Source organism: Eretmochelys imbricata, chromosome 6, assembly GCF_965152235.1.
Source record: "Eretmochelys imbricata isolate rEreImb1 chromosome 6, rEreImb1.hap1, whole genome shotgun sequence".
In the NCBI taxonomy this organism is placed as follows: Eukaryota; Metazoa; Chordata; order Testudines; family Cheloniidae; genus Eretmochelys; species Eretmochelys imbricata.
In genome coordinates this window covers 121,677,222-121,897,899 of record NC_135577.1, presented here as the reverse complement: position 1 = coordinate 121,897,899, position 220,678 = coordinate 121,677,222, and the positions used below count along the sequence as shown (strand labels likewise).

At 42.5% G+C, this 220,678-nt stretch overlaps 3 protein-coding genes across 10 annotated transcripts; 2 read left to right on the top strand and 1 right to left on the bottom strand.

The window, feature by feature from the left end:
- The first annotated feature begins 6,815 nt into the window (after window positions 1-6,815).
- TOMM20L (translocase of outer mitochondrial membrane 20 like) lies at window positions 6,816-14,862 on the top strand. Its single transcript, XM_077819552.1, has 5 exons — window positions 6,816-7,014; window positions 8,812-8,855; window positions 9,860-9,941; window positions 10,725-10,867; window positions 14,725-14,862. The coding sequence occupies exons 1-5, from the start codon at window positions 6,816-6,818 to the stop codon at window positions 14,776-14,778; spliced, it is 522 nt and encodes a 173-aa protein (XP_077675678.1). The 3' UTR covers window positions 14,779-14,862.
- On the bottom strand, window positions 14,858-27,026 carry TIMM9 (translocase of inner mitochondrial membrane 9). 2 transcript variants are annotated; one of them, XM_077819553.1, is made up of 4 exons: window positions 26,765-27,026; window positions 18,523-18,586; window positions 17,910-18,005; window positions 14,858-15,426 (listed from the first exon to the last, which is right to left on the bottom strand). In XM_077819553.1, the coding sequence occupies exons 2-4, from the start codon at window positions 18,559-18,561 to the stop codon at window positions 15,292-15,294; spliced, it is 270 nt and encodes an 89-aa protein (XP_077675679.1). In that variant the 5' UTR covers window positions 18,562-18,586; window positions 26,765-27,026; the 3' UTR covers window positions 14,858-15,291. The 2 variants fall into 2 exon arrangements, with proteins under 2 accessions (XP_077675679.1, XP_077675680.1); XM_077819554.1 differs by lacking the exon at window positions 26,765-27,026 and adding an exon at window positions 22,946-23,016.
- Window positions 27,027-27,985: 959 nt separating this feature from the next.
- KIAA0586 (KIAA0586 ortholog) lies at window positions 27,986-159,438 on the top strand. Of its 7 annotated transcripts, none has more exons than XM_077819546.1 (32): window positions 27,986-28,319; window positions 29,947-30,032; window positions 31,868-31,925; window positions 40,889-40,958; window positions 43,084-43,258; window positions 50,347-50,583; window positions 51,714-51,885; window positions 53,758-53,946; window positions 57,660-57,780; window positions 59,511-59,655; window positions 61,351-61,392; window positions 64,251-64,477; window positions 74,106-74,178; window positions 74,501-74,770; window positions 76,310-76,484; window positions 84,198-84,386; window positions 85,495-85,682; window positions 89,554-89,661; window positions 91,231-91,311; window positions 104,552-104,745; window positions 104,940-105,058; window positions 105,756-105,940; window positions 108,172-108,319; window positions 108,917-109,142; window positions 112,836-113,074; window positions 114,066-114,142; window positions 116,617-116,751; window positions 120,687-120,858; window positions 124,181-124,323; window positions 125,874-125,961; window positions 152,922-152,987; window positions 158,991-159,438. In XM_077819546.1, exons 1-32 carry the CDS (start codon window positions 28,010-28,012, stop codon window positions 159,134-159,136), a joined length of 4,854 nt encoding a protein of 1,617 aa, XP_077675672.1. In that variant the 5' UTR covers window positions 27,986-28,009; the 3' UTR covers window positions 159,137-159,438. The 7 variants fall into 7 exon arrangements, 6 of the variants coding, with proteins under 6 accessions (XP_077675672.1, XP_077675673.1, XP_077675671.1 ...); XM_077819547.1 differs by having other exon boundaries at window positions 59,508-59,655; window positions 124,184-124,323; XM_077819545.1 differs by having other exon boundaries at window positions 59,508-59,655.
- The last annotated feature ends 61,240 nt before the right edge of the window (window positions 159,439-220,678 follow it).

Sequence of the window (220,678 nt, the reverse complement as noted above, 5' to 3'; positions counted from 1 at the left end):
GTCCAGATCTTAAAAGGTTCACGAACCAGTAGACCAGGGCCATTCATGCACTGAAAATGGTTTCTCTTTTCCCTTTTCCTAAGTTGCATGTGTTTTCAAGCAAACTGAATGTAGCATGTGCTACCAAAGCTTCCCTTTTTGGACAGCTTTTTCATGCTACGGAAACATAAGAGGGCAGGCCACCATGAACTAATTCAATGGATTCCTAGGTGGTTCATGGAGATGGGGGAGACACTTTGGGGTCCATTGAGCCAATTTGGTGAGATAACAATGGAATGCTAAACAGCTCCAGATAACACTGAATTTTACCACTTTGTTTCTGCCTTTTAAGTGTGTGAACAGGACATATCTAGCTATTTGTTGTACCATGTAACTGTTTTACAGATTCCATGCATTGAGAATTTGTTTGCTTAGCTCTTTTAAGCTTGCAATTTTTTAAAATTACCTGCAACAGTAGTCCCTTAAAATGCTAGATAAGGACTGTTTTTTAAAGATGTAGGGAGCATGCAACAATCAAACTTTCATGAAGCATATGAGGATGACCCAGCTGACCCACGAACATTCAAGGATTTCCATTCTTCAAATACAGGTATTTTAAAATTAGCTCACATTCCCCAGTATTTATCAAGCCATTGTGCTCATACTGAGAAATAATATATTTACTTTATTGGTGAAATTTTACAAATACCATTATGTTTTCTTCTTCACCATTGATGTCTGAGGATGTATCTGAAAAGGATATGTATTAAATTTCCTAACAGTTCTCTATGAGGAGTACTAAATTTAAACATTCATATGGTCACTTCTGAATATTGATGTATTGATACGTGTGTTAATTTTTGAAAATTTAGCAACACCCACACTTCCATGAGCCCTTACTTACTAGACTCAATGTCTCCTTTAATTTTCCCAGGTTTCCTTGCTTCATACCCTTGGCCTGAAAATATCTGGCTTTTTATTTTTAACTTTGACACTGGTGTGCTGGTACAATGGAAGATGTATATCAAATGTTGTGTTTTTCTTTGAGTATATGTCCCTGTGCATGCTCAACCGTGGGATGTGTGTGCATCTGTGTACTCTTGATTGAAGACTGTGAAGTAGCGCTTATGGGCCCGCACCTGTGCAAAACAACACTTCATGCTCTGAATGAGGGGATAGAGGTTATTTGTTTCTTAGCTATTGACTTTGTTTATTGTATTTTATTTTGTTTGTGCTCTCTGGAGTGGGGGTTTCGTCCTTCTTCTGGAGCTCTGTGCCAGAGCACAATTTGTTATGCCTAAGACCCCAGGGTTTAAGAACTTGGTCTAGACCCTCTCCACTACACAAGGAATCTAAGAGACTGGAATTACTGGGCAGTTTGAGTTATTTGTCAGCTGCTCTTCAGTTGTGTATAGTTAACTATCAGGCCTTGATGATGAAATACAGCTTTACCACATATTCAAAATGTACGCACTTTTATTGAACATCTACCACAAAATCAGACAAGAGAGACCAGTCTCAGTCCATCATGGAGGGGCAGGCAATCCTTGACCTCAGGAACTTAAAACTACTATGTTCTAGCATAACACTTCAGAATGGTGATATTAGCTACCTTTCTCTCATCCTCGGATCCAGAATACTGGTTTGTTGCCCTCTACCTATAAGCTGACTACTTTCATGTAGCCATCCACCCATTGCACAAGTGCTTCCTGTGCTTTGTAATAGGAACAAACCCCTAGTGATGGAGAGTTCTTTCCTTTGGGCTCTCTACGGCTCTGAGAGTGTTTTACAAAGCTACTTTCATCAGTAGGGTGGAGGTGTCTCGGTATTCCCATATTTGGATGACTGGCTGATCAGGGATTTATCAGAACAAGAGGTTCAGTCAGCTACAACCAAGGCATTAGCATTGTTCCAAACACTAGGACTTTGTATCAATCACAACAAATCTATACTAACTCCAGTACAAAGGACAAACTTCATAGGAACCATTTTGGACTTCACATCAGCAAGAGCCTACCTACCCTTGAGCAATGGTCTCAAGTTGCAGTGGGGGAAGTCTAGGTTGGATATTAGGAAAAACTATTTCAGTAGGAGGGTGGTGAAGCACTGGAATGGGTTACCTAGGGAGATGGTGGAATCTCCATCCTTAAAGGTTTTTAAGGCCTGGCTTGACAAAGCCCTGGCTGGGATGAGTTAGTTGGTGTTGGTCCTGCTTTGAGCAGGGGGTTGGACTAGATGATCTCCTGAGGTCTCTTTCAACCCTAATCTTCTATGATTCTGTCAAGGGAGAGATTTTCCACCCTATCTGGCCTAATCTCTGCGCTGTAGTTAAACCCACAAACAACCAGGAGGGCTTTTCTTCAGCTTTTGGGTCACATGTCTGCCTCCACAATTGTGACTTCCTATGTGAGACTACTCCTTGGATGTCTCCAGATGGGGTATAAATATATACTGTTCTTAACCACAATAGACACAAACCCTCCAAATGGGTCATGGTGCCTCAAAGGTGTTGGGTGCACTTATGTGGTGGAAGAACCCACAAAGGGTCTGTATAGCAACCCCATTCTTGCATCCCACACCATCACAGAGCCTCATAACGGACACGTCTTTGTTAGAATGGGGAGCTCACTTGCAGTGAAATACAGCTCAGGGCAAAAGGTCTGCAAGAATCACTGCTTCACATCAATATTCTGGAGCTGAGAACAGTTTTTTACGCTTGCCAATACATCCTCTGTGCCATTCAAGCCACTCAGTCAGAGGAATGCTAGAGAACAGGACAGCAGTGCGTTACATTAACCGCCAAGACAGAGGCAAGATCCCAGTCCTTATGTGCAGAGTCACTAAGACTCTGGAACTGGTGTTTTTCCCATTCAATAAACATATTCGCTGTCCTACCAGACTCAGATACAAGTGCAGGACTCCCCGAGCAGACACATCTGGCAAGACCATGAATGGGAGCTCAAAGACTCTCTTGCAACATCTGACAGACCTGGGGTCTACCACAAGTAGATTTCTTTGCCACCCCAAACAACTCCAAAGGTCCCCTGTTTTGCTCCCGTGGAAGTTATGGTCTCAGTTTGCGGGGATGTGCTAATAGCTCCATGGCCTCGTGCCCTGCTTTATGTGTATCCATCGCTTCCATTAATCCTCAAGACTCTTCTCAAGCTCAGCAAAGAGAGGGCAAAAGCTATTATAGCACCAGCCGGGCCAAGATGGGTGTGCTATTCAAATTTCATCCACTTCTCAGAGGTGGCACCCCTCCAACTTTCTACCACAGAGGACCTATTGACACAGAACTCGGTCTCTCATTCACCCCAACTCTTCCTCTGTGAACCTCAGGGTGTGGCTCCTGAATGGCTCTAAACCATGGAATTAACCTGTTAAATTGCAGTAAAATCAGTGTTTTTGTCCAGTAGAAAGCCCAGGAACTGCCAGACTTACCTCCAGAAGTGGAAACATTTTCATTCTTGGTGCTGTCTTCCATCTTCCCAAGCCTTGGAAGTTCTGCCTTCCAAGATTCTGGACTACCAAGTGGAATTTAAAAGTGAGAGGTATATCAATGACCTATTAGGGTACAGTTGTCTGATATAACAGCTTTCCATTCACCCATTCATTGGCTCTTCCTTTTTTCCCACCCTGTCACAGACTGATTCCTCAAAGATCTATACAATTTGTATTTTCCTGTCTGAAACCCAGCTCCCCAGTGGGGCCTCGCCCTGGTTCTTGATGCTCTGCGAGCCCTCTTCAAACTGATGGCCACCTGCTCTCTCCTCCACCTCTTCTTCAAAACTTCATTCCTGGTCACTATTACATCAAGAACAATCGGAGAGGTGGGTGCCCTCATGGCCAACCCACTACATATCACCTTTTATAGGGACAAAGTTTGTACTATGCCCTCATCCCCATTTTCTCCCTAAAGTCTCATTGGCATATCACATTAACCAAAAGATTCACCTGCCTGTATTCTACCCAAACCTCATGCTTCTAAAGAGGAATCAAGCCTTCATTCAGTGGATGTTAGACACCCCATCAGCTCTGTTCACAGAGTCCCACTGAGACAGACTCCTGAGGGAGACTTGCAGAATCTTAGGGAGCTGAGCTGTGACACTCAGCAGTGCTATCAAACAGTAGGGCTTATTAGTTGACTGGAACACAGCATAGGAAGACCAGGATTATCACAGAGAAGTGAAAGTTAAAGCATAGTCTCTTCCGGGTAGCCAGAGCCCAGCCAGGCTGTAGTGAGTCCTATTGTTCAAACTCTGTCTCCCTCTCTGTCTGATCCCCTTTTGTCAGACTCCCAACATGCCATTCACTGCTTCCCATAGCCAACACTTAACTTACACCCCACCTCTTGCCTTCAGTCCTTTGTTCCTGAGCTAGGGAGATGCAATTCTGTCGCCTTGATGAGAGGTAGGGAAGTCCATGTCTCTCTGGGTCATTGGTTGCTAGGTGTCCATGGTCTGTGTCCAGGCAATTGGATTTGCTATAGTCTTCTCAAGAGCTCCATTGATATGGGACCCAAGCCCTCAGACAGCTAGGCACTATTTATACCTGTCTTAACCTACTCTGTCAGCAAACTCCCTTTTCACCCGTAGTTAACAATGGAGCATATAGGGATAACTGAGGTACAGACAGGCTTCATAAAAATATTACAAAAAATTTCCACTTTGTCACACCAATCCAGTACCGTCAATTTCTATGCTGTTCTAAACTACTTTATTTCTAATCCCCAAGATGGGTACAGCCTGACCTAATTTGCCATGATCCTACCAACTATGCCAGTTTATGGAACAAGGATAAAATGTTGTGTAATTTATATTAATACCTTGTTACATCATAGAAGATTTTTTTCCTTAGAACAAGCTAAGAGCTCTCTATAAAAATACTAAATTTATAAAATCAGGATGTATTTGAAAAGAGCAAGACATAGTCAAGTTAGAGATGGAGAAGATATTACCAATGATCAAATTCCTTTCTGCCAGGGCCATATTAATCACTGTCATAAGTGTAGGTAGATCTACACCATCCCAGTGAATGTTTCTGAATTTCCTGGGAGTAACTTTACTTACAGGGCTAGTAAGGTTTTAAAAGAAAAACAACTTAGGCTTTTGGTTTACACACTGTTCTCTCCCTTGCTAATGGCATTTGCTGTTACTGTGATCATATCGTCTGTAAGTGTCTATCCAAGGGGAATACTGCAGGTTTGAATGAGCAGTATGTGTCACTTTACAGTAGCTCTGTTGCCTTTTACAGTCCAATTTTAAATGTGGTTTCTACCACTTACTGTGGAAAGTGTTCAGTTGCTTTTAAATTTGCTGTTTTCTACATCTTTTTTGGTGTCTTTCGCCATTTTATTTTACTTTACTTCTCTTTGGATAGCTGATCACTACATTCTCAGTTTCTGCTCTCTACCTTCCCAAGCTGTTAAAATACTTTGCAAGTATATAGTGCCTTCCGCTGAATGATTTCAAATGCCTTAACATCTATGGAAATAGAGGGTAATTTCCATTGTATAGCGAGGGAAGAACAAGGCCCAATTACAAGATCTTGCAAAGTTTGTACCAGAACTAGGCTTACAGAGTCCAGATTCCCTGACTACATGATCATGTTATTTTCTTAAACTCGTCTTGTAACGCACCAAATGCAGTCAGTTTTTAAAGAACAGTATTTCCCTGCTGCTTCAATTAGTTTAACTAGGGGAACTTAAGGGCTGTCCCAAACCAAATTACATATGTAACTGTGTTCGTCATCCTCACACCCAAATACAAAAAAGATGCTAGGTTGTTCCCTAGGCAGTTTGCAGTTGTGGATGGGATGTGAGGGCTCAATTTCTCTGCAGCATTCTGCAAACTCAGGGAGAGGAGTGGCAAATATAAACGGCAATATTACCTTCCCTACGTTTTTATTTCCAATAATATGCTTTCTCTAATGTAATGTTTATTAAATTTATGAGAGCGGTATGGGAAGGTAAGTAAGTAATCTGATTCTTGGACCTTTAGGCAAAAGTAATTAATGGATACAGTTGGGTTGGAAACAAAGAAAATAGGCTCAGTCTTTCATCCCTGCCTTGTGAGCATTTACTGTGAGCTAGACTAGATAAAAATTAATGGCTGTATGAGTTTTTCCTCACTCATCAACTGAGTACTGCACTCGGGTAGAGCAGTAATGCAGGCTGTGAAAAGATCTGGGCTCTCCTAAATTGTGATTCCCCTCTCTGGTACGGTCTCAATGTCTGGCCTTAAGCAAATCCCCTCTCTGTACTCCAGCCCTTCCTCAATTGTAACAGGGCGATGGGCCTGACGAGCACCAGTCCCCCCCGGCGGAGGCAGTAGGAGAAGGAAGTGGGGGTTATTTCCATAGCACGGTGCAGCTGTAAAAGGCTAAATGGGCCAATTTCAGGGAGATTAACACTAACTAACCCTGTGAGCTGACACAGCCGCAGCGGTGATGAGAAGCGGGGGGGGGGAGCTGCTGCTGACAAACCAGTCCCTCCACTCCTGCCTGCAGCACAGCCCCCGGCCAGGAACAGAGGGGCCCGAGATACAGACAGGTCACTTCCTGCTATGCGGAGTTGGCAACAAGATTTGAGGCAAAGCCTACAGCTAGACCAGGCGTCTCCTCGGAGCCATCTCCCTGCTGGGGAGCCCGGGGCTCCCAGGCACAGACCAACCCCCAGAAACCAGCCAAGGGCTGGGGGAGGAGTCGCCCCCCGGGGCTCGCAGGCATTGACCGCCCACCCCCCAAAAAAAACCCAAAACACCGTGGGCAGGGGGAGAGTCTCCCCGGCCCTGACTAGCCGGGGGCGCCCGGCGCCGTGCGCTCGGCGGGAGGGGGGGATGGCTGTGGCTCTAGCCAAGCCCGCTTCTCGCGGCTCCAGAGCGGGCCGGGGCCGGGCGGGAACGGCCATGAGCGGCTGGGCCCGCCCCCTTCTACTCCTGCTGGCTGGGGCCTGCGGCCTCGCCCTGCTCGGCTACGGCGTCTACTTCGACCGGCGGCGGAGAAACGCCCCCGACTTCCAGCGGAAGCTGCGGCAGAGTGCGTGTCCCGGCCCGGCCCGGCCCGGGGAGCGGGAGGCCGTTAGGCGGGGCCGGGCCGCTCCCGCCTCCGAGCTGGCGGGGCGCCCCGTCGCCCAGGCATTAGCCCCCTCCTCTCCCCGGGCGGGCGAGCTGCAAGCACCGCCCCTGCGATGCAAGGCCTCCCCCCCCCAGTGTGTGTGTGTGTGTGTGTGTTAGAGACCCTCCCCGTAGCAGTGCCAGGCCTCGGTCCCACACGGAGCGTGGGCAGGGAGGGCGCAGGGGGAACTGGGCTGAAGTGACTCCCCCCCCTCACCCTAGTCAAGTCTAAGGCCTGAGCCCCTTTGGCCTACAGCCCTTGGACCTTCCCTTTCACCCCCCCCCCTTGAAAATAAATAATTCCTGCCTCACATAAATCCCACTCCATCACCCCAGGTGGGATTTTCCAACCTGCTTAAATCACTTCTCATCCGGGCCCTATTTTCATAAGTGCCCTGCAGCAGCACAGCTAGGGACGGGTGGCCGGACTCCAGTAGCGCAGACGCTTGCTACAGCCACCGCCGGGGGTTTTTCCCCCCGGCGCTGGAGTGAGTCCGCCTGACGGAGAGGCTAACGGAAGAATTCTGCTGTTGACCGAGCGACAGCTACGCTGGAGGTTGGGTTGACCTAGCTGCAAACGTTTTTCACGGCCCTGAGCGCTGGAGCGAAGTCGCTCATCATTTTTAAGTGTAGACCAGGCCTCAGGCACTTCGACAGGTGAGCTCCACTGACCTCCAAAGAGACTTCGGCAATGTCTACACTGCCATGTTCAGTGCTAAAACTTAAGTCGTTCAGGAGTGTGGACCCCCCGCCCCCGCGCGAGCGACAAAAGTTTTAGCGCTGAAAAGGGCCAGTATAGGCAGTGCTTTATCTCCCGGCGATAAAGCTACCACCCCACGTTTGGGGTGCGTTCTTTTTAATCGCCGGAAGAGCTCTCCGGCATCGATAAAGCGTGTCTATACTGCCCACATCACAGGGCTGCCACCCTGTAATGTGAGCAGTGTAGACATACCCTTAGTGCACCTACGTGTCTAATAATTCACTTGAGAATGGGCCCTAGACTTCTAAAACACTTAAAGCCAAATTTCTAAAGGTATTCAGGTGCCTAAAGATGAAAATCCCACTAGAGGACTATCTACAACACTGCTTATGCACCAGGGGAGTTAGGCACCTAGGTGGTTTGGAAAATCCCACTAGGCACCTAAATACCTTTACAAATCTTGGCCATAGGGTAACATTTTTAAAAGTGACTTAGGAGCAGAAGGCCATGGTTTTTTGAAAATCTCACTCCAGATGCTTACTTGTTTTAAATTCTGTCTTGAGCAACAATTTCTGCAGAGTGTTTGTAGTAAAACATATGAGCTCATCAGCAACATAAAACTGAAATGTAGCTTGGCTTCCTTCTGATCATGATTCGGTTTTTTTAATTTGAAATATTTTGGTGTACTTAATAAAGTATCAACAAATATCTATATGGCAAATTCAACTCCCTGAGCATCTCTCATTTTAGAGAAGAGGTTGACGTTATAGAAAATTTAACAGGTCAGTTCAAGAAGAGTTTAAAAATATTTATAAATAAAAAAAATTAGGTACAATTTACCTTTGTAGGTTTCTCTCATATCTCTATCTTCCAATTATATCTGTTTTCATGTTAGAGTATCAGCACATTTTGGATTAGACAATACTAAAATGGAAAAAAAACTTTGGAGAAGCAGACTTGACAATCTTTTTGGAGTTCTGAACTATTAAGCTAGTTAAATACACTATGTTACATTTACAGAAAGAAGAAAAGAACGTGAAAAAGCTAAAGAGCATGATGCTGAGGTAAACCTTCAGTTTAAAAATCACTTAAACTTAGTAGAAAGAATACTAACTTTAACATTGAATGTCTTTTTGGTTGTACTGATCTGAGCCAAAGCACAAAGGGGAATTAGGAACCCAACTCATTTGTGCCCTTGAAAATCTCCCCCTACACTGTGAGAGGGATTTATGGTCAAGTGTAGTACCTGAAATTAGTTTTTAACAATAACTGTTTCAAGTTGACTGTGTCCTTTTAACTCTAAGACATATTTGAGACTAAAGTTGTTTTTGATTTAGTAAATTTGTAGCACACCCGCAGCTCACTTTTACATTCATAAAGTTTTGGCTAATCTTAATTTGTTAGAGAAAGTAGATATAGTCGAAGGGTACAATTATCCACCATTAGTACTTCCTCTCCTGCCTCACTTCCCAAGGTGGGGGATGTGAGGAGAGACTCATCTACCGTGTCGTTGTGGGCATTCCCATCCTTTACTACAGCCACATCCTCAGTCACTATTGAGCTATTTTATCTTTATCATGAAGACAAAACAATGTATGTATTCCAGAATTCAGTGCAGGGCGCAACCTTGGCTTGCAGAGCTATAATCTCCCCAAAGAGCAGCCACCACCCTTCACCAACACCCATTTTGCACTAGCAGGCAGCACTGAAATCATTTTCACTAATATAGCAAGTTAAGATAATTCCCAACCCCAGACTACAGAACCCTGTCGTCAAACCTCTGTAGGGTTTTTTTTTTTTTTAAACAGTACTGTTTTGGTCAACAGTCTGGGAAAAGCAAAATGACCCAGGGAGCGGAGGAGGGAAATCAAAGATGTGTCAAGAAAAACAGTGACCTCCATAGGTTTGACAAATATAAGTCTAAATGGCAATTTAGAAAACAGCACTGCAAATTAATCTTTTGGGAAATCTTTTTCTTTACTACCAGTTTTCACAGTAACTACCGAGATGTCTTAGTTGCACTGATGCGTCTTATTTCTAAGCTAAAAATATTTTATAACATCTTTAGTTATGCAAGATGAAAAATATTGGAAGGGTACAGGAATTCTTTCTGCAAGAGGTGCAGCTGGGAGAACACTGGTTATCTAGAGGTAAGGACATAAGCATGGGCTCTTGTCAACAGCTGCGCAGGATGTGTGTTGCAGTTGGTTTGTTTTTCACATAAATTGCCTTGAAATGCTCAGCTGAAGTCAAGGTGCAGTATCATTTTAACACAGACAAACTAAATTGTTTTGTCAGACCTCAAGCACATTGTACATGCAGAAGTCAGGCACTGTCTGCTCCACCTTATTTCAAGATGGTGGATAGCATGAGGCTTGATGCTGATAGGAATTCCTACACTTGAAAGTAGGCGGGGAAGGAGGCAAAGGGAAATGAAATTTCAATTAGATTTGGAGAATTAAAAGTTATTACTGGATTACAAAGGGTTAAAAGGTTTTTAAAGCAATGTCGAGAGGGGTTATAGAAGGCCTGAAAGTGAGTAACTAAAGAAGATTCCTGATACATCCCAACCTTCTTCTCCTTCACCTTTCTCACTGCACCCTCCACCCCAAAGAGCTTTCCCCAAAAGATACAAACCCTGGCCCTAGCCCAATCACTTAAAATTACTCCTCCTTTGTTCTGCCTAATTCAGGTAGCCCCTCCATCAAGCATTTATGGAAACTTGGGTTTCTGAATAAATGAACACTTTTGCAGAAGGGGGTCTACTTTCCTCAAATACTTGTCTTTTCATTGGAAAACAACACAAAGGGTGGAGGAGCGGACAGTTTTTTTTGGGGTGGGGGGTGGGGGAATGGTATGAAAAGTAACATTGGGGGGGGGGAATGTTTTCCAATCAACTCTAAAATTTAGTTAAAAATATGAATTTGCTTCAGGAGACCATAAGAAGAGCGTGGAGCACCTCACTAATGCTATTTCAGTGTGTGCACAGCCACGTCAGCTACTGCAGGTCTTGCACAATACACTACCACCACAAGTCTTTGAGATGCTTATGAGGAGAATACCATATGCAAAACAAGTACGTACACTTTAAAAAAGTTAAAGAGGAAACTATTGGTGTTACGTGTGCTGGATGCTATCTAGTCAGCAATATACATTGAAATAGATTGGGAGCTTGCAGTTTTTTTTGTAGAGAACCATTGTTTGTACAGGTTTCAGAGTAACAGCCGTGTTAGTCTGTATTCGCAAAAAGAAAAGGAGGACTTGTGGCACCTTAGAGACTAACCAATTTATCTGAGCATGAGCTTTCGTGAGCTACAGCTCACTTCATCGGATGCATACTGTTGCACAACGGTATCTCAATTTTTAGTACTTGTCATTGATTTTCTGCACTTTGGAACTCTGGTTCTTGTGGCTGCTGAGGTAAATTGTTTAAGCCATGAATTGTCAGGAAAGGGTAATATTTAATAAGAAAGGAACCAATACAGAAGGCTCAAGCTGGAATGATTATGAAAAAAAGACTGAGCAGCACCTCTCTGCCTTTACACTTCTAAAGAGTATTGGATTGAATACCGATAATTACTGGAATTTCAACTCAGTTCTTTAAGAGGACATGCCTGAAACTAAAGTTTGCACCAAATGGAATTTAGCAGCCAGATTGCTTCGTACAGTGGTTCTCAACCAGGGGTACACATACCCCTGGGGGTACTCAGAAGCCTTCCAAGGGGCATATCAACTCACTTAGATTTTTGCCTAGTTTTACAACAGGCTGCATAAAAAGCACTAGTGAAGTTAGTACAAACTAAAATTTCATATACAATGATTTGTTTATAACTGCTCTGTAAACAATACACTGAAATGTTAATACAATATTTATATTGCAATAGATTTTTTATAATTATATGGTAAAATGAGAAAGCAATTTTTAAGTAATAGTGTGCTGTGACACTTTTGTATTTTTATGTCTGATTTTGTTAATTTTTAAGTAAGGTGAAACTTGAGGGTACACAAGACAAATCAGACTCTTGAAAGAGGTACAGTACTTACTCCTGGTAAGTACTGTACCTCTGTGCCAAAAAAATTAAAAATTCTGCACACAATATTTTAAAATTCTGCATATTTTATTTGTAAAAATAATACAATATAATCACACCAGTTTCAATTATTTTTGGTAGTTTATTTCAAAATACCTCTCAGCAAGTATGTCTGTAACAATACAGACAACAAAAAAGATTCAGGAAATGTTTTTTGACAAGTAGATTCCTTACAAGGTATATTAATACAGAACTCTTCAGTAATAATTCATTTAAACTACAATACAGAACCATATTTCCCGCACCCCTCAGAAGCAGTGCAAAGGCTTGGGGGAGTCAGGGGTAATGGAGGAGCTGAGGGAGAGGGAAGTAAAGTACTGGTATGGAGCCTGGGTATGAACTTGAAGGGTTGTTGGGTATGGGTGGGAAAAGCATGGAACAAGTTTTTGCGGGGTGGGAAGGGATTGTTAAGAAGCTTCCCCCATGCAGATCCTGGCTGACTCCTAGTTTCTCCTATTCAGTCAGGCACATCTGCCCCTGTCCCCATGTGTGTCTGTGCCCTCACCCAGCCACTCCCCTGTCTTGTCTCCCTATACCTCTTCCCCCATCCCATGCGTCTCTGTACACCCACCCAGCCACCCTGTGTCCCTGTAGCTCCTCCCCATCCCCTTGTGTCTCTGTGCCCCCACCCAGCCACTCCCTTGTACCTATGTAGCTCTGCACCTCCCTTTCCCCTGTGGCCATGCCTCTACTCCCATTCAGCCCCTGCCCCAGTCTCTCCTCCCCCACTAGCCCTTATGAGCCCCAGTCTGACCCCCTCAGAATTCCATACTGTCTGTCTCCCCATAGCTCCTGTCTCCTGACCTGGCATGACCAGCACTGCGAAGAAGGCAGCTCTTTCTCTTCCCCCGCTGGCAGGGAGCTGCAGCTTTGTTCTACCACCACAGCGCCCTCTGGTGGGCAAAAGGCAGAACTACAGCAACATTTTGGCAGAAGCTTTTTTCTGCACAAAAAATTAGAAATCTGAGGGGCTCATTAATTATGCACGCAGCAGTGCAGAATTCCCCCAGGAGTAAATAGTCTGGAAAGGTTGAGAGCCACTGGCTTAGTGGATACCTTTTTATTTACCAGTTAAAGTGAAAATAAAATTGAGTCTGCCAGATCTTATTCACAGTAATACATCACAGTGGTTGTGTATAACTGAACAAAGCACAGACCATGTCTGTTTTCTACTCCATTCAGAATAAGGCTATTTGATAATGAAATACCAATAAACTGTCATACTACTGCATTAACAATCAGATTCAAGAATTATATTCACTGTAATAAAACAATGACAAAGAACCATTGTTTCCACTACCTTGAAAACACGAACATTTAATTTGCATAAATGCTCATGTTTTATCTCAGCGCTTATCAGCAGAAGATGTCATCTTGTGAGCACCTCATATATTCTACTGGCATTCTCTTATGCTGGGTAGCCTAGTAGTATTGAAAGAATAAGTCATGTATCATGTAATAAACATGAGATTAGGAGTAACCTTTGGATTACTTCTTTCCTGTGGGGGAAGTATGCAGTAGTAGTTCTGCCAGTGAATGCTGCTAATTAACATGCTCCTGTGCCACTCATGTAGGGGGAAAAAAAAAAAGTAGGCCAAAATCAACATTGAGATAAACTGGTAGAACTTTGAAATCAATGGAGTTGTGCCAGCTTGCATGTGTTATTTTTATAGCAGCTGTCTGTCCTCATAACATAAAGGCAAGTGCTACAGACTCATAGAAATATAGGGCTGGAGTCAAGAAGTCACTAAGTCCAGTCCCCTCTGCTGAGGCAGGCCCAAGTAAACCTAGACCATCACTGACAGGTGTTTATCCAACTTGTTTTTAAAAACCTTTCATGATGGGAATTCAACCACCTCTCCTGGAAGCCTATTCCAGGATTTAACTACCCTAATAGTTAGAAAGTTTTTTAATATCTGACCTAAATCTCCCTTGCTGCAGATTAAGACAAATATTTCTTGTCCTACTCTTCAGTAGACACTGAGAACAATCCATCACCATCCTCTTGCTAACAGCCCTTTACATATTTGAAGACTTATCAGGTCCCGGCTCAGTCTTCTTTTCTCAAAGACTAAACGTGCCCAGTTTTTTTAAGCTTTCGTCAGAAGTCAGGTTTTCTAAACCTTGTATTATTTTTGTTACTCTCCTTTGGACTCTCTCCAATTTGTCCACATCTTCCCTGAAGTGTGATACCCAGAATTGGACACAGTACTCCAACTGAGGCCCCACCAGTGCAGAGTAGAGCAGGACAATTACCTTCTGTATCTTACATATGACAGTCCTGTTAATAAAACGAGCACGATGTTAGCCTTTTTTTACAACCGTATCACAGTATTGATTAATTCAGTTTATTATCCAGTATAACTATGACAGCGAATCATTGACAGCTACTCATTGAGTATGGTCTTTCAACCAGTTGTGTAACCACGTTATAGTAAAATTTCATGTAGACAATGTTTCCCTAGTTTGCTTATGAGAATGGGATTTGGAACTCTATCAAGAGCCTTACTAAAATCAAGATACATCACATCTACTGCTCCCCGCCATCCATTAGGCCAGTAATCTTGTCAAAAAAGGAAATTAGGTTGGTTTGGCATGATTTGTTCTTGACAAATCCATGCTGACTATTCCTTATAACTGTATTATCCTATGACAACCGTTTGCCCTGGGGAGCATAGGGGAAGACTGCTGGTTAGGGAAGGCGCTTGCTCTAGCCATTCTCGAATGGGCGAGAAGATGAGAGAAGGAGATAACAAAGGCTTTGTCAGAATAAAAAGAAATAACTATTCACATGCCCCTAGATGATGAGGTAATTAGTCACTAACTCTTATCTGTTTGTCAGCGACTTCAAGCAGCACTGAATGAGCAGGACTGTGCAGAAGATGAGAAGGAATGAGAGATGGCAACAATGTTAAGGCAGGACTCTAGCCATCTGGCCTATAAACCCTTGTTTGGAAAGAAAATACATACAAAACTGAACAGTTTCCATTTATTGTACTTTGATTAAATAAAAACATTTTGAAGACATTTTTGTATATATTTCTGTACAGCACTTTTTGCATTAAAATTAATAGTCGTAGTGGAAGAAACAAAAAAACGGTCCTCTCCCTCCCTTGCCCACAACGTAGTAACCAGCATAACCAGTCTGCAGGCCTCTAGAAATGGTTGTATCAACATTATTCCATTGCACAGTAAAAAAGGACCACAGAAATAGACTCTGTTTGCCAGCAGGCGATTACCAACTCTTGGTAGAGTCCATAATTGTTTCCCCAATGATTTCCACGTGCCAAATGGTCTCTGAAACTCTGCTGTGAGCTGGTGGACACACCCACAACAGAACACCTCCACTTGTAATCCAGCAAACATTGGCACTGCTTTAAAGCAAGGTTGGAATAGAATTCTCTTTTGTTTAACGAGGTTGCCCAAGAAGTCCTGCTTTGGCAGCTAGAGCTTCATTCTGCTGAATATGATACTCCTGAAATCTCATGGATATCCTCTGCGTCATTTTTAAATATTTCTGTAGGCAGTGTTCTGAGCACGTCATCTACAGGAAAAAAGAGACACAGAAGGACCACAACAATGATTAAAGGAAAAACTGACTGAAGACAGTTTATGATGGCATATGACTAGGTGAATACACTCGTGTCCTATGCTTATGCTGCCTTTAGCGCCATGATCACTGCCCAGCCTGTTCCTGATGGGAAAAAAATGTCAAGTTTAGTTTTCAAGGAAAATATGAAAAGCTGAGTTTTCTTTTGGCATTCATTCCAATGGAAAATTACCCTAGAGAATCTTTTAAAAATGAAAGAAGTCATTATGTCTCCCTTATCCCTACGATCCTCTGAAATAAAATCTATAGTCTCCTACCTTATGGCAAAGGCCAATATTACATCAGTCGCTATTTCTTTAAATTCTGTTTGACTCACCTTCTGCCCATGGCAGCCAAATGTGGCCTAGTATATCCCGTTTATCCTAGGCTTCCATTGGGATCCCTCCAACTAACTGTATCTACCACTTATGGTGTGTACTCAGAGAACTTTTCCTAGGGCTGCTGAAATTATTCTTGTCATTCTGTGGCTCAGTTGGCTGGGATGGTAGTAAAAGTACTATGCCCATTCCATGTTCTGCACTGCATCACTTTTGCAAAATTGGTTTTACCAATCTACAGCAGGTTTCCAAAGCTATTCCTGGGCCAGTGTTGCACATGTTAGACAGCTAGCACGTCCCTACAGCCCACTGCTTCCCGCAGCTCCCATTGGCTGGGAACGACGAATTGCGGCCATTGGGTGCTGCGGGGGGCCTTGCCTGCGGATGGTCAACGTAAACAAAATGTCTCGCGGTCCACCTTTGGATTACCCTGATGGGCCACATGCTGAAGGTTGCTGACCCCTGCATTATATGATGCTCCCAAACTAGCTGTCATTATCAAATATGAACTGATAGTTACAGTGAAAGCATAACAAACTTGCAAACTGGTCCTGTTCCCTTTGTTTCTGTCATTACCAATAAACTAGGAGTTGTTTTGATCATGTTTAGAATTTAGAAATGGGGAAAGGAGGTCTAAACTGTTGTTGTCTGGACATCAGCTACCTGGTAAAACCTGTTGAGCAGGAGTGAACTCTAGCTAAATAACTACAATGAGGGAGCCTGGAACAGCTCCAAACCATTGCTCCCAGAGGGTGTAGTATTCAGGGGATGGTGCCTTGTGAAGGGTAGACTTGCACCAGGGGTTGCTGTGTGGAAAAGTGATCAAAGATGAATTTTAAAAAAATTGTGGCATTGCTCACAGGAGATTCCTGGAAGCTTTTGATATTTACTTAATATGAAACTAAAACTTGAATAGGAACGTATGAAGTGCCATACCAGATCAGACCAGTGGTCCATCTAATACAGTATCCTGTTCCCAATAGTGGCCAGTGCCAGATGCTTCCCAAGAAGGTGCAAGAAACCCTGTAATGGACAATTACATAATAAACTGTCCATAAAGAAAGTTTCTCCCTAATCCCCATCGGTTAATGATTAGCTCATGTCCTGCAGCATGGGGGCCCCTTTACAGAGTACAAAAGAAAAATGGCTAGCTACAGGTTGCTGTTTATATCCAAAAATCTTAAAAGACTCTACAGGCATGATCCATCAGGATTTTCACCAGCAGACCAGCAGAACTCCCATTAAGAAGTTTTATCCATGAGTGGTAGCAGGATAAGGTACAAGTCTGACCTTCCCAAGGCACTGGATGTCACATCAGCCCTGCAGGCTATAAATGTTGCCTCCAAAACATTTCACTCAGTTCCTTTAATTGCACAGGAGGTGAACCACCCGTATGGCTAAAATAATTCAAAATGATTCATGCTTTAAAAATGGCTCCAAAAATACACAAACAGTGCAAGATGGGAAACACCCTCCAAAGAGGATGATACCAAATTCTGAGGGAAAGTGAGTGAGCATTCCAGGAGATTCTCTCTTCAGAGAAGTAGATTACAGGTGGGTAATTTTCCCTTCTCCAAAGAATTCTCATTCTTATAGAGGCTCTAGGAATGCCCCAGAACAAAATATGTTGTTGCTGCTTGTTGCACCATTACAAGGCCAATGTCAGCACCGAAAACAGGGAGGCTATCTGCATATATGTGAAGAAAAGGAGGAAGATACTGCCTTCCAAGGTCTGATGTGCAATGTCCTGTAAAGCGCCGGGCATGCACTTAGTCCTGCAACTACAAGCCTCAGGGGTCAAAATTTTTCAAAAGCTGTGATGTGGGAGATCTATTGTTTGCATGCAAGGGAGCTAAGATGAAAGAGCAAGAATCCAATCAGAATGACATCTGCACAGAAACAGAACCACAAATATATCATTGTCTCTTCAGTTAACATTTCTCACCTGCAGGCTGCCTACATACTGAAGAGCTATAACCTCTTGTAGGTTAGTTTAACTAATTTTTGATCGGATCAAAACTTTCAAAGCTGCTTATCAAATTCAAACATCATCATACAGCATTTCCACAAAAGAGAAACCCAAAATACACAAGGGCATACCTCTTCTGATTTAACCTCCCTGCTAGTGAAATCTTTCACACAATCCAGGAAACAGGTTTCTGTAAGTTTATTGTATGTCCCAAGAAACTCCTTGAACTGTAAGAAATTGAACAGACATTCAATATTAAAAGAAAAGAAGACATTTTCAAACTTTTCCCACGTACAGTTTGCAATAGCTGCATGTACCATTCAGTGACATTAACAGAACAGACTACTCATTTAAAGTGACAAGTCATCAGAGGTAATTTAGTATCAATTCAATAACATCATTTGATATTGACAGCTACTGTTCACCTAGATCAGATACTGTTCCATGCCTCTTGATTTGCTGATGATTAAAATAATGAAATCTTGGCTACCTTAATACTGTTCCCAATTCATAAAAGAAGTTAAGATACAACTCAGGCAACATTTTACTTGGTAATTAACTGGGGGGGAGGGGAGGGGGAGCTGCATTTCATATATGCATGCTAATAACTTCCCTACCTTTGAAAATAAAATGCTGAAACCTCTTGAAACTAGCTTCCATAAAACTCCATTGCTAAGCTTCATTCTGTTGAGGTAATACAAGCTTCTCAAAACCATCATTTATTAATACAGTACAGCATCTTACCTGTTTGATCTGATCAGATTCTGATATTTGCCCAGCCATATTCTATTGGTCTGTAATCAGCCACCTAATTTTAAGATAACATTTGTGTCATAATTCACACCAAAACACACCTACAAGAAATATAACATTTGAAGGCTGAATAAAACTCTGCCCCTTCTGTAAGCGTAGCCAGACATAACTGTGGTTTCAAAGAAACAAGAATAAGTGGCTACTGGGTCTTAAGTTCCCAGCATGATCTGCATCTAACAAAATACTACAAGGACAGACTTACATGTGATTTAAAGGAACAGCTTCTGGTTAAATTTGGCTCAAATTTTACATCTTATAAAAATAAAGTTTTATAAAATCTAAAACCAATAGAAATGATGCTATGATTTGTAAAGTTCCAATAGAAATAGTTTGTTGGTTTTGGATTTTTTAGCAGCCCCCTGCAATGGCTATAACAGAAGAGTCTTGTTTTAATAATCTAATTTCTTACTTATTACAAATAACCCCTTAATGAGTGACATGATTCTCATTGACAGTATCCATTTAAATGGAAGCTATCAAGTTGAAATGTAGTCAGTTAAAAAAAAAATGTCCAACATAGGGTCAGATACCACACCTTTTCAAGTCCCCCTGCCAGTTTTTGTAATTACATTTTTCTATTTCAAATAATAGAGAAGAGCAATATTAAAGAAAGATCCAAACAGGTGAAACACATTACAGAGAAAACACCAAAACTAGCTACAAGTAAAGAGCTGTCAGATACACAAAGTAAAACGGGGGGCGGAAGAGACCTCTAGTTACCTTTCAGTTACAGCAACACTTGGATAAAAGAAACAGCACTCTATAGTATTCTAAATTGATTAAATTAATTCCACCCCCACCACTTCTTAGAAACCAGCTCATGTTTTTAAAACATTTATTGTTTTAGTCATTAGAAAAACAGTAAAACTACAAATACTTGTGCCAGTGAATCTAGTGAGTTAAATATAAGGGATTATGAAGAAGAAATAAAAATAGCATTAAAAAAGAAATGAACAACAGGTGAGGAAAAGTGAAAGCTAATGGAGTCTATGAAGAAAGAATTTAAGAAGGGATCTTCAAAAACAAAGAAATTCCTTATACAGTGTGGTAAACAAGTTAAGACTTGAGACTTTCTAGGAGAGAATAGTCCTGGTGTCTGCAATTCAAGAAGGATGTTGGTAAATTGGAGAGGGTTCACAGAAGAGCCACAAGAATCATTAAAGGATTAGTAAACATGCCTTGTAGTGGACTCAAGGAGCTCAACCTATTTAATTTAAAAAGAAGATTAAGAGGTGACTTGATCAGTCTCTAAATACCTACATGGGGGACAAATATTTGACAATGGACTTTTCAATCCTGCAGAGAAAGGTATAACATGATCCACTGGCTGCAAGTTGAAGCTAGACAAATTGAGACTGGAAAACACAGTGTAAATTTTCAACACTGAGGGTAATTAACCATTCAAACAGTTTACCAAGGGACATGGTGGATTCTCCATCACTGGCAACTTTTAAATCAAGATTAGATGTTTTTCTAAATATGCTCTTGGAATTATTTTAGGGAAGTTCTATGGCTGTGATCATCTAGTCTGGCTTCCTGTATAACACAATGGTCCCTTCTGGCCTTGGAATTGATGAATCTATGTATACTGAAAGCTGTTGTCTTCCTTCCCCCAATTTATACATGGCCTGAGGCTCACTGCTATCCCTCGGTGAAATTAACATTAAAAATTGAAAAATCAAATGCAGTAACACTATAAGCAAATCACACACACAAAGTTCTCACTAAATCCTCTCCACTCACACCTCTTCTGACAGGGCTCAAGTAAACAGATGAACTTTGCAGCATGTCCTAAGATCAACAGACTCTGAGGTGGTCTATGCTTAGAAGTTTTGCCAACATAACTGTGTTGGTAAGGGATGGAATTTTTTTGCCACATAGTTGTGCCAGTAAAAGCCCTAGTGGAGATGCAGCTATACGAGGTGTTTTTTTACTGGTATAGCTTATTTTTGTTCCTTCTACAGTTGCATCTACACTAGAGGGGTTTTGCCCCTTTAAACTGGTGAAAGTGGCAAAACTTTAACTGCAGATGAGGCCTCTGGATCAGGCATATCAAGGCTGGTGTGGTGGTGGGAAGAAAGAAAAGGAAAGTGAATTCCAGGGTCAAAGGCTCTCTGCTGAGAACATTCTACCCCAGGCCCCCAACGTACAAATCTGAGAACTGTTAGCTCAAGTGTCTGAGTAGATCTCAGCCGTCAGTGCTGAGCATGGGAGAAGCAGCGCTCTCAGATACCAAGAAACCAAACCAAAGGGCTCTATAGATTAGACCCTTGACTTGCACCTGAAAATAACTTAAAACAAATCAGAAGCTAGTACGAATGTAATATGTTCTCTATGTAAAACTTCACTAAGAAAGTTGACTGTGTTCTACATTAGCTTAAATCTGATCATTAGGTAAAGGTGTTTAAAAAAATAATCTAAACTGGAGATGGCACACACAGATAAATGGTGACATCTGCATCAGATAGGAATGAGTGCAACTGCCTGGCTGAGCACAAGTTTAAAGAGTGAAAATCTAAAAATCAATCATGGCATATCACATAAAAGCTGGCTGCTTAACAATGAGCAATACCAAACTGAGCTTTATTAAAAGCACATGCCTGGGGTGGAGGGTACAAGGTATATATTTGGAGCCACCTTCAGCCTAGTAAAGTCAGAACCAAGGTAGCTCATTATCAGGGAGTGTTAAAGCCCCACCGAGAAACAGAAAACTCCTGTGTCCCTGCCAGGGTGCAAAAAGCTAATGGCCTCAACTCCCAGCACGACCTCTTCCCCATATTTTGTATTCCGTTTATCTTTTTTTTATTTAATCAGACTTGATGGCCTGCCATTTTGTCACTTATTTAATGAGATTAGAACTGATGATTTCGTAAACTGAAGTTCCAGAAAACCTTTGCAGCTGTACTTGAAAAATAACTTTCCTTTAGAATTTAACACAACAGCACTGTCTGACTGTAAATGTCTTTGAAGCACAAATCTGTTGCCCTTACTTTTATGCCTTCCATACTGTGGGCAGTACATTAATATGGCTCTACTGCATGTCTTCAGTGGCTGTCACTGCTAGTTGGCCTTATACATCCAAAATATACTGTCTGGTATATTAAGGTATGTTTACATTGTATATCATATCTGGTTCTAGTTGTTGTTCACATCTGGTCTTTGAGACTAAAGGAAGAATGATAAAATAAGCCATTTCTGCCTGAATTTTCGAATCTGTCTTAAGTGTTAGTCATGGCAACAATGGCTAAACTTCTTACGTGGCAGCTCAAAGCACTCAGAACGTGTCAGGTGCAACTCTTGTACTAGCCCAGCCTCAAGATGGAAGAGGACTGCTTTGGGCTAAACGTGACTGAAAAACTAGGTGCTGTGTTTTTTTAACATGAGTAACCTCAGGGGAAGGCAGATAGCCAATATATAAACAACTACACACAAGGCTGCATATGGTTAGACTACACAGCAGCATGCCCCGAGTGCCCTGGACCACCAGGGATGTGCAAATACCTAGGATAATATCACTTGTTAAAATGCTACAGAGTTGCTATTAACATTTTCAATATATCAAAAGCCATTTTCAGTGGTTTTATTAAATGTAAGAACAAAAACAGTTGAGAGTTAAAAGCTTTGTACTGTTAAGTATAAAAGCTTTCCTTCCCCCATGATCCCCTTTCCAAAGGTAACAGACCTTGAGCCTGTTAGATCCTAATGCCTGTACACATGGCATTCCCAGCCTCTCCAGCTTTGCCTTAGAAACTGAAAAATGTTCTGAAGTTCCCTTCTGTGGGCTGCCACTCCCATTGCCATGGAAACAGCTGATCTCCAGGTAATCATAGCTTTAAGAAACCTGCTTTCTTTTTATAAAAACAGTGATTAGGTTAAAGCTTCCCAGCCAGAGCTGAGCCAATCATTTCTCTGTTTCCATGGCATGGGAGCAGCAGCAAGCATCACAGTTGTCAGAACTTCTCTAAAATTTCACAAGCGTGGGAATCCAATTTTCCCAGCTGTATATAGGGCCTTTAGGAGGCAATAGGCTCCTGAGCACAACTGTTCTGAGTAATTTACTTGGCTGAAACATTTGATTCTCATTACTGTCAGACTGGGACTGTGTGGCTAAAATCCCGGCAGTGCTGATGGATGTGAGCTATTATATGTGAAATGTGCAGAAATGTACAGTGTCATGAGGAGGCTAATTGTTCACCAAGATAATCAGCATCAGTGGCCATTACCTAATCTAGAGATTTGAAATCACTGGGAGCTGGATGTCTATTCTTCTGTACGAAGCCAAATAACAGTTTTGACAGACTATATAATCATGGCTTGTTATGAAGGTCCAGCATTAGAGCAAGCTTCAACTTACCTGAATTTACTTTACCCCTGGAACTACCACATAGTACCTTTAGGTCCATCAGTAACACTTCTGTAACTGGCCCACTGCAGGAGTGGAGAGGGTTCATTGTAAATGTATATATTTTTCATGGAGGGGAAGACTGTCAAATCACAGAAGTGTGTTAAAATTGGACAGTCTGGGAAGTAAGGATCATACAGTTAAGAGTTGTCATGCTAGAGCTGAATTTAAGAACTTGTTTTTAATCCGTTGAGATACAGCTTCAGAAATGCTTTTATTGAACCTAATCAAAGTACAACTACACAGAAAACCAGTAGGACAGAGAGTAATTCACACTAAAATTAAACCAAGGCTGTGACAACACAAGACCCAGGAAATTCTGTGTTAAATGTTGGTGTACTTTAGGTCTTCCAACAGTAGGCCCAACTAACACATCAAAGAAACGGCTTTGGAGCTCCCTCTTGTGCTTGAGTCAGGGCATATGTCATCTGTACCTTTGAATTACTTTTTGTATTGTTTTATTTCAAAGTTTTGTCATGCTCTTAATGTAGTTACCATGCATAAAATATTTTTATTCTAAATAATTCACAAATTATACTCAGAGTAACAGCCGTGTTAGTCTGTATTCGCAAAAAGAAATGGAGTACTTGTGGCACCTTAGAGACTAACCAATTTATTTGAGCATGAGCTTTCGTGAGCTATAGCTCACTTCATCAGATGCATACTGTGGAAACTGCAGCAGACTTTATATATACACAGAGAATATGAAACAATACCTCCTCCCACCCCACTGTCCTGCTGGTAATAGCTTATCTAAAGTAATCGTCAGTGCTGGAAATGGCCTAACCTGACGATTACTTTAGATAAGCTATTACCAGCAGGACAGTGGGGTGGGAGGAGGTATTGTTTCATATTCTCTGTGTATATATAAAGTCTGCTGCAGTTTCCACAGTATGCATCTGATGAAGTGAGCTATAGCTCACGAAAGCTCATGCTCAAATAAATTGGTTAGTCTCTAAGGTGCCACAAGTACTCCATTTCTTTTTGCAAATTATACTCAGACGCTGCATGGATCATGAATTACAATCCAGTGCACAAGGTCAATGGGCCAGATTCAGCCCTGAAGTAAGGTCCATTAAGGAGCTGTGCGTGATTTCTTCCACTTAAGTTCAATAAGTTCAGAGCTGAATTTGGCTTAGTGAGGCTGAATGTTAGAGATCTATTAGAAACATCTTGAACAAATTCTAAGCATATACAATGTCATTTAAAAAAATGAAACAGCTCCTCTGCTTTTTTCCTTGGGTGGTCTCCAATCAAAGTACTGACCAGGCCTGACCCCACTTATATCGTGATCTGATGAGGTCACAGCCCTAGGTGGAAAAGCTTCAGGTAAGGCAGATTTATCTTAATCCCTTCTTCCTGATATTTCACTGTGTCCTTCAGGTCTCACCTTCAACAATACATTGATTTCTTTGTGTTCACTGAGCCAAATTCCAGCCTGATACAAGTGGATAAAATGCCAATGAAGTCTGTGCAGACAGGTGAAAGGAGTCTGAATTTGGCCCATTTTCCCATCCCATTCCCAATTAGTTATTCCATACATTTATTATCTTTTGTGTGAAGTAGTTGTTCTGCCTGGAATTCCCTATTTGCTCCTAGCTTTGAAATTACATCCTTTCATTTCTGAATCTCTTACCGGGTAATATCAAATATATCAATCCCTTTTATGAATTTTGAAAGCCTGTCTCAGGTCACCTTGAAGTCTCTTCTCTTGCATCAAGAATAAGTCCAACAGACTAACTTTTCCTCATAACTTACATTCTTCAGACAGACTTTTTTTGGTCCTGCTGAACCCTGCATCTTCTTCAAATGCAATAATATGCTTACTGTTGCGGAGTAACAAGTATCGATCAGTGCAGACATCTTACACATTACTTTTTTGCTTCCAACCTTGAGCTGATTATATTAGTAACATTTTTTTTATGCCCTCAGCTACCATAGTGCTAATACACTAGATGCCCAGATTTCTCCAGAAGGGATAAACAGGTAGTGTGGTGTAGACATAAAAACTATTCTGAGACATGGCTGTATTGTGGAAAAAAGCTGCTGCATGGATGCATCTCCTCCATGTTTGTGGTAAATGAGTCTCATGAAAGTATGTTACAAACTGGTTACAAAAACAGTTGTAATTGTGGAGTGCCTAAACGAGAACTGTAAATAAGGATTGTGAAGATGCAAAGAGGACTGATAACACAAATTATGAAAATCCATTCTTACAGTATTGTATTGAGAACCATCATGGCCTAGTGGATAAAGCACAGGACTTGGGACTCAGAAGACCTGGGTTCTATTTTCAGCTCTGCCACTACATTGCTGGGTGGTCTTGGGCAAATCATTTTACATCCCTGTTTCCCTCAGTTTCCCTGTCTGTAAAACAGGGACAAAAATACTCTGACCTTCTTTGTACCTTGAGATCTATAGATGAAAATCACAATGTAAGAGCTAGATATTAGTGAGAACAGCAGTATGAAGCCATAGCAGGGCCTGGTCAAGTAGAGATTTAATATCTGAGATAGTCTATAGCAATAGACATTTAAGGGTTGACATATTGTTCCTAAAGTAGCCAATCTATGAGCTCTTTGAATTACAATCTGAATGTTTTATTTAGTGGAAGGAGACAGCAAATTTCTCAAATGGAAGAGAAAACATTTTCCTTCATTTTTTTTTTTTTTACTTAGGTTGTTTTTACCCAATTCCCTAAAATTAAACACACATTATCATAGACACAGACTCATAGACTTTAAGGTCAGAAGGGACCATCATGATCATCTTCTAGTCTGATCGCCTTCACGTTGCAGGCCACACCCTCACCCACTCACTCCTGACATATAAAATACTATATGGATTTTTTTTAGGAAATTATTAAAATGTACCATAAAAGTAAATAACCATGAGATAACTACTGTATTTTGGAGAAGTTCTCTGGGCTGTAGTCATAAAGGAGGTCAGACTAGATGATCACAGTGGTCCCTTTTGGCCTTGGAGTACATGACCTTGATAGTAAATTATTACAAAGCTCTTACACTTGTACACCTATCTTGGGATATCACATTTATTCCCATGCTACTGGGAGGGCCTCAAAGCCCTGGTGCACCAAGGACCCTCCTATCCTTAGCCTCTGGAAAATAACAGTCTAGTCTCCACTAATACTTTGGTCTAATGTTGAGTGTAGCGTGTGGGTGCTGTTGGTGGCCTATGATATATAGGAGGTCAGGCTAAATGATGGAGTGGTGCCTTCTGGCCTTAAACTCTATGACCATGACTACATTTACACCAATTCTTCAAAACGCTAAATCTATTTGAGGGTTTTAGATCACTCCTGGAGCACCTGCCACATAAAATTGCTAGCCGCAGCAAAATCTCTCGTGGTCCCTAAGGAGTCTTTGTTGCTTCTCCCTTTTCAGGCTGAAAATCTGATCTCCTCTGAAGGTTTCTGCCAGAGCCCGATCCCCTGGGCAGCCAGTCTGTTCCCTCGGTGACATGAGTCGCCATGAGCCGTACACCCGGGCCGCAGCCACGTTGGGGAAGGAAGGTCACTGCCTGGGAGTCCCAGCGGAGAGCCCGAGCCACCACCTGGTGCCAAGGACACGCGAGGAGGGGGCGATGGAGAGCGAGCCCGGCAGCGCCCTGAGCCTCCCCAAGGACCGACAGCCCTGCCCTGACCTCGCCCGCCCCGGGGAAACTGAGGCACGGGCTCCCACCCCAGTCACACAAACAGGGCCAAGGATGGAACCCAGGAGTCCTGACAGCCAGGCCCGCTCCCCTACTCACCCGCTCCGCGCCCAGCGCCTCTCGACACGTGGGGGAACCGGCAGCCTCAGCTCCTCCTTCCGCCCCGCAAATTCGCTACGTTTCCCCCCACCTCACTCCGCGTGGAGACGAATCGGCACATAGGGATCCGCTGACAGATTTACCTTGGCCCGCGGCACAGGGTGGTGTAGCATTGTAAAGTGTCCCCCATGCCCCGGGAGTGCCTGGGGGGCCCACACAGTACGGCGGGGACAGCCGTACTGGAACACGATGCACCCGGAGTACAGAGCTGAACCACAGGCAGCTATTACAGCATTATAGCGGGGAACGGTTGGTTGTATCGCGTATTTGTTCCACCCGGACAGTAAAGAAAAGGGACCGCGCAGCGGTAGTGAATGGCCTTCCCGTGGGAGGCAGCTTTACGCATGCGCTCTGGATATGCGGCGTCTCGCGCGCAAGGCCGAATCTCTTTTCCCCCCCCCCGCATGCATATTGATTCTGAGCTCGCGAAAGCCTGCAGTAGCAAGCGCATGCGCGGTGCTACCCGGGAAAGGATTGGGCAGGCTGGCGCCGCTGGTTTGGAAGCGGCTGGTGTAGTGGGGGGGGGGGAAGCTGGTGTTGTTACCATGGTAACTAGCATTTCCGGTGGCTGCTGGGTAGGGGTTGAATGAGGGTGTGCTGTAGCTTCCGGGGAAAACGGGGCGAGGGCACCCTGCACCCCAAGGTAGGGTGTGGGGGGTCCCTGTACTCCTAGGGGTGCGGGGGAGGGAGCCGTGCGCCCTGTGCCCTGCCGGGCGGGCAGTGGGGGCTGGGGGAGGGAGCCTGCGGTGGGGGAAGGGGGTGCTGCACCCCAATTCTTGACGTGTATGCTGCACCCTATCCTCGCTACAGCACTGTTGCTGGCTAGGTGGGCGCTGCTTGGTACCGAAATACTGTGGCGTTAGGCCCATGAGAACTGTTCAGGGTAGCTCGTCCCTGCCCCTCTTATGGTAAAACGATGAGAGCTGGGGGGGGGGGAGGTGACTGGTTGTATATGTTGGTTTAGATCCTGGGATGACTTGCTGGAATCTATCTTGTAAATCCCACTCGCGCCCCCCCCCCCCCGTGCTCTTATTTCTTTAATCCTAGGTTATTGTGATGTAGGTGCCCCTGTCCATAATCAATTCATAAGCATTAATAAACTGTCCCTTTTAGTTGGTTAATAATGTTATTAAACCCCATTAATAGGTTGGTTGTGAGTGTTGAAAACTGCCTTGTGAGCTCCTCATGGAGGTGGAAAGTAATTCTAGTGTCAGCCAGGACTCTACGGCTAGCCTCGCTGCCAGTGATGTGCTTATCCGCTCCACCAGCCTCCACACAAAAGAAAAACCCACTGGCACTTGGACAGCAGCTGCTGACTGCGGTAGAAAAAAAGTTAAAATTTCGGTAAAGAAGCTTCGTGAAGTGGCTTCTCCCTACCAGGCAGATGATGCAGCTTTGATTAAAGACAAAACATCCTATATTCCTCCAGCATTGTCAGCAAACAAACCTCTGCCGAATAGATCAACTGTCACTACCTCCAGCAGCGTTACACAGGGTATGTGATCAAACCCCATTTCTTTGGGGTAATTTGTCTAGTCGGCTCCTTTTTCTAGCATGTCATTTATGGATGTATTTATATTAGGAAAGTTGTCTGTAAAGATTGATATGAATTGGTTATACTTTTTTTTTGTTTTCTAATTGACCAGGTTTAGCCAGTTTTGTGAAATACTACTTTGTTTTTAACATGTTTTGTATAAAATATTTTAGAATGTTTTTCTAACTTTGTACAAAATGTCCCCAAACTTCACACACTTCTTAAATATGGCTCCAAATTCTGTGTACTACATTCATTATGCGGATAAATTTGCTATTGGCTATTCATTATGATGAATTAGAAGGAAGGATATTCTGTGTCTTGTACCTTTGGGTCATTTTAGCCTTCTTTGTACCTACAAGGGGATTGCAGGTCCTACTGTAGCACTGTACTGGAGGAAAGATCACAGGCTTTTTCATGCACTTGCAGCTTTCTCTATCTTTAAAATGACAGATTAATTTGCTCTGAGAGCCGGAACTGAATGATTTCCCAATGTATGATGACCATAACCTACTGAGATTAGGAAGAAATATTTATTGGCAGTTTAGAATAGAGAATACAGGCATGAAAAGATGTTAAATATTAAATGCTTTGTATGAATATTTCAAAAAAGGTAATTCCAGTGACCCCTCTGTTTTGGTTACATAATGGTTGCATGTTTAGAGGGACACATTTAACTTGAAAGGTAGTCAGGTTTTTTTTAAAACTGTGTTTAAAAAGAGTTTCAGATACAATAGCTGCCCCTGACTCTTCCTGGTAATTACTGTGATTACAATATTAAAATGAGATTTTTACAGTTTAGCTGTTTCCTCTGGTGTTGCTTTGTGAAAGACCCACACAAACAGCTGAACCCACTGAACTACTTATACAGATGAAACAGTGAAACTGACAAATATACAAGTAAACTGAAAAAAACATAATATATTATTTCCTCTAGTCTTTAAGTTCTAGTAATTCTTGGTGCTTGCTACAATAGTAAGTAAAGCATTTTCAGGTTCGAAATTGAATTTTTTTTAAGTTGATGACATCCCTTTAACAGTGTTTCTCCCTACATTTCAGGTATATCTTAGATGTCTGGCAGCTAAAGCTATATCTTATTCCCTATCATCTAGAAACCACAGTAATAGGTTCATTTAAAATAGCTAAAATTGACATGTACTGTGCCATGAATTTACTGGGCTAGAATGTGCCTCTTGTCTCCTTAGAAAATAAAGTTTTCATTGTTGATCAAAGGATCACACAACTTTACAAGATGTTATCTTTGTAAAAGGGCATTCAAATGCATTACCCCATTAATTTATGTTGATTTCATACTGAATTTGATCCAGAGTTGTCACTGCATCGTTTGCGATTCTCACTTTCAGCAAGTTCCTCTTGTGTGTCAAGCAGGTTTATGTTTCATCTCAGGCATTGTTCATTAATATGCCAGTTCCAGGTTGACACTCTGAGCTCATTTGTGCAATGAGGGTCATTTTGTTTAGTTTAGATTTTTAAAGATACAGATATAGAAATGACTAAGATGTGTTATACCTGTCACAAATGCATAAACTACATACGAATAACTACAGTAAAGTCTCTTTTATTTTAGCTGTCCGAAGTGTGTTGGCTGAAAGAAGTTCAGAACATCTTCTTTCAGTAGAAAATGATTTAGAACCCACGCTATTATCACAGAAGGTAAGAAGACTTACTGTTCTATTCCTGATCCTACTGTCCTGAAGTGTATGCCATACTTCCATTTCAAAAGATTATATATATGATCCAAATTTTAGTAGATCAGCAAATTTCTTCTCTCTCTGAGAGGCTTATCTGATTTCAGCCCTGTTCCTGCGAAGACTTCTGCATGTGCTGAACTTTTATGCACTGGAAGTATTGAAGTCAATATACATGCATAAGTCTTTGCAAGATCAGAGCTTTTATATTCTCTTGTCTAGTATATAGTGATTATGCATGCATCGTTTTCTTATGTTCCACCTATAGCAACTGTTTTTTCAAATTATAGTGTAATTCTTCCTATGAAATTTCTGCTCCTTGAATAGCACAAATCAATATGATTTCCTGAAGACCTTTAATATTATGATTATAGTTTCTTTTGCTTCCTGTCATTGTTCGTTTAAGTAGACATTAGTTCATATCAGTCTATTAAAATTTCTTTAATATTTCAATGTGACCCTTTCTAGCTCAATTAGTTTCTCCTTTTATATTTGCTATATTTTCTGTAGTCTGTATTTGCTGAGATCTGTTTTTAGCAAATCCATTGTACATGGCCATGCATAAGGATAAAATTCTCCTGTCTTCTGTGCTGTGAAGGGACTGCAGATGGGTTTCTGTATAGCTCAGAGTAGATCCAGTGACAACTGAGTAGTGGCAAATAGGACCTGTAGCTATTAGCCCTACTCATAGGCTGAAGTAGTGACTGTAGAGCAGTGGTTTTCAACCTGTGGTCTGCAGACCCCTGGGGCCTGCAGACTATGTCTTAGGAGTCTGCGAGAGGTGACTGTGAAAAGAAAGTTTCAGATCCCAGAAAGGGCATTACTTTTGATCAGAAAAACGGATGCGAATAGTCCCATCTACATGTCAAAACCCAGAAGTATTGTCATTACCATAGAAGCCCACATTTAGTGCCCTTTCTCACATTGTGTCAAATGCTGTGCCATGCACATGCAACATTTATAGTTGAATTCTGTTCAGTCAGTTTTCAGTCTAAGACTTCAAGAGTACAGCAGTTTGAATTTCTAAAGGGGCCCATGCCTCCATATGAAAGTTTTTAGGGGTCAGCAAATGAATAAAGGTTGAAAACCACTACTGTAGAGTACTGTTCTGCAGACCCACATCAAAGTTTAGGGTAAGGTGGTGGATTTATATCTCCCCATCCCAGCAGTAGAGCATGATTATTCAAGGTTTATCTCGGTGAAATAAATTCCATTATATGGTCCCAGTCCTGGAATCACTTACGTATATGCTTAACTTTATGTGCATGAGTAGTTATGATGAATTCATTGGGACTGCTTGCACATGTTAAGATAAGCACATATGTAATTTACATCGCCATTAATGAGTTATTTGTATAAAATCCTTTGGCTACCAATGTGCAAAATAAACACCTTAATATTGAGATTACTTCTTATTTTTAGTCTAGATGCATTACTGTCCAGAAAAATATCACAATCAATATTATTCTAGGTTAGAGGGTACAGAGAGTAGGGTCTCTGAACAGCAGCTTGTATTACTCCAGTGTGGAGGTCTTTATGCCCACATGTTCAGCAGTCATGTCTGTTTCTGAAACTTCTGGGTGCTGATACAAAATAAGACATACTTTACTGATTTATAATTGCATACTATATTTCTTTCATATTTTGATCTCTCTGTGTGTGTGTGTGTGTGTGTGTATATATATATATATACACACAGTGTGTGTATGTATATAAAAAATAATTTAAACATAAATTCTTCTTGATACATGTTGTTAATGTTTGTTTTTCCCCTCACACCTATCCCTTCCTTATTCTAAGGAAACTGCAGTAAAAGGAGTTTCTTTGCAAGTAATGGAAAATGGAAATAGACGAGAAGGTAAGACAAAATATCAGACTTCTATAACCATTTTTAAGAAAACAGCTGTTTTGGAAAATAGCTATAAAATATGTTTGTTTCATATCTTTTCCTTCAGTATAAAAATTGTTAGTCAAGATGTTGCAGTTCGAGTTTCACTAGTAAAATGAAGATATCTTAAATCCTTCTTTTTTTAACAGTGGGAGTTCTATTCTATTTCATTCTGTCCTTTACCATACGAGGTCATATACTATGCTCATCCCTGTAAGATCTGAGCACCTTCCAGTAGTGTATTAAACTGCATTGCCAGAAATCTTGGCAGCCTCCTAGTGCTGAAGCAATGCATGCCTTTTAGTAGAATATTCAAGAGCTTGCAATTTTTGTTTTGAAGAGCTTGTTTGGTGACATTAGCATGAGGTCAGTTACTGCTGCAGTGAGTGTACATATTTTTGCAAGCAACCAATTTCTAGGAAAAGCTGTATCTTTTAAAAATGAGATTTGTTTGGAATCAGCTTTTTGAAAATGGGATTTGTATTTTAATTAAACCGGTCAGATTTGGCCCCTATATTATGGGTTTTTTTTAATTAATATTTATAAGACTTTAACAGCATTGGTAGCATTGCAGTTTCATCTTTTTTGATGATATTTCAAGTTTGGTTGATAAGGGTAATAGTGTGGATGTAATAGACTTCTGAAAGGCATTTGACTTGGTATTGAACAACATATTGATTAAGGAGTTAGAACAATACAAAATCAACATGTCCAGGGATAGATCAGTGGTTTGAGCACTGGCCTGCTAAACCCAGGGTTGTGAGTTCAATCCTAGAGGGGGCCATTTAGAGATCTGGGGCAAAAACTGGGGATTGGTCCTGCTTTGAGCAGAAGGTTGGACTAGATGACCTCCTGAGGTCCCTTCCAGCCCTGATATTCTATGAGTCTAAATGGTTTAAAAACTGGCTAACTGATAGGTGTCAAAATGTTATTGTAAACAGGGAATCATCTTAGAGCATATGTATTTCTAGTGAGGTCCTGCACAGATTGTCTTGGCCAGTGTTTTCTCTAATTTTTTCTGTCCACGTGCAGAATAAATTTTGTTACTTGCACCAATATGGAGGTGATGTGTGGTGGGGGTGGGAGCAAGGGGTTCAGAGTGTGTGAGGGAGTTGGGGCACTGGGTTAGGGTGTGTGGGGGATAAGGGCTCTGGCTGGGAGTGTGGGCTCTGGGGTGGCGCTGGGGATGAAGGGATTAGTGTGTGGGAGGGGGCTCAGGACTAGGGCAGAGGGTTGGGGCATGGGGGTGAGGGTGAGGGCTCTGTCTGGGGGTGCAGGCTCTAGGGTGGGGCTGGGAATGAGGGGTTCAGGCTGAAGAGGGGGCTCAGGGCTGGGGTAGGGGGTGATGGCTCCGGCTGGGGGTGAAGGCTCTGGGGTGGGGCCAGGGATGAGGGGTTTGAAGTGCAGGCTGCCCCAGGGCTACAAAGGGGAGAGAGGACTCCCCCTAGCCCTCTCTCACCACAGCAGCCGGGTAAGAGGCGCCTCTACCCATCCACAGCATCTCTGGCGGGGTGGGGCCAGGCTGCGGGAGGGGCTTCTCTCCCTGGCAGCTCCGGTGGGCCAGGCTGGGGCAGGGGCTCCTCTCCTGGGCATCTTGAGTGGGCCTGGGCTGGACCAGGCTGGGATAGGGGCTCCTCTCCCCGGCAGGTCTGGCGGGCCCAGGACAGGACGGGGGGAGAGGCTCCTGTCCCTGGCTGGGCCTGGGCTGGGCCAGGGGAGGGGCTTCTCTCCCTGCCTGTGTGGTCCTTGAGAGCCTGCTGCATGACCACGCAGCTTACAGGGAACTTAGTTCTTGTCCCTACGCTATTTAACATTTTTTATCAATAAGTTGGAAGGAAACAATCATTACCCATAAAGTTTGTAGATGACAGAGATTGGGGAAGTGGTGAATAATGGGGCGGAGAGCTCACTGATACTGAGCTAACTGGATTGCTTGGTAAGCCCAACTCAAGCAAACAATATGTATTTCAGAATGGCCAAATGTCATACTTAGGATGGGGACTGTATCTTGAGAAGCAGTGATTCTGAAAAAGACTTGGGGGTCATGGTGGATAACCAGCTGAACGTAAGCTTCCTGTTCAGTGCTGTGGCCAGAAGTGCTAATGCACTAAGAATAGAGAAGTTATATTACCTCTGTATATTTGGCATTGGTGCAAGCACTCCTTGAATCCTGTGTCCAGTTCTGGTGTGTGCAATTCAAGAAGGGGGTTGATAAATTGGAGAGGGTTGAGAGAAGAACCAAGAGAATCATTAAAGGATTAAAAAACATGCCTTGATATAGACTCAAGGAGCTCAATCTGTTTAGCTTAAAGAGAAGGTTATGGGTGACTTGATCACAGTCTGTAAGTACCTACATGGAGAAAATAAACTTGATAAAGAAGGTTCTTCAATATAACAAACAGTTATAAACACAATCCAATCACTGGGAGCTGAAACTAGACAAATTCACATTGTAAATAAAAAATACATTTCTAACTGTGAGGGTAATTAACCATTGGAACAACTTATTAAGGGCTATGGTTGATCCTCTATCATTGGAAACTTTTAAATAAAGATAAATATATGCTCTAGTTCAACCAGGAATTAATTCAGAGAATTTCTGTAGCCAAGCTATCTCGGAGGGCAGACTAGATGATCACAATGGTCCGTGCTAGCCTTACATTCTATGATTTTTTTTTCAATTCTAAAAAATCTATTTTTAAAAAAAGTTACAGTGTTCATCAATAATTTTTGCAGCATTTTACTAAGTGATGGATCGAACATGAAAGGAGTTTATAACCAAAAAGTAAACTACATTTTTAAACTTCTTTAGCTTTAATAATCAGATGGTAATATAGGCAAAGAAATCTGTTTTTTAATACTTCTCTCTCACCTTTTAATTGCATATAATATGGAATATTACAATAAAAAAAACTATGTTCTGTGTAAAATTGTTAACTGTTAAAGACATAATTATAATTTCTTCTCTGAGCATTGGCAGTGGTTTTGCTTTCTGTGAGTTTTTTAATTAATATTTGTTGAGGGGGAAAAGAAATAATTGAAAACACAGTTATCCTGATAATACTTAAAATGATGGTGCTGAAGCTAACTGCCCAGACATACAAGACTTCTTTCTGAGTTCTTTTGAATATCATGAAGGAAAACCTTTTAAAGGTCTCATAATATGGATGTAATTCTAAAAATACTGATTTAGGGGATGAAATTCTATAGCCTGTGTTATGCAGGAGTTCAGGCTAGATTAGAGGCCCCCAAACTGGGGCGTGTCCCCTGGAGGAACATTCGAGGGGGCGCGGTGGGGTCCGGGCCAGCCCTCATCAGAGGCAGGGAGGGAGTGCCACTCAGCCCTGCTCCTGGCCCTGCCCCCGGCCCTGCCCCCAGCCGCAGCCCGGGCTCCTAGCCCCATCCCCGCCCAAGCTTTGGCCCCTGACTGTGGCTTCTGCTCCCAGCCCTGCACCCAGCCTTGTCCCCCAGCTGCGGCTCTACTCCCAGCCCTGGAGCTGCCCCCAGCCTTGGTCCCTGGACATGGCTCCATTCTAGCCCAGCTGCAGCCCCGGCCTTGGCTCCCTTACTCCTGACCGCCCCCCTCCCTGATCCTGGCCCTGGCTCCCGCATGGGACTGGAGGGGAGACAAGGGTAAGGGGGGGTTGCAACTATGAAAAGTTTGGGGGCCACTGGGCTAGATGATGATAATAATAGTCTCTTCTGGCCTGAAATCTATTTAAAAGTGTGTTTTTTCTCTATTTAGTTGTCAAACTTAAGAGAAAGTACAGCCCCTTTAAGGAATGGTGCAAGGGTTGGATTGTTGCTATGGGAACCTACTTACAACTAAACAAGTTGGTTTGTGAGAGATTCCTTCTGTTGGGAGTTTGGTGCCCTAGGTGCAATTTGGAGGGGGGTAGGTTGTGTAATCTTAAACTGAAGCACCATGTGGTCAGGTAATGGTCTTGTAGTAAATTGCTAAGATGTTTACTTCACTTCATTTTATGATAAATTATTACTTTCCTCTTATAGTTTTTTTTCTTAATTTCTTTCAAAATGTGTTTGATTCTTTTAAGAGTTACTGCTATGAATTATATAGGGTTAAATAATGCTTTTGCCCCTCTCCTACGGGCATCTAAAATAAATGTGTAAATCCTGAGGTTCCTTGTGAGAATACATCAGTTCTTGAACTTTTCTGTTTCCGTGATATCCCTGTGTATAGGGATAACTGTTAGATTATACGGATTATAACTGTTAGATGCAGTTCTGTGGTGACCTAGAATCCTATCTTTGACGTCTCTGACTCAAGGAATATTTCCAACACACCTCTGAACAGCATACTAACCCACAGAGACCTTCCTACCAAGACTACAAAAAGAAGGATTCTGGGTGGACTCCTCCTGAAGGTCGAAACAACAGACTGGACTTCTACATAGAGTGCTTCCACTGACGTGCACAGGCTGAAATTGTGGAAAAGCAGCATCGCTTGCCCCATAACCTCAGCCGTGCAGAACACAATGCCATCCACAGCCTCAGAAAGAACTCTGACATCATAATCAAAAAGGCTGACAAAGGAGGTGCTGTCGTCATCATGAATAGGTCAGAATATGAACAAGAGGCTGCTAGGCAGCTCTCCCAACACCACTTCCTACAAGCCATTACTCTCTGATCCCACTGAGGGTTACCAAAAGAAACTACAGCATTTGCTCAAGAAACTCCCTGAAAAAGCGCAAGAACAAATCCGCACAGACACACCCCTGGAACTCCGACCTGGGATGTTTTATCTGCTACCCAAGATCCATAAACCTGGAAATCCTGGAAGCCCCATCATCTCAGGCAGGATTGTCTAGCTATGTAGACTCCCTCCTCAGGCCCTACGCTACCAGCACTCCCAGCTATCTTTGAGACACCACTGACTTCCTGAGGAAACTACAGTCCATCAGTGATCTTCCTGAAAACACCATCCTGGCCACTATGGATGAGGAAGCCCTCTACACCAACATTCCACACAAAGATGGACTACAAGCTGTCAGGAACAGTATCCCCGATAATGTCACGGCTAACCTGGTGGCTGAACTTTGTGACTTTGTCCTCACCCATAACTATTTCACATTTGCGGACAATGTATACCTTCAAATCAGCGGCACTGCTATGGGTACCCACATGGCCCCACAGTATGCCCAACATTTTTATGGCTGACTTAGAACAACGCTTCCTCAGCTCTCGTCCCCTAATGCCCCTACTCTACTTGCGCTATACTGATGACATCTTCATCATCTGGACCCATGGAAAAGAAGCCCTTGAGGAATTCCACCATGATTTCAACAATTTCCATCCCACCATCAACCTCAGCCTGGACCAGTCCACACAAGAGATCCACTTCCTGGACACTATGGTGCTAATAAGCAATGGTCACATAAACACCACCCTGTACCGGAAACCTACTGACCGCTATTCCTACCTACATGCCTCCAGTTTTCATCCAGACCACACCACACGATTCGTTGTCTACAGCCAAGCTCTACGATACAGCTGCATTTGCTCCAACCCCTCAGACAGAGACAAACACCTACAAGATCTCTGTCAAGCATTCTTACAATAACAATACCCACCTGCTGAAGTAAAATGAAGAAACAGATTGACAGAGCCAGAAGAGTACCCAGAAGTCACCTACTACAGGATAGGCCAAACAAAGAAAATAACAGAATGCCACTAGCCATCACCTTCAGCCCCCAATTAAAACCTCTCCAATGCATCATCAAGGATCTACAACCTATTCTGAAGGACGAGCCATCACTCTCACAGATCTTGGGAGACAGGCCAGTCCTTGCTTACGGACAGGCCCCCAACCTGAAGCAAATACTCACTAGCAACCACATACCACACAACAGAACCACTAACCCAGGAACCTATCCTTGCAACAAAGCCTGTTGCCAACTGTGTCCACGTATCTATTCAGGGGACACCATCACAGGGCCTAATCACATCAGCCACACTGTCAGAGGCTCGTTCACCTGCACATCTTCCAATGTGATATGTGCCAGTATGCCCCTCTGCCATGTACATTGGTCAAACTGGACATTCTCTACGTAAAAGAATAAATGGACACAAATCAGACATCAAGAATGATAACATTCATAAACTAGTTGGAGAACACTTCAATCTCTTTGGTCACTCGATTACAGACCTAACAGTTGCAATTATTCAACAAAAAAATGAGAGACTGCTGAATTGGAATTAATTTGCAAACTGGATGCAATTAACTTAGGCTTGAATAGAGACTGGGAGTGGATGGGTCATTACACAAAGTAAACTATTTCCCCATGTTTATTCCCCCCCTCCACTGTTCCTCAGACGTTCTTGTCAACTGCTGGAAATGGCCCACCTGGATTATCACTACAAAAGGTTTTTTCCCCTGCTCTCCTGCTGGTAATAGCTCACCTTAAGTGATCACTCTGGTTACAGTGTGTATGGTAACACCCATTGTTTCATGTTCTCTATGTATATAAATCTCCCCACTGTATTTTCCACTGAATGCATCCAATGAAGTGAGCTGTAGCTCACGAAAGCTTATGCTCAAATAAATTTGTTAGTCTCTAAGGTGCCACAAGTAATCCTTTTCTTTTTTTTAGATTCCTGTATCTTATATTGGTCGTATAAAAGTGAAACACTTAAAACTCACTGTTTCCATGTTGAAAAAATGAGTTTACATTAATAAAATCTAAATATTTTTCCCAATCCTAATCTCTCATTTAAATCAGAGATGCCAATTTTTGAAGTATAGTTCTACTCTGTCAAAACAGCTGTCAAAAGGAGTATTCAGTGTAGTTGCAGCCGTGTTGATCTCAGGATATTAGAGGCAAGGTGGGTGAGGTAATATCTTTTGTTGGACCAACTTTTGTTCGTGAGAGAAACAAGCTTTCAAGCCACAGAGAGCTCTACTTCAGGTCTGGGAAAGCATCATAGCTTTTCACAAGGCTGTCACTCTCTATCTGACCTATCGGTCCACATCCTCAAAGGAAACCTGCACAATACTTTCAAAAGCTTGGGAGCTTAAATTCATTACTCTGCTAGAAACTGAAACTCACGGATGGAACAGAGACTGGATTTATGGCTTCTTACAACAAGCTGTAACCCACTAAACCCCTCTTTTTGTCCTATGATTGCAGAGGTGTTAATGGGCCACTCTCTCTTGAACAGTCCCTTAAAATATGTTCTAACTACTTATGCGAAACAACCTGTTTCACCATGCATTTAACTGAGATGCTCAGAGTTCCTTTCCTACACCTGAAGAAGAGCTCTTTGTGACTCAAAGCCTGTCTCTCTCACCAACAGAAGTTGGTCCAACAAAAGATATTACCTCGCCGATCTTGTCTCTTTAGAAAGAAGATCCACAGTTGTACATGAACGATTTCCAGATTCTGTGTGCTCAGCTTACGTGTATAAAGATGCTTTTCTGACTGCCAGCCTTGCAAACTCGTCTGGAATATGAAAGTCAGTGATTCTTCCTGGATTCAGAGTAGCAGCCGTGTTAGTCTGTATTCACAAAAAGAAAAGGAGTACTTGTGGCACCTTAGAGATTAACCAATTTATTTGAGCATAAGCTTTCGTGAGCTACAGCTCACTTCATTGGATGCATTCAGTGGATTGTTCATTGTCAGTGTGGGGCAAATTCTGACCTCAGTCAACCTTTGCAACCCCATTGCCCTCAGTGGAGTTGCACAGATTCGCTAGTCTTTGATGACCAGGATAAATAGGAATGCATACACACACACCCCTATTTTTAAACACTGAGGTTAGCAGATATAACTAAATACATACAAGGATCGGATTTGTAGAGTAAGAAAGGGCATGTTTAAACCTAGTCACTTTTCAGAACATTACTGAGGAGGAGAGACCCCACTGTGAATTACTAAATTTCACAAACTGATAAATAAGCAAACAAACAGTTAAAAATGAGCAAGGTTAATGCATTGCAAAATTTAATTTAGTCATTGCTTTTCAAGTGCAGTTTAACCTTATCTGATACTACTTAGTATATTAAGAGAAGATCCATCCTTTGTGCAGCCCTCAGGGTGGGGTAAAGGAGGACCGAGCCCTTCTTATCAAGGTGCAACATATGTGTTTTGTTAAATAATGTACAGTAGTATTGATAATGAGATCTTACTACAACTTCTGTTAAATCTTTGCTGAGAGGGAGGTAGAAGGCTGCTCTGTTGTGTGTGCATTATAAAATGTGCAGATTAGCAATATGCATATTAGCAAGGTTGTATTGTAACATAGTTTATCTATAGCAAGCAGTGCTGCTTACTCTGAATTTTCAAGATCCTTTACTAAGTAAACTTGGTGCAGCTTGCTTATGACTGTTGGATTTGGGGTCCTCTGTGATGCACAATGGGGTAGAATCCTGATTAGGGGACCTTCTAGAGCATTTGATGGTGGGTGAAGGCTTTTGTTGCACTTTATGATAGCACAGGAAAAACTAATATTAATATTATGCAGTTTTAGTTCATTTTTGTTTATTAGAAAGTTTCGGTTAGAGTTTGTACAATTTAAATGTATATGTCATGTGCTGCACACATTCAAAACTGTCATTATTTTGACAGCATTCTCAAATTATTCAATGCTTTATGTGAGAGAAAATAAATTCGTAGTTATTCTCATAGTGCGTTGGGTTGTCTTATCACTGACTATCTTTAAAATGCAGTAGTGAATGATACTCAGATTTTTTAGCCCTGTGTTAAATGATGCCTAATGTTTGTCTTTTCATAACTTGAAGCTATTACCTGTGAAGAAAACTATTTACACACTGAAATAATGTGGCTTGTGTATTGAGCTGTGATGTACTTTATACCAAATTTCTACATGTTACTGAAATAACTTTGTTTTTACCTTTATAAAATGAGACCTGAAAATTAAATTGACAAAGTGTATATTATATTCTTGTTTCACAGATGATGATATATTTATTTCTCAGTACACTACTGGCGAGAAAGAAGCTTTGCGCGCTGTGTTAAAACAGAGGTAAGTTTGAGCTGTGAATAATGTCTCAGCTGTTCAGTTTCTATTAAGATATGTGGTTCCTGGTTTCCCTGATCCCTCTTAGTAGCACTGGTAAAAGGAAAATGGTTCTTTATTCTCCTCCATTAATATTCCGTTTATACTTGTGGAACTGTTTTTTTCAGAACTCATTTTCTGGTTTGAAGTCTATCTGCCCTACAGTGTCTTTACTATTTTGTACAATTATTTTTCTGTAATGCTTTCAAAAACCTTTTGGAATAATGCCTTCGTGATACAAAAAATGGGGCAGGAATTGTTCTGATTTATTTAGTTCCCAAAGCATGCTAGGCATTTTACAAACAAATAAGGAGATAAGGTCCCTGCCGCTAGCAGCCTTAAACTTGGACTGTTGCCTGGTTACAGTCAAGTCTATACCACAGTCTAGAACTGCATATGTAATTGAATTAGGTGACAGCCAGCTTGTCACCCCATAGTGTGTCATGGTTGCAGTAATACCATAGACAGACCATGCCCTTAATATTACAAACATTAACAAATGGTACCTCTGAAACAAATCTTTATTATCTTGTTGCAATAAAGATTTAAGTAAAATTCTTCAGTGTCAGCTATGTGGTAGAAATGTGTAATTTTTCTTTAAAGGAAGTTTATTGTTGGAGAAGCCATAAATGCCTGTATGAGTGTGACCCAAGGACCTCTTGATGCCAACTGGCAAAGGGCACTGAGGTACATAAGGGTTACAGGAATCCCCTGGGTCTGATATCTACATGCTGGTCCAGCAAAGAATATCATGTAAGGTCTGTAATGAAAGTGTCATACTGGAAATCATAGTCATTGTGAGATGTACGTACAGAAAACATGTGAAGTTACGTATAGATACTAAAAATTATGTTCTTTGGGTCTGTGAGTTAAGACAGGTCCCCAAAAGATAATCCACATACTCCTGGCAGGGAGATGGGAAGAGATGCTTATCTCACTCTGGCTGGTGATGTGCAAATTAAGTATTGTGTGGTTCTCAATGGATGCCCATTTACAGACGGAGCAAAATACCAATCAATAGATTGTGGAGGTTGTAGGAAAAAACAAAACTAGCAAGAGTTATCCTGTTTAGGAGTAGGACAATGAACTTCTGAAACTATATCTGGGTGCAGATGAACCCCCAAGTCATCCCTTCATTCTGTAAGGACAAGTTGCCATTGGAGTCTATCTTATGAGAAGGGATTTCATCCAACGTGACTAAAATGCTTGGAAAAAGACTTTCTTGTAAGGGATAGGGAATGCCTTGTGTATTAAGCTTAGTCTGTAGAAAGCATGTTATGATTCCTTTTTGTATGTAACTACTTGTTTCCTGTATTCTCATTCTTTCACTTGAATCACTGTTCTTTGAAAATAAATGTATTCTTGTTTTCACTATAAGTAAAGTATATCTAAGTGTTGTGTATTAAGTTAAAAGAAAAGAAGTACTTGTGGCATATTAGAGACTAACCAATTTATTTGCGCATAAGCTTTCATGAGCTACAGCTCACTTCATCAGATGCATTCAGTGGAAAATACAGGGGAGCTGTATGCATCCGATGAAGTGAGCTATAGCTCACGAAAGCTTATGCTCAAATAAATTTGTTAGTCTCTAAGGTGCCACAAGTACTCCTTTTCTTTTTGCGAATACAGACTAACACGGCTGCTACTCTGAAACCGTGTATTAAGTTGATTCTTACAACCTGATTTGTACTATTCCTTTGGAGGTAGCGAATCTAGGAGTTCTGTGAGTGTCCAGTTAAATGGGGGCGGAACACTTCAGAGGAACATTTGGAAGGCTTGCGGGTTGGTGTGTGTGTTGCTAACCTGTACAGAGAGAGAGTAAGGCCTGCGGAGACCTGGAAGGCAGCTTGTGTTGCCAGAGTCTGGGTGGTTTCAGGGAGGTGCTCCATAGCAGGCACAGACAAGATATCCTCATGCTAAGGGCAGGTGGTGGTGAGGTCCCTCACAATCCTGGGTATCCCTGGAAAACCTCACAATGGCTAATAGTGCTGAAGAAAGGCTAGTTTATGGGGAAGGAGGGAACGGGAACGTTATGCTTGATCAGGAATTGACAAGAATGCCATTCACAGGAAGATATGTTTTGTATTTATAGAACCCAAAACCCTCCTGTATTTAAGGAGGTGAAGGTACAGCTTTTAGAAAATGTATCTACGGAAAAGAAAAAGGGTGCTCAAGATACCAGGTCAGCACACAGCAATATAGATTCAGCTACAACCATCGCGGCAGCCACAGCGGCTGCCATTGCTACAACAGCTCCACTTCTCAAAGTAAGACTTTTTTTGGTAAAATTAGTTCTCTATCAAGTTAAATAGTAGAAATAATAAATAACTCTGAGGTGGCTAGTAGTGAAGCTCCCAATGTCTTTCATTTGTATCCTCTTCATATATGCTCACAGTCATCTCAATGAACAGCATGGCTCATTGGGTGGGTAGGAGGGGATGACAAAACGATACAAACACTGGGTGTGTTCAGTGAGATCTGTTCTATGTATTTGTAGGTTTGACTCAAGGGCCTCTTGATGCCAATAGCAGAAGGCACAAGGTACACTGGGGTACAGGGATCTTCTGGATTTACCAGAAGGGGACATGTAAGATCTCTACTGGAAGTCTGTGTCCCTCTTGTCATCTTAATTATTGTGAGATGTATATACAGAAAATATGTGAGACATTTGTGTGTGTGTGTGTCTCTCTCTCTCTCTATATATATAATACACACACACACACACACACACACACACACACACACACACACACGGTAGCGTGCCTTGAGACAAACATGAAAGGAAGATCTCAGACATCCTGGTTGACAGTGCTGGGGAAAGGACTTGGAGTAAGCTATTCTGTAGGAGTTAGGGGAATGTCCTGTGAGTGAAGCTGAGGTTCTAGAAAGCATATTATTATTTTGTTTTATGTGTAATCATTTGTTTCCAATATTCTTATTGTCAGTTGAGTCTCAGTTCTTTGATATATTTACAGTGAAAGCAAGAATAAGTTTATCTAAGTGACAGGTTTCAGAGTAACAGCTGTGTTAGTCTATATTCGCAAAGAGAAAAGGAGTACGTGTGGCACCTTAGAGACTAACCAATTTATTTGAGCATAAGTTTTCGTGAGCTACAGCTCACTTCATCGGATGCATACTGTGGAAACTGCAGAAAACATTATATACACGGAGACCATGAAACAATACCTCCTGCCACCCCACACTCCTGCTGGTAATAGCTTATCTAAAGTGATCACTCTCCTTACAATGTGTATGATAATCAAGTTGGGCCATTTCCAGCACAAATCCAGGTTTTCTTGCTGGAGTCTGGATTTGAAGTTTTTTTGTTTTAAGATAGCGACCTTCATGTCTGTAATTGCGTGACCAGAGAGATTGAAGTGTTCTCCGACTGGTTTATGAATGTTATAATTCTTGACATCTGATTTGTGTCCATTTATTCTTTTACGTAGAGACTGTCCAGTTTGACCAATGTACATGGCAGAGGGGCATGGCCTGTCTCCCAAGATTTGTGAGAGGAGTGGGTCATTCTTCAGGATAGGTTGTAGATCCTTAATAATGCGTTGGAGGGGTTTTAGTTGGGGGCTGAAGGTGACGGCTAGTGGCGTTCTGTTATTTTCTTTGTTGGGCCTGTCCTGTAGTAGGTGACTTCTGGGAACTCTTCTGGCTCTATCAATCTGTTTCTTCGCTTCCACAGGTAGGTATTGTAGATGTAAGAATGCTTGATAGAGATCTTGTAGGTGTTTGTCTCTGTCTGAGGGGTTGGAGCAAATGCGGTTGTATCGCAGAGCTTGGCTGTAGACAATGGATCGTGTGGTGTGGTCAGGGTGAAAGCTGAAGGCATGTAGGTAGGAATAGCGGTCAGTAGGTTGCCAGTATAGGGTGGTGTTTATGTGACCATTGTTTATTAGCACTGTAGTGTCCAGGAAGTGGATCTCTTGTGTGGACTGGACCAGGCTGAGGTTGATGGTGGGATGGAAATTGTTGAAATCATGGTGGAATTCCTCAAGGGCTTCTTTTCCATGGGTCCAGATGATGAAGATGTCATCAATATAGCGCAAGTAGAGTAGGGGCATTAGGGGACGAGAGCTGAGGAAGCGTTGTTCTAAATCAGCCATAAAAATGTTGGGCATACTGTGGGGCCATGCAGGTACCCATAGCAGTGCTGCTGATCTGAAGGTATACATTGTCCCCAAATGTAAAATAGTTATGGGTAAGGACAAAGTCACAAAGTTCAGCCACCAGGTTAGCCGTGACATTATCGGGGATAGTGTTCTTGACAGCTTGTAGTCCATCTTTGTGTGGAATGTTGGTGTAGAGGGCTTCTACATCCATAGTGGCCAGGATGGTGTTATCAGGAAGATCACCGATGGATTGTAGTTTCCTCAGGAAGTCAGTGGTGTCTCGAAGGTAGCTGGGAGTGCTGGTAGCGTAGGGCCTGAGGAGGGAGTCTACATAGCCAGACAATCCTGCTGTCAGGGTGTCAATGCCTGAGCTGATGGGACGCCCAGGATTTCCAGGTTTATGGATCTTAGGTAGTAGATAGAATATCCCAGGTCGGGGTTCCAGGGGTGTGTCTGTGTGGATTTGATCTTGTGCTTTTTCAGGAAGTTTCTTTTGCAAATGCTGTAGTTTCTTTTGGTAACCCTCAGTGGGATCAGAGAGTAATGGCTTGTAGAAAGTGGTGTTGGGAGAGCTGCCTAGCAGCCTCTTGTTCATATTCCGACCTATTCATGATGACAACAGCACCTCCTTTGTCAGCCTTTTTGATTATGATGTCAGAGTTGTTTCTGAGGCTGTGGATGGCATTGTGTTCTGCACGGCTGAGGTTATGGGGCAAGTGATGCTGCTTTTCCACAATTTCAGCCCGTGCACGTCGGCGGAAGCATTCTATGTAGAAGTCCAGTCTGCTGTTTCGACCTTCAGGAGGAGTCCACCTAGAATCCTTCTTTTTGTAAGTGCTGTATGTTAAGCAGATTAATGATTCTGAGTTGGATCTTGTAAGCTGATGTTTGCTATACCCTTAGGAGAAGAGAATCTAAGAGTTCGGTGAATGTTCAGTGGATCAGACGTTGGGTACTCCAGAGGGATGCTCTGAGGACTCGGGTTGGTGTGTACCTGTTGCTAACCTTTACAGAGAGCATGACACTTGCAGAAGCCTGGAAGGCAACTTGTTTTGCCAGAGGCTGTTGGAATCAGGGAGCAGATCCACAGCAGGCACAGACAGGATTCCCTCATGGTAAGAGCAGGTGGTAGTGAGGTGCCTCACAGCCCTGGGTACCCTGGGAAGTGTCACAGTAGATAGTGTGATGTTGTGCGATGTTGTGCAGTACGTAGTGAATAGGATGGGAGAAAGCCCATGTTTGATAGATTACGCTGCTGTTTATAGATCCCCTTTGGTGTAGCTTTAACTTTTTGTCTATCGTGTAAATCTCCTTAATAAAAACTGGATGGCCAAAACTTTAGACAAAACACCGCATCTGTAATTCAAATGTGGCTGTGCCTGGTTGGTCAGTCTATCAATGTTCAAGCCAGAAAGAAGGAACTTTGCCTAACTTCTTATTGAGATGTAACTCTATTTTGCAGAATCCAAAAAAGAGAGGTCAGGTTTGTGTTAACTGGAGAGTACAATGATAAATGAGGTTTGATTCCGGTGAATTTCTGTAGAGTCGAGGCGGTTTTCATCTGGTATCTCAAAAAGAGACACTGATCAGTCTTCTTACTGCTCATTTAAAAAACCTGCAGCATGCAGTCAACATAATGTGTATAGCAGTTTCCTGAAGATCAGAGTTCACACACAGGTATGCTCTAGATAGCATGGGAGAGAAGCAAGATGATTTTGGGGTTAAGGTACTGGATTGGGACTCAGGAGATGTAGGATCAATTCCCACCTCTGCCACAGGCTTCCTGTGTGCCCTTGGGCAAGTTACTACATTTCTCTGTGCCTCAGTTCCTTATTTGTGAAAATAGGGATAGTACCTGTAGGGTTCATGTAGGGGCCAGGAGGCCTAGTAGGCAGGCCATGACTCAGTCTCTAGAGTCCTGTGGCAGCGGGAGGGGGAGGTTTATCAAGCAATATGAAGCCCTGGCAACCAAGTCAATCTGTCTTTCTCTGGATTGCCCCTGATCAGTCTAAGGTGGAGGGAAGGGTAGGGAAACCCAGGCCCACCCTTTCCACTGACTGTCAACCCAGGGCCTAAGTGGGGAGGAGTGGGAATTGTTTCTGTCCCCTCTAGCTGATATCCAGATCAGCCTACCCTGGGCCACTTCATACCCACCGCCCGGTGTTCTCTTCAGTTTGGGGCATGGCCACAGCCCTCTGCTTCATTCCTCACAGAGGATTATTCAAACAGTCTCAGCAATTCAGATAGTTTGTCAGACCTTCCCAGTCCTCCCTTTTCAGTGTCCTATGATTTTAGCCTTGCTGCCCATTTCGGCGTTACCCACGGTCTAGGTCCTTCCTCTGTGGATTCCTGTGTTCCAGAAGGTACTAACTGGCTTTCTTCCTGTAGATAGCCTCTCCTTCACTCTCTCCCCACTTGATTGCCACCGTCCCATTGTAAGCAGGTCTTCCATTTGGAGCATGCTCTGCAGCTGCTGAGGGGCAGGGCCTTCTTGGTCCAGTTCCATCACCGCTTTAGTCTTAAGGAGGGGTCTGCAAACCCCCGCACAGTACCTCATAGTTGTTGTGAGGGTAAAATCAGTAATGTTTGAGGTGCTTAGATATGGCGGTGATGGAGGGTCATATAACCATGTAGATACTTACTGGTTTTCTTACTTCTGATTTATATATCTCGGGCCTCTGGGGAATCAGGTGTCTGTTGACTTTGCAGATCTTTATCTGCCCCTGAAATAATTCTGTCTTATTAGGCCTTACTATCTGCCAGCAACCATTCTACACCTGCTGGGAGTGTAATTATATCTCTTTTTTTTGCCAGGGCCTCTGAAATCAGGGCATGGCTTCAGAAACCAAGGCAAAAGAGGATACACAGGATCTCCCAGAAGAACAATGGGGACAGTAACACTATTTAATTCAATGTCATTTGGTGGTAATAGTGTCCCAGCTTGTCTATGAATGTAGACTTCTGAGCGGCAAAACACTGGTATCATGCCCTCTATAAATATATCAGAGGGATAAATACTGGAGAGGGAGAGGAATTATTTAAGCTCAGCACCAATTGTGGACACAAGAACAAATGGATATAAACTGGCCACCAGGAAGTTTAGACTTGAAATTAGATGAAGGTTTCTAACCATCAGAGGAGTGAAGTTTTGGAATAGCCTTCTGAGGGAAACAGTGCGGGCAAAAGATCTATCTGGCTTTAAGATTAAACTCGATAAGTTTATGGAGGAGATGGTATGATGGGATAACATGATTTTGGTAATTAATTGATCTTTAAGTATTCATGTTAAACAGGCCTAATGGCCTCTTATGGTATGTTAGATGGGGTGGGATCTGAGTTACCCAGGAAAGAATTTTCTGTAGTATCTGGCTGGTGAATCTTGCCCATTTGCTCCGGGTTTAGCTGATCGCCATATTTGGGGTCGGGAAGGAATTTTCCTCCAGGGCAGATTGGAAGAGGCCCTGGAGGTTTTTTGCCTTCCTCTGTAGCATGGGGCACGGGTCACTTGCTGGAGGATTCTCTGCTCCTTGAAGTCTTTAAACCACGATTTGAGGACTTTAATAGCTCAGACATAGGTGAGAGGTTTTTCGCAGGAGTGGGTGGGTGAGATTCTGTGGCCTGCGTTGTGCAGGAGGTCAGACTAGATGATCATAATGGTTCCTTCTGACCTTAGTATCTATGAATCTATGCACTTTTCCTGTACAGCCCAATCTGACATTCATAAATCTGCCTCTGTGATCCATGAGTGCCTGCATAACAATGGAGTGGTACTCTTTGTGGTTTATGTACTCGTGTGCTTCTTGAGGAGGGCAAATTATGGGCACCTGAATGCCATCAATGGCCCCACCAGTCAGGAAACCCCATTCTCTCAAAGTCAGCCATTACCTTTGGAATATCTTTAATGCCAGCCTCTTTGGGGTAACCCACATGCCTGTTTGCTTCAGTTACCTCTGCCACCACTTTACTCACGGTCGACTTTCTAACTCCAAACTGTTTGCCAATGGACCTCTAGCAGTCTGGAGTAGCCAGCTTCCAGACAGCTATAGCAGCCCACTTCTGGACTGCCAAGAATGACCTCAGATGTGTCTCTTTACGCTGAGGGATGCGGGCAAGTTGCTCACAAAGCTCCAGAAATGTGGCTTTCTTCATGCAAAAGTTCTGGACCCACTGCTGGTCATCCCAAGTATGCATGATGTTGTGGTCCCAACAGTCTGTGCTTGTGGCCTTGCACCAGAAGCAGTGGCCTACATAGGGACATAAGCAGCAATGAGAATCATACTGAGCAGCAAGATTGAACAGGAATGGATTACAGTCTCACGTGGATCCCCCTGCCGGGGCAGGGCCCTCTCTCATCTTCTCTTGTGTTCCAAGCAGCGGATCCTGGTCTCAGCTCCTTTGCCTACTGGGCACTGCTATGGGGTGGGTCAGAGCTCCTAATGGCTGTGCATTGTCTGTGCCCCCCCTCTCCCTGCGAGTTGGACAGGAAGCAACTGTGCAGCAGTCTTGATCTGTAGCTGAGTGTGGGGCGAGGCAACCCCAATCCCTGTTGTAGGCTGGGCTGGACGAACTGCAACGGATGATGAGACAGTAACCCTGTGAGCAGGTGTGACCTTGGCAGGGAGGTGGAAGTGAGAATGCCTGCTTCTGCCTCCCTGCTGTTGGGAAAATGGCAGCATTTGGAGCAGAGGGGGAAAAAGACTCCGCAGCTACGTATATGCTGTTAAATTCAAACACCCATGGCACTGCTGTGAATTTTTTTTTTTAGAAAAACAAACCCACAGTTTTCTCAGGGTGATAATTATATGCTATAGTTTTGGGGTTTTTTGTCAATGAGAGTTAACGTAAAGATTGGTTTAACATAAAAAGAAAGTCTGTAGCAATCTGATAATGTTGGGTACTGCCTATTTTAAGGGATGTTTTTGTTCATTTTATTTGGGTAAAATGTGGCTTGGCACTAATGAACACTAACTTTTTAATGCTGTATTTATCTTTGGAAAGGTTCTCTTGTGGCGTTAAATCATCCCAAATCAGGACTATTATTATTTGTATCTTTTGAAGAAAATATAGATGCCAAAAAGTGTGTGATGTGATGGTGGGGGAGGGATGTTGGGAACAAACAGGAATGGCATTAATACCTACTTCCTCTTGCCTCAGGTTTCAAACTCAAGAGTTTTAAAAATGTATAACTATACTTCTCTTTGAACTATATAGAGAGTCTAATTTTTTTTCCTCAGGTTCAAAGCGATTTGGAAGCAAAAGTTAACTCTGTTTCAGCATTACTCAATAAACTCCAGGAGACGGACAAGCAGCTGCAACGCGTTGCAGAACAGCAAACAAATATAAAGACTCAACAACAGGAGAGATCCCGTTGTCATGACAAGGTCAACGAACTTGAAAAACAGATGAATGTGTTCATGGAACAGCGGATTCAGCATCTTGAAAAGTTACAACAGCAACAAATACATATTCAGGTACCTGCATAGAAATATAGAGCTTCTTGCTGTTTCTCTGCCTCTGTGTCTTGGCGTTAGTTATACTGAAGTTTGTTGTTAAATTTCTTTAATTGAGTAAAGCTGCAACAGTACTTTCACATGTATGAGATTGTTATTGTGCCCATATGTCTATGCCAGGGAGATTAGTTTGGTGGCTTTTTACCTGTCTAAGCAGTTAAAATTGCAGAGGAGAATGTGTGGTATAGGACAGAGAGGTTTTATGACCTAGTTCCAGAGAGGGAGGATGATCCAGTAGTTAGTGAGGTTAGTGGTTAGCCTAGACCTGGAGAATGGGATTCAAATTCCTGCTCTGCCACAGACTTCCTGTTTGACCTTGAGCAACTCACTGGGCTTCTCTGTTTTAGTTCTTCATCTGTAAAATGGGGATAACAACACTTCCTTACCTCATAGGGGTGTTGTGAAGATAAATACATTAGATTGTGAGGCCGTTGGATACCACTGTCATGGGAACAAGTACAATAGATTGTTTGGGAAGCTTTCAACTTAATAACAGTGCTGTCAGGCATGTGTGTATGTGATTGTAGCATAGATAGACATACCTGAGCTCGCTTTAATCTACAGTGGATCTGCATCAGTGTGCATTTCGGTGAAGACTAGCCCTGTGAGTAATTACCCACAGTTCCGGATGGGTTTGAACAGCCTGTACTGAAGCGTGTGTTGCCGTAGCTTCACTGTTCCACTACCCGGGCTAGCTAGATTAAAGCTAAATTGAGTATGTCTACCTGAGCTGTAATCACACTCTGCGATTGCAGTATAGACATACCCTAAGAATTTGGGGAAAAAATCCCTCTTATCCTACTGTGTCTGTTTTTTGGGAACCAGCTAGAATGGGAATACTTATTCCTCCCTGTTTTTTTGGTTTTTTTTGGGGGGGTGGGGTGGGGGGAGATTCCTATAAGTCAGTTTTGTTTTATTCTACCTTTCAAAACAATGAGGAAGTATTAGTTTTCTTAGCCCTCTGCCTATGATTTTTCCACCAGATTCCAGTTAGAACAATTATATTACATATTTGCTTGTTCAGTTTGTTAAATAGCTATAATTCCTTTCTTTTCTTTTTTTTAATTAACTTTGTACCGTTTGTCTCTTAGTCTCATCTCATTAGCTCTGCAATCAACACAGGTGGTTTCCAACCAGTTAATATACCATCTTCCAATTTGGTGGCAAAGCATTCTACAAACCCAGAGCTACAGCAACCACTTACCAGCCAAGTCTCTTCATGTCATAGGAATTTATTCTCTACCAACTCTGTGCCCACCCAAGGTGAATAATTCAGTTAATATAGATATTCAGTTTTATTTCTGTCTTAATCTTGCTTTTGTAAAATTTAGGACCACATATTACTAAGGGATAACAAATATTTTTGCACAACTGATATTATCTTCTTTAATACAATGCGTAATACATAAACTAAAAACCACATTTATATCAAATTAAAGTGAGATTTTGGAGTTTAGTGGATACTTATGCTCACCCAACTGATTATATTTGAGAGGCCCAAGACTGTTCTATAAAAGAGAGTGAATGTGGAAACTTGTACACTGCCCGATCATGCTGTACCTTGCCCTGGACTCTTGCTAGGGTTTGTCTGCCCTGGGTGTGACATCTCCCAGGATACAATCTGGACTGTGGAATCACTGTGCTCCCTTAATTCTTCAGCCTAGGTCTTCTCTTACACTGCTATGCTAGTGAAAAGTAGCCCCTCCAGGCTTTGCTTTCACGCAGCCATCAGCATGTAAGGCACACCCAGCTAAGTAACATGAATGTTCTCCTAGCCACTCCTGAACTGTAAGCAGGAAGACACCTGCAAATCCCCTCAGCCTTGCACCACAGAAATGTGCATCTTACACTGCTCAAGATTGCCTTGGACAGAGCAAGCTCATAAGTCCATCATTACGTTAATTAACTATAGAAAGAAAGATTTTAAGTGATAATAAACGATACAGGCATACGGTCAGAATTGGTTATGAAAAGAAATGAAATGATAAAATCGCAATATAATTCCTAAACTTTACCAAGTTAAGTAAAATTTGAAGCAAACAGCTTTTCTCGCTCCTCTGGATGTTGCTGGCAGTTCACAGTTCTTCGTACACAGCCTGGATACCCTCCCCAGTTGGGACCAATCTCCCCAATTCAAAGTCTTTCAAGCAATCTTATTTCATTAGAGGTGGGGAAAGAGAGAAGTAATGCCATTTTCTCTTATTTTATACCCTCCTCCTCTCCTTGAGGAGCAACTCCCCCACCTCCCCGCCATGCCCTCCTCTCCCCCTGCTGGGGTATAGACAGAGCAGTCTCCTATGTATGTGAGATTCAAAGCGTGTCTCAGATGAATTGTAAATTTCTTGCTCGCACCTTCTGTGTACAAGACATTTGAGATTACATGCAAGAACTTTGTTATTTCTGAGGAGCTGGTCTGTGGGCATTTCCCAGACTCCCAAAAAGCTGAGTAACAAAGTAAACATAGCGAAATCTCATAACTCCATATACAATGATGATACACACATGCTAACATGATAATAATGTTCAGTCGCTCATGAGTTTTCAAGTGATACCTCACAAGGCATACTTTGTACAAAATATATAACCATATAAAAATGGTAAATAAGGCGGTTACAGGGGGTTATTTTGAAGTACGCTGTATCACACTAGGGCTGGAAAGTGTAATTTCCAGCTTGGGTAGAGGCACCTGCGCTGGCTCTGGTTGACCTAGCGTGTTAAAAATACAAGTGTAGCTGTGGCAGCGTGAGCTGAGAGAGGGGCTAGCCGCCCCGAGTAAGATCCCGTTCGAGCCTCAGGTATGGACGTAGGTGCCTAGCCTCTGCTGCAGCTTATGCCGCAGCAGCTGCATTTCTGTTTTTAGCGTGGATCCCAGCTGCATCAGAGCTAGCATGGGGCGTCTACTCGAGCTGGGAACAACACCTTCCAGCTCCAGTACAGACATACGCCACTTACTTTTCTCAATACCAAAGTTACTACCTGTTTTTAAAAAAAATTTCTTGCTAATGGAAATTTTTTGTATTTCTGTGGGGATTTTTTAAACTTCTGTTTGCTTTTGAAGAGTTTTTTGAAAAGGAAACCAATCTTATAACTTCAGATTTAAAAACAAATTGTTCATTTTTTTTCCCTGAATTTAAGCGTATTCAAGTCAATTTGGAAATTATGGCGTTCGTACACAGAAATCACCTCTGAAGACACCGGCTCCTCGGAGATATGCTCCTGTACCTGTATCAAAAGACATGAAAGTTTCACAGAAAATTTCAAAGAAAGAGAGACCTATAGCAGAAAAGGAAAATGTGCCCAAATCAGCATATGGAAGTGTTGTGGGTAAGAGTCAGAGGAAAGTTCAGAAATAGCCTTCCTTTGTCCCTTTGCTGATACAGGCATGGCCAGTGGCTATTATTGCCTGTATCATCTTCATGTTCTCTGAAGACAGACCTTATTGGATTACCTGAATCTAGGTATATACATTCAAATGTTCTAAAAATGTGTTGGTGAAAGGTTAGTGCTGGCAGTAAATGAACGACTCCCGGAGTTCAAAGCAGTACTGTTAATGAACACTCTGGATGAGCTTCCCCACCATCTTGCCATTGCACTTTGACCCTAACATTAAATATCCAAGTAACTAATGAAGGGTTGTTGTCAAGTTGGAGTCAGGTGTTGAGTGGAGTCTGTTCTGTGTCCAAAAGTATTTAATATTTTCATGTTCGACTTGAAGGATGAAGTGGTGAGTGTGGTATTTAATGGCCCTATACGTTACTCCTTACTCAGGCAAAACTAGCGACTTCTGAGTAAGGAATGTTGAAGGGAGCCCAAAACGTGCAAGATGAACACCGTAAAGGTCTTTCAGACACTTGAGAAGATAGGATTAAAGTGCCGTTCAGCCTTCATTTACAGTGGTAGAATGAGCTTAAATAAAATGCAGTAAAGTCAAGTGTAAGGTGGTTTGTGTAGGAATGCAGTATCATACCCACAAATATTGAATATGGGAGTACTGGCTAGGTCAGAAGAGTTACAATGGTAGATAAATTGAACATTGTCACAAAAGGCAGATGGAATACTGGATTGCATTAATAAAAACAAGAGTATGTTGAACAAAGGAGGTGTTTAACAGCCCTACTTGGTACTGACTTGGCAGCCCAGAATTCAGTTTTCAGCACCATATTTAGAAAGCACAAACATCAGGTTAAGTTTGAGTGATCTTTGAGGACACCTTAAATAATCCAGCCCTTGCACTCTTACCCTGTGGACAAAATGCTTGTCTGTCACTTGGTTACCTCCTGCTTAGATTACTGGAACCTTCTCTCTGACCCTCAGATTTCCCTCTTGCTCCTCTCCAGTCCATACAGATTGGCCCTGGCTAAAATAATCTTTCTTGCCCGCTGCTTGGACCATGTCTCTCCATCTTTGAATCCTTTTCCTGGCTTCTTACCTTCTGTATCAAAATGAATCTTCTCATCATTCATCCCTGACTACATCTCTGTTCTCATTGTTTATTATTTTCTTACAAAAAGAAAAGGAGTACTTGTGGCACCTTAGAGACTAACCAATTTATTTGAGCATAAGCTTTCGTGAGCTACAGCTCACTTGAGGTCTAAGGTGCCACAAGTACTCCTTTTCTTTTTGCGAATACAGACTAACACGGCTGTTACTCTGAAACCTATTTTCTTACATGTGCTCGGTGTTCCACCAGTTAATTCCACTTCCCCTCTCCCTTTCTGCACTTTTCCATTCCCTATCCTGGTGTATATTTCTATATTTCTCTTCAAGTCTCTCAGATTGCTTCTGGAGAGCATCAAAAAGTAACCCACATCAATAAAAGTGCACCCACTATAAAATGGAATTAAAAAATTCCCAAATGGTCCAAGACCAAATGTTTCTCTGAGTCTGGTTGTTGTGGCATTGGCAGTGTGAGTGGTGGTTGTCTTACTGTTTAGACTTATAAAACTCTCAAATGTTAGGGTCTGGAGACATTCTGAGGGTTTGTGTACAATACAAAGGCTTTGCTGAAATAGCTATACTAGGAAAATGACTCTTGCCAGTATAAGTTGTGTTGACATGGTTGTTTATGCCATCATGTTTGTCAGGGGTTTGATTTTCATTTATTTATTTAACACTCATAACTAACATAGCTGTGCCAGCAAAGCTTTGTAGTATAGACTTGGCCTGAGGGCCCCATCTCTAAATAAACCCATATTAAATAAAATACGCTTATTCACTGGTCTCGTGAAAACTGTTTGTTTCCTTTGCCATGTGTTGTATGGCTTCCAATCTTAGTTTGTTCCTGTTTGTTATTCCTCTCATCTCACTGTTGCATAAGAGTCATAAATAAAATAACAAGTATACCTGAATGTTTTTTAGGCATAGCATGTTCTTTGGTGCTGTAAAAGTGCACTAGTGATTATCTTTGTGGATTTCATGGAGGAAGGGTGATGTCCCAGAGGACTTGAGAAAGGCAAATATAGTACCTATATTTGAAAAGGGGGGAACAAAGAGGAGCCAGGGAATAAGAGATCAGTCAGCCTAACTTTAATGCCTGGAAAGATACTGTAACAAATGATTAAGCAATAAATTTCGGAGTATCTAGAGGATAATAGGGTGATAAGTAACAGCCAACAAGGATTTGTCGACAATAAATCATGCCAAACCAACCTAATTTCCTTCTTTGACAGGGTTACTTACCTAATGGATGGGGATAAGTATTAGACACAATATATTCTGATTTTAGCAAGGCTTTTGACACAGTCCCACATAACATTCTCATAAGCAAATAGGGGAAATGGTTTCTAGGTGAAATTACTATAAGGTGGGGGTCCAACTGGTTGAAAAACCATACTGAAAGAGGAGCTTGGTTCACTGTCAAACTGGGAGAACGTAACTACTCGGATCCCCCCCCAGCATCTGTCCTTGGGGCTGGTACTATTCAATATTTTCATCAATAACTTTGGATAATGAAATGGAGAGTACACTTATAAAATTTGTGGATGACACCAAGCTCGGAGGTGTTGCAAGCACTTTGGAGGACAGGATTACAATTCAAAAGGACATTGTTGAATTGGAGAATTGGCCTGAAATCAACAAGATTAACTCAGTAAAGACAAGTGGACAGTACTACAGTTAGGAATTAAAAATCAAACACTCAACTATAAACTGAAGAATAATTAGCTGGGCAATAGTATTGCTGAAAAGGATATAGGGTTATAGAGGATCAGAAATTGAATATGAGCCAACAGCATGATGCAGTTGTGAAAAAGACCACTATTCTGGGTATATTAACAGGAGTGTTCTCACAGGAAGAAATTGTTCCATCTTACTTGATGCTGGTGAGGCCTCAGCTGTAGTACTGTGTCCAGTTCTGGTTGCCACTATTTGAGAACAATGTGGACAAATTGGAGAGAGTCCAGATGAAAGCAACAAAAATGATAAAAGGTTTAGAAAACCTGACCTATAAGGAAAGATTAAAAAAACTGGGCCTGTTTAGTCTTGAGAAAAGAAGACTGACTAAGGACCTGATAACAGTCTTCAAATATGTCAAGGGCTGTTATAAAGAGAATGGTAAGCTGTTGTTCTCCACGTCCACTGAAGGTAGGACAAGAAGTAATGGGCTTAATGCAGGAAATTTGGTTTAGGTTAGATATTAGAAAAAACCTTCTATCTTTAAGGATTGTTAAGTACTAGAATAGGTTACCACAGAATGTTGTAGAATTCTTATAATTGGAGGTTTCGAAAAACCGTTTGGGCAAACACCTGTCAGGGATGATCTAGGTATACTTGACTTTGCCTCATCATGGGGGAGAGAAAGGGGGGCTGGACTAGATGACCTCTTGAGGTCCCTTCCAGTGCTATGTTTCTATGATTCTATGATTTTTAAAACCAAATTGATAAATAGTTTCCATTGCAATATTCTCATAAATCTAGTTAAATATTGTATAGTGGTTATTTTTTTAAATTAATGAAATATTTATTTCTTGAAATGAAAATAAGCCACTTAAATGTATTAAATATGCTTAATAATGTTGTTTATGTTTTTCCTACTGTAGGTGGAGGGAGACTTCTGGAGCAGATTCTGAATTCTCAAGAAACTCCATTGAGACAAACTGAGTCTTCTGAGAAGTCATCATTAAACAATACCAAAATGGCCTGGCATTCTGAGAGAGAGTGGTAAGTAAATGTGACTGAATCAGAAGTTCATATAGACTTTTTATTTTTAAAATGACTTAGGTATGTGCCAGACAGTGGTTCTCAACCAGGGGTATGTGTATCCCTGGGGTTATTCAGAGGTCTTCCAGGGGATACTTAACTCATCTAGATGAATGTTTCTCTGGGGGTTGCAGGACAGGTTTATGGGGTTGCAAGCACAGGGCCAGCATTAGAGGGTGGCAAGCAAGGCAATTGCCCAGGGCCTCACACCAGAGGGGGCCCTGTGAAGCTAAGTTATGTGCTTCAGCCCCAGGTGGCGGGACTTCGGCTTCAGACAAGGCTCATAAGTGAAAAACGAGGTAATGTATCACACTGAATGTAAGTACAATATTTGTAATCCATATCTATTTATTTTATAATTATATGGTAAAAATGAGAAAGGCAGCAATTTTTCAGTAATAGTGTGCTGTGACACTTGTATTTTTATGTCTGATTTTGTAAGCAAGTAGTTCTTCAGTGGGGTGAAACTTGGGGTACGCAAGACAAATCATACTCCTGAAAGGGGTACAGTAGTCTGGAAAGGTTGAGAACCACTCTATTATAGGTAGGAGATGCACTAGAGCAGTGGTTCTCAACCTGTTTACCATTGTGGGCTGCATATGCAGCTCTCTGTGTTATGTGGGCCACATCCACACTATATATATACTACCTGTATGGCTCTGAGGATGTCACATGGGCCACAACTGTGTGCTGATTGGACCACGGGTTGAGAACCACTGCCTGGGCCTTGGGTCTGACCAAGATGTGCTTGGTGCAGGACCCAAAAAGGGGAAGCAAAGGTGGCTTTATACTGCTGTTGTGCTTCCATGATCTCCAGGGCTGCTAAGGGCTTGTTTTTACAACAGCATGAGGAACCTTAGGACAGCTGTAAGTAATGATGGCTGGTAAGCACTCTCTGAAAGGGCTCACTGGAGCACAACAGCACTGTGGGTGATCTCCCTTCTTCTGGGTATATTCCCTGTGTTGTAGAGGGCTGGAAGGTAGTGGCTTAGAGCCAGTGACATTGGCAGTGTTCCAAAGGGGAGTTACCCATGCCAATGGAATTCTCTGTTTTCCAGTTAGGGTAGCTTTTGGCCGCTTTGCATGAAGGTGTTTTATCAGAAACTGCTAATCTGGTTCATATACTGTCTTAAAAATAATGTATGGATATTCTTTTAAACTGCATCTAGAGGGAAAATGTAACCATTAGTGTAGTCAGTTTCTAAGCCTCAGAACAGGTCAGGAAATTTTATCCTTCCTGTCTGAAGACCCCTCTTCCAGATTACCCTTTTGTTGTCATGATTTCACTACATTTTTACATATTACACTGATGGCTTGAACATGTAATCTGGGGGGGGGGAAGCACTTTGCACCATATTCTCATTTAATTAACAGTGAAATTCTACCTTAAATTCAGATTGAAATAACTGAAGTAACGTTGGAAAATTGAGAAACTTTTCACTTTGGAAATTAATTAATCACTGCTATTTTTCTATCTCGTTTCTGATAGTGTAAATACTGTAACTATTAAACAAAGGAAGCAATATAATTGGCCAAGGCTTCTGGGAGAAGAAGCAATTTCCTTTCTATGTAAAGGTCTGATACTTGTGCAAAGTTCAAATCCATGTTAAAATTCTCAAATTAGAAGCTAGTTGTTTCTAAAGTCAGTCAGGAAGCTGTGAGATTTTAGTAATATGTAATCTTCTCAGCAGGCCTGCTGCCCTGCGAACTGACTCAATCCCTGCCTTTGAAGGCCCCCTCCAAGATTACAATTCAATTAATAAAACAGTGAAGAAAGCGGAAGATGTGCTTCAAGATCTTGGCCAGCTGAAAAAAGAAATGTATGGCATGCTACAGGTAAAGTGAGTGACCATATTGTTGGAATGACTAACCATTTCAATAAGAAAAATAAGCAAATGTAAGCAGAATTATGATATCTGGTACCAACAAAGATTGGCCTTGCTTCCAACTCTCCAAACAGAAGTATGTTTACTTACTGCAATTGGCTGAAAATTGTAACCTGCTAGTCTGAAAAGGGTTCTGGGTCTGGGATATAATTATCTCCCAGTAAACATACATTTGTATCTGGATTATAAAGCCACTATGTTACTTTACCAAAGCAGTAACTTAAAAAATCCAGTCTACACAGTAATAGTATTAGTAAAAAACTTTTTCTTCGAAGTTTTTTAAATGTTTTGATTTTGAAATGCTGCTTTCTGCTGTCCTCTCTTCTCTCCCCCAGTACTCTAGCTGCAGACCTGATTGTGCCATTCACATTTTGGAGAGAAAAGTCTTTGGGTTATTGCATTTCTTAAATGTGGGGGATGATTTTAAACCAGTCCTTTTCCCACCTTGTCAGCTGTTTCTTATGGTAAAATAGTCCAATTTCCAAAGTGCTACCCGGGGCGCCGTTATTTGCATGTTTCTTCTGCTGCTGAGCTAGTCCCTTTTACTGAAATGGGTCTCTGCTGGCAGCAGTGAAGATTAGTCACTGGCTTTTAAAAATGAAGACACTTTAGCTATTTATGTGTAGTTAATATTTTATTTATGAAACCTAGATGAAACAATTTAGTGGCTGTACAGAGCTAAGATGTCTTAAATGGAAAAAATATCTAGTGCTATGTCTATAGTGCTACGGCTTTGGAGCTACATCAGCATCAGAAGGTCTGAGCTAATGGTGACAGCATTATCTGTGGAACAGAGTAGACTAGCTCTACTCTCGCCGTACTTTGGAAATATTGGAGCACTTGCCTTAAAAGGACCAAAGAGGAGAAAGGGATGGCAGGTTAAACAAGGGCAAGGGGTGAAAGAATCTCCTCTATTTAATTAGTGGAAGAGGCAAAGACACGCACAGATACCCTTCAGGCTTCCTCTGTGTAGTGTTTGTAGCAAATCAGCTTAACAGTTTAGAAAGAAAAGTCAGCTGGAAGACAGATGAGAATTTTAGCAGAGATGGAGTTGAGGTGGTTGGGGGGGTGGGGAATAGGCAGTGTTGAGAAGCCAGTGGTAGGTAGATTTGCAGACACGGAAGATGTAAGAGGAAAAGAAGAGTTTGGGCTCAAACATGATTCCAGCTTAGAAAATGTAGAGAAATAGAAAGTCTGAGACAGGAAAGCATGGTCCCATAGTTAGGGCACAACCCTAGAACTTGGGAGACCCAGGTTCAATTCTCTGCTTTGCAACAGACAGGCTGACCTTGGGAAAGTCACTTTGCCTTTCTGTGCCTCAGTTCCCCATTTGTAAAATGGGAATAAATAGCTCTCCTCTACCTAATGGGGGTGTTGTGAAGATAAAGACATTAAATATCGTGAGGTGCTCAGATATTCTGGTAATGGGGGCCACATAAGTACCATAGACAGATAGGTGAGATGAAAGAAATGGAGTTGTGCTTGAGGATGCTCCTCTTGTCCAAGAGAAGCATGCTGAGACATCATGCAACCTATTTTAACTAGACTTTTTATTCACCTAACTTCTAAATACTAAATTTAATTCTGATAGATACTTATGGTTGAAGTTTCAAAGGACCTTTTTCTGTCTTTATGTTTTTTTCAGGAAGCAAAGGCATGGAAATCAGACATGAATGATTTTGTTAAGGTATAGTGGGATTTTTTTAAATTTAATTTATAGAAACTCTGTTTCTTCCTTTATCTTCATCTTTTTCAAAAGGTGTCTGTTGCATTCAGAGCAAGTAGTCCAAAGTAGGGTTTGAGTAGTTCTGTGACTTTTTGATATTCTGTTTTAGTGAAATGTACTTGGGAAAACAGATTATAAATGCTGCCCCCCCTAACTCTATATCAGGCGGACTGCTAATGTAATAACTGTTTTGTGCTCTGTGTGTGTGTATATAAATACACCAAAGCTAAATTCCTGATGTTGCACCTTTTCACTAATTTCAGATGTTTTATTGAACACATATTTTAACCTTGGCTTTTGTCTTGAATTAAAATTTACATAAAGGTGATAGATAATTTGTAGTATACCCATTCCTCCCCAAGCAGTATCAAGCCCCATGTACTGAACCATTGGTCTCTCTTTTGTTTTGTCAAGCAAGAGACTTTTTCCAAAGCAGCACTCCACCATCAGCAGCTGCTCTATGAATGCCACCAACAACCTTGAATTGTTCTCACTATGTCCCACGGCAATCTGTCTTCCAAGCAATCGTCATGTTCCCCACTCATTCAGTTCTTCTTGTAGCTCTGCAAATATGTCAAGATTGTGCACCCTGTGCTTGCAGTAGTGCACGACAGTAGTGCAGGATCCATGCTTCTGTCCGAGATGGCAGACAACAAGGAAGGCCACATGGATTTGAGGGATTTTGAAAAAAAGACATGAAAATTATGAAATATAAATAACATTATGGGGTGGAGACAGTTGTAAACTGGGAAGTTGACTCCATGCTCCCAGTCACCCCTGCACAATTCATTTTGACCCCATGATGCATTGCCAGAACTTCCCAAAAGACAGTGTGCTGGACAGTGGCGAGTTGCAAAGTGGGATAGCTACCCATGGTGCACTGTGCTCTGCACTAGAACAAGTACTGCTGGTGAGTATGTTACTCTGGGGGAATTCTGCGCATCTGCGGATGCGCAGAATTCCTCTGACTCGCATAATTTTGTATTTTTCCGCATAAAAAAACATTTTGCCTAAGAAGTGCTGTGGTTCCGCCTTTTGCCCACCAGAGGCCACTGTGGTGCCAGAACAGCCAGCTGCGTTCATTCCCACTGTTCTAGCACCACAACGACCTCTGGTAGGCAAATGGCAGAACTGCAGCACTTCTTAAGCAAAATGTATTTTATGCAGGAAAATGCAAAATTCTATGCCCAATGCTGCAGAATTCCCCCAGGAGTAGAAATTCATCACAGCTCCCTGCCCGCAGAGCCAGGTTAGGACAGAGTGGTGCACACAGGGCTGCTGGGTTCACAGACTGGAGTTCAGAATGGCTAGTGCGGGGGACAAACTGGAGCATGAGCTCAGGAGCTAGCGGGGTGACGGCGTTGAGCCTGGGGCAGGGAAGGGGGGCTGCAGAGACCCATGGGGACAGGGGCAGACATGCCTGACTGAATGGGAGAAGCTTGGGATCAGCCAGTGTCTGCATGTGGGAGGCTTCCCAACACCCTAACAATCCCCCCTCTCGCCCGCAAGAAAAACCCCACCTACTCCCAACACCATACAGGTTCATTCCGAGGCACCTTCCCTCTCCCTCAACTCCTCTGTTATCCCTGACTCCCCCAAGCCTTTTCACTGCTTCTGACAGGTGCAGGAAATACGGTTCTGTATTGTAATTTAAATGAATGACACAACATTCCGTATTAATATGCCTTGTAAGAAATCCATTGGTCAAAAAAAATTACCAGAATCTTTTTTTTTTTTTGGTCTGTATTGTTACAGACATACATGCTGACAGAGTCTTTGAAATAAATTACCAAAATAATTGAAACTGGCATGATTATATTGTGTTGCTTTTAAAAATAAAATATGCAGAATTTTCAAATGTTGTGTGCAGAATTTTTATATTTTTTGGCACAGAATTCCCCCAGGAGTAGTATGTGCACCACTGATACAAGGAGCCAAGTATGCAGGCACACAAGCGAGGTACTAACTGCCGCAGCTAGATGCTTACATAACTTGAGTCAACATAAGTTTCTAGTGTAGACGTGGCCTAAGAAATGGCCAGGGGTCACTTTAGCTGGTCATTAGCATGTCCAGAAGAGCATTGTTATCTGCCTGTGTCTCTTCCGCACCTCTTTTCTTGGAGATCAGACGTCATCTTTTGTGTAGTTCCAGACAAGAGCACGAGACCTGTAATTGTACCAGTCTCTGTGTTCTTGTGCGTTGGTGTCCTTTGTGTTCATACTTAGTGGTTTAATTACTAATTTTCTTTTCAATTTGGTGAAATGTTTTGCAAATTAAATGGCTTTTAATAGTTTTTTCAGTATTTCTTATAAAGAAGTAAACATCAGTGGCATATAGTGCTACTGAGTCATGTAGTGCTATGTTACCTGGTATTCCTTAGGACCAGATTGATTTCAGTGGGAGGTATGTGCCTTTATCTGGAGGCAGAAATTAATCCCTATTCTTTTCAAATTAATTATGCTTTAATGCTGTTGTACAGAGAGATTAACATGTGATTTCTACTCTTTAAATTTAATGATTTCATCTTTTTCACATGCTATATTGCTTTCATATTTTATCAGCATTGTGACTCAGACGTGGTATATTATACTTCAATGTTTGTCAAGTTTCAGATCTCCTTCCATTTGTTTAACTATTGGCCCTAACTTTGCAAGACACCGATCTCTCTTTAGTTTAGGCTTCAAGTCAATGCCAGTTGCTCTCCACCTTAGATTGGACCTTAGAATTGATGGTAGATCAACAGTAAATCAGATTAATGTACTCTGTTTAGAAAAATGATTTAGTATGTTAAAATAATAATTGTTTTTCTTAAATTTTAGCCGACAAACCCTGTTGCTGCACCTAGTTTTGCTGAATGTCCTCAGGTCTCCAAGCCATCTATTCTTCAGACAGTTAAAGCACCAAAATCCGTGTTGAAGGATGCTGAAAGGATTTTAAGAGGTGTACAAAACAATAAAAAAGTCCTCGAAGAAAATTTGGAAGCCATTATTCGTGCAAAAGATGGAGATGCCATGTATACCTTTATTAATGCTTTGACTACAAACAGGTGGGAATTTCATTTAATCTTCCATGCTGCTACCCACTCTACTCTACTCATATTATTAGTTAAAAAGTATGGACCTGGTCTAGAGCTGAAGTGAAGGCAGCTATACAAAATAAAATAACATAGAATCATAGAATATCAGGGTTGGAAGGGACCTCAGGAGGTCATCTAGTCCAACCCCCTGCTCAAAGCAGGACCCATACCCAATTAAATCATCCCAGCCAGGGCTTTGTCAAGCCTGACCTTAAAAACTTCTAAGGAAGGAGATTCTACCACCTCCCTAGGTAACGCATTCCAGTGTTTCACCACCCTCCTAGTGAAAAAGTTTTTCCTAATATCCAACCTAAACCTCCCCCACTGCAACTTGAGACCATTACTCCTTGTCCTGTCCTCTTCTACCACTGAGAATAGTCTAGAACCATCCTCTCTAGAACTACCTCTCAGGTAGTTGAAAGCAGCTATCAAATCCCCCCTCATTCTTCTCTTCTGCAGACTAACCAATCCCAGTTCCCTCAGCCTCTCCTTAGAAGTCATGTGTTCCAGACCCCTAATCATTTTTGTTGCCCTTCGCTGGACTCTCTCCAATTTATCCACATCCTTCTTGTAGTGTGGGGCCCAAAACTGGACACAGTACTCCAGATGAGGCCTCACCAATGTCGAATAGAGGGGAACGATCACGTCCCTCGATCTGCTCGCTATGCCCCTACTTATGCATCCCAAAATGCCATTGGCCTTCTTGGCAACAAGGGCACACTGCTGGCTCATATCCAGCTTCTCGTCCACTGTCACCCCTAGGTCCTTTTCTGCAGAACTGCTTCCTAGCCATTTGGTCCCTAGTCTGTAGCTGTGCATTGGGTTCTTCCATCCTAAGTGCAGGACCCTGCACTTATCCTTATTGAACCTCCTCAGATTTCTTTTGGCCCAATCCTCCAATTTGTCTAGGTCCCCCTGTATCCTATCCCTGCCCTCCAGCGTATCTACCACTCCTCCCAGTTTAGTATCATCCGCAAATTTGCTGAGAGTGCAATCCACACCATCCTCCAGATCATTTATGAAGATATTGAACAAAACCGGCCCCAGGACCGACCCCTGGGGCACTTCACTTGACACCGGCTGCCAACTAGACATGGAGCCATTGATCACTACCTGTTGAGCCCGACAATCTAGCCAACTTTCTACCCACCTTATAGTGTGCATTCATCCAGCCCGTACTTCTTTAACTTGCTGACAAGAATACTGTGGGAGACCGTGTCAAAAGCTTTGCTAAAGTCAAGAAACAATACATCCACTGCTTTCCCTTCATCCACAGAACCAGTAATCTCATCATAGAAGGCGATTAGATTAGTCAGGCATGACCTTCCTTTGGTGAATCCATGCTGACTGTTCCTGATCACTTTCCTCTCATGTAAGTGCTTCAGGATTGATTCCTTGAGGACCTGTTCCATGATTTTTCCGGGGACTGAGGTGAGGCTGACTGGCCTGTAGTTCCCAAGATCCTCCTTCTTCCCTTTTTTAAAGATTGGCACTACGTTAGCCTTTTCCCAATCATCTGGGACTTCCCCCGTTTGCCACGAGTTTTCAAAGGTAATGGCCAATGGCTCTGCAATCACAGCCGCCAATTCCTTTAGCACTCTTGGATGCAACTCGTCCGGCCCCATGGACTTGTGCATGTCCAGCTTTTCTAAATAATCCCTAACCACCTCTTTCTCCACAGAGGGCTGGCCATCTACTCCCCATGTTGTGAAGCCCAGCGCAGCAGTCTGGGAGCTGTCCTTGTTAGTGAAGACAGAGGCAAAAAAAGCATTGAGCACATTAGCTTTTTCCACATCCTCTGTCACTAGGTTGCCTCCCTCATTCAGTAAGGGGCCCACACTTTCCTTGGCTTTCTTCTTGTTGCCAACATACCTGAAGAAACCCTTCTTGTTACTCTTGACATCTCTCGCTAGCTGCAGCTCCAGGTGCGATTTGGCCCTCCTGATTTCATTCCTACATGCCCGAGCAATATTTTTATACTCTTCCCTGGTCATATGTCCAACCTTCCACTTCTTGTAAGCTTCTTTTTTATGTTTAAGATCCGCTAGGATTTCACCGTTAAGCCAAGCTGGTCGCCTGCCATATTTACTATTCTTTCGACGCATCGGGATGGTTTGTCCCTGTAACCTCAACAGGGATTCCTTGAAATACAGCCAGCTCTCCTGGACTCCTTTTTCCTTCATGTTAGTCCCCCAGGGGATCCTACCCATCCATTCCCTGAGGGAGTCGAAGTCTGCTTTTCTGAAGTCCAGGGTCCATATCCTGCTGCTTACCTTTCTTCCCTGTGTCAGGTTCCTGAACTCAACCAACTCATGGTCACTGCCTCCCAGATTCCCATCCACTTTTGCTTCCCCCACTAATTCTTCCCTGTTTGTGAGCAACATACTGGGCAACATATGGAAAAAAGGGGAAATTGATAGTAATGAATATAAATCAGAAGCTAGGGATTGTAGAAAATTGATAAGGGAAGCAAAGGGACATATGGCAACATCTGTGGCTGGCAGAGTTCAGGAAAATAAAGAGGTTAAGTATACAAGGGGGGAAAAAATGCCAGCAATGGCATTAGTCCACAACTAAATGGAAATAGTAGAATTAGGAATAATAATGCAGAAATGATAGAAGTGTTTTGTGACAGGATCCCCAGGGTGCAGCCTGGGACTTTGGGACCGCTGTGTCCCCTTAACTCTCTCCAGCCCGGGCTTTCTCTCACAATGTTTTGCTAGTGACAAGCAGCAAACCCCTCCAGGCCCTGTTATCAGTCAGCGCAACGGCATGTGGAGCCCTACACCCATCTAGATTGCATGAATGCTCCCAGAGCCACTCGTGAATCACACAGAGAAAGGCACCAGCCAAATCCCGCCCAGCTATCAGCACGGTACCTCAGGAATATACCATCTTGCACTGCTCGTCTTGAGCAGTGCAAATTTATTAATTGGTTCACCACTTCATGAATGGAAAGTGGATATTCACTACTCTTTGCAAACCTGAGGAGATTTACCACATACTTCAGGCAAACTCACTGATAAAGAAACAGTATAACAAATTTATTGACTACAAAAGATAGTTTTTAAGTGATTATAAGTGATAGACAAAAAGTCAGAGTGGTTACCAAAATAAAATAAAATATAAGCATGCAGTCTAAACTTTCAACTCTATTAGACTGGGCAACATCTAGATTAAGCAGTTTTTCTCAACCCACTGGATATTGCAGTGCATAGTACACAGGTTTCGCCCTTGAAACCTGGGCCAGTCCCCTCTGTTGGAGTCTTCAGAGTGTCCTTGTTGTTTCCAGCATAGGTGAGGGAAGGAGAAAGGCCAAGCATGGGGCCACTGTGTTTTGTTTTATACTCTTAGTCTATGTGCCTGGAGAACACAAGTCCAGGCATGTTTGGTGCGCATTGCTGAGTCCCCAGGTAAGGCTGAGCAATTCCTCTGGTGTGGCCTTATGCTGGTGAGTCATTGAATTGTAGCTCCTTTGCTGGACAATGGCTGTTAATGGTTTTTGACACCCACCCAGGTGTTGGTTACTTTCCTTGGCTTTGTCTCTGGAGAGCTAGTATCTGGGTGCTTCCCAAACCCACAGCATATTTTAGTGACAGCCATACAACACAATTCTCATAACTTCATATACATTAATGATATACATATTTAGATAGAACAGTGACTTTCAGCAGATCATACCCTTTCCCCAAATACTTCACATGGCCTGCTTTATATGCAATATCACAATTATATATAAATGAGGAATATGGGGGTTACAGGACTCTCCCCCAAGGTATAGAATGTAACATGTTCAATAAATATTTGTTCTGTATTTGGGAAAAAACAGATGACGTAGTCATATATAATGATGATGGCAACACTCTTTGTATTCTGCTGGTATCTTGAAAGGATGTTAAACAGCAGCTACTGAAGTTAGACATTTTAAAATCAGCAAATCCAGATAACTTGCATCCAAGAGTTTTAAAGGAGCTGGCTGAGGAGCTCACTGGATTGCTAATGTTGATTTTCTGCAAGTCTTGGATCACTGGAGAAGTTTCAGAAGACTGGAAGAAAGCTAATGTAGTGCTGATATTTTAAAAGGCTAAGAGGGATGACTCTTTTAATTATAGGCTTGTCATTCTGAGGTTAACCCTAGGCAAGATAATATAGTGTCTGATACAGGACATGATTAATAAAGAATTAAAGGAAGATTATATAATTAATTACATTCAACATGGGTTTATGGAAACTAGATCCTGTCAAACTAACTTGATATATATTTTTGATGAGATTACAATTTGATTGATAAAGATAATAGTGTTGATGTAATATACTTAGAATTCTGTAAGGCATTTGACTTGTAAGGCTGACATTTTGATTATTAAAAACTGGAAAGGTATAAAATTAACATGGCACACATTAAGTGGATTAAAAACTGGCTAACTGATAAGTCTCAAAATTTACTTGTAAATGGGGAAATCATCATAGAGCGGGTGTGGTTCTAATGGGGTCCTGCAGGGATCAGTTCTTGATCCTACATATTTAACATTTTTATCAGTGAAAACATAAACGCTAATAAAATGTGCAGACAACACAAAAATTGAGGGAGTGGTAAATAGCGAAAAGAACAGGTCACTGATATAGGGTGATCTGGATAGCTTGGAATGCTGGCCTTAAGCAAACAATATATGTTTTAATATGGCTTAATTTAAATGTGTACATCTAGGAAAAATGTAGGATGGGGGACTCTATTCTGGGAGGCAGTGACTCTAAAAAAGATTTGGGGGTCAGGGTGCATAATTAGCTGAACATGAACTCCCAGAGTGACGTTGTGGCCAAAAGGGGCTAATGCAATCCTTGGATGCATAAACAGGGGAATCTTGAGTAGGAATACAGAGGCTATTTTACCTCTGCTTGTGGCACTGGTGTAACTGTTGCTGGAATATTGTGTCCAGTTCTGGTGCCCACAATTCAAGAAAGATATTGAAAAATTGGAGAGGGCTCAGAGAAGAGCCATGAGAATGATTAAAGGATTAGAAAACATGCCTTATAGTGACAGGTTTCAGAGTAACAGCCGTGTTAGTCTGTATTCGCAAAAAGAAAAGGAGTACTTGTGGCACCTTAGAGACTAACCAATTTATTTGAGCATGAGCTTTCGTGAGCTACAGCTCACTTCATCGGATGCATCCGATGAAGTGAGCTGTAGCTCACGAAAGCTCATGCTCAAATAAATTGGTTAGTCTCTAAGGTGCCACAAGTACTCCTTTTCTTTATGCCTTATAGTGATAGCCTAAAAGAGCTCAATTTATTTAGCTTAACAAAGAGAAGCCACACACAGCTCTTCTCCTCCTGAAGAGCTCTGTGTGGCTTGAAAGATTGTCTCTCTCGCCAGCAGAAGTTGGTCCAATAAAAGATATAACCTCACCCTTGTCTCTCTAATATTCTGGGACCAACACGGCTAAAACACCACTGCATACCATTCCCATCTAGAAGACTCTTCATCAGTTTAACACCTATAACTTTTTAGGAATATTCACATTATAGCAGGCTTTGGCTTTTAAATTTGTTTTTGCTCTGTCAGCAGTATAAAATATTTTTATTTAATTAAACACATCCCCTTGCTTCATTACTTAGTCTTCCTGGAAATATACTCCTTTTTTCATTTCTAAGTACATATAGCCATTCTCTAGTATGATGCAGTTTTGTTCTTGCCTGTTCAAATGTGACAAAAGATGAAATTTCAGGGTTTTTTTTGGTCAGTCCAGGTGAATTTAAGTTTCTTATCAGCATCACAATTTCAGTTTTCCTTACATAGGCAGGATGGGGCAAGTTTTGAGTTTCTACTTTTCCTTCTAGAATCTCTTAGCTTATTTTTTCCAGTCAAACTAAGTCTTTCAATTAAGGGAGGGTTAAAAATGCATTGAGAAATTTAGGGAAGTTTTTGGAAGGAAAACTGATACTTGTTCCTTTTCTGGCATGGCAGTGCAGCTTGTTCTAGCTGGGTTTTAGGCCAAGCCTCCAAACCACGGGTCCCAGTGCTTTCTGAGGTAGTAAAAATTCTAACTTCTCTGCAGCCTCAATTTCAGATGTTAGGATCAAGTTTCTGTATCCAAAGGTAATTTCTAGGTACCCAAATAACTTAGCCTGTCCAGTGGATGCTTAATACAGATCTGGAGTGGCTCATGACTATGAGAGCTTACTTCAGGGCAGACTGTCAAAAACAGGGCAGACACCCCAAACTGGTGGTGTGTTCTATAATTAGTTTCACAAGCCCAGAAACAAATGTGAACTCCTGGATCACTATAATGGAGTCACATATAGTCCATTAGGCCCTACAATCGATGATAAATGGTCACTTATGCCAAAGACCACAAAATATTCGGGTTGCTCCCAGTCCCAAGAGTAGCTTACTCCAGATCAATTTGTACCTTAGATCTCACACTGAAGACCATGATTGTAGCCAATCCTATAGTAAATTGACTAAAGATTTATTAATGAGGAAAAAGAAATGAGTTAAAGCAAGCAAGGATATACACACAAGTGAGTTAACATCTGTGTTTCCTAAAGATGACAGATATGTAGTGATCTGTCCATTCAAAATGTCTTTCAGGGTGGACTCAGTGGTAACCCTTGGGGATCTCTGCCTTAGTTTAGTGTCTCTGGCCTTGTGAGAGTTTAAACAGCAAAGAGATTAAAATTTTTCTTGCTGTTTTATCTGTTACATTTAGCCTTCCAGTCCATGAGATGAGCTCCTTTATAAGTAGCATTTCCAAGATCTGATAAGGCCATTCACCAATCCTTTGTATTGTGATGTTCCTTAATGGCCTGTTCAAACTTGAGAGGGATCCTGAATGGCCGGGGAGAGGGGAGATGATTCCTGTGCCAGGGTTCACAAGTTCAGAGCAAATATTTTTGAAGTTACAAAGCAAAAGTTACAAATTTCCTTATAGCATGGAAAGCAGACGTTTCAAATGAGATTAATGCATGCAACAACTTGCTTACACTCATGTCAGGACTGTCAAGTGCTCCTGAAGCACTTACATGAGAGGAAAGTGATCAGGAACAGTCAGCATGGATTCACCAAGGGAAGGTCATGCCTGACTAATCTAATCGCCTTCTGTGATGAGATTACTGGTTCTGTGGATGAAGGGAAAGCAGTGGATGTATTGTATCTTGACTTTAGCAAAACTTTTGACACGGTCTCCCACAGTATTCTTGTCAGCAAGTTAAGGAAGTATGGGCTGGATGAACGCACTATGAGGTGGGTAGAAAGTTGGCTAGATTGTCGGGCTCAACGGGTAGTGATCAATGGCTCCATGTCTAGTTGGCAGCCGGTGTCAAGTGAAGTGCCCCAGGGGTCGGTCCTGGGGCCGGTTTTGTTCAATATCTTCATAAATGATCTGGAGGATGGTGTGGATTGCACTCTCAGCAAATTTGCGGATGATACTAAACTGGGAGGAGTGGTAGATACGCTGGAGGGCAGGGATAGGATACAGGGGGACCTAGACAAATTGGAGGATTGGGCCAAAAGAAATCTGAGGAGGTTCAATAAGGATAAGTGCAGAGTCCTGCACTTAGGATGGAAGAACCCAATGCACAGCTACAGACTAGAGACTGAATGGCTAGGCAGCAGTTCTGCAGAAAAGGACCTAGGGGTGACAGTGGACGAGAAGCTGGATATGAGCCAGCAGTGTGCCCTTGTTGCCAAGAAGGCCAATGGCATTTTGGGATGTATAAGTAGGGGCATAGCGAGCAGATCGAGGGACGTGATCGTCCCCCTCTATTCGACATTGGTGAGGCTTCATCTGGAGTACTGTGTCCAGTTTTGGGCCCCACACTACAAGAAGGATGTGGATAAATTGGAAAGAGTCCAGCGAAGGGCAACAAAAATGATTAGGGGTCTGGAACACATGACTTCTGAGGAGAGGCTGAGGGAACTGGGATTGGTTAGTCTGCAAAAGAGAAGAATGAGGGGGGATTTGATAGCTGCTTTCAACTACCTGAGAGGTAGTTCTAGAGAGGATGGTTCTAGACTATTCTCAGTGGTGGAGAGGACAGGACAAGGAGTAATGGTCTCAAGTTGCAGTGGGGGAGGTTTAGGTTGGATATTAGGAAAAACTTTTTCACTAGGAGGGTGGTGAAACACTGGAATGCGTTGCCTAGGGAGGTGGTGGAATCTCCTTCCTTAGAAGTTTTTAAGGTCAGGCTTGACAAAGCCCTGGCTGGGATGATTTAATTGGGGATGGCTCCTGCTTTTGAGCAGGGGGTTGGACTAGATGACCTCCTGAGGTCCCTTCCAACCCTGATATTCTATGATTCTATGTCGTAGAGTCTAAACACGGAATACATTCTTATAAGACTAATACCTATTTTGAACAAAACTAACATACAGGTGAGCTGGTTTGGTTTCCAGCTATAGTTTGTCAGTTCTCAGCTAACACCTGCGGCTTTGACTAGAGCTGGCACTTGTTTTACCAGTGTCACACCAAGAGGCAAAGGTTTTCTGTTAATCTTTCCCCTCTCTTCTCTACAGGATTTAAAAAGAGGTCTAGGTCAACTGAACCAAATGTCATAAGTTCAGCACGAAAAGCTTTTTAGGGGGTTGTTTTGTAGAGCACACTTAAGGCCTTAACTTCATGTTTCATATGATACTAGTAAAGTAGATCAGATTGTCTCCAGAACAGCCAGGGTTTAAATGTTTGTCTGATTGTTTTTGTTATTGCTACTCCTTGTATTAAGCTCACAATTTCAAGGTCCTGTTGGGGCTCATTCAGTCAATATGTGTCTAAAATTGTTGCCAACCTCTGTGCAGATAGTACGACGGCGTGCACCAATATAACACCCCAGGTATATTTATTTTCTGTTCAGATGAGCAAAGCTACCACAGAGAATACTCAGCATGCTTTCTCAGTGCACTGTTGCTTGCTCTCTGTCTTGTGACATGAAGCTGATTTTGACCATTGGTGTTACAGAACCTGTTTCCATGTTGTGAGCACCCAATCTTTCTCACACCTTTGTTTTTTTTTGGGATGTCTCTCTAGTTTCTGTTCCAGATATTTTATCAGTTGCTTACATAAAATTATATCTGCAAAATATATTTTGGTGGTAATTGAACTCTCATCTCTTTGCTGTCTTGAATGAAGCTAGTCTCTACTTTGTAAAGATTTTCTGGGAATGGGAATCCATAATAATTCCTTTTTGAAAAAAAAGACTTACCTGTCTTTAAATACTCATCTGCTCACTCTCCCCAACCAAATTGGGAGTATGTTTTTCATACTCTTTTGCTTTTCAAAAAAGGAACATATGAGGCAATAGGGGCTGCTATACCATCTCATGAGAGTAAGTGCATGGCACCTGCTTGTGAGGCATGTTAATGGTGCTAGGGCATAGAACTGTGGTAGCTTCCAACAATGATGTACTAGAAGCACAGATGTGGGAAAGTAGTATGAATACATCCAATATCTTCAGAGATCAAGAATTGTAGATAAGTAGTATTCTTATTTTCCCAGTGCTTTTTAAAGCCTCCCTCAGAACAGGTCACTACATTCTCAGGAACTAACTCATCACAGTTTGAGAAACCTTGACCTAACATAGCTCTTTCTTCTTTGTTTTTCAGAAATGTACTGGAGGAGATTCGTATCAGAAAGACAGTAGATGAGTGGATTAAAGCAATCAGTGTGGAAATTCAGGTATGGCTGGAAGAAAATGTATGAGTTAAAGTTTTCTTGCATTGTAAGACACACTTGTGGTTTTTTAAAATGTAGACTTTTAAGAAATATTGTTCACTCTCAATATGAAAACATCAGGAGACTATTAGGCCAATTTGTAGCTTAACAACAAAATATTCACACCTATTTTAAAACTTGTTTAGCTTATTGAAAATCACTACATCACAGTTACTGTTTAACATGAAAAACAAACCATTTGTCAGAACTTCAAAGTTGTCCCCAGCCTCTCCTGATAGACTGGAAGATAAAATCTCGTTTGACTATGTTTCCATTTTATCTTTAGGCAGAAATGGCAAAAAGTGATTATGAACAAACACAATATAATCAAAAAGATCTAAAGACTCCATGGATCAAGAGAACACAGAATACCAGGGATATGAAGACCAACAAAGAAATTAAAGCAAAAACTCAAAAAACCCAAGGATCCTTAACAAAGAAGTATTTATCTGCTGCTAAGCCTTCTGAGAAGGCGTCAGAGGATAATTTTAGAAGGCAGAGCTTGAGAAGTTATTCAGTTTCTGAAACTTTGCTGAAGAAAGAAGGAAGGGCAGAGGTAAAGGGTTTTGTTTATTATTTGGAGTTTCTTCTGGTAATGATGGCCCTACTTCAGTTTCCAGGAGAGAACTGAATTGGAACTGTCAGTGTCCTGCTTTATGATTGACGGTAATTAAAATGTTCACATGTAAGGCAAATATTCCTCTACACACAGTGCTAGTTGAGTAGTATCTGGAATACTGCACATTTAATTCTGGACAATTATGCTATAAGGCACAGGATTTGTAGGGTTTGTTTAAAGGGTAGTTTGAGTGTACATTACTTCATTTATAATTAATATTACCATAAATGCAAATTTAAAATAAAGTGGCTCCCTCCTTTGGGTTTCCATTGTGAGGACTGGCTTTATTTTTATGCTTGTAGAGTACATAGCTAATTGGCACTTAATAAATAATATGTAACAGGGTATAAAAAGGTAAAGTTGATTGTATACTTGATTCTGATTGATGCAAAAGTTCTTATGCATAACGACAACTAATTTATCAAATTACATAGGAAGTGTCAGGGTTCCTTCCCCACTCTGAACACTAGGGTACAGATGTGGGGACCGGCATGAAAGACCCCCTAAGCTTATTCTTACCAGCTTAGGTTAAACACTTCCCCAAGGTACAAACTTTGCCTTGGCCTTGAACAGTATGCTGCCACCACCAAGTGTTTTAAACAAAGAACAGGGAAAGAGGCCACTTGGAGACATCTTTCCCCAAAATATCCCCCCAAGCCCTACACCCCCTTTCCTGGGGAAGACTTGATAATAATCCTCACCAATTGGTACAGGTGAACACAGACCCAAACCCTTGGATCTTAAGAACAATGAAAAATCAATCAGGTTCTTAAAAGAAGAATTTTAATTAAAGAAAAGGTAAAAGAATCACTTCTGTAAAATCAGGATGAAAAACACTTTACAGGGTATTCAGATTCAAAACACAGAGGCTCCCCCTCTGGGCAAAACCTTAAAGTTACAGAGAACAGGAATAAACCTCCCTCTTAACACAGGGAAGATTCACATAAAACAAAAGATAAACTAATCCGCCTTGCCTGGTTTACCTATACTGGTTGCAATATTGGAGATTTGGATTAGGATGGTTTGGAGAAGATGGATTTCTGTCTGGCCTCTCTCAGTCCCAAGAGACAACAAACATGTAAAGAAAGAGCACAAACAAAAGCCTTTCCCCCTCCAAGATTTGAAAGTATCTTGTTCCCTTATTGGTCCTTTGGGTCAGGTGCCAGCGAGGTTAGCTGAGCTTCTTAACCCTTTACAGGTAACAGGATGTTGCCTCTGGCCAGGAGGGATTTTATAGCACTGTATACAGAAAGGCGGTTACCATTCCCTTTATATTTATGACAGGAAGTAAAAATAAATAAATAAATAAATAAAAAGCCAAGATTTACAGTTCGTCTAACACTGTTTCGTTTCTGTATCTTATTTTTCCATAATACTTCACAAAATGTAAAACTGCTGGAAAAAAATGTGTAGTAATAATTACACATTTAGTTCTTCACATATGGAGAATTTAGAAATTACTTTTCTTCTGTGCAGGGACCTCTGAAAGCAAGTGCAGTGGAGCAGAATGAAGAGTATCTGTCCCAGGTATATGGGAAACCAATTTACCAGGGTCACCGCAGCAAGCTTAAAAAAGCGCCATATCTCAGGTTCAACTCTCCATCTCCCAAATCCAAACCTCAAAGACCAAAAATTATAGAGTGTGTTAGGGGTAAGTAATCCTTTCATATAAATGTTTAAATTATAAACAGGTGTGTCTGTCATCACTTCCCATTAGGTGCTTTCTTTCAGGTTTTTCTTTTCAAATTCCTTACAGCAGATTCAGTTCCTTGTTTACAGCGGGCACACTCTTCAAGTTAAGCTTTAGTGAGTTGTGATAACCATTCTCTTTTTCCCCTCATTATTTGAGAGCCAACCTTTCTGAAATTCATCCCCAGTACATGTTGTAAAATGAACAAGTTATATTATTACTGGCATAGCTGTGATATTCATACTTGTAATGGAAATTCATCTTCAGCCTTCTGCTTATAGTCTCTCTTCTTAACATGCACGTAATACTCTGGAAGTATTTTTTTTTTTTGTTACTGTATCAAACTTTAGATCCCATCTCTTTCAAAACGCTCATTTTTTATGACAGATTAGCGATCCATGATCAATTCAATATATGCTTTCACTGTGTTTTAAGAAATATATAGTTGAATTATTACACTTGTCATATCTCCATAGTTAAAGTTGCATTAAAAATGGGGTTTACAATTCTGTTTTTCTATACATGTAGGTAGCCTTTAAGTGTGAAATCATGGAACTAGAAGGGACCTCAAGCTCATCTAGTCCAGTCCCCTGCACTCATGGCAGGACTAAGTATTATCTAGACCATCCCTGTCTAACCTGCTCTTAAAAATATCCCATGATGGAGACTCCACAACCTCCCTAGGCAATTTATTCCAGTGCTTAACCACCCTGACAGTTAGGAAGTTTTTCCTAATGTCCAACCTAAACCTCCCTTGCTACAATTTAAGCCCATTGCTTCTTGTCCTATCCTCTGAGGTTAAGAAAAACAATTTTTCTTCCTCCTCCTTGTAACAACCTTTTATGTACTTGAAAACTGTTGTGTCCCCTCTGTCTTCTCTTTTCCAGACTAAACAAATCCAATTTCTTAAATCGTCCCTCATAGGTCATGTTTTCTAAAAAAATAATTTTTGTCGCTCTTCTCTGGACTCTCTCCAATTTTGTCCACATCCTTCCTGAAATGTGGTGCCCAGGGCTGGACACAGTACTCCAGATGAGGCCTAACAGCGCGGAGTAGAGCGGAAGAATTACTTCCCGTGTCTTGCTTACAGCACTTCTGCTAATACATCCTAGAATGATGTTCGTGTTGCACTGTTGACTCATATTTAGCTTGTGATCCACTAGGACCCCCAGATCCCTTTCTGCAGTACTCCTTCCTAGGCTGTCCTTTCTCATTTTGTATGTGTACAACTGATTGTTCCTTCTTAAGTGGAGTACTTTGCATTTGTGCTTCTTGAATTTCATCCTATTTACTTCAGACCATTTCTCCAGTTTGTCCAAATCATTTTGAAATTTAATCCTATCCTCCAAAGCCCTTGCAACCCCTCCCAGCTTGGTACTGTCCACAAACTTTATAAGTGTACTCTCTATGCCATGATCTAAATCATTGATGAAGATATTGAACAGAACCGGATCCAGAACTGATCCCTGCGGGACCCCACTCGTTATGCCCTTCCAGCATGACTGTGAATCACTGATAACTACTCTCTGGGAATGGTTTTCCAACCAGTTATGCACCCACCTTATAGTACATGGGTGGCCAACCTGTGGCTCCGGAGCCACATGCGGCTCTTCAGAAGTTAACATGTGGCTCCTTGTATAGGCACCGACTCCGGGGCTGGCGCTTTAGGCACCAGCTTTCCAGTGTGCCACGGGGTGCTCACTGCTCAACCCCTGGCTCTGCCAGGGGCCCTGCCCCCACTCCATCCCTTCCCGCCCCCTCTCCTGAGCCTGCAGTGATCTTGCTCCTTCCCCCTCTCTCCCCCGGGCTTCCTGCATGCCACGAAACAGCTGATCAGGAGGTGCAGGGAGGTGCTGATCGGTGGGACCGCCGGTGGGTGGGAGGCGCTGGGAGCAGGGCGGGGAGCTGATGTGGGGGCTGCTGATGTATTACTGTGGCTCTTTGGCAATGTACATTGTTAAATTCTGGCTCATTCTCAGGCTCAGGTTGGCCACCCCTGTTATAGTAGCTCAATTTAGGGTGCATTTCCCTAGTTTGTCTATGAGAAGGTCATGTGAGACAGTATCAAAAGCTTTACTAAAGTCATGATATACCAAGTTTACCGCTTCCCTCCATCTACAAGACTTGTTACCATGTCAAAGAAAGCTATCAGGTTGGTTTGACGTGATTTGTTTTTGACAAATCCATGCTGACTGTTACTTATCACCTTATTATCTTCTAGATGTTTGGAAATTGATTGCTTAATTATTTGCTCCGTTATCTTTCTGAGTACAGAAGTTAAGCTGACTGGTCTATAATTCTCCTGGTTGTCCCTTTCCCCTTTTTATAGATTGGCATGATATTTGCCCTTTTCCAGTCTTCTGTTACCTCTCCTGTCTTCCATGACTTTTCAAAGATAATCACTAATGGCTCACATATCTCCTCAGTCAGCTCCTTGAATATTCTAGGATGCATTTCAATAGGCCCTGGTGACTTGAAGACATCTGATTTGTCCAAGTAATTTTTAACTGTTTTTTTCCCTATTTTAGCCTCTTCTGATCCTACCACATTTTCACTGCCATTCACTGTGTTAGACATCCAATCACCACCAACCTTCTTGGTGAAAACTGAAACAAAGACATCATTTAAGCACTTCTGCCATTTCCACATTTTCTGTTGTTATTCCCCCCGCCTACCCTGTCCTTGGTCTTCCTCTTGCTTCTAATGTATTTGAAGAATGTTTTCTAGTTACCCTTTATGTCTTTAGCTAGTTTGATCTGTCACATAGTGTTAGTTCTTATGCCATTTGAAATGTCTGTGTGGTTTGTATGTGTTATCTTTTCATTTCTACATTAAAATGTTTGAAGTTGTTGCTGAAATTTGTTTGTGGCAGTCAAACTTTTTTAATCAGCTGGTTACTTTTAAAAAACATTGTCTCATTTCACATAAACTTTCAGAGAGGTGAATCCTGAGCAGATCTGGTATGAGAACTAACTTTTAGGATTGTGGGTAGGATTAACTTTTGCCATTATTCTTCATAACTTAGTTTTCCATTAGCAAAACCTGGGGACTGTTCTCCCTCAAAGAAACTCATAAAGAATTGCCCTCTATCAAAATGGTTGCTATTTCCCATTGTTCTTAATACAACTGAAGCTATTGGAGACCTCTGTTTTTGTATAGTCTGTACAGGAGGAAGTTTAGCAGATATGGCCATCCCCCTGAATCATTCCCAGTGAAAGTGACACTAAGTTGCCCTTTAAGGTGTGAGGAGGCAGAGGGGGTCACTGGGAGGATCCAGAAACTATGGGAATCTGAGAAGCAGGAAGGAAACTTAGGAGAGTTTGAAGGGAATGTGGTGTGCAGAAGGGGGAAAATGAGGACATGTTTAGCGGTCATGTTGGGGAATGTAGGAGGAAGCCAGAGAAATAGGAAAGGAAGTGGGGAAGAATATGAAGAGTAGGAAAGGGAGAGCAAGCATAAGGAGGAGTATAGAAGACAAGACACGATGGGAGACTGTGGAGGGAGAATGTGAGTTACCAAACAATTACATTAACTTCTCTCAATGTAAATGTGTGGATATTCAATGTACTGAAAATAGTGTGCAAAAGGGAAGGCTGATTTGGAGTCTTGTGTGATTGGAAGGAGTAGTTGGTTAGGGTGCTGGGAGGCAGTTAAAGGCTAGAGTGTGTGGTTTGTGGCAAACATGATTGAGGTAGGGATAAAGTGTGTATCTGGGGGTGGAAGAGTAGAGAGTACATATCATTAGTTGTTTTAACATTTAATTTATTTGCTTATGTGACTTGTTGTCGAGGTGGGTTTTATAGAAACCGTATCTGTTTAGTAACAGAGCTTTTTGTGTTTTAACTACAGTGAGCGTTGTCAATATGCCATACGCTGTATAAACAGAGATTGACTGGATGAAGATGGGTAATTCTTTAATTTTTAAAGCAAAAACAGATCAGTTTAGGAAATAAGTCAGACTGTGCTTTAAATGTCACATGGTAATTATGATTAACAATTTAGTGGATATCAAAGAGTAGTAGTGACTTGTTGTGACAGGGTCCCCTGGGTGCAACCTGGACTGTGGAACTGCTGAGCCCTCTGTCCCACCAACCTGGTATAATAAAACTATAGTAAAATAACGTAGTTATCCTGTAGTTGGAACTCTGTGCAAGTTACATTGATCTCTCTGTATCTGGTTAATAAATAAAGTAAGACATGTTTATTTTCTCTTTAGGGGAAAAAGGGGAAGAAGATGGGAATATACTGTGTCATTTCATGAGAAATTACTGTAAATAGAGCTTCCATAGAGTTAATCTAGTCCTAAGCTTTCCAACTGAGGTTTTAGCCTGAGGTAGGATGGTACTTGACTGGTACTTAAAATACCTAATTTTATTACCCGTCTTTGCCACAGAATTCTTGGGTTGACCTTGGGCAAGTTGCTTAAATCCTCTGTGCTTCAGTTTCTTGTTAGTAAAATTGGTGAAATAATACTTTCTAATAGGTATTGGAAATAATTTGTTCATGTTTTTCTGAGGTGCTGATATACTACATTGATTGAAACTATATAGTGGTATAGATTAGAAACGTGTAGACTGTTATCAAGTGACCCTTTAACTTTCTCTTTGTTAAGCTAAATAGATTGAGCTCTTTGAGTCTATCACTATAAGGCATGTTTTCTAATCACTTTAATCGTTCTTGTGGCTGTTCTCTGACCGCTGTCCAATTTATCAACATCCTTTTTGATTCCCGATCCTGGAGATTGCATACCATGTTACATAGACCACAGAACCATTGAAAGTAGTTAGCCTCATGGTTGATTGTCAAGATAATCTAATTTTATTAAAGGTTTCAGAGTAACAGCCGTGTTAAAAGTACTTGAAAATCTAGTTCAGAGAATGTACCAAGAAATTCAGATTGCCCTGTTTGCTGCTCAGTCCTAATTGTTATTTACCACTCTGCCAGTCTTTGTCATTGCAAATATTTATCATCAATGATTTTATATGCTCTTCTGGATCATCTATGAAAATGTTTAATAGGGTTGGGCCTGCTACCTATTCTTGTGGAACCCACTAGGAAACTCCCCAATTTGAGGATGTTTCCTCATTGACAACTAATTTTTGAGATCTGTCAGTTAGCCACTTCTTAATCCATTTAATGTGTGGTTTATTGTTATTGTATAGTGCTACTTTTTTAATATTGGTGTGGATCTAGAGCAACTTCAGTTCGTTAATTATCCTGGATTCACACTAGTATAATTGAGAGCAGAATTTCTCCCTTAAATCATAAAGAGTATACATATTGGTAACATTTTAGATTATTGTTTAGTGTGGTCAGGCTAGTGTTGCTATGTGAGAACATAAGAATGGCCATACTGGGGCAGACCAATGGTTTGTCTAGCCCCACTATCCTGCCGTCCGAGAGTGGCCAGTGCCAAGTGCATCAGAGGGAATGAAGAGAACAGGGCAATTATTGTGTGATCCATCCCCTGTTGTCCAGTCCCAGCTTCTGGCAGAACCTTATTTGTGTTTAAATTCTCAAGTTTAATGTGGAATAACGTACACTTTTTGCATAGAATGTGTATTGCATAGGAAGTTTTATGCATGCACAGCAAAAAATACAGTACTCAATATATGTTCCACTCGATGCTTAGATGTTATTAAATAGGGTTAGTTTGTGAATACATTTTCAACGCTGGATTGACAAATCAGTTTTCCCATGTTGATGTTGTGTCTATATTTATGAGTGGGAAGTTTTCACAGTTTGTCCTGCTGCAGCGGTTGAAAAAGCTCCGTGTGGACAGTTAAGAAGCAAGACACAAACCCCAAATTGGTGGTGAGCTCTATACTTAGATTTTATCAATCAAATATCTAGTGTAAATGCCTCACACACTATAACATTCTTAACATTGAGTCAGAGAGAGTCCCCTTGGGTACTCCAGTCTATCTTGTCACCTAGGCAAGGTGACCTTTGTGATAGATGTTCCCTTACACCAAAAGTCACAATAATAATTAGGGTACACCAAATCCCAAAGGACCAATCACTTTACCACAGGTCAGTTGCACCTTAGCTCTCACACCAAAGACAACATATGTAGCCAATCCTATAGTAAACTATCAAAAGATTTATTAACTAGGAAAAGGAAATAAGAAAGTTATTTGGAAGGTTAAAGTAGGTAAACATATATGCAAACAAGTGAGTCACTCTTAATTTTGAAAAGGTAATAGAAGCTTCTATAATAAACAAGCGCTATATGTCTTTTAGGGTTAATCCATGCCAAGCACTGGCAATCTTTTGCTTATGCTTAGTAATCCTTGCTCCTCAGGGATCAAGCCGCATAAAAGATACAGGATGTGTCTCTACAGATACAGTGCTGCAATGGAGAGCTTCTCTTGTCAATGTAGGTACTCCATCTCCCCGGGTAGTTATGTAGATGGAAGAAGCCCTCCTATTGACTTAGCACTGTCTACACTGGGCGTTAAATCGGTATAACTATGTTGCTCAGTGGAGTGGATTTTCCATACCCCTGAGCGACGTAGTTACACCGACATAAGTTGGTAGTGTAGACCAAGCCACAGTTCCTCCTTGTGGAGACTTTTTATTTCTTTTCCCCTTCTACTTCGAGTTGCAAATTCAGATGTTGGGAAGAATTCAGTTGCACATCTCCTTTGCATGGAGGCCGAGAAAGCAATTCTGAAGTTCCACAATGTTTAGTTTGGTGCTGATGGGTTTTCTTTTGTTGGGCAAAATATAAGACCTGTTGGGAACTAGTATTTTACACTTGTTAATGCTTCTCTCCTGTCTGATGATTTACAGTCGAAGAAAAGCACTTAAATATTTTACCTTATAACATAGCATACAGGTATTATAAGTGAAATTAATACATGCAACAACTTAAATGCCTTTCATAAAGTCTAAACACATTTTTGTAACTCTCATAACTATTTTAACCGTATTAACACAGAGATGAGCCACACTGGTTCCCGCTATATATTTGTTAGCGTTCAGTGAGGCCTAGGGGCATTGGCATGTGCTGCCAGGGTCAGTTTGTAGTTCATTCGATAATAAAGCCAGCAATGTATAGTATACACCTGTTGTTTCTTTTTCTAATCGGTCTTAGGCATTTTATGTTGTGATTTATTTTCAGTCAATGTCAGAGGTAGTTTCTACTTAAGTTTTTGTGTTACATGTTATTTAAATGGAAGGAGAGTTGCTTTCTTTAACTAAATACAGGGTTGTATATAGAATTTCCCTTATTCCTTATGGTGTTTCACATACAGCCCTATATTTACTTTTCTCTCTTTCATAAATCCTTGAAGGTCAGCCTACTCTGTTTCGATAGCAGTTTCAGTTATCTGATCACTTGGTTTGAGTGCTGTGCAAAATAAAAACAGAAGAAAATTCATTGGCAGGGTGCAGTGCCATAAAACAGGTATTTTTGGTGGGGGAAGTTGTGAGTTTGGTGTATCTTTACAGAATTTCTTTCTGCTGTCAGCATTGAGGAATATAACATATTCATCACTTCCAATATTTTTTATTTATTAGAACAATGGCTGGTCATACCGTCTCTGTTTTTAAAGCAGTTATACATAGTTATTACAATCAAACAATTTGTATTACATAAGCTTTATACTAGTATATGACATTGTGTGAATGCACGTGAGAGATGTATAATTTTGTTGATTCTCATTTCAGGTACTAAGGTAAGGTCAGCAAGAACACAAACCAACTCTTGCACACAGAAAGTAATAATCAGTCCTAAGAGGCAGCGGCCACTTTCTGCACCCCTTAAAGAAAGTCAGTATCTGTTCAGCCCCAGCAGAGAAATGCCTGATGTCTCCGGTCCACTTGAAGGCCATCTAATTCCTATGGCTATTCCATTAGGTAAGAACAACCAAAAACCTAATGAGTTGTATGGGCTAGATTCATCCCTGCTGCTCCTGAGAGAAGCATCTCTTATCTCTCTGTATCAGTGATGGCTTCTGTGCCCATGGAGATTTACAACTGCCCTTCCTTTGGGGACCCTGGTATGGGGGTGCAGTTTTAAATTCTGATGGGACTCAGTAGAAGCTTAACATGCAGAGGCTGTGGTGGGAATCTGTGTATCCTCTGTTTCTTTTAGCCAGGCCCACTCCTAGCCAGCACCACTCACACCTTGTGCTGCCCGTTTGAGGACATCCTGGCAGAGGAGAGATTGCTGGCATTTTGCACTGCAGGAGCCTCCTTCCTGGTACTCTTCCCATCACTGAGACTCTGCCTTTGGCTCTACAGGAGGAGACAGTGTTGATCAGAGAATGAATTCTGGGCCCTGGAATTTAATCTGCATGACAGAGAGTAGATATAAATTGATCATTTCTGCCCAGCAGTTTCAATAATATTGTCCCAAGTTGATTAGAGCATATTGATCATCACTGAGATAGTTTCCTCTTGAGAGTAGATATAGTCTGAGTACTGTTAGTATATAGACAGAGGTTAATATTAAGCTGATACCTAAAGATAATAAATATACAAAAAAGTGGGGCTGCAGTCAGAGCTCACAGGATGTTCTGTCCTGAATCATATCTTGACTAACTGGCCTACTAGTTTCAGATAGGAGGACGCAGGGGGAGACTGTGTACTGTAGGTATTGATTTTATATAGCCCATATCCCGTAGATCAAAAATGTCTGTCAGTTACGATGACTCAAGCTTTTGAGTAGCAAGGTGACTGCAGTTATTGTTGTTTCATAACACTAGGTGGCACTGTAGTCAATTGAACTACTAGAAAACAATTGGGAAAATCCCCAGGCATCTAGGATTAAAAAAATTAATATGAAAAAATGCATAAAAATTTAAATGTAACTGATAAGGCACTAGATTTTGACCAGAGAGGAAGAAAATTAATCTGATTTTTATAAAATTCACAAAAACGTTCTGATTTAAATTAAGTTTAACTTTATTCTGTTTAATCAATAAATTCAAGATTTTTATGTTTCTTGACTAACTTTCTTTAGGTCAAACGCAAATTAATGGCATCTCACCACAGTCTGCTGGAGTCATTATTGGTAAACCACACCCTGCTACAGTGATTGCCTCTGTTCTTCCAGCTCCTCCAAAACCACAACCTAAGCTAAAGAAACCCAACATAGCAGTAATAGAGATGAGATCAGAAAAAAAGGACCCTCCTAAACTCACTGTGCAGGTATGAAGCAAGAACAACAACTGCTTTACTTATTAATATTTGCTAAAGATTGTTTGTATTCAAGGACAGGGCAGGCCCATTACTCAATGGGGGGGGGTGGGAGGGGGGAGACAATAACAGAAAATGTGGGAATGGTGGAAGCGCTAAATGCCTTTTTTGTTTCTGTTTTCACCAAAAAGGTCAGTAGCGATCTAACAACTAACACAGTGAATACCAGTGAAAATGAGGTAGGATCTGAGGCTAAAATAGGGGAAGAACAAGTTAAAAATTATTTAGACAAGTTAAAAAGAAAAGGAGTACTTGTGGCACCTTAGAGACTAACAAATTTATTTGAGCATAAGCTTTCATGAGCTACAGCTCACTTCATCGGGTGTCTTCAAGTCACCAGGGTGATGTCTTCAAGTCATACGTCCTAGAATACTCAAGGAGCTGACTGAGGAGATATCTGAGCGATTAGCAATTACCTTCAAAAACTCATGGAAGACTGCAGAGATTCCAGAGCATGGGAAGAGAGAAAAGATAATGCCAATCTATAAAAAGGAGAATAAGGACAACCCGGGTAATTACGACCAGTGGGGGGAAAAAAATCTAACTAGCTTCAAGACTGAGCTTGATAAGTTTATGGAGGGGATGGTATGATGAGACTGCCTACGGGACGGCTAGCAGCAAATATCTCCAAAGGCCAGTGATGGGACACTAGATGGGGAGGGTTCCGAGTTACTACAGAGAATTCTTTCCCAAGTGTCTGGCTGGTAGGTTTTGGCCATGTGCTCAGGCTCTAACTGAACGCCATATTTGGAGTTGGGAAGGAATTTTCCCCTGGGTCAGATTGGCAGGGACCCCATTGGGTTTTCGCCTTCCTGTGCAGCGTGGGACACGGGTCACTTGCAAGTTTAAACTAATGTAAATGCTGGATTCTCTGTAACTTGAAGTCTTTAAATCATGATTTGAGGACTTCAGTACTCAGCCAGATGTTAGGGGTCTATTATAGGAGTGGGTGGGTGAGGTTCTGTGGCCTGCAGCGTGCAGCGGGTCAGACTAGATGATCATAATGGTCCCTTCTGACCTCAAAGTCTATGAATCTGAGACCAGTCAGCTTAACTTCAGTAATCAAAAAGATAATGGAGCAAATAAGCAATCAGTTTGCAAACACCTAGAAGATAATAAGGTGATAAGTAACAGTCAACGTGGATTTGTCAAGAACAAATCGTGTCACACCAACCTAAAAGCTTTCTTTGACAGGGTAACAAGGCTTGTGGATAGGTGGGAAGCAGTTGATGTGATATATCTTGACTTTAGTAAGGGTTTTGATACTATCTCACATCACCTTCTCATAAACAAACTAGGGAAATATAGCCTAAATGGTTCTACTGTAAGGTGGGTGCATAACTGGTTGGAAAACCATTCCCAGAGAGTACATATCAGTGGTTCACAGTCAAGCTGTGGAGTCCTACACGGATTGGTCCTGGGTCCGGTTTTGTTCAATATCTTCACAAATGATTTAGATAATGTCATAGAGAGTACACTTGTAAAGTTTGTGGACGTACCAAGTTGGGAGGGGTTATCAGTGCATTAGAGTATAGGATTAAAATTCAAAATGATCTAGATAAACTGGAGAAATGGCCTAAAGTAAATAGGATGAAATCTAGTAAGGACAAAGTCAAAGTACTCCATTTAAGAAGGAACAATCACACACATACAAAATGGGAAATGACTGCCTAGGAAGGAATCTGCGGGTTGTAGTGGATCACAAGCTAAATACGAGTGAACTGTGTAACACTGTTGCCAAAAAGCAAACATCATTCTGGGATGTATTAGCAGGAGTGTTGAAAAGCAAGACACAAGAAATAGTTCTTCCACTCTACTCTGCGCTGATAAGGCCTCAGTGGTGTATTGTGTCCAATTCTGGGCGCCACATTTCAGGAAAGACGTGGACAAATTGGAGAAAGTCCAGAGGAGCAAAAATGATTAAAGGTCTAGAAAACATGACCTATGAGGAAAGATTTTTAAAAATGGGTTTGTTTAGTCTGGGGAAGAATACACGGAGAGGGGACATGATAATAGTTTTCAAATACATAAAAGGTTGTTACGAGGAGGATAGGACAAGAAGCAATGGGCTTACAGTGCAGTACGGGAGGTTTAGGTTGAACGTTAGGAAGAATTTCCTGTCAGGGTAGTTAAGGACTGAAACAAATTGTGGAATCTCTGTCATTGGAGGTTTTTAAGAACAAGTTAGACAAACACCAGTCAGGAATGGTCTAGTTCAGGGGTTCTCAAATTGGGGGTCGGGAGCTGTCAGGGGGTTGCGAGGTTATTACATGGAGGGTCGCGAGTTGTCAGCCTCCACCCCAAACCCCACTTTGCTTCCAGCATTTATAATGGTGTTAAATATATTAAAAAGTGTTTTTAATTTATAAGGGGGGGTTGCACTGAGAGGCTTGCTGTATGAAAGGGGTCACCAGTACAAAAGTTTGAGAACCACTGGTCTAGTTAATAATTAGTCTTGCCTTGAGTGCAGGGGTCTGGACTAGAGGATCTATGATGGTCTTTTCCAGTTCTACACTTCTGTGATTCTATGTGAATGGTTTGGTATTGGTGGATGCCTTTTCTCTTAATGTTAACACCTTATGGTATAGTGTAAACAAAAATCAGTCATCCTGTGGAAATTGTTTTGAAATTTTTTACAATTATTTTTATTATTTAACCAGAATAGAGTTGTTTGGAAAAAGAACATATCTGAAAGTATAATCCTTGTGTTGAGGAGAAAACAGCCCTGTGATTTTTTTTAGAGGGAGACTTTCATGCTGGAGCAAACTTGAAAAGGAGAGTTTAATTTATTTAAAACAATAGCAATTTACTTGGCTGAATGCTTTGCCATTTAAAATCTTTGTTTAAATATGAGTTTCCTTGCAACACAGTTTCCCTTCAGACCAGTCAACCACTGAAGTCCTAATTCCATGTTTGTGATATGAGTCTGTTGTCATGGAAATGGAAAAGAATGTTTCGTCAAAAATTCAGTATTTTGTTTTCATTGGAGAATCAAACTGAAGCAGAAGATATGCTGTCAGTATTCCCCTCTCTCCCCTCCCCCCTTTAAATAGAACTACTTTGGAATAATAGAAGTCAGAAATTAAAAAAAAAACATCCCAGACAGAACATGTAGTCCATCCCTCTGCCAGTGCGCTACTTTTGTCATCAACACACTTTTTTGGTAGTGCTTTGTTCAGTTTAGCTTTAAATGTTCCAAGTGATAAGGCTTTTGTCAAAGATTTAAACTAGTACTTACATTTCTTTTTGATGCATTTGTGTACCTGTTGAAAAATCTTTGTCACTGCAAAGAACATAACCACTCTAATTCTTCTTCTAACTGTTTTGTACAAAGATTGTACATCTATTACAATGTGTCTATTACAAAATTAATAGTTACTGCTTATTACTTAAAAGTACACTTAACAACACAGTTGTTTATAAGGCAACATAAATGACCCATTAATCAATCAATCACAGAATTCTGAATAATTGATGTGAATTGGGGTGGTGTATTTATTATGTAAAATCATGTGTTTGGCAATTAAAACATACAAGATGACAAGGTCCCAGGGTGTTAATCTATTATAGATAACAAAACTGAAGACCTCAAATGAAATGGAGAGCAGTAAAAGTAAGATAACAGAAAAAAAGGAGAAGGAAGTACTCTTGGGGGAATGTTCTTAGTTTGTTTATTATGTTAAATCTGTCTTTAAAATCCAGTCCTGATCAGGTGGAGGCATGACAATGGGGAGCCATTCCATGTTCTTATGAAAAGTTTGAACAGAGGAAAATTTAATTAATACAGACTTAGACTTTGGACTTGTGGTGTTTTCCATTTTAGGTATTACCAAATGTAGATATTGACAGTCTTTCAAATGACAGCGTGAGTATAAACCAGGCTCCTACAAGCTCTGAAGCAGCACTTCCTCCTGTCAGCAGTCTGATTCAGGTATTGGTCTAAATGCCTAAGAATCGGTGTTAGTTTGATAAGTAGATATTACTACATTAATGTTCAATTACTATCAAATGATCTAATGTAGTATTCCTTCTTTGTTAAAGAAAGTAGGCCCACTAGTAAACAGAAAAGAGAACTAAATTGCAACTTCTAAGATGGGTGGGTTTTTATTTATTTATTTTAAACAAAATCTTTAACAGGGTGTAGATCGTTAATTTCCTTCCATCCCTGAGTAAGGGATGGTGCGTAGCTGTGCCTACCCCAGGAACAGCATAGGGAAAGAATTGTGACTCTTTTGCGGCGGGGAGGAGGAAGTAATCTGCTGTTGGCCCAAACCAGGAGCACATTGCTTCTCCATCCAGGCAGGCTGAGCTGTATTAGCTGGCACATGGAAGAGAGAAGACTTCACCTACTCCTTTCGCCCTTTATGTCCATTCCCTGTCCACCTGCCTTGGGTGGGGAATAGTGGCCCTGTGGATCACCTCACCACCCTGCACACAGACCGACAATACAAGGTAGCTGTGCAAGAGAGTAAGGAGGTGCCTTGTGCTCCCTTACACAGCAACACAGGCAAGCCACTAACTACTCGGTGAGATGCTATGGCCTATATTGTGCAGGTCAGACTAGATGATCATAATGGCCCCTTCTGGCCTTCAGATCTACGAATCATGATTTTACCCATATCACTTTTCAGGAGTTGTCATAGAGCATTTAGGAAATAATAAAGATTGTGTGTGACTTCCAGGCAGAAAACTATGTAAAGAATGTTAAGGTTGCAAACTGAAGCGTATGATTACAAGATCATGTATTGTTTCTTCCACAGGACCTCTGCCTCATTCAGTACACAGGCTGAACTATGTGAACTGAATGAGGCAACTGTTCAATATATCTTTTTTCCTTAACTGTTCAGCATGTGTGTGTCTGCTTCATTCACTGCACACCAACTAGCCTCCTCACTGCATGAGGTGATGTTCCTGCAGACCCCTGCCTCATTCACTACACAACTCATTCATCATTCCGCTGAACTCTCATTCTTATTCTGCCACTGAATGAGGCAGTGTTCTCCCCGTCCCCCATCACACCCCCTCCCCCCGCAAAAGAGCTTGTGATCATGTAATTAAAAACTAGTTTGTAATGATTATGCACAAGGAAGTAGAGTTAAGGTTGCTTTGGGGAACCTTAATTTAGGTATTGAGTGATTCACTTTGCAGTCATTTGTCCCTCTCTTGTGTATTTTAAAAAAAAAAGTTTGATAGTTATAACAATAATTTTGTCCTGAGATTCTGAAGCGGAGATATTCTATTAAATCCTACAGCCAAGTCCAAGGAGTGCTAGCATTCATTTTATTGAATTGCTTAATGGATACCATCCAGTCCTCTTCCTGGTCTATAGAGAAATCCCTCTAACTGTTAGGATAAAACATTTTTGCATGGTGGTTGTTTAAGATCTAATTAGTGTGCAACAAGATGGTCACTGTAGCTTGATCATATTCTCAGTATAAAGTTTTTCTACAGTTATACCTTTTAACTTCAGATGTGTATGTTTTTGTCTACCTTTTATAAGGGTCCAGAACAAACTCAGTATGAGGAGGAAGATATAAAGTTCCCAGGAACTAATTTTGTGGATGTTACTGATGTTATTCAGGTAATTACATCCCAAAGATGCCTTCAGTTCTGTTCTGTTCCTCAATATGAAATAAAGCATTAAAAATTGTACTTTATACAATATATGCATCTTGTTTAGTTTAGCTTTATCTGAGATTGAAAGGGGTAGTTTTAAATGGTTGGATGCCAAGTAATTTTGTTTTTAAATGACTAAAAACATTTGGTTGGGAGAAACAAGAAATGATAGGCCAGCTCTTTCTTACTGGTTTCAGAGTAGCAGCCGTGTTAGTCTGTATTCGCAAAAAGAAAAGGAGTACTTATGGCACCTTAAAGACTAACCAATTTATTTGAGCATAAGCTTTCGTGAGCTACAGCTCACTTCATCGGATGCATGAAGGAAGAGAGTTAACTTAATTTTAAGAACTGGGTTTTAATTGTACATGCCTAGACTCCTTAGAAATAAAGACATGCCGTCAAAGAACAGCACTTCAGAGTCAATAGTGGTACTAGAATTCGAGACCTACCTGTATGTGCACTTATTGGAGAATAGCAATGAAGTAAGTTAATATCAAGTATTCTGACAGAGCATAGATCATTTGGTGATGTTGCAGCCCTTGAAAATGAATTGCGTATATTGTGTTCTTATTACCAAATGGATTTTGGAAATAAAAGTAAGAAAAACTGTCAGTAATACCCTGTAAGTATACGAACATGCAAATAACCTTATTGACAGCCAGTCAGAGAGCTCCATTTGTGACCAGTATGATAAATTCACTTCAGAAATATATGTATTAAATGTACAGTATATCAAAGAATATGTTCCAGTCTTGTCAAAACTATGCAAATGACTCTTTAAAATAATGACCAGAACTTCTCTAAAAGAACTAATAAATCTACTTGGGCAGTTTTTTTCTATTTGCACAAAGGCTTATTCTTTAAAAACGAACAGGGAAACTACTTAAGAAATCAATTTAAGAAATAACAATAAAAAGAACCTAGCAGCATCTAAATTCTTTAAATGTTAATATGAGTTCTCCATTTTTCATATTTCTCCAGGATTGCTTTTATTTTTTGTTGTTGGCAATGGCCTGCATTTTAACCACAAAGCAAAATAGTGTTTCAATGGCAACACATGTTTGGCTCATGACCATATATATAGTGTTCTTAAAGACAAACATAATGTGGAGCCATAAAATCAGGTCTCCGGAGTGACAGAATTATTTAAGACCTCAAAAGCATCCTCTTTTATAGTAATAGCTTTGCTTTGAATGTGCATGGAGATATGTCCATAAAATGTTATGCAGGAAAACTGGCCTTTTTCCCCCATGAAAAGTACAATCTGTTAGAAGTTAAGAAGATAAGTATTTGTCAAAAAACTTCCTGTTTTTTCAATTTCATGTGGACAGGATTTTTTGGTACTTTGGTCCATGAGTTTTCTCTGAGTTCAGTACTTCTCTCTGATTTCTTGTGGTAGAAGATAGGTCCAGAAGATACTGAAGATGTTAAAATGCTAATTTTAGTTAGCTACTCTGTCACTGGATAATGCAGCAGTTCCCAAATTTTTGAAAGTTGAGTCCTCTTAGAGGAAGATGAAATCTGTTGTACCCCCATTGCTGTCCTGCCATGTCATGTTAAAGGCCTACCTGTGGTAATGTATAACCCTTCTGCATTTGCCCTCTTATCTCTTGGTGCAACTTGCACTTTGGGGAAATGCTAGGGTAGAACTTCAAGTTACACTCTTTCTTTTTCTTTATGCTTTGGAGGGCAGTGAAATAATTAACTCTGTTGACAATCAGTTAGCATCGGAGTTAGCACCCATTGAAATAAATGGGACAGTTCACACCCTAGAGCTGTTGTTTCAGGCTCTCATTTTGAAGGTTTCTCCTCAACAGTAATAGTTAGAGACTATGTACACAGAAGAGTTTTAACAGTGTTACCACTATAGCCATCCCATCCATGTGGACACTCGTATTCTGCAGTCTGGTGTCAACCCCAATTCTGATACATATGAGCTATTCCCTTCCTGTGTGTAGTTTTGAGGGACAGTTCAACACTGCAGTACGCAGCCAGATGTTGGCCACAAGTAGCATCTTACTAGATGTCCTTGGAAAAGAATCAAAGTACTCAGATTTCTCAGAGCAGTCAGACTGGTTAGACCTGAAGTCAGACCTGTCTTTCCTAAATGGGACTTACCACTGGCGCTGAAAGCACCCTTTTAAACCATTTACATGGATCCTCACCTTCCTACAGATCTATCAAAACCTATTTCTTGGTTGCTTTCACAACTTCTAGATGAGTCTTTAAGTTGGCAGCTTTATCTGTGCATAAATCTCATTAAGTCATTCATAATGACAAAGTGGTATGAAGGAACTCATAATCTTTCTCGTCAAAAGTGAACTCATCTTTTCGTGCCACATAGGGGACAGCATCCTGCAGAAAAGCTGTGGCATAATATGGATGCTTTTGGAGTACTAAAGAGATATATTGAGTGCACTGATTCAACGAGAAGATTGGCTTCCTTGTTCATCTCCTTTCATCCGAAGTAACAAGGGCTCCAGCTATCCAAATTATATCTGGCTAGATGGATCAGATTATGCATTGTCAAGGCATACAAGGCATCAGGTTGAACCTGTTTTGACAGAATCAAAATACGCTCCACAAGATCTACAGTGTCTTCAGGCACTTTCTGCCCATGTTCTTCCCCTGAGGAGATCTGCTGGGCAGCAACATGGTCCTTTATTAACCCTTTTATTAGACACTATAAGGTGGACTTTCTATCCTCTGCAGAAGCGTCCTTCAAAAGGAAGGTGCTGCACGCATTGATCCAGAAGTTGCTTTCCGTTTTGGCGATGGGAAAAGCCCTTCCTTCACTTCTTATTCTACTTCTTCATCCCTCCCTAGTCCTGTTCTCTCCTCCTACTTCCCACATGTGACAGTACTGTGGGAGACATAGGGTTATAGAATGGGAAATTTCTTATCTGATAATATCCTTTACAATAGTAGCAGCATCCACACTTCTTCTTTGAGTGATTGCTCATGTATTCCACAATAGGTGTGCGTGCTCACCACGTGCACCGGTGCCAGAAGTTTTTCCCCTAGCAGTACCTGTAGGGGGGAGCGCCCCCTGCAACCTCTGGAGTGGCACCTGCCTGGCGCGGTATAAGGGGAGCTGCGTACTCCCCCCACCCTGAGTTCCTTCTTGCCAGCAGTGAAGGTGCGTCGGAACTGCTCTACTCCAGCTTTGCTGCAGCTCGTCCCCAGAACCGTTCTTTTGTTCGTTCAGTGTTAGTACCTGTAATTAGTTAGTTTAATTAGTCAGTGAGCCCGTGCCGGGGCATGTCCCGCGCCCTGTGGTTTAAGTCATGCGGCTCTTGTAGGCTTTCTGTACCAAGAAGTGACCCAGACGCACAGTGTTTGCGCTGCTTGGGAGAAACCCATATCAGCGAAAGGTGCAAGATTTGCAAGTCGTTTAAGGCTCGGACCAAAAGAGAAAGGGACATTAGGCTCCGGGCCATCCTGATGGAGTCAGTGCTGACCCTGACCTCGGCACACTGCTCCAAACTGGTACCCGGCACCGCGGCATCGGTACGCGGCGAACCTCCGGTGCCATTGACCAGTCGGGGCACTCCAAGAGGGCCAGGAAGACCCTCTTTTCGCAGTGGCACAGACGGAAGTCTGGGACAGAGGCTAGGCCCGTGTCGGGCAGTCCTCGATCCCCACTGGGCCCCAGGCCTCTGACTCAGTGTAGTAGCCCAGCCCCTTCAGAACAGGCCTCTCCGGATGTCCGGATGCTGTCCACCCCTGAAGCTCTCCAGGCGGCATGGGACATTCTGTCCACGCCGGTGCCTGGAGCGCTGCCGATGTCGGCCCCGCACTCCAGAGGCAAGCCGCCACTGGGATCTCCGCAGTCGCCTCCGGCCCAGTACTGGTCTCGATCGAGAGAACGTTCCCCATGCCAATCACCCCCCAGCGATCGCTCAGGGCAGAGTCCAGGTGGATCGACCTCGGCGCCAACCAGACTGTCTGGCTTGGTTCCGTCCGGCTGGGACTCGCGGCACCACTCATCCTCAAGGAGCAAATATCAGCGGGAGCACAGCGGGCGTCGCCATCAGTCCTTGTCTCGGAGAGGGTACCGCAGTTGGTCGTGGCATGGTCGTCGACACCGTTCCCGCTCGGACTCCCACTCCAAGTCTCCGCCAAGACAATGCACCGTCGGGCGTCGATTGCCAGCTTTTCATTGTTGCGGGTCCGCCCATCGAGGCCATTCACGGAGCAGCTGTTACCGCTGGTATTGGTCCTCCATGTCGAGATCGCGGTCCCATGACTGTCGTAGATCCCGGCACTGCTGCTCCTCCTGGTCCAGAAACAGCAACAGATCTTACGCCAGCCATAGCCATTCATAGCTGTCCTTCGATGGGCCAGGCCAGCCAACCCGAACAACCAGCCCCGCTGGTGCCACAACAGGTGCAGTGGCACGGAGCATCATGGCCGGCCCAATGGTACCATTGGGCACCGTGGCCTCCGGCGCAGCCCACGGTGGGAACTCGCTCGGTGGCTGGAGCTTCGGAGGCACCATCAGCCTCCCTCTCCAGATCCCCAAGAAAGGAGGTGGTGGGACGTGCATCCTCGGCACCGTGCCCAGAGTCCAACCCGGAGGAGGCGATTGCGGCCCTGCCCCCCCCGTATCCTGCAGGAGGACTTCAGAGCCACCAAGAACTCTTAAAGAGGGTGGCAGCAAGCCTCCACCTCCAGGCAGAGGAGATGGAGGAGCCCTCAGATTCCCTGTTTAACGTGTTGTCCCCATCGGCACTGGATAGGGTGGCCTTGCCTCTCCATGAAGGGGTGGCTAAGATTTCAAATGCCCTGTGGCAAACAGCGGTCTCGTTGACTCCATCTCTAAAAAGGTGGAACGCAAGTACTTTGTACCCACTAAGGGGCGTGAGTATCTGTATACTCACCCGGTGCCCAACTCCCTGGTGGTCGAGTTGGTCAACCACAGGGAACGGCAGGGTCAGCCAGCCCCGACCCCAAAGAAAGACTCTCGGAGACTGGACTCTTTTGGAAGGAAAAATTTATTCATCTTGGAGCTTCCAGTTACGAGTGGCAAACCATCAGGCTCTCCTGGGCCAGTACGAATTCAATCTGTGGGGCTCCCTGCCCAAGTTTGAGGACTCCCTCCAGGAGCACAATAGGAAGGAGTTTCCAGGCGCTAGTGGAGGAAGGGGCAGCGGCTGATAGGGCATCCCTGCAGGCAGCCTTGGATGCTGCGGATACGGCCGCACGATCAATGGCCTCCGCGATGTCTGTGAAACGGGCGTCATGGCTCCTGCTCTCTGGGCTGTCCAGCGAGGCTCAGTATTCCATGCAGGATCTCCCGTTTGACGGGAAAGCTCTGTTTGCAGAGGAAACGGATACAAGGCTGCATGGCATGAAGGAATCCTACACAACCCTCCAGACTCTGGGCCTCTATGTTCCAGTTCTGGCAAAACCTAAGTTCAAGCCGCAGCAGACGCTGGCCCAGGCTGCCCTCCCGAAGTATGAGGCCAACCATAAGAAGCAGCAGGACTATAAGAGACGCCTTCAGAGGCAGTCTCGGCCTGCCCCCCAGCCTGGGTCCTCCAAGGGCAAGCAGGCGGGGAAAAGGCATTTTTGACGGGACGCTTGGGGGCACCTCATCAGGGATCCACCCCCAATAAAGCTTCCCTTCTCCAACCAGTTGTGTGCTTTCCTCCCAGAATGGTTGCCGCTAACCTCGGACTGATGGGTCCTCAACACCATCTCCCAGGGTTACACCCTCCAATTTACTTCCTCCCTGCCCAACCACCCCCCGCCCCGTCCCCCTTGGGGGATCCCTCGCACGAAGCTCTGCTCGAGCAGGAGGTGGGCCGGCTCCTAGGTCTAGGAGCGATAGAGGTGGTGCCTGAGGAGTTCACAGGCAAGGGGTATTACTCCCATTATTTCCTTATCCCGAAGGCCAAAGTGGGGCTCAGGCCCATCCTTGACCTCTGAGGTCTGAACATGGTGAAGCTCTAGTTCTGCAAGGTCTCCCTGGCCTTCATCATCCCCTCCCTGAATCCCGGGGACTGGTACACTGCCCTCTATCTACAGGACGCGTACTTCCACATCCACATATTCGAGGGGCACAGACCCTTCCTCTGTTTTGTGGTGGGACAGAATCACTAACAATTCACAGTCCTACTGTTTGGTCTGTCCACTGCCCCCAGGGTGTTTACAAAATGCATGTCGGTGGTAGCGGCCTACCTCAGACAGCGGGGGGTCCAGATATTTCCCTATCTGGACGATTGGCTTGTCAAGGGCACCTCCCGGTCGCAGGTGAGGGATCACGTGGTGCTCCTCGTGTCCACGTGCACCACCTTTGGCCTGTTGGTAAACAACACCAAGTCCACGTTAGTCCCAGTCCAATGCGTAGAGTTTATTGGGGTGCTCCTGGATGCAGTGTCGGCCACGGCCTCTCTCCCGCCAGGCAGATTCGAGACCCTGAAAGGTCTCATCGACTCAGTCACAAGGTTCCCAGTGACAACAGCCAGGGTTTGCCTACAACTCTTGGGTCACATGTCGGCGTGCACGTACGTGGTTCATTACGCCAGGGTCAGGATGAGGCTCCTCCAGCTCTGGTTGGCCTCGAAATTCTCCCAGGCCACAGACAGGAAGGACAAGGTCCTCACCATGCCGGACTCTGTGATCACCTGCTGATGGTGGTGGTCCGCCCCAAACAACATGCTCCAAGGGATCCCATTCAGGGGCAGGGCGCCATCATTGGAACCGGTGTCCGATGTGTCGGATCTGGGTTGGGGGGCTCATGTGGGGAACTTTCAGACCTAAGGCCTGTGGTTGGCTCAAGACCTGACCTTACATATAAACGTCAAGGAGCTCAGGGCATTGTGGCTGGTGTGTATGGCCTTCCGCTCGCACCTGGAGGGCAAGGTAGTCAGGGTCCTCACGGACAACACGGCCTCAGTGTTCTATATCAACAGGCAGGGCGGGGCTCGATCCTCTGACCTCTGCCATGAAGCCCTCAGGCTGTGGGACTTCTGTGTAGCCCACGACATCCACCTGAAGGCCTTCTACCTACCAGGTGCCCGGAACGAGAGGGCAGATGGCTTGAGCAAGGACTTTTCCTCGCAGCACGAGTGGTCCCTCCACCCGGAAGTGGCCCACCGACTCTTCCGAAGGTGGGGAACTCCCCAAATGGACCTGTTCACGACTCAGCAGAACCGGCGATGCCCCCAGTTCTGCTCCGGGGCGGGGTCTGGGGAAGGGCACTCTCTCCGATGCCTTTCTCTTATCCTGGTCAGCCCAGCTTCTCTACGCCTTTCCTCCGTTCCCTCTAATAAGCAGGGTCCTGGAGAAGATAAAGACGGACAAGGCCTGGGTCCTCCTGATTGTCCCGGTGTGGTCCAGGCAGTATTGGTACGGGACCCTCACGGGCCTGGCAGTAGCTCCGCAGTGGCTGTTGCTGCTCCACCCAGACCTGCTGTCTCAGGACCAGGGCTGCCTCCTCCACCCCAACCTGGCAGCTCTTCACCTCGCGGTGTGGCTGCTCAGTGGTTAGGTGGAGAGTAAAGGACGTGCTCAGAGCAGGTTCAGCACGTCCTCCTCGAAAGTAGACGGCCCTCCACTCGCCGCGCTTATTTGGCGAGGTGGTCCCGGTTTTCTAGGTGGGCGGCAGACCAGTGTGTCTCCCCGATGACCGCCCTGATCCAGCTTATCCTTGATTACCTCCTCCACCTGAGGGCCCAGGGCCTGATGCCCTCGTCAGTCAAGGTGCATCTGGCAGCCATGTCGGCCTTCCATCCACCGGTGCAAGGGTACACGGTATTTTCCCATGCTATGACTGGCCGATTCCTTAAGGGTTTGGACCATCTTTTTCCATATTCTAGACCCCTGGTCCCGCAGTGGGACCTAAACTTGGTGTTGGCTTGTCTCATGGGGCCCCCGTTTGAATCACTGGCCACTTGCTCCTGGTCTCACCTCTCATGGAAGGTGTCCTTCCTGGTTGCAGTCACGCTGGCCAGGCGAGTCTCGGAGCTCAGGACTCTGAGCCGCCGTACATGGTCTTTCAGAAAGACAAGGTCCAGCTCCGTTCACACCCCACATTCCTCCCAAAGGTGGTCTCCGCCTACCACGTGGACTTTTTTCTACCAGTCCTCTGCCCCAAGCCTCACACATCTAGTGAGGAGCGTCGTCTCCACACGCTCGACCTGAGGCGAGCTCTGGCTTTCTACCTCGAGCGGACCAAGCCATTCAGAAAGTCCTCGCAATTGTTCGTCGCCTCGGCTGCGCGCATGAGGGGCCAGCCAATTTCCACTCAGCGGCTTTCCAATTGGATCACTTTGTGCATCCATTCCTGTTATGAGCTGGCGGGTGTCCCCCCGCCACCCATTGTGAAGGCACACTCAACTCGGGCGCAGGCCTCGTCGGCTGCCTTTGTGGCCCACATCCAGGACATTTGTAGGGCCGCCACGTGGTCTTCAGTTCACACATTCACCTCGCACCGTGCGATCATCCCCCAAACCAGGGATGACGCCGGGTTCGGCAGGGCTGTTCTCCATCATGGGAACTTGTGAACTCCTACCCACCTCCAACAGATGTAGCTTGGAATCACCTATTGTGGAATACACATGAGCAATCACTCGAAGAAGAAAAGACACTACCTTTTCCGTAACTGGTGATCTTCGAGATGTGTTGCTCATGTCTATTCCACATCCCACCCTCTTTCCCCTCTGTCAGAGTTGTCTGGCAAGAAGGAACTGAGGGTGGGGAGAGCGCACAGCTCCCTTTATACCGCGCCAGGCAGGTGCCGCGCCAGGGGTTGCGGGGGGCACTCCCCCCTATGGGTAGTGCTAGGGGAAACACTTCCAGCACCGGTGCACGTGGCAAGCACGCACACCTATTGTGGAATAGACATAAGCAACACATCTCTAAGAACAACAGTTATGGAAAAGGTAACTCTCTTTTCTTCCTTCCCTGAATGGCTGCTTATTCAAAGGGCAAAATATAATTTTTGTACCTACAGTATGTGGGCCATTTAGCCTATTGTACATAGTTTACGAGTTGGCATTGAAGTTATTCTTACTAATCATATTCTACTTGTTTTTACGCAACTTTGGAATCAACGATCTGGTAACAAGCTGGAGCAGAGGGTGTGACCAGCAGAAATGTAGAAACAGGATGTTTCATTATTGTCAGAACATTCCCCTCCTTTTTCCTCTAAATGAAATTTTGGCAAAATCAACAAGATTTTGCAAAGGATTTTGGTATAGATGGAACTGCATTTTCCCATGAAAAATGGTTCCATCTACGTTTTTCTGACTAGTTGTACTCATCAGGATGAGTTTTTCAAAGAGGACATCTAATGCAGCCAAAGCCTACACCATGAAAGCCTTTGAAAATCAACAGTGTCAAAAAATAAATTCATGATTAAGTTATTGGAGAACTTTGATAAGAGACTATTAATATATTTTTCAATTATAAAACAAAATTCTCATATTTTACCTGATCATTTCTGCCATTTTTTATTTCTATAACATTATGTGAATATACTTTTGAGATCTAAATAGAGAGGGCCTCAACTTGATACTTTGAAAAGTAGAATGATTAATATTCCAACTAGATCTAAAATAACTTCTAATTTGTCATTTTTTTGGTTGGTTGTCATGATAGACATTTTCAAAGGTCCCTTAGGAGGTGAAATGCAGAATTAACTACATATCATTCAGGACAAGACTGGAAGAGATGACATATAAATAGGTTTAGTCTGTATAATTAAAGGCTGAACATAATTTTTGTATTTAATTTTCAGTGAAGATTATGTATTATCCCAAAATGAATATAATATATACTTCTCTGTTCAGATTGGTATACTAATACAAATATATTTTAAAATCTTATGTATATGATTTGGAAATGTAGAAAAACCGCTGAAGTTTTAGCCAGAAGCTATTAATTGCATTTGCATTGAGATTTATTGCATATACTTACTTTATTTAATCCAGATGTCTGCATTTTAAACACGTTAGAAAAGATTATATTAAATGGGAGACATCAAAGAAAATTTATAAGAGTTAATATAGTCAGTAGAAAGAACACGCATAATGAAACACGAGACAGAGGAATTTGTACGTTCACTTGTGAGAATGAATTATGGCTATGAATGCATATATCCCAACAGAACGAATTGCTTATCAACTCACAAGTCACCCAGAGTAATTTTAAGATGATATGGCACCTTTATTTGAGTTTAAATGTAATACATTATTTTTAAATGTTATAGAATAGTGCTATTTAATACATTATTTTTAAATCGTTATAGAATTTTTTGGGTAAGATTTCTATTTGGTGTAGTCCAAATGTGAATATCATGTTCATATGTCTGTTTTGTAAGTTATGCATTATTTAAGAAAATGCCTTTTTTAAAAACCAGAACGTTAAACCCCCCCCCCCCCACCCTCCCAAATCCACAGCAAAAATATTTTTTGCTCTAGTGCCCAGTATGGAGCTTTATTACCTTTTTCAAATTTAAAATATTTGAAAATTAGTGGAGCGGAAGACTGGGAGAGAAACTTTAATATCAGAGTGGAAGTGCTTGCTCCCTTTTCCCTCTTAGCCTGAGCTCTGGGACCCTTCACCTCAGAGATTACTAGACCAAGCCCTAGCCCAAGCCTGGAAGTCTACCCTGCAGTGAAACAGCCTTGCAGCCCAAGCCCCGCAAGCCCGAGTCAGCTCGCACCAGCTGTGGGTTTTTTGTTACAGTGTAGACATAACCTTACGGGTCAGTCCTTCAGGTCTTACTCATTTGAGTAATTCTTACTAGAGAGATAAGATGTACTAGAATATATTTTGTATTGGACCAACTTCTGTTGGTGAGAGAGACAAGCTTTCAAGCTTATACAGAGCTGTTCTTCAGGACTGGGAAACGTACTCAGGCGATGTCTACACTAAAGAGCTTACAGCAGCACAGCTGTACAAATGCAGCTGCACTGCTGTAAGTTCTCCCTTGTAGCCACTCTATGCTGACGGGAGAGAGCTCTCCCATTGATATAATTAAACCACCCCAAAGAGCGGCAGCAGCTATGTCAGCGGGAGTGCATCTCCCGCTGATACAGTGCTGTCCACACCGGCACTTCTGTTGGTGTAACTTTTGTCGCTCAGGGGGTGTTTTTTTCACACCCCTGAGTGACATAAGTTATACCGAAAAACGTGCTAGTGTAGACGTAGCCTCAGAATGTCACAGCTAAATTCAAGGTGGAACAGATCATTTAGCATAAATAGCATAAATAGCACATATTTCAAGGGGCCATTCACGGTGAAGTGACCCATTAACACCCCTCCAGTGATAGGGAGGAAAGGAGCAGGGTGAGCAGCTGGGGGTCTTGTTAGTAGGTTATAGATTGTTGTAATAAGCCATAAATCCAGTATCTCTGTTCAGTCCATGATTTTTAGTGTCTAGCAAAGCTGTGAATTAAAGCTCCCAGGCTCATCTTTTGAAAATGTTGTGCAGGTTTCCTTTGAGATTGAGGGCTGAGAGGTAAGATATAGGCCACGTCTACGCTACCCGCCGGATCAGTGGGTAGTGATCGATCTATTGGGTATCGATTTATCTTGTCTAGTGTAGACGCGATAAATCGATCCCCGATCGCTCTGCCGTCGACTCTGGAACTCCACCACTGCAAGAGGCGGAAGCGGAGTCGACGGGGGAGCAGTGGCCATCATTCCCGCGCCGCGAGGACACGAAGTTAGTGATTCTAAGTCGATCTAAGATACGTCAACTTCAGCTACGCTATCTTAGATCGATCCCCACCCCCCAGTGTAGACCAGGCCATAGAGTGATCACTTTGTGAAAAGTGTTCACCCCTTTGTGATTCTTACTATTTGGATAAGTAAAAAATTTTATATGCTAAACAAAGGTTGCAGGATCTGGTCCTTCTTGGTGCCTCTGTTAAGTGTTACAGTGTGGTGTGATATTGTGATTGGCCATGGTTACGTGTAGAGGCTTGTGGAAAAAAACAAACAAAAAACAAAAGGGGTGGAGGGTCAGAAAATTAAGCTTTTTAGTCTTACATTTCATTGCTTAGAAATCCCTTCTAACTCTTCAGCAAATAAATGTAGTGAAAAAAATAAATGTGCGTATCGAAATTACCATTAAGCTTCCAAGGTAACGACACAGCTGTTAGAGCTATAGTTTACCTGCTGTGCTCAGTAAATTCACATTTTGGTCCATATCTTCACAGCCAGATGGTACTGAAACTTATTTTAAATTAAAGTGTACATTCTGCAGAAAATAGATATCCATGGAAGGATTGCAAATCTGTGCCATGGGACAGCATTTCTGAGATGCATATTACAAGTGACTTCAGTTATAATTGCAGTGTTGCTGAAGCCATATTGATCCCGTAATGTTAGAGAGACAAGGTGGCTAAGGTAATATCTTTTATTGGACCTACTTCCGTCGGTGAAAAAGGCAAGCTTTCAAGCTTACAAAGAGCTCTTCACACCCTAATAACAATTATGTGGGTGAAACCAGACAATCTCTATGCTCTCAAGAGAACTCACACAGAAAAGCGATAAAAGAGAAAAACACCGTATCACCCATGGGTGAAGACTTTTCACAAAATGATCACTTCATATCTGACCTCACACAACACCTTCAGAAGACAAACACAAGAAATTAAAATTAATATCTCTTTTAGACACTAAAAATCATGGACTTAATAAAGACATTGGATTTATGGGTCATTACAACAATCTGTAACCCATTAATTCTCCTTTTATCCTATGACTGTAGAGCTGTGAACTGCCCGCTTCATCTTGATTAGCCTCTTGCAACATGCATTTACTCCTTGTCTGTTCCACCTTGTGTTTAGCTGTGACACTCTGAGTACCTTTCCCAGACCTAAAGAAGAGCTCTGTGTAATCTCAAAAGCTTGTCTCTTTCACCAACAGAAGTTGGTCCAATAAAAGATACTACCTCACCCACCCTTTCTTCAGTTACAATGTTGCAAGTACATTTCCTCGGTGTTGCAGTTATCCTTCATCTTCCTGCCTCATGTACCACAGGCAGGAGAGCCAAATCCTGTTTTATGTAATAACTTCTGTACCACTATAACTGCACAGATTTATGGGTTGTTAGGCTTGAAATATTATATATTAACTGCAAAATGGTAAAAGGAAAGCGTGTGCATACTATGTTATAACACAACTGTAGCTATTTTCTAAAGCAAAAATGCTGAAGGTTGTCTCTTTGTTTTTATTGTAACTAGGATCAGGAGGAGGAGGATGGAATCCCAGAATTGTCTGAACCAATCCTGGAATTTAATAGACGAACTGAAGTTGTTTCTCCAAAATATAACGGCCCTCCATTTCCCCCAACTGCTCCTGCTTTTCAACAGCCATCTGATATTCTGGATGAAATCATTGAAAGGAGGGAAACTTTAGAAAATAGGTTGATTAGCTGGTGAGTTTCCTGTCAGGGGGAAGGTAATAAAATAGCAGCTGTAAACGTAGTGGGAAGAAATACATAATCAACGCAAGTATTTTTTTAAAACTATTTCCCTTTGTCTTATTAAGTTTTCCCCATATATTGAGAGTGCTGTAAATTTGGCTGTCTCAGAGCCTGCTGGTAGAAATATAAAAGTTTTGTTTTGTCAGGGTGGAACAAGAAGTAATGGCACGAATTATTAGCGAGATGTACCCTGTCCAGAAGGAAAGAATGCCCAGTGTGGATACATCAGACAGCGAAGAGAGTGAGGCCGTAACCTCTGACATTGGTAAGTAGGAATTGTAGTTGGGCTCAGTTGCTTTCCAGCCTGAAAGCAGATGGGACCAAAGGCTATCCATCTCAAATTTGGGCTAAAAGATATTTTAACAGCTTGGTTAGGGAGTTTTAACTGGCTACCACCGTAAGATGTGTTAAACTTACAAAACTGATAAACTAATGCACAGAAAAGATGTGTGTTTGTGCACATGTGAAGGTGAAGAAAGGGGTCATCAGGGCAATACAAGCAAATTACCCTGGTTAATTGATAAAGAACATTCCACAAATGGGCCAGCTTTGGAAACCAAATTCTGGTAAACCTCCTTCCATGCAAATCAAAGTGCAGCTGCGCATTGTACTTTTGCTAGGCTACAAGGGTGGCTGTCTTTATCTCTCTTGTGAAGAAATGGCATATCAGATAAATGCCTGCCTTATAAACATACACAAGAGAGAGACATAGGGACTCCCACAGTCTCACCTCAGCCCTTACACTGACTCCCTCTGTGGCCTTGGACAAGTCATCTGCCTCGGTTTCCCCATCTGTAAAATAGGAATAATACTTCTTCACAAGAGTGCTTGAGAGTTCATTAATGTATGTAAAGTTCTTTGAAGATGCAAATTGCTAAGCATATTGTTATATCTTTGCAGTATAATATATTGCATATCAAGAAGTAAAATTTGAATTTAGGTTTTGTGTGTTTTCTTTTTAGTTGAGGCAGCAGGTGGTGGAGGATTTCAGCTCTTTGTCAGCGCTGGTGTGCCAGTGAACTCAGAAATGATTAATCATTTTGTAAACGAAGCTCTTACTGAGACTATTGCCGTGATGCTGGGTGAGCGGGAAGCTCAGAAAGCAGTTCCTGCTGCAAATGTTCTTCAAAGCACAGCAGTCTTGCCAGTAAGAGTGAATTTTTTTATTATTATTTCTGGTTGTAGTTATGAGTGTGTTCGGATTTATTTTTTTAATCCGAGATTTTGGTTATGTGCAATCTGAAGACATTGAAAAGCGATTCTGAATCAGAACAAGCATGTTGTGGCTTCTTGGTTACAGTAAGTCCCAATATGTCCCAGTAAGTAACAAGATTTAAACCAATTTCACTTTTCAAAACTTGAGTTCTTTTGCAGTTTGCTACATTTATTTTTTAGAATGCTGTGCACATAAAGTTGGTCTCTGAAGGACGGGAATAGTAATATTGGATTTCATGTTGTTGGATAATAGCTATGCTCTTTCCAGTACAAGGTTGCAAGATTGATAGACATTTTAGCTCAAGTGTCTTGTTATATTTGATCCTGTGCACTAGAAGGCATTCTTTAATATCTGTAAAGATAAGTAGTCTTCATGCATCTTCAGTCGTGGGTTTCATTCTCAGGCATGAGATTCAGAACCTGACTATAGAGCTAAAAGAATTTAGATAATTTATTTGTACTTTTCCCCTCATTGTTAGGTTGATTCTCCTTGACTGTGTTTTGCATTACAGTAGTCTTCAGCAAATGTTCAAACAGTTAAATTTACCTTTTAACATGGAAGAATTTTCTCCTTCCTTTAATAATCAAATGACCACTGCCTGTTATCAGCCTAGGGCAGAATTTTTAAAATATTTTTGATAATGAGAAGATTCTAAGATATAATCCAGAGTTCTGTGTTGGGTAAGATCTTCAATTTGATTTTTGTAGGGACCTACATGGACAATCTATTACATAAAGGTTTAATGAAAATGGGCCAGATTCTTGGATCCACTTTGTCCCCTTTGTGCCTCTCTGGTATCACAAGTGGCCGTATTCTTGCTGTAGCTGGCCAGCTGAGTATTCCCTTTTCATAGGTGAGCTCTCCAGTGGCATAAAGCTGATAGAGGTGGCAGAGCTGCCTCCTTTACTAGTGAGCCCTTCGCCTCCAGTGTAGGTGGAGGAGGCAGTTGGAATATGGCAGAGTAGAGTAGAGCTCTGCCATATTTGATTATCCATTTGTGTAAGGGAGTTTACTGAGTGTGCCTTACAGCAGTTGTGTAAGTTAGAGCTGCTCCTCAACAATTCTTGACTTATATTGGGGGCAGGCAACACAGGATTGAGAAGTTGCAACCAGCTTCCTGATCCCTTCTTGTGTGTGGTGGAGATTCCGGTCCCAGTATGTCACATAATATCAAATCAGAATGTCTAAAAAGAGAATCAGAGAGACAAGGTGCCTGAGGTAGTATCTTTTATTGGACCAACTTCTGTTGGTGAAAGAGAGAAGCTTTCAAGCTGCACAGAGCTCTTCTCCAGGTCTTCTGACGGGAAGAAAAGCTCTGTGTAATCTCTGACGCTGCTCTATCTGTCTCTCTCTCCCCAACAGCAGTTGGTCCAGTATAAAAGACATTACCTCACCTGCCCTGTCTCTCTAATATCCTGGGACCAACACAGCTACAGCAACACTGCATAAAAAGGGAATAGCATAAGAAGCAAGTAGCTCTGGCAATATCTGCACTGATGTGCCAAGGATATCAGGGCATTGATGCAGAGGTGAATCTAAATGCACAATTTCTTCACTGAAGCAGAACCAGTTCAATGTACTATTGGAGATAGTACTGATGGATCTGGTTAATGGGCAGTAAATGCCATTGACTCAAATTCTGCAAACAGTGGGTGGCTCTTTATGTTTCAGGGAAGGAAAACATATTTGTGGATAGGCTTATCCTACAGTTATCAATCTCCATGACTGCTCTATGGATGAGGGAGAAGAGGACCAAACTTTCCTTGTTTAGGATGTGTAGAACTTCAGTTATACTCTTTCAAGACTTCCTTTGCTGGCAGCAATTCTGAACAAATTTAGGAGAGACAAGGTTGCATGGAGAGCATAGTTATTTATTGGCAGAGACAAATTTGGTTCCTCTTTTGGTGGAGAGAGAAATGACTAATTCCAACAGACTGCAGATTGAAACATTTGATCACACTGAATGAAGGCATCTTGTTATATCTTGAGCCAGGATTTCTGACTTCTGACATTGTGGACACTAATTAAGTTATCTTCAGATAAGGTTTTTCAAGTGCCCTTGCTTGCTAGGAAGAGTTCCAGGAGGTCATATTTAAATGGAAAGAACACTCAGTGTTACTGGACTTTCAGTGATATATCTTTTTCCTCTGTTATTTTTTCAGGAGTCTGTGGTGTCTACTCCATTGGCTACACCACCTCATACACCACTTCCTGAAAAAGAACCGTCTCCAGTAAAAACTCCAGTTTCTTCTTTGTCTGTGACAGAAATCGGTGGAGATGTTGGTGAACAAGAACAAATGACAGAAACAGGTAATGAAAATGGTGTTTAAACTTGAGATGGAACAAGTGTACTCACATCTGTTGACTTTAATTTATGGTGTGGAATATTTTCTCCTGCAAATATATGATCTCTGAGGATAACCACCATTGGGTCTTTGTTTCCACTGAGAGAGCAGGGGGGAACTCACATAGTTTAAAAGGTTTGAGCTAATTTATTTAAAAATATATGCTTTTTTGTCTTCCATAGGGCATCAGTTGTGCCCTGACCAGACAGAATTTGCATTGGCATTGTCTCTGGGGGTCATTGCTTTTCCTCTCACCATGTGAGAGAAATAGCTGACCTTTGCTTCGTTATCTATGCCTAATGTTAATAAATCCATGTTTAAGCACCCCAAATATATTGGCTTGGCTTTCAGAGGTGCTGAGCACCCACAAATCACACTGAAGTCAGTGGGAGCTATAGGCAATTGTCTAATCATTTATTTAAATTAGTTTAGTCCTCACAACTATCGGAATGTTTTCAGGTAAAATATGAAAGTCTTATGAAACAAAATAATGACCTTACATGAGGATTACTTGCTGTTTTACTTGCCAGTCTCAATTTTGTGATTGATTTCATATGTGTAGGATTTGACATTCCACCTGCCACTACTCCTATTGGCACACCTGCTGCTACTCCAGTTGATACACCTCCTAGAGTAACTACTCCAAGCCCTCCTGTATCAGAACGTGGCTCTGATGCAACAAGAATGGGAAGCCCAAAGCCTCCAAATCCATGGGGTGATGCAGAACTTCCTCTGGATGAGGAAAAACCCAGTCCTTTGAATGAAGAAACTCTCCATCCAAGAGCTGTGTGAGTTATAACAATCAATATATTATCTAATTTCTCTTCCAAGTAATTTTGCCTGTTTTTCCTGTATAATAAATAACTTTAGGGAAATACCGTATGTATATATCATGAAGTGTTGGGATAAACAATTCAGTAAATAGAATCAGAGGCTGATTTATATAACAGGTATAAGAAAATCAGGACCTCCTCCAGATTTTATCAGTACTTGTTTGTAATCATATTTGACAAGATACTTAGCAAGCCAGTTCTTATCACAACTGCTAGTAACAGATTTTGCTCTGTTGAAGTGTTTTTTTTATTATCGTTTTGGCAAATGGGGAACTATTTTTGCAGCTGTCTTAATGGAAGTAACTTCTTTATGACAGGTTTCAGAGTAACAGCCGTGTTAGTCTGTATTCGCAAAAAGAAAAGGAGTACTTGTGGCACCTTAGAGACTAACCAATTTATTTGAGCATAAGCTTTCGTGAGCTACAGCTCACTTCATCGGATGCATACTGTGGAAAGTACAGAAGATCTTTTTATACACACAAACCATGAAAAAATGGGTGTTTACCACTACAAAAGGTTTTCTCTCCCCCCACCCCACTCTCCTGCTGGTAATAGATTATCTAAAGTGATCACTCTCCTTACAATGTGTATGATAATCAAGTTGGGCCATTTCCAGCACAAATCCAGGATTTCTCTCCCCCCCCCCCCCCCCAAACGCACTCTCCTGTTCGTAATAGCTTATCTAAAGTAATCACTCTCCTTACAATGTGTATGATAATCAAGGTGGGCCATTTCCAGCACAAATCCAGGGTTTAACAAGAACGCTTTTGGGGGGGCATGGGGGTAGGAAAAAACAAGGGGAAATAGGTTACCTTGCGTAATGACTTAGCCACTCGCAGTCTCTATTCAAGCCTAAGTTAATAGTATCCACTTTGCAAATGAATTCCAATTCAACAGTCTCTCGCTGGAGTCTGGTTTTGAAGTTTTTCTGTTGTAATATCGCAACTTTCATGTCTGTAATCGCGTGACCAGAGAGATTGAAGTGTTCTCCGACTGGTTTATGAATGTTATAATTCTTGACATCTGATTTGTGTCCATTTATTCTTTTACGTAGAGACTGTCCAGTTTGCCCAATGTACATGGCAGAGGGGCATTGCTGGCACATGATGGCATATATCACACTGGTGGATGTGCAGGTGAACGAACCTCTGATAGTGTAGCTGATGTTATTAGGCCCTGTGATGGTGTTCCCTGAATAGATATGTGGGCACAGTTGGCAACGGGCTTTGTTGCAAGGGTAGGTTGCTGGGTTAGTGGTTCTGTTGTGTGGTATGTGGTTGTTGGTGAGTATTTGCTTCAGGTTGGGGGGCTGTCTGTAGGCAAGGACTGGCCTGTCTTCCAAGATTTGTGAGAGTGTTGGGTCATCCTTCAGGATAGGTTGTAGATCCTTAATAATGCGTTGGAGGGGTTTTAGTTGGGGGCTGAAGGTGACAGCTAGTGGCGTTCTGTTATTTTCTTTGTTAGGCCTGTCCTGTAGTAGGTGACTTCTGGGAACTCTTCTGGCTCTATCAATCTGTTTCTTCACTTCCGCAGGTGGGTATTGTAGTTGTAAGAATGCTTGGTAGAGATCTTGTAGGTGTTTGTCTCTGTCTGAGGGGTTGGAGCAAATGTGGTTGTATCGTAGAGCTTGGCTGTAGACAATGGATCGTGTGGTGTGGTCAGGGTGAAAGCTGGAGGCATGTAGGTAGGAACAGCGGTCAGTAGGTTTCCAGTATAGGGTAGTGTTTATGTGACCATCGTTTATTAGCACTGTAGTGTCCAGGAAGTGGATCGCTTGTGTGAACTGGACCAGGCTGAGGTTGATGGTGGGATGGAAATTGTTGAAATCATGGTGGAATTCCTCAAGGGCTTCTTTTCCATGGGTCCAGATGATGAAGATGTCATCAATATAGCGCAAGTAGAGTAGGGGCATTAGGGGACGAGAGCTCAGGAAGCGATGTTCTAAATCAGCCATAAAAATGTTGGCATACTGTGGGGCCATGCGGATACCCATAGCAGTGCCGCTGATTTGAAGGTATACATTGTCCCCAAATGTAAAATAGTTATGGGTAAGGACAAAGTCACAAAGTTCAGCCACCAGGTTAGCCGTGACATTATCGGGGATAGTGTTCTTGACAGCTTGTAGTCCATCTTTGTGTGGAATGTTGGTGTAGAGGGCTTCTACATCCATAGTGGCCAGGATGGTGTTATCAGGAAGATCACCGATGGATTGAAGTTTCCTCAGGAAGTCAGTGGTGTCTCGAAGGTAGCTGGGAGTGCTGGTAGCGTAGGGCCTGAGGAGGGAGTCTACATAGCCAGACAATCCTGCTGTCAGGGTGCCAATGCCTGAGATGATGGGACGCCCAGGATTTCCAGGTTTATGGATCTTGGGTAGTAGATAGAATATCCCAGGTCGGGGTTCCAGGGGTGTGTCTCTGCGGATTTGATCTTGTGCTTTTTCAGGGAGTTTCTTGAGCAAATGCTTTAGTTTCTTTTGGTAACTCTCAGTGGGATCAGAGGATAATGGCTTGTAGAAAGTGGTGTTGGAGAGCTGCCGAGCAGCCTCTTGTTCATATTCCGACCTATTCATGATGACAACAGCACCTCCTTTGTCAGCCTTTTTGATTATGATGTCAGAGTTGTTTCTGAGGCTGTGGATGGCATTGTGTTCTGCACGGCTAAGGTTGTGGGGCAAGTGATGCTGCTTTTCCTCAATTTCAGCCCATGCACATCGGCGGAAGCACTCTATGTAGAAGTCCAATCTGCTGTCTCGACCTTCAGGAGGAGTCCACCTAGAATCCTTCTTTTTGTAGTGTTGGTAGGGAGGTCTCTGTGGATTAGTATGTTGTTCAGAGGTGTGTTGGAAATATTCCTTGAGTCGGAGACGTCGAAAACAGGATTCTAGGTCACCACAGAACTGTATCATGTTCGTGGGGGTGGAGGGGCAGAAGGAGAGGCCCCGAGATAGGACAGCTGCTTCTGTTGGGCTAAGAGTATAGTTGGATAGGTTAACAATATTGCTGGGTGGGTTGAGGGAACCATTGCTGTGGCCCCTTGTGGCATGTAGTAGTTTAAAAAGTTTAGTGTGGCCCACCTTGATTGTCATACACATTGTAAGGAGAGTGATCACTTTAGATAAGCTATTACGAACAGGAGAGTGGGTTTGGGGGTGGGGGTGGGGAGAAAACCTAGATTTGTGCTGGAAATGGCCCAACTTGATTATCATACACATTGTAAGGAGAGTGATCACTTTAGATAATCTATTACCAGCAGGAGAGTGGGGTGGGGGGAGAGAAAACCTTTTGTAGTGGTAAACACCCATTTTTTCATGATTTGTGTGTATAAAATGATCTTCAGTACTTTCCACAGTATACATCCGATGAAGTGAGCTGTAGCTCACGAAAGCTTATGCTCAAATAAATTGGTTAGTCGCTAAGGTGCCACAAGTACTCCTTTTCTTTATAGCAAAACACAATAAGCAAATTTTTAGTTAGATAATTAGAGCTCATCGTTAAGGTTATTTTTAAGTTTTTATTCAGATCAGTCCATGAAATACTGTGTTCCTTCTTTTAATAAAAGCTTTGTAAATTAGAATTTCTTTACAGTGTTTAGTTAAGATATAGTGCAGTGTATTTTGGTGCATTAACAATATATTTTCTTACATTTTAGTGTAATGTCTGTGGCTAAAGATGAAGAACCAGAGATGCTGATTTTACCTTCTCCTGAACCAATTAGACCCTTTGAGTCACTTCCTTGTGAAGCAAGGGTTCCATCTCCTGTGCATACTCCCAGTTCTGGCCCATCAACACATGAAAGCAGCCTAACTGTCACGGAAACAGAAACTGCAGACAAGCCTATCTCAGAAGGCGAGGTCTTATTTAGCTATGGACAGTTGGTGGCTGCAAGAGGTAATTTAACTTCCAAGAATCTGTTTAGTTTAGGGTTGGTTTAAACATGTTTTTCTTTGCTGTTCATATAAGACTTACTCTCACAATTTAATAGAAGAGCATTCAATTTCATATTTTTTCTGGTAAGCCTACAGTGAGAGTGTACCTTGTCTGTACTCCTTAACTTCCTGTGCAAGTTTCTGGTCACATGTAAGATACTTCATCATTTTTTCTCATCTCAGAATGAAATACATGTTTGCTTATGAATTGTAAATAAATGAAAGAAAATAATTAAACTAAATAACTTAATCTTACTGACATAAGAACTTGTTTAGTTTATTCCAGGGGGTCTCTGAAGAAAATTTTTGGTGGCCTCAGAGTGTGGCCACAACTCTTGCTGGTGGCCGCTCTGGCAATTTTTCCTAAAATACTTAATTAACGTTAGGAAAAACAGATAAATATGTGCATTTACATGTCCAAATCATTGTAATTTATTTATGTACGGTTTTATTGCAGAATCAATCATAAAAATAATGTACAGTTGTTTCTATTTTTTAACTGAACCTAAACAGAATAGAAACAAATGATGTGCTTTGTGTGTTGTCTTTTTAAGGTTTGCTAGCTAGTAAGTCTGTTTCTGTGAAAAGTGATATTTGTATGTTTGTTAACACGGTTTTGCCCCCTTAATCACTGCCCAGGAGGCTCTGGCAGCACAAAAAGCCCCGAGTGGCTGCATGGCTGCATTTTTTAAATGCTGGATTATTCTGTCTTGCGTAAGTATCAGGAACAAGTTGTAATGAAGGCACATTTTTACATTTCCAAAGTGTCAGAATGTTTTTGTTGTTGACTAAAAATCTGTCCTTATGAGAGAGAGACATTTGATAGATAGAAATTTGTAACTTTATTAAAGCATTGTGCTGCAAACAAGGAGAAATATGGCATTAACTTGCTGTCATAAAAATGGATATTTTCTGCTTGTAACTTTAAAAAAACCCACAATTTTTATTTTCAGCGTTAGCAGAAGGAGGACTGTCTCTTCCAAACCTCAGTGAAAGTTTAACTAGCACGCTACATGATGCAAATGAAATGGTAAGGAAATAGTTCAGTAGGAAATTGAATTTAGCATAGTACCTTAGCTGGAGAAGTTTATTAGATAAGAAGTTCTCTAATAAACTTATCCACTTATTTAAACTTCATGTACACAAAGAAATGGACTGATGAGCTATAAAATATTGAAGAGCATTCAGATGTCCAAAGAGAAAATATACAGTTCATACAAATTAATTAATAAGGCAGTCACACATGAGTAGCATCCACCATAGTTTAGAGAGTCCTTTATAAGAGATCTCTTTTCCTACTACCTTGCTTGGAAAATTGTCATAGTTGGCTTAAAAGTGGAATCACTCAAACATTTAATCTAATCTGTAATACGCGCTTAACACTCAAACAGCTTATATGAAATACAATATTATTTACCCAAATTTCATTTTTCCCCACTTAAACGATGTATTAAGCAAAATGGCAGAGCATTATTATTCCCCATGTCACATGATACTTCTCATGGCATGTAACTTACTGAAATTAAAAATAGTTTTTCTTTTTGCGAATACAGACTAACACGGCTGTTACTCTGAAACCTAAAAATAGTCTATATTACTCACTTTTGACTCTAGTTAAAATATTTATTTAAAAGGAGTTTCGTACTTAAAGAATGGAAGACTTTGCCTTTATCTTTTCTGAGTAGAAACATGGTTTAGAAGTGCATTTTCTGGCACAATTCCTATTTCTGTTACAGGTCACCCCTAATAATTTATTGCACTCTTCTTTTAAAAAAAAAAAAAAAAAAGAAAGAAAGAAAGGAAAAAAAAAGAGCAAAGCATGTTTTTTGACACATCTGAGCACAAGTCCCAGAAGCATTTAGAAAACAGTGACTTTTGGGGATCTGTCTGCATGTACTGTCACTCTGATCTCAATTCCTTTCTTTAGCCTCACTTCTGTGCTCCATATTTTTAATCTGTTCATATGTATTATACAGTTTGTAATTGGTTGGGAGGACGGGGTGGAAAGGGCTTGTGTGTGTGAGAGAGAGAGAGAATCTAATTGTTCAATCTGATAGTGAAGTCCACGTACAATTTTTCACACTTGGGATTGAAGTCTTCCCATCCTGGACCACTTGCCTGACTAATGGAAAAAGGTTAAAGCTATTATGATAGACCACTAAAGCTGTTCGAAATCTTCCTTGTGAACTAAATGTTCATATCTGTAAGGGAAGATGTGCACAGCCCCTGTGGCCACTGTTCTTTGTATATTTCTAGGATTTGCATCACCAAGTGGTGCCCTCCCAAGACTGGTTCTGCAGAGGCAGTTTTCAGGTCCTTTTATTTATGTTGAGCACATGTTCCAGTAAAAAGTTTTACACACTCATACCTCACATCTCTGAAACTAGAAACTTCAAAGTTGTTTTGTGCTATGACTTAAGTTTCTTTCAGGCATAAAAAGCAAATCAAGTTTGAAGAAAATCTGTCTAGTAGACCTCAAGTTGTGATCATCCAAAGGCTGCATTTCGCTGCGTCTGTATTTTAGAGGGTTGAGACCTCTTGAAGCTAAACTGTCTAGAGCATTGGGTGCATGCTAAACTGCTCAGGTTTTGAGGCACCTTTTAATTTCTTTAAGGCTTAAATTCTTACGTGTATTAGTGAAGTTTTAAGATGCTTTAGCTGACTCCTGCCTCAGCTAAACCCCTTTGGCTGCCCCTTGCCTTAGTCCATTGGCTTGTAAGCTCTCCAAGCCAAAAAGCTGACCATTTTTTAAACAAATTTGCTGAAAATTCTATTACCCATGTCTACTCTGCTCTGCTGGGAATGAAGAGTTTGTATGGAGACAGTCGTCCTCTTAAGCTTGGGTGAACAAAAACAAACAAACAAAAAATAGAAATATTTTCATGTCAGCGTTCAGCCACATGAAATTACTGAAGATTAATGATTCAGGAATCTAAACATATCTTTTTGCATTCTTAGCCTTTTGGCTAAGAACAAATGTAGTCAAATATTTGGATGCTAATATCTAAACTGTATTGTTAAATTTATTAATCCTCTTTGGGTTATTACTGACTAAGTTCTCTATGTATTTTAAACCAACATTTGTACTTTTGGATAATTTAGGCACTATACCCAGATGTACAGACACTCTTTTCTCAACCTGTGTATTACATAATTTTAACATTAGCCTTAATAATAATTTCAATACCAGATTCTGCATCTGGGCTATATTATGCATTTGCTGGGGGAATAGGACTTTATGGTCTAATAGGTCTTTTCTCTCTCAGACTGTTAAGGTCTTGTGTATCAAAACTCTTAATATATTGATTGTGCCCTTCTTTTGCTGAAGAGAGGAAGCTGTGCTGCCAGTCTCCCTGTTATGAACCATTTGTACTTCTTTTTACAAACATTTTTAATATTGGTAACTGTAGTAAAAGATGGAGATGCTTTATAAATATAATGTACAGTTAACTCTACACTAAGGATGATCTGACTACTAAAAAGTTTTTTTTTATTTTGTTTTAGGATTACGATCCTCCCAGTGAAGGACAGGTCATGAGAAGACCCCATAGGGGATACCACAGAGATCCAGTTCTCTCTCTTTTTGCTAAACTAAATCAGGCACCGGTTGCTTTACAAGAAGTAATTTACCACTCTGAGGTATCTTATTTCCTTTTCATTGCTATTGGGAATTAAAGCAAAGATACTGGGCATTCTGAAACGATATTTTTTGATACAAAGAAGGTAAAAAATCTGAAGTTTCTTTTGCTTATGGAAAAACAAAAAGTTGTATCCAACCTCTTGCCCCTAGAAGGAAATTCTTCTGTAGAGAATGCTGATTCTTTTGCTGGGTCTACTCCAGGCTTCTAAGTACTTAAAATTCTCTTCTATTTATAAACAAAAAGAAAAGGAGTACTTGTGGCACCTTAGAGACTAACCAATTTATTTGAGCATAAGCTTTCGTGAGCTACAGCTCACTTCAAGCTTATGCTCAAATAAATTGGTTAGTCTCTAAGTGCCACAAGTACTCCTTTTCTTTTTGCGAATACAGACTAACACGGCTGTTACTCTGAAACCTATTTCTAAACAATATTTTTGCTGTACGTAACATCATATGTACCAGTCTCCACTATGTGAACATTTAGAAGTATTCCAACAATGTCTGGCCATGCTTTATCTGGCCATTTTGAAAGGGCAAGACGTTTATGGCAGTCACAACCAGATGGATGGTTTGGGGGAGATCAAGGGAATAGATGGTGACAAAAGATTTCATGCACTTAATTAAGTCTCACTTTCTTTTGTGCTGACCAGAAGAACAACAACAAAAATTCTGTTTACCTAAAGGCTATTTGAAAAACGTCCTTATCAGCCTATATTAAAAGAGTTTAGACCAGTAATATTTCTGTAATGCAGTTAGGTATTTTCAATTCAAAAGTCTGCAGCCAATTGACAGCTTTGTGTAAGTAAAAAGATGAATGAACTGATTGCACAGTCCTGGCTGGGCCTAGAAGGATATTCAGACAGAGAGAACTTGGGAGGACACTGCCGCATAACTCATGGAATACCTGTATTTAGGTCAATTTCTTGCTTTTTGTGACTTTCCTGGAACATATCCCATTTCTTCCTTCTGTCTTGCTTAGCCTGAACTGTCCGTAATCTTTATTTCGTTTGCTTAATGAGATTAGAAGATGAACTATTTGAAGAGCTTTCTGTAGTATTAACTCTCACTCCAGCTGTAATCTTAGTGACACTTCCTTGTCAGCATTGGCAATTACAAATGCAGCTCTAATTGCTTTTCTTTGTCTGTCCCATACTCTGTCCTTAGCCTATTCACACAATGTTCTAACAAATGCCTTTACAGATTCTAGAGTAGCAGCCGTGTTAGTCTGTATCCGCAAAATGAAAAGGAGGACTTGTGGCACCTTAGAGACTAATCAATTTATTTGAGCATAAGCTTTCGTGAGCTACAGCTCAATTCATCGGATGCATGTGTCCAGATGCATCCGATGAAGTGAGCTGTAGCTCACGAAAGCTTATGCTCAAATAAATTCGTTAGTCTCTAAGGTGCCACAAGTACTCCTGTTCTTTTTATGAAATGGTAGAGTTCATGATTCTAAGGAATGATAGGATGGAAAACAGCACAGTAAAGATAATGGATTTCAAGAAGGCAGACTTTAATAAACACAGGGAGTTAGTAGGTAATATCCCAGGAGAAGCAAGTCTAAGGGGGAAAACAGTTCAAGAGAGTTGGCAGTTTTTCAAAGAGACATTATTAAGGGCAAAAGAACAAACTATCCCACTGCATAGGAAAGATAGGAAGTATAGCAAGAGACCACCCTAGCTTTACCCGGAGATCTTCAATGATCTGAAACTCAAAAAAGAGTCCTACAAAAAGTGGAAACTAGGTCAAATTACAAAGGAAGAATATAAACAAACAGCACAAGTATGTAGTGACAAAACTAGAAAAGCCAAGGCACAAAACAAGATTAAACTAGCTAGAGACATAAAGGATACAGAGAACAAGAATACACTCTTCAAATACACTGGGAGCAAGAGGAAGACCAAGGACAAGGTAGGCCCATTACTAAATGTGAGGGAGGAATGAACAATAACAGAAAATGTGAAAATGGCAGAAGTGTTAAATGACTTTTTTGTTTATTTTCACCAAAAATGTTAGTAGCAATTGGACATCTAACATAGTGAATGCCAATGAAAATGAGGTCGGATCAGAGGCTAAAATAGGGAAAGAACAAGTTAAAAATTACTTAGCCAAATTAGAAGTCTTCAAGTCACCAGGGCCTGTTGAAATACATTCTAGAATACTCTAGGAGCTGACCTGAGGAAATATCTGAGCCATTAGCGATTATCTTTGAAAAGTCATGGAAGATGGGAGAGATTCCAGAGGACTGGAAAAGGGCAAATATAGTACCCCTCTATAAAAAGGGGAATAAAGACAGCTTCGGGGAATTACAGACCAGTCAGCTTAACTTCAGTACTTGGAAAGATAAATGGAACAAATAATTAAGCAATCAATTTGCAAACGCCTAAAAGACAACAGGTGACAAGTAACAGTCAGCATGGATATGCCAAGAACAAATTGTGTCAAACCAACCTAATAGCTTTCTTTGACATGGTAACAAGCCTTGTGGATAGGGGGGAACCTGTAGATATGGTATATCTTGACTTTAGTAACTCTTTTGATATGGTCTCACATGACCTTCTCATAAACAAATTAAGGAAATGGAGGTAATATAAGGTTGGTGCATAACTGGTTGGAAAACCATTCCCAGAGAGTACTTATCAGTGATTCAAAATCAAGCTGGAAGGGCATATCGAGTAGTCCCACAGGGATCGGTCCTTGGTCCAGTTTTATTCAGTATCTTCATCAATGATGTAGATAGTGGCATAGAGAGTACACTTGTAAAGTTTGTGGATGTACCAAGCTGGGAGGGGTTGCATGTGCTTTGGAGGATAGGATTAAAATTCAAAATGATCTGGACAAACTGGAGAAATGGTCTGAAAAAAATAGGATGAAATTCAATAAGGACAAATGCAAAGAGTTCCTTCCTAAGTGGAGTAATCAGCTGCACACATACAGAATGGGAAATGACTGCCTAGGAAGGAGTACTGCGAAAAGGGATCTGGGGGTCATAGTGGCCCACAAGCTAAATATCAGTCAACAGTGTAACGCTGTTGCAAAAAAAGCGAACATCATTTTGGGATGTATTGCAGGAGTGTTGTAAGTAAGACACAAGAAGTAATTCTTCCGCTTTACTGATTAGGCCTCAGCTGGAGTATTGTGTCTAGTTCTGGGCACCACTTTTAAGGAACGATGTGGACAAATTAGAGAGAGTCCAGAGAAGAGTAACAAAAATGATTAAAGGTCTAGAAAACATGACCATTGAGGGAAGACTGAAACAATTGGGTTGTTTTAGGCTGGAGAAGAGAAGACTGGGTGGGAACATAACAGTTTTCAAGAACATAAAAGGTTGTTACAAGGGAAGGGAGAAAAATTATTGTCTTTATTTATTCTCCTTAAGCTCTGAGGATAGTACAAGAAGCAACAGGCTTCAATTGCAGAAGGGAGGTTTAGGTTGAATGTTAAGAAAAATTTCCTAACTGTCAGGGTGGTTAAGCACTGAAATAAATTGCTCAGGGAGGTTGTGGAATCTCCATCATTGGAGATTTTTTAAGAGCAGGTTAGACAAACACCTGTGAGGATGGTCTGGATAATACTAGTCCTGGCATGAGTGCAGGGGACTGGACTAGATGACCTCTTGAGGTCCCTTCCATTTCTATGATTCTAGTAACGTTTTGAAGATTCTCTTCTTTAAAACAATACATCTCAGCTCCTCTGGCAAACCAACAACAAAGGAAATAATCTCTCCATTGCTCGATTCAGTCCAATGGTAAAGGTAGGTCTTACATTCCACCCTGTGGTCACGTGTGTCTTTCAGGTTGCGGTCTTCTTTATACAGCACTAGTAGTATAAAGCTATGTACATGTATGTTAAAGAATACTATATTTAAATGGTATTACATAGTTTGAAAGATATCTGTTGTGATTCACTGAATGTGTTACTCTGTTTTCTCTAGGACTCTGATAATAGTGTTGGAGAACTTAGTGAAGGCCAAAGACCTAGACTGACAAGAGCAGCAGAAAGTATTCTAATGGGACGTTCAGTTTATACAGACCAGGCTGCTGGCCTGGTCACTGAACAGAGACCCCACCATGTACCATCACCAGGAGAGTGTGACAGGGTTACAGGTATAAGCTAGAACATGATCTTTCCTCTGTTATCTACTGGAGACCATGATGGGATGGAAAATGTATCAGAATGTAGTGTGGACAAACTGGAACTGTGTTGAGCACATTTTTGGTACCTGGTGTTGAACACCACCTAGCACGATGAAGGGTCTTGCATACTTTCTCTGCTAGGTGTTGAAAACTGCCCTTTCCCATATTAGTGGTTAAAACATTTTCAAACCTATTGAAAGGGAGAGGGTTCTTGATATTTGTTGCCAATAGTTGGTGATTTTCTAGTGAAGCTACACTTGCTGTTTCCCCCACATCTCCTACTGGGAGAAAATAAGCTCATGTCCTCCTCTCTGAAACCTTTCATAGGAGGAGGGGTTAGATGGAGGGAAGTTAGTGATCTAGTAGTTCCTTATGAATTGTTATAGGTCTGTTTTCCATTTATGCTGGCAGTGGCCTTAACTGATTCCATTAGGCTTCCAGTTCTTCCATCTCCCGTAACTAAAAACCAAAGCACCTCTCTTTACTTCAGTCTGGATTGTGTCTTTCCCAGCTTCGCTGGGTGGAGTTTGAATGCTTTGGCATGTCTAAAGCAGCATCTTCAATCTTGTTGGTAACATGTGGCATTCACTAAAGGATTATACAGTATTAAATAGAATAGTGCCAAATAGTCCTTTACTTTACACAAAACCTAGCTGTTATGTGTCTTCTGTTCTTTAAGGGTGAATTTAGTTACCATAAATGCTAGATTAACAAACAGTCCTTGAAGCTAACGCCCTTAAAACAGGTATAGTACTGACAGTGCAAGCTTTTACATGCTGCTTGCTCCCTCTCTCTTTCTGATGCTTGTGTGGCCCCATCACCATAGTACCTGATCACTTTGCAGTCTTTAATGTGTTGTATCCGCAAACATTCCTGTGAGATAGCACTCTTCTGTCATTCCCATATGTTTTGCAGATGTGGTGCTGAGGATCAGAGACCAAGTGGCTTGTCCAAGGTCATGCAGGAAGTGTGGCAGAGCTGGGAATTGAGCCCAAGTCTCTGTAGTCCCAAACCAGCACCCTAGCCACTGGCCCATCCTTCTGCATCTCCTTCTACTTAAGCTTGCATAGGTTTAACTAAAGGTGCATTTTATTAAATGGATTTAAACTGGGGCAAGTTTGCGCATAGACATTCCTATTTCAGTCAAGTCTGGTTTATTTTGGTTTGGCTTAAAACCAGATTAGGCTAAACTGACAAACAATTCTGGAACCAAAATAAGAGTGTCTACACAAAAACTTGCTTGGATTCAGCTAAATCAGTGGTTACACTAGTGCAAGCGTGGGTGTAGACAAGACCAGTAACTCTAGAGATGAGAAGGTAATTCAGTTTACATGTTGATTTAAACTTTGACACCTCCAATGAGACTGTCAGGAGAGGAGCAACTGTTGCCTTTTGGGATAGTGACTTTGTATTGTGGACATTTGTCCAGTAGGAAATGGACAGAGATGCCAACTCAATTCACACATTTCATGTAATCACTATCAGCTAAGAGCTTTTGGTCACTGTTGACTTGGAACAGATTTGAATTGATGTTCTCTAGGATAAATTGATCCCTTAAGGCAGCCATTTTGTTGTCTGTCTCTGAATCCCTTCTATTTCTGCTATGTCATTTTTGATTAAAGTGGATACCATTCCAGATGGGGATGTACTATTGTTTTAGATAATATTTCCAGTATTATTTTTACATTCCTTTCTTTAATACATTGTAACTTCCTGTTTGCATTTTGACAGCCACTGAACATTGAGCAAAGCTATTCAGAGAGCATTTCTAAGAAAACAACCTTGTAGGAAAGCTGGGGCCTACTTCTGACTTAAACAGTATTTTAGTACTAAGGAGGAACAAAAGATCTTGTTTCCTAATAGCTTTGGCAGTTCAACCAAAGACAGCACAGAAACTGTTCAATTTAAAATAATCTCTTCCAGGAAAAAATGAAACTATTGATAATCACCTTTGAATTGTTGCCACTTTTCAGCTAATTCCTCAGTATACCTAATGTGTTGTGTGAGTGGATCCATCCATTAGTCTGTCAACAGCTAGGGTTAAGTGCCATTTTTCTTGCAATCTCAGTGCCTATGGTATAGTCTACAAGAGTTATATTTAACAGTAAAACTAAATAACCATTACATCACCTGGCTATAAAGGGTCAAAAATTTCCAGGCATAACTCTACATGTTCATATTGAAAGATGTGAATTGTCAATCATATCCTCTTACAATAGGTATTCAACTTGTACATCAAAATGAGTCACTTGCTTGTTGTTGATATATCTGAAATAAATGTATCTTCAGTCTTGTGACCTGATTTTATTTGTATAATAAAACTTGATGTCTATTCCAAGAGTTTAGAAATTATAGTGTTGCCTACTTGACTCACCATAATATAATTAAAGGTCTATCAGCATTTCCATTATATATCTCTGTATTCAGTGCTTAAGAATTTGGCTGTAAAAATTAGCCACAGGCTGAAATATGTCATACAAAATCTCAGCCCAAGCATAATATTTTACACTAATTAGGTTTCAGACTAGTGTTTTAGTTTTGGTGAGATAACTGTGGTCTACAAAGTTAGTTCATGAACTGTAAGCATACTTTTAATAAAGATGTTTCATGTACATACAGGCTGTACAACTGTGATAAACTGTATGGATTATATAGCAATTTACTTTTTTTTTTTTCAATTACTGTTCTTAGGTTTCTGTTCATTCACACAGTAAAAATGAAACACTTTAATGAAGAAGCCTTTCCAATCTCTCTTTCCATTAAGAGGAATAAAGCTCATTAAGTACATAGTGACATGATGAACTGTAGCCACTCAGGAGCCACCATTAAGGTCTACCCATGTTAGAAATCTACAGATCATAAAACTGTTTCCCTCACTTCCATTGAGATTTTTTCTTTCTCCTTTCAGCAAGGAAAATTAAAAGGATATTGTTAAATAGCTTCTGCCTAAAATGTTAACAGCTTTAAAATTATTTTACACTGATGGAAAGCCTGGGGGGTTCTAAATGCCAGTTAAAAAAGCCTCACCTTGAACAACTTAAAAAAACCCTTACTATCCCACAACACTGTACCGAGAGCAATGATTTTGGTACATACACAAAGAAATGGCTTGTTAATCTGAGTTCTGATGAAAACATGAGTGAGTAGAGAGAGAATCATTCACTTCATTATGGAATGTCCCATTGATGAGCCTAGATACAAACACGGGGTAGTTGGGAGACTGTGGCTCTAATTTGGATTTACCAGGGATTCTTTTTCCCCATTAATGTTTGTATATGTTTTATAATCTCAGCAGAACTTCTTGGAGATGCTGCAGATGTTAGTCATGGTCCAATGAGCATGGCTGAATTGGAGTCTCAGCCGCTCTTAAACCCTGCTCCTCAAACAGCACAAGCAAATGACAGACTAACATCTCTATCAGAAGATCTTCCAAAGGTAAAATATGCATAGCATTTGTGCATTGCTTGTAAATGGTTAGGAACTCTGTTGCCATTCAAAGCAGCTAGATAAAAAGAGCACGTACAGGAGGAATATTTACCTGTTAAATTGATGTGGCAGGCAAAAGTACAGTGCAGGAGACTCTTCTAGACCACAGGTCAGCCAACGAGACCTCATCCTCCTGCAGTGATATGTTGGCCCACCCTATGCTAAACCTGTGGTAGCCTAGCACTCAGATAAGGTGATGGATACCTAAAATAGGTAGATAGTATCTTAGAGCTTGTACTAATTAGTTGGCTCCAGTAAGTGTTTCTTCTCTGGGCTCATCAGTCACTGCAAATGGGTTTCTCAAGGGACAGGGACTAATCTTGAATATTGTACGACATTGAGCACTTAGCAAAGAATACCTGTGGGGGTCCACCTGAAGTGGATGTCTTAGCTCTAAGCAATAAAGCAGGGATTTTACAAGAACCAGTTACTCCTTACCTTTCCTTCTTGTAGCCTTGGGGGCAAGATATCACTACTGCTTTTCCTCCGTGTCCTCTGGAGAGACTCTCTGCTGACTAAAGTGTATGAGCCTGAGTTACAGCCAAAATCCAGGAAATTCTATTTTTATTTTTGAAAGTTATAGTGCAGTAACATCCAAAGGCCCCAAGCAGAATTGGGCCCCAAATACATATGGAGACATGGCCCCCGGAAGTCTCAGTGAATGCTTTTATTTAACTGTTACATGAACAGTGTAATTGATAAACTGGATTTAGCATTTTACTCAGATAATCCTTAAACTCTGTATGTCTTCATGTCTCTCTACAATCTACTTCCCCCTGTTCTCTGCATTTCTTATGGGCAGTCTATCTAACAGGGTGGCTCTGTGCCACAGTCCCTGTCCCTGCCCCAAAGAACTTACAGTAGACAAACAACATATGAAGAGCATTGGTAGAGGTGATGTAACTTTGTATATACATTGCATTTTTTGCTATAAGAGTGAACTATGCTGATCTGTCTGTCCTTCAGCCTAGCCATTAACTGATTTATGTAAGTGTTATGGCAGAGATGGGCCTTGAGGAGGATTCCAGGAAGTGGTCTTAAAGACTACTTCACTCTATACAGGGCTTTCAATTTAGAGGAAGCAGCTGAATTTTTTTCTCCAAGACCCTTCCATTCCTGTAAACAGGAGAAAGAGGAAGTTCTTGGTTGCAGAGGAATGAGATAAGGGAGCCCCTGACAAGTTGTTGCTGTCATGTCCTTTGATTAAAAATTGAGGGCCCCCATGTCTTCAGCTGTAAATGGTGCCTGCTCATCTCTACTGACTACATGGGAATCACATCAGAGAATAGCTTGCCATGCTGTTTGTTGTCAAAGAAAATAAATGGTTACAAAGGGCAAATTAGGATTGAATTCTTTTAAAATTGAAATGGAGACCAAGAACGTATGAATCTTTTAACAATTCTGAGCGCTAAGTAAATGCTTCTTAATACTGCATTTGTTTTTACTGTATTTAAGAAAAAACCCAGAATTATAACATGATTTTAATAACTGATATACAGAAGCAGAGCCAAAAGGTTGTGCAGGTTGAACCAGTAAGATCCCGAGTCATTCATGTGAGAAATAAATCTGAAGTAACACAGCAGCAAGGTAAATCCATGTCTTTAAGCATCTATTTTGATATTAAAGTACAGGCACTGAACTCTACCACTCTGTTTTGTTCTTCATACACTTTTACTGTAAATTTCTATATTTGATACCTATTTTTATCACAACTGAGTCCAAACAGTATCCAGGTGTCTATATACCTATATAGGTGTCTGCGTAAACGGTACTGATCCAATTTGGATGAGCAAGGTATTGTTGGAATCGCTTAGTTCTATAGATTAACAATCAGAACTCTTTGGATCAAATATTTATTTCTTACTTTGTTTCTTAGCCAATCGCTTTACAATATACAAATGATTTTAGTTTACTGAACTGTGTTAGTCCCAGTCTCCACCAAAAATGTTGTTGTTATAGCAGCAGAGCATATGCTGTTCCTCAAGAGAGGATGAAGCAAAGTTAAGGTCAGGGGAAGATGAGAACAGAGCAGTACCAGTTATGCCTGTTCTGAGATAGGGTGCTAGCTAGTATATAATATAGAATGATTCTTTCCCAATATAAAGTGCTATATCATCTGTGGATAAATGTGCTATATAAGAGATCATTTTGATTATGATTTATAAAAGTATTATGTAGATTGTATTTCAGATATACTATGGGTCAACTTGATATTTAGCTAACATGATCTGGGCAGATTATTGCTATATTTTTACTGAGATAAATGATTAAATGTGTTTTATAACTGGATTAGACCTAAAAATAAGGCAAAACCAAAACTTAAATGCAAACACTTTTGTACATGCAAGTTTTAAGGGCTCACAGTTAAATTTGGCATTCATGTTGATTTCTTTTAAATTTAACTTTGCTGTAGCAATGTTAATTAAGACACGTAGCAATTATAATAATAATGGTAAGAATAGTGATTGAAAATATTCTTATGTGCAATATGTCTGAAGTTAACGTAGCTATAGGTACCTTAATTTCTGCATTTGTTATTTTTAAAATTTTAACTGAAATCTCAACATTGTATTAACAAATACCTTTTGCATTTAATATTTACAAATGTGTAATCAAGTTATGCAACTTACTAAGCTATTTGCCTCAATAATTTATTTACAGAAGTTTGAAACTGCTTCTGTAAATCATCCTCTTTGAAGAGCCCTATGCCTACAATTAATCTCATCCTACTCGTTGGGGGTTAAATCCATAACAGTGGGCTTAAAAAAATAGTGATGAATGATCTAAAACACTGCTACTGTGCATACATGATAGGAAAGCTCATCAAATCTGTGTATTTTGTGCTTTTGAGAAATGTGCTGTGCATGTGAGCATTCTGTCCTAAGTGTACATTTAGCAAAGTATGCATTGGAGGTTTAAGCACACATTCGACCTTAAAGCTGCTAAATAGGGACTTTTTTAGCCCTTTCCATTTAAAAAATGCAGGAAAACTAAAGGAGTAAAACCCATTTTGAATCTAGAGAGGAAGGTACAGCTAGTGTATTTTTCCTAAATTTTCACAAAACTCAAAATGTCTTAAGGATTTTGCTCACACTTACAAGAAAAAAAAAAAAAAAAAAAATCACCTTTTGACCAGAGACCAAATGGAAGGTCTCAATGTGAGAGTCTCAGAATGTGAATTTTGCAGTAAGTTATGGATGAGCACATAAAGATGGAGGAGGGGAGTTGTGTGGCATCCTTTCTTCTCCAAGCTCCTCCCTGCAACCACAGCCATCTGTTTTTTCTGCTCTCATGTCCCCAAATCAGACAACAGGCCCATTGCTCCTCTAGCAGTGATAGGAGTCTCTTCAAATTGAGTCTTTAGGTGAGGGAGCAGAAGGAAGGGCACTTCTGTTAACACACACACTGTGTCATGGTGTTTTTTGTGTTTCTGCTTCTGCTCCAAATATTAGTGAAGTAGCATCCTCAGCCTTGCTTTCCCCCAGGAAGTTGATGAAGGCTGGAAACGGGAAATACAATTTTTAAAGTCCTAATTTTTTCTTTTAAAATTCAAAATAAAATATTTTGCTCTGTGAAATCTTTATATGGATAGATAGATAGAGTTGGACAGAACAAAGGGCATGCCCCCGCACCAAGTATATCTGGGTTCCTGTATGTACGTTTGACCACAAGATGGCAGAAGTCAGTTTTCTTTAGGAAGAAAAAAAGTTATTCACCAGTATAATTTAAATATTATTCTGTGTGCATATGCATATTTAATAATCCAATAAAAATCAAAAGGCGTTACAAACTTAAACTGTTTGTCACCTTAAAGCCGAAGCTTTGTCAAGATCAGCTTTATCGTACCGAACCATCGTATTCAATGCAGAAGTTATGTACAAAGGATCCAAATTGGCGCAAATCTTTGGAAAGCGGAAATGAAGACTTGGAAAGCTATAAACATATATGGGTTTAAATAAATACAGCATTTAAAAACCAAGCACAGCTGCTACTTTATAGGTGAACACATCCTGCTTATTAAATGTCAGTGTTAAGTGAATGCCTTTGCCAGAATTAGGAGGAACAATGATTTTTTGCATAAACATATAGGAACATTGCAGTTGCAGTTATTTTTGTATACCTTCTAGGAAGAGTGGGTGGGTTTTTAGCAGAACTCAGGAAAACCATAGCCCTGAAGTAGCTGAGGTTGGCTGGGGAGAAGAAAGAAAACAGTTGGGACTTAAATTTGTTCATGAAAAGCTTTTTGTTTTATTTAATAGACAGACACATGAGAGATTTGATTCTTCTTTGGATTTCTATAATGTATTTCTAATACAGCCTTCTTTTGTTTAAAAATCTTTTGCAGTCCACATGGAGCATGTGTTTTCTTTAGCTAGAGAAACTATGTAAAAATTGATAGGTTTCTTCTAATGAAAGTTGAAGTTCAATAGGGCTATTACAAAGCTACAAAGTCAAGTCTGAAAGAATAATGCCTCCTGGAAGTTATAGCTGAAAATAAAACTTGAATGTATCATTAATTTGAAATATGTATGTTCTCTAGACATTATGGAGACAGTGGTTGAAAAAATATACACGGTTTATATATATCCGTTAATCTTTCTATCATTATCTACAGATGTTTCCATAAATGTAATATGTTAATATATATTTTCACAAGCCACAACAATTACTTCCAGAATATAAGAATATTTAAGACTTCCTTTAACAGAACCCTGAATTCTTAAATTGAATTCAATTCAGGAACAGGTGTCATGCTTGGATGTAATTATTTTAATCTTTATCACTTATAGCTGAAGAACAAGAATTAGATGCATCAGCATTTTAAACATTTTCTATAGCAGAAGTTCTCAAAATGTGGCCCACAAACCGCGTTTTGGTGGTCGGTGGAGGACTTTCCGCATGGTGGTAACTCCTCCTCCTCCCTATTTCCAGCTAGTAAATTGTATTCATCACTGTAAATACATGGAAAAATAATATTGGGAAAGTATGTAATTGCTGTGATTGCCACATGGATGTTATGCACTTTTAAATGGGAATAGGTGGTCTGTGCAGTGATGAAGGGGAGGACAAGTGGCCCTCAAGACAGTCTATGATTTGCTTACGTAACCCCTGTTCCACAATGAATATGGGATCTTTCTTTCCTCAGGCTTGAATTTCATATTATTTCACAAAATTTATTTCTGTATTGACTTTGATGAATGTAACTTAGTTTTGTTACTTTACTGTCATCTTTTCATTAGCCAGAAATTCCTCTGAGTTAGTTTTTCCAAGAACTACTGTGGTATGTGGCAAATCCCTAACATAAATTAGTAGGAAGGGAGATTAGGATAAAGGCTAGAATTATTCCTTTTTTATTTTCCTTGGATCTGGAACTGCTTTGGTCAAACTCTGTACAACTATTTCTCTGAAAGTTCAGATTTTCTTTTAATGTCCTGCTCTTTCTTTCTTGGGCTGGATTTCACTGGAGACTTTCACTAAAGAGTTCTGTAGTCACCCTGAAAAACAGTCCAATGAAGCAGGACAGGGTTGTTCTTTCATGCTGTAGAAGTAAGACTAAGAAAACTTTTATTTCTACCTGACAACATGGGCTATCAGAATAGTTCAATAACCCACACCACATTTTCAGTTTCTGGTTCTCTGGTGACTATTTGCTGAGACACAACACTGGAAGTTGAAGTCATGACATTGACTAGCTATAATTAAGGCAGTTGTAGCCAAATTTATTTTGAGTAGAACTTCACATAATTTTTCTTGTTATCCCTGCTCCATTCTGTTTTATTTAAGTTCTTATACTGTGCCCATCACAGTGATATCAGGATGCTGATCAGCAATATATAGCTAATATTTCTCCAACTTGTGATCTCCTTCACAGAACACATATTATGGTAGAGATTTTAAATGTACATAAGTCAGGAAACACAAAGCTGATTCCCAAAGCAACTATAATAAAACTCTGCGTCTTTGCCCACGGGTAGTATTTGTTTAACATTAGGTGGTGTAAAAGCATAAAAGTTACTATGTGGTTGAGTTACAGTTGCTTTGGGAACAATAACTTTGAATTTCCTGACTTTTGTACATTTAAAATGTCAGTCAGAGCGTGGCATTAACATTGTTTTATTCCATTCAGTTGCTTGGCTTACTTTTCAGGCATGAGAATAACTTGTGCTCCCTCACATATTAATTTGAATGTGGAATAACTGAAATACACACTGATATGTATTCTGCTGATAGGAAGTAGGAGGAAAAGGATGAGCAGCAATGACTGCAGTGGGCAGGTAAGGCTTTGTAGGTCCCTCCTTTGGGCCCCAGCTTGGGAAAGATGCTCCCACCAACTGTCATCCCCCTCCCACAGGAGATTAAGCAGCAGGCACTGCCAGTGACTGCAAGGAGCATGTAAGGTCATTTGGGTTCCCATCCTAGGGAGTCCCACTACTACTGTGGGCAAATAGCCCTTGTGTGACACCTTGTATAATAATTTTGATGTTTTAGGAAATCTGAATATTTTTAAAAATGAATTCCAAGTCATCCAATGTTGAATTTTTTTTTAAAAAAAACCCACTTATTCAAATGCAAAGGAAGCATCTGAAAAAATATGAGCAATAAAAGAACATGCAGCCCTACATTCCCCTACCTGCACATGTTTTGATTGTTCAAAATCAGCCAAAAATTGACCAAACTTTCCAAAAATTGTCCCTGCTGAAAAAACAAGCATAAAGAACTGTCAGCTCAGGGTGATATTCTTAGAAAACATAAAAGTGCTTTAAAACAGTATAGGTCCTTTAAAACAGTCAGGGCCAGTGTCCTCTCAACCATAACTGATATGTTGTTAGCACAACACTTAGTGTTCATACTGCTGCCCCAAGAACCTCCGAAATAATTTTAATATCTACGGGACAAACTGGAAGTGTCTTTAAAAGGGGTCGGAGAAGGAGCTTTTGTAACATCACAGTATCTCACATCATAAACTACAGTGCAATGATATTGAAAAGGCTTTTTCTTAAAATACTGGGGTGAGTGTTATGGATGATTCCTGGCATTTTGCAAGCCATTGCTATGGGAGCCGGGACAAATAAATCATTAATACTGACAGCAACCCCCCACAACCTCTTTCCCATACTTCCTGGGCATATATTTTTCTGGCATGTATTTTCAAACAGTATGGGGCTGTGCATGTATCTCTTTTATTTTTTCCCTAGTAAGGTAGGTTTTTCATTTAAAGTAACTTCAGGTAGCACATTTCTATGCCCGTTTGGTTGACCCTTCATTTACCAAATTTCTTAAGGATTAGATAGTTCTCACAACAGCCCTGCTTCATTTCTTATACTCAGAGACTTCTCTGCCTCAGTCTGTTTTCCTGGTATTTTTTCTTAAGCCCTATGTATCCAGAAGAGAGACTCCAGTACAAACATAGATTATTGGGATGGTTAAAGAATGCACAGCTGCAATCTGAGAACACTTATTTTGGACAGTCTTCCACTTTTGTTGTAGTTTATGTCCCTAAATGTGCATGGGTCAGGGAACTTCCAAGCAGGATTCTAATTAAGTGAATAGTTGTCTACATCTCACTGCACTTACGTGCTTTGATATATTTAGTTGGAAGGTTCTGGATAAGAACAAAGTAGTATTATTGCTCCCTCTGGCACTCCTTGTCCTACCAGGCACTGTGCACATGAGGCAACAGAGCAAGCAAATCCCTGTCCCTAGTAACTTGGAGCAAGTTCCAAATGTGTAATTAAGGTTACCATACATACTCATAAGACAATTTTTATTTATTTTGGGGGGAGCCATTTTTAAGGGGCTTATTTCTACTTGGATCAATGATACCTTACTTTTATCTTCTCCTTCCACCTGTCTCCTCTTCACCTCCAGAGGAGTTGAGCGGTCCAGATGGAATTTTACTCTGCTTCTTTTTGGACCTCAGCTCATCCCTCTTTGAGAGTTTGAGTACCCCAAGTGGCTCTCTGCCTGCAGAACTTTTGAGCTCCTTGTACTTTGAGTAAGTGTTGGATGACCCACAAAGGCACTTGTGCACCACAGGTGGGACTTGATCCTGCAGGTTCTTGGCCCCACAGTGAATGCCAGATAAACTCTTGGGTCTTCTGGATACTAACCTCGCTCCCCTCTAGTCAGTCCAAAATTTGTTTGCCAAAATCATCTTTCTCACAGCGTATGTGGGATTCTTAAATATGCTAGGATCTGACTAAAGCAGTTTTGTGGTGTTGTTGTGATTTGCATGCACTTTTGGAAACTTACAGTAATTGCTGTTGCCTTCATTGTAAAGGGGGGGGAACAAAACACAAAACCCTAGATGGGCACTGATCCCACTGGCACTGATCCTGAGTAATTCTGAATAAAAGCAGATGGTAGCAAGCTGGAGCGGCTGACCTGCTTTCCCCTTTCATGCATACATCGCTTACATAAATGGGGGACACAAAAAATTAATTGGCTTGGGCAAGCCACTTACTGGACAGAGACTCCCCATGTATTTAATGCTTACATCAGCCTGAGAGTTGTTTCCAGTTACTTTTCCCTACAGAGAAGAACTTTCTCACAATATTGCTTCCAGCTCTGTGCCCATGGTTTTGTGAAAGAGACTTGACATGCATCAAATAAAATAAACTGCCCTTAACTGTTGTTTGGCCTGTGTTACTCAAAAGGTCAGGCTAAAGGATCATAATGGTCCCTTCTGGGCTTAAGTCTCATTTATACTCAAGTTTCTTTACACCATTCTGACCTTTACACCAATTTTAAAGCCCCCTTATAATGGCAGGGCATTACACTCATAGGGCTGGATTCTCGTTTAACCATGTCACTATTCCTTTGGGTTACTAAAAAAAGTAGAATGAAAAGTAATTTGAGACTCTTGATTGGTATACCAGTTAGCTACAAGAGGGTGTGCGTTAATAGGTTCTTGGCACACGCTGTGCATGTGTTGTGAGGCACAAAGTTGTCCAAATGAGATGTGCATCAGCATTCTACAGAGTGCATGTCCTCGCTTGACTTATTGCTATGAGAGTGTGCAAAACTAGTTTAAAATCAAGTTTTAGGGAAGATTATTATTTAGAAACAAACATTTATATTGGAATAGTACCGAAAGGCCCCAATGTGTACATTGTGTTTGTACAGACACACACACACAGCCCTCAAGAGCTTGCAAACCTTCAGATATAAAGAGATGGTTCATGGTAGTGTGATAAGAGAAAACGGTGGGGAAAACCTTATTTTTGCTATTTTGCATGTGTTCATTGTGTGTTCTGGGTTGTGCGGGAAAGTAGAGTTCGCTCTTTATAGTTCAGCGGCTAGAGAAACTCCAGTATCTAGCAGTGACATGAGCTACTTCTGCTTTTCTCTCCAGTGCATCTGTGGCTGTCCCTAGAGAGAGAAAGCTGGGTATCTTTTAGCTTTACTCTACTTAAGGCAGCCCCCAAACAACTCCCAAATCAAAATGAAAACTGTAAAGGAGTCCAGCTGGCTGTGAGAGGGGTTGGTGGGATAGAAGTGGGGTGACCAGGTATGTTGATACAGGTAGCATAACCTGAATGATGGGGGACAGCTGCATTCTGGCTGCCTTTGCAGTTAAAACCTATAATATTTACTTTTACGATGGGGGAAGTATATTTACATATTATGCCTCCCTAACCCATTGAACATAACTGGCTTTTTAAAAAACTTCTTGGTGACAAGGTTCAGTCCCTGCACTGGTGGTAGTTGGTACACAGCTCTGACATAACTAGAAAGACTAAAACTAGCCGACTGGGACATGTATTTGAACAGTTGGCTTCATAGACACATTTGAACATACCTGTGCCAGGGTATTCTGTTGTAAAATGGCTAAACTTAAAGATGTCCTTGCTGTGCCCATACACTGCAGTTAGTGTTTTATCTGTGGATTTATTTATTTATTGGCCTCGCTTCCCTGAGACTAGGCAGCATTCCCATTTCATGCTGTGTGCGGAGCTTAGGTTTTCTGTAGCAGATTTGACATTTGAATGTCGAATGCACCAGACCATCGCTACAAATTGTTACAAAGACTAACTCATATGCAAAAACACTTACGTCTTTTCCCTGCTCCCGTTTTCACGTTTCTCAAAACTCTCTGCTCCTGGTAAATTTTCATGTAAGGTAACAATGTAAAGTGAATGTTATCCAGGATATCTTTCAAGTTAAGGGATAAGGGAACTGTATAATTCAGACTGTAGCTCTGTCCATTGGCAATTTCTGTTGTTGTCAATAAAATAGTTTGCCAACTCTTCCTTCTCCCTAAAAATATTATAAGAACTGATAGCTAAAGAGTGTAGCAGGCATGTGCGAGCTGTTGCTCGTTTCCCGATGTACAAATAGGATTAAATTTTGTAGCAATGTCTGATCACGCATGCACGTGCAAAAACTGATTATGCATTTTTTCTCTTCAACAAGATTGGAATTTTGAAAGCACATTATAAGAAAATAATTTTCATCTCAAACACATATTAGGTCAAAACTGCCCTTTTCTGTACTCATTAACAAGTAGAAAATATTATATTAAGTGGTGAAGAGGGCTTAAACTCTGAAGCTTTGTCCACTACTATGTTCTGTTACTTATGAATTCTGTCATTTAGAAGAAAATAATTAGGAGTTCATATGAAAAAGCTAATAGACAATAATCTATTGTCACTTACGGCACTGTTCTGTTTTTGTTTTTTAATCTTTAATCATGGTGTATTGCTTTAAATCTGCAGCAGCTCTTCTGCATAGTTTCGAACAGGCCAGATAGCTACTGAGGATGTTACAAAATAGCTTTCCAGTTCTGTAACATGCAAAGTTTCCAGACTTTGGCTAGGGAAAGGCTCTGGCTCTCCTTTGTGTATGGCATTACTTTGGCATCCTATCAGTTTTTATTCTTTGACATCAGACAGGCTTGTGGACTAAGTAAAAAATAATAAATCATAAACTGTATATAGAAGATAAAATTAATATTAAGGTCATACAGAGTCTGTTAGATTTCTGACTCAGGACCACAAAATCAAGGCATTTCAAACTTAATGTTAAAAATGTGGACTGGCCTGGTGACTTCCATCTTGACTCAAGTTGTTACAGATAGGTCATAATATCGGGGTCTAATATTATCTGATCTTATGTACTGTACATTTTACCAGACAAGATGGAGTTGCATTACTTTAAGGGCTGCGTGACAGCTTCAGTTTCTGTTTCTAACTCAGGATGTCCATGGCATATTACGTTTAAGTAAAAAGCTTGGTATTTTTTGACAGATTTCCATTATTTTAAGCTGTGCTTTTATACTCACAATGCTATAATTGTAGGTCTCTCTGAGTTTGTGCTGTTTACTTGACAGGTCATAATGGCCACTGTGATGTAAAGCATAATTACAGAATTTTTAAATGGGAAGTATTTACTAGTTTGAGTTATTGTGTAAATACACCATTAACTTCTTAAAAGTATATGTTGCTTATTCCTGTACTAGGAACTGGGCCTAGGGATGTACAAACAACAAGGCTCCACAACCCCCCCTTGCTACTGAAGATGAGGCTTCCTGGGTGTCAAGTATGTTCAAGGAGCTTCCTGTGAATTGGGGACCTTTGATGCCAGAGAGGGTCAGTCTGTGCCCCCACTTCACCAGCTGGGCCTGAGGGTGCTGTCATTGCCAGAGGTGTTTTCTGCACCGAGAATGTCTGAAGACATTTCTTTGGAGCCAGTGCCTTGCAGCCTGGGGATCTGCCAGTGCAATCAGGCGTGGGTTTTGAGGAACTCTCAGTTCCTCTTTTCTCCCCTCTTAAACATAAGGCTGGAAGAAGGAGCAGCTCTGAGGTGCTCTTCTGTTCTGATGGGTGGCTCAGTAGAAATGGCATTCTGAAGGGACCCGTATCAAAGTTGTTGTTCAGCTTACACACCCACACCCACACCTTCTGACTGTCAGGTCTCCAGGCTCACCCCTTGGAGCTGAGTCTCAAATAATAATGATTCTACAGGCCAGATTTTGCTCTCTGCTACAGCTGTGGCAACTCCACTTCTTCATGTGGATTTGTTAGAATTTTGCCCTGCTTTTGGAAATTAGTTTACCATTATGCTGATAAGATGCATGAGCCAGAATGGAATCAGCTCATTACTCCTTTGCAATGTTGGCTCTGTGGTGCCGATAGGTGTACGAAGTTACTTTTGTCACTCAAGTGAGCAGATCTGAATGTGAATATGTACAGAGAGAAGATCAAATAAGTCAGAAGGTTGCCATTTTAGTCACTTTTTTGCAAAGTAGAACCACATTTGCAGACTAAACTACCTCACAATTAAAAACTGGGAATGAATTGGCAAGACAATTCACTATTGCATCCTTCAAGCTTCTGTGTTAGGACTCTATTTTTCTTTGTTAAATATTTTGTGAAAAAATGAACTTAGTCCCAATCCACCCAGTGGCCTAGCTGTGGCACTCTGGGCTGGTACCTGGGGACCATAAATTCAACTTTTAAACCTGGCCTTTTTATTGCATTAGTCTGTTTGGAATAGAAGCAGGGATTTCCCTACACCCCCCTGAATTTCCCCAACACCTCCTCCCCCCCCTCCCCCCCAGTTTTGTGAACTTGTTACATGCAGTGTTGCCAATTTAGTGATTGTTTGGAAATTTGAATTGAAATTGAAACCTTAATACACACTTTAAAAGCATATAAAGTGTATGATAAAATACGTGTATCTGAAAAAGTATAATAGATTTGAAAAGTATGATCATAGACTAGCTTCCTTATACAGCTGTTGTTCTTTATGACAAAGTCAGTGCATTCATTTCGGTGATGGTAGCCAACCTAATAATTTCAAATTATGATTTGTAAGCAAAGTCTAAATGAGCTCTCCCTGAGAGCTCGTGATAAGCTGGGGGCTGGGGGGAAAGGCTTCAGGACCAGATTGTATTTACAGTCACACCTAATCTACCTAGGTACCCAGCAAACAGAGCTGTGTTGCCCAAGGGATAGATTTTGGCTGGGATTGGGTTACAAATCACTTGAATGCCGGTTGGGGAGGGGGGGAGGGAAGAAATGTTGTTGTTCTTATTGTATGAATAAAGGGCAGTAGACCTGTACTTAGCCTGTGCTGATTGAGGGCATCAAGAGAGAGGGTGGGGACAGGTGTTTTGCTTGATGGTCTGCCTGAGTCACAAGTACTATTTGACCTGCCCCCTCCACTGTTTAAAGACAGAGCTGATTAGTCTCCATAGAGAGTCTTTTGTTAAGTGACCACTACTGCTGAAATCACTGATAATCAGGTCTAAGTGCTTAGACCTGCTATGGGACAGTGTTTCTGTGGAAGAGACGGCCCAGTCTGCACTAGCAGCGAGGCTCCCCCACTGAGAGCTCAGCTGAAATCACTGAGAGCTGGGTAGAACCTCAAGAGACCAACTCGCAGAGGTCACAGTGGCAGGTGGCAGCAGAAGGTGATGGCACAGGGCCATTGGCAACAGAGTGATGGAGCGAATGGTGACACAACAAACAACAGTGGCCAGAGTGAACAGTGAACAGCTGGAGGAACAAGCAAGGTGCCTTCTTGCCCCCCCCACCTGGGAGGTGAACTCATGTGAAAGCGTCTCTCAAGTCTGAGTCTCCACTGACCAAGAACAACACTGGTGAGTGTTAATGAGGCTGTTAAGAATGCTGGACAGTTCGTGCAAACAAACATGGCTGTGGCATCATACTTTCTATGTAAGCAAGAGATACCACACACTACAAACTGGAGGCCAATGTTAAGGGCATTGTCACTTGTTCATCCTGAAGTTGAACACTGGTTCCGAACAAGACCAGTAAGCGCTCGCTACCTTTCTGCAAGAAACTCAGCTGACTGGCTAGAAGCAAGGGTGCAATAGTGAAAGACTCACCAGTTGAAAAAGTGTAGAACTCTCTCACCACATTCAAAAAATTTGCATACATGGCTGATGAATGCACTGATGCAAATGGGCATCAAGTACTAAGTCGTGTATGTTATCTTGATGTCAGTGGTAGGCCAGTAGATGCATTTCTAGATGTTCAAGTTATAGAAGACACATCGGCTGCATCTGTGGCAACCTACATCTTAGAAGAGTTAAATGCTTGTCAGTTGGACCCCAAACAGATGGCTGCTTGTGCATTTGATGGAGCTGCAAACTTCTCTGGAAGACGGTGAAGTACAAGCTTTTCTCAGAGAAAAGTGTAACCCTAATCTCTCCTGTACACACTGCAGAGGCCATCTACTCCAACTAGTACTAGTATGAGGTGCAGACTCTTCAAAAGACATTAAAAAAAGCTATACATTTAATGTCTTCATTATATTCTTTTTTCAGCAAGAGTTCAAAAAGACTGAATATCTTGGAAAATATAGAAGATACACTGGGACTGAAGTTCAAATTAGTCCAACCTGGGGAAACCCTCTGGCTTTCTCATGAGTGATCCTTGGCTGTTGTCTGAACTCCAGCCATTATTACTGGCTTTGGAAAATGTCTACCAAGATGGGATGGATCTAAGTATTGAGGCTGGTAGATTACTTTTGCTACTATGTTCAGAGAAGACTATTCCCATTCTCCCTCTTGTAAGTCTACTGTCGAAATCACTTGGGTCATTGAACAATGCCATCCAGGTATCTGTTACAACAGTAGTAGATCTTTGTCCAACAACAGTAGCTACGTTTGGATCAATCAGAGAGCTATCCATTGAAAAAGTACTGGAAGAAGCAAAGACTTCAGTCAAGAAGTTGACTAATGAAGGCATTTATATTGAACCCTTAAGTGAAGAGGACAAGAAGTGTTTGTTAATCAACTCTAAAAGTACACAGACTTGATTCTTAAAAATCTACAACAGCGACTTCTATATTCTACTCAACCTCTACGAAGCTTTTACAGATCCCTGTCCTCTAAAACACCAACAATTGAGTGGAGTGGGGCACTACCAGCAATGGGGCTGCCATGTGCTCAGGACAGAATAGAGAATTTGAACAGAGAGTGGGATATCATACGACAAATGAATGAAGATTTGACTTCAACTTCTTTTTTATCATCACTAGTGGCTCGACCCGAACTTTATGCTATGTTTCCTGGGATGAAAGAAGTAGGAATTCATCTCTTGCTACTCCCAGTCACAACAGCTACAGTTGAGTGTTCTTTTTCATCATTGAATAGAATTTTGTGTTCTGAAAGGAGTCACCTTCTGCCTGATCATGTGAATGAACTAATGAGCATATCAGCTGAAGGAATGGAAGTACCAGACTCACGAGAAGCCACCAAAATGAACGCATTGCATTCAAGAAGTTCATTAACGGAGTTGTGTAAAATTATAACAAGAAACCAAGAAGGATGTAGATGTAGTGCTTCATAGAAGGCTTGAGTAGCCAACTTTAATTTGTGTGATGATTTTAAAACATGAGTTAAATCTAATAAAATGGTCATGAAACATTTTTGAGTTTTTACTATGGTGCCATACAGCCCACCTTCACCCTCATGGTCTCACCCCTCATCAGCCGTGACCCCCACCCTGTAAATTCGAACACCCCCCCCCCCATTTCAATTCCTGGGGAAAACACTGAATGGAAGCACTTGTGGAGCAGGGCAGACTTCTTCTCATCTCTCATCAGTGATCCCTAAGGTAGACTAAGTAGCAGTGTTGATTTTTCCTTAGGAGTATACCATTTTGGACTCAAAGGATAGCTGCCGGGCAGAGTCTTCAGGGTCAATGCTTTAAAATATGCAGTAGGGAAAAATTGTGGGGACCTTTTTAGTCTGAGTCTAGTTTTGCAGGAGGTCTTTACAGGTCTGACTTATTGTGCATTCTCAATAAGTCATCTGTAATCAAAAAACCTTTGCATATGTCACTTTTATATTTCCTGTAATAAAACTGCAAGAGCAATTAACATTTTGGACTATAATATTTTGCAAGCTTGTTGCTAAAAGTGAAGTTTAATGAGTTATGACCTATAGAAATAGCCAGTTAATTTTTATTTTAGAATTATAAATTTCTCCAAAACCAGCTTTTTATAATAGATATGACTGTTACACAGTACCATAATCAGTCTGGGTACTCCTTAGATAAAGTCAAGGAAATCTGCACAAAACTGGAAAGCATTTTTATAAGAGTGTATGTACTTATCTGGCAAGTGATTAGTGGATTTTGTCCATTTAAAAAAAAAAATTATTAAAGATTGCCACACTAATATTATATATTTCAGAGCTAGTCATTGTGGATCTGCCATGGTTTTCTGAAATTTACAAAGCGTTCTGTGGTCTTAACATTCTGCAGGAAACATTAAAATAATATATTCCTTCATTGTCATATAACTTTTTCCTGTTTAAGTAGGTGTTGGAAAGCAGAAGTTCTATAAATGAATTTTACGGAAGACTTTGGAGGAAGAAGGGCCTGTAAACTAGACTGAAATTAATGAATATACGAATTAGAAATCAAAACTTTATGTTTAGTCTGAGGAGAAACAATTCCTTAAGCCATAACCACATGGCTGTTTCTTGTTTGTATCAACTCTGGTTGATGGTTATTGTCTTCTGTTAATTCTCTGGGGCAGCGGCCTGACTTTGTTGAATGAGCCAATTGTTTTCCTTTGTGTTGCCCATCAAGTAAGTCCCCATCTGGTTTGTATCAGACTGTTTTCACAGCCAACAACTGCTGCCTTTTCTATATCCTGACACTTAAGGGCCTCATGCTATCAAAGCATTACTGTGATAGCCTGTCTGGCTGGGTCTATACAGCTGTGCCTTGCAGCTTGAAACTATTACCCAAGTAATGGTAACTTAGAACTTGAACTGGCTCTTATTCCCATTGGTGTCGTGTGTACAGTGAACAGAATACATTTTTGTTGAACTCTGTATTCAACAAAAATTCTTTAAGGCTTTTCTTTAGTTTTTGTCATGGTCTAGTTTTTATTTTGTAACAGCTTCCTGTATCTGAGAGATCACTGTGTATTCCTTTCAAAAGCTAATGTATATGAAATGAGTAATGTTTAGTGATAGCATAGCTGTCCTCACTTAATTTTGTTTAAATTCATTTGTTATGATATACCTTACATTAAAGCCTGATAAGTGAAAATAAAACAAGCAAAGGCTTCTTAACTAGGATTTTCTTTATCAGATTTAGAATAGATTTCCAGTTGAGATAAGAGCCTTTTTTTAGCTCAACAAACACAGATATGTGAACAATGTCATCAACTTTAGCTAGCACTGATTCTATCTCACTTTTAATTTTTTTTAAATTGCCATCTAAAAGAACGGAACAGTACAGAATATTGAATTCTGCAATAGTGTATTAATTTTGTATCTTTAATAAAAGAGGGAAGGATCAGACCCCCTTGTGCTGTAATTTGTGCAGTAAAACTATTATTTGTATTACAGACGCACTCAGAGGCTCCAGCCACTACGAGGGCCCTACTGTGCTAAGTGCTGTACAAACACATAGTAAGAGACAGTCCCCACCCCCAAAGAGTTTACACTCTAAATAAACAAGACAGGCAAGGGGTATGAAAAAGGGAATAGTATTGTCTTTGTTTCATAGATTCAGCACTGAGGAACGCAGAGATTAATTAACTTGCCCAAGGTCACACAGTGAGTCTTTGTCAGAGTCAGGAATGCAACCCAAATTTTCTGAATCCCAGTTCATTGCCTTAAATAAGTTTGTTTTCTCTCGCTCACACACTCATGCACACACGCCCATGGTTTGAAAACATCCTCTGGAATCAATTCTCTCCCCTGCACGTACTTATGTATATTTATATATGGGAGAGAATTGATTTGAAACCATATATAGATAGTCCTATAGAATATATATATATGTGGTAGTGGTATCGAGTGATGTATTTAAGCAACAGTAGATTTATATAGTTTCTAAATTATTAAATTCTATGGCTATTAGTCAGTTTTGTACTAATGAGAATTTTTGCTAGTCATTTTCCTCCCTTCTCTTCAGACTGGCTGTGAATATTTTGCAAAAGGGAGTGTTTGCCATTTTCTGGCATACATAGTTAGTAAAGTTTTAAATTTTGCAAAGTTCTCAAATTACTCAAGATAAGGATGGCAGATTTGCCAGCAAACCTTTTTGTGCCTCTGCTCCTAGGCTACTGTCTAAATGCTATAAAGGCAGGATTACCTCTTGTCTTTCCATTAGGTGATTTCTTCAAATCAAAGCTTTAGGGGATCTTTGGCAGAGCAGCAGAAGGGAGCTTACATTGCAAATGCCTGCAGTACAGTTGACCTATAAATAGATGGTTCACATTTTTCCACCTTTTTTTATTGGTGCTTACTAGTAAAGGATCCTGCAGTGGGTTTTCAAACGTGATAAACAGAAATATGGAGTCACCTCTTTAAAATATCCTAGACTTGCTAATTGCAAATAGTTTCTTTTACGTTAACTGATGTCTGGTTGGAATGTGCAAACACAGAGTTGATGTCTATGTTGCGCCATAGTGCATACTATGGGGTGTGAACTGCAAAGCACACCAAATTGTTGCACTCTATCTGCCCCATGTAGATGCTTCTGGTGCAAGTTATAAGATGCTTAGTGATGGTTAACGTAGTTCTCTTTTCAGCAGCAGGACTAAGTTAACACAAACTAGGTACCATGTAGTTCGCACCAGCAGCATCTACGCTGGGCAGTTAGAGCACTGCATGCTGGTGCCTGCTACAGTTCTCACCCTTGCAGTCTGAACTATGGGGCTGTGTAGACAAGCCCTCAGGCTTTTAACTGCTATGGTCTGCTGTCTAACAAATGTTCTTAAAGGCGGTCATTGAGGCAAGAGTTTGTCAACTTGAGAATTAGAAGTGTTTGTTCTGGGAATATTTATCAAAGAATATAGCACTCAAATGAAATGAAACTAAAGTTCTCAGAAAAGTGGTGACCTAAAGGGTCTTTTTATTCAAGATCGAGTTGTTTGCTTTTTTCAGAGAAAAACATTTACTCAGTATTTCAGACAAGTGTACTGTCGTGGAGTAGTGTATGCATTAAAATTATGTAATTAATTTGCAAATATGGATCTCTCAAAATGGTGAGTATTTGTAGTTGAAATACTTTAGTCTGATTCTTGGCGAAATACTTCCTCGTGGAAATTTTTATAATTTTGGAAGAGTCAACCTAAAGTATTTAAAAACAATACATGGATTATGTGGGTATTCAGGTATTAAAAATGTTGGTACTCGGGCTCTGGCCATTTACACAAACTTATGTTAATTAATGTACAGAATCTTACTTTTAGTGCATTTGATACACATTTGGATTTTTTCACGAAGTTAGTTACTTGTGAAAAGTGACTATTAGACAACCCTGGTGACTGAAGTTATCTGTTCAAAGAACAGGACGGCTTGGACAGCTGGAGTGCAAGCTTCCTAATGCACAAACCTCCATACTAACCTAGATGTGGATCATATTTAAGGGTCAGAGGGTAGTGTCGTCTGCATGCCCACAGGTTTCAGAGTAACAGCCGTGTTAGTCTGTATTTGCAAAAAGAAAAGGAGGACTTGTGGCACCTTAGAGACTAACCAATTTATTTGAGCATAAGCTTTCGTGAGCTACAGGTCACTTTTCTTTTTGCATGCCCACAAAATCCTTACCTCCTCTCTGTTGAGACACCTGTTTAGATTTTGTGCAGTCCTTGTGAAATGATTCACTTTGTGCTTTGCTTCCAAATTTATTCCTTAAACTTCTTCTTGATGCCAGTATTATAATGCTTTTATTGGAATATGATCCACCAACAACTTCGAAGCATTAGTGCCTTTCTGCATAAGACTGGTTCTGACTAGAGGATATGTAGCATCCATCAACTGAAAAATTATCCAATAAAAGAAAATATTTTTGAATGATTTTTGCCACTTAATTAAGATAACACTTCTAGCACACTAAACACCAATCTTCAGAAAAACAACGGGTGAAATCTTGGCTCCGTTTAAGTCGATGAGAGTTTTGACATTGTTTTTGGTGAGACCACGATTTCACCCAGTGTCTTTAAATATTATTAAGAGGCTGGCTTGTGCTCTATTACGCTTGCTCCCAGAACCTTGCCCTCTTAAATTCATAGGAGAATGTTTGAGTCCTAATGAAAGTGAGGGATTAATAGTGCTGAATGACACATGACATTTTGTAAGCAGGTGAGTGCATGCTTCCCACGGAGTGCTACACATACATATTCAGTCTTGACCTGCAACACACTGAACCTGTTTCATAAGCAGACACTGCCAGTCACAGTGAATTGTGCGGTGGCTTAGTAATATGGAGAGTTGTGTGCTAAAGCCAGTGCAGGAGCCACCAAACTACAGATAATTTTCATGATGCAACCCAGGCTAGATTGAGCAAAGGTTCTTAGAGGGCAAAGGACAATACATGAACCGACGGCACTATATAGCCTTTATTGAGAGAATTCCTTTATTTCTTCAGACACTTCATTGGCGCCAGATTTTATGTTAAATGTGTGAACTGCAAGAGTCTGAATGCATTTGAAACACACTTTGATTTGTCAGTTCAGTTTCAGTTATTCTCCTGATACTCTCAGAATTGAAAAAACAAAAATAAGCAACGGTTAAAGCTTAAAAATATGTTTGACTGTGAGATTCTACCTGCTATCTCATTAGTAAAATACCAGTGCTCTAATCTCTGGCGCTGTCAGGATTTAGATACACCGGAGGGAGCATTATTACAATTAATAGGTAAAGACAGGAAGTCTCTCTGGTGCCAGCACTACTGCTATGTTGTAGTGGATGTGCGTATCTGCATAAGCAGGGGTGTGCTGACCAATTTTGATAATACTGGTGTTGAGTGGTAATTCCCACAACTAGTAATCTGGATGCATGCATGTTTAATACTTGCTGCTTTCACTTTAAATTCTGACATTAAATGTGTGCTTTAGACCCCAAAACCGTATCAGAAATAACCATTGGAACTAAACATGACAGATATTTTTATAACATACTTTAATATCAGTTTCCCCTTCATCTAACTGTCAAACTTTGCAGAAAATGAAAAAAAGATGCAGGTAGGGGAAATATTTTTAAAAAATTATTTTTGCTGAATTAAAAAAAATCCAGAGGGACACTAATACTAAGCATCCCTCAGAGTTCATGACAGTAAAGTTTTGCCAACTAGCATTCTCAACTAACATTTTTCAGATTCTTCTAACTCCACAAGCTCTTTATCAAAGTTGTCTGTCTGTAGTGGAGCCAGACAGTTACTGTCCATTCGAGGGGTAAACCCGCTCTGTGACCTTTCCAGCAGTCCCCATCAGTGTGGCACTACTCCCCCAGTGTGCACCAGAGCGGTGCCACCAGCTTACCTGTCAGAGTTCCCGGCGTCATTCCCCGGACTCTAGACAGTGTTTCCCAGGATCCCAGCATCATTCGCTGGCTGTCTGCTGCAGACCTGTCGAGGCATGCCGCCAGTCTCCGGAGTCCCAGCACCGGTCCCTGGAGTGGTGGGATCGATCTCCAAGCTCTTGGCTCTGCTCCAGAGAGTCCAGACACTGGTCCCCAGGGTCCCGTCATTGGTTCACTGGTACGGATCCCCACAGGCAAGGCGTCGATCCTCCCGATCCATGGAGTGGCACAGCTCTCAAAGCATCAGTCACTGGGGTACCGTTGCTGTTCCACCGAACGACAACGCGACGCCTATCACCGGAGCCACGGCACTGGGAGCAGTCTTCCTGGTACAGGTCACCGGTGGAGACCCATGGAGAGGGCCGACGGGATTGGGGTAGATAGGCGGCATCGGCACCATCCTGGTGTCTCCCTCAGGCTCAGAGAGTGAGGAGGAAGTTCTACTGGCAGGACAGGGCCACCCACCGGGGTCGTCGACATTCCCATCAGGACCACCAGTACCTACATGGCACCAAGGTCAATGCCTGGCTGCCTGGCAGCTATGGAACCCCTGGGGGTTTCCCCAACCATCACAAGGGCACCGATCAGTGTCAGGGGCGTCTGAGAAACGGTCAGCGACTATCTCCTGACCACCCCTGGACTCGAAAGCAGAGTCAGACCAAGGTCCCCAGGGTCAATCAGCCCCAGCTGGGATCCCCTGGCGGAGGCCACAGAGGTGGCAGACCCACCATTACCCGCTTCCTCATCCTCTTCGCCTGATGAGGTGATAGCGGGACCTTCCCACATGGTCCCCCATGATGATATAAAAGCCCACCAGAAGCTTCTTAAGAGGGTGGCTTCGAACCTGGGGTTAGAGTCCGAGGAGTTGGCAGAACCCTCCGACTCCACAGCCCCCTCCAGGGTGGCATTGCCAGTCCATGAGGGAGTGATAAAGCTGAGCAAAGCCTTGTGGCACACTCCCTCCTCCCTGCCCCCCATTTCCAAGAAGATGGAGAGAAAGTATTTCATCCCTGCTACAGGATTTGAATACCTATATACACATCCCGCTCCTAGCTCACTGGTGGTATCGGCAGCCAATGAGCGTGATAGTCAGTGTTAGAGAGCTTATTCCTTCACTCCCCCACTTCCCTGGTCCTTCTTGCATGAACAGAGAGCAACAATACCCAAAGTCCGAAGGTGCAAACAATTTGATGTTTATTGGGGTGAACTTCCAGCAAGCTTACATACAAGTTCCTTTTTCCTTATTTTCGAATCCCAACTTACTTCCTGTTTGCCCCTAATTTATATAGTAATATTCTTAGCTATACCTTAACCAATCATTCTACTAAAATTTACCTAACCAATCCTAACTGATTAGTTAACCAATTATATCCCACCACCTTAATTAGTTTACACCCAGCAAAATTAATTATACAGCAGACCAAAACAATCACAGAACCAGACAGAGACCATGCAAATAAACAATAGCAAAGTGGGAACTATAATGACAAAACAATACAGAAGCAAGAATTTCACAACTACATCTATAAAAACATAAGGGTTTCCCAGCTGTCTATTGATAAGTGAGTTCTTACCAGACAGAAAACTATCAAACTAAATTTCCTTTTACATCTTCTAGGCTCTTCCCTTTCTCTGGAGGTGATAGATCAGATCACCTTCCTAACAGTCCCATATTGATTAGTTTGAAATGTGGGGATGTGACCGCTCACTTCCCAGCTTATGGTTGCCTCTGCTGCTCAGCCAAAGGCATTGGCCCAAGAACAGGGCCTCAGACTGTCACAGTGAGAGAAGGCCCTTACACAGATTCTTTCTTGTATACCTCTATTACTAGCTAAATGATAAACATATACCTACATTCTTAAAGTATAGGCCTTTACAGGCAGGCCTGAATATCTATATCCTAACAGTCAGGGCCAACTGGGATTGACCCCTAAGAATAAGGAGGCAAAAAGGTTTGATCTCTTTGGCAGAAAAATGTATTCAACTGCCAGCTTCCAGTTAAGAGTGGCCAACCATCAGGCCTTACTTGTCTACTACGACTTTAACATTTGGCAGTCCATGGGTTTGCAGACTCGCTGCCAGAGGAGCCCAGGAAAGAGTTCCTGGCTATTCTGGATGAGAGCAGAGCTGTGGCCAGGGCAGCCCTCCAAGTAGCCTCAGGTGTGGTGGACTTTGCGGCCTGGACCATGGCTTCGGCCATTTCCATGTGGCGTGCCTTTTGGCTGCAGTTGTTGGGCCTGTCAGTGGAGGTTCAGCAATCCATCCAGGACCTCCCTTTTGACAGCCTGGCGCTGTTCATGGAACAAACAGAGAGCAGGTTACATGGCCTGAAAGACTCTAGGGCTACCTTGTGCTTGCTGGGCCTCTACACGCCGGCTCCCGTGAAAAAGTGGTTCAAACCACTGCACTCCCACAGGTTCAGGAACCAATCCCAGACAGAGCCCTTCCATAGAAAGGGTAGGAGCTACAAGTGCCGGCAAGGCCAACAGCTGGCACCCTCAGCTCCCTCGAGCTCTACCCGCAGTCAGCAGGGTAATAAGCAGTATTTTGAGAGTGCGCTCGAGCCTGTGTCCTAGATCCAGCACCCTTGCTTTTCTCTATCTCCGTTCCTCCCTGCTAGGGCTTCTATAAAATTGGACCAGTGGGTCCTCGGCACAGTAGCAGGGAAGTACACCCTCCAGTTTATTTCTACCCCTCCCTCCGACCCCCACACCCCCAGACCCCATCCCTCTTCAGGTACCCTTCTCACGAGCATCTGCTCCCTCAGGTGGTGCAGGGCCTTCTCCGAGTGGGAGCAGTGGAGGAAGTCCCTCTGTACTTGAAGGGGAAAGGATTTTACTCACATTATTTTTTGATCCCAAAGGCCCAGAGGTGGGCTACAGCCCATTCTCGACCTACGGAGCCTCAACAAGTATCTTAAGAAGTTGAAATTCTTCATGGTCTCCCTGGCCTCGATCATTCCTTCCCTGGATCCAGGAGACTGGTACACTGCCCTTGACCTGAAAGATGCTTACTTTCACATATCGATCTTTCACAGACACAGAAGGTTCCTACTTTTCATAGTTGGGACCACCCACTAGCAATTCGCAGTGCTCCCCTTTGGCCTAGTGACAGCACCAAGCATATTTACAAAGTGCATGGCAATGGTGGTGGCCTACCTCAGACGTCGGGGTATCCAGAGAGTCCATACCTCAATGATTGGCTCATCAAGGGCTGCTCCAAGGTACAGGTCCAGTGCAGCGTTGAGATGTTGCAAGCCACTTGTCAAGCTCTAGGCCTGTTGATAAACTAACAAAAATCCACATTGGTTCTGGTTCAAAGAATAGTTTTTCAGAGCGGTCCTCGACTCTGCCAGAGCCTACATGCCAGAGGCCAGGTTCAGGGCAATGGCAGATCTGATTGCCAAAGTCATGGCCCACCCGATCACCACATATATAGTTTGGCACGTGAGACTCAGACTACACCCCCTCCAGATGTGGCTGGCGTTGGTCTACTCCCTGGCCAGGTATCACCTGGACAAGCTCCTCACAATCCCGCCATAGATACTTACTTCCTGCAATGGTGGTCTGACCCTGGTGTTGGAAGGTGTGCCGTTTGCAAGCCCACGGTCTCCCTGATATTGGATGCATCTCACCTCTGATGGGGAACGCATCTCAGTACAGTGCGAACGCAGAGGCTATGGTCAGGAGAGGAGCTTATGCTTCACATAAATGTCAGGGAGCTCAGAGCCACCCTTTTGTGTGGTGTTCCTTCTCCACCTTTCCAGTCGGGTAGTACAGTTGTTGACGGACAACACGGCCTTCATGTTCTATGTAGCAGGCCGGGGGTGCTCTTTCATCGTCTCTGTGCCAGGAAGCCCTTCACCTGTGGGACTTCTGCATCCAACATGTGATCCACGCTAGAAGCCTCACACCTCCCCAGCGTCCGGAACACACTAGTCGTGGTCCCTCCACTCAGACGTTGTCAGGATGCTCCCGGTGCATGTGGCAAGCACACACACCTACAATGGAATGGACATGAACAACACATCTTGAAAAACATTTGAACAACAACAGTTACAAAAAGTAACAGTCTTTTTCCTTTTGTATGTGAGGGAAGTTCAAGATGAACTGCACTGACTTCTATTATTTGATAAGTTCTTTGGAAGCACTTTTCTGAGATCAACAGAAAGGGGGGGTGAGGCCAAGCCAGATGGGTTACTAGGCAAAGAGTTCAATTCCCTCTACATCCACTACAGACCAAGGCAACCCAGATTTAAAGGACTAGTAGAGATGTTAGTCACAGAAATGAAATATTTGTATATCAAATTCTCCATTTTCATTTCAATAGTATTATTTGCTTCTGGAGCTGCTTTCTAATTGTCCTTCTTCTCTACTGATCTTTTACCCTATATTATTTCTGATTTTGAAGAATGTTTCTTTTTCTTTCTTTCTTGTTCCTTTCAGCATTGTTTGTCATTCGTGGGAACATCAACTGTTTGGGAAAAACCACTGAACCTTGAACGCAGACTTGTTTGAAGGAAGGAAGAACTCATTTTCAAATATTTTCCCTTAGAAATTGTTAGCTTGTAAGCTGTTGCCTCCCTTTCTGTTACTGACTTGGGATCTGAAACTTTTTTCTTTTTACAAATATTTATAGTTTGCATTTAAACTACAGTTTACACCAAAAAATATGAAAGAAAAACAAAGAATAGGGTACACCAAGTGAGACTGAAACTTCCAAGTTTAGGTCGAAACCACTTGTAACTCATGCTTACACAGTGCACTTTGTAGCCCCTCTAGTCCACCTATGGAAGTTTCTTTGTTGCTACAGCCTTTGAACTAAGGAGTCTGGGTTCTTTGCTCAACAAGTAGAGGCTCGTACTTTTAGATCCAGAGGTCACAGGTTCAAATCCCTGCAGATGACAATCTGTTTCTGCAAAATAACTGTATGTTTTAACCATAAATTCCTCCTTTTCAAATGTAACTCAGCCCAGGCTCACTAGAAGTTTGGCCCAAGTTTGCTGAAGGACTTCTGGGTTTATAACAAAATCAGCCAAGTTTTTCAGTCATGAAAATAGAAGTGTGAGCATTTGAAGAGCAACTTTCCCTAGTTATAGTGTTTTTATTGTTCGTATTCCAGTAGGAAACAGAGGTCCCTGTCAAGATTAGAGCCCCTCTCAAATGTACACGCGCACACACACACGCACTCTGAAAAGACAGTCCCTGCCCCAAACAGCAAAGGTATATGGAAGTCCTGGCCTCACCACCAGCAGTGTGAAATAATCAGGAAGGGAGAATAGTAGGAATCAGGAAGAGAGAATTCGATCCCATTAAATTTTTCATTGTGTCACAGACGTCTGATAAATGTATATACTTTGAATGTAAATTCCAAAGCCATGTGGATGAGGGGAAAGCAGTGGACGTGATATACCTTGACTTTGGCAAAGCTTTTAATACGGTCGCCCACAGTATTCTTGCCAGCAAGTTAAAGAGGTATGGATTGGATGAATGGACTATAAGGTGGATAGAAAGCTGGCTAGATCGTCGGGCTCAGTGGGTAGTGATCAACAGCTCAGTGTCTAGTTGGCAGCCGGTATGAAGCAGAGTGCCGCGGGGTTGGTCGTGGGGCCGGTTTTGTTCAACATCTTCATTAATGGTCTGGTTGATGGGATGGATTGCACCCTCAGCAAGTCTGCGGATGACGCTAAGCTGTGGGGAGAGGTAGATATGATAGAGGGTAGGGATAGGGTCCAGAGTGACCTAGACAAATTGGAGGATTGGGCCAAAAGAAATCTGATGAGGTTCAACAAGGACAACTGCAGAGTCCTGCACTTAGAATGAAAGAATCCCATGCACTGCTACAGGCTGGGGACCAACTGGCTAAGCAGCAGTTCTGCAGAAAAGGACCTGGGGATTACCGTGGACAAGAAGCTGGATATGAGTCAACAGTGTGCCCTTTTTGCCAAGAAGGCTAATGGTATATTGCGCTGCATTAGCAGGAGCATTGCCAGCAGATCGAGGGAAGTGATTATTCCCCTCTATTTGGCACTGGTGAGGCCACATTTGGAGTATTGTGTCCAGTTTTGGTCCCCCCATTACAGAAAGGATGTGGAGAAATTGGAGAGAGAGTCCAGCAGAGGGCAACGAAAATGATTAGGGGGCTGGGGTACATGACTTCTGAGGAGAGGCTGAGGGAAGTGGGTTTATTTAGTCTTCAGAAGCTGAGGGAAGTGGGTTTATTTAGTCTTCAGAAGAGAAGAGTGAGGGCGGGATTTGATAGGAGCCTTCAACTAGCTGAAGGGGAGTTCCAAAGAGGATGGAGCTAGGCTGTTCTCAGTGGTGGCAGGTGACAGAAAAAGGAGCAATGGTCTCAAGTTGCAGTGGGGGAGGTCTAGGTTGGATATTAGGAAAAACTATTTCACTAGGAGGATGGTGAAGCACTGGAATGGGTTACATCGGGAGGTGGTGGAATCTCCATCCTTAGAGGTTTTTAAGGGTCGTCTTGACAAAACCTTGGCTGGGATGATTTAGTTGGTGTTGGTCCTGCTTTGAGCAGGGGGTTGGATTAGGTGACCTCCTGAGTTCTCTTCCAACTCTAATCTTCTATGATTCTATAATCTAGGTCCTACTCCTGTTGTCATTCAGGGGAAATTCCCATCTAAATCAGCAAGAGTTCATCGTGAATAAAGACTGCAAGATTAGGCCCCCATAGCTTGCTTGCTTTTTTTAGATGCGATGTTTATTAAAAAATATTCTTCTCAAGCAATGGGGAGTAACTTCATTTGGTCTGATGGAATTATTTGAGAACTGTTGATAACCACTCAGTTTGTGCATTTCATTGTCATTACTGGATGTAGGGATTAGAATATTGTATTCTATATCCTATACTGTGTAAGTGTAGCATCTTGAGACCATATGATTAATTCTTCTCTTCTACACTATGGTTCCAACTCTATAAGTGATTAAATTCCAGGAACATTGAATTGTGTAGTCAGTATATGGAAGTACAGATAGACATAAAGCTAAATTGAAAATATTGCTACTTATAATTAGTAACATAAGTGACTAACCACTGTAGGATATGTTCTCTTTTCAATTTTGCATGCAAACCACTTGGATCAAGATGAGACTGTTTCTCATCTTATATTATAGTCCAGCAAATCTGGGATAAGTTTGATTTTATGGAACAGAATCCTTCTTGTGTTTCCATACTTGGTAACTCTTCACTTCTACCAGATATTAAAATGAGTGTTTTTACAACACAGATTCCCAGGGAGACATGGATCGGACACATATTGAGCCCAATATGTACCTCACATTGTTACTTAAAGGTAAGAGCTACAGGTGAAGTGTTCTGCTACCTATAGCTATTAAGTCACATTCTTTGAGTTCATTTGGCTTTCTTTTCCTTAACAGTTACTATCCTAAAAGGACCTAACAACATACATGCTCTCTCTTCTTGTTAAAGGTCTTTGTAAATATAACCCAGATGTAAAGCTTCATTGTGCACAAAAAAAAAAGGGCAATGGGGGGTGGGGGGAAGCCAAAAGCAAAAGATTTTAAAAAGTCACTTCCCTTTAGGAGGTTTATAACATGTTGAATTAAAGAGCCGCAGGTGTTGTATTCAGAGCACTGGGGATAGCACTTGATAATGCCATGTGAGGGACGTTATTTGTTGAGACAGGACAGTGTTTAAACTTTGAAGTCAGTATTAAACAAAGTGAAGCAGCTGGAATCTGGCATGCGAAGAAACAAGTCATTCATATGAACTATTGCTATTAAGGGAACAAGAGGTACTGTATTGGAGTTGTTTTTATAGATGCATGAAAGTTTACTCTCGGACTTAGCTGTTTTACTTTTGCATTAAATTATACGTTTGTAAAGCAAGCATCCAAGCTTGGGTGGATGAGTGGTTGGTTGGAATGTTTTGCAACAAACATGAAGGGAGTGATAGAAATTGTTTTTGTATCTGTAGGGTAGTAGTTTGTACCTCAGTCCTTCAAACTGTTCCATGAGTGGATCCCTATATATTGCAGGTTTCCACAGGGGTCCGTCCACCTTTAGAGATCCAGTTGCAGGAATGAGGCCCCTGGTTGGGTTTCTCATTTAAGAGAATTCTTGATTTAAAATACCAGTCTTACTAACTGTCCCTGGAAGAACAGCACTGGACTAAAAGGATAAAGCATATGTTTTTATTTGGCTTTAAAAAATCAGATTTGTTTAGTTTTTTCTTTTGCCAAATAGAAAAAAATGATTTAAACATTTTTTCTTTGTTCCTAATGTTGACATATGGTGTTAGTAACCAAACCTCTCTTCAATCTGTTTGATTCCTGTTCGAATTGGCACAAGTTCCTGATGCACAGTATGCTGTATATGAAGTGTGTATGTGCAAATACATCTCACACAGAAAAATGTTTATAACTAGTCATGGATTGAAATAGGTAATTTTCATGTTTCGTTCAGTTAGAATCTTGAAATTTAGTACTGAACATTAATTTGTTATAGACTGCTGAGTACAAGGGAAAAAACTCCCAAATCTGAAAACTGACCTTTCCGTCACAGGGTCACTAAAATGTTGTCAGTCATTGTTATTGAATTTCAGCCAATCAAAGGCTCTTACATGGATGTTAACGGTATCAATTTTCAAAAATTATGTTAATGTATTCTGTGAGATGGTGATGATGACTGGAGAAATGAAGGACATCTGAGGTCACTGGTTCTTCTTCTTGGGTTTTAACAAGGAAAATGTCTATAAATATGTTTAAGTAGGTGTTTATAAAACTAAATAGAGTACTTCCAGAACTTCTAAACAGGCAAAAGCTGCTGAACTTGTGATAAGAATAATGCTTAGTTATCTGATTTACTGTGTTTTTATGGAATAGTGAAATTCTCCATTCAATTTTTGTATCCTATACTATACTGTACACCACTACTATTTGCATATTTATGAATGAAGGATGTTTAAGATGAAAGCCTCTATGTATTGATCATAAGCTGTTACCTTTTGATAAAATAATAAAACAAAATGCCACGTCATTAAAATAGGAGCTTGCCAAAGATTTTATACAGGACAAATACCGATAACTAGATCCAGCCAAAAAGGCAGATACAGCTGTTAGCGAGTGTATATGTTTGTATATTTGCAGATATATAAGCACACAAGCATATGTGCTCTGTGAGTGTGTATTTGTGTGTTTACATATAGGTGTGGGGGTGTGTGCACGCATATGAGTTGTTTATATAATGTATGCACCATGCACATTAGAGGTCCGATTTAGAAAGAGTTGACAATAATAAAACACAGATGAGGGTAACTTAATAGTTGTGCCATTAGGCCAACATAGACTTAGAATACCAACAGCCTTGGAAACTTGCAGTCATGAAGCAAGATCTCAAACTTTCCTGAAATAGGATAGCCATAACCCTTCATGTTTAAAATACTGAAAGTATAGATAACACATTTTCTGTACATGTCTAATGTATACAGTAGAAAACATTTTAAAATTGTCTTGAAAATAAATCATTGTTCTTTATACATGGCACATTTTAAATGGCTCTTTAAAAAAATAAATGGAAGATAGTGAAATAGCTGAGAATATTTCTGTTGACCGATTAGAACGTATTATTCTATTGGTTTCTGTATGTACTTTTCACGTTTTATATCAAACATAAAATTGGACTCTAGTATGTCTGCAAAACATATTACAACATAAGTTAGGAAGAACTTAGACTGGTATTGGTCTATCAACACTCTAGCTTCAAACACTTGGCAGCTTAGATGAAGTTATTGCAAACCCCTTCATCAGGGAATATTCTTTTTTAACAAACCTGAAAACAGCTGTTGAAACAATTACATCATGTAATAGTGGCATGGCTGTGGAAATTATTAACAAAGTCAAGCTTTGAAAGCATCAAATAATATAGGTAGAGTATACAAAGGTTTGCTTTAGTGTTTATTGATGATTTACAAAGTTTCCTTAGGCATCACACTTTCACATTTTAAGTCTATACTAGCTTAGTTTCTGACCAACAGAACATTCACACTTTTCAGTTCCCATTTTTCATAACCAGTTGCTTTTTTTAAGCAGCCCCTAGTTGCATAGAAAGCCCTTGTGAGCCCTTTCTGAAAAATAACTTAATATATAATATATATGATGTGTGCAACTTTTTAGCATTTCCAAAAGTGTCCTTTTAAATAGTTTTCAGAAGATGTACAACTTCTTGCATGTACTCACTGTGGGTTAGGTTTGCTCAGGGCTTATGCCAATGTAAAGCTTGGCTGCTGTACTTTGCAGAGGAAAGACAGCAAGGGAATGAGGCTGTTTGTGCAAAGTCTCATGGTGGGGGTGGGTGCAATGGAGGATCAGTGCCTGAAGAGTGAATTGAATTGGAAAGGGGGTGTCACCATAGCAGCCAGGTAAATTGTTGGCTTAATAGGAACTCTGACAAAGAGATAGCAGTGGTATCTCTGCCTTCCTTCTACAGGGGCCAGTCTTCCTGAGGTGCAAAAAGTGTAACTAGCAAAGGTTGCTCCCTGTATTGGATTTACCGAGTTTGACCATAAATGTGTTTGACCTCCTTGGAAGTTGGCAGTTACTATAGACCGAAAAGCACTAGGTGAAATTTTATATTAGCAGGTTCCACAGTATGCATCCGATGAAGTGAGCTGTAGCTCACGAAAGCTTATGCTCAAATAAATTGGTTAGTCTCTAAGGTGCCACAAGTACTCCTTTTCTTTTTATATTAGCAGTGGTTTTTATTCCATCACTGATCAGTTTAATTAGCAATTTAAGTATGTTTTGGCACATTTAAGTGAAAGCAGGGTATTGCTGCATTGTCATAATAGATAAGCCTGACAAATATTTTATGTGTGGAATTGAGAGAATGGAGTTTTAATTGCCAAGGCTGTCGGAGAACAAGGGAAGATCACTAATGTACTGTGTCATGTTAGTAGAAAAACAAACTCCACCAGGAATTTCACTGTCACACTCACCAAAACAAGTATACTTTCAGCTCGCCTGTAGGATGTTTGTTTGTTACTGAACCCTTTATTTTACAAAGTGACATTGAGTTCACAAAGTGCTATGTATGTAATGAAGCTTATGGTAGCTTGACAGTATTGATTGGCTGCAGGAGGGTGGTTCCCCCCTGCCCTAGATTTTAATTTTTGATTAATGACCTGAGGTACCTGTGGGAGGCTTTTGTCCTCATGTTTAAATCTGTGCTGCAGTTGCTGTAAAGCAGATAGATGTAAATTGAATTTACTCAGTAACTGGTTTCTTTATATACTCCAAAGACTAAATATATGTTCAAAGAATTTACTTTAGAGGCTCATTCCATAGTATGTTGATCAGATTAATTTGCCACTTGTTTCATTTTTTCCACAGTGGTGAAATGATGATCTTGAACTTCCCATGTCCCTTATTTTTAATTTTAAACCAATAGAAAAATAGAGTTCAGAAATCGGTTTTACAAATTACTACTGTGGGGATTCCCCCCCTCCCCCCCCCCCCGAAGTCCTGTTTATTTGGGATAGCTGTAGAATGGACAACAGTTAAATCTGTAATACTGTTTGTTTTTCTCACTGGTACTGAATGTGATTAATTTGAGGTCCTGAATTGTGTGCCATTAATTGCCGCCACCTCCCATCTTGCAGAAGATACCAAACAGTTAGTCGTATGGTGCCAAAGAACAGTGAAAGCTAGACGATATCTAAGGGCAGAGAGACCATCTTCCAGTCATTCAGTATTTTTTTGCCTCCTCTCCTGGAAGCAAGGAGCCTAGTTAATGTTTTGAATCCAGATCCTCCTTTCCCTCTAGCACCTACTTAATGAGGTTAGACAAGAAGAAGGGTGACTCTGAGAAGAGGAACCAAAACAGGAAGAACCCAGCTAAGAAAGCTTAGACTTAGCATCACATGGTGACTGTGCACCAATTGTGCGTGCTACCAGTCCTGAAAAGAGTCTTGAGGAGCTTGCTCCAAGGGATCCTCCCCCCAACTCTGCACACCTCCACTGGGAGGAGAAATGTCTGAGAGAACACTTCACGGGGCCCAGCACCAATTGTCAATATCCTTCCATTTGGAGGGATAATGGCTCTCACTCCACTGAATCTCTCTGAACCTATAGTGGATTTGATTGTGGTCAGCTTGCCTTTGGGTGGTTTAATTCTGATGCTGTTTTAGAGTCCAGTTCTGCTTCCATTGCATGTTATCACTCTCCTTGTAGACTGATTTACTGCCTGCTCCATCTTCTGCTGCCCCATCGTGTTTTCTTCCCACAGCTCCATGTAAGCAGCACCCTTACCTTTTTGCCCACTCTTTCTTCTCTCCCATTCCCTGGTGTCTGGGTGCAGGAGTTTTCTCCCTCTCCAGCTTTTCAGCGCTGCAGTGGCTTTCCCTGCTGCTCAGCACAGGAGTGCAGCTACACACTCTTTGGGGCGTGCTTCCCATAGTGGCCTCCCAGCGTTGTAGCATGACCGCTGGGGTGCAGCGTCAGCTTGACTGCTGCCTGGGATGTCACCCTACTGAGGGCATTTACACCTCCTGGGGCAGAAGGTTGCGATCATGTTACACCTCCTGGGGCAGAAGGTTGCGATCATGACAGAGGAAAACTCAAGCTGTTGCTTCCCTCTACCAGGTAGACATAGATAGTTGAGGCACACTGAGCTGGTAGAGTTCTCCAGGCCTCCTTTCACATAAGCCACCTCCTGTCAGACAGCTTGTTACGTCTACTCTTTGGCTGGAATCTCCCACTGGATGGAAGAAAGGGGGGATGAATGACAAGAGGCTAACATAGGGCTTGTTCATCCAATCAGGGGAGGGGATGCTGGAAGGATGGTTTCCCTACAAGGGTGGAGTTAAGGCAGTGTTTGGTCTGTAATGTAGGGTATTTGAGATTGTGATAGAGTGTATCTACTGTTAGTTACTTTAACTTTTCATTTCCTTGCTTTTTTAAATTTTGTGTCAGATATGCTGGGTGTCGCAACTTGAATTGTTTCATAAGGCTTTTGGTATGTGACTATATAAGATACAGATTTTTCTATTTCTGAAACACACGCACACCTCCCCCCCCCCCCCCCCATATCTGTATGTGTGTACAGTGCCCTATAAAGAAATGTAGTGGCTGAAATAAGACCTCGCTGGGAAATATGAGACAGAGATGTAGCTGGCTGTGTAACACATCCAGCATATGTTTTGCCATATGTCTATCCTTGACATAAGAGTATGTATCCTTATATCCATAAGATGATGCAAGAAGGTGATGGCTTTAGTACATTTGAAATTGCTATATTTGGAGTGTAAAATAATGTAATTATTCTGCCTTTTATTTTAGGAGAGGAAACTGTACCGCATTTAAGTTCACTGACTTCTCCAGAGAAGATGTCCGTGATGCTGCCTTCCGTGAATATAGATGACCAGACACAAAGTATCAGTATGGTACATGGGGACTCGGACTCTTCAGGAACAGATACATTTTAAAACATGGGGGTTTTATCAATAGTCACGTATCTGAAAATTTTCTAGGGAAGTATTTTGTCTAGCTAGTGTTATAATCCATATATTTTTGGCATGAAATCTCTCAGTACTGTTTATTTTCTACTTACTGTCTTTTTGTAATTTTGTATTAATCGGAATGTGAATATATAAAATATTTTAAACAAAAATAAAAGAATATAATTTTTCATCATTACTGGGATTAAATGGGATTTCTTGACAGATCTTTTGAAAGAAACAGGCTAAACCACAACACAACAAAAAAGGGAAACACAGCTTTGGAGAGGAAGAACACATAAATGACTCTGCCATAAGTTGAATGTGCTAGTTAGTTGGTATATAGAGGCCGTTGTAACAGAATGGATTTTCAATTATTGAAAAGGGAAGTTCGGAAGTAAAATATATTTGAAAACCAAGTACTGAAAGAAGATTATTTTTTTAAATATGTTGAGCAGTTTTGATTCACTCCTAAAACTCTCCTAGCAAACAATAAGGCAACACAGACTCAGTTGCCACCTTTGTGGTTTTACTGGTATGTATTTCTTCTTGCAAGAGTTATTATATTTTTTCAATATTTTGGCATGTAAGTTTCTTTAGAGTTGTTTCTCATTCTTGAACGGTGACTGTATGAGAGATGATATGGAAATTTTTAAAAGATTAAAGAATTCCAGTAAAACAAATGCAAATTATATGACAAGAAACATCTTAACTAGTCACAGTCCTCAAAAAAATCCAGTATTCTCCCTTTAAAAATAACAGCTACCATTAATAGTCGTATATGCAAATGTATCACCATCACCCTCTGGAGAGATTATTCAGTTTGTTTATTGAGCAACGACAGTGTGTTCAGTGCTGTACAAAATATAGAGGAAGTTGTGATCCTTGCCCAAGGGAGCTTCTAATCCAAATACAATAATTTGGATGCATAATGCTTCAAATACAGACATCAGCAGATGGATTTTTATGCCTTTGCTCCATTCTTTGTCCTATCTGTGCCTACAATGTGATAACCCTGGAAAGTCTGAGATATCACACAGCTCTTTCAAGGCACCAGGGGTATCAGGGAGCATCTCAAGTGGCGAGGAAACAATCCCTTCCTTTTTTGGTGGTTTGTATGTACCTCACTGTGACTTTGAGGCATATAACAGCTTCCACTCCATCCTTTAATCATGTGCAGATACTGTGTTGCCATGAACAATTCTTGTTTGCAGTGTAGCTGTAGCCATGTCGGTACCAGGATATTAGAGAGACAAGGTGGGTGAGGTAATATCTTTATTGGACCCACTTCTGTTGGTGAGAGAGACAAACTTTCGAGCTACACAGAGCTCTCCTTCAAGTCTGGGAAAGGTACTCCCAGTGTCACGGCAACATGCAAGGTGGAACCGTTTCTGTCAATCACATTTTAGATCAAGCTATGGTATGTAGCTACTTGTTCTGTTTTGATACTGTTGACCATGAGGTTCTGTTGACACGGCTTCAGTCCCTTGCAAGGATAAATAGAAATTACTGAGCCATCAAGCTCAGAGGTATCCCAGAAGGTTCTCCTCCAGGGGCTCACTCACTGGGGTACTACAGACAGTGCCAAGTTTACTGTGGCACTGGGCCCACAGTGAGAAGGAGCCCCAGTGCCTGGACTGTGGCCCCACTCCCCCCTTCTCCCTGTGCTCCACCTTGAGGCCCTGCCCTCACTTGGCCTCTTCCCCACCGAGGTCCCACCACTGCTCGTTCCTCTCTGCCCCTTCCCCCCATGCGGGTGGCAGGCAGGGCTTGGGGGAAAGAGTCCAGGTGGGGCATGGGCGGGGCCTCAGGGTGGAGCACGGGCGGGGCTTCAGGGGGAAGAGGCTAAGCAGGGGCACGGCCTTGGGGGCGGAGCAGGGGGTGGGGCCATGGTCCGGGCACCGGGGCCCACAAAAGATTAATTCAGGCCTGACTACAGAGTGCTGTTTTTTATTCTTTCTGTCACACCTGTAAGTGGGGATACTAATGAAGGCAATGAAGTGCTGTGGGCATTTTTCTGGGTCTTGCAAACTAAACATTGATAAAAAATAAACCACAGGTAGCATTTCATTTGCGAGCTTGAGTACTAGGATTTGGTTCTCAGTGTTTTGAGGAGCACATAGGCCAGCAGTGCTGCTCGGAGAGGGGGTTGGGAGGGGTTCATGGCTGAGGGATGTGCAGATTTGGCGCATCCCTACTGCAGCCTCCACGGGTCCTATGGCGTCCCAAATAGAATTCCTGAAGTAGGGTGGGATGCGGTGATGCCACATGCTTCCTTTCCTCTCAAAGGTGAATCTTCCTTTCGTTCATGGTGCAGCAAACCTGGCAAACCCAAGGATGTGATTTGCACTTCTCTGGGCCAGTGGGGCAGAAGCTGGTATACTCCGTCATTTTATGAATGAGCATTTAGATCATTTTATGAATGAGCATTTAGGAAAATGTGTATAAGAATTTGGGAACTAGAGGGTAGCTAGATTTGGTTTTTTGGTTTTGTTTTCATTCTGACCATCTTTGAAAAGGAAAAATTACCGACCTACTTCCTTGAATTTAGTCTCGTGCTTGAGATGCCTGTAACTTTCTCTCCTCAAGTTTAAAATGGAAAGCACATGTTCTGTGAGCACAGCCAAGCTGTGATAAGGAATTCATCTTTGTGTATCAAAGTTCCATTTTCTTCTACAGCTCTTATGGCTGTAAATGCGTGTTTCTCCTAGTCATTTGCAAAACTGAAATAGCATGATTTGCAAGACTGCTGTATGGATTTCTTCCAAGCAAGTCCTTGGAGTATATCATCAAAGTAACAGCATCAAATAGCATTTCATTCAGTGGAAGTATAAAAGTGCCGGTTCAGTGTAGCTGTATTTTGCAGTTAATTCTCAAAATGCTTGGTTCGTTCCTTGGTTTAAGTTAACTTGTGGTGGAACTTGCTTGATTTTTGTGACTGTACTTCCTGATTTGAAGAGAGATGTTCGTGTACTCGGGTTGCAGCCTCCAAAAGTGGAAAGTTGAAGTGTCTAAAGTATCTGTTTTAGCAAGTCATCCTGTTCTGACTTTGATAAGTATAATGAGGAAACTTACATTCAGAATCTGGTCATTGCGATCTAGTTTTCTGGGGGGGCGGGGGAAGTCATACTCCAGCAACAGTGCCAAATAAATAAAATAAGAAACGGAGGCTGTCTCCCCAAAAAGATTCAGCAGAAGTGTGCAAGCTTCCTGACCCCAAAATGGGAACCACAGTCCCACTCTTGTATTTTGCTCCGTTTGGATGGAACCCTGCAGGCTCATTAAGCTCCACTGAAGTCAGTGGCATGTAGCCAGTCTCAGTTTTGGGGCATAAAATGGCTGTTACTGACCTGAGACAAATGCAAAGAACTGTACTTCATCATCCTGTTCCCAGTCCCCTAATTATCCAGTTCCCTTATGCTCTGTTTTTTAGTATCTAAAACAATCAGAATATCACATCTACTCCTGCCATGTTCCTGTTTCGGATTTGAGAAATCGGGCTATTTTGCAGCTCATGTTGCTCATCTTTATAGCTAACTGGGGGAAAGTGGTTGAAATGCGTTGTTAACAATATACAGCAACTTTCTAGAGTTCTGAAACCCTTTACTTATTAATACACAAACGTTATACAGGTATCATTTTGGCCCTGATCTTGCAGATTATGCACTTGCTTAATCTTATGCACTTGCTTAATCTTAACCTCTTGAGTTAAATGAGACCACTCCATATGTCTAAGATTAAATATGCATGTAAAACTTTTTGTAGGATCAGAGTCTTACTCTGCTGCTGAAATGCAGACACCCTGGGGTGAAACTGGCAGCTGTTACGCTGCAGCACTGTATGCAACACTTGAAGACAGAAGGTGAAGAGTATTGCAGCCAACTGAATTTGCAGGACATGAGATCTCAAATCCCACCTCTGGGTTCATCCTTTATTATGTAAATCTAATAACATTTTCTCCTGTCTGTAAATAAAAAAAACAACCCTGCTTATGCACGGTTCCGCATGATGCTGTATGATATTAGTGGTAGGCACATCTATTTGCAGTATGTGCTCTGGTTCAATGTGTCTTCCACTTAATTCCTATTTTAATTACATTTAATTTAATTTAATTCTGTCCTTACGCATTTTGTCTCATTGATAATTTGTTACACTTTCAAACTAGCATCTTTCCATTTAAGCCTTTGATGTGTTTTTGTTCTTTTGCTCTCCTGATTAGCTCCACAAATGTAATGAACTTGTTTTCTAGACCAATGGCATAGTTTGGTTTTTGCTGCTAATCTTTTACTATTGAACATTGTCCATTTAGAACAATATTGGTCGTCCAAAGTAGAATGCATCATTTACACAATGATGAAGGAAAATCTAAATTAATGGGAATTCTGGCTATTATCTGGTGCATGGGAAGCTTTTTTTGTGGGGGGAGGGGGGAAATGGGGGAAATCCCAAAAAGGTGTGTTGCATGTGAAAGGGCAAGTTCTTTATGGCTTCCGTGCCAGGAAAGCACTGGCCCCATTTTCCTTGAACTCTCTCGTTAGTGATGAAAGTAAGGGAATTGCAATAGAAGCTATTCTCTAAATCCCCTTGAAAAAGTGTTTAAAAATGTGATCCTGCCTCTGCCCAATGGGTTAATAATGGACTAATAATGCCATAGGGTCCAGTCCTGCAATGAGAACACTGTAGACGCACACTTTTCTGCCCACATGGAACCCCTGCAAATTTCGTTTTATACAAGTTCCTAAACTGTGCTCGTCAACATAGTATCTGAGCCCCTTCCAGTAGTACATTAAGCAAGATGACTACACATCTGTCATGTGGTGGTGGTTCTCTCATCCTCTCCTGGGGGAGTGTGTGAAGTGCAATGGTCTGTTTTGGAATTTGTGTGTGTATTTATGTTAGAGAAGGCAAAGAAATGCACAATGCACTTGGAGAGGAAGGTGGAGGGGTTTGTGATGGTCCTTAGTTCCTGTGAGAGTTCATTCCACAGTCTTGGGCTGGTCCCCAAGAAAGCTCTGTCTCTTGCACAGGTGAGCTGTACCCTTGCTAGAGATGATTCCATCGTGCCAGGGGAGCAAAGATGTCAACCACTGTCTGTATCCCACAGCTTTAGTTGATCTTTTAGAGACCCTAGGTCCGCACCACTGAGCACCTTGAAGAGAAGGACCAAGACCTAGAACTTGATTCGACTGAGTGGGGTTCTGCCTGTGCAGTGTTCATTGCAAGATCAGGGCTCTTGTTGACAAAAAAAGAAAAAAAATGGTGCAATGCAAAAGTCAGAATCATCTGAAGAGTCAAGAGGGTGTATTTTCTTCAGACTCAGGCAAAAGCTCTGGAGCTGCTACAGCTCTCACTGAAACAAGTCAAGGAAACCTCCCTATTGCAGAGGTAAGAAGTAAAATATGCTGCTTTCTGTGTCAATGTTGGGATTTGTTTCTCTGATCTTCTGTCTGTCTGTCTCAGCATGCTGACTTCTTACTGTAATCTGACCATTTCCACCCACGTTAGTACCTAGATTTTTTTTTTTTTTTAATTTACTTGCAGACTCTTATCACCTGGATGGCTGACTCTTCAAATGCTGTTTAAAAAGGTAGTCAGCCTGATTAATGACATGAAGCCTATGTTTGGTGAATTGGCATATGGGAACTACTACTTGCAGTGATGGGAAGTCTGAAGCAACGGGGGAATGCACTGGGTGCCTGGAATCCTGTCATGTTTTTCATTCTTTTGACAGTCTTGAAAATTGTCTTCACTGTTCCTGTGTGACTTGCTCTTGGGGAAGGTCATTCAGTGCCCTACATCTGTCACATCAATATAGTCTTAATTTATGCAGCAGAGTTGCTTCTCTTCCCCAGGAAGGCTGTGCTTTGTGTCCTTATTCAGAACCTGTAGCAAAATAAGCGGCACCAGTTAGCTGCTCAAAGACATAGTATTTTAAGTGAAACCGAGCCACTGTTTAAACAATGGTTACATTGGTTAATACTTATTGTTTAATGTAGTTTTTTTCATGGGAGATGTGAGATGAATACCATATTTTTATTACTTGTATTATGATAGCACTCAGGAATCCCCATCATTAATCAGCGTCCCATAGGGCTAGGTGCTGCACAAACACACAACAAAGAGATGAGCCCTGTCCCAGTGAGTGTACAGTCTCAATAAATAAGGTTAAGTTTTGAGATTCCTGCTTCTCAGACCAGTGCTCTGACCTCTAGGCCTTGCCTCTCAACATGAAATCCCTCTTTGTCTTTAACCATGGATTGCTTTCATGTTATTATTCAGGTTTTTTGGGGGCAGTGTCTAGAATAATAATCAAAGATGCCATCTCAACAAGTTTCAGAGTAACAGCCGTGTTAGTCCGTATTCGCAAAAAGAAAAGGAGTACTTGTGGCACCTTAGAGACGAACCAATTTATTTGAGCATAAGCTTTTGTGAGCTACAGCTCATTTCATCGGATGCATACTGTGGAAAGTGTAGAAGATTTTTTTATATACACACAATGCATGAAAAAATACCTCCTCCCACCCCACTCTGCTGCTGGTAATAGCTTATCTAAAGTGATCACTCTCCTTACAATGTGTATGATAATCAAGTTGGGCCATTTCCAGCACAAATCCAGGTTTTCTCACACCCCCCCTTCCCACACACAAACCCACTCTCCTGCTGGTAATAGCTTATCTAAAGTGACCACTCTCCTTACAATGTGTATGATAATCAAGGTGGGCCATTTCCAGCACAAATCCAGGGTTTTACAAGAACGTCTGGGGGGGGGGGGTAGGAAAAAACAAGGGGAAATAGGTTACCTTGCATAATGACTTAGCCGCTCCCAGTCTCTATTCAAGCCTAAGTTAATTGTATCCAATTTGCAAATGAATTCCAATTCAACAGTTTCTCGCTGGAGTCTGGATTTGAAGTTTTTTTGTTGTAATACAGCAACTTTCATGTCTGTAATTGCGTGACCAGAGAGATTGAAGTGTTCTCCAACTGTTTTTTGAATGTTATAATTCTTGATGTCTGATTTGTGTCCATTTATTCTTTTATGTAGAGACTGTCCAGTTTGACCAATGTACATGGCAGAGGGGCATTGCTGGCACATGATGGCATATATCACACTGGTGGATGTGCAGGTGAACGAGCCTCTGATAGTGTGGCTGATGTGATTAGGCCCTGTGATGGTGTCCCCTGAATAGATATGTGGGCACAGTTGGCAACGGGCTTTGTTGCAAGGATAGGTTCCTGGGTTAGTGGTTCTGTTGTGTGGTATGTGGTTGTTGGTGAGTATTTGTTTCAGGTTGGGGGGCTGTCTGTAGGCAAGGACTGGCCTGTCTCCCAAGATTTGTGAGAGTGTTGGGTCATCCTTCAGGATAGGTTGTAGATCCTTAATAATGCGTTGGAGGGGTTTTAGATGGGGGCTGAAGGTGACGGCTAGTGGCGTTCTGTTATTTTCTTTGTTAGGCCTGTCCTGTAGTAGGTGACTTCTGGGAACTCTTCTGGCTCTATCAATCTGTTTCTTCACTTCCGCAGGTGGGTATTGTAGTTGTAAGAATGCTTGATAGAGATCTTGTAGGTGTTTGTCTCTGTCTGAGGGGTTGGAGCAAATGTGGTTGTATCACAGAGCTTGGCTGTAGACGATGGATCGTGTGGTGTGGAGGCATGTAGGTAGGAATAGCGGTCAGTAGGTTTCCGGTATAGGGTGGTGTTTATGTGACCATCGTTTATTAGCACTGTAGTGTCCAGGAAGTGGATCTCTTGTGTGGACTGGACCAGGCTGAGGTTGATGGTGGGATGGAAATTGCTGAAATCATGGTGGAATTCCTCAAAGGCTTCTTTTCCATGGGTCCAGATGATGAAGATGTCATCAATATAGCGCAAGTAGAGTAGGGGCGTTAGGGGACGAGAGCTGAGGAAGCGTTGTTCTAAGTCAGCCATAAAAATGTTGGCATACTGTGGAGCCATGCGGGTACCCATAGCAGTACTGCTGATCTGAAGGTATACATTGTCCCCAAATGTAAAATAGTTATGGGTAAGGACAAAGTCACAAAGTTCAGCCACCAAGTTAGCCGTGACATTATCGGGGATAGTGTTCTTGACGGCTTGTAGTCCATCTTTGTGTGGAATGTTGGTGTAGAGGGCTTCTACATCCATAGTGGCCAGGATGGTGTTATCAGGAAGATCACCGATGGATTGTAGTTTCCTCAGGAAGTCAGTGGTGTCTCGAAGGTAGCTGGGAGTGCTACCTTCATCTCAACAAGAAATCTCTTCCCTTTTGAGGTAGTTGCACCATTCCGGTTCCCAAATTAGATTGTAAGCTTTTCAGTGCTGTCTTGTACTGAGTCTCTGTACAGCACCCAGTGCAGTGGGGTTCTGGTCCTGCAAGGCTGCTTTCCTGCTTTTACTGGTTAGAAAAATGCATGCTGTCAGCTATGGGCTTGGTAGTCTCAGAGGAGAGAGGGTGACCACAATGCAAAGCCACAAGAGGAAAGCATGGGCAAAAGAAAGACCCTTCGAATCTGGTAGCTTATGAGTGATACCTACCTCTCTCACTGCATATGGTTTAGGAACAGACTTGTGTGCATTTGCTGTATTGTCTTTGTCCACTTTAGATAAAGATCTTTGGAGCCAGGATTTATGTTTTCCTTTGTCTGCACAGGGCCAGCTATGTAGATAGTGTCCAATAAATAATAGGAAATGACCATTCAACCCAGACCATTTTTGTTCTTAGCTTACTCGTGCCTTCCTGCTTTCTCGCATAACCCTGACCCAGTCTTCTTGAAAACCCATCTGACTGGGCCTTTAACCCCATTCCAAGAATTTTAGGAACTCTCGCTCCTCTCTGCCATTCTCCAGTCTCTCTCGTATGAAAGGACAACCCCCACATGATATACTCTGAATTTCCTTGAGGATTATCTAAACAGTGTCACATGATCCATTTCTCTCTACCACTTACAAATGGGAAAGCATAAATCATACATCACTACAAATAAACACAACTGGCAGATGTTATTTCTTTCTGTCTAGGGCAACACAAGTTCTTTAATCTGCCGCCTCCTGTAAGCACGCCTGCTCGAGAGAGTGAAACTATTATAATATATACACAATGGTGTTCTGCTACTTTTTGTTGCGAATTATAATAGGAACTATATGCCAGAGACATTTAATGTAACGTGACCACATGAATACCTTACTGATTTTGCTTCTCTTAGCCAACTTGGCTGTAAAACCAGAAAGCATTCCTGCTTCTAAGGAAATGAACAGCCAGCCAAGAAGAGGAAAATTCTAACCGTGAAATCCTGGCGCAGCTTAATGCTAGGAACTTGTGACTTTCTTTCAAGCATAATGTTTTATAGTTAAGGAGTTGTGAGACATTAGTCTTACTCTGTTATGAAAATATTCTTTGTAAATTAGAGGAACGGTAACAGCTTGTCTTTAAAGAAAATAACACCCAGAGTTAATGCCTTTCTGGAGCAACAGAATGCTCCAAAGATTTGAAATGGTCTCAGTTAAATGCTATCTGGGTTCATTTAAAATGATCATGTTTACTTGAAGGTAAATTGGTACTCAGCCTTGCCAACATCTTGCTGTAGTTAAAAGATCAGGACTATTATTTGGTCAAATATAATTGCAGGAATTAATTCTGAGAATATTATGCTCCAGAATGTGTGAGAGAGCCCAAAGGAGGAAATCTCCTATTCTGGAGGGTAAAAGCCAGATCTGGGGACAACACAGTGAGTTAACAAGACTGCAAGTATGCAAGAAAGCATAGACAGTGGATCCCATTTCTCTGCTTTTCTAAGGAAGCTGGTGGTTATAGAATTTCATGATGGCATCACTAGCTCTAGAGCATCTTAATAAACTGGCTTCGTCTGCAGAACTTCTGTCCTTGTCTACACTACAAAATTAGGTCGAATTTATAGAAGTCGGTTTTGTAGAAAGCGTTTTTATACAGTCGATCGTGTGTATCCCCACACAAATGCTCTAAGTGCATGTAGTCGGCAGAGTACGTCCACAGTAGCGAGGCAACCGTCCACTTCCAGAGCGTTGCACTGTGGGTAGCTATCCCATAGTTCCCGCAGTCTCCGCCGCCCATTTGAATTCTGGGTAGAAATCCCAATGCCTGATGGGGCTAAAACATTGTCGTGGGTGGTTCTGGGTACATATTGTCAGGGCTCCCTCCCTCCATGAAAGCAAGGGCAGACAATCGTTTCGCACCTTTTTTCCTGGGTTACCTGTGCAGACACCATACCACGGCAAGCATGGAGCCCCCTCAGCTAACCGTCACCGTATATCTCCTGGGTGCTGGCAGACGTAGTACTGCATTGCTACACAGCAGCAGCTTATTGCCTTTTGGCAGCAGACAGTGTAGTATGACTGGTAGCCGTCATCGACGTAGTCCAGGGTGCCCTTTTAACCGACCTCGATGAGGTCAGGGGCGTCTGGGCAAACATGGGAGTGACTCAGCCAGGTCATTTCCCTTTTAAGTTTCGTCTCATGGCGATTCAGTCCTACCGGCAGTGCTAGTGCACCGTCTTTTAATGAGCAGCCAGGAGACGATGATGGCCAGCAGTCATCCTGCACCATCTTCTGCCGACCACCCAGGAGATGACGATGGCTAGCGGCCGAACTGCAAAATCTGCTCCCAGCAAGATGTATAAAGATAGATGAAGTGGATCAAAACAAGAAATAGACCAGATTTGTTTTGTATTCATTTTCTCCTCCCTTCCTCCCTCCCTCCCTCCGTGAAATCAGTGGCCTGCTAAACCCAGTTTTGGGTTCTTTCCTTGAGGGGGCCATTCTGTTTCTCGCAAAGCCACCATCTTTGTTGATTTTAATTCCCTGTAAGCCATGTTGTCGGTCGCCCCTCCCTCCGTCACAGCAACGGCAAACAATCGTTTCGCGCCCTTTTCCCTGGATTGCCCAAGCAGGAGTAGACGCCATAGCACAGCAAGCATGGAGCCTGTTCAGCTCACCACAGCAGTTATGACCATTGTAAACACCTCACGCATTATCATGCAGTTTATGCAGAACCAGCACCTGAAAAACCAGGCGAGGAGGCGACAGAAGCACGGTGATGAGGACATGAACACACTTTTCTCTAAAACCGCGTTCCCCGGCAATTTTGAGATCATGGTGTTAATGGGGCAGGCTCATGTCATGTAACGCCGATTCTGGGCCCGGGAAACAAGCACAGACTGGTGGGACCGCATAGTGTTGCAGGTCTGGGATGATTCCCAGTGGCTCCGAAACTTTCACATGCGTAAGGGCACTTTCATGGAATTTTGTGACTTGCTTTCCCCTGCCCTGAAACGCAAGAATACCAAGATGAGAGCAGCCCTCACAGTTCACAGGCAAGTGGCAATAGCCCTGTGGAAGCTTGCAACGCCAGACAGCTACCTGTCAGTCAGGAATCAATTTGGAGTGGGCAAATCTATTCTGGGGGTTGCTGTGATGCAAGTAGCCAACGCAATCATTGAACTGCTGCTATCAAAGGTAGTGACTCTGGGAAATGTACAGGTCATACTAGCTGGCTTTGCTGCAATGGGATTCCCTAACTGTGGTGGGGCTATAGATGGAACGCATATCCCTATTTTGGGACCGGACCACCGGGGCAGCCAGTACAAAAACCTCAAGGGGTACTTTTCAATGGTGCTACAAGCACTGGTGGATCACAAGGGACGTTTCACCAACATCAACATGGGATGGCTGGGAAAGATTCATGACGCTCTCGTCTTCAGGAACTCTGGTCTGTTTAAACTGCTGCAGGAAGGGATTTACTTCCCAAACCAGAAAATAACTTTGGGGATGTTGAAACGCCGATAGTTATCCTTGGGGACCCAGCCTACCCCTTAATTCCCTGGCCCATGAAGCCGTACACAGGCACCCTGGACAGTAGTAAGGAGCTGTTCAACTATAGGCTGAGCATGTGCAGAAAGATGGTAGAGTGTGCATTTGGACGTTTAAAGGGTCGCTGGCGCAGTTTACTGACTCGCTCAGACCTTAGCGAAACCAATATTTCCATTGTTATTGTTGCTTGCTGTGTGCTCCACAATCTCTGTGAGAGTAAGGGGGAGACATTTATGGCAGGGTGGGAGGTTGATGCAAATCGTATGGCCGCTGAATACGCGCAGCCAGACACCAAGGCAGTTAGAAGAGCACAGCAGGAAGAGCTGTGCATCAGAGAAGCTTTGAAAACCAGTTTTATGATTGGCCAGGGTACTGTGTGACACTTCTATTTGTTTCTCCTTGATGAAAACCCGCCCCCTTGGTTGCCTCTAAACTCCCTGTAAGCCACCCGCCCTCCCCCCTTCGATCACAGCTTGCTTGCAAAGGAAATAAAGTCACTATCATTTAAAATATATATATTCTTTATTAATTGATTATAAAAATAGGGAGATAACTCACAATGTAGCCTGGGTAGGGTGTGGAAGGAGGGTAGGAGGGAAGGAAAAGGCCACTTTAAAACTTGTTGAATGACAGCCTTCTGTTGCTTGGGCTGTCCACTGGGTTGGAGTGGTTGGGTGCGCGGAGCCTCCCACCCCGCGTTCTTGGGTGTCTGGGTGGGGAGACTATGGAACTTGGGGAGGAGGGAGGGCGGTTAAGCAGGAGCTGCAGCGGCAGTCTGTGATCCTGCTGCCATTCATGAACCTCCACCAGATGCCGGAGCATGTCCGTTTGATCCTGCAGTAGCCCCAGCGTTGCCTCATGCCTCCTCTGATCTTCCTGCCGCCGCCTCTCCTCATGTTCATCGGCCACTGTCCTGTACTCTGCTATTGTGTCCCTCCACACAGCTCTGTCAGTGCTGGACGACTGCATGAGCTCAGAGAACATGTCATCGCGCGTGCGTTTTTTTCGCTGCCTTATCTGAGATAGCCTTTGGGACGGAGGAGGGAGGCTTGAAACATTTGCAGCTGCTGGAGGGAAAAAAGGGAGTGAAGTATTTAAAAAGATACATTTTACAGAACAATGGCTATACTCTTTCACAGTGAACAGCACTATTCACATTACACATAGCACATGTGATTTTGGTACAAGGTCGCATTTTGCATCTTATATTGAGTGTCTGTGGCTTTGGTGTTAGAGATCACACACGCAGTGCCGGGCAACAGAATTCGGCTTGCAGGCGGCCATGGTAAGCCATAGTCTTTCGGTTTCTGCAACTTTCATAACAGCAGCCCCCTCCTTTCCCATACAAAGCAAAGCCCGTTGAGCTGGCCATTTACTACTGCAGTTTTCCTGTTAACGTGCAGCAGCAGAAACCAAACTAACCCCCTCCCCCATCCAATTATCTGGGATGATCGCTTTTCCCCTCCCCCCACCGTGTGGCTGGTATCAGGTAAGATCCCTGCTAGCCAAATGCAAACAGCTCAGTGCCAATGCCCCCCCACCCCCTCCCGCCGCACGTGGCTAACTGCAGGGAGGATTTCTTTTCAGCCACAGGCAAACAGCCCAGTAGGAACGGGCACCTCTGAATGTCCCCTTAATCAACTTCCCCTATTTCAACCAGGTTACCGTGAACGATATCACTATCCTGAGGATAACACAGAGAGATAAAGAACGGATGTTGCTTGAATGCCAGCAAACACCAGGACCATACGCTGCCAGGCTTTGTCATGCAATGATACCAGATTACTTGCTAGTAGCATGGCGGGCTAAAGTGTCCAGAAACCTTCTGCAAAGGCTTTTAGAGTACCTCCAGGAGAGCTTCATGGAGATGTCCCTGGAAGATTGCTGCTCCATCCCCAGACACGTTAACAGACTTTTCCAGTAGCAGTACTGGCCATGAATGCATCCCAAGTCCTCAGGGCTACTTAATCATTAAAAAACGCTTGCTTTTATAACACGTATTATATTTTAAAAGGTATACTCACCAGAGATACCTTCTCCGGCTTCGTTGGGTTGGGAGGGTATTTCAATCAGGGTGATAAAAAGTTCCTGGCTGTTGGGGAGAATGGTGTGCTGTGTGCTCTCCCCAAGCTCATCCTCCTCCTCCTCATCTTCCCCATCTGCAAAATCCTCAGACATGGCGTAGAGTACCCCATCATCGGAGTCCATGGACAGGGGTGGGATAGTGGTGGCAGTCAGCTCAGCGTAGAAGCGGCATGTCTGGGGCTCTGTCCCGGAGCGTCCGTTTGTTTCTTTGGTTTTCTGGTACGCTTGTCTGAGCTCCTTCAGTTTCACTCGGCACTGTGATGCGTCCCTGATGTAGCCTCTGTCCCACATGGCCTCGGAGATTTTTTGAAATGTTTTGGCATTTCGTCTTTTGGAACGTAGTTCTGATAGCACGGATTCTTCTCCCCATACAGCGATCAGATCCGGTACCTCCCGTTCGGTTCATGCTGGAGCTCTTTTTCGATTCTGGGACTGCATGGTCACCTGTGCTGATGAGCTCACCTGGCCAAACAGGAAATGAGATTCAAAAGTTCCCGAGGCTTTTCCTGTACACCTGGCCAGTGCATCTGAGTTCAGAATGCTGTCCAGAGCGGTCACAATGGTGCACTGTGAAATAGCTCCCAGAGGCCAATACCTTCGAATTGCGTCCACACTAACCCTAATTTGAAACGGCGATGTCGATTTCAGTGCTAATCCCCTCACTGGGGAGTAGTACAGAAATCAGTTTTAAGAGCCCTTTATGTTGAAAAAATAGCTTCATTGTGTGGACGGGTGCAGGGTTAATTCGGATTTAACACCGCTAAATCCGACATAAACTCGTAGTGTAGACCAGGCCTAAAAGTTTGAAGGAGTGGTGGTAGTTAAGATATGAATCTCAGTGTGGCAGTTAACTTTTATTATCATCTATTATTTGTTACTATAGCACCCGGGAGCCGTAGTCATGGACCAGGACCTCATTGTGCTAAGCACTATATGGCTTTCCTGATGAAGAGGAAGGTCAGTAGATCCGTTGTTCCAAGAGTGGAGTTGTGTGCATCCTTGGAAAATTGATTTTTGTAAAATTTATTCCTGTTTCAAATAAAGACTATGCATTGGGAGTAAAATTCACTATTACAGGAAGACCAAATGACTTTAGTGACTCATGCAATACATCTACAAAAATGCGGTGTGTTCCTGACAGGTCTCTGCTACATGACTCTCTTATCATAGAATCATAAAAATGGAGAGCTGGAAGGGACCTTGAGAGGTCATCAAGTCCAGCCCTGTGTGCAGGCAGGACCAAGTAAAACTACACCATCCCTGATGGGAGAGTTTTAAGAACAGGTTGGATAAACACCTATGATGGGGTACCATAACCTGTCTTGAAAGCCTATTCCAGAGCTTAACTACCTGTCTAGTTAGAAAGATTTTCCTAATGTCTAACCTAAATTTCCCTTGCTGCAGATTAAGCCCATTACTACCTGTCCTACCTTCAGTGAACATGGAGAACAATTAATCACTTTCCTCTTTATAACAGCCTTTCTCACATTTGAAGACCATTATCAGGTCCCCAGTTTTCTTTTTTCAAGACTAAACATGCCCTTTTTAAAAAACCTTTCCTCAGAGGTCAGGTTTTCTAAACCTCTTATCAGCTTTGTTGCTCTCTGGACTCTCCAGTTGATCCACATCTTTTGTAAAGGGTAGTACCTAGAATTGGATCCTCAAAAGCCATCTTTCTCACTGTGATGCTCTGGCAGTTGTGGTCCACTAAGGCACTTGTCCATGTAAGTGGGGGGATCTGACTGCACTGGTGCAACCGCGTGGGGAAAAAGTTTTATGTGTTGGGGAGGGGAGAGGACAAAGGAGGGAGCGTGTTAGTTTTAAGGCTGCATTCAGGGGGACATAAAGAGGATAGTGAAAAGTTAGGGTCAGGGGAACATGTCTTCCCAGCCGGGTGGTCAGAGACTTGCTACCCACTCCCAAGCTGCCACCCCTTTTGTCTGGATCTGTTGACCATAAGGGCCTGCCTTAAAGGTCTGTTTTTCCTGATGGGGAGTGGGTAGAAGGGTGACTGCGCGGATCGAAGGGAGAGAATTTTATTACAGTGGGCTGCAACGTTCTTTTTGTGGGTATTGTTCCAACTTTTGGGCCAGTTCCTCAGCTAGTGTAAATCTGTGTAGCTCCACTGATTCTGATGGCACTATACCCATGTGCGCCAGTTGAGGATCTGTCCCGTTGCTATTTTTTAAGTGCTGTCGGCACTTTGCAATAGCTACATCACTTCTAATCAATGTGTTTTGTATACAGATCATTGTTACTTACAATATGCAAATAGTGGAGAAGAGTTTCTTGATGGTTCTTATTCTAACAGCTGTACCAAACGCCATTTGGTTCGTTAGATAACAAGTCTGGGTGTCTTGAGTTGAACCAAGCCAATGTGGCCATTTAAAGTAACTAAATTCGTGGCATCTTATTAAATTTTATTTTAGAAATATTTGGTGATTTGTAATGTTTTGTTTTGAAAGTTCACAAATAACCATTCCAAGGGCTAATGCCAACCCTTTGAGTTTAGGGTTCTTTCATGTGTGACAGGATAATCGGTTCAAAATGGGGACATGCCGCTGAGGAATGATGCTATCTGGGGTCAGGTAGAACATCTGTTACTGAAGAATGCCATGTAGAAAAATCAGTTCTAAACAAAGATAGGCCAGTTTGGGCAGGATATGAAGGAGGCTTGCAAAGCTGAGAAAATTACTCTCATGACAGCTGTCAAACCAAAATAAGTTGAAATTGCATCATGGCCGTATTGCTCTTAAATGAAAGCAGTGAAGATTAAACTCCATTTCTGTAATATGCAGGAAGCAATTGGGGAAACTTAACCATTAGATAATATTTAGTGGTATAAAAACATGTGACTCTTGTTCTTATAAGAATGTGCATTTGATAAACCATGAGCCAGTGTTAAAAACCAAAACAACAAATCCCACAATAAGTTTATTTTTGTGAATATTTTTTATTAATTTTCAAAAAGAAAGAGACAAATATTAAAAGGTTTAACAATTTACAGTTTGTATATGATACCAAATACTGCACATTTCACAGGATATCCAATAAAATTATACAAGAGTTTATTAAACAGATCAGTCAGGTGCAATTTCAGAAATTTTGAAGCATAAGTATGAAGTAACTCATAGATTTTTGGTCTTCAGTTTATCCGACTGTTATTTGTATAGCTATTTCTTTAACTTGCTAAAATCATTACCTTGTTAGGAAAGGAAATAATGGGGTTTTATTACAATTATTGTGTGATGTAACAGGAATAATCAATAGTAAGTAACTTAACTTAATTCTTATAGCAAATAAAAGAAAAAACTTTCAAGAAAAGCAAATTCAGATTTTGACATATCCTGTGTTATGCAACAAAATAATTGCAAAATGATAATGTCATTAAAACATGTAAAACTGATTCAGTGTCAAGATGTATTGAATCAGTGATCTCGGACATAGTTCTGAACAATGTAGAGGGATAAAAGAAATTCCGGGTGTGGGTGTAAAACATAGCTTTTGTGAGGTGTGTGTGTGTGTGTGTGTGTGTGTGTGTGTGTGTGTGTGCCTCACGTGCATGAGCACACACATACCCAACTATGTTAAAAGATTATTATTAAGGGTAAGATAAGTGGAGTTTGCTAACTTCTCATTTTGGGAATATGAAATTTAAGTTTAGGTTCATTTACCCACTTTTTTTTTTTTTTTTTACCACTACACCAGTGGTTGCCAAGTCAAGCATTACAAAGTTAGAAACTGTCAGAATTAAGGTTGCCTATGCAACCTCAATTCATCCCTTGTGTGTGTGTGTACATTAGTTATGAAAGAGTCTTTAATTACATGATCACATATGGTTTTCTTCTAGCCGCCTCCTTGGAAATGATTGAACCATTTTGGCTGAAATTAAAAACATTTTTTTTTTCCAACCTGGGGCAGACACTCAGCATGGAAAATTTCAGCCCAAACAGTCCATTTTGCAAGAGTATAAGCAACTGAAAACAGGGTCTTTCATAGGAAAGTGTCAAGCAACCTTAATCACAGGTGGCATTAAAATATTTGTGGTGTAATGTGTGTTTAGGCTTCAATTCAACAAGGTGCTTTAAGCACCTGCCCAAATTTAAGCATGTGAGAGTGCTGCGTTGAGGTCAGTGGGCATCACTCATGTGCTTCAGTTTGGGCATGTATTTAAGTTCCTCAACTGCATGGGATGAGCGCCTTAGTAGGAATCCATTTATTTCCTCTTTCCCACTCAGATCCCAAATAGAAACAACTGAAACATGAAGGAAGTTAGAAATTGAGTACATAAAGCAGCTGAGTGTACAAATAACTTGGAAAATCTTACATCATCAGATCTTAAATCTTGCTGACGTTAAATATGATAAATCTTTCTCCTTTGGGCAAACTAACGCATGTGGTATTTCAACAGTCAGACCACATGCTCAGATGTGTATACGTATTACGCATTGTATTTTAGGGTAGCTAATGTATTTAGTATTTTGGAATTTGTGTTATTTCTGATCAGATAAAGGACTATAATTGTATCTGTCTTCATTAAAACTTATAGGTGTTTTTTAATGTAGAAATATTTATCTCAGTGTTACTCTTTCAAAACCAAGCTAGCATGAGATTCTCATGTTGTGATGGAAATGAAAAAAAAAGGTGTGTTTCCCCCCACCCTCTCTTCTACTGTCATTCTCCAAGGAAATTGTTCCAGATGGTGGACAGCTTGGTGATTGGGAATTGTCTTTTTGTTGTCAACCTTATGGACCAGATCGCCTGGATTGGTTTGGAAGCCTCCCAGGTTAGCAAATCAGTCAGAGGAGAGAAACGCACATATGATGTGTGTTTTCTGCTTGGGTTTTGGCCTGTCTTTCTCTCACTGGGGTTTCTGAGGTACCTATAGGGTCTTGAGCTCTGATCTGTAAACCTGTGTCCTTCCAGATGGGTTAATCTAACAGTGAACCATTGGTGGTTCTTCGAGTGATATCCCTGTGGTTGCTCCACCATCATGCTCCCCTCCTCCCCCGCAACATTGGGGACGACTTTAAACAATTTCAAGACCTCTATAGGAGGCTCACCAGCTCCTTGGACATCTCACTCGAAGAAGTGCAGGAAACACAACACAAGCTTCTCGACATTCCACATATACCGACCTCTAAAATCACCCTACGCATGAATGATGCCACCAGGGAACCTGTTACACAGATTTGGCAGACCGCAGCAACTATTCCACCATCTTGTAAGAGGTCTGACAAAAAATATTATGTGCCATCAAAGGGCACAGAGTTCCTTTTTTCCCATCCCACACCAAATTCTTTGATTGTGGATGCGGTTAATGAACGGGGCAGACAACAATTCCCCAAAAATACACCCTATGACAAGGACTGGGAGAGGCTTGACCTCTTTGACCGCAAGGCTTATTCTTCAGCAACTTTCCATCTTCAAATCCCCAACTATGAAGCACTACTTGCAAATACAACCACTCAAATTATGTAAAATTAACAGACTTTATTGAATTTCTCCCTGAGGAGAACAAAGAACAATTTAGATCCGTTACCTCTGAGGGACAACTGATTGCCAGGATGGCTTTGCAGGCTGCCTTGGACTCCACAGACACAGCAGCACGGTCTGCAACTTCTGTGACAGTCATGAGGAGAGCTTCTTGGTTGCATCTCTCTGGCTTTCCAAGAGAGGTTCAATCGATGGTTGAATATCTTCCATTCAGCAGCCCCAAACTCTTTGTGGCCAAAACTGATGAGTCCTTACATACTCTGAGACTCAAAGGCAACTCTGAAATCTCTGGATATTTATACCCCTAGGAACAAAAGAAGACAGAGCAAATATTGTAACCCACAATGGTTCTGATCTACCCGGCCAAACAGACAACTTGAACCTCAGGGCCATAAACAGAGGCCCTCAAGGAGACGACAGCCTCCATCGCAAGCTGCCATGTCCCACCAACCATCCTCCAGACAGCAAGTTTTATGTGTTGGTCGAGGGCCCGAGAATGCCACATCTTTCAATGCTGGAACTGACTCCCATCTCCTCAGACAGTCTTATCCCCTACTACCCAGTCTGGAAGTCCATCACAACAGACAGATAGGTATTGTAGATAATCAAGGTTGGATACGCCATCCCATTTACTTTCACCTCCCCTTCCCACATTCCCTCCCCATCCCTCTTCAGGGACCCCTCAGAACATCTACTGCAACAAGAGGTAGCCCATTTCATACATCTAGGAGCAATAGAACTGGTACCACCAAAATACAGAGGGAAGGGCTTCTACTCACGTTATTTTCTGATGCAGAAAAAAAGGGGGATAGAGACCCATTCTTGATCTCCGATTTCTCAACAAGTTCAAGAAAATCCAACATTTCAAGATGGTTGCGCTAGCCACTATAATCGCAGCATTAGAAAGAGAGTACTGGTTCTCGGCCCTCGACCTCCAGGATGCATATTTTCATATAACCATCCATCCCTCACACTGGAGAGTTCTCCGATGCGCAATCCATCTTACGAAGAGAGGGAAGAGCATCTTTGCGAGCAGGCTGGCTAACCTAGTGAGGAGGGCTTTAAACGAGGTTCACCGGGGGAAGGAGATCAAAGCCCTGAGGTAAGTGGGAAAGTGGGATACCGGGTGGAAGCACAGGCAGGAACGTCTGGGAGGGGAGGGCTCCTGCCTCATACTGAGAATGAGGGGCGATCAGCAGGTTATCTCAAGTGCTTATATACGAATGCACAAAGCCTTGGAAACAAGCAGGGAGAACTGGAGGTCCTGGTGATGTCAAGGAATTATGACGTGATTGGAATAACAGAGACTTGGTGGGATAACTCACATGACTGGAGTACTGTCATGGATGGTTATAAACTGTTCAGGAAGGACAGGCAGGGCAGAAAAGGTGGGGGAGTAGCACTGTATGTAAGGGAGCAGTATGACTGCTCAGAGCTCCGGTACGAAACTGCAGAAAAACCTGAGTGTCTCTGGATTAAGTTTAGAAGCGTGAGCAACAAGAGTGATGTAGTCGTGGGAGTCTGCTATAGACCACCAGACCAGGGGGATGAGGTGGATGAGGCTTTCTTCCGGCAGCTCGCGGAAGCTACTAGATCGCACGCCCTGGTTCTCATGGGTGACTTTAATCTTCCTGATATCTGCTGGGAGAGCAATACAGCGGTGCATAGACAATCCAGGAAGTTTTTGGAAAGCGTAGGGGACAATTTCCTGGTGCAAGTGCTAGAGGAGCCAACTAGGGGGGGAGCTTTTCTTGACCTGCTGCTCACAAACAGGGAAGAATTAGTGGGGGAAGCAGAAGTGGACGGGAATGTGGGAGGCAGTGACCATGAGTTGATTGAGTTCAGGATCCTGACACAGGGAAGAAAGGTAAGCAGCAGGATACGGACCCTGGACTTCAGGAAAGTAGACTTTGACTCCCTCAGGGAACGGATGGGTAGGATCCCCTGGGGGACTAACATGAAGGGGAAAGGAGTCCAGGAGAGCTGGCTGTATTTCAAGGAATCCCTGTTGAGGTTACAGGGACAAACCATCCCGATGAGTCGAAAGAATAGTAAATATGGCAGGCGACCAGCTTGGCTTAACAGTGAAATCCTAGCGGATCTTAAACATAAAAAAGAAGCTCACAAGAAGTTGAAGGTTGGACATATGACCAGGGAAGAGTATAAAAATATTGCTCGGGCATGTAGGAATGAAATCAGGAGGGCCAAATCGCACCTGGAGCTGCAGCTAGCAAGACATGTCAAGAGTAACAAGAAGGGTTTCTTCAGGTATGTTGGCAACAAGAAGAAAGCCAAGGAAAGTGTGGGCCCCTTACTGAATGAGGGAGGAAACCTAGTGACAGAGGATGTGGAAAAAGCTAATGTGCTCAATGCTTTTTTTGCCTCTGTCTTCACAAACAAGGACAGCTCCCAGACTGCTGCGCTGGGCATCACAACATGGGGAGTAGATGGCCAGCCCTCTGTGGAGAAAGAGGTGGTTAGGGACTATTTAGAAAAGCTGGATGTGCACAAATCCATGGGGCCGGACGAGTTGCATCCGAGAGTGCTAAAGGAATTGGCGGCTGTGATTGCAGAGCCATTGGCCATTATCTTTGAAAACTCGTGGCGAACGGGGGAAGTCCCAGATGACTGGGAAAAGGCTAACGTAGTGCCAATCTTTAAAAAAGGGAAGAAGGAGGATCCTGGGAACTACAGGCCAGTCAGCCTCACCTCAGTCCCCGGAAAAATCATGGAGCAGGTCCTCAAGGAATCAATCTTGAAGCACTTACACGAGAGGAAAGTGATCAGGAACAGTCAGCATGGATTCACCAAGGGAAGGTCATGCCTGACTAATCTAATCGCCTTCTATGATGAGATTACTGGTTCTGTGGATGAAGGGAAAGCAGTGGATATATTGTTTCTTGACTTTAGCAAAGCTTTTGACACGGTCTCCCACAGTATTCTTGTCAGCAAGTTAAAGAAGTACGGGGTGGATGAATGCACTATAAGGTGGGTAGAAAGTTGGCTAGATTGTCGGGCTCAACAGGTAGTGATCAATGGCTCCATGTCTAGTTGGCAGCCGGTGTCAAGTGGAGTGCCCCAGGGGTCGGTCCTGGGGCCGGTTTTGTCCAATATCTTCATAAATGATCTGGAGGATGGTGTGGATTGCACTCTCAGCAAATTTGCGGATGATACTGAACTGGGAGGAGTGGTTGATACGCTGGAGGGCAGGGATAGGATACAGAGGGACCTAGACAAATTGGAGGATTGGGCCAAAAGAAATCTGATGAGGTTCAATAAGGATAAGTGCAGGGTCCTGCACTTAGGACAGAAGAACCCAATGCACAGCTACAGACTAGGGACCGAATGGCTAGGCAGCAGTTCTGCGGAAAAGGACCTAGGGGTGACAGTGGACGAGAAGCTGGATATGAGTCAGCAGTGTGCCCTTGTTGCCAAGAAGACCAATGGCATTTTGGGATGTATAAGTAGGGGCATAGCGAGCAGATCGAGGGACGTGATCGTTCCCCTCTATTCGACATTGGTGAGGCCTCATCTGGAGTACTGTGTCCAGTTTTGGGCCCCACACTACAAGAAGGATGTGGATAAATTGGAGAGAGTCCAGCGAAGGGCAACAAAAATGATTAGGGGTCTGGAAGACATGACTTCTGAGGAGAGGCTGAGGGAACTGGGATTGTTTAGTCTGCAGAAGAGAAGAATGAGGGGGGATTTGATAGCTGCTTTCAGCTACCTGAGAGGTGGTTCCAGAGAGCATGGTTCTAGACTATTCTCAGTGGTAGAAGAGGACAGGACAAGGAGTAATGGTCTCAAGTTGCAGTGGGGGAGGTTTAAGTTGGATATTAGGAAACCCTTCTTCACTAGGAGGGTGGTGAAACACTGGAATGCATTACCTAGGGAGGTGGTAGAATCTCCTTCCTTAGAAGTTTTTAAGGTCAGGCTTGACAAAGCCCTGGCTGGGATGATTTAATTGGGGATTGGTCCTGCTTTGAGCAGGGGGTTGGACTAGATGACCTCCTGAGGTCCCTTCCAACCCTGATATTCTATGATTCTATGATTCTATGAATAGGCCCACATCATTTCCAATACAAGGTCCTTCCTTTCGGCCTATCCACTGCCCTTCAAGTTTTTTGGAAGATCCTTGCCATTGTGGCTGCACATTTATGCAGAAAAGGAATTATGATATTCCTGTACTTGGACAATTTTCTGCTCAAAGCACCAACACAACAAGCGGCACGAGATGCCACAGAACAGACTCACTCTTTACGAGGTTAAGCCTCCAAATAAATGCACAAAAGTCCACACTGACACCACTGCAAGAAACAGAGTTAATTGGAGCCTTCCTCAATTCTCTCGAGATGACGACCTTTCTACCACAACAACGATTCCTCACCTTAACCAACCTGATTTCTAAAGTACAAATCAGCCCACAAGTCACTGCCAGAACATGCCTACAACTACTAGGCCACATGTCTTCCACAACATACGTTAAAAGAAAAGGAGTACTTGTGGCACCGTAGAGACTAACAAATTTATTTGAGCATAAGCTTTCGTGAGCTACAGCTCGCTTCATCGGATGCATTCAGTGGAAAATAATAAACATGGGGAAATAGTTTTACTTTGTGTAATGACCCATCCACTCCCAGTCTCTATTCAAGCCTAAGTTAATTGTATCCAGTTTGCAAATTAATTCCAATTCAGCAGTCTCTCCTTGGAATCTGTTTTTGAAGTTTTTTTGTTGAAGAATTGCAACTTTTAGGTCTGTAATTGAGTGACCAGAGAGATTGAAGTGTTCTCCGACTGGTTTTTGAATGTTCTAATTTTTGATGTCTGATTTGTGTCCATTTATTCTTTTACGTAGAGACTGTCCAGCCTGACCAATGTACATGGCAGAGGGGCATTGCTGGCACATGATGGCATATATCACATTGGTAGATGTGCAGGTGAATGAGCCTCTGATAGTGTGGCTGATGTGATTAGGCCCTATGATGGTGTCCCCTGAATAGATATGTGGACACAGTTGGCAACGGGCTTTGTTTGGCAACGGACAACATACGTTGTCAGGCATGCACTATTCCATATGCGGTGCCTTCAAGCCTGGCTCCGCTCAATTTATGTCCCCTATAGGCACAATATAAATAAGTGCTACACAATACCAAACAAGATGAAAGATTCCCTACTCTGGTGGACTCAATCAGACAACGTCTGCGTAGGATTGCCTTTCGTGCAAACTCCCTCAACAATAACCATCATGACGGAGGCTTCACGTCTGGATTGGGGAGCGCATCTACGCCTGCACTCTATCCACAGTCACTGGTCCCCAGCGGAAACTCTTCTGCACATAAATCTTCTAGAAGTAAGAGCCATTCACAATGCTTGCTCCCACTTCTTATCAATCGTCAAAGGCAAGACCATACAGACCCTCACGGACAGTGTGGTTTGCATGTTTTACATAAACAGACAAGGGCGAGCATGATCGCACTCCCTCTGCATAGAAGTCATAAGACTGGCAATGGTGCATCAGACACAATATCCACATTAGAGCACAATACCTACTTGGTTGCCAGAACACCGGGGCAGATACATTAAGCAGGAATTTCTCCCAGGACCACAAGTGGGAACTCGACACGTGTACTCTGGAACATCTTCAGGCATTGGGGATTCCTGACGATAGACCTGTTCGCAATGGCACAAAACACTAAATGCCCACAGTTCTGCTCCAGGGTGGGGCTTGGTCACCACTCTCTGGGCAACGCCTTCCTCATGAAGTGGAACGCTTCTCTCCTCTACACATTTTCCCCCCAACCCGCTCTGAGCCTGGGTGATCCACAAGATCAGACAGGACAACTCCAGGGTAATTATAATAGCCCCCATGTGGCCTCGCCAAACTTGGTACCCTTGCCTTCTCAAACTATTGGTATACCCACTACAGAGGCTTCAGCTTCTGCCTTGCCTTCTATCTCAGGATGCAGATCACGTTCTTCATCCAGATCCCCAAAGACTCCATCTCAAAGCTGGGTTACTCCATGGCTTGAGGGACCTGAAATAACGTGTCCCAATGAAGTACAAAACATTTTATTACACAGTCACAGAACAACCACGCACACCTACTACCTGCACAAATGGAAGCGATTCGATGCATGCTGCCAACAAAAACAAATTTCAGTCATCTCAGCCTCTTTACCCCTAATACTGGCATACTGGACTAAAAAGATGGGCCTTTCCATGAGCTCAATTAGAGTGCATCTCTCTGCTATCACAGCGTTTCACAACAAAGTAGATGAATTATCCATATTTGCTCACCCACTCACCAAAAGGTTCCTCAGAGGCCTCAGCAACTTCTGTCCTGAAGTCAGAAAACCTATCCCACCATGGGACCTCAACATAGTCCTTCGAATCTTCCATTTGAACCCATGGTGACATGCTCTTTTTTGCATCTTTCTATGAAAGTAGCCATCCCTTGTGGTGATTAAATCTGCCAGATGGGTCAGAGAATTGGGCACTCTCTTGGCAGACCCACCATACACAATCTTTTTCAAAGATAAAGTTTTCCTGAGGCCGCATCCTAAGATTTTGCCCAAAATCGCCACCTCATTTTACCTCAATCAACCTATCTACCTCCTGACATTCTATCCTAAACCCCACGAGGATAGACAAGAGTCCACCTTGGATGTACGCAGGACAATAGCCTTCTACATAGAACAAAAGCATTCTGTAAGTCTCCGAAACCGTTCGTCTCAATCACTGAATGATCCAAAGGAAACACCATATCTCTCCAAATGGATTTCAGATTGCATAAAACTCTATAGCGTTCCTTAAATGTCCCCAATATGGAAATCTGTAAGACTGCAACCTGGGCCTGAGCCCAGACATTTACTCAACATTACGCTTTAGAACAACAGGCAACCTCCACTACCCTGTTCTGACTCACTGTACTCTCATCTGCTATGACTTCAATGCCACAGCCCCCTCCCCCTACTGATGGGCACTGCTCTGAAGTCACCTAAAGTGGACATCACTCAAAGACAAAGAGAAAGTTACTCACCATGTGCAGTAACATAGGTTCTTCGAGATGTATGTCTCTGTGGGTGCGCCACTACCCTTCCTCCTCTCCTCTACTTTGGAGTTTATTACTAAGGCTCTGCAGTAGAGAAGGAATTGAGGGGGGGGGTTGGTCGCCCAGCACCAATTAACCGCTTGAAGTGGTGCAAGACGGGGACCGTACATGTGCGACCCAACCGGGCACTGCTACCATAAATCTCCAAATATGAGCGCAGGGGCACACAAATGCCTAAACTGGAGCACCCATAGGGACACACATCTCAAAGAACCTACGCTACTGCACAAGGTGAGTAACTTTCTCATCTATTTTTGGTAAAGATTATTAACATCTCTCTTAGGGACAACGGTCACCTCAAATCAGTGATTGTTAGGCCTCTGCTTAAGAAACCATTGCTTGGTGTTGGCAGGCTTGCTAATTGTCTCACAATCTTATCCTTCACTTAGAAAGAAAGGAAGGTTCATTAGGAGGGTTGTACTGAAGCAGAGTGAAGTTCTCAGATTTCTTTGACCTCTTTCATTGTGGTGGTTGGCCTGCACTAGTCTTGTTTAGATAATGCTGTCTTGGTGATGGACGATGAAACTCTGTCAAATTACAAAGGATGAATATAAACAAATAACACAAGTATGTAGGGACAAAATTAGAAAAGCTGTTAGAGGAAAGGACAGAAAGGCAAAGAGATATGTGTGGGCCTATGCTTCCTGTTTCCTTAGATTCAAGCCTCCCTATCCAGCATCTGTCATCTGGTAGGTTTGATCTTTTCCACAAAGGGTCCCTCCGACCTTGAAAAATGAGGAGTCAGCTGGGATAAGGTGAGAAACAAATAAAGTGTATTGAAGGATTGGTGTACAATAAATAGGGCAAAGGAAAGGAGGGAGTAAACAGTAAAATCATGCAATACAGTGATTCCCCCAAATAAACCCTATAAACAGGTAAACCCTTCATAGAAACCCTTCATAGAAACCTCCTTCTATAGATCAAGTGTTGATTGTTCCCTGGGTCCTCAATCCTCCGGCTAGTTGAAAGCCATTGGAGAGGAGCTCCAGGAAGTGCCTTAATGTTCCTCTGGGTCTGAAGAAAAGTAGATGGTACGTCGGGGAACAGCAGCTGAAGATGGATGACTGTAAGTGGGATGTTACTGTCTGTCCTTCCCTTCTCCTTTCAGGTGATGGCAAATACACATCCAAGTGGAAGCAGAGCTGTGAAAGGAAAACCCTAGCCCCCTCTACCACTAGGATGGGTAGGTGAGTGCAAGTCAGACCCGTGACAGTCCCTCACTGTCACTCGGATGGACAGCCCCTGAGCAGTGCTCGGGGCAGATTTATATAATCTGGCCCGGGAAACCCTGTAGAAGGAGCAGAAAATCCCTTCTGGGAAACCCTGTGGAAAAGGCAGTAAAAACCAGTTCTATCCAGAAGTTGTTTACCACTTCTGAGGAGAAATAAAAGGTGGGAAAACTGTGATCAACTAGGTGACATGGGCACAAACTACATTTTGGGTTCCTGAAATTATACAAAATGGACATAACCCAGCAAAGCCAAGGCACAAAACGAGATCAAGCTAGCTAGGGACATAATAGAAAACAAGAAAACATCTACAAATACATTAGAAGCAAGAGGAAGACCCAGGACAGAGTTGGCCTGTTACTCAATGAGGGGGGAAAGACAATAACAGAAAATGTGGAAATGACAGATGTGCTTAATAACTTTTGTTTCGGTTTTCACCAAGAAGGTCGGTAGTGATTGGACGTATAACATAGTGAATACCAGTGAAATGAGGTAGGCTAAAATAGGGAAAGAACAAGTCAAAAATTACTTAGACAAGTTAGGTGTCTTCGAATCAGCAGGACCTGATTGAAATGCATCCTAGAATACTCAAGGAGCTGACTGAGGCGATATCTGAGCCATTAGCAATTATCTTTGAAAAGTCATGGAAGACAGAAGACATTCCAGAAGACTAAAAAAGGGCAAATATAGTGCCCATCTATAAAAAGGGAAATAAGGACAACCCGGGGAATTACAGACCAGTCATCTTAACTTCTGTACCCGGAAAGATAATGGAGCAAATAATTAAGCAATCAATTTGCAAACACCTAGAAGATAATAAGGTGATAAATAACAGTAGCATGGATTTGTCAAGAATAAATTATATCAAACCAACCTGATAGCTTTCTGTGGCAGGGTAACAAGCCTTGTGGATAGGGGGGAAGTGGTAGATATGGTATATTTTGACTTTAGTAAGTCTTTTGATACTGTCTTGCATGACCTTCTCATAAACAATCTAGGGAAATACAACCTAGATGGAGCTACTATAAGGTGGGTGCATAACTGGTTGGAAAATCATTCCCAGAGAGTAGTTATTAGTGGTTCACAGTCATGCTAGAAGGGCGTAACAAGTGGGTCCCTGCAGGGATTGGTTCTGTGTCTGGTTCTGTTCAATATCTTCATCAATGATTTAGATAATGGCATAGAGAGTACACTTATGACGTTTGCGGACGATACCAGTCTGGGAGGGGTTGCAAGTGCTTTGGAAGATAGGATTAAAATTCAAAATGATCTGGACAAACTGGAGAAATGGTTTGAAGTAAATAGGATGAAATTCAATAAGGACAAATGCAAAGTACTCCATTTAGGAAGGAACAATCAGTTGTACACATACAAAATGGGAAATGACTGCCTAGGAAGGAGTACTGCAGAAAAGGATCTGGGGGTCATTGTGGATCACAAGCTAAATATGAGTCGACAGTGTAAAGCTGTTGCAAAAAAAGCAAACGTAATTCTGTGATATATTAGCAGAAGTATTGTAAGCAAGACACGAGAAGTAATTCTTCCACTCTACTCCAAGCTAATTAGGCCTCAACTGGAGTATTGTGTCCAGTTCTGGGCCCACATTTCAGGAAAGATGTGGACAAATTGGAGAAAGTACAGAGAAGAGCAACAAAAATGATTAAAGGTCTAGAAAACATGACCTATGAGGGAAGATTGAAAAAACTGGGTTTGTTTAGTCTGGAGAAGAGAAGACCGAGAGGGGACACGATAACAATTTTCAAATACATAAAATTCTGTTACAAGGAGGAGGGAGAAAAATTGTTCTTCTTAACCTCTGAGGATGGGACAAGAAGCAATGGGCTTAAATTGCAGCAAGGGAGGTTTAGGTTGGACATTAGGAAAAAATTCCTGTCAAGGTGGTTAAGTACTGGAATAAATTGCCTAGGTAGGTGGTGGAATCTCCATCATTGGGGATTTTTAAGAGCAGGTTGGACAAACACTTGTCAGGGATGGTCTAGATAATACTTAGTCCTGCCTTGAGTGCAGAGGACTGGACTAGATGACATCTCGAGGTCCCTTCCAGTTCTGTGATTCTGTGATTTTGTTAGATCTCTCATTTCCTTCAATATCGAGGACCATGCAGTGTTATGGAATAAGTGCAGTCCCTCAGATTTTTTTCATCTTTGGGAGGACTCCTAGGTGCAACCCTGTGTATTCCATGATTCCAGGACCACACAATTTGCCACCTAATTCATCCATTGCTGTGGATTTGTGCTACAGAATCTCATCTTTAATTTAAAAAAAAAAAAAGGTTTCTAGCCTTCATGGTTGCAGAGAGAATCTTGAAAATATGAACCAGTGCACTGTTGTCTTCCTAAGCTTGCTGAGAGCCTGAAATAATATCTTGGTGGGGTCTGACCTGCCTTATTCATCTCCATCAGAGCCCTCTGGATTCCATGATTCCACAGCCTTGGAATTCGGCTTTTTCGTGTCTGCCATGTAATTCAGCATTTTTTATCATGGAGTTCACTGTCTCAGTGTAGCCAGGTGCCTGGCTTCTTGTTTTCTGTCCCCTGCCCTGCTGGGATATGCCTACGGCTGCCTCTCCAGCTTTACAAAAAAAGGAATGAATTGGATTACAATACCTGCTTCCTGCATTGTTCCACTAAGCCAGGTAGCAGGGAGCCAGAGCTGGAGCCTGGTTTGCAGTCAGGGAGTGGGAGGAGCTAAAAGTGTAGGCTGGCCAGCTGGGCTGGCTGGAGAATGGAGTAGCAGCCAAGGCCTAGGAAGCCAAAAAGATAAGTCTCTGAGGCTGGCTACAAGCTCCCGCTTTCCCTCAGACACATGGGGGGCAGGAAGGAAGTTCTGATCTGAGCCTTTTGGACAACATTGCAACTGCCGAGGTCTGTGGCACTCAGCAACCTGGAGAGCACCGAAAAAATACATATAGTCAAATAGAATTCTCAATTAAAATAGGCATCAGTGAATTTTACATCGAGTGTTTTCAGCTCTGAGCCACAGCTGAGAGTGAGTTTGAGGGTAGAGGATTTGGCATGAATCATATTCCACAGAGATGCAATGAATTAACATTGCCGTGGGATTTAAGGGTTCTTGCAACAGAAGTTAGTTCTTGCTTCTCTTGGTCTAGAAGGTTTGACTGGGGCATCCTTTTACCCTGGCAATCCCCAGTTGTCAGAGCAGCCAGCATTAACACCAGCTTTCAGAGTAACAGCCGTGTTAGTCTGTATTCGCAAAAAGAAAAGGAGTACTTGTGGCACCTTAGAGACTAACCAATTTATTTGAGCATGAGCTTTCGTGAGCTACAGCTCACTTCATCGGATGCATACCGTGGAAACTGCAGCAGACATTATATGCACACAGAGATCTTGAAACAATACCTCCTCCCACCCCACTGTCCTGCTGGTAATAGCTTATCTAAAGTGATCATCAAGTTGGGCCATTTCCAGCACAAATCCAGGTTTTCTCACCCTCCACCCCCCCACACACAAACTCACTCTCCTGCTGGTAATAGCCCATCCAAAGTTACTTTAGATAAGCTATTACCAGCAGGACAGTGGGGTGGGAGGAGGTATTGTTTCAATATTCTCTGTGTATATATAAAGTCTGCTGCAGTTTCCACGGTATGTATCTGATGAAGTGAGCTGTAGCTCACGAAAGCTCATGCTCAAATAAATTGGTTAGTCTCTAAGGTGCCACAAGTACTCCTTTTCTTTTTATGATAATCAAGGTGGGCCATTTCCTGCACAAATCCAGGGTCTCTCACCCCCCTCCAGAAACCACACACACAAACTCACTCTCCTGCTGGTAATAGCTCATCCAAAGTGACCACTCTCCCTACAATGTGCATGGTAATCAAGGTGGGCCATGTCCAGCACAAATCCAGGCTTTCTCACCCCTCCCTTTTTATTTTTTCCTGAGGACACACACACACAAACTCACTCTCCTGCTGGCAATAGCTCATCCAAACTGACCACTCTCCAAGTTTAAATCCAAGTTTAACCAGAACGTCTGGGGGGAGGGGGGGTTAGGAAAAAACAAGGGGAAATAGGCTACCTTGCATAATGACTTAGCCACTCCCAGTCTCTATTTAAGCCTAAATTAATAGTATCCAATTTGCAAATGAATTCCAAGTCAGCAGTTTCTCGCTGGAGTCTGGATTTGAAGTTCTTTTGTTTTAAGATAGCGACCTTCATGTCTGTGATTGCGTGACCAGAGAGATTGAAGTGTTCTCCGACTGGTTTATGAATGTTATAATTCTTGACATCTGATTTGTGTCCATTTATTCTTTTACGTAGAGACTGTCCAGTTTGACCAATGTAAATGGCAGAGGGGCATTGCTGGCACACAATGGCATATATCACATTGGTGGATGTGCAGGTGAACGAGCCTCTGATAGTGTGATTGTCTGGCTATGTAGACTCCCTCCTCAGGCCCTACGCTACCAGCACTCCCAGCTACCTTCGAGACACCACTGACTTCCTGAGGAAACTTCAATCCATCGGTGATCTTCCTGATAACACCATCCTGGCCACTATGGATGTAGAAGCCCTCTACACCAACATTCCACACAAAGATGGACTACAAGCCGTCAAGAACACTATCCCTGATAATGTCACGGCTAACCTGGTGGCTGAACTTTGTGACTTTGTCCTTACCCATAACTATTTTACATTTGGGGACAATGTATACCTTCAAATCAGCGGCACTGCTATGGGTACCTGCATGGCCCCACAGTATGCCAACATTTTTATGGCTGATTTAGAACAACGCTTCCTCAGCTCTTGTCCCCTAAAGCCCCTACTCTACTTGCGCTATATTGATGACATCTTCATCATCTGGACCCATGGAAAAGAAGCCCTTGAGGAATTCCACCATGATTTCAACAACTTCCATCCCACCATCAACCTCAGCCTGGTCCAGTCCACACAAGAGATCCACTTCCTGGACACTACAGTGCTAATAAACAATGGTCACATAAACACCACCCTATACCGGAAAACTACTGACCGCTATTCCTACCTACATGCCTCCAGCTTTCTCCCTGACCACACCACACGATCCATCGTCTACAGCCAAGCTCTGCGATACAACCACATTTGCTCCAACCCCTCAGACAGAGACAAACACCTACAAGATCTCTGTCAAGCTTTCTTACAACTACAATACCCACCTGCGGAAGTGAAGAAACAGATTGATAGAGCCAGAAGAGTTCCCAGAAGTCACCTACTACAGGACAGGCCTAACAAAGAAAATAACAGAACGCCACTAGCCATCACCTTCAGCCCCCAACTAAAACCCCTCCAACGCATTATTAAGGATCTACAATCTATCCTAAAGGATGACCCAACACTCTCACAAATCTTGGGAGACAGGCCAGTCCTTGCCTACAGACAGCCCCAAAACCTGAAGCAAATACTCACCAACAACCACATACCACACAACAGAACCACTAACCCAGGAACTTATCCTTGCAACAAAGCCCGTTACCAACTGTGTCCACATATCTATTCAGGGGACACCATCACAGGGCCTAATAACATCAGCCACACTATCAGAGGCTTGTTCACCTGCACATCCACCAATGTGATATATGCCATCATGTGCCAGCAATGCCCCTCTGCCATTTACATTGGTCAAACTGGACAGTCTCTACGTAAAAGAATAAATGGACACAAATCAGATGTCAAGAATTATAACATTCATAAACCAGTCGGAGAACACTTCAATCTCTCTGGTCACGCAATCACAGACATGAAGGTCGCTATCTTAAAACAAAAAAACTTCAAATCCAGACTCCAGCGAGAAACTGCTGACTTGGAATTCATTTGCAAATTGGATACTATTAATTTAGGCTTAAATAGAGACTGGGAGTGGCTAAGTCATTATGCAAGGTAGCCTATTTCCCCTTGTTTTTTCCTAACCCCCCCTCCCCCCAGATGTTCTGGTTAAACTTGGATTTAAACTTGGAGAGTGGTCAGTTTGGATGAGCTATTGCCAGCAGGAGAGTGAGTTTGTGTGTGTGTGTCCCCAGGAAAAAATAAAAAGGGAGGGGTGAGAAAGCCTGGATTTGTGCTGGACATGGCCCACCTTGATTACCATGCACATTGTAGGGAGAGTGGTCACTTTGGATGAGCTATTACCAGCAGGAGAGTGAGTTTGTGTGTGTGGTTTTTGGAGGGGGGTGAGGGGGTGAGAGACCCTGGATTTGTGCAGGAAATGGCCCACCTTGATTATCATGCACATTGTGAAGAGAGTTGTCACTTTGGATGGGCTATTACCAGCAGGAGAGTGAGTTTGTGTGTGTGTGTGGGGGGGGGTGGAGGGTGAGAAAACCTGGATTTGTGCTGGAAATGGCCCAACTTGATGATCACTTTAGATAAGCTATTACCAGCAGGACAGTGGGGTGGGAGGAGGTATTGTTTCATGATCTCTGTGTGTATATAATGTCTGCTGCAGTTTCAACGGTATGCATCCGATGAAGTGAGTTGTAGCTCACGAAAGCTCATGCTCAAATAAATTGGTTAGTCTCTAAGGTGCCACAAGTACTCCTTTTCTTTTCATTAACACCAGAGCAACCCTGAGGCTCCTCTGCTTTACATTGGGGTCTGGTCCAGCCAGGACCAGTCCTAGAGAAAATGACGCCCCGGACAAGGAGCATCTTCGGCGTCTCCCCTCCAGTTGCTAAACTTTTGAATACCTTATTATTGCATTTGTAGCCCATTTCACAACTTTGAGGCACGATTTGCCTGCATGATTCATCCTTACAATATAAGACAATAAATTTGCATGCTAAATTCTGAAAATCTATATTTATTCATGCCATATATAAGCAAATAAAAAGGTTTGTTTCCTCTAAGTGTATAGAAACTTTTTAATTTTAAGAATAACTGAGATGCACTCACGTCAAGGAATTGAACTGGGCACCAACAATGGGTGGATCAATATTAAATAGCGTTAGAGTAGGTGACAGCCTTCGAATGCTAACCCTAGTCCTTCGTTCAAAAGGTCGCTTTTCTCAGCTTTACCCTCGCGAACTGAAGCACAGCACTAGAGAGATCCAAAGACTGGCCAATGGCATTTTCAAGCGATAAAATAGCAGGCGATGTCAGTTTCTTGCTGGCCATCATCGATCGAAGATGTGTCTTAATGAGCCTGAGCTTCAAAAAGTTGCACTCACCACCCCAAACTGTGGCCAGCAGTGTGAGCAGAATCCTCAAAGCTATCCCCATGTAAGGAAAAGTATCCTTCAGCCCTGCATCATGAATGAATTGGAGAACTTGGAATGGAGAGTGCTTCCTGTGTTGCAAAATGTGACTGATATTGTCCAATTTGTAGTGATAAACACCCATTTTTTCATGGTTTGCGTGTATAAAAACGTCTTCTGTATTTTCCACAGTATGCATCCGATGAAGTGAGCTGTAGCTCACGAAAGCTTATGCTCAAATAAATTGGTTAGTCTCTAAGGTGCCACAAGTACTCCTTTTCTTTTTGCAAATACAGACTAACATGGCTGTTACTCTGAAACCTGTCTTCTGATGAATGAGTTTCCTTGAAGACAGGCTCAACTCCTAGGTTTTCCATCATTTCGTTGGCAGCAGTGATCGCATCTTCAAATTTGTTGTCTCTGTAGCAGAAGCATCAAGTTTGTAATCTGCTGGAGGGTGATCCCCCCCTCGGCTCCGCCCAGGGCCCGCCCCCACTCCACCTCTTCCGCCAAGGCTCCATCCCCACCCTGCTTCTTCCCACCCCTGCCCCGCCCCTTCCCCTCTACTTACTGCCCCTGCCCTGCCCAGTTACACCCCTCCCCCAAGCACACTGCGCCCTTGCTCTCTCCCTCCCACCCAGTGCCTCCTGACACCGTGAAACAGCTGATCTGTGGCAGGTGGTAGGCACTGGGAGGGAGTGGGAGATTCTGGTAGGAGGGCTGGCAGTGCATGCTCAGCACCACCATTTTTCCCCCCTGGGTGCTATAGGCCACAATGAAATCAAGGCAGCTTCTCATCAAAGTGGTAGCAGTTGTGTAAAATCTTGAGTTTGTAAAATCTTGCTTACAATGTTTACTTGGAACAGGATATCATGCCAAACCACAACTGAGATCAGAAATTTGGTCAGTGATCATGTAAACCAGATTTTTCTTTGTCATTACTCTGCTTTTCATGTGAGTCACATTCTTCTTTATCATCAGTAATGTTAGTAAGTAATGCACATTGGAAAACATAATCCCAACTATATGTATAAAATGATGGTGTCTAAATTAGCTGTTATGACTCAAGAAAAAGATCTTGGAGTCATTGTGGATAGTTCTCTGAAAACATCCACTCAGTGTGCAGCGGCAGTCAAAAAAACAAACAGAATGTTGGTAATCATTAAAAAAGGGATAGATAAGACAGAAAATATCACATTGCCTCTATATAAATCTCTGGTACACTCACACCTTGAATACTCAGTGCAGATGTGGTCACCCCATCTCAAAAAAGATGTATTGGAATTGGCAAAAGCTCAAAAAAGAACAAAAAAAATTATTAGGGGCATGGAACAGCTTCCATATGAGGCGAGATTAATAAGACTCAGACTTTTCATTTTGGAAAAGAGATGAGAAAGGGGGGATACGATAGATATCTATAAAATCCTGACTGGTATGGAGAAAGTAAATAAGGAAGTGTTATTTACTCCTTCTCATAACCCAAGAACTAGGGGTCACCAAATTAAATTAATAGGCAGCAGGTTTAAAACAAAAAAAAGGAAGTATTTTTTCACACAACACACAGGCAACCTGTGGAACTCCTTGCCAGCGGATGTTGTGAAGGCCAAGACTATAACAGGGTTCAAAGAAGAACTAGATAAATTAATGGCGGATAGGTCCATCAATGGCTATTAGCCAGGTTGGGCAGGGATGGTATCCCTAGCCTCTGTTTGCCAGAAGCTAGGAATGGGTGACAGAGGACGGATCACTTGAAGATTACCTGTTCTGTTCATTCCTTGAAGGGCACCTGGTATTGACCACTGTCAGAAGACAGGATACTGGGCTAAATGGACCTTTGGTCTGACCCAGTATGGCTGTTCTTACGTTCTTATCACTCTCCTTTACGCCACCAGGAAAACAATGATTCTCCATCACGTTCCTCACATTTCCATTCCTTATCTTCAGGTAAATCTGCTAATTCCTTAGTAATAAGAAAAGGAGTACTTGTGGCACCTTAGAGACTAACCAATTTATTTGAGCATGAGCTTTCGTGAGCTACAGCTCACTTCATCGGATGCATCCGATGAAGTGAGCTGTAGCTCACGAAAGCTCATGCTCAAATAAATTGGTTAGTGTCTAAGGTGCCACAAGTACTCCTTTTCTTTCTGCGAATACAGACTAACACGGCTGTTACTCTGAAACCTGTCCTTAGTAATAGTACTTCCATCATTTACACTTCCCTCCTCAATTTCTTCTGCACTGGGACGATTGCTACTGCCTAAAGCCTGGTTTATGTTGTTCTATTTCAGATATTTTCCCATCAAATTTGCCCCTTGCTGCAAACTAGATTTCAGTTGAGCTTTTTGGTTCCTATACTGAGCTCCTGAAGGCTTCTTCGGGGGCATCTTTTATTTTCTATGCGGGAAAACAGACAGTGTTAGGGAGAGCAAAAGTCTGTGTTCCGCAGTCTTAGAAAGTCATCAGACATTACGTGTTAAGGATGGCAAAAGAAGTAACTGTTTCTTTTATATTATTGCATAGGTAGGGTTTTGATAGATATCTCTGGCATCTCATTAAATATGTCCTTTATTAGTCACTATTTACACTCTTCAAGACTTAAAACGCAAGTACACTTTCACAATTACACAATAAAGCAAGGTTCACAATATCACAACTGGGCTCACTTTGTTCGTATAGCTCACTGACTGACTGGCGACGCCCCCTATGTACCCGTGAGGGCATGGCTGACATCATTCTAGGAGGTTCAAGGAAAATGTAGTTCTCAGGAAGTCTGGAAGGCTCCACGAGATTCTACAAAGGTCCAGAACGTTCTAGGAGGTTAGTGAAAAATGAATTCACCTATGGAATACCTGAAACATTTTACTTCAAACATTCTATTTTCCCTTTTGTCACTAACAACAACAGCAGCACCCTGCCCCCCAAGACTGGCACCCCCTAACCCTAAATCCAGCCCTGGGCCCAGCAGACAGCACCAGGATCACAGGTGGGAGGCACAAAAGGCGGTTAAAGCCACTTGTATCTCCACCCATTAGCAGTGCTGAGTGCAGCATGACAACCCCGGAAAAGGCATGTGAGATCAGGTCTACAGTACAACAAAAAGTGAACAGTCTCTGGCTTAATGCATTGGAGATTCTGTGTGTGCGTGTGTGTGTAAAATACATAGTATGTGTTTAAATGCTATGGTGATTGAGGGCTTTACAAATGCAAATGGTCCTGATCCTTATCCCAATAAAGTAAGCCATCAACTTCTGTGGACTTTGGATCAGGCCCATAGACTTCGGTGGAGCAGCCTTGAATGTTATAATTCTTGACATCTGATTTGTGTCCATTTATACTTTTACGTAGAGACTGTCCAGTTTGACCAATGTACATGGCAGAGGGGCATTGCTGGCACATGATGGCATATATCACACTGGTGGATGTGCAGGTGAACGAGCCTCTGATAGTGTGGCTGATGTTATTAGGCCCTGTGATGGTGTCCCCTGAATAGATATGTGGACACAGTTGGCAACGGGCTTTGTTGCAAGGATAGGTTCCTGGATTAGTGGTTCCGTTGTGTGGCATGTGGTTGTTGGTGAGTATTTGCTTCAGGTTGCGGGGCTGTCTGTAGGCAAGGACTGGCCTGTCTCCCAAGATGTGTGAGAGTGTTGGGTCATCCTTCAGGATAGGTTGTAGATCCTTAATAATGCGTTGGAGGGGTTTTAGTTGGGGGCTGAAGGTGATGGCTAGTGGCGTTCTCTTATTTTCTTTGTTGGGCCTGTCCTGTAGTAGGTGACTTCTGGGAACTCTTCTGGCTCTATCAATCTGTTTCTTCACTTCCGCAGGTGGGTATTGTAGTTGTAAGAAAGCTTGACAGAGATCTTGTAGGTGTTTGTCTCTGTCTGAGGGGTTGGAGCAAATGCGGTTGTAATGCAAGGTAGCCTATTTCCCCTTGTTTTTTCCTACCACCCCCCCCCCCAGACGTTCTGGTTAAACTTGGATTTAAACTGGGAGAGCGGTCAGTTTGGATGAGCTATTGCCAGCAGGAGAGTGAGTTTGTGTGTGTATGGGGGTGGGGGGGTGAGAAAACCTGGATTTGTGCTGGAAATGGCCCACCTTGATTATCATGCACATTGTAGGGAGAGTGGTCACCTTGGATAAGCTATTACCAGCAGGAGAGTGAGTTTGTGTGTGTGGGTTTTGGAGGGGGGTGAGGGGGTGAGAGAACCTGGATTTGTGCAGGAAATGGCCCACCTTGATTATCATACACATTGTGAAGAGAGTGGTCACTTTGGATGGGCTATTAACAGCAGGAGAGTGAATTTGGGGGTGGGGGGGAGGGTGAGAAAACCTGGATTTGTGCTGGAAATGGCCCAACTTGATGATCACTTTAGATAAGCTATTACTAGCAGGACAGTGGGGTGGGAGGAGGTATTGTTTCATGGTCTCTGTGTGTATATAATGTCTTCTGCAGTTTCCACAGTATGCATCCGATGAAGTGAGCTGTAGCTCACGAAAGCTCATGCTCAAATAAATTGGTTAGTCTCTAAGGTGCCACAAGTACCCCTTTTCTCCTGATAAACACAACCTGATACATTTAATATTGAGGGTTACATGAAAAATTGCATCAATTGTATTCTGAGGTAGGATTGCTGTTTCTATGAAGTATATTTTTAAAAAAGAGCAATTTTCCAATCATTCTATTAATATTTCTCAACACCAAATTGCAAATGTGAAAGATACTATAATAAATTAGGATTAATGAGATCCTGAAATCTATTGTTTATAAAACACAGACTTAAGACAGCACTTCACTGCCATTATCTGATGTCACCTGGTTACTTATGTGCTAGAACGATTATTTAGTATGCAGACTCAGAACTGTATTGTCATGGTTTTCCTAATAATTTCATGAGGCTGGCACCATGGTTTTGATTAATGCATCCTCTTAATTCTAACAGTGTGTTACCCTAATAAATCACCAGATTGCATTCCCTTTGCTCATGTAGTACAGCCATGCACTACAGAGGGCCATGTTTTTGATGATTTATGGTTCAAACAAATGTCACCAGCCTAAAGGAAATACTGAGCATGGTCAGGTCAGATTTGCACACCAGTTTTGGTATGCCTGGGGCTGTATTCAGCAGATTCCAGCCTGTTGGGTTGATGTTGTCCAGATTTATTTTTGAACCTATTTTTTTTTCTTGCGTGTGATTATTCCACTGATGACTGACATCTAGTCCAGGGGACTGGACGAGATGACCTCTCCAGGTCCCTTCCAGTCCTATGATTCTATGATTACAGCTAACGTAAATCAACCTTGAAGTCACCAGAGTTTTGCTGCTTCGCACCAGCTGAGGATCTGGCCCTCGATGTTAATTTCAGGTGAAATCCCTTTCGTTTTCTGTATTCTGTCCGTTGTTCTGCAATCTCACCGCGCCTCTGGCTGCAACCTACTTACTCCATGTCCACATGCCGCAAGCTGCCTTCAAGGATTGCTCCTTCCCTGAGGAGTTTGTTAGGATCAGCTGCACATGGACTCTTCTTGTGGTCAGACCAGGGCAGGTGACCCCGGTGGCTGGTGATGACTTTGTGTAAATAAGCAGAACTGTTGAGCACCAGCCTGGTTCTTAAAAGCGACTGTTGGGGGGATTTGAACTGAGGGGCAGTGTTGTCTTCTCAGAGCACTGCCAATAAGGAATTTACTTCAATGCAGGGTTCCCAGATGCTGTCCCAGTTAAGACCTGGTCCAGGCTATGAAAGTGCCTTGTGGTGGGCCTCCCTCCTCACTGATGATCAAGTAACATCCCAATGGCAACGGCAGCAGCAGCTTCTGTGGGGAAGACTGACTGTATTATTAGCTGTCTTGTATGCAAATTAGCAAATAGAAACAGAGAGGAGAACTAGAAACCATGTGACCAGCCAGCTTTCTGTGGACCACCAAGCCAGCATCACACAGACCATCCCTGATTCAGAACACACTGTTTGGGAACTGCTAGCTTAATGCATCAGCAAAGCCAATTTCCAGTGTATTGTCTTTGTCATGGGATTACCAGAAGAAGAGTGGATATCCGTAGCCAAATAGCACTGACGTGCAAACTTCATACAAAGACTGTTTTAATCATTTTACAGTTTAACTTAATAGAATCAAGACAGAGCTATTGCTTGTGGGATTAGCCCCCAGCTTCACTGGTTAGAAGCTCAGGAATTCAACTAGGCTCTAATCTAGTTTAATATAAGGAAAAAAACACGTCTGCTGTGATAAAATCTGTGTAGGCCACGTCTCTCTTGCTGATGCATAGGTTCTTGTTGGTATGTTTTTTTCATTCCCTTTAGAATACTGTGATGCTCTTTTTGCTGGTCTCCCTGCATGCAGCCTTACCAGACCACATGTGGTACTAAATAAATGCTTTGATTCTTTCTTGGACTTTATACCAACAAGCACATAACTCCAGTCCTGGTTCTTTTACATTACTTGTCAGTCCTATACTGTTGTTCCATTTTATAAGTGTTTCTCTTGACTCGTAAATTTCATTAGACTCTTACCTGTAGCTCTAGTTGTCTTACAGATCTGGTCACTGTATTGAACTGTCCATGCACCAGCTAAGGTCATCTGGCACTGGGCTAGTTGTCTCATCGATACCTAAATGTGTCTGCCTTAAGGGCTATTCTTTCAGCAACTTAGCACCTTCACTTTGGCTTTCTTCAGGCCAGGGAACATATTTTAGTCTCTTTGTAAAGCAGCAGGTAAATTTACAGCACTATATAAATGATTAACTAGGCAGGAGATGTCAGAGATGTTGCTGAAAGCCAAGGCCTGAATTGTTTTCTCTTGTTCCGTTTGTTGTCTTGGCACTGCAGCTTGAATCAACGTCGCTGGTGCTGATCCTCTGTTCCTGCCTCTGTTGTCATGTTCAACTGTCCTCTTGAAATACGAGACTATCCTGCTGTGCCTGGTACATCGCAGTAGCTCTAAGCTGCATTTTACCCAATATACTTGTTACATTCAGCAGCCATGAAGCAGTTGAACGGTTACACATCTTTGGTTAAGTGCACCGAGTTGCTTTAGCATGTGAGATGCTATATAAATTGCAACCCCTGCTGCGGTTCCACCATGTGTGAAAGCCAGCAAAAAAAACCAAAACCATTTTCTTTTTTATCTTGGTGTACACCTGGATCCCCCACTCCACTGGCAGTGGCTAACTGGACAAGAGTTTGGTTGTCCTTAGCTAATGTTAGTTACTGGTCATGTCAGTTAGTTCTCTCTTCACCCCTGTGGAACAATGCAACGGGGCCTGGTGAAATAAATTCGGTGGAATTACCAGGGGTGAAAGTAAGGCGGTGCGGGCCGGCACGGCGTACCGGTAAAAGGTGCCCACCAGTACCGGCCCGCACCGCCTTACTTAACAGCGCTGCTGCGGCAGCATTTAAGAACCCTGTTTAAAGCGCTGCAGCTTTAAATGGGGGTGGGGGTGGGGAAGAAGCAGCTATCCTGGGGCCAGCGATTTAAAAGGACCTGGGGCTTTGGCCGCTGCTGCAGCGGCCGGAGCCCCAGGCCCTTTAAATCACCGCTGGAGCCCCAGGCGGCGCGGGCCAGACAGCATGGAAGGGTTGGCTGGGGGATGCTGACCTCCCTAGCCCCACCCCTTCCGCCTGAGACCCCACCCCTTCCAAGGGGCCCAGAGCCAGCCCCCATACCAGTAAGTTTTAAATGTTACTTTCACCCTGGGAATAACCCTAGAGAAGCCAATATCTGTCGCTATGTACCTTTCACAAGGGAAAATGGGAAGGCTGGAAGTAATTTTGCAGAACACCCACTAATGCATCTGCTGTGAGTGACTTAAAAAAGGGGGGGGGGTTATTAGGGGTGGGCTCTTCCAAAGCATTTAGCATTGGCCTAACTCTGCTCCTACTAAAGACCATGCTAGATCTCTGATTGACTTCAGTGGGAGCAGAGTTAAGCCAACACTGCGCCCTTTCAAAAAATCCCACACTAGATCTGTTGTAGTCAGGGCAAAATGTTTCCCAGTTTTTAATTGTTCACTTTGCTCAACACTATTCAGTAAACATGTGGCTGAAAGAGACACAGAACACTTGTTGCATGATTGAAACCAGATTGATTTTGCTGGAACAAAATTTTTTGTGGCCATGCTTAACTGGAAGCCAGTGGGTGACAGAACCCTTGCAAGAAGTGGATGTTAACGGTTGAGATGTGCAGACAAGATTGCTACTGCGGAGTCTGAGTAATAGTGTGTGTTCTGTAGCATTTAACAGCAACACTTAAAAATGCAAACTTCCTCCAGTCGGACACAGCTGAATGAGCAGAGTAAAGTGCCAGAGCAAAAGATTAAACTCTCTGCCTTTCCCGAAGTGTTGGTCGCTGTGAGAATGTTTATCAGGAGAGGCCACATGAGACTATCACTTTCATATGTGCCTGATATCTCCTCCTATTTTAAACTGAACCCTTTTTCTCATGGCATGTTTCTAACAAGTATAGTTTAACAGCAGGCTCTTATATCATTTTATACAGTCACAACATTTTAATTTAAAAACAGCTCTAAGAAAACCAACCTCTGCAAAGATCAGTTTTGCAGTGGGCCCTCCAGGCAGTGGGAAGTGTTGCGGTAAATTGGTTTAAGGTGTCACATCTTTTTGGAAAGTAAATTTTAGAGTTTAGCAACTCCATCCCATAGACGCTGGTGTCTTTCTAGGTGAAAAACGTGGATGGCACTTTGCAAGGCAAGTTCATGAAATGAACGAAATGTAACTTTAGCACCCTTGTGACCAAGATGGAGCCTGCTCTGTAGGCAGCTCTGGCCAAGAGAAGGCATGTGCTGGAATGCATCAGGGAAAGTCTCTTCCACCCCAGGGGCACCTGTTCTAAACCCCCTAGAGTGAACACACACACAGCGGGAGAGTACAGTGAATATGTGCCTCCCCAAACAGATGTGTGTGGTCCCGCCCGTGCTCCGCCCCCAGGCCTCCTCCTGCTTCCCGCTGGCGCCCTGCGGCTCTTGTGGCAGGAGCCCTGGGCTGGGGCCGGCCTGTGGCCAGGGACTCCAGGTGGCCTGAGCCAGTGCTTGCACCACTCACCTGGTGTTCAGAAGGGGAGAGCACACTGCCCGCCCTCCCTCCTGGGGCTGGGGGCCGCGCTGCCTGCCCGCCCGGCACTCTGGGGCTGGGATGAGGGGGCCGCGCCACCTGGAACTCCGGGGCTGGGGGCTGGTGACCACGGATGGGGGAGATCTCTGGGCTCTGGTGGGGGAAGGGGGACGGGACTTCAGGCACAAGGGCCAGGCCGGGGGCTAGCCTCCCTGAGCCCAGGGCTCACCCTCTGTCCATGGCTGCAGCCCTTCTGTCTGGAGCTCCAGACACACACACCCTGTCGTTCTCGCTACTCTTCCTGCTCCCCCTCCCCCAACAGCACTCTCTTCTGGAACAATCAGCACTTTCCCCCTCAGGAAAAAGATTCAAAACCCCAAACCCCCAAAGGGGTTACAGAACTGTTATGCCTTTAATTCAGGGACTCGTTCACCTGCACATCTACCAATGTGATATGTGCCAGCAATGCTCCTCTGCCATGTACGTTGGCCAAACCAGACTGTCTCTGCGCAAAAGAATAAATGGACACAAATCTGACATCAGGAATTATAACATTCAAAAACCGGTAGGAGAACAATTCAGTCTCCCTATTCACTCAATAACAGACCCCAAAATGGCAATTCTTCAACAAAAAACTTCAAAAACAGACTCCAACGTAAAACTGCAGAACTGGAATTAATTTGCTAATGGGATACCATCAAGTGAGGCCTGAATAAAGACTGGGAGTGGTTGGGTCATTACAAAACCTAAACCTAATTTCCCCCTACTGTTACTCACACCTTCTTGTCAACTGTTTGAAATGGGCCACTCTCATTAGCACTACAAAAGTTATTTTTCCTCCCTTCGGTATCCTGCTGTTAATTGAATTGTCTCGTTAGACTGACCTCACACTTTGGTAAGGCAACTCCCATCTTTTCATGTATTTATACCTTCTCCTGTATTTTCCACTCCATCTGATGAAGTGGGTTCTAGCCCACGAAAGCTTATGTCCAAATACATTTGTTAGACTCTAAGGTGCCACAAGGACTCCTCGTTGTTTTTTCAATAAAGGATGTTTGCATGGGAAAGTGAAAGTGTAGAGGTGAAAGTTGTTTGCTCAGTCCAATTGTCCTTGTGGCTTAAGTTTACCATTCCAACAAGCCAATGTTTTCAGGATGCATCGCACTTAGATGGTCCTGGTCCCATGTATGGACTACATTCTGTGGTTACCTCTCAGTAGTCATTTCACAAACAAGAGAAATGGGGCATCGCTAACCTCTGGCAATCAAAAATCATCAGGCCCCAAAAATCATGAGACAGGTTTCGAAATCATAAGATTTTTTAAAAATCTTAACTTTGGGGTGCTTTTTATTTGTCTTCTGGTGTCTCACGGGGTCCATTCACTGCTAGGGGCAGGTCCCCCTGGCCGCTCTGGGGATAAGCTCCTTCCAGGTCTGGGGCCCGCTTCTGCTGCTCTCTGCATGCCCTACTGCCACTCTCCCTCTTTCTGCGACTCCTGGTGCTCCTTCTTTGTGACTTGGCCCTCCGGCCAGGTCACTAGGCATGCTCCCCCTTCTGGGGTGTCAAAGTCTTTCTTTTATGGATGGGCTTTGGCAGTCTTCCCATTCACTGCCCAGCTGGTGCCACTCCCCCAGTGGCTGGCAGGGGAACCCGGACCTACCCTCTGCTCCAGATTCCAGCCCTAGGGACCCTCTAGTCAGCAGCCAAGACCTGTTCCTTCCTAACCCTTGCCGCCTTTCCCTGAGCCTCTTCCATTCCTTCTGGCTCTCCCCACTTCTCTGGGTTTGCCAGCCTCACAATTCCCTCCCCTCAGGGAGTAACTGTGGTCTACTTCCCTGCAGCCCCTTCTGCTATCAGCCTCCTGCCTTCACAGACCAGACCAGCTCCTTCCTTCTCAGATGGGTTCCCTCATTATTCAGTCAGGGGATTACTTAAGCAACCTGATTCCCTTCAGCTGTGGCCTGAGTGGTTAATTGGCCCCCTTCTTAGCCTACATCAACTCTTTCAGAGCAAATGTGGGGTGAACACCCCATCACATGGTGTCGTAACCTTTAACGGCCAAGCTTTTCTCTGCAACCATGAGGGCTAGAAACATGCTTTTTAAATAACAAATGCTGATACTTTCTTGTGATCATATGAACCCGGGAGCTGAAGCTTTAAGAAGATCCACCAAATATTGCAATATTCATGATACAATCCCAACAGTTGGCAATACTGAATGATTCAGATTATCTTCTTCCTTCGTTAGAGCAGCTTGGAAATGGCTTGCTATATCTACAGTAGCTGTACAAAATGCTGGGAGAAGCTGGAAACCACCTGATTTAACAAAGTCCCTTCAACAGTTATAGGCCCCAGGTTTTACCAAAATCTAATGCCGTGTTCCGGGGTGCTTCACAAATGGTGTAAAAGTGCCATGAGATTTTTAAACCGTCTGAAATAATCTCAGGTGGTAGCAACTCTGGAAAATTCTTTAAACGTTATTTTAAACCCTTCTGTGTTCCTTTAAGCATCTATGCTAATGACTCAGCTCTCCTCCCATTGATGTCAGTGGCAAAACTTCCTCTGACTCCAGTGAGAGCCTTGTTAGGCTCTAATTGCAGAACTATGTAGTATTAGGCATATCAAAACACCTGGCAATTCTCCCCAGCAACATCTCCCGCCAGCGGCCAGCTCCCTGACTGCACACGCTCACGCAGTAGTAAGGTTTTTGCTGCTGTAAAGAGCCAATTCACTGAGCCTGCTAGCTTCATGGGGGCGGATGCACCCGCCCTCCCATTAGTGCACACCCCTTTGGCTGGTCGTGAATGTAAACCACGTTTAGTAACAAACGGTCACAGGGCTAAGTGCTACCACGGGTCAGGAATAAAGCTAGACAGGGTTACACGCAAGCAAAAGTAAAATGAAAAAAAAAAAAATTCTCTATTTCTGCCTGTTTCCAAACTCTAGCCCTTTGTATATGGGCTGCTACATTCCTTGCTGTAAAATGCCTCCAGCAAGCCCTGCCTTCTTGTGACTGCTTAGTGGCTGGGAAAATGCCCTCCACAGCATGGATCAACGTTTGTAGAAATAATGACAAAAGGGAAGGTTTTCAAAAGAAATTAAGTAATTTGCTAGCCTAAATTCCATTTTCAAAAGTGTCCTAGACACACACAAGCCCAAGTCTCATGGACTTTCAGTGAGACTTGGGATTCTAGTGCGTAAGTCACTTTCACTTTTTAAAAATGGGACATAAGCCCCTAAATCACTTAGACTTGGGTAACATTTTCAAAGGCACTTATATGTCTAGGGATCTATGTCCCATTTTCAAAAATGCCTCAGGCATTGGGATTTCAAGTCTCATTGCAAGTCAGTGAGACTTGGGCTTCCAAGTCACTTTGAAAATGGGACATAGACCCCAGGTAGACACTGTTGAAAATGTTACCCACAGACTGTCAAGAAAGAAGAAAACAACTAAACACATAGAGGTGAAAAATAAAAGTTGTGAAACGTGATTGCGTGGCAGGATTGTCTTCTGGTACACAGCATTGTTGATTGTGCTCACAACTTCCTAGAGAAATGCTCTTGCATTTTTTATTTTATTTTTTTTATTCTGCAGACAGAAATCTTCTCATGGACCCATTCTTTGCCTTTCACATATCACCATCCTTCCCCATCCTCTCCCCTCCCCCACCTCTAAAATATCCACCTTCTTAACTCTAACTTTTCATGCTCATGTGGATCACTTGAAAAGTCTGTGGTGGTCCATGGGCCACTGCTTGAGAACCATTGGCTTAAAGGGTCCCGTGGTAGTTTGCTGCCTTCAAAGCAGCCCTTCCATTTAAAAGAGTTTTGAATCCCTCCCTCCCTCTTTCTGCAACTGGTCACATAAATCTTGACTCCTGCTCTGAAAAAGCTTGCTACGAGGTCCCCTGTCTCTACTCCTCCTCAGCCTGAATAGGAAGACAAATAGCTCTCACTGTTTCAATTGCTAAATAAAATGCTTTTCAATGCAATTTACTCAAAAAGCCTCAATTATACATTCAAACCAAAGATCAATCACCAACGTTGTGTGACAAATCAGCATTTGCTTATATTGACTGCAACTAAAAACTAATGAAACTGTACAAGACATCTCACTTGCTGCAAATGTCTTTAGATGGCAAAATTTCCCCTTGCCATTGGGTTTTATGGATAGTCCCTAACGCTGCAAATGGGTCTAAAATTAGAAGTCTCTGTCTCAGGCACAAAATTCACTCCACTAACAAATTCTGTGAGTTTTTTTAAAAAAAAAATCGGATCTGTTTAGAGAGTCATTTCTTCACAGGTGCTGTTTTATTGGTGGGGTCTGTCTGACCCCTGATCTTCGACACTCAGCAGCTGGACAAGGAGTGACGCAAAACGGATGAATTTTGCCTGCTTTATGCCGCTCTTGGGCCCACTCCCTGCCATGGAACCCATGAGGGGAGACTGGGCTAGTGCCCCCATAAAAAATAGCACTAAGATGGCTTCAACCATCCACTCTACTGCTGTTTGCCTCCCCACCCCCCTTTTTTCTCCCCTGCTCCTTCTTGCCCACATGCTTTGTGTGGATGAAGCGGGGGGGGTGGTGCTAGGAGTAGCTTTTAATGCAGTGTATGTGTGGCACGTTCTCATCAAAACAGGGTGGAGAGACACGTTGTTTAATGGTCTACGCACAGGGACTGCTGAACTCTTCTGAGATACCCCCTGCGGCCTTGGGCCAGTCACTGAACTGCTAGCTCTCAGGCTTCCCTCTCTGTGACAATGCTCGCCTGCCTCATGGGGGCTCTGTGAGAAGGGGACCGTTGAGGCGTGTGGAGCCTGGAAAGCTCTGTGTAAGTGCTGACTGTGCCTGGGACACAAATGAAGATGGCCCCCCAAAAGGCCTTGTGCTGCCTGCATACCCCTGCTGCTGGTTCCCTCTTCCCTGTGTGAGGCCTTTCTCCCTGTGGCCTTCACTCTCATAATCTGCCTTCCCAGGTTGTTCCCAGCCTGTGAGACAGGAAAGACAGGAGGGAGGTGGGTTGTGTTGAGGTGGCAGGGAGGAGGCTGGGCTGGCTAGCTCCTCCCCAAAGCTGGACTCCTTCCCTCTTAGAATCGTAGAAGATTAGGGTTGGAAGAGACCTCAGGAGGTCTTCTAGTCCAACCCCCACTTCAGTGCTCTCCAGGGAACTTGCCAGTCCACAGTATGCATCTAGCAGCTAAGGTTTGGCCAGTGGAGAAGGCAGAAGGCTGATGCTCTAAGCAGGACCTTCCCCTGCAGTAACTGGTCTGAGGAGATGCACAGTGAAAAGCACCGTTGTATCATCGTGTGAAGTGGACCCCTCAGTTGTTGTGGCCAGGTATGGCATTGGCTGGGCCTCCAGACTGTATGTGCTGCTGTACCCAGCTGTGATGGAACGACCCCATGATGGAGTCTGTGTTTGTTGTATATGGCTTCAGGTCAAACCTCTAACGTTCCTATTTTTAACACAGATGCTGCAGATTGCCCAGTGAGTTTGGGCTGAGAGGAGGGTATTGAGGGAACAGTCACTGACCATCCCATATAACATGCATATAAGGAGACAGTTACAAGCTGTTTATTAGTGGTGTCCTACCCATAAGAGAGCGTGAGCTGTAGAGGATCTGACAGGTGTTTGGGGGGCTGTAACGAGGAAGCGGGGGGCATGGATCAGCGTTCATGTTGCACTCCCCATCGGTGCCCGGGCTGGACATGCTAATGATCCAACCAGCAGACCAAATTTGATGATGATTCCTGATCACGTGCCACCTGAGGTATGTTGCACATATGCTAAGAAGAAGACGAGGAAGGCATTTGCCTGCACATCTGGTAAGAGTATCCTGCTAGCTGGATGATAATTTTGGCAGTTCTTCAGTTGTTCACAAATGGGAACGAGAAAGCCTCAAGGCTGTGTATTTGCTCTCAGGTTCCCTGGGATGGTATGTGTGAGTTGAAGGGCTGTAGTTGTACCAAACATCTGATGCTCTTGTTCTGGCGGCAGCAAAAGCTGCTCCATTGTGGATCACTGGAACAACCCTTGAGATGGTATAACCAGGTTCTGGGTGTGATTCTGGAGAGCCCGGGGTACCTTGGCTCAGAAAGCACAGCGCCAAGGTTTGGTGCATGGAATGGTTTCACTTCTCAAACATCTTGGGAGAGGCGAATGTGCCTGCAGTGAAAAGTAGGAAGCTCTCCTTTCCCCACAGCATAGCCAAGTGTGTCACGGATGTCTGTTTAGCAGGGTGGGTCAGGAAAAGGGGAGTATTGTTCATGGGAAATTTCAAAAGAAATGAAAAGTTTCCATTTTGTTCAATGCTTTCCGTGAATTTCTTGGATTTTTCCAATGGAAAATTTGCTCAACTAAATTTTAACTGTGTCCCTCTCCCCCCAAATTTAGAGAAATTTCATTTCATTTTGGTGGGATATAGGTATAGCTACATCCCTACGTATACCTGTATCCCACCAAAATGAAATCAGAGAGAGGTTGGTCTGTCTGTCTCATGTGCAACCAGAACTATAGGTGTTGCCTCCACATGTAATAGTGTGTGTGTGTGTACACACTCACACACACACACACTTACAATGCTTTGCACTTTGCAGGGTCCATCATGAAAGAGGACATATCTTTTTACTCCCATTTTGTAGCTGGGAAAACTAAAGCAAGTTGTAAGTGACTTGCTCAAGGTCATGCAATAAGTCAGTGTCAGAATCTGGAATAGAAACCTTATCTTCTGATGTGCATTCCTGTTCTAACCAGTCGGCCAGACTGCCTCTCCCACCGGATTATATTTGTAATTTATAAATTACTGTTGCAATGGGGTGAGTTGACTCACCGTGGGATACTACTTATTCAGTTGTGGGCCACAGAATCATTCATAACCTTTTTTCATTTCTTGGCACAGTTACCTGAGCATAGGCAGTGCCTGTCCATAAGACCACGAGTGCCCCGCTTTGTTTGGTCATCTAAGTACTATCTAACGCAATCTTACCATCTGCTTGTGCATAAGGGACTCAACTGCTCTTCCTTTTACTGTAGCAAGAGTGAAATGTGGCTTTCCTTGATGCGGTTACTTGGTCTCCCTGTCAGATCTATTATTAAAGACACTTCTGCAGCTGAACTCATTAAGCAGCTAGTGCTCTAGCTCGTGTTCTTTAGTCCCTGTTGCATTTAAAATAGAACCCTTTAATTTGAATTTTAATTCTTAATTCGACTCTGTATCCCTTCATGCCCTCCCCCATAAATGTCTATTCTCCACGGTCTTCGGAATGAAACGCGGCTGGAGGATTCTTTGATCCATTTCAGTGGAGACGTGTGCTGGTGACAGTGGTCTAGCTTTGGCTGCTGCAGAATTTTACCGCCTCTTTGTGACCAGAATGTGTAATAATAAAAAGAGGTCATTGGTCTCTGGGTATGCCCTGTACTTACCAAATGGATTTAACACGTGAAACAATCAGGGCAATAGCTCACTACTGTATTGGTCCCAGGGCTTTCTTAGGGGGTACGATATTTTTACCTGACTGTGCAGTTTTGTGCCTGGACCCCCACCCCCACCCGCCCGGCAACAGGACGCCAGTGGGGCCAGGATTTTCTTTCTCCTTTGATTTTGAAGGAGTACTTTTTGGGCCTGCTCTGCCCCCACTGCCATAAACCCCAAAGTCCTCAGTGGTGCAGAACTGGCCCTTTTGCTCTTTGGCCAATGAGTGGGGCAGATGGTTTGAGTGGAGCGGGAGAGTTAGTCTCTCAGGTGCCACTAGTACTCCTTTTCGAATTGTCCCCATATTGCTTTATCAAAACCCATTCCGTCCTAGTTTGTCGTCATTATTTATGTGCTGCTTGATAGACAAATAACATGGCAAGGGGCCTGATTCTGATCTAACTCAGATAACGCTGTTCACTGCAGCGGAGTTCCTCCTGATTTACAGCTTTGCAACCGTACTCCCCCCCAGAACCCCTTGCTTTGCCTTCAGGCATTGGTCCATGTGGATTCCACTTCTGGGGCACATATACCCCATGTATGCAGATCATGAGTCAAAACATCTTGAGGAACCCCAGTCCATGTACAGTGAGTACCCATTCTTTGCCTTCCAGAGAAGCCAACCCTGCAAAGTGCTAAGCTCACCCTTGCTGGGGGCTGAGTGCCCTCAATGCCATCTGAAGCCGAGGGCAGCCATTGAGTTGGCTGAATTCATAGAATCATAGAATATCAGGGTTGGAAGAGACCCCTGAAGGTCATCTAGTCCAACCCCCTGCTCGAAGCAGGACCAATTCCCAGTTAAATCATCCCAGCCAGGGCTTTGTCAAGCCTGACCTTAAAAACTTCTAAGGAAGGAGATTCTACCACCTCCCTAGGTAACGCATTCCAGTGTTTCACCACCCTCTTAGTGAAAAAGTTTTTCCTAATATCCAACCTAAACCTCCCCCACTGCAACTTGAGACCATTACTCCTCGTTCCGTCATCTGCTACCATTGAGAACAGTCTAGAGCCATCCTCTTTGGAACCCCCTTTCAGGTAGTTGAAAGCAGCTATCAAATCCCCCCTAATAAACGTGTTCACTTTTTGAAAATGGCTCTTAATGTGTCGTTAATTATTTACGAGCCTTAATACTTAAGGCAACAAGTCCCCGAGGCTAAAAGGACATTAAAATTCCATTTGCTGCTCACCAGGCCTGACTAATAAAATAATGTCCAACAAACACGTCAATTAGCCGCCTATTTGCTACTGCTTTTGCTAAGCTAATGACGGCTGGAATGAAGAATTTGAGGCCGGAGCTGTTCCTCCAGCCTGCTCCATGGGTGCCAGGCATAAAAGGTTAGTCATGTGTACCAAATGCAGTGCGAGCTTCTTCATTATTCATGTGTGTCAAACAGACAAGGAGCATTTCAATGCCTGCAGTCACTCTATGGTAATTTGCATTATATAAGCAGATATAATCTGGTCATTAATACACATAATTCCGAGTGAGCTGACAGTAATGAATCTGGAGTGTATTATTCCACTGCCTTGCTTCCTTGCTAAATAAGGGCCAGTGTTAATAAGTACCAATATACTGTAGCCAGTAGCACCCAGGAGAATTGTAGGGTTCATGGTGGAATTAAGGTGCTTAGCTTTGTTCTTTGCCTTTTGCACTAAAGTTTGGGACATGATGAAAAACCACCCAATTTAGACTCTCATTTCTTCAGGACAGATTTTTTTTTCTTGACTGTGAACTCTGGCTAAAAACCTCTAATGATGCATCAATCACTGGTTAGGACAGAAAGCTCCAGATTTCTCTCCAGGACTGATTGCCAGCTCTGCTGAGCTAGGTTGGGCTCATAAGCTTTTTTCCTTTCCTCTCTTCTCTCCCTTTTCTTTAATAACTGAGGTTTTTTATTGTATGACAGCCCTTTCCCTCTCCCCAAAAGCATGTGAGAGTTTGGCTGTGAATGGGTGTGAATGATACATGTCGTTTGTTAACTAGTTTGGAGTGTAAGTTAGCTGCACAAAAACGGCAGATCTGTGCCACTCTTGAGCCCTACATGATTTTCAAGGCAGTGGGAGTTCAAGCTCCTAAGTGCCTGTTGCCATCAAAATAGTAATTATGTAATCAGCAAAGGTATAGGAGGGTTTTGTTATTTATTTACATTACAGGAGTGCCTAGAGGCCCAACCACTACCAGGACCCCATTGTGCTGGAGGCTGGAGGCTACACTTCGTGGGGCAGTCCCAAAGAGCTTACAGCATAATCAGAAAAGGCAGATAAAAGGTGGGAGGGGAAATGGAGGCACAGAGTGGGCAATGACCCGCCCAAGGTTACTCAGCAACAGAGCAGAGTTCTCTTGATTCCTAGTCCAGTGCCCTATCCACTAGACCACACTGCCTCTTCTAGGTGGGTGGCACAGACAGCAGGGCATTGGAACTGAGATGGTGGCTCTGTCACTGATTTCTGCTGCTGACCCGTTATGTGGCCTTAAGCTCATCCCCCCTTGGCACCTGTCCCAATTTACCCAGCAGTACAATGAGTCTGGCTAAGACTAACCTACCTCCCTGGGCTAGCTGTGTAGGAAGCATTCTGAGATCCCCAGGGGGAGGGTGCGCTCCTACAGGGGAAAAGTTCCGGGGTTATTTTTTATTGTTTCTAAGCAGGGTTTGCAATAAATGAAGAGGTAAAAAAAAATAGACTGTCAATGTACTTGAGCATGTCAGGCGCTGAGCTGATTCAGGGATGCTGCGAAGCTGGTAGAATGTCTGACTTTTTACAGCTCCATTGTCGGGGTGCTGAGCCCAGGATTCCCAGGGGTCTGGCTGAGAGGTGGCTTTCTTGCATACTTACCGGTCTCCTCCTGATGTATATGCTTATGCAGACTGCAAAAGTTAAATTGCACATCCAGCAACATCAGCATGAGCTCGTAACCAGGCTTAATCTCCTAGAATCTAGTAGGCGAGCTCTGTTGCTCTTTCTGATTATTATTATGATTATGTATATATAGAGATCTTTGCTGTACTGGTTCATTAATTCTGGAGCCCCAAGTTGCTAATTTCATTTGTAGCGGTACCTTTAACATGCATAGCAGGTCTCATGCTGTCAGGATAAGAACATAAGAACGGCCATACTGGGTCAGACCGAAGGTCCATCTAGCCCAGTATCCTGTCTTCTGACAGTGGCCAATGCCAGGTGCCCCAGAGGGAATGAACAGAACAGGTAATCATTCAGTGATCCGTCCCCTGTCACCCATTCCTAGCTTCTGGCAAACACAGGCTAGGGATGCCATCCCTGCCCATCCTGGCTAACAGCCATTGATGGACCTATCCTCCATGAAAATTGTCATCTATAATATTCTGAGGCTGTTTTAGTACCAGCAGCTTGAGACCCGCAGCATATGTCACTCAGATTGAAGTCCCCCATGATCACTCAGTTTTGTCCCCCCTACATATTTTAGATAAGTGTTCTGACTATGCAAGTAATAATCCCTTTGAAATCAATGTCAAAGTTAAGCACATGCTTAGATGCTTTGATGAACTGGGGCCTCTAAAAACAAGGAGTGGCCAACTGGCCATCAGTTTTGCATAATTTGTTTCCCTTTAGCCTTTATTGCACCAAGCTGACTATTAACTCACCCTTCTCCACTGTTTAAACTGAGCGAATAGAAATGAGCCACCCTTGCGGCTGTGGTTTGAAATAAGTCCAATTAATTTCCATGTCTTTAGTGTTAATATATGCATTAGACATGATGGCTTGCTACATACTGGCTTATTCTCTCATGGAAAAAGCTCGTCTCAGAGTTTTCCTTTTAATTAAAATGTGGATTTTGCTGCTTTTTAGATATGTTCCTCCAGGAAACCACCCACTGAGCTGCAGTATCTCAGTCCCAGAGGGTGGTGTTACTGTTTTTTTTTTTTAAAAATTGCATATAACAATTAGTGTCATAACAAATTCATATTTATTCTGCTAATTTAAGGGCCATGAAAAACTCCAGTTTGTTCTCAGGAGAGGCAGATAAACAAACAGAGCAGTAGCCAAACACACAGATGCACTTCTTGCAAATCTGCATAGTAATTACTATTTACAGTCAATTCCCTTGTTGATTACGCCTATACAAAGGATGTGGCAAACAGTCTATACAGGATTCATGGCCAGATTCATTAGCAGAATCAAGTAACCCTGCAATGTACAATTCTTACGCTGGTTGCTTAAATCTAGATAAAAAGAAAGAGAGGAAACCAACTGTGGGACATAATTTGTTACCATGTTTCAGAGTAACAGCCGTGTTAGTCTGTATCCACAAAAAGAAAAGGAGTACTTGTGGCACCTTAGAGACTAACCAATTTATTTGAGCATAAGCTTTCGTGAGCTACAGCTCACTTCATCGGATGCAGTGTCTTCTAGAAAGTACTATAATTATTGCAGCTATGCCTAGCAGAGCCAGCTGAGGGTGGGATTTTTTTGTACCAGGTGCTGCATATACACATACTAAGAGAGTTCTGAAGAGTTTACAGTCTCTGGAGTCAAAAGAAGGATTATTACTGACATTATATAGATGGGAGATTGAGTAACAGAGAGATTAAGGCCCAAATCCTCAAAGGTATTGAGGTGCCTAACTCCAATTGAAATCAATGAGTTAGGTGCCTAAATACCTTGGGATCTGAGCCTAAGTGACTTACCCTGTCATATGCAGGGGCTGTGGGATAGCCAGGAACTCAAGCTAGAGCTCCTGAGTCCCAGTCTAGAGCCTTAGCAGTAAGATACACCTTCCTCATTTAGTAACCACTGATAATGGGTGTGGTGTTTTATGAGAGACAGCAGTCAAGACAGTCTTTACCCCTATAATCTAGTACCCAAGGATTCAGTTCAGAATCGCTACGTTTGTAGATTTCTCCAAAGAAATAAGCTCCTGCCACCTCAGGACACATTGTAACATTGCACTGGCAGGGCGCAATTCAATGTGATGGTGTTTTCGGGCCGTGACCTATTGTGATATCTGTGTCAAAACATCACTGCATCATGACATAATTCACAGGGCCAGAAAACCATTCTGGGACCCAAGAACGTCCCACAGACACTAGGATTGTAAATATTGAGACAGGTGTCAGCCCTGCTACCACTGGGTGTGATCTAACACAGCTGAGTGTGGTGGTTCTGTGGCTGCTCTGTGAAAACTGCAGTGGTGTTAGTTAGCTCGAAAGGAAGAGTTCATTGATTTTCAGTGTTGTCTCCTCTTTCCTGGGCTGGGAAGAATCTGTGCAAAGCTGTTGAAGCAAGCAGTATGAAGACACGTGGTCTTATGGTTCAGCCTCTAGACAGACCCAGAAGACCTGGGCTTAATTACTAGTTCTTCTACAGTTTTCCCGTGTCACCGTGGGAAATTTCTTGGGGTTTATTTGGGACCCTCCCACCTCGCAGCATCCCAGAGCCTGGGTTCCAGCCAAAGCCTGAACATCCACACCGCAATTAAATAGCCCCATAGCCCAAGCCCTGTGAGCCTAAGTCAGCTGGCAGGGGCCAACTGTGGGCTTTTAACTGCAGAGTAGACAAAACCTCAGTCTCTCTGTGTCTCAGTTTCCCAGTTGTAATAAGAAGATATAATATTTCCTTTCTCCCATCCATTTATTTTGTGAGGGTGTCCAGAGCTTGTGGTGGGAGTTTCTTTGTTTACAACAGTGCAAGTGTGAATAAATAAAAGCTGACTGACATTCTTGGAAGCTGTGTGGATGGAGATTTGTCCTGCGGCGGCTGCCCCGGGAGGACGAGGGGTACATCTCGCCTACATAGCTGCAGTAGTTTTCTGGCTTTCAGTCTGTGCACTGGCTGACTTTTACCTGAACAGGCTGCCCGGCTTTAGGCGCTTGTAAGGAAATGGTTTGTTTCTCTGAGAGGCATGGTTTAAGATTGGTGCATGAAAGCAGGTGTGATGGATGCAGAGTGAGCTTGATCTCATGGCGCTCCTCCTGCTGATGTGGCCAGAGTCAAGCGCTCGTTGGCTCACCTGCCCTTCTGTTCCTCAAAGTGAATGCCTCCTTATGGATGCCATCGCAATTGGTTTGGGATCTTTCTGTCCCCCGCCCCCGGATGATTCTGGCAGCCATTTCACCCTAAAGCCCTGCCATGCTGCTCTTCCTGGCAAGCCCGTTGTGTGGCTATTTGTAATCTGCATTTGATTTTCAATCAGGTTAATTTGGGTTTCCTCCAGGCTGTTGTTTCTCTTTCAATAACTTCGATGCTAATGTACTCCGTCCTGCTGCTGTAGTGTTAGATGATCGAGTACCATTTCCTCAGACTCCCAGACATTGATCAGCCTGCTTATTTCAGGTTTCTTGTTCTCCTGGAATGAGGCCGGCCTTTTATTTCTTGACTTCATTTTTCCTCCAGCAATCCTCCTGACGAGGCTTTGCCAAAGCTAGTACTAGAGGAGAGGGCTCAACTCCAGGTGCTTCTATGGAATCGGTTTCTTGTGGGAGAGAAGTGCAGAGCTCACATTTGACCAGGTGTCCAAGTGCTTTTTATTTTTAAAGACTGCTAGCTTGTTCTCCAGAATCTCAGCTTTCATTAGACAACGTCTCAAGCCCTTGTAGTTGTGCAGAAAACAATTAAAATGTGACATGAGCACAAACCAATGTAATAATGTCTGCCTGAGTTTGCAGAGAGCCTGAAACAATAGCTCTGAAAGGTGTGACCTCCTTCATCTCAATCAACAGGCTCCCTCTACCCTCAGACCAGTGGGGGCCAGCCAGCTTTCTCATTGGCTCCAGGGCCTCTCTGTCTGCTGGTGGCTGTCTGCAGACTAGTTACACCTTCAGTTCACATTTTCATGATTATTAGCCCATAGGTTGGCAAACCTATAGAGATATTAATGAGAGCTGAGGTTCTGGTGTCATCACATGGCTCAGCTGGGATCCTAGATACGAGCCTATGATGGAATTGAACACCAGTGGGGGCAACCAAGCTTGAGGAGCCAGACAGAGCCTTCACAATCATACTTTGAACATCTGCAAAATATGTTGTGAGCTGTCTCCTTTTAGCATCTCAAGTGAGTGGAGCCTGAGCGGGGTCCACCAATGTGACAGAAACATGGTTTCTCAGCTCCCCATTTGCAATGTGGCCTATTTAATGATCGTGTGTATGGATTAGGGAGAAGCTGAAGCTACGACATTCAGATCCGGGTCCAGATTTTGAATGCCCCACTATTGGGGCATGTTTGGATCTGGTGTTTTGGCTCACTGGCAAATGGGCTATTTGCAAAACTGGGCTGTAGGTTTAGCTTCCAACTCCCACCCCTTTCCAAACAGAAAAGAAGTTCAGGAGGTAGAGAACTTGGTTGTTTTGGTTCCGGCCCATCTAATATGGATTAAACACATGCTTAAATGCTTTGCTGAAGGGGCAGGGGCTTGACCATGCATGTAAAGTTAAGTGCTTTGCAGTTTAATCAGGGCCTTTGGCTTTATAAGTCAATTCTAACACATTAGTCTCTCAACAGCTGGTGCAGATCATGCAGCACTGGCTGGATGCACTCATGGCGAGACACTCCTCTGACATAGCTGGCTGCTGCATTCTGCGCCGGTTCTAGCTTTTGAATGAGGTGTTGTAAAAAACCCAAAACAAAAAGGACAAAAAAGGATGTCCCAATACTGCTGAGCATCTGACTCAAATGGACACCAGTCCCTGGCCATTTCACTCCCATACCGAGAGCAGGGAGCCTGCTCTTCTCAACCCAATCTCACTGATGCTCCAAATGCCCTCGCTGGTTTATGCCCTGTGCTTAGAAGAGAGAAGAGAGCTGCGTAGCTCTGTGCTGCTTCGTTTATTAATGGCACACGTGCATGAATGATTCATGGGATAGAATCATAGAAATGCAGGGCGAGAAGGGACCTCGAGAGGCCATTTAGAGCAGTCGCGCCACGCTGAGGCAGGACCAAGTAAATGTAAACCTTCCCTGACAGGTGTTTGTCCAACCGGTGCTTAAAAGCCTCCAGAGACAGGAATTCCACAACCTCCCTAGGTAACCCCAACCCCGCACAATTCCCTGACAGATGTGGCCATCCCACAATACACTGTGGCTGCCCCACACTGCAAAGCAACAATTTCCCATAAAGCAGTGTGCCTCATGGTGGCATGGAGGACACTGGGATGCCTACTCACAGTGCAACATGTTTCCACCAATACAACTTTGGGGTCTCGTGGACACAACACAGCTGCATGAGTGACTGAGTGTGAACTAGGGTGACCAGATATCCCAATTTTATCAGGACAGTCCCGATTTTCAGGTCTTTTTCTTATATAGGCTTCTATTACCCCCCACCCCCGTCCCGATTTTTCACATTTGCTGTCTGATCACCCTAGTGTGAACCCAATCTGTTGAAATAGTTTTGTCTATGGCACTTTGCTGACCGAATGTGTTCTGGTATAACATTTTTATGTAGGCAAGGCCTAACTGTATAGAAGCACAAGTCCACGAGCTGTAACAAGCCAAAGAAAAACTATCCCATGAAGGGACCTCATTTGGGTTGCAGTTGAAAATACAATAAAGCCTGTAAATCACCATTGGATTGGACTCCATTGATTGTAATTTTCATCCAGTAATGAGCATCAATAACTTCAGAAAGTTCCACCTCTGAACTGTTTTCAATGAAAATGAGACTCATTCACTTCAGTGAAGTTACTCTGGATTTACACAGGGGCGGAAGGAAAATGCAGCTTCTTTTCCTGGTAAAGTATCTGTTCAACCCAGCCCTTGATGGAAGTAAATGGAAAACTAAAACATGAATAAGAGACTCTAAATGAAACACATTAGGCTCAGTGGTTACAGTTGGAATCTGAGAGCCACTTGGAGGTAATCATGTAAAAACCAGAAGTGTCTGAGAGTGATTTCAGCCAACTGCAGCTGCCCCAAAATGGTTATCGGACATTATATTTCCCTTTAAAGAAAAATGAGTTTTCAGACTCGGGAGGAAGACAAAGGAAATAATAAACCAGCTAAACTGGCATGGGCTGAAAATGAGCATGACTAAGACTGAGTTCATGTGGGTCAGTAGAGGTGCCATAGAGAAATCGGATATATAGATTAATGGAGTGAGACGAAACCAGACTGATCCATTCAAGTACCTTGCCGGCTGGGTCACAGAAGATGGCGAGCTTCAATGTGAGATACTTCCAGATTGGGGAGCGTGGAATAGCATCTCAGGGGTTAGACAAGCATCAGCCACTGAGACTAAAACCCCAACTGTATAGAACAATGGTGCACCCCGCAATGCTGTATGGTGCTGAAGCATGGGTGATAAAAAGATGACAGGTTCAATGCCTACAGCTGTTTTGAGATGAGACATCTGTGTACCACAAGAGGATTGCATGGAGAGAGAGATTTCAAGTGTTAGGACGGAAGTTAAAGTCCGTGATGTGGCTGACAAAATCCAGGAAATGTGACTTTTCTGGTGTGGGCCCATATACAGGATGAATGAAGAGGACCTGGCAAAGACAGCCTGGCAGGAGAGGGTGGAAGGAAAGAGAAGCCAAGGAAGGGATGGATGGATTGCATCAAAGAAGATGGTAAGTAGGTGGACCTTAGTGGTACCTCAGACAGATGGAGATGGTGGACGCTTGCATGACAACCTGACCATAGTAGATGGGATAAAGGGAAGAAGGAGATTGGAAGGAGGGAAACTGCTGTTTAAAAATGTGAAGGTTGGAGAACCATTCTCCTAACAAGGTAGCTATGACATTTCCTCTGCCACATCCTGTTCTGCTTTGCATTCAGTGAATTCAGGTGGATGAACCTGGATTGGCTACAGGGCCTGCTGTCACTTTGAATCAGCTGGCAGCAATGTTCCCAGAGAAGGCTGCCAGCTCCTGCTGCTTCTGCCATGAGGGAGGAGATTGTATTTGCAGTGCCTGCCTTCTTTGATATTTAGTGAACTCCCCTGCGCTGCATGGCCACTAGAGGTTATTACTGTAAAGATTCTCCTGTATCCACATCTGGTCCTAATAAAACAACAGTACAAAGAAACTTCCTCGTTTCT

Excerpts from the sequence above, each read along its gene's own strand:
- TOMM20L (XM_077819552.1), top strand. The coding sequence starts at position 6,816 with ATGGCTGTGGCTCTAGCCAAGCCCGCTTCTCGCGGCTCCAGAGCGGGC. Across the intron at positions 7,015-8,811 it reads CCAGCGGAAGCTGCGGCAGA|AAAGAAGAAAAGAACGTGAA; the intron begins GTGCGTGTCCCG and ends TTACATTTACAG. Across the intron at positions 9,942-10,724 it reads AGAACACTGGTTATCTAGAG|GAGACCATAAGAAGAGCGTG; the intron begins GTAAGGACATAA and ends AATTTGCTTCAG.
- KIAA0586 (XM_077819545.1), top strand. The coding sequence starts at position 28,010 with ATGGAGGTGGAAAGTAATTCTAGTGTCAGCCAGGACTCTACGGCTAGC. Across the intron at positions 84,387-85,494 it reads TCCTATGGCTATTCCATTAG|GTCAAACGCAAATTAATGGC; the intron begins GTAAGAACAACC and ends AACTTTCTTTAG. Across the intron at positions 105,941-108,171 it reads AAAGCACAGCAGTCTTGCCA|GAGTCTGTGGTGTCTACTCC; the intron begins GTAAGAGTGAAT and ends TTATTTTTTCAG.
- TIMM9 (XM_077819553.1), bottom strand. The coding sequence starts at position 18,561 with ATGGCTGGGCAAATATCAGAATCTGATCAGATCAAACAG. Across the intron at positions 18,006-18,522 it reads AATCTGATCAGATCAAACAG|TTCAAGGAGTTTCTTGGGAC; the intron begins GTAAGATGCTGT and ends AATTTCTTACAG. Across the intron at positions 15,427-17,909 it reads GGGAGGTTAAATCAGAAGAG|ATGACGTGCTCAGAACACTG; the intron begins GTATGCCCTTGT and ends TTTTTCCTGTAG.